Genomic DNA, 288,358 nt, shown 5'->3' on the forward strand with positions numbered 1-288,358 from the left:
CCACCCGTGAGACTGGCTGGCTGGCTGGCTGTGGGCAGGGGACACTCACCTCTGGCCACCCACTCCCTGGAACGAAAAGGATGAGGCTGCCAGAGTGAAAGTGGGAGAAAGTGTGCAAGAGGGAGAGGAGATGCTCCAGGTCTAGACTACCACTTACCTCTTCCTCTGCCCCCCCTTTTTTCTTCCAGTCCAGAGAATGGGAGGAACCAGTGGCGTAGCTAATGAACATGTAGCCTGATGTCCAGTGCAGAATGATGCCCTGAAAGTGATTTCCAGAAGTGACATCACACTCAGACTTTTAAAAAATGGGGCAGTGGCAGAGCTAAGGTATCTACTACCTGGGGTCAAAGAAGATTTCGTAGTTCCTCCCCTCCACGATCAAGTCAAGTTTAATTTATTAAGTAAATACAAAAGTTTTCTGGTTAATTGGACATAACTTTTGATAGAATACAGATATAGCAACATGGTTTGTTTCATTGCACTCAGCATTAAATTACTTTTCCAATGATATATAACATGATGGTATTATTTGTACATACCAAGGTTCTCACAATTCTGGCCACTAGTGTCAAACTCAGCTTGTTACCGCCCTAAAGCTTATTGCCCAGTTCAGTGGTTCTCAAACTTTTAGCACCGGGATCCAGTTTTTAGAATGAGAATCTGTCAGGACCCAGCGGAAGTAATGTCATGAATGGAAGTCACATCATCAAGCAGGAAAATTTTTAACAACCCCAGGCTGCAATCCTACCCACACTTATCCAGGAGTAAGTCCCATTTACTATCATTGTTAAAAGCATATACATAGTAGCTTGTAGAAAGTACAAGTCTGTAACATTTCCCCAAATGCAGTCACATACCATGGTAGCATCAAGTCTAATATGGTGGGCCACTGTGAGATACAGGAAGCTGGACTAGATGGGCCTATGGCCTGATCCAGTGGGGCTGTTCTTATGTTCTTATATATTAAAAATAAAATATTGAAATGAATGGGGACCCACCTGAAATTGGCTTGCAACCCACCTAGTGGGTCCTGTCCTACAGTGTGAGAAACACTAGCCCAGTGCAATTGCCACCCCTGCAGTCCCTTAGCTAGGCCACTGGGAGGAACAGAAGTTGGCAGGCACCAGGAATGGGGGGCATCATTTGGCTCTCCACCCCCCCCCCCATGCACTATGAGGTCTTGGGCCAGCCCTGATAGGTAGCTAACAGCACAATCCTAACCTCTGGATTGGGCAGGCACAAGTTAATTGTGCCAACCCGGGGGTGTTGCAAATGTGCTGTAAGGTATGTTTGCTTTGACTCAGGGAGGCGAGTGCAACTCCTTGCACTGGCCTCCCTATGCCAGATCCAGGCCCGGCAGGGTAAATTTGTGTTGGCCAAGCTTGGCTGATGCAGGGATCTAGTGGGGGCATGGGGAGGGCAGGGAGGAGGCATTTTGGGGTGGGGGAAAGGTGGGTGGGTGGGGAGGGGAAGGCAGAGTCAGGATCCGGCAGTTACTCCAGATTCTGACCCCGTTCCCCAGCAGTGCAGAGCAGACTTTGGCTGCTCCAGTGTACTCAGATTTACACCATCTCCTGAGGTGGCACAGTTCCGAGTAGACCCATTGGGGCCAGTGCAGCATGACACGGGGTAAGGGGAGAGTTTTCTCCTTTGCTTGGGTGGCACCTTTACTGGCCCCAAACTTGTGCTGGTTGCAGCACAGGCCTGCATCCAGCAAATTAAACAATCTAAAGGTACAGTCCTAGATACACTTGGTCCCAAATCCTAACCAACTTTCCAGCACTGGCATAGCAGTGCCAATGGGACGTGTATTGCATCCTGCAGTTGGGGGGCACTCATGGAGGCCTCCTCAAAGTAAGGGAATGTTTGCTTCCTTACCTAGGAGCTGCATTATCCTTATGTTGGTGCTGGAAAGTGGGTTAGGATTGTGCCCTTACTTGGGAGTAAGTTCCATTGAACTAAATAGGACTTACTTGTGAGCAGGTATGCATAGGGTTGCACTGCAAGACTGAAATCCAATACACATTTACCCAAGAGTAAGTTGCATTGAACTCAGTGGGACTCACTTTTTGTGCTCTAAGACCTACGGTATGAAATCCAAACCATGGTCCAAGTGGTTAAAACAACAGGGATTTATAGAGCCATTTAATAATTTGATTTTCTCTGTAAACTGCTTTGTGAACTTTTTTTGCTGAAAAGCAGTAAAAAGAAATTCTTAATAATAAAATTAAAATGTTTGCAACAATGGCTTGTAAACAGCAAGAGAGAGCTTGTTGTCTCTCCCTAGCGAAAGCATTCCAGAATTCTCGTGCCGCTACTGAAAAAGAGGCATTTCTGGTTCTCATGCAAAACTAATCTCAGTCAAAGGTGGACAAGAGTGCATGAGTCATGACTGACCTAACATAAACCACATGTTGGCTGACTAAGGGCCCAATCCTATCCAAATTTCCAGTGACAATGCAGCCATGCCAATGGCGCACACACTGCATCCTGCTGTAGAGGGGCAGTCACAGAGGCTGCCCCTCGTGGTAAGGGAATGTATTTTCCCTTACCTTGGGCATGCCTTATGGCTGCATTGGTGCTGGATTGTTGGTCAGCCAACTCATAAATTAGGTATTTTGAGTAATATAGTCAGGACAATTTAGTCAAGCAATACTCATAATGTCGATAATGATTTGGAAAGAGATGTCTCTCCTTAACCAAATCTCCCTCTCACTAAAGCTGCAATCCTAACCTCACTTCCCTGGGAGTATGTTCCATTCAACACAATATGATTTATTTCTGAGTAGACCTGGATAGGATTGTGCCCTAAAAGTCTGAGTGGGAATTCTAAAACTGCTGATTATGAATATTAAACCGGGGGGGGGGCAGTGTCCAGATTTTTTTAATTTTTTCAGATTAAATCATTCAGAGCACAAGGGTCTATTCTTTGATAATATGGCTTTATAAAAACTAGAGATGTAAGACTGGACAGGAAATCACAAGGATTAATTTTCTTTACAAATGACCAGGCCATTGTCAATTTCAGAGGGCAGCTGGGAAATGTATATAATTACAACCCTTATTTTTCCTCCTGACAAAGATTCTGGGCCCAACAGCTGCATGACAGAAGGTGGAGGGACCTTCCACAAGTGAAACTTGCTTGGAAGACTTCTCCATGCCAGCAAAAGCTGCAGCTGTTGAATGTCATGCAGCAGTTAAAGGCTCAGGAGCATTTCCAGAAAATGATATCTACAACGATATAAATAAATTCACAAATAAAATGTGCGTGTCTTATTAAGGATTCATATCTAATTAGCTCAAAGGCTTTGCGAGTGTGTTTGAGCCAGTTTGATAAACTTGATAAACTGAAAGAAACAAGGTTAGAGGAAGCAAAACATATTTAAGGAATTGTGCATTCTGAAAATATTGATAAGAATGTACCAAAATGTGGAACACTTTGAAGTTTTATTTTGTAGTATTGTAGTTTTATTTTGTTTTATTTGACATTGCATTTGTTGGACCTTTGGTTTTTATAGGAAAAGGTGAACACAGATCCCTAGAATAAATAAATTTTGTCTACCATCTTGAAATGTTTTCTATTCCAAGCTATCAAGGAAAAAAATACATAATTCAGGGCACAATCCTAACCAGGTCTGCTCAGAAGTAAGTCCTATTTTGTTCAATGGGGCTTACTCTCAGGAAAGTGTGGTTAGAATTGCAACCTTAGTTGCATTTAATGTGTCAGATATGTTGATTGAACTTCAGAGATAATTTTGAACTCCTGTTGAGGGCAGTTGCAGGTGCCTTTAACCTAGTTACATCCTTGCATTATGGTCTGGATTTATCTATAGGAAATAGGAGCAGCAGGTTGGATTAGATGGCCTCAAGAGCTCCTCTATGGTAATTTGAATTCTTGTTGTGTTGAAACTTGCCAAATTCTCAGTTTTTAGCTCATATATCCATGGAGTCTATGAGCCATTAAACTATCATGCTGTCTTCCTTTCCCAATAGTGCATTTTCTCGCTCCTTCATTAGCAGACTAAAACCTGGATTCTAAACCCATTTACTTAGAAGTACATCAGCTTTATTTCAATGAGACTGACTTCCCAGAAAATGCTTTGTCCCAGGATGTTGGCCCTTGGATTTCCGGATGAGGTGCTTTAGTTTGAAGAGTTCCCACCAGTGTCCACTGACCTCCTGAGAGTTTATTGTCCTTACCCTGCCACTGGCCTTGATTACAGTCATCAAAGGGAGAACAGTGATGCTCTAGGGATGTGGATGCCACAGGCAAAGGGGCAGGCAGCAGAAAAAGAAGGCTATTAAACAGTAGGAAAGACATGGTTTGAAGAGAGCTGCTGGTTTGGCTCTCCCAAGTTTCAGCCTGTGCAGAGGTGTGGAAAGGTCAATTAGCTCTCCAAATGATGCCCACAAGCCGATCTTGATTAGCAAGCATAAAAATAAGATTAATGGGCAGGATCTACAGCTTTCTGAGCTCCCCCCTCTCTCAAACTTTGGCTAATGTGTTTTAGCTTTGTTCTCAACTCAAAGCAAACTAAAACAACATGTTTTTTAAAGTTCAACTTAGATTTGTTTGTACTGTTAGGATGTAGGGCATCCTTGCAGCCATTCCAGCACAATGACACAAAATGGAATATAATTTTGAGACATACAAAATTATGCAGAGGATGGACAGAGTGGATAGGGAGATGCTCTTTACACTCTCACATAATACCAGAACCAGGGGACATCCACTCAAATTGAGTGTTGGGCGGGTTAGGACAGACAAAAGAAAATATTTCTTTACTCAGCGTGTGGTTGGTCTGTGGAACTCCTTGCCACAGGATGTGGTGCTGGCGTCTGGCCTGGATTGGACAAGTTTCTGGAGGAAAAATCCATTATGGGGTACAAGCCATGATGTGTATGCGCAACCTCCTGATTTTAGAAATGGGTTATGTCAGAATGCCAGATGCAAGGGAGGGCACCAGGATGAGGTCTCTTGTTATCTGGGGCATTTGGTGGGCCGCTGTGAGATACAGGAAGCTGGACTAGATGGGCCTATGGCCTGATCCAGTGGGGCTGTTCTTATGTTCTTAATTTCAGCACTTCAGGGAAATTACATTCAAGTTGCAATACAAATATTTAGGTCTGGAATATCTGTGCACTGTACAGTAGTAGTCTTTCATACACTTCATTGAAAGTAGTCTGAGGATCAGAAACATGAATAGATCTAAAGAACTTCTGAATGAAAAAGTACTCAGAAGGTGTGCTGACAGAAAATTTTACCTGCAGTAGAATTTCTTTTGTCTTTGTTTTTTAAAATCTCATTGGCTTTCAAGAGGGCCAGGAATTTTTTTTGAGACTGTGAGCAAAGGTATGAGTGAGATCCTTTATGTTCCTGTGCTATAGAGTCTGCAGTGGAAGGGTTGTTACTGTAGGCTGAGTGATATCTTTGACCTCAGTCCATTTGCTGCTGCTTGTTTCTAAAAGGAAAAAAAGAACCCTAGACTAGGACTTCTCAGCTTTTTTTTGGGTGGGGCAAGCATGTACCACTTTTCCAGATACCACTGGTACTAAGGATGGCTGCTGTGTACGGAAACCAATGGCATGTCACACAATTGTCCCTACAGCAAAGAGGAGGCTCATCATCAGTAAACAAGAAGCACAGGATGAAGTGGCTGGGTGAGCAGTGGGAGGTGGAGAGCAGGTGCAGAGTGCAGGATAGCCCACCAATGGGCTGCTTCTTCCATTCAGCAGTCAGTTCATGCAGACTCATGGCTGGGTTGGTCTAGCCCTACTTACTAAGGAGTCAGCACACATCAGAATGATTCCCCCCCACACTGAATAGCCAATAATTTGAAGTTCATTAGATGCAGTTGTTTTTACACTTCTTTATAACTGCTTACATGACATTGTAGTATTTTAAAGATGTATATAAGCATTTGTCTTGGATTATTAAGTATCTGGATAATCTTCAATGCATTCAGTGTTTTTAAAAGCTGTGAGGTTGATTTTTAATGTGCATATGCTTATGTTATTGCAAGATGTGAATAAAAATAAATATTTTTTTAAAAGGAGGAAGTGCCACTGAATGCAAAGGGACTAGCTTTTGAGAAATGGTGCACAAGATTCCACTGCAAAGAACTTTAAAGGACTTGCATTGTTAGGCTGTATTGGGCTTTTTGGAGTTAGGTTGCTTCTGCTCTTTTCTCCCCTCCCCTTCAACCTCACACCACAAACATTCTAGTTATGGGCCTGTAAGGAACTGAACCCGTGTGGAAAGGAGAAGTCGCCTGAGAAGCTCACTCTCCTCTTGCATCACAGGGGAACAGTCAGCCAAGCAGGTTTCCACTGCTCCTTTGCGAGTTGCCTTCCGTACTTGGAAAAAAGCAGGAACGAAAGGCTGAGAATAAAACACCTATGCACATTATGCTGCACTGTCCTAAATATCAAGCGTTAAGACATCAATTTCTCTCTCCCTTGCTCAGTGCTAAAACAGGGCATTCAGAGAATGCTACAATTCAATACCTTCTGGGGCGTGACGATGACGAGCATATAACCCTTTCAGCTGCACAGTTTTTAAACCTGAGTAACTTGAACCAAGCCAAGCTATTGGTCCCAAGTAACCATTGAGTAGATCACATCCTGGCAAAGTCTGTAATTGGCTGTTTTCTGTTTTTTAAATAATATATGCACGTATGTATAATGTTATATTTGTATGCTAGCATGCATGCAGTACTTTGCACAGTGAAGGTCCCTGGTTCAATACTTGGCATCTCCTGGAAAAAAAAAAGGTCACAGCTACAAGCCTTAAGTCCTGAGATGCTGACGAACCTCTGCCAACCACAGTAGATAATATGAGATTCAAAGACCAATGGTCTGACTAAGTATAAGGCAAGTTCATGTTTGCATATTCAGCTGCCTTGGGTATTCAAATAATGTGGCCCAAAAAATGACAAGGTGAACTTAATGTATGAAGAGGGTATAGATTTGTCACAAAACCCACTCAAAAATGGTTTTGGGTAACAGGATTATGAGAATTTACCAGATTCCATGTTATTCTACATCTTGATGTCATGCTTCCCTGCACACAGCAATAAATAACCACCAGTCTAAGATCTGAAACTGTGATATTTTGATGTGAAAGATGAAAAGCTACAACATCCAATTGCCACAAGCCACGAGGGTGACAAGCAATCCATTTTTGTGATGAAATCCCTCCTTCTGCAAGTGCTTTGCTGGGGTCTTGAAACACTAACTTTGTTGTGGTTATGTTGCTTTTTGGTGGTTGGTTCCAGTGGGGCCCAGCCTCTTGTATCCCAGGGTGGATTTTAGCTTGCACTAACAGAAAAGCAAAGAGTTCCCAAGTGCTAGTAGGATGGATTCAGTTGCAGGAAATATCAAATGCTATTATCTCCAGCTCGGTCTTTTAGTGTCAGCTAGTTACTGCAACTTTTTCTTGTAAATGTGGAAACAGGAACTGCTTAGTCAGCTTCAGTCATCATGTTGCCTCTGGGAGAGAGGAAACCACAGCAGAGAGGACAAATATAAACTTAAGGTTAATGGAACACCGAAAAAGTTTGAAGATTCAGTGCTAAGAACAGAAGGAACACCATTGGGAGGTTTTTAAGATTTACATTCCACAGCCTGTAACCTAACGAAACGGTAGATCAAAACAGAATGGACCCCTGCAAATGTTCATTCCAACAGCGAATTCCAGGAAACCGAGCCAAAATTTATCTAGATTTAGCTCAGTTGTAGTTTGAAGTTATACAGTTTCTATTTCTGTTGGCTTTAATGCAGAGGCGTAGCTAGGTCATTTAACACCCAGGGCCCATAAATTTTTGTCACCCCATATGACATAATTATTTAATTATTACTAATTAATTATTAATTATATTATTAATTGATTGATTCACATTTTTATACCACCCTTCCTCTAAGCAGCTCTAGGTGGTGTACATGGTTCCTCCCCCTTTTTTGTCCTCACATCAACCCTGTGAGGTAGGTGACACTAATAGTAATAGTCATGACATGAAATGAATAATAATAATGGCCAGAAAATAAATGCAGTGAATATTTCCCCACAAGCAATGGATGAACTTCTGCATCAAATGGTATATAACATGATGGTATTATTCCTAAAAACCATGATTACCAGATTGATTTGGTCACTAGGGCAGTGGTTCTCACACATTTAGCACCGGGACCAACTTTTTAGAATGAGAATCTGTCAGGACCCACCAGAAGTGATGTCATGATCAGAAGTGACAGCATAAAGCAAGAAAATTTTTAACAATCCTAGGCTGCAATCCTACTCACACTTATCCAAGGGTAAATCCCATTTACTATCATTGTTAAAAGAACATACGTAGTAGCTTGTTAAAAGTACAGGTCTGTAACATTTCCCTAAATGCAGTCACATACCATGGTAGCATCAAGTCTAATATATTAAAAATAAAATATTGAAATGGATGGGGAAAGGAGATATTTTACCCCGGTTTTTGCATTGCATTCTGCAGGAAATTCCACATCCAATGGCATATAGCATGATGGGGTTACTCGTAACCTCTGCCATGTTAGCGATGTTGGGTCATTTGTGGTTTCACCCTCCCCAGGCTGGTACCTGGGGCCGCCCCCTGCTCATCGCTAGCTATGCCACTGCTTTAATGTACCAAAAATAACAAAATAAAATAAAAAGGCAGAATTAATTTAAGATTCATCACTGTCTTTCCAGATTTAAAAGAATAATATAGATGTGTGTGAGCTTTAACAGGAAAAAAAGACATAGTGGAATCTCTCAAGAGGGGTAGGAATGTCATCTAAACAGGTTACACATGGATATGAGTGGCTGACAGTCCTATCCTCCCACGATTGTTGACAATGCAGTTGCACCAACAGATCACAGGCTGCATCTAATGGTGGTGGTAGGGAACAAGAAGGCCAATCAGAGGTAAGTAAAAATGTTTTTTACTTAGGTAGGCCTTCTGGTGGCCTATGGGTCTCCTTGGGCCCACACCAGCTGCATAGCTGGTGTAAATTCTAGGAGAGAAAGAAGAGGGGGTTGACCTAGGAGAGGGGTGGCATGGCCTGAGAAAGAAAGAATAGGATCCTGGCTCAAGTCACTGCTGTCAGGATCCATCCCACCCTCTCTCAAATGGCTCCCTGTCCTCCCCTATCCCTGCCCATGACACACCCCCACTGCCAACTCACCTGGGTTAGCACGGTTCAGGCACTCCAGCCATGAGCAGACAGTTGTCAGCTCTGAATGCCCAGCAACGGCATGGCGTTTGCACTGTCGCTGGGTCTTTTATAACAGTGGAACCGAAGTTCTGCTGTTGTAGAAAGCCTTGAGGATTGGGCCATTAATCCCATATGCACATCAGCTCATTTCAAATCAATATGTGTAAATGCAGGTGGAGTCTGTCACTGCAGTGCTGCCGTCCTACACGTTGATTGCCAATGATTAAAATGAATAACAGCAATACAACGCAGGAAAAAAGAGAAACCCATATAGTGTAAGAGTGACAGCAGTGGAAGCCATCTTCTGTGCGAAGGCCTTTAAAAACATCCTGTCTCAATGCCATTCCTGAATATACGTTAACTACACATTTGCTGCTCACACACTAAGAACACAGAGACATGCTGTAAGGCACGTTTGGGGCCTTAGTGCTGGTGCTCCACTGGTGCTAGCCCAGCACTCAGTGGTCGCGCAGATTGCCAAGCAGCGGAGAGGTAGGTGAGGGTGTGGGGGGAGGCGGGGAGGAGGTGTTCTGGGAAGGTGGAGGGGAGGGCGGGGAGGAGGCATTCCGGGGGCAAGGAGCGGGGCAGGAGGGAGGCCGAAGCTCCACCGGATCCAGAGCTTCCCTGTTGGGCTCACTTCCTGATACAGAGGCTCTTGATTCTATGCTGACCTTTGTGTCACCATAGAATCGAGAAACCCCATTGTGGGGCTACTCGGTTTATCCAGGGGGAGGGGACAAAAGTGCGCCAGGCAGCTCAAGATTGGGATGTTAGTCCCTAAAACTTCTCCTATTGGTGCTTCCTCTATCTTTTCCTCTTCTTTTTGTTGATTTTGGTCCCATATTCACAAAACTGAAGTTTCAGGAGGTTGCTTTAATGACTTTTATTCCTTTATGGAATAAGCAGTTGTGTGGATAAATAGTTGGTATATGATAAATCAATTAATCATATACAACTATTTATCCTTACAACTTTTATTCCATAAATCTGCGGTTTTCAAACTCTCCGGGAGTTTGAAACCCGCAGTAAGTCTTTGCGGGGGCGGGGGGAGGCAGCAGGGGAAGGGGGAAGGCAGCGACGCGATTCCCAGGATTGTGTTACTCAGGGGGCTGCAGGGACTGGGATGCACTCTCCAGTTCCTGCAGCAGCCTGCGCGAGAGCCTGCAGGGTGCCCCAGGTCAGGGAAAGGGAGAGTGGAGTGATCTACTCTGCCTCCGCAAAAGGGGAAGCGGAGTGTGATCGCCCCATTCTCCCTTTCCCTGACCTGGGACGCCCTGCAGGCACTCATGCAGGGCTCCCTGCACCCCCGGGAGGCTGCAGGAGGCTTGAGCAAGTGCACCCAAGCCCCTACAACCTCCCTGAGCAGCGCGATCCTGCGGATCACGTTGCTGCCTTCCCCCGTCTCCTGGCTGCCCCCGCCCCTTAAGGGGGCAGAGGCCAGGACCCACAGGCTGGGGCGTTGCGACGCCCCAGTTTGAATACCACTGCCATAAAGGAATAAAATTCAGTTAAGCAACCTCCACAAACCTCAATTTTATGTAGCTTTAAAAACATCAGATTAGCAATGTTTTCTAATACAAATGGTTTCCTTTTGTTATATATTCCACTCAGTTCATTATACCACAGCATTGCATGGCATACAAATATTCAAGCCACCTATTTTAATGATCAAATACTAGACAAAAGGGGGGGGGAAATCACTCATAATGTTCCATGAATGTTATTTCTTCAGGTTTTCAATCATTGGTTCTTACGGCCTCTGAGTTAATTTGTAATCAGTTTGTAAGTCCAGAACAGATTAGTTCTCCCTGTTTTATGACCCATTCGCTTCATTATTCAATTCACCATATAATATAATCAACTTTATCATGCAAGGCATTCAATTTATGCTTGGAGAGAAAATAAGAAAAAAAGTAGTGACAAAAGACAGATAATCACTAATAATCCAATTCACATACAATAATTCCCAAATGGAAAAGTTCATACAGAGTCCACCAGTATAGCCCCATCTTTCGGTCTTTTAATTCTGTTCCTTATCTCTTCTTAATTCAGTTAGGGCCCAATCCTATCCAACTTTCCAGCACTGGTGCAACTGAATTGCAGTCCCGAGGTAAGGGAACAAATGTTCCCATACCTTGAGGAAGCCTCTGTGACTGCCTCCCCACCATGGGATGCAGTGCTCGCCCCATTAGCATGGCTACACAGGTCCTGGAAAATTGGATAGGATTGGGCTCTTAGGCTGCAATCCTATCCACACTTAGTTGGGAGTAAGTCCCATGGACTTTAATGGGATTTACTTATGAGTAGATATGCATAGGATTGGGCTGTTAGTCTGCTATTTACAAGTCCCAGCTGAATGTCTCTGTTCATTTTTAACTGTTCTTTTTCAAGATTGCAGGTGAAACTAACAAATCAGGTAATGACCAAGGCAAAATTACCCCAATGGGTCTTAATTCATGTTCAAAATATTTTCAAAAGCACCAGTGGTGTCACCAGGATTTGCATCACCCGGTGCGGGAGGCCTGCGCGTCACCCCATGCAGTGGGCGGGGCAACACCCCAGGTGGTGGGCGTGGTGATGTGCCATCGCCGCACCCCCACTGGTTTTTTGGCTGTACCTTTTGTTAAAACACAGATATTTCAATGTCGTTTGTTTCATTGCATTCTGCATGAAATTACGCATTGATTGATATATAACATAATGGTTTTATTCCCCCAAACTCTTTTAGTGATTTTGAAAACTTGTAGAGTCACACACACACACACACACACACACACACACACACACCATGTCAACTTACTAACACCTTATTGCAGCAGTTCTCAAACTTTTAGCACTGGGAACCACTTTTTAGAATGACAATCTGTCCAGGACCCATTGGAAGTGATGTCATGGCCAGAAGTGACATCATCAAGCAAATTAAAATAAATAATTATAAATAATTAAATTAAAAGAAAAAAATAATTACATAAGGGGGAGCCAGTCCTGTTCCACCAAGTGAATCTACTCTGAAGTAAGTCCTCTTGTGGTCAATGGGGCTTAGTCTCAGGAAAGTGTGGGTAGGATTGCAGCCTGTGAGCCCAATCCTATGCATGTATACTCAGATGTAAGTCACATAGTGGTCAATGGAGCTTATTCTGTAGCCTGCCTGCCTGCAATAACCCCCCCCCCCAAAAAAAAAAAATCAGTGAGATCTTCAGCCCTCCCCAGTGCCCAGTTTAACGTTCTTCTGTTTCAGGCATATCAAGATAAAGACCCACCTGGCTTTGCATGTGCAAAATAGAAAACTTCCCCTGATCAGTTCAAGCCACTTTTTGTCCTTTTTAGTGTGTGTGGGGGGGGGGGGAGGCTGCCTTCTGGAGCATTTGTTGCACTCCAGCTCCAATGGATTGGGACCATTCTGCTGTCCTCACATTCCCCTTTGTCTGGCCTGACCACCAGACAAGGCACGTCTGCGGCTGCTTTGCTTTCCATAGGGCTCAATAGACTGCAGCTGGGAGGGAGGCAGGGACCTCCTCCTCCCTTTTGTGTTTTTGGGAGCTGCATTCATTGGATCGGGACCATTCTGGTGTAATTGGATTCCTCTCAGCCTGCCCTTTCCGATGGACTATGGCAAGTATGCCTACTCACAAGTAAATGCGTGATACAGCTCACTTTCACTTTCCATAGGGATCCATTCATTTTTTCTTTCCTGTTTTTTGGCCATAACTTTTGAAGGAAAGGAGCTATTTCGATTATGTTTTTTGCATTGCGCACCGCTGGACTTTCCACATCCAACAGTGTATGGCATGATGGGCTAACTCCTGTAGCCACAATGTTAGCGCATCCTCCCCCCAGGGTGCGTCACCCCCCAGTGCGTCGCCTGGTGCGGCCCGCACCCTCCTAGTGACGCCAGTGAAAAGCACCAGTCAGCCTAACCACAGCAACTCTTTATTTTATTTATTTAAGGAATTTATACGCCTTTCCACCCTGCTTAATGGCCCTCAAGGCGGCTTATAGAATAAATAATGCATAAATACTAAAACATTAATGTAAAAACAATTAAAACTATCAAAACAATAAGAAAACATTTGCAAAACTCTGGCCCATGGCCCATAACCAGCACAACACCGAAGTCTTCCCCGCTGTGAGCAGCACTTACCATTTGGGCGCAACGTCCACAAGAAGCACATCCAATCGCTGTAGCATTTGACCCATGTGATCTACTGCGCATTTGCATCTGCCTGGAAATTCAGGTGCAAAGCCTGCTGGGACAGTGGGCTACCGATGCAACTGCCCAGAGCATCGCGCTGCAGCAATTGGGTGGTCCTCTTGTGAGCATTGTGCTGGAACGGTCACTGCTGATATGAATGGGTATACATTAGCTACATTAGCTAGTAGCGTAGCTAATGTTCGCGTATCCTGATGCCAAGTTCAAAATGTTGCCCCAGAAGTGATGTCACAACCAGAAGTGACATCACACCTGGGGTTTAAAAGAAATGAAAACTGGGAGGAATCTATCTCCTCCCCCGAGCTGCTCACCACCCACTTGCTCTGCTGTCTCAGTGACATAGCTAAGGCATCTATCTGCTACCTGGAGTCAAAGAAGATTTGTAGCCCCTCCCAGATAAAATCAGATTTAATTAAGTAAATAAATGAAAAGTGTGCCCCTGAACAATCAGTCTTATAGGTCAGTTTTGAGTTAAGCAAATCCACTTTTAGTTCCATAAGGCAGTTGTGTTTTCATTTTCTGGTTAATTGGCATTTTCTGGTTAGATTGGTTAATCTAACTTTTGATAGAATACAGATATTCCATAGCAATTTGTTTCATTGCATTCTGCATTAAATTACCTTTCCAATGATATATAACATGATGGTATTATTCATATGTACCAAGATTTTCACGATTTTGGTCACTAGTGTCAAGCTCACTTTGCTGCCCCCCTAAAGCTTGATGCCCGGTGCAACTGCTACCCCCTGCACCCCCTTAGCTACACCACTGACAGGAACTGCTTTTTCAGTGCACAGCAGTTGCGAGTTTGCCGACCGCTGCAATAAGACATAATGAGATCAACTGGATCACAATTAAAATGATGTTTCATTAAAAGCGCCAACTCCCCTGATGTCAACGTTTAGAAGTTTCCCCAAATAAAAAAAAGTCTTGACGCCCTGCCAAAAGGACTCCAAAGTGGGAGCTGTTCTCAATTCCAGGGGGAGAGAATTCCACAGACAGCGTGGGCTGCACAGTTAGAAGGGCCCCTTTTGATGACCTGAGAGAATGGGTAGGATTATATGAAAGGAGGCAGTCCCTGGATCAAAGCCATAAAGGATTTTAAAAGTCAAAACTAGCACTTTGAATTGAGCCCAGAACCGAATCAGCAACCAGTGTAGTCATAAGAACATCCCTGATGGATCAGGCCTCGGGCCCATCTAGTCCAGGTTCCTGTATCTCACAGCGGCCCACCAGATGGCTCAGGGAACACACACAAGATCACAAGATTCTTGCATCTTGCTGCCACCTCCCTGCATTCTGTTTATACTCACACACCCCAGCAATGATACCAGATTGCAATTGGGTTGAACTTGTGCTACTTTATTATACACCGTGATCAATTTTTAATGCATGAAACCTACTGAACATATCTTCCCTCCCTCGCAAGTCTGGGGTAGGTGAAAAAACTGCCATCCACGGCAAATTTGAATGACAGAAAAAAAATTCCTACCCAGCCCTCATAATCAGCAACCAGCTAATCTCAGACTGTTCATACCCATCATGGCTTGTAACCTGTGATGGAGTTTTCCTCTAGAAATCTGTCCAATCCTCTTAAAGACATCTAGGCTGGATGCCATCACCACATCCTGTGGCAAGGAGTTTCACAGACTAATTACATGCTGGGTAAAAAAATATTTTCTTTTGTCTGTTCTAACTCTCCCAATGCTCAATTTTAGTGGATGTTCCCTGGTTCTGGTGTATGGGACTGAAGCAATGGCCCAACTGAGTCAAACTACACCCTGCAGTTCTTTGTATCTTTACGAGATGCACTGAACTTGGAAAAGGGGAAAACGTCACTGCCCTCCTTCCTGTTTCTGTGGTAAGGTGATGTTTAACAGCTGCCAGTTGGAGGGAATGATAGCATTTCCATGGAAGAAGGGAGCATGTTGAGAGCCTCCTGTATCTCATTCTTCTGACACCCTGAAACCTTCTCCACCTTATTCTGGTTCAACAGATGCCCATGCCCAACATGTGTGCAACACGGCTGCCACAAAAGTGGGCTCTGTGGCACACCAGGGAAAGGTCACAAGGGTGAGCAGTTCTCCCTACTCTGCCTCAGACTAAAGACCTAACTCTTCTGTGGCAGAGAGTGCTACTTTTTATCAAATGGGTCACCAATTACATCCAGAATATGCGATGATGCCACGGTTGTCCCTTCCTCATAATCTCTCTCCCCTTCTCTCTACATTATTATTATTATTATTATTAACAGTATTTATATACCGCTTTTCAACTAAAAGTTCACAAAGCAGTTTACAGAGAAAAATCAAATAACTACATGCACATGTATAATCCTTCTTTCTCCCAATGAGGTCTGGGGCACCTTTGCACCAGCCTTCTTATGTTTGCACTCCTGGAGTCTTACTGTTGGCTTCCTGCCAGGGTCCAAGACACTCTTTCATTTTGCCCCCCAAGATATCTCCTTTGGTGTGACTTTTCGCTGTCCTTCTGTGGTACAGTCATCAAAGAATTTCCTTTGTTCTTTTTCCCAGAAGTCAGAGAACTTCCCGTTCCTGTGCAGGAACAAGTGGAAGCTCTTTCATTAATGCCATTTCCCTGTTCCACAGCGGCAACCTTGGCATTTCTCTTTGGAAAGAGAGTTCACAGCTGTCACCAGCCTAGAACAGAATGGGAGGTGGTGACAAATGGGGCCCACTCTGTCTTGCTGCTCAAGGTGCAGACACTGCACTTGGGACATCTCAAGACTCCAGACTTCATGTGAATCTGCTGTCATTGGAATCTTGTGGAGAGCCTGCTTCTGGAGTGGGCTTGGGAGAGCTCTCAAATCAGCAGTTCACTTTCTTATAAAATGTGGGAAATTTCTTAAGGCGAGAGCCTGGTGCCTGGCAAACACTGGTGTCCAGTTTCAATCCAGCTTGCAGTGGGTTGAGTTTGGTTACCAGAGCTGTACACGGGCCAAAGTCTCAATTCTGTTCCTATGTCAGGCATGGAAAATGAACTCTGGTAACCTGTTTTTTTCCCACCTGACTGTCACTCATATTTATTTCATTGCATTCCTCATGAGCAAGGACAGCCTAAGACTTCCTGACACCTGAGGTGGCATGCTCAGGCCAAAGCCTGACCTGTCAAAGACCTGCTCCCCTTACCCAATAATGTCACAGACTCTGCTCCTCTCACTCTCCAACGTTCTAGCTCAACACTGTCCTCCTGTCCGTGATTCCTCTTCATAGACCCCCCCTTCTCCCCTTTCCCTGCCTCTGGTTGATCATAAAAAGGGATGTGTTTGTTTTTTGCAACTTTTTTAAAGGACGAATACCAAAGATCAATAGGACTTTCTCCCCAGGAAGGGATAGGAGGCAGGGCATAGCAAGCATTTACTCCAGATCATTGGTGTAGTCAGCTCATTTGACACCAGGGTCCCAGAATTTTTCATCACCCCGCCATATGAAAAATTATTTATCTATTTATTAATTTATATTATTATTAATATAATATTTAGCTAATTAATTGTTTAATATTTTCCACATTTTTATACCACCCTTCTTCTAAGGAGCTCAGGGTGGCGTGCATGGTTCCTCCCCTTCTATTTTCCTCACAACAATCCTGTGAGGTAAGTGAGGCTGAGTAATGGTTATGACATGAAATGAATAATAATAATGGACTGAAAATAAATGCAGTGAATATTTCCCCACAAGCAATGGATGAACGTCAGTGCCCTCCACTGCTTTTGCTCCCCTGCACATAGCACTCAGTGACATACTGTCCCTGCACCTGGAGATTCAATGAAGCCCTCACGGTTAATTACCACCGATAGACTATAGTCTGCCATGAACGTTTAGAATCCACTTTAAAAGTCATCTAAGCCAAAGTCATCTAAGCGAGTGTACAACACCACCCAACCATCCCACCATTGGCATCTCTAGGTTAGTGTCACCTGGTCTAGTAATTTATGGTGTCACCCCCCCCCCCCATTAACTTTATTTATTTTACTATATTGCAGTACAGGTTACCCAACCAATCAGTATCCCACAAAAAAAAGTGGCCAACTTGATGACACTCACACAATTGAACAGGAGTTTGAGTATTAGCTCTGATACATGGAAAAGGTAACTTCCTCATAATAACATCTTATTGGTTTCATGCTGTGTCATAATAACACCTCATTAGCTCTTAGAACACTCAGACTCATTGGTCAATTTTGAGTTAAAGAAATCCACTTTTTGTGACATAAAGCAGTTGTGTTTTTCTTTTCTGGTTATTTGCCTATAGCTTTTGATAGAACACAGATATTTCAGTGTGGTTTGTTTCATTACCTTCGGCATTAAATTACGCATAAAATGATATATAATATGATGGTATTATTCCTAAAAACCACAATTTCCGCAATTTTGGTCACTAGTGGTGTCACCCCTCCCCCCAGGGGGTCACCTTACTAAAACCTTATTGGTTCCATGCTGTGTCATTGGCTCTTCAAACAATCAGTCCAATTGGCCCATAAAGAAATGTACTTTTTGTTACATAAGACATTTACATTTTTGGTTTTTTGGCCACAACTTTTGATAGAAAAGAAGATATTGCACTCCAATTTTTTCATTGCATTCTACTGTAAATCACACATCGAATAGTATATCTCATGATGGTATTATTCCTACAAACCGCAACTTTGGTAATTTTGGTCACTAGTGATGTCATCCCCCAAGGGTGGCTCCGCTAGCTCCAGAGACCCGGGGAAGGGATTTGGTAGTCTTGAGGCCATGCACACATTTTCCTTTCCTGATAGATGCTTCAGCCCATTCAGCATTTCCTTTCCATTGCTGCTTGAGCTCCCTGTTTCAGCCATTTCTGTCCATCCCTCTCACTGCACTCAGAAGTACACCACATTGATTTCAATGGAATTAAAATTACTTGTGTATAGGATTGCAACCAAGGCCTTTATAAAGTTGTAATCCTCTGCATACTTGGCAATCCCATTGAATTCAGTGGGTCTTACTTCCAAGAGGAAGGCTCAAGCTGCACATGCTAGAAAAATACAATCCATCTTTCCTTATATTGATTATAGTCAACATTAGTTGGGCTGCGCCAGAATAATACATAAAGATGTGTGAATGGAAGCTAGCCACAAGTTGGCATGTAAACAAATTGCTTAGAACTGTAGTTCACACAATCCATATATTTGGGAGGTCTTCTAATGAATGGAAAACCTTCTGGAATGGCAATTTTTTCATTTCAAATAAGTTGTGATGGAAACAGAAAGAACTTTGAACTAGGAAGGGAGAGAGACTTCCAGGTTTAGAGGCCTTGACGTGGATGAATAGGTGTAACTGCATAACTTTATTAATCTAAAGGTGTTCTCACTTGGACTTAGAAATCTGTGTGAAAGAAGTAGGCTTTTAGAAAAACAAACTGCTAAATTATCTCGCTTCATATGCCTGATCTTTTTTCCTTAAAGGTTTTTTAATCCAGTGCTCCATCCCCTCGCTCAAGACCAATGCTTGACATGTAAGTAAAATTGCTAGTGATTTTTTTAAAAGAGTGCAGAAAATTTTTAAAAATTACTTTTCTTTTAGTGAAAACACGTCTGACAGAAAGCTCTTGCCACCCTATCTTGATTCATTCCATACACCCTTTGAGAAAATTGTTCTTCAGGGTCCAGATTTCTATTTGGAAGCCTTTTTTGATGAAAAAATCAAACAAAGAGAAAAAGTTAACAAACCGAAAGAGGCGCTTCTGGTTGAAAGCAAACCTCATAAGCAGGCATTCCCATGAACACCTAGTTCACTCTTACAGCCTAATCCTCTGCTTTCTTCCCCTACTGATGCAGGTGGGCCAAAAAAAGGCTTGTGCTGCATCCTTCTGGTAGAGAGGGGAGTCTTAGAGGTCTCTGCTGAGTAAGACAACATTTGTCCCTTTTCCCAGGAGTAAGCCTCTGAGTGGAGGGGTCTGCTCCTTCACAAAAATACAGGTGCATGTGGACCCAGGCCAAGGTATCAGGTTTGGGAAGGGGGTTTGGATTTGGTGACCAACACAACTGCCAAACTCACCCCCCTTCCCAGACTCAATCTGCCTTCCTCCCCACCCCTGTTGCTACTCTGTTCTACCCTCTCTGCTGCCCCGCTTCCCCCGCTGACTTACCTGGATTGGCAGCTGCTCCATGTTGCACTGCTTCATGTTGGGATGCTCTGGCCCTTAGGATTGGGCTGTTAATTACTGTAAACTGTAAAGGTTGTTCAGCTACTATGACTATTGAAACAGACATGAAACAAACACAATCACAAGAGCACTGATGCACTGGTATGACTTTTTATTGGTATTATGTTTAAAAAGCTTAATTCTCTGCCTTATTTTAAAAATCCTTCTTGACATTGCTACCTATTAACATCCATGACAGTGATATGAGAAGGATACAAACAACATAAAAACCCGTTCAAAAGAGAATGGCGATCATTTCCCCGAGGTTTCTATCTCAGTGTGCTCTTCCCACATCAAATCAGTTACACTGGAACAGTCCAATGCATTTCAAAGGGAATATAGCAGTGAGAAACAGTGTTTGTTGTCTAAATATATATTCTCAATTTAATTTATAGATGTTTTGGAGACAGAGTATACACATTTCTAACAATTAACATTAAAACCCCACCCTAAGCTATAATTAGAACGGTGAGTGTGCATTTAATTGAGACAAAATACTAACTTCTCCTAAGGCATGCAATCATATGAATGTTCCCTTTATAAGGCAGTGCCACTGAAGTCAATAAGGATGGCTGGGGTATGTTTCCCATTTGCTGCTTCTACTTGCTGTGTTCATTATAACAACATTCATTACAAAAAGCCCATGTTGCATACAAGTCAGGAGTTCATAAACATCTGCAGAAATATTCTATTTCCACCACAAGAAGGTGCATGTGAGTCACAGATTTGAGTTATCTCAGAATTTGCTTTGCAGTGAACATTTATGTGTATGTTTTTTTCCCAAATGATGCTTAAAAAAAAAAAAATCAGGACATTTAAATCCCTTTAATATCATAAAATGATGCCATAAAATGGATGCTTAGATGCTTTTAAACATTCTCAAAAATGCTTGCAAGAGCAACTAAAGAATTGTTTTGCAGACATGGCTTTAGTGTGTGTGAAATGACTTCACAACCCCAGAATTGCAATCAACTCCTCTGCTTATCCTCTGCTTATTATGGGTGTGGGTATAGGAGACATCCATCCACTCCCTTGCCAACTTGCTTGATCCCTGACCTACTGCAATAGTGCTAAGAAGATCAAGGGATCTGATAGTATTTCGGGCCCTGAAAATAAATCCCAAAGCAAAGCTGAGATTGAGGGTTTAAAAAAAAATTAAGAAAGTACACCTTCTACAAACTACAGTATTGAGCTAGTGGGAACTCTAAGCAAGTACATCTAAGTAAACATGACTCACATGAAACTTTTAGCATGGCGCTTAGATACCAAAAAGTCTTGAGTATTGTTTGGTTCAGACCAGCCAAGTCTCCCTGCCTTCTACATACCTTACTTACTGTAGAATTTGAAGAATTCAGAACACAGAAAGTAATGAATGGGAGTTACTTTCACTCAGTCATTTGCAGTTTATTTATGTGTTGTAAAGATAGTATCGAGACGTGATTCTGTGCACTTGATTGCTGAAGAGATGGGGGACAGGGCCCAGAATGGGTCTGAGTTCAAAAACTTTGAGAAACACTGGGCAAAGAAGTTTCTGTATTCTAAATTACTGGAGAATAGGAATGAAATCAGAGATGAAATAATCAGCATATGGCTTGGTTGGGCAGGCACATCCTTAAGTGATCAGAAGTGGCCAGTGTCTTAGACTTAGACTGTGCTGATTTTATTCTTGGGCTGGTCTGTGACCATAATGAAGTCTGAATCTGATTCACAGACATATTGAACCCTTGACTTGGCTGACAATCATTCTTATTCAGTGCTGTAGTTAGAGTAACACAGGCAACACTGAACCCATGTTGTTTGATCTTAAATATGAGTTATTTGCACATCAAAAGTGCTTGCAGAATAGTGGGGTTTAGAATCAGATTCAACGTCATCTCCTTGTACCGGATTCTCTTTTTTTGGCAAGAGGGATCCAACAGAAAGCAGTTCAGAAATTGCCAGTTCAGAAATACCATCCTGACATGTTTATTCCCATGATTTTGTTCCCTTTGAAAAGTTAGACTTATGAGGCTGAGAACAGGGTGCAGAATGACAGTGTGTAGATGTGTAGTAAAATACAAGGGTATCACTGTTTGTATGCTGTTTCCTTGGATTTCCAATTTACCCTTCCTGGCTTAATTCAATGAGGCGACCAGCAAAGACGGCCAGCGTTCCTATAATACATACTAACACAAAGATGCCAAGGAGAAGGTGGTCAACCACCATTGCAACAAACTTCCATTCTTCTGCAGCCTGGGAATGAAAAAAGAACAAGAAAAGACCGTTAGAATTATCTTGGGTCTAGTTTTTGGTTGTGCCATTTGATCAGGAGTGCCATAAGGTCCTACTTCCTGAGTCACATGCTTCTGATCGGTTATTCATGCTCTAAGAGGGCATACAGACTCAGAGACAGCAGTGGCGTAGCTAATGATCATGAAGCCCAGTGCCAAGCTCAAAATGTTGTCCCGGAAGTGATGTCACAACTGGAAGTGATGTCATGCTCAAGCTTTATAAAAAGCGCAAATTGGGAGGAACCCACCTCTTCCCCCAGCAGCTCGCCACCCACTTGCTCTGCCACCTCCTCCCAGTCAGTGGCATAGCTAAGGCATCTATCTGCTACCTGGGATAAAAAAAGATTTGTAGTCCTCCCCCCAGACAAAATCAAATTTAATTAAGTAAATAAATAAAAGGTGTGTCCCTGATTGATTCAAGGCACTGTACTGGGGTGAAGAGGGATGAGGGATAGTTATTCTCCCCCTGCTAAATATAAGAAGGGCACCACTTGAAAAAGTGCCTTTTTACCCAGTTAGCAGGGGTGTGTATTATGATATATGGAAATGAGAGCTGACTCATATTGGTTTCATGCTGTATCATGATAACATGTCATTGCAACATGTCAATAATATAATAACATGTTATTGGCTCTCAGAACAATGAATTTCATAGGTCAGTTTGAGTTAAGAAAATCTACTTTTTGTTCCGTAAGGCAGTTTTGTTTTCATTTTCTGGTTAATTGGCCATAACTTTCGATAGAATACAGATATTCCAATGCAGTTTGTTTCATTGCATTCTGCCTTAAATTACCTTTCCAAGTATATATAACTTGATGGTATTATTCATACACACCAGAATTTTCACAATTTTGGTCACTAGTGTCCAAGCTCAGCTTGTTGCCCCCCTAAAGCTTGATGCCCGGTGCAACTGCTACCCTCTGCACCCCCTTAGCTACGCTATTGGGTTGGCTCAGCACTGTTATCAATGAGAATTTGAGATATCTACAATGCACATCTGATCTGCATTGTAAAATGTATCATCTCTAGACCAGTGGTTCTCACACATTTAGCACCAGGACCCACTTTTTAGAATGAGAATATGTCAGGACTCACCGAAAGTGATGTCATGACCAGAAGTGACATCATCAAGCTGGAAAATTTTTAACAATCCTAGGCTGAAATCCTAGCCACATTTATCCAAGAGTAAATCCCATTTACTATCATTGTTAAAAGCATACACATAGCAGCCTGTTAAAAGTACAGGTCTGTATCGTTTCCCCAAATGCAGTCACATACTATGGTAGCATCAAGTCTAATATATTAAAAATAAAACAATGAAATGAATGGGGACCCACCTGAAACTGGCTCACGACCACCTAGTGGGTCCTGACCCACAGTTTGAGAAACACTGATCTAGACAACACAGGAAGTGTAAGATGACACTGCTCTTAAAATGCAATCTGAAGAGGACTAGATTTCTGTACTTCAGAGATGTGCAGGTGGGAAATGAGAACCTATCTTTACCCACGACTTACTTCTGAATAGATATGCATAGGATTGTGCAGTAAGCTCTGTTGTGTGATGCCTGATTCACAAATGTTCAGTCATCAACAAGAGGGAGGGTGAATGTATGTGCATGAATAATGCACCCAAGAAATGATTGCTATTTAAGGAGATACAGATGCAAAAGTAAGCCAAACAGGGAATTACACATTATAAAACATGAAACCAGGGCTTTAATTAAAGCAATACAGGTTGAGACTAATTATTCGATTGGGTTCTGTTCTAAGCATTCAAGTGATTAAAAAAAAAAGACACTATATCAAATCAATTTAAAAAACAAAGTTTCTTTGTTCCAGTGATTGAAAAACAGCCTTGCTGACCTTTTGACTCTAAGATAAGGGTCATTAAGAAGACAACCCATCAGCACTTCACTCAGCCCCTCCCTTTACCAATGCAAAATGATCACCTTTCTTTCATGTGCTGGGGGAAGGGAGGGGTCCGAAGGAGAGAGAAGGATTGATGGATTGTTAGCCTGCTGCCCTCTCTCTCTCTCATTAAGGAGGCTGTTGTTAAAGGACTGTTCAGTTTTTAAAACTGATTTTAAAGGGATGGATTTTTCCCCTTCTCCAGGGATCAGCACATTATTTCTCATTTGCAGAGGCCATTCGTGTTGAGTCAAATCCGCGTATAAAAAATCAGTGTAAAAATAGGCTGGACCTGTACTGCCAAGAGACTGGTCCTGTGGTTCCCAAACTTTTTAGAGGCCCTAAAACCAGCTGCCTGATTTATAAATGCCAAGGGGTGAGGCTTTAATGGTGAATGGGCAGCAGTGCTCTTCCCCAAGAGGCAGCTTGTTTAACCCTTTAATTATGCACATAGCATAATCAGCCCTGTCAGTTTCATGACGGACCAAAAATTGGGTCACGACCCACTGGTGGATCCTGGACCCACTAGTAGTCCTTTATTAAACTTGTCAATTTTGTCAACATGTCAAAGTGGGGAAAAAAAACACCCATCAATGGCATTCCCCCCCCTCTCCCGAGGCCTAGCACACATTTATTCTAGCCATCACATCTCTTTTATTTGTGTCTACAAAACCTCTCTCTGCCCAATCAGTCTGTGGCTGGGAGGCTCTGGTCAGCCCAGAGCATTGCTTTACTCACTCTTTAATTCCATCTGATCATTTGATTTGTCCCTGAATTATTTTCGTGAGCAATTCTGTTTGACTTTGGCCACAGGAGGGAGCCAAATACTGTGCAGCAGCATTTCTTTGAGCACAGAAGTGGAAAGTATGAGAAGTGGGTAAAGCAGAACAACCAAGTGTTTTAGTTAAAAAAATAGAGTCTTGTGGCACCTGAAAGAATGACAAGTTTATAGTAGAATAGGCTTTTGTGGATTACAGCCTGCTTTGTCAGATGTGAGAATCTGCTTGCATTGGACTGTACTTTGGGAATGCTTAGGCTACAATAAAATGCTTAGTCTTTCAGGTGCCACAGGATTCTTGATTGTTCTTGCTGCTGATATGGCTACTTACTCCAAAAGAATTGTGCAGTGAAACATATCACTCAGTGGGGGCAAGGTGAATGACATGTTACGCTACAGCTCAGTGTCATAAAGCTGCCGCTCATGAAGCTGAAGTGAGCTAACTATGGGTCCAGAACATTGTAATTGTGGGGCCTATAAACATAGGGCACTGCAATGCATGTGATTGTGGGAAGTCAAGAAAGCGTTGTCATAGACTAAGCAAATAGTGGCAGTCACATACTATAGATAGGTTCCACATAGGCCTTCAGCACCGTTGGCATGGCTACATTAGCGCTGAAAAGTTGGGTAGGATTGGGCACTAATACTCAAAGCAGCAGTTCTCAAACTGTGGGTCATAAGCCACTTTTTTTGGTGGGTCGCTGGGCCACAATTTTTGGTAGATCTTGAGCCAGCATAACCCAGAAGCCACAAGATAGGTTGTGGTGGTAAAAAGTTTGAGAAACACTGCTCTGAAGTTAGAGTCTGAACCATCTTGGGTACCATATGTGTACATATAGGTAGGTGGTGTGTGTGTGTATAAATGAGAACTAGGCGACAGTTGGGGTGTTCACACATCAAGTAATCCTAGTACAGCCCAATCCTATGCATGTCTACTCAGAAGTAAGTCCCATTAGAGGCAATGGGGCTTACTCCCAGGAAAGTGTGGATAGAATTGGGCTGTGAGTCATTTGAGAAAAAGAAGAGCCTTGTCTGTATTGATGCTGCCAGTGGTTTTTCAATCCACTTTGAGTATTTTCTTTAAAGAAAAATGGAACAGTGCTATTAATTATAGTTGCAAGGAGAGCTTCATGTAGAGTTAGGATTCCATATTTCCTCTTGATCATTTCCCTGAAACCACTTTACCACCCACATGTTCTTTCCTCCTCTATGATTTCGGTAGATGGAAACACTGATTAGATCCACTTCACATTTTAGCACAGCCCACAGGCCTTTTATAATCATTTGTGATTGTTCTTTAACAGCAGCATTAGAGGCAGAACAGGAAGGCCAAGGGTCCATTAGTTGGAAACAGAAGGAGAGGGTCATAATAATGCGCCCAAATTAATAGTGGGTTACTTAGAAACGGGAGATGATTCACATCAAGAAAATGCTCTTACGTTGTTGGATTCTTGGTCTGACTTCATTGTCTCTGCAATGTATTTGATGCCCTCAATCGCACTTTTCACATCTGGGTTTTTAGTCAGTGATGACTGGAAATTCACTGCAGCAGGGCCTTGTTTGCCAGAAATATCTGAAATGTCAATGTCTTCAGTAAAAACCCTTTTCTCCCGCTTATTTCTGGAAGGCCGTTTCATGGTGGAGAAAAACATCATGTTGGGAATGGTGTTGATAAAAACCTGAAATAAATTCATATTCAGTTATTACAGACAGACAGTGGTTTTTAATCAAAGGGAAAGCAGGGTGCAAAACACCATCGCTCTTACAGCCCAATACTAACTAAAAGCACCCCCCACCACTGCAGCCACACCAGTGGAGCACATGCTGCATCCTGAGGAGGGCAGTGACCTCCTTACCTCCTCATGGTAAGAGAACTTTCACTCTCTTACCCTGGGGTAAGTCTCTGCTGCCCAAATGAGGGTGCAATCCTTTCCAGCACTGACATAAGGGCAATGCAGCTCTGAGGTAAGGGAACAAACATTCCCTTACTTTGAGGAGGCCTCTGTGAGTGACACCCAACTGCAGGATGCAGCACGTGTCCTGTTGGCACCACTGTGCCAGTGCTGGAAAGCACTGACATAGGGGGTTAGGATTGCGCCCTCATTCTCTTTAGATCTGTGCCAGCCATTTTGCTGGTGCAGGTCTGAGGAGAGTAAGGCAGAGGAAAGGAGAGAAGGAACTGCTAATCCATGATTAGCCATAATAATTGAAACCTAATCTATATGGGACCACTGGTGTACCTGGGGTGGTTGGAGGGGTGTAAATGTCCTGGAGCGCCACCTGGCAGGGGGCAGCATGGCACCCGCCCCCTGCTACCTGTTTTTTTTTGTTTGTTTGTTTCCGTTACAGGGCCTTTTTTCATTTACAGGATGTTTACAGGGCCTAAGGCCTTCTGGGGACTTCTGAAGGCTTAAAAATGTTCTAGTTTTCATCGGTGGTGTTGTTTTTATATACCGCTTTTCAACAAAAAGTTCACAAAGCAGTTTACAGATAAAGTCAAATAACTAAATGGCTCCCTGTCCCTGAAGGGCTCACAATCTAAAAAGATGCAGAACACCACCAGCAAACAGCCACTAGAGAAGACACTGTGCTGGGGTGAAGAGGGATGGCTACTCTCCCTCTGCTAAATATAAAAGGAACACCACTTGAAAAGAGTCTCTTGTCCAGTTAGCAGGGGATAATACACTGTCTTCAGAATCCTTTGAAATGTCCTATTAAGGAATCAAATGCCATCAGGTCTAAACTATCCAACACTACACAACACAGACTTTTCAGTTGATTCAGTTATTTTTCGTTTATGTTAAGTTGATTTACTTCTTTGCCAAGACAGACAAGCTCCCCCATAGCACACCTCACCTTTCTTATCCACTGGGGCATAGTGTGGGTACTCGGGGAGTGATGATGTGTGTTGATCGAAATGACAGTGAAGATGATTGAGGCTATGACAAATACCATGGTGAACAACATATATTTACCAAGCTCCCCCATAGCACACCTCACCTTTCTCACCCACTGGGGCATAGTGTGGGTACTTGGGGAGCGATGATGCGTGTTGATCACAATGACAGTGATGATGATTGAGGCTAAGACAAATACCATGGTGAACAACATATATTTGCCAATCAAGGGCACTGCATTGGAAGTTGAGGGAATGAGCTCCACAATGACCAGAAGAAACACCGTCAAAGACAGGAGGACAGAAATGCTCAGGGTCATCTTCTCACCTGGGATAGGGAGGATACAACAGAAGGAAATTAGCTGGGATATGGAACAGAGAGGGATGTTCTGACTCTGAGGCCTCAATCCTATACCCTGCCACCAGCACCAATGCAGCCACACGTTGCATTCCTATGGGGGGGGGGGGAACAACCAGGAGGCAAATGGGAGGTTAGTACAATATTATAACTTCCCATTTGCCTCCTAGTTGCCCTCCCCTCACCATAGGATGCAGCACGTGCCTTTTTTGTGAGGCTGCAGTGACACTGGTGGTAGGGGATAGGACTGGGGCCTCAGAGTCAGAAATATATTTTACTTACCTCTGCGTAAGCCCTGGGCCACCTTGGGCATATGCCACATATTTCGGTGGCATATATTTTAGGAGAGAAAAGGGGTAAGGATGTTTTTGAAAGAAGAGGTAAAATCCAGCGTGCACCATTGCCACTGGATCTGCCCCTTGCTGACCTGTCCCCATCTCTGGTTCCTTCTCTGGAATACCAGGCTCCACCCCTGCCCCTTTCATGATCTGTTCCAATGCCAACTTACCTACTCTGGAGCAGGTTGCCAGTGCAGCAGTGGGCCACTGCTGCCGTTGCCACCATTTATGGCAGCGGCTGCAAAATGGCCACTGCTGGTGCACTGTGTGCGCTGCTGTCTGACCTGTTACAACAGCAGAACTTGTAACTGTTGTAACTCAGCAGACAGGTTTGGGGCATGAGTGAGATATAACAGATGAAAACCTTCAATGCAAAGTCAGTTTGTGTTAAGGGCTACTGTGGGACAGTGCTTTCTGTGTGGCATTCCCTCCAATGATATGTTCATCAATTTTTTTTTTCTTTTTATTTAGGAATGCTATAAGATTGCATTATATTCCAGCAAACATTTGGGGCCTTTTGAGTTATGGTGCAAGTCTTATCATCATCATTATACACATTTCTATAGTACTTTATAGTGTTCAAAATGCTTCATATACATTATCTTGCATGCCTTTCTGTACAGTAACAAATTACAGTATTAGTAAATTATTGTCTTGGGTATTCTGACCTTGATTTTACTGCACATTTTATGACAGTGGGCCTCACATGCCTTTGAGTATTTTAAAGGCAAACGCTAAAAGAAATTCCCCAAACATTTCCCATTAGGGCCAGGAAGTTTACCTTAAAGAAAAAAGATTGGGTGCCCCCCCCCCACCATATCAAGAATTCACACACAGGCATGTACCCACAGAGGATGCACAGTGAGTTTTAATTTAAACTTCTCTCATGTAGCTGCGTAAGTCAGCCAGCAGAGGGCAGAGACTTGTTTCTGCCTATGAGTCAGTTGCTTGAAGCAATGCACCTACCTGAATCTGTGGGCAGATAAAACACTAAGCCAGTTAGGAAGGAGAAGAGGAGACAAGGGATAATGACATTGACAATGAAGTAGAGAGGCAAACGTTGCATCTGGAAGTGATAGGTAATGTCCAGATATGGAGTACCAGGACAGCAGGCATACGTAACGCAGTGCGGCCAGCCACGGTAAGATTTCATCACCCACTCTCCGCTCTCCATGAAGTTACTCAGGTCTGGCTCCTCATCTTCCTGGGGGGAAAAACACGAACCTTTAAGGAACACAATAATCAAGGCTTGATGCTACCTTACATTGCAAAGAAGTTCAGATCAATTCAAATACCATCTTCATAGTTTGCTAACAAACCAATACCTTATTCTAATTTATTTATTTTTTGCAGAAATCCTTGATGTTTTACTGTGCATAATGTTGAATTGAATACCTGAAAAGGAAGAATTATGCAGCTTAAATCTATTTGAAGGGTTGGCCCAAGGTCTCCTGGAGTCTGAGTGCATTCTCCTGTTGCAATGCATCAGCTGTCTTTTCAGCCACTCTAACCCACCAGTCTCCTTTCCTCCGCACTTCCTTCTCTGCTCTTTCTTTCTTTTTGAATTATGAGGAAAGGCAAAGACACTTGGGTAGAGCCGAGTGACTTCCATGTCAATCCACTTCATTTAACCTCTCACATAGACCAGCTCTGTCTGTCTGTCCTTATACCAATGTTTGTTGGCCTGAATAACCCTTTGGAGCTCCAACAATGTAGCTGTATTGCACAAATATATCCTTCTCTCAGCTTCTCAATGACATTTACACGGTTTTTCACTCTTCCCGCAAGGAGCTCAAGGCTGTGTACAAATCCACCCCCTTCCCTTTTATTCTCACAACAAATCTATGAGGTAGATTAGGCTGGGAGATGGTGACTGGCCCAAGGTTGCCTCTTTTATTTATTATGAATATTTATGTCCTGCCTTTCCATTCTATAGAAAATGTTCAAGGGAGATTATAGCATAAAATAAATATCCCCTACAATCAAACATATCACAAAAAAACTATTAAACAGCACTGAATACGTAAAGCATATTAATACTTCCCCCTCCAAGTGGTATAATAACATTCAGAACTATCCAGGCAAAAATAGTAGAATTGTTGAAAGCCTTTTTGAACAGGAACATGGTAGAGGAAAACTGCCAGAGAAGGGCCTGGGGAGTTGGGAGGGAGTTATAGAACCTGAGCACGAGCACAGAGAAGGCTCTCCTCTGTGTCCCAAGCCTCTCCTCCTCTCGTTCCATGCCAATGGGACATGCAATGCATCTTGTGGTGGGGGGACAGTCACAGAAGCCTCCTCAAGAGGCTGCATCGCAGCTGCATTGGGACTGGAAAGTTGGATAGAATTGGGCCCTTAGACTGCAATCTTACACTTATGTGGAAGTAAGGCCACAATCCTAACCAATTTTCCTGCATTGACATAAGGGCAACGCAACTCCGACCTAAGGGAACATCTTGAGGAGGCCTCCGTGACTGCCCTCCAATTGCAGGATGCAGCACATGCCCCACTGGCACAGCTATGCCAGTGCTGGAAAGTTGGTTAGGATTGCACCCTAAGTCCCTTTGAAGTTAATAGGACTTACTTCTGAGTAGACATGCATAGGATTGTAGTGCTAGCATTCCAGTAGGTTCATATGGGAGGGCACGGTCCTTCAGGTGCTTAGAGCTTTAAAGGTCAAAACTAGCACTATGGAATGTGCTAGACAGGAAGTCAATGCAGTTCTTGCAGCAATTGAATCAAAGTCAGAACATTCCAAAATGTGGAAAAAACTAGAACCCACAAAAGCATCTTAGCATAAGCTAGATCTGTGCGTTTAATTTCATGTGTCTTATCAGGTACCTGTCTTTCCTGAACATCCTTGACAAATAACAACATAGCAAACTGCAACTGTAGAGACCTTCAAAAGCAATTTGTGATATGCTAAGGCAGTCTGCTGGCCAAGATCATCCCCCCAACCTGTGTACACATGAAGATGTTTCCTACACAAAGTCCCATCTGTGGTATGATCAAGTTCTCAGGATCCTGGCCTCTGTCCCATATTCCCACCTGTCAAGTTGTAACCTACCGGGAAGATGACAACAACTGTGCCATCATAGGTCCACGTGCCAAACTTCATGCTGCAGTTCTGCTCATCGAATGGAAAGTGAGTGACTATAATCTCACAATAGCTTTTAAATATGGCTGGAGGTGTCCATACAATGTGGCCTGTGTAGTTTAAGAGGACCTTGGTAGTCTGGACAATAGAAAAATCACCATCTGCACTGCAAAAGGAAAGGAAAGGCCAATAGTAAAGCCTTTAATCAATGTGAATTGCAGTGTTTCAATACATTTTGGGGAGATTTGGGGGCAAAAATAGTAGCATGTGTTTTAATACCCAGTTTCGGGGCGGTCATGGAGGACTCCGCAATGTAAGGGAATATTTATTCCCTTACCTCCGTGTTGACTTTTGATCCAGTGTTTTTTGACCGAGATGAAATCAGCTGAAGATTTTCGATAAAACATCAATTTAACAAAAGAATTGAATTTTCAACATTCTTTGTAGTTGTTTTGAGGATATAGTATGCAGTTTCCAGTGTCTAGCATGGACTAATCTGGTAGCAACCAGCAAATATAATTCTACTTTATGCAGTACCTCTTTGCCTCTTCTGAAACAGAATGTTTGCTTTTCCATCTAGACATGTTAAAGAATCACAGAGATCTCTGCAGACGCGTGTGGCCTCTGGGAACCAAGTGCCTCGGGAACTAAGTGCCAGGTAAGGCACAAGAGTTTAGCATCTGGGCGAGGAGAAGGCAAGGAGACCTCTGAGTTTTGGAGAAGGAGAGGAGGAGGAGCAGGAGGAGGAGGTAAGTGTACTCATTCTAACGCTTTGTCTTTCTAACTCCCTGTCTTCTAACCTTAACCTTACCTGTAAAGCAACCTTAAATCAAAATTGAAAGTTAGCACCTAAGGGAGATACATAGGGCTACTCGTGAGTAGGAGCAGAGTCCTACTCGTGAGTAAGAGCAGAGTCCTACTCATGAGTAAGAGCCCAAGGGTCAGGCATTTAAATCAAAGTTGAAAGTTAGCTGCACCTAAGGTAGCACTTAATCGAAGGAAGGGAGGAGGATAAAGTGGAAAGCAGGTTTTTCTACTTGTTTAAATTAAACCTATACTTAACCCAGGTTAAACCTAATCTAAGTTAGAACATAACCTAAACAGGTCAGTAAATTGGGACAGTAAATTGCAGACGCGTGTGGCCTCTGGGAACCAAGTGCCTCGGGAACTAAGTGCCAGGTAAGGCACAAGAGTTTAGCATCTGGGCGAGTTCAGCAGCAGGGCGAGGAGGCCAGGGCCCCATACACTGCCCTTCCTCTTCCCTAGAGAAAAGGGCTGCTATCCAGTGTACGGTTTTTAAAAGGACCCCTAAATAAAACAACAACAACAACAACAACAACAAAAAAGCTATGCAGTCAGACAGCCAGCAGCAGGGTGGGGGCTATCCAGTGTTCTGCATTGAGTGCCACATGTATGATTATATGCTTCTGGGGCATAAGTCATGGGTGTGTCCTCGGTGCAAGGAGCTCCAGGCTCTCAGGGAACGCGTCCGCTCCCTTGAAGCCTTGGTGGCCGAGAAGTGCAGGCAGCCAGAGGAGGACCGTGGGGAGACTTCCGGGGACGATCAGGCTTCGTCCCAACCTCAGGCGTGCAGCTCCTCGGCTGCCCGGGTGGGAAGTCTCGGGACTGGAGGACGTCATCCTGGAGAGGAGGGAAACAATCCCCTAGGGGGGACCCCTTCTCCAGGGGATGGGCCCGTATCCGAGCGCACTCGGGATACTCCTCGGCGGGAGGGGGGTCGGGGGCTTCTTGTAGTGGGGGATTCGATTATTAGAAACATAGAGAGGGGGGTTTGCGACGGATGTGAGGACCGCATGGTGACTTGCCTGCCTGGTGCGAAGGTTGCGGACATCACTTCTCGTCTAGACAGGCTAGTAGACAGTGCTGGGGGAGAGGTAGCGGCTGTGGTGCATGTCAGCACCAACGACGTGGGCAAGTGTAGCTGGGAGGTCCTGGAGGCCAAATTTAGGCTTTTAGGCAGGAAGCTGAAAGCCAGGACCTCAAAGGTAGCGTTCTCTGAAGTGCTACCTGTTCCACGCGCAGGGCCAGCTAGGCAGGCGGAGATCAGGGGTCTCAATGCGTGGATGAGACGGTGGTGTAGGGAGGAGGGGTTTAGATTCTTTAGGCACTGGGGAACGTTTTGGGACAAGCGGGGCCTGTACAAGAGGGACGGGCTCCATTTGAACCAGAATGGAACCAGACTGCTGGCGCATAACATTAAAAAGGTGGCAGAGCAGCTTTTAAACTGATCCCTGGGGGAAGGCCGACAGGAGCCGAGGGGCATCCGGTTCGGGACTCCTCATCCCTATGGGATGAGGATGGGGAGGTTAGAGAACAACAAGACAAAGGCAGGGTAGGAGAAGAAATTGGGAAAGGTAGGGTGATGGAATGTGATAGACGGTTTGGCACAATGAGAGGATGCGGGGACAAAGGAGCGAATAAGCAGCCCATCCTGGGGCATTCCGTGTATAAATGCTTTATGCGAATGCCCGAAGTCTACGAGCAAAGGTGGGAGAACTGGAATATCTGGTGACAAGGGAAAATATTGACATAGTGGGCATAACGGAAACCTGGTGGAATGCGGAGAATCAGTGGGATACCGCAATCCCGGGCTATAAACTCTACAGGAGGGACAGGCAGGGGCGTGTTGGAGGTGGGGTGGCCCTTTATGTTAAGGAAGGGATAGAATCCAGCAAAGTAGAGATTGAAGGTGGGTCCGACTCCACCGTAGAATCTCTGTGGGTTAAATTACCAGGCTTGTGCAGCAATGTAATACTGGGGGCGTGCTATCGTCCTCCAGACTAGAAATCTGATGGGGACCTTGAAATGAGGAAACAGATCAGGGAGGTGACAAGGAAGGACAGGGTTGTAATCATGGGGGACTTCAATTATCCTCATATTGACTGGGTCAATTTGTGTTCTGGTCACGATAAGGAAACCGGATTTCTTGACGTGCTAAATGACTGTGGCTTAGATCAGCTAGTCACGGAGCCCACCAGAGGACAGGTGACTCTGGATTTAATTTTGTGCGGTACGCAGGACCTGGTTAGAGATGTAAACGTTACTGAGCCATTGGGGAACAGTGATCATGCTGCGATCCGTTTTGACGTGCACGTTGGGGAAAGAATACCAGGCAAATCTCTAACAAAAACCCTTGACTTCCGACGGGCGGACTTCCCTCAAATGAGGAGGCTGGTTAGAAGGAGGTTGAAAGGGAGGGTAAAAAGAGTCCAGTCTCTCCAGAGTGCATGGAGGCTGCTTAAAACAACAGTAATAGAGGCCCAGCAGAGGTGTATACCGCAAAGAAAGAAGGGTTCCACTAAATCCAGGAGGGTGCCCGCATGGCTAACCAGCCAAGTTAGAGAGGCTGTGAAGGGCAAGGAAGCTTCCTTCCGTAAATGGAAGTCTTGCCCTAATGAAGAGAATAAAAAGGAACATAAACTGTGGCAAAAGAAATGTAAGAAGGTGATAGGGGAGGCCAAGCGAGACTATGAGGAACGCATGGCCAGCAACATAAAGGGGAATAATAAAAGCTTCTTCAAATATGTTAGAAGCAGGAAACCCGCCAGAGAAGCGGTTGGCCCTCTGGATGGTGAGGGAGGGAAAGGGGAGATAAAAGGAGACTTAGAGATGGCAGAGAAATTAAATGAGTTCTTTGCATCTGTCTTCACGGCAGAAGACCTCGGGCAGATACCACTGCCCGAACGGCCCCTCCTAACCGAGGAGTTAAGTCAGATAGAGGTTAAAAGAGAAGATGTTTCAGACCTCATTGATAAATTAAAGATCAATAAGTCACCAGGCCCTGATGGCATACACCCAAGGCTTATTAAGGAATTGAAGAATGAAGTTGCAGATCTCTTGACTAAGGTATGCAACTTGTCCCTCAAAACGGCCACGGTACCAGAAGATTGGAGGATAGCAAATGTCACGCCTATTTTTAAAAAGGGAAAGAGGGGGAACCCGGGAAACTATAGGCCGGTCAGCCTAACATCCATATCGGGTAAGATGGTGGAATGCCTCATCAAAGATAGGATCTCAAAACACATAGACGAACAGGTCTTGCTGAGGGAGAGTCAGCATGGCTTCTGTAAGGGTAAGTCTTGCCTCACAAACCTTATAGAATTCTTTGAAAAGGTCAACAGGCATGTGGATGCGGGAGAACCCGTGGACATTATATATCTGGACTTTCAGAAGGCGTTTGACACGGTCCCTCACCAAAGGCTACTGAAAAAACTCCACAGTCAGGGAATTAGAGGACAGGTCCTCTCCTGGATTGAGAACTGGTTGGAGGCCAGGAAGCAGAGAGTGGGTGTCAATGGGCAATTTTCACAATGGAGAGAGGTGAAAAGCAGTGTGCCCCAAGGATCTGTCCTGGGACCGGTGCTTTTCAACCTCTTCATAAATGACCTGGAGACAGGGTTGAGCAGTGAAGTGGCTAAGTTTGCAGATGACACCAAACTTTTCCGAGTGGTAAAGACCAGAAGTGATTGTGAGGAGCTCCAGAAGGATCTCTCCAAACTGGCAGAATGGGCAGCAAAATGGCAGATGCGCTTCAATGTCAGTAAGTGTAAAGTCATGCAGATTGGGGCAAAAAATCAAAACTTTAGATATAGGCTGATGGGTTCTGAGCTGTCTGTGACAGATCAGGAGAGAGATCTTGGGGTGGTGGTGGACAGGTCGATGAAAGTGTCGACCCAATGTGCGGTGGCAGTGAAGAAGGCCAATTCTATGCTTGGGATCATTAGGAAGGGTATTGAGAACAAAACAGCTAATATTATAATGCCGTTGTACAAATCGATGGTAAGGCCACACCTGGAGTATTGTGTCCAGTTCTGGTCGCCGCATCTCAAAAAAGACATAGTGGAAATGGAAAAGGTGCAAAAGAGAGCGACTAAGATGATTACGGGGCTGGGGCACCTTCCTTATGAGGAAAGGCTACGGCGTTTGGGCCTCTTCAGCCTAGAAAAGAGACGCTTGAGGGGGGACATGATTGAGACATACAAAATTATGCAGGGGATGGACAGAGTGGATAGGGAGATGCTCTTTACACTCTCACATAATACCAGAACCAGGGGACATCCACTAAAATTGAGTGTTGGGCGGGTTAGGACAGACAAAAGAAAATATTTCTTTACTCAGCGCGTGGTCGGTCTGTGGAACTCCTTGCCACAGGATGTGGTGCTGGCGTCTAGCTTAGACGCCTTTAAAAGGGGATTGGACGAGTTTCTGGAGGAAAAATCCATTATGGGGTACAAGCCATGATGTGTATGCGCAACCTCCTGATTTTAGGAATGGGTTAAGTCAGAATGCCAGATGTAGGGGAGAGCACCAGGATGAGGTCTCTTGTTATCTGGTGTGCTCCCTGGGGCATTTGGTGGGCCGCTGTGAGATACAGGAAGCTGGACTAGATGGGCCTATGGCCTGATCCAGTGGGGCTGTTCTTATGTTCTTATGTTCTTATGCTCTGGCCTGCTGCTTCTCCAATCATGTTTGAAGCTTCTTAGAGCTACTAAAAAGAATCCCACCCCATTATGCTGAAGAAATCTAACAATGGGTATTCTAATGGCTGGAGTACCTGTATTCAAACAGTGTCTCCCCCTCATTATATAAATGTGCTTAAGATTAATCTATGAAACAACAATCCCACTTACTTGTTATACAAAACAAGATCTGGACGCCAGATATCTTCAGATGGAATACGTATTTGTTTCAGGCCACCATAATCTTCAGGCTTCCATTGCAAATTTACATCTCTCCATTGCTAACAAAGGAAGTTTAGGCAATGAAAATCTCATATGCATACATACATATGTCTATATTGATGAATGTAAACCTAATAATTAGATAATAAATGTATTATCTATGTATTAGATAATAAATCTAATAATCTATCATTCTTGTAAAGGATAAATACCTTCCAATGAACTTATGTGCCCAACTGGCACAATAAACAGAAGCTAGTTAATATTACCATTTGCATCATGAAGAGCCCCAATTTTTGTTCATTATATCAGTGGTTCTCAAACCTTTCAGCACTTTTTGAATTGATACTTTTTGACCCACTTTTTGAATTGATACTCTTTTGGGACCCACCTAGCTTTATGAGACTTTTAAAAAAGTGATCTAGGAAGAAATAATATATTACTTACTTACTTACTTACTTACTTACTTACTTGTAGCATTTTTTTTATTTATTTACAGAAAAAACTTGATCCATTTCTCATAATGAGGCAGCCCTAATGAATAGCCTTAAAGCTTGAGGGACTTAGTTATATGACCTAGCCTTCACTTGCCCCCTCCCCCCACCTGTCATTGGTGGACTTGGCGGAAAAAAACACACCAGAAAAAAGATGCGCGAACCTTTATCTCCATGTATTTACACAATTTACACAAGCTAGCAAACTGCAGGAGCTCAGCTATTTGCCAGGCAGTTAGCAGCTATCTGATTTTTGAATTGCCTCAGGGCTTGAGGCAATTAGTTATTTGATCTTTCCATCACCTGTGTGTTCATTGGAGGCTCTGCAAGACACACCAGACATGGGGTCACAACCCACCAAGTGGGTCCTGACCCATAGTGTGGAATATGTTACTCTATATTAAACAGCATAAACAGCGTACGTGGTGTTTTTATAACTTCTCATCCTAAACTTGGTAAGTAAGGAAGTACTTCTTTCCACAGCACATAATTAATCTGTGGAATTATTACCACAGGATGTGGTGATGGATTCCAGCCAGGGCTGGGTCAAGTCCTCCTGAGGCCTGAGGCAGCATGCCAAATGCTATCCCCCTTACCCACTGATGCATCAGCTTCTGCTCTTCCCACTCTCCAATGTCCAAGCTCAGCACTCTTCTCCCTCCTTCACATTTTTTCTTCCACTCTGTCCCCTCTTTCTTTCCCAATACAGGAAGTGAAAGGAGATGGAGGCATGCAGGCAGACAGATAGGAGTGCCCCCTACCATCCTGCTGCCTGAGATTATCGCTTCAGTTGACCTTTAGATGGGCCAGCCCTGTCTCTAGTTTAGGTATAAGAACATAAGAACAGCCCCACTGGATCAGGCCATAGGCCCATCTAGTCCAGCTTCCTGTATCTCACAGCGGCCCACCAAATTCCTAGACAATAGGTTTATCACTGGCTACTAGCCACAATGGCTATGTGGATCTTTATCTGAAACCTGATTGCAGGGGAGCAACAGCAGAAAACACCACTTGTGTGTGGGCTTCTCTGAGGCTCCTGGTTGACCATTGAGAAAAACAGGATGCTGGACTGATTGGGCCTTGGGCCAGTCATGCAGGGTTCTTCTTATGTTATTCTGAGAATATTTATATTACTTCAAGTGTGGTCTTCATATATTTATCTAAGAAGACCAATCTTAGTATTTCAAGGCTGCAGTTTTGTAAATGACAGTGACAAAATTACAAAGAGTGATGCTTTCTTCCCCTTTCAAGGAAGGGATGTAATATCACAAAACTCAGAAAAAAGATAGGAAATTCTCTTGAAAAGCCTAGGACATGGTCTGAAGGCATGAGTTGCTGTAGTCTCATGAAAGCATAAGAACATAAAAAGAGCACTGCTGGATCAGGCCAAAGGCCCATCTAGTCCAGCTTCCAGTAACTCAAAGTTACCAACCAGGTGCTCATCAGGGAGCACACAAGACAATGAGACACTTGTATCCTGTAGCACTGGCATTCTGAGGAAGCCTACTTCTAGAATCAGGAGGTTGCATGTACCCATCACGGCTTGGAACCTGTGATGGAATTTTCTTCTATAAAAATGTCCAATCCCCTTTTGAAAGCCCTTTTTAAGATTCCCTTTTTGTCTTGAACAGCTTTAGTGCAATAATTCTAACAATAAATCTTACATAACGGAAGAGTATCATATGTTTGCTTTTTTATCGCTCAATTCAAAACTGACAAAAATCCACAAGAAAAACCTTGTATGAAATTCAGCTGCTTGAAAGAGAAACATATTATATTACAAAATATTTTCAAAAAAATGTCATCAGATCCTACCAAAGAGGAAGATTGTGCATTTGTTTTTAAGAATGGATTAAGGTGAATTGTGACCAGGGGCAGTATCAGAAGCACAGGCTGAAGCCCATTCAAGAACCCACCAGACCTTGTGGACCCCCCCCCCCAACCCCTGTGGATTAATGTGGGACTGGTAGGGCCCAATATGCCACCTGGCTTTGCCCTAGGGAGCCCAGCAACCTGTTCCTGGCACTGACGGTATCAAAGTATTACCTGTTTCAGGCGCACATTGGTTGTTACAATCTGATTGACTTCATCCTTGAGAAAGGATTAAGGAAACACAATTAAAGGAAAACATTGATCAAGACTTTACAAAAAACTAATAAGAATCAAAGTATACATACAGCTTCTAGAAAGAACTGACAAAGGGTCATTGTCTTAGATTCTAACAGCAAAAACAACAAGAAGTTGTGGCAGCTTATAGACAAATCAATTTATTGCAGCATAAAATTTTGTGAATTATTATTATTATTATTATTATTATTATTATTATTATTATTATTATTATTATTAAGAATGTTACTGTCCACTTCATCAGAAGCAGGTGAAAGCTTCAGTAAACAGTTATGTGTATGTATAAAAATGTACACACACACACACACACACACACACACACACACACACACAGTCATCTCTGTCTCTTTTCAGTGTGCCTAATAAAGCTTTCAAAGAGATACAGAGAGACTCTGTAATACTATAAGAATCATTACATTGAAAAACATAATTGTGTAAGTAAGCAATTAGATGTCCAAAAACTAATAAACAAGAAGGGAGGCCAAAAAATTCTTATCCTCACCATGTTGTAGTTGGCATGCTAGAGATCTGTAATTTTACATACCGTATTTTTCGCTCCATAAGACGCACTTTTTCCCCCCAAAAAAGTGGGGGGGGGGGAAGTGTGCGCGTCTTATGGAGCGAATACTGCAAAAAAGAGTGCACGTTGGGGACCTTAATGAAGGGGGGATCTTCATGCCAGTTTATGATCCCATTCACCCTAATAAAGGGAGGGATCTTCATGCCAGTTTATGATCCCATTCACCCTAATAAAGGGAGGGATCTTCATGCCAGTTTATGATCCCATTCACCCTAATAAAGGGAGGGATCTTCATGCCAGTTTATGATCCCATTCACCCTAATAAAGGGAGGGATCTTCATGCCAGTTTATGATCCCATTCACCCTAAGAAGGGGGGGAACTTCATGCCAGTTTATGCTCATTCAAAAAATGTCATTCAAAAAATGTGGCATTAGCAATGCCTTAGATGGAAGTGAAGATGGTATCTTATATGAAGACAGCGAAGAAAGTGATGTCAGTGATTGTGAGCAAATGAGCTTCATAAATTCTGACTCTAGTGATGATGAGTTCTTGGGGTTTCCAGAAAACTAGAGTACTCAAACCTTTAAGTCTCTCCATTTGTTAATGACAGTGATAATGGTTCTTAATGCCACTGTTGACTGCTGTTCACTTTACATGGTTCAAATGTAAAGGGCAGGTGACTCTGGATTTAATATTGTGCGGTATGCAGGACCTGGTTAGAGATGTAAATGTTACTGAGCCATTGGGGAATAGTGATCATGCTGTGATCCGTTTTGATGTGCACGTTGGGGGAAGAATACCAGGCAAATCTCTAACAAAAATCCTTGACTTCCGACGGGCGGACTTCCCTCAAATGAGGAGGCTGGTTAGAAGGAGGTTAAAAGGGAGGGTAAAAAGAGTCCAATCTCTCCAGAGTGCATGGAGGCTGCTTAAAACAACAGTAATAGAGGCCCGGCAGAGGTGTATACCGCAAAGAAGGGTTCCACTAAATCCAGGAGGGTGCCTGCATGGCTAACGAGCCAAGTTAGAGAGGCTGTGAAGGGCAAGGAAGCTTCCTTCTGTAAATGGAAGTCTTGCCCTAATGAGGAGAATAAAAAGGAACATAAATTGTGGCAAAAGAAATGTAAGAAGGTGATATGGGAGGCCAAGCGAGACTATGAGGAACACATGGCCGGCAACATTAAGGGGAATAATAAAAGCTTCTTCAAATATGTTAGAAGCAGGAAACCCGCCAGAGAAGCGGTTGGCTCTCTGGATGGTGAGGGAGGGAAAGGGGAGATAAAAGGAGACTTAGAGATGGCAGAGAAATTAAATGAGTTCACGGCAGAAGACCTCGGGCAGATACCGCTGCCTGAACGGCCCCTCCTAACCGAGGAGTTAAGTCAGATAGAGGTTAAAAGTGAAGATGTTTCAGACCTCATTGATAAATTAAAGATCAATAAGTCACCGGGCCCTGATGGCATCCACCCAAGAGTTATTAAGGAATTGAAGAATGAAGTTGCAGATCTCTTGATTAAGATATGCAACTTGTCCCTCAAAACGGCCATGGTGCCAGAAGATTGGAGGATAGCAAATGTCACGCCTATCTTTAAAAAGGGAAAGAGGGGGGACCCGGGAAACTATAGGCCGGTCAGCCTAACATCTATACCGGGTAAGATGGTGGAATGCCTCATCAAAGATAGGATCTCAAAACACATAGATGAACAGGCCTTGCTGAGGGAGAATCAGCATGGCTTCTGTAAGGGTAAGTCTTGCCTCACGAACCTTATAGAATTCTTTGAAAAGGTCAACAGGCATGTGGATGTGGGAGAACCCATGGACATTATATATCTGGACTTTCAGAAGGCGTTTGACACGGTTCCTCACCAAAGGCTACTGAAAAATCTCCACAGTCAGGGAATTAGAGGACAGGTCCTCTCATGGATTGAGAACTGGTTGGAGGCCAGGAAGCAGAGAGTGGGTGTCAATGGGCAATTTTCACAATGGAGAGAGGTGAAAAGCGGTGTGCCCCAAGGATCTGTCCTGGGACCGGTGCTTTTCAACCTCTTCATAAATGACCTGGAGACAGGGGTGAGCAGTGAGGTTGCAAAGTTTGCGGATGACACCAAACTTTTCCGAGTGGTGAAGACCAGAAGTGATTGTGAGGAGCTCCAGAAGGATCTCTCCAGACTGGCAGAATGGGCAGCAAAATGGCAGATGTGCTTCAGTGTCAGTAAGTGTAAAGTTATGCACATTGGGGCAAAAAATCAAAACTTTAGATATAGGCTAATGGGTTCTGAGCTATCTGTGACAGATTGGGAAAGAGATCTTGGGGTGGTGGTGGACAGGTCGATGAAAGTGTTGACCCAATGTACGGCGGCAGTGAAGAAGGCCAATTCTATGCTTGGGATCATTAGGAAGGGTATTGAGAACAAAACGGCTAATATTATAATGCCATTGTTCAAATCTATGGTAAGGCCACACCTGGAGTATTGTGTCCAGTTCTGGTCACCGCATCTCAAAAAAGACATAGTGGAAATGGAAAAGGTGCAAAAGAGAGCGACTAAGATGATTACGGGGCTGGGGCACCTTCCTTATGAGGAAAGGCTACGGCGTTTGGGCCTCTTCAGACTAAAAAAGAGACGCCTGAGGGGGGAAATGATTGAGACATACAAAATTATGCAGGGGGTGGATAGGGAGATGCTCTTTACACTCTCACATAACACCAGAACCAGGGGACATCCACTAAAATTGAGTGTTGGGAGAGTTAGAACAGACAAAAGAAAATATTTCTTTACTCAGCATGTGGTTGGTCTGTGGAACTCCTTGCCACAGGATGTGGTGATGGCGTCTAGCCTGGACGCCTTTAAAAGGGGATTGGACAAGTTTCTGGAGGAAAAATCCATTACAGGGTACAAGCCATGATGTGTATGTGCAACCTCCTGATTTTAGAAATGGGTTATGTCAGAATGCCAGATGCAAGGGAGGGCACCAGGATGAGGTCTCTTGTTATCTGGTGTGCTCCCTGGGGCATTTGGTGGGCCGCTGTGAGATACAGGAAGCTGGACTAGATGGGCCTATGGCCTGATCCAGTGGGGCTGTTCTTATGTTCTTATGTGCAACTGTTAATTTCTTAGCTAGGGAGGTGAACATTAGTAGGGAGTCAGTCTGCAACATATCGCACGACATCTTACACATGAGCAAGGTGGCCACACAGTAGGTTGCCAGGTTACTGGTGCCTTTCCAAAACAGCAATGTGAGGAATGCGCACAAAGCATTTTGGTCCTGTACCACAAGAATAAGAGGACTTTTCAAACCGATTAGTGATCATGGATGAATACTGGGTATACCTAGATGACCCTGAAACCAAAGAAAGGAGCAAAACATGGAAACACGCCGCATCACCCAAAAAGACTAAGGTGCAATTGTCAACCAGCAAGGTCATATTGTCCATGTTTCGAGATGACAAAGATGTAATACTGATATATTACTTACAAAAAGGGTTGACAACAACCAGGGCATACTACAGGAACCTACTACAAAAGTAACAGGATGTTATCAATGACAAAAGATGTGGTTTGCTGTCAAAAGGTGTGTTGCCGCTAGCTAGCAATGCAACTGCACGTCAAGCTGCAAAAACTGTCACTTTTGTGGCAACTGTGGCTATGAACCCCTGCCTCACCCCTCAGATTCTCCCAAACTGGCACCCTCAGACTTCTTCCTGTTTCCAAACATGAAGCAACATTTATGGGGAAGAAGTTGCCACAGTAATGAGGAGGTCATTACTGCTATGGAGAGCTGGATTGCCTCCAAATGTGTGGACTTCTACAGCGATGGTATTAAAAGATTGTTCCACAGATGTGACAAGTGTGTGGGCCCTCGGAGGTAGATATGTAAAGAAGGAAGAGTCAGTGGACCAAATTTCAGATCCCTAGCACAACTGGATCATGGTGAAGGTAAGAACTTTTTAAACCTCCCCTTGTAGTATTCAGTTAGTCATGAACTTACTACATTTTTGTCTTTTTCAATGTAGATATTTTTTCCTAACCACTTTCTCAATGATGGCATTATAGGGAAACTTTCATATTTGGCATAATGGTTTCTAGCAGCCATAAGCAAAGATGCTGTTAATTCTCAATCAATCTTTTCTATTACCACATTGGTTCAAGGAATGTGTTGCTGAGATTATATCACAAAGTCCCTTGTTATCCTTCCCTTTGTTATTTCTCCCACTTTAACATTTCAGATTGTAATGCGCTTGGGGCAGGTTTTTAACTCCATAGAGCACCATGTGCACTGATGATGCTGTATACATTCATGCTGCTTCTACCGCTACTGCGGAACAAGAAATTATTGAAAATATTGTTGTACCACATTGATCAACTGGATAAGCTGCAGTCCGACCATAACGTAGACAGCGTGGGTGTGATTGCTCACTGGGCGAACAACTTTGTTGTAGTTCTTGAATAAGGTCTTAACCAGACGAGATTCATGCTCAGAACACAGGACAAGAACAGCTGTAAGACAATACATAGCAAATCTTTTAACTCTGTAAGAGAATAAATAACTGTACTATAAAATGGCTTCCACTCCAATGAAATGAAGGATCACCAAATCTGCTTGTATTCAAGGACAACAATTTGTTTTTAAGTGATCTGCAACAGGGCTTAAAAACCCCTCTTATATGGATGAAGTGAGACCAAGCCAGGCTGACCTCTCTTAGTGGCATTAGAAGTGCAGTGTGGGGTAGGCAGAGGATTTCTTGGTGTCCAATCTAAGGCAGCAAGGCCAGGGGGTGAGCCAGGGCCGCTACCATGATGCCTGGCTGGCTCGAGGAGGCTGGTTGGCAAGCCCCCAGTCTGAATCAGCTAAGCCTGGCAGAGGAGGTTCCTGCAGGCTTGGCAGTTCAGCTGCCTTACTCCTCATTTCGGGTGACACTGAAAGGCAGGCTTAATAATCTTTGAGTGATATCTGGAGTCAGGTGGACGCCCGACAAGACCAGGGGACGAAGGCGGCTAGGGGTATTTTCCCCACTTACCACTTAGCTCTTTGGGAGGGTTTTAGGGTTAACCCTCAGTTTGCCCTGTTGCAGAATTATTGGTAACATTTATTAATGTTGCCCATTAAATTCTGAAGATGTAATCTGTGTCATTATTTGGGGGAGGGTGCTGGGGTAATGAAGGGTCACCAAATCTGTTTGCATTCATTATTTTATGCCTCCCCCCCCCCCCCGTTACCAAAAGAGCCTGATTTAGTTGTTTAGGGGAATTAGTACACCTAGTCTATTGGAACACTGGAATCTTAAGACTGGATGCAAACCAGCGTACTGCAGAAATTCCTTTTACTTAAAGAAGAGACTGAGAAAAATATTCCAATAAATGATTACAGCTTTATTAAAAGGGACACAAAATAGATATCCAAAAGAATCAGTAAAGGACTATTGTAGTGCCCTAACCAGAGTGTCCTATAGTGGTGAGTGCAGTGTTGTGCGAGTGTATTTGGTGCATCCGACGAAATCAGAAAGAGGGGAATGATAGGGAAGGATGTCAGGGATCCCTGCTCTGCCAACCCCAGCTGCTAGCTAAAGATGGGGAGAGAAGGGAACAAGGGGGGTGAGGGAAGAGAAAGAGTTCAAAGCACATGACATAGCTACCTGTATGGGTGTCGTTTCTGTGAGCAGTGTGTGTGGACACCTCAGAGAGTGACCATTTGTTGAACACTGGGAGTGACCCCATGTTAGGGCACTCAGGAGAGTGACCATTTGCTAGTCAAACCTTCTTAGTATTTAAGGATATTGAAAAGTTGATTATGTGTAACCAGAATGTTGGGGGATAAATGTGTAACTTGAGGTGCTTGCTTTTAATGTATCAATAGGTAACTTGGGTATGAATGAAGGGAATTCCTCTTAATCAAACAGGCTGCAGGTAAACAGGGCTAGCAGTGTCAGCTAAAATGGAGATTAGCCCTTTGGTGCCAGGGATGTCTGAGGTTTACCTAAGTTAATGCAAAATACAGGTACAATCCAATGTTTTGGTACAAAATACAGAAGTTACAGGAGTTGCGGTCAGAAAAGCAAACACAAACTGTAGATACAATGGAAAATGTCTGACAGGATTACTGAGTTTCATTCAGCTAGAGATACAACGTAGGATTATCTGTTTCCTTCCAGGATGTTTGATTGTGAGGGGAGAAGAGGGAATACAAATCATCAACTCTGAGCTTGACCAAAGTGGAAATGAGGCCTGTAGGCCAGTGTTTTCTGGGAGAATAGTTCATTTTGCATGCTGGCATCCATATATGAAGGTCTGTAAAATGTTTCTGGATGTCAAGTAGCATAACCAGTAATACAATAAAATGGGGAGGGGGATTTTCTCATAACACCCCAAGGGCAGCTCATGTCTTTGTGCGTTGGCATCCCTCAGTCTTGGAAGACTATGGTATTGCTCTCTGAATGGTGGTTCTGGAAAAGTGTCTAGCGTGGCTAAAAAGGCCAATTTGGAAGTGACCTTCCACACTGAGAGCTCACGTCTTATTTTATGCATTATATGCATGATGCAAGATAAAAATCAAGAATGTAGTGGAAAAATTGAAGATAAACAAAGGAATCATTCAGAAAGAAAAATTACTTGTAGGACAAAGTAGCATGCTACTTTGCATTTAGCATTTATTTAGCATTTAACTACGTCGTATTTATGTCTCCATGCTGAGTAGTTACTTTATGGTCAAGACAAGTGGCTGCTGGAAAGTCACCTGTTGACCCTGGCTTTGCCCCACTGTCTATCAGAAGTGAGCTTTAGTAGCGTAATTTTATTTGGATTTCCCACTTCAGATACAAAAACATCTGCCGGTGCTTCCTGATCAAACTGCAGGGTGATCTTTTTTTTTTATCATCCTGATTTCTTACTTGTGTAATAAATGTCCTCTTTTTCCCAACACATGCACAGCTTAATCTCTCACTGCTGGTCAAGGGCTTATGGCAGTGGATTGCAAGATCTGCCACCATGAACCCTGGATAAGATTGGGTTGCAAATCCCACTGAAATTAATGGCACTTCTGCAAATCCCAATGAATTTTCATTTATTTCAGTGGTGCTTGGTCATGACTTTCTTGGGATACAGCCTAAAGCTGTTACATAACCTTCGGTGGAACTTGAATTCTCTGAGCTTGCACTCCTATGTATGTAGAATTATTTGGAAGCAAGACTCAGTGAACTCAGTAGGTCTTATTTCTATGTATACATGCATAAGATAGTGCTGTGGATGTTCTATGTTCTAAGTCTCTTGCATAAACTGGAAGTGCAACTGTCATCATTCTTAAGTAGTTGAGCTATTTAAAATGCTTTTCTCTAAACAGGGGATCATATTCATGACCACCATGGCTGCTCTGAAAGGATGTGCATGACTCTCTCCCAGAAAAACATCTCCTGTTTCTTCTGCAGACCGGAAAAGTGTCACATTTCAGAGGGTTTGTTATGACCCTGTACTCATATCCAGGTCAAGTTATATTGGCTTTTAGGAATTCACTTAAAAAAACCTTCCTTACAATTCTGCGCTGTGCTGTTTAGCCTGGGAATGCATTTACATCTGCATTTTAATGTGGTGAAAAGAGAATGAAAATGGCAAAATAGCCTTGATCTCTTAATTAAGAGCAGTTTAATTGGAATTATTAATAGGTCCTTCCGTAACACATGTAGCTGTCAATCAGTTCTGCTTCCTTATCAGCGTTCTATGCAAATAAATGAAAATATTCACCATGTTCTATTATACTTTAAAACTGTACTTTCAAATCCCCACAGTTTTTTAAAAACATCTGAATTCTTCATTTAAAAATAAAAATGTATGAGAGATAAGAAACGGCATTCTCAAAATCCCTGCACATTTTGCATTTAGTTAATTTGTACTGCTCTTCATTTTAACAGGCATGCTTCTGTATCATTCTTGTTCTGGGGACAGTTAGCAAAGCAAGTGTCTATACAATAAGTATCTGACATTCAGCCGAACATTGGTAAAGCTATAGGGCACATCTTGTCTTTGCAAATGTATACTCCATCTACAAAAGCTGCTGCTCTGTGAAACAACAAATAAGACAACCCCAGTGCCAATGATGGTGTTGCCAGTGGGCGAAATGGCTTACCTGGTCCAAGGAGCAGGAAAAGTGGTAGGCAGCGGACATCCATCCCTGTTCCTCTCATGTATAAACACTGGCACTTCCAAAGAGCCCAGGATTTGTCACTGACAGCAGCTTTGCTGTTCCTAGCTAGGGTGCTTGGGAAATGTGACCACCGGGGTATTGTTTCACTCCACCTGCTGATGGGGACGGCAGCTGAGATCCAGTGCACCAGTTAGGAAATGGGAACAGTCTATTTTTGACATGCCCAAGTCTCTCTGGCTTACACTTGGAATTCTTTTTGTCTAAGTTACGCATTCCAGAGTGAGTTGTCTCTTTAAAAGGACAAGATGTCACTGGTGCCCCTGTCCTAACAACATTCGCTTTGGCTAAAGGAGAGCTCCTGATTCTAGTCAGCCTGACTTTTTTCCACCAAACATGCTGAACACTTGTTAAGGCTGGAATAGCACAAAGTAGGCAGATAGCCACGCCTGGAGATACACTGGGCACAATCCTAACCAGGTCTACTCGGAAGTAAGTCCTATTTTGTTCAAAGGGGCTTACTCTTGGGAAAGTGTGGTTAGGCTTGCAGCCACTGTCTTCTAAATACTTAAGCAATTTTGACAAATGCTTCCCTTTTCTGGAAGCTACATTGGAGCAACCAGGAACATAGAGTTCTAAGAACGTGAACTACAATCTTTCTAGAGACTAGGAAAATAATGTGTGGGTTGTGTAATGTATGAAGCGCAATATATCTGATGTCAAACAGGGGAAGAGGAAAATTAAGGAAGAAACTCATTGATACAGAACAAGTATAGTAGGGGGGAAAAAGAAACCACAACCACCACAATTCAAAATGCTCTCTGGTGATACAAACCATGTTAGGAGAAAAGAATATATAACAAAGAACAAACAGCACTACAGAGTTCAACTCTTCATTGGTGCAATAGTGATGATTCTGATTCTAAACCATTATTGCAATTAATTTTCTTCTGAGAGAAACTGCCTTGGACTATTTTGGTTGCATTGCCAGTATATTTAATGGTTGTGAAGTATTAGAAACAGAGGCGCAGAGCATGCATTAGATCAGGGGTGTCAAACTTAAGGCCTGGGGGCCTGATGTGGCCCCCAGAAGCTTTTTATCCAGCCCTCAGGCTCTCAGCTGCTGAGCAGTGCTGAGGTGTTACTGCTGAAACAGCAGCCCACATGAAAATTGGGCTCTCCCATATCTTGAAATATAATCCAGATTTGCATATTTTCTCTTCTGTCATTTGCAGTTAATGAGAACAAAGTGCTGATTTCTGGCCATCAGCTGCTTAATGATGTCACTTTCTGGTTAATGACTTCATTTCCGGCCCTCAGCAGGTGTCCTGAATGCTAACTTCGGCCCTCTGTATGAAATGAGTTTGACACCCCTGCATGAGATCTAGAAGAACAGGAAACATACCACTGATTTCACGTTTAGAAAAAGAAATATCTACAGTATTTGCAAAATAGATATTTGCCAAATGTCTTTTTCCTAATACAATAATCCTTTGTCCTCCGCGATTGTAACAAGCAAAGGACTCCAGGAAACTGAAAATCCTAAAAGAGTATATTCTAAAGACAAGCAGCGAGATTTGCTAAATTCAGAGTCAAGAGGGCCACGTCACGCATCATACAACAACGTTGGGCACTGGAAGCAGAGTGAGTTCGGGCAATCACATCTGCCTTTCCTGTAATTTGCTTCATCCCCGCTGCTAAAGTGGGTTGCCGAATGTATGATGTATTCACTTTTTACAGAGCTTGCTTTGTAACCACTTTGAGTGGCAGTGGGCTTCCTGTCATTCATTCCCTCACATTACATAAGCTTTCTAGCTGTGACCAGTCTTGCCTAGGCAGTAATTACAAGCAACCAAAACCATGCAAAAAAGTTGTATCACCACAAATTGCTAGGTTCACAATGGGATTTTCCCCCCTGTCTTACAAGTACAATGTTCTTCCCCAACATTCAATAGCCAGCTCACAATATAAAGGAATTCAGCTGTTCAGAAGATGTAAATGATTCATTGGGTCCTTCCTAGTTAAGCAAACCACAAAGTTAGATGCTCTTTTTCCACCACTCAACAGGTAGGCATGAGTGCTGGGGGGGACTGGACCCAAAGCCCCCTTATTTCAGCATTCTGTCTTGAGCAACAGCTAGCCAGCTACTATCCCCAACCAACGAGTACAGAAAAATGATGGCCATAGCAAGAATTCTATTATTGTATTGTGCTAATGAGACCATGTACTGATCTTCTATAAAACACCCTGTTGTTAAGCCAGAACATTCAGATTAAGCCCTAAGGCAGTCAGATGCCTGCTCTTGATCCCAACATCCACAGCACTCTGATACCTCCTCTAGTTGGACATTGGCAGCATCTTTAATTCACTTCATCTGAATACATGGTTTGCAAGCACTCACTTTTACTGATTTGAAAGTTGTCTTCTTACACTCCATTTCCAAGCTCATTTTGATGTTGGCAAACTCTGGTTCTCAAAAGCTTAAAAAAAACAAACATAAAATAAGCAAAACTCTTGCATAATGCTCAGCCTGCACCACATTTTCAGCTTTGTCCATGGATTTGCCATGGATAGTGAGAAGTCTGCAGTGTAAGAAGTAGTGAAAAGTCTACAAAGATGTGTGGACAGGATGGGACGCTATATCAATCTCCTAAAATCTTTATTGGCTCAGGGCCCAACCTTAACCAACTTGCCAGCACTGATGCAGCCACAGTGCAGCCCTGAGGTAACGGAATATATGTTTCCGTACCTTGAGGATGCCTCCATGACTGCACCCCCACTCCAGGATGTAGCACATTGGCGCAGCTGCATCAGCATACGAAAGTTGGATAGGATTGGGTCCCAAGTCAGGATATTCAAATACAAAGTTTGAATTAGAGTTTGAGAACCTTCTAATGCCCCTTTTCTACTGTGGGTAGACAAAGAAGCAAGCTCCAGTTGCCTAGTGATGGAAGTCTTGTATAACCCTCCGTTCTCAAGGCTATCACTGTTTTTTCATTGTCTGGAAAAAGATTCTTACACCCAACAGAGACAAGGTAGGATTGAAGGAAAGCAGATGATGGGGAAGGGTAGCAATGAATTGGATGGAAGGACAATTGACATCACAGCCTGTGCTGAATTTGTAGACCAGGACCTGTTCAAAGATCTCCACACTGCCCAAAGATATTGGCTTGGCAAGTGTCCTTGGGTGTACTGATAGACACAGACTTTCTGACTATGAAAATAAGGCAGAAGGATTAGACTAGGCATGTCAAACGTAAGGCCCAGGGGCTGGATATGGCTCGTGGAAGCTTTTTATCCTGCCTTCAGGTTTTCAGCTGCTAAACTGTACTGAGGTGTTAACTACTGAAAGGGCAGCCAACATGAAAAATGGTCTCTCCCATATCTTGAAATATGATCAAGATCTGTGTATTTTATCTTCTTTCATTTGCAGCTAATGGATTCCTGAGAAAAAGTGCTTATCTTTGGTCATGACCTGCTTAATGACATCACTTCCTGCCTAATGACATCACTTCTGGCCCTCAGCAGGCACCATGAATGCTATTTGGCCTTCTGTATGAAATGAGTTTGACACCCCCCAGATTAGAACATAATTTGATAGGAGACAGATAGTACCTTATTCTGAAGTGTGAAGTTCTTAGGTTTTGGCAAATCCAGGGCTATGGCTGAACATGTGGTGACAACTCTGACAAGACTATCACCTATTTTCCATCTTGAGGGGCCTAGAGCTTACCAAAAATCATAGTGATCCTTTGTCCCCTCAGTGGAAATGGGCAAAATTTGGGAAAAAACTTTCAAATCATGTCTCAGAACATGAGTGAGTGCTTGCAGACTGCCTATTAAAGAACCAAAATTAAAGATGCTGCCAACACCAAACCAGAGAAAGTAACTGAATGCTGTTTTGTTTCTGGAACAAGTACAGGCCTCTGACTGCTGTAGGGCTTAACTTGACTTAATTACTAAAAATGTCACAGGAGATTGATGAAAGCCCCCTCCCCCCTACACAACTCTAGTACTGTTGCTGCAGGCCAGTGTTTCTCAAACTGTGGGTCGGGACCCACTAGGTGGGTTGCGAGCCAATTTGAGGTGGGTCCCCATTCATTTTAATATTTTATTTTTAATATATTAGACTTGATGCTACCATGTATGTGACTGCATTTGGGGAGATCTGTACTTTTAACAGGCTACTATGTATATGCTTTTAATGTGATAGTTAATGGGGCTTACTCCTGGCACTGATGTTGCTAAGGGGGTGCGGGGAGTGCGGGCCGCACCGGGTGACGCGCTGGGGGGGTGACGTGCCCTGGGGGGAGGATGCGCTAACATCATGGGGTTAGGAGCTACAGCATCATGCCATACACCATTGGATACGGAATTGCCAATGGAGTGCAGTGCAAAAGACAAACTTGAAATCGCTCCTTTTGTTCAAAAGTTACGGCCAAAAAACCAGAAGGAAAAATGCATGGAGCCCTATGGAAAGTGAAAGTGAGCCGTAGCTCGCATTTACTCGCAAATAGGTGTACTTGCCATAGTCCGTTGGAAAGGGCAGGCTGAGAGGAATCCAACAACATGTGAATGGACCCGATCCAATGAATGTAGCCCCCCCAAAACACCCAAGAATCTCCCCCTCCCAACTGCAAGTCTGAGCCTGAAATGAAGCCACATGGTCGCGTTTACTCGCAAGCAGGCGGACTTGCATTAGTCGAGGCAGGCTGAGAGGCTCCAAGGACATCAGAATGGTCCTGATCCAATGAATGCAGCCCCCCCAAAACACAGAGAAGGAGGTCCCCCCTCCCAGCTGCGAGTCCATGGAGCCCTATGGAAAGTGAAGCAGCCTTATGTTGCGTTTACTCATGAGTAGGCAGACGTGCCTTGGCTGGTGTTCAGGCCACGCAAAGGGGAATGTGAGGACACTGGAATGGTCCTGATCCATGGAGCTGGAGTGCAACAAATGCTCCAGAAGGCAGCCTCCCCCCCCCCCGACTTAAAAGGACAAAAAGTGGCTTGAATTGGTCAGGGGAAGTTTTCTATTTTGCACTTGTAAAGCCAGGTGGGTCTTTATCTTGATATGCCTGAAATAGAAGAACTTTAAACTGGGCACTGGGGAGGGCTGGAAATCTCACTGATTCTTTTTGGGGGGTTGTTATTGCAGGCAGACTACAGAGTAAGCTCCATTGACCACTGTGGGACTTACTTCTGAGTAGACATGCATAGGATTGGGCTCACAGGCTGCAATCCTACCCACACTTTCCTGTGAGTAAGCCCCATTGATCACTATGGGACTTACTTCAGAGTAGACATGCATAGGATTAGGCTCACAGGCTGCAATCCTACCCACAATTTCCTGAGAATAAGCCCCATTGACCACAATAGGACTTACTTCAGAGTAGATGCACTTGGTGGAACAGGACTGCCTCCCCCTTATGTAATTATTTCTTTTTTTAAATTTAATTATTTATAATTATTTATTTTAATTTGCTTGATGAAGTCACTTCTGGCCATGACATCACTTCCAATGGGTCCTGGACAGACTGTCATTCTAAAAAGTGAGTCTCATTTCTAAAAGTTTGAGAACTGCTGCAATAAGGTGTTAGTAAGTTGACACAGGGGTGTGTGTGTGAGAGACTCTACAAGTTTTCAAAATCACTAAAATCAGAGTTTGGAGGAATAATACCATCATGTTATATATCAATCAACGCGTAATTTCATGCAGAATGCAATGAAACAATCCACATTGAAATATCTGTGTTATAACAAAAGGTACAGCCAAAAAACCAGTGGGGGCAGGGCAATGGTACATCACCACGCCCACCACCTGGGGCGTTGCCCCGCCCACTGCATGGGGTGACGCGCAGGCCTCCTGCACCGGGTGACACGAATCCTAGTGATGCCACTGACTCCTGGGTAAGTGTAGGTAGGATTGCAGCCTAGGATTGTTAAAATTTTTCCTGCTTGATGATGTTGCTTCCGGTCATGACATCACTTCCGGTGGGTCCTGACAAGATTCTCATTCTAAAAAGTGGGTCTCAGTGCTAAATGTGTGAGCACCACTGGTTGGCAACCTTCAGTCTCGAAAGACTATGGTATAAGCCTATAGCACCCAGTATTCCCCCATCCAAGTACTAACCAGGCCTGACCCTGCTTAGCTTCCAAGATCAGACGAGATTGGGCATGTGCAGGGTAACAGTTGTTGTCTGCTATAGGCAAATTCAGGGATCTGAGTCATAAGTGAGAAGACTTGGAAAAGACTATGAGACGTGCAAGGCTGGCACCTATTTTCCCTCTCTAGGGACCTATTGCTTGCCAAAACTTGTACTGGTTCATCCCTTGAATGATACTTATGATCAAGATGCATATTGGTGGACATGCAGCAGCACAGGAGCAGGGCTTCCTGGCATACCCTCAGCCTTCCGATGTTTTCTTCTATACCAGAGTTGGCAACATTCCTCTACATAGGGGCCAGACACTGGGTCCATCAATAGTTAAAGTGAATGTGTGTTTGATATACATGTGCTAACCTCCCGATTAGCCCACAGAGCTAGGAAAAGAGATAGACATGGCCCAGAGAGACACATGCCCAGTGGAAAAACAATGCTCAAAGGAAGCTTCTGCCCTTGGTAAGCCTGTAAGCCTTACAGAGATAGAATTACAAACGAGAATTCTTTTTAGGACCATTGTGGGCTGGGCAGATAGATCTCTGGGCTGGATGATTTCTTCCTGTGGACAGTAGGTTGCTTACCCCTGTTCTACACACTAAAAGTTGTGCCTGCATAGGGCTATGGTTATTGTGCAATATTCCTTCCTAAAGAGTCTTTTTTGAAGGAGAGGAAAACCTTTGTCAGTTCCAAACATGCCAAGATTGCTCTCCCTTGTCATCAGCAAAGAGTATTTAGTTTAGAGGCAAGTTGTGTGAACGTGCCATTTAGAGACACAAAGGGCCTGCTCAGCCTGTATTTCCTGAAACCTGTTGTGCAGTTATTGGCAGCAAGTCTCCTTTCCTTCCCCCAAACCAAAGCAGAGTTCAGGAACTTCTTTTTGATTTGACCATAGCTTATATGAAATATGGATTCAGCTGATAGGGTCAATCAAAAGGGCAAAATGATTCTGTTCAATTAAAAGTTGTAGTTGCTTTCTCCATTATTATGCTTGTGGTTGTGGGGACCAGTGGAAGTTGGTGTCACAATGGCTGAATTTGACCCCCTTTCCAGCATTATGTGTCTTTTTTAGCCGTGTGGTTTTTATTTTTAACGTGGTACAATTTCATTAGTGTGTGATAAAATGCATTTTTCGAAAGTCCTTTGGGTACATTATAATTAAATATTACTTAATTAGTTAGGTATTATTTAATATTAATATTATTTAACTAATATTAGTTAGTTAAATATTAAATATGTAAATAATTAAATATAATTTTCCTGCTTAGGCTGATCCCTTCATTCCATCTCTGCTGTGAATAATCCAAGATGAAATCTGAATATCAGGTGCTGTTGCCTGAATGAAGGCTAACGGCAAAATTTTAAACACTGCCAAATTGCAAACCAGTATAAATTTAATATGCTTTGACAGGTTTTTAATGTTAAATAGTGCAATGGAGCAGTTTTAATAGGCCTTTCTATTTAAAAGGCAAGAAAATAATTCTGAATAATCTAATGAAGCATGTAAAACCAACCATACATAAAAACCAATGACTCTTCAGAGTTCACTACAGTTTTGGAAAAAATGTCCCCATGCAATATTTGGGTGACTATGCATTGCTTGAAAAAATGCCGTACAGCTCTAATTATTAGGAGTTTGCAGTACATTAATCCACAATTATGTCATACTAAACATAATTCAGGGATTTCACCATACTTGATGACTTTTCCATTTACAGTCATTATTTGCTATCAAGGGAAAAAGGGGTAGAATTAGAGCAGTGCTTTCCCTGTTATAACAGAGCATTGCAATTATTGAAAGAAAGGCTACATAGACGAACCACTTGTTAGCAAGTTGTAAAATGGGTGAAAATGTACTATACACTCTGCACAGGGGAAACTGTTTTCCCCCAAGAAAGTGATGAAAATTACCCCTCTCCCTCACTTCACTGAAACCAGCCAGCAAAACTTTAGCAGAACTTTAGCACTGCTGGGTTTGAAAGTTTTCCGTGACCGTGGGTGGATTTCTCAAATGTTTGTTTGACAGGGTAACCCATGAAGCCTGTAGGCGGTTCTCTCACCACAGTTCTCTCACTGAACATGGAATCATCTAGCAGCTAGCTCAGTCCTTTCATGCACAAGAACAAGGCCTCCTGCAATGATCCCATGGGAGGAAAAATTCAATTCCCAAGATGAGGCAAAACAAAAACGGTTTGATCTGCTAGTTGGAGTTCTTGACAGTCAAAGTTGCTACACAGTTCGGACAAGCATCTCTGAACAGCTGCCAATGTTGTTGAGGAAGTATCATTAATTCTAACAGCTGCTCTTAAAAAGAAATAAGGCAGTCCCAACTGAAACCACCAATCTGTTTAAACACTCAGTCCTACTGATAGGTCTAATTCCTAATTGGAAAAGTCTAGCTAGAATAAAGGATCTAATTATCCTAATTGGTCCTAATTTACAATGCACCATTTACCATCTATAATGCCTGAATCAACAATTTGGAAGGGTTAGGGAGCTGTGCTGCCTGATCTACTGTCCCTTCTGTAGACGTAGTGTTGACTTCATCTGCAATATACCTTCCCTGGATAATTTTTAGCAAGGGATAGTACAAAATGAGGTATTGACAAATTTCACCTTTGGTCTTTTCTTAGTGAAAACCACATGTCGGGGTGGTCAAATTTGGTTAAACATCTGTGTGCTTCAAAAGGAAGGCAGAAGGAAGAGATGCCCAGGCCAGGACCATAATGTCTTACGGAAAGCAGCACTGATCAGAGGCATTTCAGTTTTCATCTTTCGTAACTTTTGTTTTTTGGTTATTGCTTTAGTACACTGGTTCCCAACCTGTAGTCTGTGGACTACAGATGGTCCGTGAGACCCTGAGAAGTAGTCCATGAGGTCTTGGGGAAAAAATTCACCTTTGATCACTTCCAGTATTTTGCCAAGCAAGCAGTCTCCTATGGACCACCAAAGAGGGCAAAGAACAGACTACCCACAACCACTGAAATGTCAACTGTGGCTGTGGGTGGTCCATTCTCCATTCTTTTTAATAGTCCATGGGGGAGTGCTTGGGAGAGGGACTACTAGAGAGGGTGGAGACCACACCATTCACAGTTGCATGTGGTCCATGACAATTCCAATTATTGCCTCAGTGGTCCGCAAGATTTGGAACCATTGCTTTAGTGGTATAAATTATAAAACGCCTTGTGTGGCAAGAAAGATCCTATATAAACATGGAAAACTAGCAAACCAGAGGTACAAGTACCACTGGTGATACTTCAGAGCAGTGGTTCTCTCAGTGGAGATCGCTCCACTTTCACTTTTCAAAGCCTGGGGAGCCCTGCAGACACTCACACAGGGCTCCCTGCACCCCCTGGAGGCTGCAGGAGGCTCTGGTAAGTCTAGTCAAGCCCCTGTAGCCCCTTTAGCGGCCTCTTCCCTGCCCCCACCCCTTAAGGGTGCAGAGGCCAGGGCCTATAGGCTGGGGTGTCATGATGCCTCAGTTTGAAAACCACTGCTTTAGAGTATGGTAAGCGACACTTGGCTCTGTTGCTAGAGGGGCAGCATGACTCAGCCCCACCTGGCCTGACTCCTCCGAAGTGGAACCCATGAGAATGGCAGTGCACTAGTAGCAAGGTGCAACACGGGACAGCAGCTCAGTTCAGGCACAGACTGAGCAAGGGTGCAGTGTGGAGAGTGCAATGTGGAGGAAAGATCAGGAAGTAGCAGCAGCTGCCAGAGCAGCCAGTTTCACCCTAAAGCAGGGGTGCCTAAACCCCGGCCCTGGGGCCACTTGCAGCCCTCAAGGCCTCTCAATGCAGCCCTCAGGGAGCCCCCAGTCTCCAATGAGCCTCTGGCCCTCTGGAGGTTTGTTGGAGCACACACTGGCCCGATGCAACTGCTCTCAGCATGAGGGTGACTGTTTGACCTCTTGTGTGAGCTGTGGGATGAGGGCTCCCTCTACTGCTTGCTGTTTCACATCTGTGATGCAGTAGCGGCAGCAAAGGAAAGGCCAGCCTTGTTTTGTGCAAGGCTTTTTATAGGCCTTGAGCTATTGTAAGACCTTAATTCATTCATATAAGTTCATCTTTAATATATTCATTTATGTAAACTTATGCAAATTTATTCAAATTTTAAATGTAAATTAATTCCTTTCCCCCCCCGGCCCCCGACATAGTGTCAGAGAGATAATGCAGCCCTCCTGCCAAAAACTGTGGACACCCCTGCCCTATAGGGATAACTATTGGGCAAGGTGCCGACATCTGCATGTAGCAGCCAACTCTGATGGTAGCAACTTGCAAGGCAGTCCTTGCAAAAACAGCACTTCCAATCTGGCACTTGAAAAAAAGGAAACAAAAAGGTTGAAATGACTTTCTTTCTAGACCAGCGGTTCTCAACCTGGTGGGTTGCGACCTTGTCCCTTTAAGGGGTGGGGAAGGGGGAGGCAGCAATGCGATCCTGAAGGTGGCATCGCTAAGGGGGACAAGGAGGGTGCTTTTACTTTACGTGGGCAGAAGCCAGGAGTAGGAGGTGTGGGGAGTCCTGCGCAGCCCTCTACAGAGCTTCCCAAGTGTTAGAATATTGAGAAACAGTGAGGGAAAACCACCTTTTGCAAACTGGAAGTGGTCTGCGTGTGCTGTTTCTCAACATTCTTACATGCGGGGAACCTACACAGGGTTCCCCACACCTCCTGCTCCTTGATTCTGTCCACAGGAAGTAAAGTATCCCCCTTGCCTCCCTTAGTGATGCAATCCTGGGAATAGCAATGCTGCCCTTGCAAATACTTACTTAGGGAGAAACGCTCCCTAAAAGTTTGAGAGCCACTGTTTTAGACCAAGCCTTGTCCACCTCTTCTTCAGGAAGGGCTGCCTCTTAATGGATGGAGTCAGAGAGCTCCAAGAATATGAACTACTTATAGTCAAGGAGAATCTTTTGTTCGCCTGGATTAGACTGTATAAAAGTAGATAGATAGGACCGGATATCAAACACAGCGCAGCAACTCAGTGTTCATGCAATCGGGACAGGCAAAATTTAGAGTTGTACAACTTTGTGGGAAATGGAGGGGGAAAAAAATGTCAGGTGGGACTCTGTGGAAATTGCTGAAATATGCAATCAAGCTGTATGCAACTGGCTGCATATTTTGTCAAAGCTTGCCAGTAAATGTCTACAGCAGCCATTCTCAACCTTTTTTTTGCTTTTTGCTATGGCTCCTTAGGAGCTCTTCTCAGGTTCCAGGGCCTCCCTGTCAAACAAGGCTACAATGCGAACAGATAAACATAGTTTATTACTGAACCCCCAATGTGGCCCCCTTCGGGTGTGCCAGGACTCCCTAAGGGCTTCCTTTGAGAATGGCTGGTCTAGAGGATATTACAAAAACTGTATGAGATAAGACAGCTGTATCAAGGGAATTGCAGAAATACTGATAGCAACTCATTTGCATAATTTGCTAAACCAGACATAACCACATGAATAATTCATCACTTTAGGTTATTTCCCCCCAATCTGAAGGGCGGACAGGGAGTTATGGGGGTCACCAGTGAACAACTGAAGCCAAAACTATTTGGATTCTTTCAGTGTGGGTTGCTGATTGTGCATAAGTGGGTTGACTCACATACAATCAACTGCACATTTAATTGGGAAGATGTACTTGAAGTTCATTATTAAATCACTATTTTTATAAATTTATGAAGTTAATTGTTTAAAAGGCATTGATGCAAGATAACTAAAAAATGTTCTTGATAAAAATTGTTTCTGCAATTAAAAGCGATGTAATTCCGAAGCAATTCTTGCACTGTGCTCTTTTGTGTGGGGTGCATTTATGAAAAAGAGCGACATCAACAGCTCCATCCTATGCCGCTGCTTTCACTACAGAAGCATCAGTAGAGGACTATGCTGCTCTGGTGGAAGTGGCGTCCAGAGCAGAGCCACTCAGCTTTGCTGTGTTTCACTTTGCAACCTCTGAATATCCTTGGTTGTTTGGCCTAGTTAGTCAATGCTATGCCTGTGCCATGGAAGCACAGACAGGGACTTTAACTGAGCGCTACAGGTAGGTATTGCTTAAAGATGAGGATACGTTTTCCAAACCCCATCTTTTGTTGTTATGTGAACAACTGATCTTTGTATTGGTGGTGTTGTCAATAGGAGGCCCCTGAGGCCTCTTCTGGGTTGCACCATGGGCCTCAGAATGGCCTACAGAAGCTACTTCCAGAAGCAAACTGGAAGTAGCTTTCCGATAACTGCACACAGCTTCCGGAGGCTTCTGAAGGCCATTCTGAGGTCCATGGAGGCCTGGCACAACTCAGAAGCCGCCTTTGGGGGGGTCTCCTAATGACAACACAAACACCACCAATACAAAGGTAAAGCGTTTTCAGCTAAACAGTAAACCAACAACAGACCATCATATATGCTGTTCGTTGTTGGTCTGAACATTGCTAAGCAATGTACTGCATACTGCACCAATGCAAGGTGAGGTGATACAGCCTGCAGTTATGCTGGACGCTTTGCTCCATTGCTGATTCACCAAAGGGAATAGTTTATCAGCCCAATTCTACATCAAGTCAGGTATGTGAAAGCTCACTGATATCAATGGGTGCAGGCATGCTTAACTCTACATAGGATCAGGCTGTCAGGCTCCAAACCTGTACATACCTATCTGAGAATAGATCTCACTGAACATAGCAAGACTACTTTCCACACAGACAAATTATATCAGGCTGCAAGTCCCAAAACGTGATAATACACAAAAAAAGGTAGCCAGTCTTGATAAGGTTCTAACAGAAAACTTTAATAAATTAATATGCATGCCCAATAGAATACAAAATGACAATTTAAAACAACAACAAAGCAATCCTCATTCATTCAGTGTTGCCACCTTTAATTCGAATCATACAAAAAGGCATTACTTAAAAGTGGTAGAATATGGACCAAACTATGCGTTACTCTAAGCACATGCTAGCAGCTGCGCGCTTGGTCTTACAACATGGCCAATCCAGACCTGGTCTGAATTGGGATCATGGCAGGGAGAGGCACTTCTTCGCCTCTGCTGCAGTCCTGATTGGGGCCCCCTTGCAAGGAAGTAACACTCCCATGGATACCAATGGGAATTTTTCCTCTCACAAAGGAGGTGTGGGGGCAAAGAGAGATAGGCACATGCTTAAGGTAACACGGAGCTGAACTGTATGCATTTCTGGTAAAAGAAATTTACTCCACAATTTAAAAAAACTTGACAAAATTTAAAATAATCCTGTGAAGTAGGAAAAGAACACTGTCACTGAATTAGCAAGAGGCCTTGTTTCACAGCAATCTGCTTTCCCCTCTGAAATATCAGAAACCGATTACAAAACAGAAAAAGAAATCCACCACAGAGTTACACTGAGAAACAAGCCAAAGCACAATCACAGACTATTCCAGAACACAGATGCTGGGCTGTTCCTGTTGTGTTGGAGAAGCCTCACAAAAGAGAGTACACAGGAGCAGAGCAAATAAGCTTGAATTTCCTGTACCGTAATGAAACACCCAGACAGCTAGTACTGAAAAGTACAGTACATGCTAATCTTTTCCCTATGTTGACTGAATGCAACACAATAAGCATCTTTCATACATTAAAATCTCACATTAGGAATTCAGCTACAAGAGCTGCTCAATTACTTCAGTATTCCTTCATCATCCCTGGATTTTTGTTGCCGTCCATTAAAAACACACCCCCCCACACACCCACGAGCAAGTTCAAAATAAAATATCTTCATTTTTTATAAGCATCTCCACCACAAGTCTCTGGTAACGGATATCGTTCAGGGCGGCCATTGCATCTAGTTCTGGTGCACGCATAAGCGTTGGTCCAAAAACAATGCCCAGATTCTCTGCATTCATGAGATTCTCCTTTTCATGAAGTGTAACCCTGTAACAAGGAAGACCAAAGTTAAAATGTGAGTCATTGGGAGTTGCTATCTTAGTCTTCTCATATACATGGAACTGAGCACTCAAACACACCTATACTACAAATCAATCACAGTTTTGAACAAGTTGGCTTGCACCAACAAACTCTGTGGCCTCTAGGTAAGGCTTCTGTCACAGATTCTGCAAGCCCTCCAACAGAACAATTCCCAGGGTTTAATGCTGGGAATCATGATTATGCCCTGCCTAATTTTGTACAGAAACAGTAGCCATAAGGTGGTGAAGCCACCATGGCGTGCTTTAAAATGTTTTATTTTGAGAAATGCTCTGTCATCATAAACAAGTGCCAAAATAGCAGGCCACACATTTAGCTGTTTGTCAGCATCTGGTCATAGATAAGTAGGTGTTTACTATGAATTACCATGGACAAGTCATTGTTGCTTACCTCAGAGGGCTGTTGGGAGACTGAGGACCCAATTCTATCCAACTTTCCAGCACTGGTGCTACTATAATGTTCCCTTAGCTTGGGGCTGCAAGTGTTCCGTTACCTTGAGGAGGCCTCTGCGTCTGTCCCTCCATCACAGAATGCAGTGCATGCCCCATTGGCACAGCTGCACCGGCACTGGAAAATTGGATAGGATTGGGCCCTAAAACATCCTTATGGGCTCTTTAGAGGAAGGATAAAAGCCCAGAAGTGAGTGAAGCTATGTGCCTTTCTACATATAGAAAGTATGTTCCACATTCTATGATCACCAGACTATAAAATGTAATATAAAACCATGCAAAGCATGCCATCTAAAGATAGAGTACCTACTTATACTTTACGACTTTATGCAGGTTCATTAATGCACACCTCCCTTCCGACAGCTTCTGATTTAACGACACAGCATTCAAACAACTACCTTAAGACACTATAGTTTGCTTCATGACACTTTAACTGCTTCTCTTAGAGACACAAATTCACATTTTTAAATCAGCTTGTGAACAGATTTTAAAAAACCCTGACCTATATTACTGATTTAGAATGGAAAATAAATCCCTTTTAAGGTACTCACAAATGGCTAAATATCCATTGTTAGGAAGTTCATGAATTATAAAAAATTTTTTAAAGTATTTCTCCCTCCCCCCCCCCCCCCAAATCAACTGAGGCTGTACTAGATATCCTTTGTGGAACAAAATCCTTTCAGAGGTCTGTAACAACAGTTAGGAATTGCTAGGTGATGGGCATTGTTCTGAAGTTGTCCAAACTGCAACTTCTATTTATAGTGACTTCAAATATAGTGAGCTGGCTGGCTAACTGAATTTGATAACATGACTCCATGAGCTGTTTCTTTGCTGCAGTACATCTTAGTGAGCATGCCTATAAAAAGGTTAAGCTGCTTTATATGCTGGGTATGTGAAGCAGATAAGGCTGACTTATTGCAGGCATGGTTGTAAGAATATTCAGGATAAGTGCTGTACCAAACCCAACTGTCTTCCAGACTGTTAATGCCAAACCAAAGCCTTCAGCACAAATTCACATAAATGTTCTCTGTAACACCGCTTTTCATATGTTCATATGTTAATCTGCTCATTTAATGCTAAATGTTGTTTATTTTTTTTCATTTGACCTTGACTCTAGGTTGCATCTCGAGTGGCATGAGTCAAGGGAGTTTACGCAATGGTAAGGATGATCTGTTACTTCCTAAGTTACACAGCAAAGTATTTCTTACCTTGCATTTATAGCACCCATGAATACCTCTAAGACATCACCACATACTACAAGTTGGCCCTGGGAAGTACCACACAAAACAACTGGCTCCTTCTACTAACTGCCCAGTAAAGATGGCTATGAGAACAGATTCCTTTCTTCTGGCCCTGCTTACATCAATCACCAGTTGCTTTAAGATCCTTCTCATGTAGAAGTTGTTAAGTACACACATGCATATTGACTTGGTGCTACTCAACTAATGAAATCTTATACCTCTTTAAATGTACCATGAGATACCGTAAGGTTTCACAGTGTGCAGGTGGCAGCAGTTTCAATGCTTCATGAAGTATTTCCAGCTGTTCATCAGGATCTGTGGTTTCTGAAATGAAAACACATGACCATCAAGTGTAAGCAAAAGGCAAATGAGGTCCGACAGCCGAGGTCTTCCCAATTAATTCTAGCCTTGTGTAACACATTTCCACTAGAGTGACACCCACAAGAGGCAAAAATATGACTTTCCTTTCAGCTTCAGTTGGAGAATAAAGACTGGCTTTTGCCATCCTCCTCTTTAAACAGAAATGAAACAAGTGGGAGGAACAGTGGGTGCGACTAATTCAATCTGTTCTAATTGTTGCCAGACAACCATGTACACGGATGAGGTGTAGGACGCATGTCAGGGGAACAGCACCCAGACTTAACTCATGCAGGGTTGTCACCTGGTCTTTGCCAGTGCCCAGGAGCAGACTTACTCTACAGCACTGGTTCCCAACCCGTGGTCCACGAGACCCTGAGAAGTGGTTCAGGAGGTCTCACAAAAAAAAAAAATTGCTTTTGATCACTTCCATTATCTTGCTGAGCAAGCAGTTCCCCGTGGACTACCAGAGAGGGTGGAGAACGGGCTGCCTGCAGCTGGTAGCAAAAGCATCAAACCACAAATCTCTATAAACAATAAATCTCGAATAAATCTTTTCTAATTACAGACAGCCTGTGTTATCTGTGGCCCAGTACCTGCGGATAGATTCAACCGTGGGTCCCTGAACCCCTGGTGCAGGCTGACCTGGAGCCTCTGGTGGCTCTTCTGGAGCCTTCAGAGGCCGCTTGCATTTGCCCGTGCCTCCACGGACTTCAGAATGAAGCCCAGAGTCGTTTAAAGGTGACTTCTGGTTTTCAGTCAAAACAAAAAAAAGTGTTTTTCAGTTTTCAGTGCATGGCCTCTGGGAGCTTCAGAAAAGCCTCTGGACCAACCTGAGCTCAGCTCCAGTCAGGTTGGGGGGGGCGAAAACCATGGGTTTTGAATACCTTGAGTGGGTGAGAAGATCTCAGTGGACCAGAGACTGGCTGTGGGCCGGACAGAGGCTCTCTGTGGGCTGCATCTGGCCCCTGGGCCAGGGTTTGGAGACCCCTGCTCCTCTATAGGAACCAAGTGGAAACAATCCCTGAGGCAACTAGGATGCTTCATCCAGGAGCAGGGAGGACAAAGAGGGAGCAGGCATGCAGGTGCCAAAGGGCCCCTGTTAAAAATCTCCTCCAGAGCTCACTTAACCTCTCTTCCTGCCCTGACCAAAAGCAGCTGTATGGGGATCACCACAGAGCAAAGTGTGAAAGCCATCCTCCCTCTACACTGCAGACCCAATCCTGATACCCCACACACCCCCATGGTTGCTATTAAACTTATAAGAATCATACCCAGTCATCGACAGTATAATGTAACATGAAATTTGGCCCTGAGACACTCCTGATTCTACTATTGAAAAAACTGCTGACTTCAACAAGCTTTTCATCAAGGACTATATGACAAAAATGTAATCCAACTTGCATATTTATCGTTGCTCCCTATGTTACTTAATTCTGCACAAATGAAATAAAAACAAAAACAAACCATGAACCATGCCAGTTTTTAAAGACAAAAAACAACACTAAAAGGGGGAAAAATGTGCATTTGAAAAGTAATACAATGTAAAGCTTACTTGCAGAGTCTATAAATTTTGGGTAGGCATCATATGTGATTAGTGGAATTGGCAAATCCCTGAAATACAGTTTAAGTGCACCGGTGATAATATTGATATCTTCATACATATTCACAGAAATATCTGCTTTTTCCCCATCTGTATGTAAAAAGAAAAAAAAAAACACAATGTAGAACTATACACTGGTAAAAAATTTAACATTACAATTATATTTAAAGTACCACACAGTCATGGCTAGTACAAGCAATACACAGATAGGGGAAAGCTTTTTAAAATGATGGTATTTGGAAATAAAGATCACTAGTGTAGATACTGACCAAGATTTGTATAGAGGACTTTTTTTGAAAAAGCTTTGTTATGGACAAAGCTGATCAAACATTTAAGTTGGTTTATCTTTCTTCTATGATTTTAATGAAGATGAAAGGAACATTTTATCCAACCTCCATTCCTACACAGACCTAATTGACTTTAATGGGACTTAAGTACCTTGTGCCAGCCCAGGAGGGCTGCAAACATGCCGTAAGGCTATGATCCTTAGGAGTAGGCTAGGCCAGATCCCAACCCCCAGTTATAACCCCCAGTTATGCCGGATCCCAACCCCCGTTCCCGGGGAGAACGGAGCGGCTTCAAGTCGCTCTGCTCTCCTCGGACTTACGCTACCTCAAGAGGTGGTGCAAGTCTGAGGAGACCCATAGGGGAAAAGGGCACCTTTCCCAGAGATAAGGGGAAAAGTTTCTCCTTGCCTCTGGCTGATCTGCCTTTGGCCCCTATCCTGCGCTGGATATAGTGCAAGCCTCCAGCGCAGGGTAGGATTGCGCTCTTAGGCAGGCATAGAGCTTGACAAATGACCTCTTAAATAAACACATACATAGGATAAAGTTGCCATAATGATGGACGTGAGGTTGTCGAAAAAACAGCATTCCCATCCCACTGCATTCCTTACTTGCTACATATAGTTTCACTTACATCACCATTTCAGGCATTTCCCTGCCCACACTCAACCTCATTGGTTGGTAGTGGGTTCAGGAAGTGCAATGCACAATGCCACAATCATGTCATTGGACAAGTGATACTATTTGTTAGAAGAGAAAGGAGAATACAACATGAAGAGGCTGTTATTAACATCAGAACAGTAATTTTCACCCATAAACAGATTAGTACAGTGGTTCTCAAACTCTCCAGGAGTATGAGAAGCACTGGTAAGTGTTTGTGGGGGCAAGGACTGTGATGGGGCGTGCCCCCCATCACGACAGCATGGGCACCCAGAAGCATTTTAATGTACCTGGGGGGAGTGTGAAGGGTCCTGGAGGCTCACAGACCCCTCCGCGAGCCTCCCCTCCACAGTGGTGGGCTCTGATCTGCAGCTGGAGCCCACCTCCTGTTTCAGAAATTCCAACCGCAAACTGGAAGTGGGGTCTGACTTCAGATCGGAGCTCGCTGCTGCAGAGGGGAACCTCATGGACTAAGCTGTGAGCCTCCATGACTCTCCAAGAGGCTGAACACTCCCCCCAAGTACATTAAAATGCTTTTGGGTGCCTGCGGTGCTGTAATTGCCGTGGTGCCGTCGGGGCACCCATTTCTGGGTCACTCCCCTTAAAGGGAAGTGACCCTTTAAGTTTCAATGGTGGGTTGCAACCCACCAGATTGAGCACCACTGGATAATAAAAAACATTTCACTAGGGAGGTTACAACTGTCCTTGGAGACTAATCTAAGTCTCATCAGCAACTGGTTAGGATATAGTAAGAAATTACTGGTTAGGCAGTTTATTTGCAGTTGTAAAATGCCAATTATTGGAAGCTGAATTCTCTTAACCAGTCCGTTTATTTGTGCATATGAAGTTATACATGGAACAATTTCCAATGCACAGGGGGTTGGGTTTTTTTTTTTTTTTTAAGGATGCTTCCAATATTCTCTGACAACTTCTCCTAAGATTTAAAAGTTCTACATTGCTAGAAAATTTACTAGAGAATGGATAATGTCACAATCTGGATTTCTTAGGCTTTTTGTTTTCCTTTCCCCCCCCCCCCCCAAACAGTCTGTAATAGGAACAATTTTTGAAGGCATAAAAAATATTCTCCATCCACCCTGAAAAAGTTACCAGAGAAGTGCTCCTGCAGACAAGGGAAATGATATCTATATCTGCATGTATATGCATAAATACATACACATATGCACACACAAAGCAAAAGAAAGTGTCAGTAATGAAGCTAGGTGTATTTTATTGTTTTCCATTTAATTTTTATTTTTATATAAATTAAAAATCTTTTTTTCAACTCTGTGGGAGTGTATGGCTTTGAGGCTCTTAATTTTACACATTGTATCATGTATCACATTAAGTCTTCATTTTTACTAGCAAATTAACTTAGGTATTGGAAATCTTTAGTCCTTTCATGTCTTGGCATTATTCACGAGAACAACTGCTAAAGTCAGAGAACAAGTAAGAGAACAATGTAAGTAATGAAGGGCGCAATTCTAACCCCTTATGTCAGCGCTTTCCAGCACTGGCATAGCAGTGCCAATGGAGCATGCGCTGCATCCTCGGTTGGTGTCACTCATGGAGGCCTCCTCAAGGTAAGGGAATGTTTGTTCCCTTACCTCTGAGCTGCATTGCCCTTATGTCAGTGCTGGAAAGCACTGACATAAGGGCTTAGGATTGCGCCCTAAAAGAACAATGACTGGATAATCCCATGACTCTAGTATTTAAAACTAGTCATGTTCAATAATAAAAGCCAATTCAGACCTCATTTACTTGCAATCTTTATAATGTCTGGGATCCAAAGAGGTACTTTAGGCATATCAAGGGACTTGACTGGGCCTACTACATAGGATCTTTGCCTTTTTTCTCTGAATAGACCAAGTTTGCCCACCACTCCTCATAAGCTCATAAGCTGATCACAAGCTGTTTTTGAAAGTCCATTCTATTGTTAATACAGTGTACTGCATGGCAAAAGGGTGTGGAAGAGGTCCAGTGTTTTAGAAATGCAAGTGCGCATTGTCTGTGAATGTGTAGAATCAGTTCTTTGGATCTTGGGTAATATGCTGAATGTAGAGGAAGTAAATCTAGTAAGCAGCATACCGCGGTCAAAAGCCATTTTGACATCTTCAATTAGGTCACTGAATCCAGATACTCTGTAGAGTCCTTCAGAATTGAGACCTGTGAGGCAATGAAAAAAATAACTAGATTAAACTTAAATTCTTACCTTTCTGATATTCTGGTTCATTACAGTTAGCAACACATAAATCTGAGCTGAGTTTTTAAATTCTCATTCTTTCTTCTAAGCATAAATTAAGCAGCTAGCTCCTACTCCGGAATGGATTGTATTGCTATGATCAGAATCCAATCATTTTATAAAAACATATTTACGATCATGGTCTTGGAATGTGGAAGATGCAGTGGCATAGCTAAAGGGGTTTCAGGGTAGCAATTGCCCTGGGCAACAAGCTGAGTTTGACACTAGTGACCAAAATTGTAAAAACCTTTTTTCATATGTAAGAATAATACCACCATGTTATACACCATTGGAAAGGTAATTTAATGCAGAATACAATGAAACAAACTGCATTGGAATATCTGTATTCTATCAAATGTTATGGCCAATTAACAAGAAAATGAAGACACAACTGCCTTACAGAACAAAAAGTGGATTTCCTTAACACAAAACTGACCTTTGAGACTGATTGTTCCGAGAACCAATGAGATGTTATTTTGATACAGCATGGAACCAATAAGGTGTTAATATGAGTCAGCTCTCATTTTCATGTATCATAATAACCCCTGCTAACTAGGTAAAGAGGCCCTTTTTTAGGTGCTGCCCCTCTTATATTTAGCAAGGGGAGAATAACTGTCCCTCTTCACCCAGCACAGTGTCTTTAACCAATAAGGGGCACAGTTTTTATTTATTTACTTAATTGAGGCTGCAATCCTATGCACACTTTCCTGAAAGTAAGCTCCATTGCAGACAATGGGACTTACTTATGAATAGACAAGCATAGGCTCGTGCTCTAAATTTGATTCTGTCATGGAGGGGGGCTATAAAATCTTTGACCCCAGGTAGCAGATAGATGCTCAAGCTATGCCACCGGCTGAGGAGAGGCGGCAGAGCAAGTGGGTGGTGAGCTGTTGGAGGGAGGAGGCGGGTTTTCCCCTGATTTTCACTTTTTTAAAAGCCTGGGTGTGATGTCACTTCCAGTTGTGCCATCACTTTTGGAGCATCATTTTGAGCTTGGCACTGGACTACATGATCATTAGCTATGCCATTGGGAAGATGTCATCAAATTACAAAGGAATATGAAAACAAATTACTCAAATCAGTATATTAAAAGTGATATAATAACTATAAATAAATAAATAAATAAATAAATAAATAAATATCATAACAGCAATGTTCTAGCAGGAGTCATTAGGTTAAGTTTGTCCCGGGGAGAAATTGCATAATTACAAGAAAAAGTGTGTGTACTTAACAGCCCAATACTATCCCTCACCACTCCATAGCACAAAGCTATGGATAGGAGATGTGGAATGATGGTTGAGCTGCTAGTACTACCTGAAGAGCTAAGCAGGGAATGTGATTGTGTTTTTGGACAGGAGACAGAATACCAGGCTGTGACAAGCTGCAGTACCTGTTGTGGCAGGATAGAATTGCTACTGAACTGATTAGCTGCACAGTGAGAGAAGCACAGGAGTGTTTGAGAAGGCCAGCTGGCAAAGAACAGAAAACAACCTTGAGGATCTGTCCAGGTTTGATTTACGGATGTCTACTGAAGCTCACTGGAATGCAGCCGGAGGAGATAGCCACATAGTGAAGGCAACAGCTGGTGACCGAGGATTCTGTGGTGATGTAAACTAGCCTGCCTGTGTAAACCACCTCGAATGCTGTCTAAACTCCAGAGAAAGGCGGTAAATAAATACTGAAATAAATAAATAAAAGCTGCACCAATGAAGCATGTGTTGCATTCTATGGTGGTGGGGGCAACCAGATGGCCAGCAAGAGGTAAGTGAAAGTAATTTTTACTTAGCTCCCAGTAGACCACCCGGTCGACTATAGGTCTCCTTGGACTCAGCTATTTTGCTGGCATGTCCAAGGAGCAGAAGAAGGCAAATCAGGGCTAGGAAAGGGGGATAGGATCCGGTATGCATGACTGTAGCTGAGATCCTTTCCCTCTCACCCCCATCCTTGCCCCCAAACCGCCCATAACCAGGCCCACTGCCACCTTATCTGCTCTGGTGCTGGCTCTGTGGGCCAGGTGTGTGGAGCCTCTGGCCATTCATGCAGACAGCCCTGGAGCACCTGATAGCAGTGTGCCTTTTGTGCCACTGTAAATGGATTTACTGGCAGTGGATTAGGAGTTCTGTTGCCATAAATGGGGGATAGGCTTGGGCCATTAGTATTATTTCTCACTAAAAAAAACACTGGAAGAAGTGACATCTGTATAACAAAGTGGCAGGTACAAATATTATTCAAGGGATATAATTTTTTGTATCATGTACACTATGAAGAACTATATCATCATAATAAAGAGATTTACAGCAGACACAGAACCATTTTGAATAAATGCAAAATTACATATTACTTGTTCAAGGAAAAATGTATGTGCAAGACGCCCTATGAAAAATTACTTTCGGCATAAATTCAACTAAACCTCAGTTGACCTAGATCAATCTAAAGGGATTATGAGGAAGGCAACCAAACTCATTTAAGCATGCCTTACCTCTAGATTCAATCTCCCTAATGCACATGTCTACAACCATGGGTCTTTTTGTGAAGTGTGCTTTTACTAGTGTGGTAAGATCACAGCTGTATACTTTCTTGACATGCTTCAGGTCTGGCTTGCAATCATTTGGGACCATCTTGGAACACTGCTTGTGAACATTCAAGCCACAATCTGATGGAAATGAGAGAAAGATATTGTTAGTTCAACGTTCACTATTACGAAGGTATTACTGTCAAACATGCACTATTCGTGGAGAGACTACTTTTTAAGGATAGCTTGGGAGAATCCTTGCACAAAATTTGTACAGTGCTTAAAGATGACTACAACCATAGTTCTAAACATTTGTACCAGAGTATCATCTTGCAGTTCATTATAACTTCATTGCAACATAAGGCTTCATGATACGTGTGCTCCCTGGGGCATTTGGTGGGCCACTGTGAGATACAGGACGCTGGAGTAGATGGGCCTTTGGCCTGATCCAGTGGGGCTGTTCTTATGTTCTTAACAAAGGCTATGGAGTACATCTCCATTTAGTGCTTAATGCTGGTGTATCAAGTTATTGGACCAAGGACCCAATTCTATTCAATTTTCCATCACCAATGCAGACCCCAGGTAAGGGGACAAATATTCCTCCTCCATGGGAGGCCTCCATGATTGTCCTCCCACAGAAGGATGCAGCGCAAGCCCTGTTGGCATAGCTGCCTCAATGTGGGAAAGTTGGATAGGATTGGGCCCCAAGTTGTCTGTATAATTTTCCCATACAAAGGTAAAGAAAAGTTTTGGATCACTTGTCCTAAAAAGCTGATCAATTGAGTAAATAAATAGGAATACCTATTGGCCAGTATACCCAGAGATTTTAACTATGAGCGCTAAATAGGCAAAGTTTCTAATACAGTGTAGACCGGGGTGACCAAACTGCTGCTTGCGAGCCACATGTGGCTCTTTGACATATAATATTCAGCTCTCAGAATTTTTGGCTGAGTTCCTTTTCGCATCACAATGAACATAAAAGGTAAATAAGAAATTTTCAAACTTTTTGATTATTTACTGGGTACAGAGTCTACTGGATTAAACCATAAGCGTAATGTTCATGGTGAGTAAATATATTTAAGAATTTAAATGCTTCTTAAATACTACGGCTTTCAAGCACCTGAAGTTGATTATATGTGGCTCTTACGTTAAGCATAAGCATATGGGTGTTTTGCCACCCCTGATGTAGACTTACAGCCCAATCCTGAGCTGTCTTTGAGCTGGGAATGCTGTGGTGCCAAAATGGCTGCCGTGGCACAACAGGGCAGCTGCCTGTGGCTCCTTAGGGGAAGGGGACTTTTGTCCCCTTTCCCTGGGTAAGGGAAGTATCCCTGCAATGGGGTTGCTTGATTCTGCAGTAGCCCTTGGGCTGCTATAGAATCAAGAGCCTCCACGTTGGGCCGCGCAGCCCGACACAGAGCTCAGGATGTGGTGGAGCTGAGCTCAACTGGTCCTGCTTCTCTCCCACCCTTTTCCTTCCCCCCATGCTCCCTCTGACTCCCCACACCCCAATGCCTCCCCCATGCCCCCTTCTACCTCTCTGCCACCCTGCAGTTTGGATAATGGTGAAGTGCCAGTGTTCCACCAGTGCTAGCCCAGTGCCAGCTGGCGCTGGGCTAGCTCCGGTGCTCTGCCGGTGCTAAGGGCTTGCAAATGTTCTTTATGGCACGTTTGCGACAGTGGGCGCGCACAGTTTATAATTGGCCCTTACTCACTATTGCAAACTAATTTTACCCAGTGTAAAGATTAGACAATCAGTGGACAGGATAAGCCGCAGCAATAAATTACTTGTATACTGATCTGCTGCACCGAAAGCAGGAGAAATCTGTCAAAGAGTTTGAAAAACTGTATCTAATATTCTTGAGACCTATATGCAGGAGGGGAATTAACTCACAGTCTCCCTGCACCATTCAAGCGCTATATGAAAAATGACCACATCTCACCAAAATAGACAAACATATAGCAGCATTGTTTAGGTGAGACAAGTTCATGAAGGACAGGCCTACCAACAGCTATTAACCACAGTAGCTCATGTTCCTCAAAATTCAGGGGCAAAACATTGCTAAAGAGCAGCCGAAGGGAGGCAGCAAATGATAGGCAAATGATGGACTTTTGCCTGCTTACATGCTTCCTGGAAGCATCTGGTGGGCGACGATAAGAAACAGGATGCTGATTCAGGACTATTGGATCCAGCAGAGTTGTTCTTAGGTTCAAATGCTGGACACTCCCCACAGTATATTGCTGCTCTCCTTTAAGCTACATATGCTCAAGTATCCCTAGCCAAGTCCCATGCAATAGGAAAAAGCATTGTGAAGCAACTCAAGACCAGCATTCACCATTGATATTTCATTTACACATGACATTTTCCTACATGCATGGCTACAAACTCTGTGCAGAAACCCCCTCAGTACAAATCTGTGCACTATCATGAGTGAAGTGGGTGCATGTATTTGGGTTCTGCCACATGCAAAACAGTTAGGAATCTGCTGCATCTTTCTGCTGGTGTGCACCAGAATGGACACTTGTCCGATATTCAAACAAGAGGCTTACAAATTTTCATGTTTTCTTCTAAACAGAGGTAACATTAGCACAAGAAGAATGTCAACATGAACACAGAACACTGCCTTCTTCAGAGTGAAACCAGTAGACTAATACAGGTATTGCCTTCTGTGGTTAGCAGTGGCTCTCTCCAAGGGCTCAGGCGGGGGTCGTTCCCAATCCTTCTACTTGAGATTCTTTTACCAGAGATAGGGCAGACGAGACCTGCTTCCATCTACATGCAAGATATGTGCTCTACTATAGCCCCTCCCTTGCATGCGAAGAGGCCTTGAGGATACAACTACAGCACCCTGATGAAAAAATATCATCTGAATTCAATGTCTGTCTCCTTCACAGCCTTTACAACTAACAGTTCTCTTTATCTCATTTCCAGATTAACCAAATGTCCTGTTGTTTACTCAGACCAACGAGGCAGAGAGATCACACTACTCTTAATTTTATTAACTCGCAGAAAGTTTCAAAGCATAGTGAAATGGGGGTTTTCAGATGATACCACATAGAGATGCTTTCAACAAGAAGCTCTGTCTCTGTGCTTTTCTAAGCCTCATAGAAAAGCGTATTATTTAAGAACAGAAAAATATTGATTCTAGCGTTCTCCACTGAAAGCCGAAATAATGTGCTTTCATTAATGCATGAGCAAACACAAGAACTGTAAGCAGTGTATATTAAGACTGCCCCATGAGGATCCATTTCAAATATTTGCTGAGAGTACAATAAGCAGAGCTGTCACTTTCTCTTCTATTGCTGATTTGATTTTAGTCAGCTCTAACCTTCATCTTGCTTCTAATTCACTGGAAAATATAGTTGCTGCATGTGCATTACAGAAGCAATATTGTATGTAAACACATGACTATAATATTTTATATGAGGGGCAGGTATGAACTGTGTCGCTTTTGAGAAGAACTAGGAATAATGAAAAATAGATTCACATTATTTCTCAAAAAGAGGACTTTAATATTTTATACATTAAATAATTGCTTTGAAATCAGAATTGAATTTAGGCTGAGTGTCCCTGGCATGGATTACACTTCAGAACTGCCCAATCTGAGGCCAATTCTGAGGTAACTTTGGATTTGTAAAAGAGAGAGTATTTACCTTTTCATTTGTAATTCTGTATTTCCTAAACTACAAGGAACAGAAAAATAAAAACAACAGCTCCACAGCTTTTAAGTTAAGGAGATGAATTTATAGTCAAAATAAGGCAAAAAAGAGAAGATTCATGCTGGCAAATGCTAATGCACCCAAAAGACATGAAAGACATGCAACAAAGGAATGTCATTAGAAACTTATGACATACAAGTAGTACATATACTACTCATACATATATAAAATAATAAAGGCAATACTCAGGACAAAATATCTGCACAGTTACCATATATTTGATGAGAACTCTGGGGGAAAAAAATGACCTTGCCCTTACTCATAGTATCCGGTTTAGCACTGGTTGAAAATTCTAGATAATTCAGAACAGGGGAGGAAGAGCCAACAGTGGATGAACAGACATGTTTCCAGGGGCTCCTGAGAGACAGTCTGTTTTCCCCAAAAAACTGCAGGTCTGAAGAGGATCTGAAGATCTTTATCAGGAGAGATAAGATCTTTCCACGGTGCAGGCATCTGAGATTTTGAAAGCCCGACAAAGGGGGGGGGGCTTTCTTCTCGGAAACCTAATCCAGCGGCTGCACTGGCTGCCCATTCGTTTCCGGGCCCAATTCAAGGTGCTGTTATTGACCTTTAAAGCCCTATACTGCTCTGGACCAGGGTATCTTAGAGATCGCCTGCTCCCGTACAATCCGGCTCGTCCTCTTAGGTCATCAGAGAAGGCCTTTTTACAAGTGCCGCCACTTAGGGAGGTACGTGGGGCGGCTGCAAGAAATAGGGCCTTCTCAGTAGTGGCACCAACGCTATGGAACTCCCTTCCCCCTGACTTAAGAATGGCTCCCTCTCTTGAGACCTTTCGGCAAGGCCTGAAGACCCTTCTGTTTAAACAGGCCTTCTGAGTTCGTGGCCTTTTAACATCTTTTTAACATCTTTTAATATTTTTTTACAGGCCTGATTCTTTTATGACTTGCTGCTGCTCTATGCTCTTTTTACCTATTCTTTTTACTCTGACTGCTGTTTTTAGTATGTGTTAATATGTATTTATTTGTTTTTTAAATTGTTTTTAATATGTTGTAAGCCGCCTTGAGTCCCTTCGGGGAGAAAGGCGGGGTAGAAATAAAGTTATTATTATTATTATTAATCGTCAGGGACAGTACTGGGGGAGGTGCAGTGTCTGCAATCAAGCTGCTGGCTCCGTGCTAAGATACCATATGGAAGAAAAAGCATGAAGCGTAAAGTTTAAGTTGGAAATTTAAGATAAGTATGTGTTAATATTATCCCCGGCATTGACTGACTGATTTGGCTAAAAGCCCTGGATACACTGAAGGCATTAATGAGAAACTTTTTAAGGATGTTGAAAGTGCTCTTTATCTTTGTAGTGGAATAAATCGGTCATGGATTATAACTATAAATATAATTTGGTGTGTGGACTAAAATCCAGAGCTGCTTGTGGACATAATTTTCATTAGACCTGAAAGAGTTTTGTCTTCTTGAGACTGTTTCTTTTGTTTTGTTTTTCTCCATTAACCACACTATTATCTGTAAGAAAAATTCGAAGAATGCTGGACTGAAAAAAATGTGGTGGAAGTAAGGAGAATAATACGCTGTGGACATCTTGTGGATTAGAGAGAAATTGCAAGATGGAGCCTGTTCTAGATATTTGGAGTCAAATGATCCTTAAAAATCTGGAAAAATTGCTCACAATGAGAAGACAGCAGTTGAGTTGGTCCTTGCAGGCCAGTTTAAAGACTCTCTCTCAACAGATAGATATCTGCAAGAAGCAACTGGAAGATGTGAAGAAACAAGTAGAAGATACACAGAAGGAGAAAGTGGAAAAGATTATGGTGAGGGATGAAATCATCATCAGAAGAGTGGATACAGAAATTAGAAAAGTGGAAAAACAACAGGATATAAAGGGGATGCTGATGGAGATTGAGATAGAGAAGATGGACAGAGTAACATGGGTGCATAAAATACAAAATCTGTTGGAACAAAAAGAAGAAAACATATCCCAGTTAATTGGAAGAATTAACATACCTTATACAAGAAAGTGTGTGCTTATTGGATTCTGTTATGGAAATAAATTATTAAAGAGATTACAGGAGAAAAAATGGAAAGAAAGAAAGAAAGAAAAAGAAACCTGACAGTTAACCTGAGGGTTAAAGAAAATTGGAGGATTAACTGGTTTAAATTTACTTAAAAAACAAATATATAAGAAATTGATATATATGAATTAGAATGAATTAGAAAAAATAAGTGGAAATGTTAGCGTGTGGATAAATTGTTTTATAAGTGGTTATTATGTTAAATGATAAAAAGTGATTATTTAGAAAATACATTATGGAGAATTAGAAAAAATCTATTTTATTTGATATAAGAAATATATAACTGAGTAGAAGAGTTAGAAGTAGATGGAAGAATTGTTTTATATGTTGTTATATTTTGGTAATTAGATTATTTTGTTTTAATATCAATGAGTAATTGAAGTAAGTTTATATTTGATAGAAAGTAAAAATTTCAAAAACATACTACAGGGCATTAGGGAAAATTTAGTATATATTATATAAATAAATTGATACACTAGTAAGAGGCAGAAGTAGATGAGTAGTAGATTAAGAGATACAGTATGATTAATGAGTATATATGGTATATGGTATTTAGCACTCCTAAGTGTATGTTATATGTTTGTATGTTTGTGTGTGTTAATTAAAAATAAATAAATAAATATGAAAATTTTTTTTTTTAGGGAATTCTTATTTATTTGGATTTACAGCCTAGTAGTGGAACATGGTAAAAGTAGTAGAGAGGGGTACATTACTGGCACATGCCAAGGGTGGAAGTTCAAGGAATAGTACAATAAAGGCAAGGGCTAGATTGTTAATTTAATCAGACATTAGTGCTGGAACACATCCTGCCCTGAACCTTAGAGGTCCTAATTAAATGTTTTCTCTTCGGCCCAAGACAGTATTTCTTACCATTTGAATTCCAGGATACCACTTTGTATGGTCCACCTATTCAAAGTACCACCGGAAGTAACTGGCAATGACATCATTGCATTTACTTCTGGGTTGGGAGGCCAGATGTGACGCAACAAACACCAGTAAGAGGCTCAGAGTGGAGGGCTTTTTCGACTGGAGAAAAGCATGCTTTGGAGGGCTGCCCACCAAGCCAAGCTGAGCCTCCTAATGTTGTTCCTGGTCTAGCTGTTGGGCAGCAGGTATCCAAGGGCCCTGCAAGTACTACCAGATACTACCTCAAGTATCACTGGTGGTACCTGTACCACTGGTTGAGAAACACTGGCCTAAGAGCATATCATAAGTCCTGCACAGACCTGAATTACAACATTAAGAGTTGTGATACTATAGTGGAATAGGAGCTCCTTGGCCCCATATGTCTATTTTCCTGCATTGCAGCTCATAGGAACATTCTGATTTAAGGTTTCACTCAGTTAACTGCCTAGTTTGCAGTAAAATAACTCATCAAGATAAATGTTATCTTATCTTGTGCTACTATGTAGATATTTAATGAAGATAACAGTTTCTTTTTACTGAGCTTCACAAAAAGATTGTTTGGAAAAGCAGGGGAGTCTATACATCAGCTGTCTATAGATCAGGGTCATCATTTTAATTTTTTTTAAAAAAGCATTTATGGGGATTAGAAGCAATAAGAACCTGAAAATGTTGATTTTATCAAGTGATGGGCAGCAAAATCCTATCCTGTGCTGGAACAGGCAGGCCAACTAGGTGACGTCTGTGCACTGGCTCAGCTTACTCTCCCAGAGACACATTAGCAACACTCCTGGGTAGGTGTAAGGGACTTGCGCTGGTCTATTGGAAAGTCAGGATTGTGCCCTAAGTAACCTCACCATCTTAGTGCTTCATCCTACTAGTAATAAAACTGAACTTGAACAGAGAGAGGCACTGTTATGCAAAAAATCCTGCATGCTTCCAATGAAGTACAGCATATGCTTCTTCCCTTCATTTCTCCCTCCTGCTGAATTCAAAGTGCATACTAATCACGGTCAGCAGTAGAATGAAAGTTCCATAGTTTGTAAGGATTACAAACTCTCTAAAGCCTGAACTTCCCCCCAAGATAGTTACAAAGATTGTCTTTGAAGTTGCCTTATGAACAATCTTTTCACTTTTCAGTTATTTTTGCTTATGCAAATAGTCTTGGTAGTACCGTTTTGCTTCAGCTGTCTATCACATATTGGCGTCAATGCAGCAGTATTGTACATGAAGCTATCTTGCTTTAGATTCACAACAATCCTGTGAAATTGGAAAAGATGAGAGATGGTGATTTACCCAAACCACCCAATGAACTTCATGGCTGGGATAAGAAACAGAATTTCCCACATCCATATACAACACTTCCGTAGCAATCAGGGCCTCTGAAAGGAATTTTATCAGGGGGTACGAAGTTTCTTTTGGGTCCCTTTGCAAAGGGGGAGGAGTGAAACAGCAGGGGAGGGTGGTGATGGGCAAGCAGAATGGGGGCAGGGACGGGTGAAACAGGCTGGGGGAGAATGGAGACAGCTGGAAAAGTCTTTGGAGCCCAGTTCTACCCACCCATGTGGCATTGGCAGCTAGATAAAATAATATGGAAAACCAAACTAAGTCTCTCTAAAATCTTATAAATAGAGAAAATCGTGCAGAAAATTAGCATAATCATATTTAAACTCACACTAGAATAGAAGTGTTCTCTGTGTACCAACATTTATTTCTGCAGTAGGTGTAGCCTTACAGCTGTGTCCCTGAGCTCCTATACACTCCTTCGTGGTAAGCAGATCCACAGGCCAAGGAACTACTGTAGCAGGTCAGTTTCCTACCAGATTTGACACTGTGTTAAGAAGTGTCATGTATGTATTCCTTGGCCCTGCATACATGGCTGTGCCATGTAGCTGGGCTTGCCAATAGCTGCAGCCACACGCTCATGGTAGTATGCCCAGCATCCTCTATGGGCAACAAGTCTGAGTAGATAGGAAAATGTAAGATTCCAAGAAATTTCTGGGCCTCCTCCTTTGGTTCCTGAGCCCTCTTTTTGACTCTGGGCCTGGGTACAAATTACCCCCTTCACCCTCCTCTCCGAGGCCCTGGTCACAATCAATCTGGATCGCAAGCCCTGGGCCATTCTATAAAAAACTGAGCAATGCAACTTATTACTGCAGTCCAATTCTGCTCACAAATGTCAAGATCATGTAAGAAGTAACATAATTCAGTCTGTTTCCATTTGTTTTAAAGAGTCTGAGAAGCAACATAGAAAACATCTGTTTTAAGCCCCAACTACTACAAAAACATATAATATAAAATTTATTGTCCAAAAAAGACAAATGCATTAACAATTTAAGAATCCAAAAAAACCCCAACAATAACATAAGAATCTACGACAATAAAATGCTCATGTTATTGCTGCAGGAAATTTGTTCTATCAATCAGTTGCCAATGGACATTATGTAACTTTTGAGTCCATATGAGAAATTGCTTTTAAACTGAATGTTAAATTCACTGATGCAATCTGGGGATGCAAATGAAAGGATAATATAATGTAGGTGGAAATCCTGTGTACACTTATCTGGGAGTAAGCCCCATTGAAAACCATGGGACTTACTTCTGAGTAAACATGCATACACTTGTGTTGCTAAGGAGATACAAAAATCTAAATAACTTATTTGTAACACAGAATTTTAAGATTGCTTCAAATGTTACTTTTTTTCCTAGGTGGAGATTTTGTCTGTTCAGGAGAACACAGCCTTACCGGTCAAAGAAAAGATGCCGCTTTAACTTTCCTAGAGCAAGTTGCTAAAGCCAACGTGGGAGGAAATGGGGAAATAAAAGACCCACAGTGATAAGAGAAAAAGCTTTGGGGCTTAAGCTTATTCTTCATTTTGTTCACAATAAAGCAGGCAGCCGCTCTTTTTCCTCTCTCCCACTCAAGGCTTTGGAAAAATCTGGCCCTAAATGAGTATTTATGTAGGTGGCTTCTGCATGGTGTGTGAAAGAACATTACCATATCCATGAAACCATATCCATGCAGGAGACAAGCCACCCACATGCCAGTGCGGAGAGAAGGCGTAGTCTAGTTGCCATGGTATGTCATACACTGCTGAAAAGATACTGATTATAAATTTACTCTGAACAAGGACTGATGAGCTCAAATGCTATAAAATTAATGTACTTGCTTATCAGGAAGATCTCCTTAAATTTTTTCTCCTCCTATTCACCTCTCCCTTTCTACTGAGATGCAATATAGCAACAAGTATTCTCTGCTTGTAGGGCTGTGCCCATGAATCCAATCAACCTCTAGAATCCAATCAACCACATTTTCAACCACTGTGCCGTGGTGCACTGGTGTGCCGTGAGTGGTGCACAGGTGTGCCACAGGAATTTGGGGGAAGGTCATTTATTTAGAGGGCCAATGGGAGATGTGAGCCCCCACTGGCAGCACGGTGTGCCTTGCCAATTGCCAAAAACCTGGTGGTGTGCTTTGACCATTTTAGTGCCTTGTCAGTGTAATGGTTGGCAACCTTCAGTCTCGAAAGACTCTGGTATAAGCCTACAGCACCCGGTATTCCCAGGCGGTGCTGTGAGATGAAAAAGGTTGAAAATCACTGCTCTAGACTCGTTGTGACTGTTATACAATTTTCTATTTTTGCCTGAGGGACAGATTTCTTGTGTAGTCAACACAGCCCTCACAATATTTGTGAAGCTTGCTCTAACAAAGCTAAATTATTTACACACACACCCCAATTGTATTAAACGTTAAGCAAACAACAGGTTTTTCTGAAACAAGAAATGGTTGTAAGCCAATGGCTATTTTCTAAAGGGAAATGTTCTAGCCCAATTACAATTGGTAATCTCTTACCAACTGGTCCCTAATCCTTGATTTTTGTGGGAAGCTGAGGTGACCCCCCCCCAACAAGGAAAATGCACCCTGTGTGCACTCCTGCCCCTACTTCCTGACATTTGAAGTAGGGACTCAGAATGAGCCCTGTCAAAGGCAGAGCATCTCCAAACAAAATGCAAGAGGTCTATATAGTGCCCCTCCCTGCAACTGTGAAATGTGTGTTAGTCCTTAGAAAAACGATTGATGCACAAACTGCCTGCCATAAGATAGGGTTGTGCTGATCCACGGTGGCAAGACTCGAGTCTAGCTCCTTCCCCACCCTCTTTGACTCAACACATGCACAAGTCTTAATGGGCGGCCTTCAGGACTAGCAGGAGCCTTTCTGGGATTCTGACTTGAGTTAGAGTCTTTTTGGTGAACAAGTCAGACATGGCTCCGCAGAAAAAAAACAGAGCTGCTAGCAGTGTGTGTGTGTATGTGTGTGTGTGTGTGTGTGTGTTGGAGTTTTCATTTAACACTCCCCTGATGTTGCCATCCCATCTGTTAACAAAAGCTTCACTGTTCTTGGAGTGAGTGCAGTAGTGCAGAAAGTGCTAATTGGTTCATTACAAACCCCAGCAACGAACCCACCCACCCCAGTTCATGTCACGATTCCTGATTCTGCCCTCAGATGGAGCACCAAGCAGCATGCCATGGAGGGCCCAACAGGGAGGAGGGAGGAGGCATACCAGCTCACCAAGGTGGGAAAGGATGGGCAGTGCGAGTGACGGGACAGAAGGGGCAGGTGGGTCGCCCACAACAGCTAGGAGCAAGCACACACACAGAGACACCAAACAGAGTTTCCGAGTCTCCTCTTGTTAATGAGAAAAACTTCCAAGCCCTGAGTAACTTCTGGTTCCAAAACACACATGACTTGGGTCCACACAAGTCCGGGAAAACACGTTTTGAGACTCGAGCAAGAGTCTTCCCAGTTGAGTCACCCATCCTTGCTATACGATACATGCAACGTATCATGACATGCTTGCTTAGTTGCACTGTGGCAATGGAACACCCCATCAGCAGTCCGAAACACTTTTTGTTGCCCTCCTTACCCATACATGTGCCAAAATGTGGATACCCATGTTCACTTCAGCCCTTTTACAAGTCAATATGAGTGTACAAATAAGAGTACCCATGTGTACGATCCCAAACTGAAGGCACCCATTCAGGCAAATGGCACTTCTGGTGAGTGCCTCCTGTAGCAGCAGTTTTCAAACTCTCGAGGAGAGTTTGAATCACAGTAAATTCTTGTGGGGGAAGGGAGGAAGCAGCGACGTGATCCCTAGGATCGTGTCACTAAGGGGGCTGCAGGGACTGGGATGCACTCACCAGTCCCTGCAGCAGCCTGGCAGGCCCAACTCCCACAGGCTCCCTGGAGCTTAAAAACTGAAAGTGGAGCGATTTCACCCCACTTCTGCAAAATTGGAAGTGGAGCACGATCGCTGCGCTTTCACTTTTTAAACTGTGCGGACCCTGAAGGCACTCGCACAGGGCTACCCGCACCCCTGACAGGTTGCTGCAGGGACTGGTGAGTGCATCCCAATCCCTGCACCTCCCTTAGCAACGTGATCCTGGGGGTTGCGTCTCTGCCTCCCCCCTGCCCCTTATGGGGAATGTGGCCAGGGCTCACAGGCTGGGGCATTGTGACGCCCCAGTTTGAAAAGCCCTGTCCTATAGGATTCTAAGTTTCCTTTCCCCCCCCTTCATTCTGATGGTTTTGTTTTCCTGCTCTTTTGTGCTTCTTAACAGTAAAGTCATAAGAAGCTTAAATTCTTTATCTTTAAACTGCTGAAAGGCTCATTTTTAATGTTATTTTAAAATATGCACATTTCTGCTGCACCGCAGGTCTAACTATCATCTGCTTACTATATAGGGCATGTACTGAGATAACAAGAAAAAAGCAAACTTCTGGTTACATTGCTCCTGTGAAAGGCACATTTTTAAAATGATAATTAGGGCTAGTAATCTTAAAACAGGCAGACAAAGAAATTGCACATATTATACTGTTTTCTCTGTCCCTGAAACATTTTATTCTAATTTGAGCTTTATCTGTAATTTAATACTGGTCTATACAGTAAGTCCTCGCTTAAACTCATTTTGTTATAAGTTGATTCATTTTAAAGTTGTTAAGAAAAAAAATTGATTCCTGGCCAGGGCCACTGTCTGTGTGCAGTCTGAACTGCATGTTTATGTGGGTTTTCTCTGGCCTGGAAAGCGCACATTTATTTCAATGTTTAGTATTAAAAGTGTTTTCGGTCTTATTTATTTTGAAGTTTGGTGATGTTTGTGTGACCAGAAATATGCTGTAGTTACCAGAATGTAATTCTTGTTTACGTATATCAATTAGCCTATAGTATAACTGGTTTAGTAATAAGTTGTTTCACTTAAAGTTACAGTTTCCGAGAACCGATCAACAACTTTAAGAGAGGACTCCAGCCAAAGGTCCTCCCTATAAAATCCCACTGATTTTAACACATGTTGAACTTTCCAACTAAACATACCAACAGCTCCACTGGATCAGATGAAATGTCAATCTACTGCTGCAACTGGTCTCCCACACTGACAAACCAGAAGCTATTGGAAGCCCATAAACAGGTTTTGAGGACAATATCCGTTTTCATTTGTTGCTTCTCAACAACTGGTATTCAGCAGCCTCATACTGCCTCTGAACAAGGAGGTCCTACTTTGCCCTCTTGCTTAGACCTCTTGGATAGAACCATCTCTCCCATGATTTTGTATAATCCCCTTTAAAAGGTATTTAAGCAATTGGTTATCACCCACATCTTATAACATTCCAAAGACAGATCAATTTCCAATGAAATTTAAAAAGGGACTTAAGGTTGATCACACTCACAACAATGCTAATAGTTCTAAACCAAGAATGGGTATGCAGAATAAGACAATGTCTTTCTATTCCCTTTGTATTTAAGGCAGCACTGCACCTTCTGTTCCTCTGTTTCACATAGATTCTAACCCATGAATTACATGGTGTATTTATGAGAACAAGTCATCATTAACACATCAAATATTTCCAAAGAATATATTTTTTCCTCTCATTCCTTTTCTGGAAACATAAAGTTTATGACATCTTGAATTTTATTTTCTAGACCCAAGATATCAGTGAGAAAGTTGCCAATCATAAGGCAGAAGGGGTTAGTCATCTTAGATGACAGATTCTGAATGACATTAAAGGGCAGAAAAGGCCCATTAGCTCCCCCCCCCCCAAGAATTGCCCAATATATCCCCAGACCCCTTTCGACAGACTGTCAAAATCATAATGACCACCAGTCCTATTAGGTACCAGTATGACTTCAAAAGATGTCAATAGCTTGGTTTTACTATACATATTGATAGCTAGGAACAGAACGCCTCAATCTGAATTGATAACAGTGTTAGTTCATAATCTGATCTAACAACTTTTTTTTTTTACTTATTCAGACAGTGAGTCCCATATTCCCAACATTTGGTTCACATACTCCCAAGGTGTATGGATACCCCTGTTATAGGTCAAACAAGTACACAGGAACATAGGAAAAAAGAATCAGGCCATTGGTCATGTAATGCAGTATTGCTGATCCTGATGGGCAACAGCTCTACAAGGTTACAGAGAAGCATTTTTCTCTCCTCTTCCTGGAGATGCTGGGGATTGAACCTGAACCACCTGCATTCAAAGCCGACGCTCTGCATCTGAGCAATAAAGTTGAAATCTAGCTGATGAGAATTACTAAAAGAAAAATGAATTTAAATGACTATTACCTGCACATTTCACTCCCTGAGCAATGAGACCCCACATAAAGTTGGCACAATATTCACACCAATGTGGTCCCCTGAATGTGTGAACCTGAAAAACAGAAATAAGCAGATGAGCAGGTTTGTTTTTCAAAAGTGAATTAAGCAGTTTTGTTCTCCCTCTTTAAAAAAAGTACTGATTAACCTTGTTGCCATATTATGTTTATTATATAAGAAAAGATGTCAGATACATAGGCCGCAATGCTTGTGCCCTGTAGCAAATGAAAAAAGTAGAGGTTGTAGAAAATGGTGATAACAAAATCAAAACACATAACACTGCTTCTACACTTCTCATTTTTGTATTGTTGAGTACCACACAGAAAACACTAAGTTTCTCTTGAAATAATGGGTTAGTTCAGATGTTGCAACCCAACCAAACCAACAATCAGACAATTAGAAGTGAGTGCATCCCCCTGCCATTGATGGCCATTCTGTCTCAATTCAGTTACTTAGGGAGCTGGAACATCCAAAGTATCTCTAATTGCACTATGTTTAAGGGAAATTCAGACATTATGCTTGCCATATGAGTGCATCATCATTGTTGTCATATACTGTATATAGCAAAATACACTATATACTATACATAGTATATACTATATACTATGTCATAATATACAGGGCAAAATACAGGTCCAACCTTGTTATACATGGATTTTTTATACACAGATTTGACTCAACATGAATGGCCACTGCAAATGTGAAGGAATGTGCTGATCCCTGAAAAAGGGAAAAATGCATCTCTTTAAAATCACAGTTTAAAAAAACAAAACTGCTTTTCTTACTGTTGTAGAGACAGTCATGTAAGTGATCGTTCTAATTGCTGTCTCACTACAACAGTAAGAAAAGCTGTTTTTAAACCACAATTGTAAAGGGACCCACTTTTTAATTTTTAAAAAATTGCTTTTATTTAACACATTTTATGGTATCAGCCCAGAATCAAACCCCTGTGAATGTCGACACATGACCTTATTACGAGGGGCAAGAAACCTAGAAGTGGGTCTTTAAATCTATTTTTCCACTGTTTTTTTATCCACAGATTTTTTTTATCCACTAGGGGTGCTGGAAAGCAACCCTAGCAGATCATGAGACACAACCTATAATGTATTTATGATTCCTGACCCAGCAGCTCACAACAGAAAAAAGAGATACAAGCAAACGGCTGCAAGAAAATTTTCTATTCTGAGGTGAATAAGGACAGTTACTCTCTGCTGCTGTTTAAAGGATTCATATCCTGCTTCCTCTCTGAATGAATGGAGAGCTCAAGGCAGCACACAACAGGAAATGTCAAAGTTGGAACAAAATATAAAGTGCAATTATGTAAAAATGCAAATATATAAGAGTATCACCACTGAAAAGGTGCCTCTTAATCCCAGTTAGCAGAGGCAGAGTGGTGAGTGGGCAAATAGGTGAGAGGAGCTCTCCCTCAGTACTTCTCATGTGATTGGGTGGCTAGTCAGCCAGTATCACCCAAACTGTTCCCATTATAATGAATTCTATTGACTGAGCAAGGTTGATGTTCTGACCTAGTGCATTAAGGGCCCAATCCTATCCAATTTCCTAGTGCTGGTGCAGCCATGCCAATGGAGCATGCACTGCATCCTATGGTGGGCAGTCACAGAGACCTCCTCAATGCAAGAGAATGCTTATTCCCTTATCTCAGGGCTGCACTGCGGCTGCAACGGTGCTGAAAAGCTGAATAGGATCAGGCCCTAAGACAACTCCTGTTCACTACAAAAAAGAACAGGTAAAGACAATGGCTTTTTAGAAGCGAGGCTATGTTTTTGTTGTTCCAGTCTCTTGTATAACAAAAATGTGTTCCGCATGCTGTAGTCTCTTGCTAACTGATGTAGGGGCTACAGGATTGGGGCCTATTTCATGAAAAACTCTTTCTTTGCCTAAACAGAAATTATGAACATGTAAATCAGCAAAACTCAGTACAACTCTTAAAAGAAAAGATAGGCTTTTCTTCAGACTTGATTTTGTGCATATATGCATTATCTGAACTTCCACAGTGAGAAAAAGTAAATTAGAAACCACCTATGCAAAAAGGAATATAAAATGGAGCATGAAAACACAAAAATCTCCTTAAGTCTCTTGCTGCAACCACAATGAGCTAACTTTGACGCTGTTATGATAGGCTTCCTATTGTACCACAACATTCTTAGCACTGAAAATCATTATTTTTACTAACCAACATGTAGCCTTACAGACTCTATACTTAAAGCTGAGTTTGACATTTTGCTCTCTGAGGCTGAAGCATAACTAAATGAAACCAACAACTGATTAATCCCAGAGCACCATCTATGGCAATATGTTGTACAGAAATGGCAAAGAATCATGTGGCATCTTAAAGGCTAACACAGGCCATGAGCCAGCCAAAACTTTAAAATCTCACTTATTTCAATGGGGGAGCATTACAGCCCAATCCTAGCTGCCTGGGGCTGCAGCTGCACCAAAAATGGCTGCCACCTCATCCTGTGCACTCTGGGCAGCCACCTGTGGCTCATCAAGAAAAGGGGTTAGTCAATTCTCCACTGTCCCAAAGGTTGGTGGAGAATCAAGAGTCTCTGTGTTGGGCGGTGAGCCTGACATGGAGACTCTGGTCCTGCCACCCTTCCTGCTCCCTCCCCCCATAACACCTCCTCCCCGCCCTCTCCCTGAGTTCCCAGAATGCCTCCTCTCCACCCTCCACCCCCCTTCCCCTTCCACAGAACACCTCTTCCCTGCCCTCTGCCCACACCCCAACTTACCTCTCCGCTGCTCAGCGGTCCGCATGACTGAGTGGTGGAGCTAGGCTAGCACCGGCATTTGCCCAACGGTAGGGCCCACAAATGTTTCTTACGGCATGTTTGCGACCGTATGCGCTGGCAGTAAGCCAGCGCGTACTGTTCGGGATTGGGCAGTTAAGCATGTACTTAATTCCCTACTGACATCCTCACACATCCTCCCAACCCTTAGGGAAAATTGGCCTCTAAGAAGAGAGACTAGAGGCGATAAACTGATGAACAAAGACAGCTAGCACTCCTCCATTCTGGGCGGGATTTCTGTTTCATCCTATGTTTGCTGCTTGTTGTAGAGTGAAGAAACTCCAGAATTTGTAAGAGGCAGGCACAGCTCTTACATGACAGGAGCAAGCATAGCTGCTGTCATGTGACAAGGGTACATGTAGCCAGGCTCTTATCGTGAGAACTCAAGATGTTCATACAACTGGGTAAACATGCCTTGGGAGGAGATGAGATTATGTGCATATGTGTGCTATGAAATTGAATATGTTGTCACCAGAGTTTTAATAAGCCAAAAATACTCATGTTTACTCTTCCACCATGGAAAATAATACAAAGTAAAAATATAGATACAGTGAATTTTACAGTCAGGACAAGTCAGTTCCAGTGCTGAATCGAAGGATCAGAAGCTCACTGCTATCCTTTAAAAAAAGGCCTTTTTACAAGTGCCGCTGCCTAGGGAGGTACGTGGGGCGGCGGCAAGAAATAGGGCCTTCTCAGTAGTGGCACCAACGCTATGGAACTCCCTTCCCCTTGAGTTAAGAATGGCTCCCTCTCTTGAGACCTTTCGGTGAGGCCTGAAGACCCTTCTGTTTAAACAGGCCTTCTGAGTTCTTGGCCTTTTAACATCTTTTTAACATCTTTTAATATTTTTTACAGGCCTGATTCTTTTATGACTTGCTGCTGCTCTATGCTCTTTTTACCTATTTTTTTTACTCTGACTGCTGTTTTTTATGATGTGTTAGTATGTTTTTATTTGTTTTTAAATTATGTTTTTAATATGTTGTAAGCCGCCTTGAGTCCCTTCGGGGAGAAAGGCGGGGTAAAAATAATGTTGTTGTTGTTGTTGTTGTTGTTGTTGTTGTTGTTGTTGTTAAATGCAATACATGAGTGCAAGAAGGTTGGTCACAAAAGTCAGTGGTTGGATTGATTTTCCCATTCTCTACAGATGAAAATTTTATCCATAATGCTCCAGAGAAGAATCAAATTTCTAACACCTTTTTCAATGCAGATGAAACTACAGTATTTGTTTATTTTGACCTATGATTAATGTATAAATTGCATGTAATGATCAAAATCCAATACATAGAAAAAATGAGTGTGCTAATTTTTTTTTTTATGTAGAATATAATTTCAAAGCCCCTAGTCCACAAATCCCTTGTGGAAAAGCCCCACTAAACCAAATCAGACTTCTCTGAAGTAAATACTTTTTATAGCCCCTGTCAAAGTCTGAGGTATATGGTGCTCTATATTTTCCTTGAAGCCAGACAGGAAATGTTATTATTTACATTATCAGTCATACGAGACACTTTAGTCTATATTTCTGTGTTATATTTTGCTGTGGGCTTTGGAAATTAATAATGTGACTACAACAAAGGCCATCCTAATTTATCCAGAGCTAGACACAGAACATTTGGTATAAGGCTTCCACTCTGTTCCTCTACACTTTTCTTGCTTATCTGGCCATGGTTACAATGAGACATCTAAACAAATCATTCTCCACAGTTTATCAAAACTGATGATGATGCTAGATTTTATAAGAAAAAGTTTGTGTGCCACATTCAGTGGAAGGAAAATGTAGGAGAAAGTGATGACAGCATAGCAAGAGCGGGGCAGGAGGGCAGTCTGCCCCGAGTGTAAAGTACACCTGGGGCATCAAGTATGACACTGAGCAGCTGGTAGACCTGGCCTCTGCCTTGAGATCCCCAGGCAGAGGCCATGACTGCTGGCCTCTCAAATCCAAGGGTAGATCTGGCCTCCACTGGGAGATCTAAAACAGAAGCCAGGTCTACCCTTCACTTTGAGTGGCCTGCTCTGAGTGTCCAATACCCTAGCTAGCTAAACCACTAGAAAGAGATAAAAAGATAAAGTGAATATATAGAAGAAAAGAAAAAGAAAGTAAGTAGAAGAGGGAGGTGAAGCCCTATGTAATATCAAAAACAGGACACAGTGAGATTACAATCTCCTGGAACACAAGGCCTCTGTTATGGAAGGCTCCTGCACTCCCATGTTTATATTTACTGGGGCAGAGTATGATTAGTGAAACACTTTATATATGCTCAGACACATTACTGCTACTTTGCATATTCCATAGCTGAGCCTTGGTATTCAAGGGTCAAGTCCCTTTGCAAATTAAGTCCTGGTGAAACCAGTGCAAGTAGAAACATGGGCAAAAAAGACCGTTGCCTTTCCCCTGAGGGTTGTCCTCTATCAGAGTGTTTAATCAGACCCTCCAGCACTTGTGTTAGTATTTCACCAAATAAACATTTGCAATAATAACTGGATAAATCCAGCACAACCATATCTGAAGTGCACTGTAATAGTTGTAAGAGCTCTAATACTGGCACTGAGTATAAAGGACTATTTGCATGGTGATGAGTCTGGCCTGTGCAATACAACCATGAGACAAACACACAACAATACTGACAAGGACATGTGATAAAAGACAGCATCTGCCTTATGAATACTGCCAGGCATTGGGCTTTTTTCCTTAGCTGTTCAGATAAGACTATCGCCTTTGCAGGTTTAGCCTCCTCTCATGCATTACATGTTTATAAAAAGAAAAGGACAGGAGATGATGAGTTTTACTTCCATATGGGCTGCAATACAAATAAAGCACCATCAACACTGTATCTCTTTTGACTGTAACCTAGCCACATTCACTGGTTGCGTGTGGGTCACAAGTGGACCAGCGTTGTGTTGCAGGAGAAACTTGAGGGGGAAAGACAGAATAATGGGGCTCTGCATTATGGGCTGGACTGTCTCAGGTGGAGCAGTTGTGGCATAAACTGTACTGCAGTGCAGAACAGAAGGTGGGTAGGCTGAGATCTCTTCCTGATCAAAGCATATTCATATGCTGGGAAGATATTCAGCCTCTTCCACGCCCTCTAGTAAGTCAGCTGTTTAGTGGGAAGCTCAACTTTCTGCCAAATTCAGTTCCTCCCTTTCTTTTGTGAATCAGTGAAGCTGAAAATATGTGAAGTTGATTAAGATTGCTTAAATTTCAATCACACAATTGACACTTTTTGTTTTACAAATAACATTCAGATAAATAATGTACCTCAAAAACACTTAAAGCTCTAACTGAATAAGGTTACATAAACATTTTGTGAAGCAAATATTAGGACAGATCCAAAAGGTGCCTTGTGCAAGCAAGAAAGGCAGTTCCATTTGCACAAGGGTGGGCCCCATTTTCCATCAGCCCCTCCCTCCCACTGCAGCCCTACACCATTTCAGAAGGTCCTTGAACTTTAAAAGTAAATTTGGAGAGGTTGTGTGGAGAGGAGGAGCAGGAAAATTCTGTTACATATACAGAAGCCTGCTTGTAATCAGTGGTTCTAGATCTCTAGATCTAGGTTCTCTAGATCAGTGGTTTTCGAACTTTTTAGCACCAGGACCCACTTTTTAGAATGATAGTCTGTCAGGACTCATTGGAAATGATGTCAATAACCTGGAAGTGATGTCATGGTCAGAAGTGACATAAGCAGGACAATTATTAATACCTCCCATACGACAAAACCAAATCAATCAATCCAGTAAATTAAAAGTTTACAATACGTTTTAAAATTTATTTAAAATAAAGTAGAACCCTCCTAACCTTCCCAAGCAGTTGCTGATCTGTTTAAAAAAATTCCCCAAACATCTCAAAGGCTCAAATCTATCCACACTTACCTGGGAGTAAGCCCCATTGACTATCATTATTAAAAGCATATAACTATTGAAAGCATATACTGTACAAAGTAGCCCGTTAAAAGTACAGATCTGTAACATCTCCTCAAATGCAGCCACATACCATGGCAGCATCAAGTCTAATATATTAAAAATACACATTGAAATGAATGGGGACCCACCTGAAATTGGCTGGTGACCCACCTAGGGGTCCTGATGCACAGTTTGAGAAATACTGCTCTAGATTTAATGCACTAATTCCATTTTACAGATAGTGGGGAAGAAAAATATGGAAACCAAAGACACTTGGCAAACAGTTGACAGAAATTGATTTGCATAGTGACATCAGAAATATTGGTTGACAGTACAGTACGTACCTGAATAGCTAAAGGACAACACATTTATTTACACAGTCTGTGGAAGAGAAGGTCAATGAGACTGCTCTATACTCCACTCTTGTGTTTTGGATAAGGTTGAACTTGTGTATGCATTGAACCTGTCTTGAATTGTGGCCAACAACTTAGTTAGGACTTCAGAGGACATTGGGGACATTTTGCACAGGGCAATCCAGCATCTTTCACTGCTGCATATAAATAGCATGCTTATCAGCAAGGACAGCACAGACTTGAATGCCGAGTAGCTGAATATTCTTTTAGGCCAATACTCATTTTGAGCCAGAAGTTCCATCATGTCTTGTTTATTTCCCTATGGGTGCGAAATGTGTCTGCAAAAATGCAAACAAGTGGAAATTGCATTTCAGTAAGGCCACAGCAGACAATTGAATACTCTTTATTTTTCTTTTAGTGATAACTGATGTTCACATATACCCCCACCCCTCCACACTGCTCAATAGATCCTACATTTTGCTAAAGTTAGATGTCTGTTAGTACTTTGTCTAACTCTCAAATCCTACAAGATGGCAAAAAACCTGGATTTCTTAGGATAGTAGCTACATATAGGAAATGTACAAGAATACTGTGGGAAGCTGAGAATGAAAGGAGCTAGCTTGGCTATGATGCTCTACCTAATTTGGGAGGAAAGCTGCTGATGATAAGAGGCTGTGACACACCATATCAAGTCCTTGAGGCAAGTGCCTTGGCTGCCTCATTAGAGTCCTACACTTCACCACATAGGGGAGCATCTCAGCTCCTCAGGCCATGCACATGCAGAGGCAGAAGATTCACAAGCAACAATGCGTCAAAGCTAGAGTTGTCTAGAAAAATATACAGATTTCTTGTTAATAGGGGGGAGTCTATTTTAATAGACTTAAATGTTTTGAAATACAGAAAAAGCTACAGGATATGTAACTTTTGCATTATGCATATAACAGTAATGAAATGCTTAGGATAGACAGAACGTGAGCCTAAACACTTCATAGCTACTTCCCCAGAAATTTCCTTTGAAACACTTAGATTATATTTTTTTAGAATTGTGGCAGCAAGGAGACAGGTAAGGTTAAACCACATAAAAGTCTACAGGAACAAATCATGATAACGAACAAGTACAGAAATGTGGCAGATGAATTTCACTTATTTTTGCTACCACTAGCCTTCAGAGAAAAGTAGAGATCATCAGCAGACAATTGTTTGGTTATGGTTAAAATTAATTGAACATGGAAGTTCAAGTTGGATGAGTGTGCCGATTTTGCCCCAACTATAAATTCAATTTATGTCTGCAGATCTGGTTTTGTTCTATAATTGCTTACTGTCATCAAAAGCCAAAGAATAATTTCATTCATGATTTTCATAGGTTCTATAGGCAGGAGTGAATGGAAGGTAAAGTGCTATCAGCAGACAGTAGCACTTCAACCTACCTTCAGTGACATTATAAATATAATAGATAACAATAAATATACAACAGGAGCTAATCCTTGATTGAACCTGAATTGAAGTTCAATGGCCGAATCTGAATCAATTGTTGGGCATCCTATAATGGTGCTGCTGTTGATATTCTTGGTTATTCCTGCTCCTTGTTGCTTTGTGGTGGTTCAATCAGCAGAAGCTGGCCAGGGTCAAATATTGCCCACTCTCTTGTACCTGAACAGTAGTATTCTACTGGCACAGAGTATGGATTGTGCAAGAGCACACTAAGGGTTCTTACCAAGGCCAGAACCACATGTTATATGTAGGCCTGTGATGCTTTTTACATATACACAGCACCTGGGGCTTCCATTTAAATAAGGTGAGGGTTGTCAACTTCCTCCCTGGACTATTTTTCTGCTGAAAATCTCCCATAAGATGCTTTTATCCCTGCTAATGGTCACTCATTTCTTCCTCCCAGTGGGATTACAAGTGGTTTGGTGGGGGCAATTTTCAATTGAAAAACAGTCTGAAGGAAAATTATTAAGAAGCATCTCTCTCCTTGCACCACTGCTCCAGATCGCATTATGTAAAAAGAATCTTGGGGCGACATGCTACACGTAGTTCATCTTTTATAGCTACCTGGGAAGCCAAACTTTGGCTTTCCATCTGCCAGCCTTGAAATATATCTTCTCAGTCCAAGGAAAGAAAATATTACATTGCTAATTTTGCTGAATAATTATAACTTTACATGAAGGGGATGGGACTGTAGCTAATTTGTAGAGTAAATGCTCTGCAGGTGGAAAGCCTGTTTCATTCACTGGATCTTCAGGGAAGGGCTTGGAAATACCTATCTGGAACCCTGGAGGAATGTTGTTGTGTTGACAATCCATAAATGCAGTGATCTGACATAATACAAGTGCTTTGGAATTGTTTAATTATAGAGTTTTAGAAGTTCATGATCCTGAGGCCTATTATCTGTGCCTGCAATCTAACCTACTGGAATTGCTCACTTGTTCTTTGCAATTTTCAGGACTTTTGCTGAAGAGCACACTTCAGCAAATTACATATTATCTTATTATAAATGTATAAAATTACATATTATCTTATTATATACATTATAATAGTTTATTATCAATCAATTAATTGGGAATATTAGTATACTGCTATGTAACTAAAAATGTTTACAAAGTGGTTTGTGGAACAAAAACATTAAAAAACAGGTCTCTGTCTCAAAGAATATAGTGGAAATGGAAAAGGTGCATAAGAGAGCAACCAAAATGATTACTGGGCTGGGGCACCTTCCTTATGAGGAAAGGCTACAACGTCTGGGGCTTTTCAGTCTAGAAAAGAGGCGCCTGAGGGGGGACATGATTGAGACATCAAAATTATGCAGGGGATGCATAAAGTGGATAGAGAGACACTCTTTTCCCTCTCACATAATAACAGAACCAGAACCAGGGGACATCCACTAAAGCTGAGTGTTGGGAGAGTTAGGACAGACAGAAAATATTTCTTTGCCTAGCGTGTAATTAATCTGTGGGACTCCTTGCCACAGGAAGTAACGATGGCATCTTGCCTGGATGCATGTAAAATGGGATTGGTCAAATTTCTGGAGGAAAAGTTCATCACGGGTTACAAGTCATGGTAGGTATGTACAAGCTCCTGGTTTTAGAGGTAGGCAGTCTCTGATTGCCAGATGCAGGGGAGGACCCCAGGACGCAGGTTGTATCTGTTGTTTTGTGTGCTCCCTGAAGCATTTGGTGGGCCACTGTGAGATACAGGAAGCTGGACTAGATGGGCCTTTGGCCTGATCCAACAGGGCTCTTCTTACGTTCTTATGGAGCTTAGAATTTTTAAAAAGCCTAAAGAGAGCCATTAGCACTGGGAAAAATGTTATGCTGGAGTGAGTAGGGACGGTTTCTCTCCCATAGCTAAACTTAAGAGAACCACCAGAAGATCACTCAAATGAAATTGATTTCGTCTTTAGCCTGACACCTGCAATAGTCCCACAGCAGTAGAATAATCCTATTCCTTCCCAAACTAGAAACTCTGGGAATTGTAGATCTACCATTTCTCCACTGAGAAATTCTCAGCACTTTCACAAAACTATGGAGAAGGGCCATTACAATTAAACCAATGTGAAATCAGCATTCCTGTGTCTGGCATGCCCAATAGCTATCTATACTCAATTTTGTTTTCTTCCACTAAGCTACGTTTAGATTACAACTGAATCTTTGTAGCTGTATTAATCAGTTATTCTAGATGATACAAATCATTTAGCTTAAGTCAAAATCTCATGAATTCAAACTGAATTATATTTCAAGGCTTATATTGTCAGATGGGAAGCCCAATCCTAACGCGCGCTGGGGGAATTAGGCTGCACGATCTACACTGTATCCAGTACAGGTAAGAAAGTAGGCTGGAGATCTTCTCTGGTAAGGAGACATTTCCCCCTTATTCTAATGCTCCAGCCTGCCCAATGTGGCTATTTGGATCCGCGGCAGCTAATTCACTGGTGCAAATCTGAGCAATCCCATGTAAGACTGCCAAGCCTGGCAGGGAGGACAGGTTATGGCAGAGGCTCTCCTGGACTTGATTCAACCCATTCTATCCTTCCCCTGCTCAGAAATGCCCCCTCCTTGCCTCCATTCCGTCTTCCCATCACCCTCCCCTGCTTGGCAGAGTACTCACCTCTGCCAGCAGCTGGTGGTTGGGATGCAGTGCTGGCAGACTGGCGCTGGCCTTCCAATTGGCACTGCTGGCTCCTAAGTAGTGGCAAACGTGCTTTACAGCATGTTTGCGACACTCAAGGCAACCGATTCTGATCTGAGTCAAGGAAATTGTGTGTAACTTAATGGAATGACTTCTGGTTTTATTTACTTATGGTCAGATTCTTCTTGATATTTCCTTTAATTCTCTGATTGTTTTTATTTTTCTACCCTGGGAAAAAGCTGACTGCAGTATTCCTAAAGGCACAGTAATGGGTCTCTAAATTTCATACCTTTGAGAATGCCTCTTTCCCCATGAGTGATCATAATCTCTACAGTTAACCTAGGGTAATCTTTTGATAGTGCCCCCTGTGTATCAAGTATGATTGCAAAGGGCACACACATATTCATCATTCCTATTCTCCATCATTCCCTGAAGATCTGCCAAAGGCAACATCATTCAAACTAATGTAATTTTTTTTAAAATAAAATTGAGCTGGCTCTTTGGTTGCCAGGGATACACATTCATTTGGATTTTTTTAGATACATTTTCCCCATTTTAAATACATTTTCACAATTAAAAAAATATTCTGAAAATATTATAAACCACCCCAAGAGGTTATAGGAGGGAAAGAATATGTATTTAACTATATTAAAATTACTAAAAGTTAGGCAGAGGCACTAACAACGTTTTGGGATACTTTGGAATCCTGAAACAAGAAAAATTACAAAATAAATATTTTAGCAAAGCATGTTTTTGCTCTGTTTTTTTAAACAGTGGATTTCCTTGTTTCATCCCCATCCTAAATGTATAGAGAATCAGACCAATATAAATGGTAACAGCTGCATTCTTAGAGCATTTATGTATCAAGATGTTTAACTGAAGTGAATGTATCAGGGGACTGCTTTGAAGATTGTAGTCTAAAATTAATGAAATCTGGCTGCAATCTGGAACTCAGCTAATGCATAGTTTTGTCCTCTGGAAATGAGTGTAGACTGAATGTAACAGCAGATGTACAGAGATTGCAACTACATATGTGTATTTAGAAAGCTGTGTTGCAGAAAAGAACATAAAAAGATGAAGTTTACTCACTACACTGGAGTAAGATACAGGGCATCAGTCAAGTCAGTGAGATGGTTTTTTCTTCTTTTTTATACATCATTGTGAGATGTCAGTTAGGCTTTAAACTGATTCAAAGTGAAATGTATAGATAACCCCCTATGGTGGGAAACACTTCAGAAAGGAAACATGAAGCAGATTTCATACATCTCCAATCCACAGTGCTATGTATACACATGTACATGCACACTTGAGGGTCTAACTTAGTTCAATGGAGGGAGAGGATTCAAATGCACACTCCATTCCTGAAGGGGGAGCTCTGCATGAACTCTGGAGTTCTCATGTCTAGAACAGATTCCTGGACTGGATGAACTGAGTGTTTTGGTTTTCAAAAGGAAGGAATACTGTACAGAGGTTTTACTTCAAGCAGGAATAAGGACCAAATTGTTATCATTTGCACTGCACAGGGTCATTTTAAAATATAAACGAACTGCACTATATTCTCTGGTGTACCAGTTTCTATTCCAGTACTGTAAACAGTTATTCTGTTTACAGAACCTTAATTAAACACAAGCCCATTTAACTAAATGGGTGGAAGAAACTGCCTACAAATAGTAAGGCACAACACATGCAGTGTAAGTATATAATTTGTGCATCATCCCCAAGAGAAAATGAAGAAGCCTATTGTATTTTTGTTTTTTAAAAAGAACACAATGATAATTAGGAGCTGCATAAAAACATAAGAAAACTCTTCCAGAGTAGTTCCTCAAGTGTCAGCAGCTTCAAGAGCCCTGTGGTAAAAACACACTCTTTTCATCACGGTCAATTCATTAATGGAAGAAAAAAAAAGTTAAGCAGTAAGAGTAATGCAGACCATCTGCTCTACCCAGATGCAACTGAGCATGCTTTTGGCATCTGATGCTATTTAATAGCAATGAGCAGAGATAAGTTCAGTTTAATTCAAAGATCAGGTGGGAGGAAATACTTGGATACTTTTTAACTACAAACAAAAATTCAGCTAAAATTATATCCCTGACTCTAGGTGTACACACACTAATAAAAATACAGTATTGCTGCAGTTTTGTTATCTTGATTACAGTTTGAGAGAATCAAATTAATTTAACATGCAAGGTGCTATTTCACTGCAATGATTCTCAATTGAATTGATTGTGCTCAGCTTCAGAGTTAACACACACAGACATGCAAAGACAAATCTCGAACACGGAGCCCTAGGCTTAATGAAGCAGGTGAACATCTTACCTTGAAACTGTGAACCTTCTCGTATTTTGGAATGTGTTCATTTTCCTTCAGAGTTGCTCTTCTGACAAGCGATGTCAGCTGCGAATAAGCAAAGAGTTTCAGAGGTTGCCAGATTGTCACAGATGACTTTTGAAAGCCCAGTCGCATTCCCAAGGCTGCTAGCAATAAATCTCTTTGACGGCTCTCCTGTTTCGAGTTGTGAATGGCAGATCTATTAGCTTTCTGCCCCGAACAAGACTCTTTGGATGGCATTTTGGAACAGGCAAGAAACACTGTACTGATCTCAAATTGAATTTTTTTTTAAAAAAATTGACAATATCCCAAAGCTTACACTGAACTGCAGAAAGGCATGTTGATGCTATGACTATTATACTTCAAAAGAAGATGCTGGATGAAGTTACGCAGTTTATTTTTTTTATTTTTATTTTTTAAAGTCTCTAGTTTAAGCTTGAAAACTTATAGATCTGAATACGAACGACAGTGGAGTCACTGGAAACAAAAGAAAGCCCAGATAGTCTTCATCCATTTAGAAACCCATGCAGGGCATGTCGAACAGGCAGTTCTCTAGATTCTTTCCTCCCTTACTCAAACATACTGATGTCCATTTTGTATCAAAAGATGCTCACATACTGCATATAATCAGTTTCCAGTTAACAGTCACTCTGCTAGCCTCAGTCTAGCAAGGAGAGAGGGAGGAGGGGTGGGCTTTCGCAAGCAGCAAAAGATTAGACTGGTTACATTAAGAGGGCATGTAACCAATGAAAAGGCAGCAATAGAATTTAAGTACACGGTGCTGCTCAACTCCCTCATCCCTCTCCCCCTCCCACATGAGACTTTCTTGCTGGCTCAAGAGAAAAAAAAAATCAGCAGGAAGATAATGAGCAATGAATGAGTCATGCATCACTGCAAAATGGCATCTCTGCCATTTAAAAACTAAGGAGACTGCAATACATTTTTCAGGCATTGAATCTGAAGAGCAAACTGGAAAAAGCTTATTATATTACATGGATGATTTAGGAGTAATCTGATTTCATTGCATATAAGCTATTCACACAGAGTTGTTTTTCCACCCACCCCTTCATCTGTTTATCACCATTCCATAGCAATACATGTTGGTAAAACAGAATTGTCTACAGCAGGGGTGTCCAAAGTTTCTGGCAGGAGTGCCACATCATCTCCCTGACACTGTGTCAGGGGCCGGGGAGGGGGGGGAAGAATTAATTTACATAAATTTACATAAGTTTACATAAATGTATATATTAAAGATGAACTTATATGAATGAATGAAGGTCTTGAAATAGCTCAAGGCCTATAAAAGGCCTTGCACAAAGCAAGGCTGGTTTTTCCTTTGCCGCTGCTACTGCATCACAGATGTGAAACAGCAAGCAGTGGAGGGGGCCCTCATCCCACAGCTCATGCGAGAGGTCAAACAGTTGTCCTCACGCTGAGAGCAGTTGCGTCAGGCCACTGCGGGCTCCAACAAATCTCCGGAGGGCCAGAGGCTCATTTGAGACTGGGGGCTCTCTGAGGGCAGCATTGAGAATCCTCCAGGGCCGGGATTTGGGCACCCCTGGTCTACAGTATAGCTTTCTGTAGTTAATATGCACTTCATCTCTATTATTTTAAGGAATTTCACCATCTATTTTCCCAGTGCTGCCATTTTACAACTTCGTGTATATATTCCCACTGTACTCAGATGGACTGGGAAGAAGGTATAAAATAATGCTGCCAAGTTACAATGGTCACTTCTTACAACTAATCTTGGCACTAAGCACCCATGGTTACAAGAGATATTTTGCTGAAATTTCTCAAACGTGTCAATAACCCTGAAATTCAAGGTTCAATACTGTGATGTTTTCTCCAAGATTCCAAGCTGCTGTGTTATCATCCTGAGAGCTAGGATGGTGTAGTGGTTTGGGAGCTGGACTTCAACTTCCAGGTCTAAGTCCAGCTCCCAAACCAATGCATACCTATGGTGAACCTGACCCAGGTTCAAATTCCTAATCAGCCACGAAGCTTCTTGGGTGACCTGGGGTCAACCACTATTTCTCAGCCTCACCTACCTCACAGGGTTGTTGTGAAGACAAAGGGGAGGAACCATGTGCACCACCCTGATCTCCTTAAAGGTAACATTTTCAACTGATGTGATGAACACATTTTGTACTGCAATGAGATTTACTTCATACCTAGGGTCAGGAACGCATGGCCACAGGTAAAAATGGCTGATAATGTTTTTTCTTTTTGCTGAAAAAGGATGGAAAGAGGGGGCATTAAGAAAGGCAGCCTTTCCTGAAGAGCTAAAATCTTTCTGCCAGTTTTGATATGGCAAATAGCAAAGCAGTTACCTGAGAAATGGAATGGGGATAAGAAGTTTCTAAGAGTAATTAATGGAAAAGATTTAGAGCCCAATCCTGTGGTCTGTGGCACAGCTCTGTGCTGCAGACCACAGTTGCAAATGTGCCATAAGGCACGCTTGCGGGGCTCACCGCCAGGCTCCCGCTGTTGCTAGGCTAGTGCAGGGCTGTGGCCCAGGTTCAGCGGCTCGGCGGTTTCCCGACCACTGAGCTGCGGAACAGCAGGCAGGGGCGGGGATGGGAGACCGGAGGCATGCTGAAGGGTGGGTGGGAGGAGGATCTGTGGAACTGAGCTCTGCAGGATCCAGGGTGTTCATGGAGGGCTGCGCATCCTAAACAAGCACCTTTACTCTACCGCCAACGTTTTGGTCAGTGGTAAAGTGAGTAGCCCCATCGTGGGGCTGCTTACCTTACTCGGGGGAAGGGGACAAAAGTCCCCTTCTCCCCAGGAGCCTCCCGCAGTAGCGTGGGAGGCGCAGGATTTGGCGGCAGCCCTTTTTGGTGCCGCCGAGCCCAGGCGCTCAGGGCAGCTCAGGATTGGGCTAAGGTATAACTTTTCATTGCTGTGGCCAGGACAGCAGTGTTGTCCTCCTCAATCTTCTTTTCCTTCTAGCGAAGACACGGCAGTCAAACCTCGGAAACTGTGCACTTGGTTTCCGTCGATTCGCTTATCCGCAGGAACACAATTGTTATTTGGCTAACTGTGGCGGCCATCCTGACCAGTTTAGCTACCCCTCCTCCTAATTCAATTGATCCCATAGGATCCACTACTCCGTATCTGCTGATTCAGTATTGGCTGGGTTTTCCAGGAACCTGACCCCAGCAGATAACAGGATAAATGGATTTTCCTGCCACCGCAAGTGGCTCATTCCATAAGCAGTACACTCTCCATTTTTCTTCAAGGCCTTGCCATTTTTTTTCCCCAAGAGAAGAAGTCTAATTAAAAATGTGTTATAGAAACTAAGGTTGTTTTCCACATTGCAGCCATGCACAAACACTGGCTAGAATGTATGCATGATTGTGCCCAACCCTCCAATCTCCACATTCTGACTGCTGCATAGGAGCCTACATGTGTAAACCTGAAATACATGCAGGCTCTAAAAACGTATCAACCCTGCATTTTTGCAAAGTATAGATCTTACATTCAGAGCCTACACATGTGTAGGCCCTGGTGCAGAAGTTTCAATCAAAATGTGGAGCTTGGGGGCAGTAGGTGTGATCAAGATCCCCCTCCACGCATACATATCTACCCAGGTTTCCAACCTGCTGATGGCTTCTCTGTTAAGCTGTACTGGCTCTCCAAGAAAATAAATATTTCCAGTTCAATTACCAGTAGAAAGAACCAAGGCACTAACTTTAAACTCATATAATTACACAGCACCCTGTCAAATTCCTTGAAATATCATAAATAATTGTAAGTATTAACATAAATCATTCTGTTATTTTCCTTTCCTTCTCTGGTAAAGAGCATGTTTATGTTTTGACATGCTTATTTCTTAGTTGTCAGTTTTTCTTCTCCTCTGTTTCTTAAAATGTGATTTATTTTCAATTACACTTTAGGGTCATATTAGCAGAAAATGATTTCTGGATCCTGGAAAATTAATTCTAGAGACTGCCAATAAAAAGCTGAACAAAACTACCTGACAGGAAAAGGTCACCCTTTTACTGCTGTAATGATGAGAAAAAGAAAAAAAAAATTTAATATGAAAAGATAGTTTTAAGCTAATGAATTTCCATTCTCATGTGTGGCTTTGGGTTACGGCAGCTTATAGAATATTGGTTACAAATTTTACATAAATTAGTCTCACTTTGATCACAGGAAAGTTTTTATTTTTTTAACTGCTCCTTCAGACTTCAAAATGGCAAATGCACATATATACCTAAATAATACCTATGGTTGTCTATGTAATAGCATATTATTAAGGGGGGGGGAAATGTCCCATTAAATGAAAACTGAACAATGTATTGTATCAGAATATTGTATACCAATTAGAATGAACATAGTATATATTACAATGGGATTCAAATTTTCCTCCACATAATTTCTGGAAAAAGCTCAGGGGTTACAATTTACAGTTGATTATGGTTCATTGGCTCCCATCCTTTTCTGCTGAATGGCCTGCTGATAAGTGGGTTTAGAATCAGAGGACCATGATGCCAAGAGATAGGTCATGCAAATACCTATGGCAGATTGCTTTACAGGTATCCTTTCATCCTGCAGTTCTATTCTCAAAACCGTTTGTCCCAAGGCTAACAATTTGGTGCACTGTAACTGCTCACTAGAAAATGTTCCAAGTACACATTCTCCTGAAGGCTGTCTGGAAATTGGATTAAGCCACAACATGTGGATGAGGGCCAGGATGAATCCATACTATTCAGCAGTTCTTGATTTAATCCAGTACTATCCTGTGGGCTCAGAGGTCTCAATTAACACACAGAGGCATCTTGCTAGCAAGGAAATGTCTATTCACCATTGTGTTTAAACAGAGTGTGCAAACAGATGCATATATGGTGCTGTCATGTCCACAGCAATGAAGGAAAACGCCACCTTATAAAGGAGTTACAGAATGGTGTCCAATAGCATTTTTGCAAAGAAGAAAAGAAAGGCACAGATATTCTGAGCCTACAAATCAGGTGCACCTGGCTAGGTGCAGTACTTAGTTTGCACGGGAACCGTGGAACATCAGTTCAATCTAGACAGGAAGCCATACTGGAAAATGCATCTTTTATTCAAAGTTCAAATTCTAGTCATTGCTATGACTAAAACTGCATATTTATTATGATCATAATGAATTTTCAGACGTCAAACAATGCCTAAGGGCACAATCCTAACCAGGTCTACTCAGAAGTAAGTCCTATTTTGTTCAATGAGGCTTACTGTCAGGAAAGTGTGGTTAAAATTGTAGCCTAAGTAATATTTCCCCAAGCTAACACAGATCTAATCATATGATTCATGGGTATCACCCAACATGCCATTCCATTCTGAAGATGTCTAGCACACAATATTTTGGTCCTTGCTGTAAAAATAATACCACTAGCCATAATTGTTAGTATTTCCATAGACATGTGAATGTTCTTTGAGCTTAACTAGATTCTCATAAATGTGCAAGTTAAAAATCTTATCTGACATATTAATTTTGCAGTTCTTCACTTCATGTAGCTGATTCAGCTCTGGAGGTTTTTTGCTACTGCAAACATTATTTGTTATAGATTTAATTAGATGAAAGTTATCAAAGCTGGCTGCTCAGAAACACCAAATGAAAACTGCAGACTGGACAAAGCATTTCAGAGTGACTATTCGCCTATCACTAACCAACGTCTCTGCCAAAATAATTTAACGCTCTGACTGCTGGAAAAGAATGATAAACCACACACAAATTAAGCAAAAAAGAGTTATGTCATTGGCAAGAGATTCATATGTACTGTATTTCAGTTTAAAAGTTTTTGCTATTTATCTGCTGCCGTTTTAGCAACTTCAGCGGAGGTACTTATGGTAGGGATTTCCTAGTTTTTCCAAATAAAAGCACTTTAGTAGTGCTGTGTGAAATTGGGTCACAAAACTGTCATCTTTATTCCACAAAGAAGTGACCTAGCCTTGTCAATAGCTATTTCCTTGAGATGATGCCTCAGTCGGCTTGCACCCACATGGCGATGTGAAGGATTTTGCCAAATAGTTCCTTTCGCAAACATGAAGCAAATGAGAGAAAGTAGCAATAGCAAGGACAAGATTGTCTGCAAAAAGACAGCTGGTAGCACCAGTTTATCAAAAATCTAAGGCCTTTTCATACATTCAGTGGGCTTCCATATTACCAAATCTACTGATGGTGGGGCACTGTGATCACGTGGAGGATTTGGTTGTGTGAACTGTAATGCCCAACTGGATACTGTATAATAATAATAATAATAATAATAATAATAATAATAATAATAATAATAATAATAATAATAATAATAACAACAACAATAACAATAATAACAATAGCAATAATAGCAATAATAACAGGTATTTATATACCGCCTTTCTTGAATAAAGTCTTTATTCAAGACTTTATTCAAGGCGGTTTACATAGGCAGGCTTTATTAAATCCCTATTAAATAGGGATTTTTACAATTTCAAAGAAGGTTCTTTCTTTCAAGAACTACTACATTCAAGGAGTTTCATTCCGATCTGGCTTCACATTCTGGCCTTCATCCTCCCACGCTCAGAGCAGATGGAATTGCTCGGCTTCAGCTTGTCAGCTGCTCCAAGGTCGCACGGTGCCGGTGGCCTCGAACTGGCGACCTTGTGGATGTTATCTTCAGGCAGACGGAGGCTCTACCCTCTAGACCAGACCTCCTGTATACACGATGGATGTACAATCCATGGGTGAAACAATTTACAAAGCACTCCCTCAGCATCATTTATTTTCTCCGCTTTGTGATCCTGAGATGATGAGAGGGTTTACGTGATGTACAGGCAGAGCCTCAGACAAGCTTGTCCACAGCAAGGGTAAAGTCATACAGCTCACATCTGACAACTGAAAACATTTGATAGATAACCTGCAGCTTGCATGCACAGTACTGATATCCAAAATACATGTGAGGCTGGTGCTACTCTCCGCACTCACCCTCCCTTGGTTTTTCTCAAAGGATATTCGTTTGCTCTATGGAGAAAAAGATATATCCCCATCACCAACTCTCAATGGTGCTTTTTAATTGTCACACAACTCTCAGTCGCACACCTTCACTCAGTCTCTACACAGTTACACAGCTTCCTTTTGTTGGGTTCAAGAAAACATTTATCGCTGTTTTGATATTATCATATACTGTGATGTCAAATACTACTCATAACTGAACCAGTCTGTAAATAATCATTCACATCAGCTAGGATCCTACCTCTTTCCTCCCTACCTATATAGCACACAAGCAAAAAGTCAGTCAATTTCTTTTTTCCTGAAACATCAGCAGGCAGGAGGTCTTCCAAATCTCCTGGGGACCAACAATGGAAAGAGGAAGTGGAAAAGCCTCAATGTACAAAGCACTACATATCATGCTTTGAATAATGGCTGATGCTATCTGTTTCAAGTCACAATCCTGTGGAAGTGACCAAGCACAGGCATTTAAGTTCTGTTAACTGCAATTAAGGTAATTGTTTATTTTGCTACTTCACGACAAACTGCCATAAAGTTGAACACAATGATTTTTAAATGCTATAAAGATATTATTTTATCTATCAGGTTTTTCTGTTTTGCTTATCTACCTGGGTCTCCTTATTGCAAATTTTAATCAGATCAGCGGGTACAATAGAAATAGTTTTTAACACCATGGTAGGTAGTTACAATTTAGTTTCCAAACCAGGGTTCTATGAAGTACAATACGTGCTTATTGGGGAACAGCGAATGACTGCAAACACACACTCAGTCATTTCTGGTCAGACGTTACTGTTCTTTACTAGAAAAACAAAAGAAAAGGTGAGATGGGAAAGCAATAGGCAAGGAGATAAGGGTAAGAAGTAATATGAAATTTTGCAAATTGAAATTGCTTCTCCATTCCTTTGGATTGCAACATCCAAACACAAGATTCCATTCCTTGAAATCTTTGGTGAAATCTTATGTGTTAGACTAGTATAGACCTGGTGCTATGCAACTTGGGTCCACAATCAAGAATATCTCTTGTATGATGTGTGAATTAAAAGTAACACTGATGTGTGAAGCCCTTGTGGAATCCAAGATCAGGCAATATTTTACAGGTTGAGTCTCCTTATTTCTGAGGGACTCGATTCCCAGAACTCGAAAAAAAAATGGTTCTGTTGGCAGAACCCAGATGGCAAAAATCGCATTAAAGCAAATCCAAAACCATTTAAAAAACAATTTCCCTTTGGTCTGTGATTTAAAAACAGCTTCGCTGACCTTTGTGATGTAAGACAGAGTCATCAGGCAGACAATCCATCCATCAGTCTCTCTCCAGACGCTTAGAAGGGCTTCACTCTGAGCCAGCAACCCCTCCCTTCACCCAGAGAGCAGTGCTGGGAAAGAATGCAAAGTGATTATCTTTCTTTCACGTGCTCAGGGAAAAGGAAGAGGTCGCTTGACTTGGACTGAAGCTAAGTGCCTGGAGAGAGAATGATTGATGGATTGTTCAGCTGGCTGCCCCCTCTCACGTTAATGAGGCTATTGTTAAACACCTTTTTGTTTTAATTTAAAGGGCCCTTCTCATCTCATTTAGAATAAATCTGGGGTGAAAAATCCGTAGATAATTAGGTTATACCTGTATTTAGGACCAACTATAATTAATAAAATGCAAAGAACATTGAGTTTCCAAATTCTGCAGAATTTTTCCCAAGGCAGATAGTAAGCAACAGGGCATCTCACTGAAAGCCTTTTAAGCTCCTCCCAAATTCCAACATTTTCCCCCACTCTAAACCAGGCATTGCTCAAAACTTCACCTTGCATTTTGCTTTAGGTGTTAATTGAATGCAACTCTAGATACTACATCAAATTATGTATTGATATCTACAGAATTTGACACACATTTTTGAATTTAATTCAAAATGAATTTTTTGAAAGACAGTTTTCAGAAAAAAAATCTTCTCAGACTCTAACTAAACAATTTTAGCCTATGATATGTGGTGAGATGAACCTGAATCTGAACCTATTAATAATTTTGCTGTGTTCATTTGCCAAAACCAGCATGAACTGCAGAAAATTAAAGCTGTTTTCCTGCAAAGACAATGAAAAGATAAAACTCTACTTAGAGAAATGGTTGATTGGCAACCTTCAGTTTCGAAAAACTATGGTATAAGCCTACAGCACCCGGTATTCCCAGGCGGTCTCCCATCCAAGTACTGACCAGGCCTGATCCTGCTTAGCTTCCAAGATCAGACGAGAATGGGCATCTGCAGGGTAACAGAAAAAGGGTGTGGGAGAGATGAGATTCCAAAGAGACTACCTTTTCCTCTCCCCACTGATAAACCAGCCTGCCATGCTACTCTTATGCTAGAAATTCTCTCCACCTTGACCAAAAAATAAAAAGCCAGTTTCCTGTAAGAAGAGTGGTGATCACTTAAACTCACGATAACCCAGAGGGCATGTATTGGTCATTAAATTCTGGTCACTGGAGATCCTGTTACTTGCATTCATGCAGATGTTTTATTCTAAAAGAAGGAGAACCAAATTTTGTCTTCAATCTCCTGTTCTCAAAAGGAAGTGCTTTCAAATCTTATTTATCTTTTACATCTTTAAGTCAAAGAGTCTATTGTACTACCTGGAGCACATTAACTTTGGAAAAAAAAAGATATACCCTATTATTTTACACTCAGGATAGTCTTGCTTTCATGTCTTTTATTAAATCTCCAAGGTTAATAAGCTTCACATGTTTAGCCATTGGAGATTTAAACACATAGCACCCACATTCTTGGAGGCAACCTGGATGTTGGATCATATTACAGAAGAGATTCATACTCAGATAAGCAGATTGGTAATCCAGATGTTAGGCTGATACAGACTGGATAGACTAATTTTCCTGTACTTTACCCTTGGAATTTCAGGAGCAGCTGGTTATAAGGTGAGAATTCTGGTGGTGGCAAGGCTAAGGATTTAGACTTTGTAGCACATATCTTTACTTGCAAGGATTCTCATGGAATGTAAAAACCCTTTCATCACAATACATAGTTTTGTATTTAAGGAATGATCAGATCACCTAGCATTGTTGCCTGTTTTGCATTGTAAGAAATGACAACTAGAAGACTGACAACTCTCCTTGGATAGTTGCCATTAGGCGCCAAACCGTAAATTACATGGGTGTTCTGTGCTTGGAACTTATGACATTTTTTTTTTCCAAGAAGTGGCAAGATGGCAGAAAGGATGACACAAAGTGATTCACTCTTTGTCCCCAGCCCAATTCCCTGACTGAAATCTCCCCCCAAGTTGCTATGGAGAAGAAAATATTCTCAAACCTTTCTAGCAAAGCAATCAGATCCCCCACAGATACTTTTTGAAAAAGACAATAATGCCAAAAAGTTCAGTTACAGAATTTCCACCTTATGTCTAGTCTGACATTGAATTTTACCTAAATTGAGGTTTGTGCTCAGACAAAGCATTTAAGAGGCTTTGATAAAGTGAAGAGAGTTTCTAAAACACTAGCAAATTTTTTTCAAGGGAGGAGTTTACATAAACCTCTGTTTAGGATGAGCTGGGATGTTGTACTTGATAATGACTAACAAGTGCATTTGTAGGACGACAGTGTTTATTTTTTGTATTAATGTTTACATACCAGCACACCAATTTTTTGCTTTGTAGCTGGCAACCTAAAGTTCTTCTCCACAGCACATAATGCCCGAGAGTTAAATGAGCATTCTGCAAATGCACATCCTCTAACTCTGCTTAGCAGAATGGACGAATAAGGAACTGAAGGGTTAATTGGAATCAGCTGTGATGGCATTATTTTCCTGTATGTCATTTTAATTAAAGGGCAAGAACAGACAGTTGAGTGCCTATGTTGATCTAGCAAGGACAAAAGGAAATGAACTAGCAATGAGTGCAAGAAAGAAAATAATCTTTTTTCTTTTTAAATAGACTTTGGTGCTTGCAAACAAGAGGACTGTAATTGTTGAATATTCTTTAGAAAAATATTACTAACTGAATTTATTATTTCTGACTGAGAGCAACAGCAGCATTAAGAGATCATGATCATTTTTTGTAATCTCTCCATTTTAGAGTCTGGGATCTAAAGTAAAAAAAAATGCTATAAAGAACTTTTCCATGTTTGTTTATTGAGATCATTGTAACAAAAGAGAAGGGTTTTGAAACAAAAATTGGATACAAAATATAGCTTACAGCCTTGGAAATCACAGTACCCTTCAATAATACATCAATAATTTGCAGTCATATCCAGCAAAAACGCATCTTACTTCCCAACAGAGGACAGCCCATATGTAACTTGCCTGCAATTTAAAATTTAATTTACCAAGAACAATTGACAGCACAATCCTATGCATGTCTACTCAGAAGTAAATCCCATTGTGTTTAATGAGGTTTACTGCCAGGAAAGGATTGCAGCCTAAGGAAATATTTACCCATTTTATGAATTAAAAACTCACAAAGCACTTGATTAGGTTGAAATAAAGAAATTTATTAGGTTGAAATAAAGAGTTCTTATAGATTATTTTGATAGTTACTCCAATCGCCATAAGAATGACTTCCAAGCTATGGGCAACACCAAAACTCCCCCATTCATTATACGTGTTAAACATTACTTCTAAAGTTGTGAATAAGCAATACTTCTTGCTGGGATGTTGTTACTGGGGTGTATGCCAATAAAGATTATTCTGATTCAATAATAAGATTTTAACTAAGCAACTTTTATTGTACTACAATAAATATAGCAAACTTCATTCCTAATCTTTACTAGGCAGCTTGAGGCCTTTCAGAGTGGATCAGTAGGGGAACAATCTTTACAATAAATAACCAATAGATTTAACATATCATGCTTGCAATCCTACGCATGTTCATTCAGAAGAAAGTCCCCAATTCAGGTGAAACACCTATGTTTAATGGGATTTACTTTCAGGTAAAGTGAAAGGTAAAGATTTCAGGTATCTTTCAGGTAAAGACTGCAGATTTAAAGTAACAAATACCTGAAAGATGAAGGAATGCTTAGTATGTATTTAAATGTTTGGACAGTTGTGTCTCTTTTTTCTAATTTTATGGATGAAATAAACATGTTTTATGCTTTAAAATGCGCTTATTTATATTTCTAACACACATCTTATATATTCACTTGCTTGTAGAATAATTTTGATATTCAACACAGATAAGCTATGATCAGTATAATTCTTAAAAGAACTGAATAACTTACCCTTTTTTCTACTATTTCATTGTCTCCTGTAGACTCTTTGCCATCAAGTGTATCTCTCACAGGCACTGTCTGTTTCTTGTTGGTTGGCTCTCGGTTTAAAGTTGTATATCCTATGTGTTCATAAATTGGATTTATGGTCATCTTGGCAATGTATTCTGCTGCCTTGGTTTCAATATAAAGGGTAATCAATCCATCTGTCACCAGGTCATGGATGGACTCAAAGCGTTTCTCTCCAACGAAGTGTTTTCCATCATAGTAGAGCCTGAAGTTTCGGGTTTGATTTCCAAATCTGCCTCAATGGAAGAAAATAATATTTTTCGTCTTGAGAAAGACAACTTTGCACATAATAAACGTTCTCAAAGGACTGAGGTGGGTATATTCTGTGTATGGTCTGGATGAGAAATACAGAATGGACAGTCTTTGGCTTCAATTCCCAGCTTCAACCACAGTGCACAAATCAGAATCTAATAAAACTATAGAAAGAAAGTCAAAGTTGTGTTTAGCCTTGAAAGGCATCATTTGTCCTCTAGTTACTTGATTATCTTATAGACAACATAAAAATGCACTTTAAAAAAATTCAATGCTCTGTTGCTTTGCAGTGAAGGAAAAGTTCCTATAATAGAGGATTCTCTGTTGCCGAATATCAATACAAAAATCTGATGCAGTTCTATATCACTACCCTCTGTTGATTTTCTGTGGGAAGAGGTCATTCAGGGTACAGTTGTGCTTAAGTGCCAACAATTACACTGGGTAGAACTATTGCCAAAACTGCAGCAATGTGGGACAGGACAGTACAAGGACAAGCATTCGTCATTCGTGGCCAAAGACCACGTCCTAACTCTTCAAGTTTTGTATGAAAGCTGCCTTGTGCTGAGTTTATTAAAGTCTGCAGTTCAAGGAAATCTTTGTCATAAGCTGGCAGTTCTCTTCCCACTGATCTGGCAGTCGGGATTGAAAGTTGCATTTTGTCATAAGAGCAAACTACATCTTCACACCTATGAAATTTCCAGTTTTTAAATAGGAGCACTAGGATGTCTACAGCTGATCACATGAATGTGATGTGCAGGCTACTGGACCACACTCAAAACTATTTTTTGCTTCCTAGAACATGGAGGCAAAAACAGTCTTCACCAATGACTCTAGTAACAGCTAAATCACTGGCCAGAGAAGCAGCAGGTTCTGTTGGCACTAACCACGTGCTTGCATGGTAAGTCCCATCATTTCACATGCATTGGGAGGCTTTAGCTCACAGCAGTCTCCACCCACTCACCTGGTGGACACTGACAGTTGAAGAATTGAGGCAGTCAGTCTTGCCAGTATGAGTGTTCTAGGGAAAAGATATTTGTTTTTCTCTTGGAGACTTCCTTCTACCTCAATGATGCAACCTAGAATGCAGATGCTTTTAAAGAATATTCCCCCCCCCCCCAAACTAAGCATTCATTTGAAGGTTTACTGAAACAAAAACCAACACTCATGATATATTGACCTACTAGACACCAGGCTGTTACACACAATCTGTTCAGCAGTGTAGCAATGAAAAGCAAAAGTTCACCATTTGCTGCTTCTTAAGGGTAGCATGCATACATCTGGTCTACACATAGCAGAATCAAGTTTTGTGACTCTTTCTGGACCACTCAGACTCTGGTTGGTGACTCACAGGTTTGAATGTTTGCCTATAAAAACCTCATCCTTTCCTAGAAAAAATTAGTATGACCTACAGCACAATCTTATACATATCTACTATATCTATCTATACATATCTAGGTAAGTATTTATAGGATTGGAGCCCTACTATATCCCTAGATCAGTGGTTCTCACACTTTTAGCACTGGGACCCATTTTTTAGAATGAGAATCTGACAGGACCCACTGGAAGTGATGCCATGACCAGAAGTGACATCATCAAGCAGGAATAGTTTTAACAATCCTAGGCTGCAATCCTACCCCCACTTACCCAGTAGTAAGTCCCATTGACTATCATTGTTAAAAGAATAGTACATAGTAGCTTGTTAAAAGTACAGGTCTGTAACATTTCCCCAGATGCAGTCACATACCATGGTAGCATTAAGTCTAATACATTAAAAATAAAATATTGAAATGAATGGGGACCCACCTGGAAGCCTGAGACCCACCTAGTGGGTCCTGACCCACAGTTTGAGAAACACTGCCCTAGATTATTAGGCTAGCAGCTCAATCTTAACCAACTTTCCAGCCATAATGCAGCCCCAAGGTAAGGGAAACAAATATTCCCTTCTGTAACTTCACCACCATTGAATGCAGCGTGTGCCCCATTGGCATGGCTGTATTGGTGCTGGAAAGTTGGATAGGAATGGGCTGTAGATTTCTCCCAGATATGCTAGCTATACTCTATGTGCATTGAGATTGGGGGGGTGGGGAGGACAGGATGTTATTCAAATATGTGTGATCTATCTAGCAAGAGCTACACCACATGCTCCTCTTACATGTGCTGAGAATGTACAACAGTAAGCATGCAGTCTGGACATGAGAAGAGAGGGAGAGCACAAGAGAATAGAGCTGTGGGAGGTGGAAAAATGAAAGGAATTCACTCTGAAATATTCACTGTCTGGGGGTAGACCCACTGGAGGCATCTCGTCCAAGAGCTGGAGCCAGTACTGATTGGATCTCATGTGATGAAGTAACCAACAAATTTCTATGAAACCAATTTGTTTTCAATCTAAAAATAGTGTATGGGGTGGGGTTGTGGTGATCAGGATGAAAACTATGGTGAGGGGAAAGTATAAAAAACTACCCTACCCCACCTGTAGTTTCAGCATATTTTGTGACCCTGTTACTTGTAAAAAAAACAAACTTTCATCTGATCACATTGCTCAATAATGTACACATCTGGTGTTGTTCTAAGTAAGCTGTTTTCAACCTTTTTCAGCTCATGGCACACTGACAAGGCACTAAAGTTGTCAAGGCACACTACTAGTTTTTAATTACATTATTATGTTACATTTAATTAAATTAATATAACTAAGGGCACAAGCCTAACCAGGTCTACTCAGCAGTAAGTCCTATTTTGTTCAATGGGGCTTACTCTCAGGAAAGTGTGGTTAGGATTGCAGCCTTACATCATTACATGACAATGAAAGAAATTCCCAAGAAGCTTGGAGAGGGAGGTGTACGTGGTTTCTGGAAAGGAGCAACAATGTTTTGAAGCAAGTCTGTTCAAACTGTTATCAGCTGATATGCCAGGAGGTGCTGGCAAAGAGAGATGAGACTGAGCATACTGGAGCATACTGGGGGGAGCAGTGAGGAGATGTGGCTGAAACAAGTGCAGGATTCACTGGGGAGCGGGGGGGGGGAGAGAGAGAATGGGAGGCAACTGACTATGGACTTTAGAAGGTAGGGAAGAGGGAGGGGTGGGGAGTGGCAGTAAAAAGGGTTAACTGCAATTATGAGGGGAGGAGGTGGGGGGGAAGAAAAACATCACTTGCCTGCTCATGTATTCAAGAAAGAATGCGACCAAGCCTCTGTACGTCTACTCACAAGTAAGCCCTATTATAGTCAATGGGGCTTATTCCTAGGTAAGTGTGGATAGGATTGTGGCCCATACCCTTAAAGCCAAAGCCTTTCGAGGGGAGGCAACACAGGCAGGGTCACTTTGGGGCACTGCTGGCACGGAAAAGGGTCTCTCCAGGATCCTTTCCAGCCAGCTGCTTCTGGCTCCTACCTGCTTCCACCTTCAGGCTTGCTCTCACCCCCTCCACGTTCCCACCCGCCCTCTTCCAGGCTCCTCTGGCTGCCTGGCTGGCTGGCTGCCCAATCAGCGCATGGGGCAGGCACCAGCAACAGCAGGAGTGTCCAAATCTCTGTATGGCTCCCCTTTTTCTCCTGCTGCCGTGCAAGGCTCCAAGCTGCCGCTTCTCCCACGCATGCAGCTGCTGCCGCCGCCTAACTCTTTGGCCCCGTGGCACACCTGAGGCAGTCTCATGGCACACCAGTCTACCGTGGCACAGCAGTTGAAAACCGCTGTTCTAAGTAGCTGAATTACATGTTCATCTCATCCACTAACTTCTTAGTAAAATAAGCAAAAAAAGAAGTAAGAATATGATAATCTTTTAAGGGAGTTGGTGAATTATAATTTTGTATTCCAGTTAGAACTCAAAATCAAAGCAATCACCCCTTGTAGCCCAAAACAGTCTCTACTGCTCTATCATTTCAGTCGAGGATTTAAGATTACCAATTTACAGCACTTTTAGGGTGGTTTTAGTCCCAGGAATAAAGCTGGGTTTAAAAAGACCCCTATGTAATCTAGGTTTTCATGGTGGCAGGATAAAGACTCTGCTAAGAATCAATGAGACACCACAGTATGTACAAATTTTGTTCTCTTGTGAGGGGTGTGTATATATATATGTGCATGTACAATACACATACACCTCAACTTGCTAGACGGACCAGAATAATCAATATTCTCACTGTTTTTCTCCCTCTTTTCTAAAATATGAGGCTGGTAATATTAACCTACATTACAGGACTATTACAAGGATTAATCAGATAATGTGTGTGCTTTGAACACTTGAAACGCATTATATAAATGCCATTATCTACATTACATAAATGCCATTATCGACAATAATTCATTATTAAAATATTGCTTTTCAGCCCTATGCACCACATTTTTCTTGAATTCATTTAACTTTTTGCAACCAGGAAACAATTCTTCACATATAATAAATCTTACTATGTTATGAAGAATCACAACAAAAGCACTGGTGAAGGATGCTGCTTTTTGTTTATTGAACAGGAAATTAGATGTATATAATGTATATACTTATCTCTTAACTGTGGTTCATGGAAAATTTCACTCCAAGAACATAACAAATGGACTTTGACAATGACATCAAAAAATTCTTGATGGAGCCATGTGCATTAGTTTGCAAGCAGCGGACCTAAAACAAATTACACGCTTGCGATCAAAGTTGTTTGGAACTGCTGTGCTATCCTATATTTCTGGCTGACCAGTGGAATGGAATGAATGACACAAACTGGAAGAGGGAGGTCACAAGGAAGACTGTTTGGACTTGAGCACATAACATTTAAGTTCTTCCATCCTGAGAACATGGGAGATCAAGAAAATGTTCAAAGTCCACATTTCCTGCAGCCCAGACATAAGAAGAGCCCCGCTGGATCAGACCAAAGGTCCATCTAATCCAGCTTCCTGTATCTCACAGTGGCCCACCAAATGCTTCAGGGAGCACACAAGATAAGACACAACCTGTGTCTTGGTGCTTTCCCCTATATCAGGCATTCTAAGGCAGCCTACTTTTAAAATCAAGAGCTTGCACATACCTGTCATGACTGTGATGGACCTGTGATGGACTTTTCCTCCAGAAATTTGTCCAATCCCCTTTTAAAGGCATCTAGGTTAGATGCCATCACCACTTCCTGTGGCAAGGAGTTCCACACTGGGTAAAGAAATATTTTCTTTTGTCTGTTCTAACTCTAGCAACACCCAGTTTTAGTGGATTTCCCCTGGTTCTGGTATTATGTGAGATGAAAAGGAGTGTATCTATATCTATCCTTCCTGTGCATAATTTTGTATGTCTCAATCATGTCCCACCTCAGGTGCCTCTTTTCTAGACTGAAGACCCTCAAACACTGTAGCCTTTCCTCTTAAGGGAGGTGCCCCAGTCCAGTAATCATTTTGGTTGGTCTCTTCTGCAACTTTTCCATTTCTACTGCATCCTTTTTGAGACAGGGCGACCAGAACTGGATGCAATACTCCAGGTTTGGCCTTACCATCAATTTGTACAACGGCATTATAAATATTAGCTCTCTTATTCTCAATACCATTTCTAATGATTCCGAGTATGGAATTAGCCTTCTTCACCACCGCAGCACATTGGGTCGATACTTTCATTGAGTTGTCCACCAGCACCCCAAGATCTCTCTCCTGATCAGTCACACTCCCCTCCACTATAGCTCAGCAAAGGAACACGGGAAAGGGGAAATGACATCACGCCATGCCTGAGTAGTTCCTGTCATATGAACATATGAAGATACCTTCAATTGTTCCAAGAAAATTTGGGGTGGAGAGACACAATGTACATGGTGCATAAAAGACTAACAAAATAAGAATCTAAGCAGAAGACTTTTGCATGTTTGTTTTAAGACACACTGGTTTTGATGCCCTTCGATATACAAAGTAATAATACAGGTCCCGCCTCTTATCCATAGATTTGGAACCCATGGTTTTAAGCATTAAAACTGCGGTCAGGTGGGGCTTTGCTTTCTGGTCAGTCACCAGAAGTTGTTATTTTCTGCCCTCCAGAGGTCTTAGAAGGCCTTCTGAGTGTTGGGGAGGCTGCACACCGTTTTTGGCTGAAAACGGGAAGTTGCAATTTTTGGCCTTCTGAATGTCTTAGAAAACCTTCTGAGGGTCTGGGAGGTTTTCCTGGCCCTCAAAAGGTCCTCCAGATGTGACTGGAGCACAGCTCTGGTCATGAACAGAACCCCCTTGGATACTGAGGCATGACTGTATAGCCAGGCCTGCATCTAAGGGCCTAAAATTATCAACCCAAATTTTCAGGGTCCCTGGTAAGGTGAATGAAAAGGAGGCAAAGTCAGGCCAGACAGGATACACAAGTTTACTGCAAGATTTCCTCCTGTTACCCTTTCCCATTTTCAGGCAGGAAAAATATGTCTTTCTGGTATAAACAGGTGATCGAAACTACTGCAGCATCATGTGTCACACACTGGAAGTGGCTGAATGCTGTGAAGCTATTTCTGCCTACTGCAAAACCTATAAACTATGACAAACACGAACAATAATTTGTTGGTTTTTTCTAACATTGTGTCCTTGATTTTTCTCCATCCTTTGTCACATTTGCATAATATATTTCCCCCCTGCACATTAGAAGACCTAAATGAAAAGTGGTATGTCTCTATCAATTGCCCCTAATTACTAACATATTTCACTGGACTTAAAATTAAACTCCTGCAGTGGTAGAAAGTTATTGGTATTGGTGAACCACAGGCATATATCCATTTTATTTTGCTACAAATCCATCGATGGTGCTGAAATTATATTAGAATAGTCTGGAAAGAATCAAGTAGTGGTACATTGTAAGATACACAATTTCTTTTAGAACTGTACATATTAGAACAAGCATGATACCACAGGAAGCCATGCTAATATTTTTCATAGCACCAGATGATAGCAAGTCATTTAGTCATTGTCAAATAAGACATTATGTGAAATTTCCACCACTGGAACTCCATAACTGGAACTTTCCAGCACTGACATAAGGGCAATGCAGCTCTGAGGGAAGGGAACAAACATTCCCTTACTTTGAGGAGGCCTCCGTGAGTGACACCCAACTGCAGGATGCCCCATTGGCACTGCTATGCCAGTGCTGGAAAGCACTGACATAAAGGGTTAGGATTGTGTCCTACAGCTCTGCAAGCTGTTCAAATCCAGGAGCTACAGTTTAACTATGTTTACAAACCAAGATGTGAAACCACGATAAAACCCTGGTTCTTGTCCTTGTTCGTAAGCCACAGTTGAGCCATAGCTCCTGGGTTGAAACAATATGTAGAGCTACAGTTTAACTAACACATCAGGATTACTTTCTGTGTGAAGTGGACAGGAAATAGAAGGAGAGTGCATCAGACCTGATGCTTCTTCAGGTTGAGTTCCCAATTCCCACTGCCCCCCCTGTGAATTGGAAGTTTATTTTGCTCTTGAATGCTTTTCGAGAAATAAAAAAGCATTGAAAATGCCAAATATGGGCCTTCCACATAATGTGTAGGATGGCCCTCAATACCTTTATTTTTCCGATCTCCTATACCTTAAGTTTACTTAGCAAGTCCTGTTAGCAAATACTATCAAAATGGTCTCTCCATTATACCAATTTGTAACTACCTCATAATATTTGTAAGAATCTAACCACATCACTTAGCAGGAGGGCACTTCCCTGCTCCTACCTGGAGAGATTATTTGCCATAGGGAGCTGCTTTCGGCAACTTCCTTATGGCAATTACCCTTATTAGTTACAGTTCTACCCTGACCTTCTTTCATGGAGCTCAAAGTAAAGCACAAAGTTCTTGCCCATTATTTTATCCTCATAACAATTCTGTGGAATAGGCAAGGCTGAAAGACAGTGTATTGCCCAAGGTCAACCCGGGTGCTTTGTGGTTGAATGCAGATGTGAAGGCCAAATCCAACACTCTGTCAATACCACACTGGCTTTCAATGAGTTCTGTCGCTAAGCAATGCAGTTTTCTGGGCTGCGCGTAGGTAAAAAATGAGGACATACTCTGAAAATGGAGTGTGAAAGAAGTCTTAAACTTCACTGGGAGTCAATGAATGGCCATGCAACTGAAATAAATCCCATTCCATGGTTTAACTTCAACTTATTATAGGACATGGCAGCCTGACTAGTGTGTGCATCAGGGTGAAAAGAACTGCAAAAGAGAAGTAATTTGCTTGGCCAAGTGCTAGTCATCAGATGGCAATACAGACGGCAATGTTGCATGTTAGTCAAATTGTTGTAGATGCCTATTAAGGTCAAATGGTGTGCACTAACTGAAAGGAATATCCTTGACTACTTTCGCAGTATTCTTTGTTCTGCATTGGAGAAAGTTTCAGTAGGAATCACTCCCTCACCATTAAAACACATTACCCCATCTTTTAATAACTCAGCAATAACTGCTGATGATATGAGAACAAGTGGAAGTCTGTTGCTAACAGCTAAAGATAATCTAGGAATTCTGGCCAAAATAATTCAGAACTGACAATAAAGTGACAGATGGGAGTGGGTGGCAAAGTCGTGGCAAGGAGAACAAGAACATAGCAAGAACCATATGGGAAGCAAAAGGGATCTCAGTCTGGGGGAGGGACCAAGTGACCATTCCGCATTCATTAAGTTCAGAAGATTATTATGATTATAAGTTGCAGCACTGGTCATATCACCAGTCACCATTAAGTAGCTGCCTCGAGCAAAAATCATGGGCATAACTATAGGCGGATGGAATTTCTCTTTTCTCAGGGTATTTCATAATAGCAATCTTGGCTTTGCTACTAAGTGCAAACTCCTAGAAAACTGCTGCAGCCTAACAAACTCACCAGTAAAGATCACTGGAAATACTGGTCAGTTTGCCATTTTTGCACCTAAAAGTGGAACTTTGGAAATGGCCCTGAACCAGTTGCAGACCTCCCATTATGTTATATGGGGCAAATGTTCTGGGCACAAGTCTGTAGGACCCCACAGAAGCCTCTTGGAGACTCCTGATGGGATTGGAAACTGTGCTTCCGGTTTCCCGGAAGCACAGTTTATAGTGTCGGGGAACCTCAGAGAGGCTTCCCTGATGCAGCCTTGGGTTGCGTGAGGCTCCATGAGTGTGTGTGGGGGGTTTTCACAGGGGGAAAGCAGCAACAGCCTGCAGGGAGCACCATCACGAACCTTTGCGTGAGGCTGGGGAGCTCCACCAATGCCCTGAATATTACTTCATTGCATGTACTCTTCTGGTTAAGGATGGTCCAATGCCAGAAAAAAAAGAGAAATAATGGTCTGGGAACAATGAGTGAAAGGAGTTCCAGTACCAGGAGTCTGGGCAGTTACCAGTTATTTTATTTTGGCCTCCACACTACGTAGTCCTATGCATTTTTACGAGCACATAGGCTGCTGAACCAAGATAGCCAAAGCTGAATGAAATATGAGAAACTGTTGTTAGTGTATCAGAGATGTGGCACAAAATTGATGTGACTGAAATGACGAACACCTGCTGATCTCTTGCCTATGCTGCTTGCTGTTAAATTGCAGTTGAAGTCCTTATCGCTATTTGCTCATGATCTTCCGAATTTCTTTCTGAAAAGTATCTGTGATTTGACTTTCAGAACTGGCCCACTGATGGTAGAGGTGCACATGCTTTTGCGAAAGGGGGTGTGAGATACCCCCCTCTTGCAGGAAAACATATCTGGTAAGAATCTTATTTTTTCTCTGGCCTAGTCAGTGAAACTAATGTTAGTGAAAAAATTCCTTACTGCTGCTAGTACAGAATTTATTCAAAAGTAATATCTTTAGTTATAAGTTTTTAGCACTGCAGGTACACACACACACACAACACAATCCACACAGTTTCTAGGTTTCTTCCTAGAAGGACTCTCTCTACTGCAAGTGATCTGTTAGTTAACTGACAATTTGCATCCTGGCCGGACTCTTCCTCTCAAGACTCTTCCTCTTTAAAAATATCCCGTGTCACATGGAAATCTCACCTGACAGGAAGCACCTGAAATGAAATCCAACTTACTTCAGAGGCTGATATTCTGTTCTCCATAATTTTCAATCAACCTACTTTGCCATTTCACCTTAGAATTCCTTATTTTCTTATACAGTGTTTCAAAAAATGCAACAGTCAGATTTATAAGAAAGGAAACCATGGTAACCTGTTCAACACTGTGCTGCAGCAGCAGCTGCTATCGTCTTAGAAGAACACACAGTCCTCTTGCACTAACACCTACCACCAGTAAAGTTTCTCTTTGCCTTCTTTTTATCTTCATCCTAATTAAACAAGTTTCCAGTCACTAAATAATAATAATAATAATAAAACTTTATTTTTATCCCGCCCTTCTCCCTAACGGGACCCAGGGCGGCTAAACTGACATTGGGAATGATGTCTTATTGTGTCATCGTCTGTTATGGGTTCTGGCATTAAGCGGGTCCTACTATTTAGCCAACTTTAAAGGCAGGTTTCTTACCCTCTGGAATTAATTAGGAATTTCCTGTTTCTTTAGCTGTAAGGAATTCCTAATTTACATTATAATGTATTCTAACATTTTTATTCTCACTTGCATTCTTGGCTACATATGCAATAATTCACTTTGGCTAGCTGCTTTTTTAAAATAAGCTTTGCTTCTGAAGTGCAAAGAATTAATTGACAATGCTCTTATTCAATATTAATGAATGCACAGTGTTTTAAAAAAACATCTGATGGTATTTTTATGATTAAGTCACTCGAAGTACTGATTTTAAAAAGAGGAATGAATAATTTTTAATACTTCCTGGGGTTTCTTTTCCCCCTTCAAACTTTAATGCTTTGTCTTTGCTCTGAAGTCCACACTCCATTCTACTACATGTGGTGTGATGTATGAGCTACACTGTGAATACCAGGGACCACTTACTTTCTGTGGAAATTCACCTGTCTTAGGCTGCGATCTTATACCTACTAACCTGAGAAGTAAGTTCCATTAAATCAAATGGGGCTTATTTCTATGTATTTCTTAATACACAGGACTGTGTGGTAAGATAACTCTACCACAATTACTCACAGTTGTAATCACTGCTATTGAAAACACAATTTCAGTTTATTGTTTTGCTATGAACTGTAAGAAGAAACCGTCTGAATTTTCATCCTTGAGCATCAACATGCCTTGGTCTGGTTCTGCACCCATTTGATCCATGTAAAACAAGGATGCCTGTACCCGTAGAGTTGCAGCACTGAACTTATAGAAAAGTACGAACAGTAGCAGTTAGGTGTGAATCTGCACTCTTACCAGCTGAACCTTGAAGAGTGCTTCTGATCATCATGGCATTCTGGACTTCTGGGTGCACTGATGTAATGTAAATTACCACTGGGGGCAAGTTGCATAACAAGAACTACTACTAGAACTCAAGTCTTATCCATGGCAGTTGTCTTCATGCCAACCACAGCACATACCACTCATCACTCCACTCTTGGGATTAGCTCCCATCACCTCTCCCTAAGCCAGTTTCCAATCATGAATGGATAGGGGAGAGTTGGCAACCTAACAAGACCACAGATGTACAGCATTGTAGAATTTCAGGTTGCCTCAAATCCTTTTTCAAACTGTGAGAGGAAAATGTGAGATGTATGACTATGTGGTCATTTGAACTAAGCATCACAGTTATAGTTGTTGCTGATGACATCCAGCAACAGAAGGTACTGAAGTTCAAAATATTCACATAGCCAAGTGCATAATGCACTTAAACCTAAATTAAATACCATGTAATATCTGAGCACCAAGTCCTGCTGCTTTGGGGACTCAGACATTCTATGAGAACTTCAAATGCAATGAACAATCCTATGCAGTCAGTCATGCCTAGCTCCACTGAAATCAATGGACATAAAGATATCCACTTCTGCACAGAACCAGCCTATAGGAAAGTGAGATCTCAAGACTTAAGACAAAGATAGAAGGAACATATTAATATCCACAAAACCCACTAAAAGGTATCCATGGATCTGTTATCTGTGGTTCTCCATGCTACCCCCACGCTCATTACCTTCTGTTTTATCTTTAACAATCGATCAGGCATGCTTCTTGGTTTTACAGACGTTATAACAGCAAAGCGGACTCATAGGGTCCCCTTTTATCCATTGTTTCTGTATCGATGGGGTGAGCCTGAAATGGATCCCCTGTGGATTTGGGGGAGGGGATACCTGTATGTAACAACATATGACAGAAGATCTAGAAAGAAGCACCAATGATTTTCCAGCTGTTAGTCACTCATAATTCATATGAGCTTTACAAAAATGTAAATTTGATAAATCTTAATTTCAAAAATTATGTTTGAAAAACAAAGGAGAAAGAGGCATCATATGTTATGCTTTTGTAAGCACAAGAATACTTATCATTTGGTTACTATTAAGAATGTCAGCTGATGATCTCATTTTTGTGAGTTCCTAGTTTCTTTAAAACAAACAAATACAACAAGCAGTAGCAATTTGATATTGTATTGGCAACCTTCAGTCTCGAAAGACTATGGTATCGCGCTCTGAAAGGTGGTTCTGGCACAGCGTCTAGTGTGGCTGAAAAGGCCAATCCGGGAGTGACAATCCCTTCCACACCGGGAGCAAGTGCAGTCTGTCCCTGGTCTGTCTCCCTGGCTATGGGCCTTCCTTCTTTGCCTCTTAGCCTCAGACTGTTGGCAAAGTGTCTCTTCAAACTGGGAAAGGCCATGCTGCACAGCCTGCCTCCAAGCGGGCCGCTCAGAGGCCAGGGTTTCCCACTTGTTGAGGTCCATCCCTAAGGCCTTCAGATCCCTCTTGCAGATGTCCTTGTATCGCAAGGATACAAGGACAATTTGATATACAAGCATGGATAGTCAACATTTCTCCATTATTAGCATTCTCAGGCTGCAATCCTATTCACACCTTCCTGGGAATAAGTCCCACTGACTTCAATGAGACTTACCTCTGAGCAGAAATACAAAGGATTGTGCTGTCAAAGATCCAAATACAATTTTCTTAAATAGTGAAAACCCAATTCCAAAATCCTGATATTAACCTGATAATTCTTGAACACTAAATTGCTTCTTCACTCACAGGAGCAGATATTCATTAGCTACAAGGGACTACAGAAGGTACCTTTCCCTTTCCACAAGTGGAATTTCTTTCACAAATGAAAGCAACACTTGGGATAACCCTCCTGTCTCAAATGGTTGAGTTTAACCATTTTAAGTTTCAGCCAAGCAAGGACCACAGAAATATCAAATATACTCCAAGAATTAGACATGACAACAGTTTCTTTGCAAAAACTTTCAGCAATGATGATGGGAAGAAAAATGCCTAGAAAGTTGAAAAAAGTCAAAAGTGTTGAATTTTGACTGGAGCCAATAGGAAGTGTCTCCTTAACTGGCACTTCTGACGCTGCAGTAATGGACAGGAAATTTCAGTAGGTCCCATTCAAAATCCAACAAATATTTTTAGATGTAAAATCAGATTCACATCTAGTTAATGCACTGTTGGCAAAACACAAGACAGAATGGTCATGTCACTATGACATGAAAAGGAGTTGTAATAGTGCTTCCAATGATGCAGAAACTGCTTTTCAAAAAAAAATACCAGCCACAGAAAAAGGATAAAGAATACTAGCAAGAAGCAAGCAATGCTAATGCCATGATTAGTGGAAACATAAGACTGCAGGCTTGGATAGAAGATGAAGGGGGTGGGGATGTAAGAAGATGCTCAACCAGAGTTGAAAGAAAGCAGATGCCTGCTGTTTCCTTCCTATTGGAAAGGAAAGGCACATTAAAGAAGTTGGCCATTCCAGCTGCAGGAGACGGTGATGCACAAAAATCAAAAATATTTATAATCCAGCTAGTACATATGAGAGAGAGAGAGAGAGAGAGAGAGAGAGAGAGAGAGAGAGAGAGAGAGAGAGAGAGAGCAGAGCCCTCAGGGCTGCTTTCACACAACTGCAAGGAACAGTACAGCATAGGTAGAAGTTAGCTTAGGTATTTCTACTTCAAACAGCTGACGAAACAAGGTTGTTGGCCTATAAAACTTTATGCAACAATAGTTAGTCAGTCATTTGTTTGTAAAAGAGGCCTTTGTGCCTGAAATGAGTTTTTGCTTGGCACCAAGGCTATGACACATTTGTTCAGCAGAAGTGTGGCAAGATGATGGAGAAGTAGAGAATGAAACATAATGTAAGAGCCCTGCTGGATCAGGTCAAATGCCCATCTAGTCCAGCTTCCTGTATCTCACAGTGGCTCACCAAATGCTTCAGGGAGCACACAAGACAGCAAGACACAATCTGATAAAGATCCTATTGAGAAAATCCAGAATGACCTTTACCAATCACATCCTGTGCTGTGCATGCCAAATGTAAATGCCATGAAGTTAGTCCTGTGAGCAGGTGATTCAAAACTGCTTTCATAACACAGGAATACTGTAAAGGTTTTGCTCTGCTTCTGTAAAGTAAATAAATAAAAGCAATGGTTATGTTGGGCTTGCTTTCTCCAAGATTTTCTCCTTTAAGAGAATCCTCCCGAGAATAAGAATGCCTCAATTCTGTGTTCTCAAACTTTGAAAAAGTAAAACAAAACAAGGTTATCACACACCAGAATGAGCCCAGGTTTCTTTACAGTATAATCAGTACCCACTGGTCTTGGTGAGGTGGAAGATTTTAATCCTCTGTATCAGTAATTTTCAAACTTCCTACTTTTAGAGCAGCCCATTTCAACTTGCAAGCTGAGGAACTGCATATCTGTCATGGAAATTCTGTTCTTTGCAGAGCAATCTAGTGCGCATTTTTTACAACTGATTCAAACATTCATGCTCATTCTTTGATGGCTACAACATTAAGCAATGGCAAGCATATAGGAAAGGGTCCATCACAGGTCCAACACCACAGACAGAACTTTTATAGCACATCAAAAGCAATGCTTTTCAACAGAGTCAGTACACACACCCAGAAACCAGTCATTAGGAGTAGAGTGATCAGTATAGCAAAACAAAGTGGTGCAAATACGCATACATTGATAAATTCTTACTTCATACAGGGCAATAGAGAGGCTTGTTGCATTTTGTCATTGCCCCTGTGAGGAACAAGGATGCATCTAAGAGTACATCCAACACTCCTCTGCAGCTGTGCACTGCAGACGAAAATTAGTAATGGTAGATATTTCTTATAGAGGGACTCCTGCTAAGCTCCCAGAGTAAGCAACCTTGAAAAATAATTACAGTACTTTATAGAGTCAGTCTTTAGGGACTGCTTTATCTTGACATCAGCTGTGATCCAAAAATGGAATATCAGCTCATGGTAGAGTACAGTGCACGTGGTGCACTAAGGAACATGGAAGTGACAGTGTTCCTTCCTAGAGGGTTCACACTTTTCAGTAGATTGCTGATGTGGAGGCTCAGATAAAATAATATGTTGGACAGCAGTACATAGCTACTCCTACTTAATATTTAGTAAGTGCACTCTCTCTCTCTTTCTCTCTCTCTCTCCCCCTCTCTTCTGGCCAATTACAGAATGAATCATATTCTTTTCATCCTGACAGATGTCTAGAATGTTTTTGAGAGAAACCAGCCAGCAAGCATTTATTCTAAAATCCTGTACAAAATTTTCATGTTTATATATCATGTTTGTCTCCATCTTCTTCTGTCAGTTTGATATCTGAACATTTCTATCAAGACAACTTTTGTTCAATTGAATTGCTTGCAGATTTTTTTTTTTAAGCTGACACACATTTGAAAGATAGATATCTTTATGTTTGACTTCTTGGAATCTTCATGAAGTTGACAACCCAACAGTTAAAAGTGGCCCGTGCTGAATAAACTACAGAGTCAAACTGAATTTAAGAGGGTTTTTCAGTGAACCAAAACTGAACCCAAACCAAAAATGTGTCAGTTGTCTCTCAGCTGAACCCCTACCTCAGCTTTTATCGTTTCAAAATACTTCAATCTCGTACAAGTTTACTCACATTCACAATGAGGTGTACTCATAAAGTGTTCATAGGACTGCAGCCTAAATAGTTCAATAATCAGAAGCTTTTGGCAGGAAGAACTTCTCTCTTCTTAAAAGAGAGAAAGAAAAGATCTATGACTGGAACCTAAGAAGCCTTGTATTTAGGCAAAGCATTTCCACATGCACATCATCTGAGTCATGTCTCATGTGTAGAGGCATTCGTTTCCAAAGAGTAGGACAGGATTACAGCCTAAGTCTCACTGGGCTTACTTCTGAGTAAAACAAACAATACTGTTTCAAACACCTCTACTCATGTAGTGACATTTCAAAGTGAGGTTCCTCAAACTATGGCCTACAGACCACAACCAGCCCATCAACACATATTGACTGGTCTGCTAAGCCCAGTGACATTTTAATTACATGAACAACCCCCACCTTCCTCTTTTCCCCCTACCATGCACTTACTGCCTCCTGCTGGATAAAGCGATTACTGGAATGCTAAAAGCCCAGCTGAAAGAAAAAGGCAGCAGACCTTCAGTTACAAATATCTTGTTCTATTGCAACCATATAGCTATGCACAAAATGTACATGTTTATTTTCTAGAATTGTTCTGATCTACCATCAGAGCAAGACTGATGTCACCTGCATGTATCTTGACTCCCCAGTTACAAATGACCTCAGATGAGGAAAAATAAAAGCTAACTTGTTTTCTAAAAACAAATATTCTATATGAATAAGTACGCCCAATTTTTTCCAGTCAGAAATGTCTAGCTCAGTGTTTCTCAAACTGTGGGTTGGGACCCACTAGGTGGGTCAAGAGCCCATTTCAGATGGGTCCCCATTCATTTCAATATTTTATTTTTAATATATTAGACTTGATGCTACCATGTATGTGACTGCATTTGGGGTAATGTTATAGCTCTGTACTTTTAACAAGCTACTATGTATATGCTTTTAACAGTGATAGTAATTTGAACTTACTCCTGGGTAAGTGTGGGTAGGATTGCAGCCTAGGATTGTTAAAAAATTTTCCTGCTTGATGATGTCACTTCCAGTCATGACCTCACTTCCGGTGGGTCCTGACAGATTCTCATTCTAAAAAGTGGGTTCCAGTGCTACATCTATGAGAATCACTGGTAGCTAGTTCAGATTATGACCTTGGGCTACTCCTCAGTGTGAAAATTCCAAAAAGCTAAGACAACACATAGAGCAGGGGTATCAAACTGTGGGCCAGATAGTATCCATGATGCCTACTGAGGGTGATGTCATTGAATAGGAAAAGATGTCATTAAGCAGTTGATGACCAGAAGTACTTTCTCACTTTGGAACTCATTAGCTGCAAATGACGGAAGAGAAAATATGCAAATCTTTGTTATATTTTCAAGTTCTGGGAGAGCCCAATTATCACACAAACTGCCCTTGCAGCAGGGATGTCTCAGAACAGCTCAGCAGCTGAGAGCAGCTGGTGGTGGAGCTGCGAAAGCCCAGGGGCTAGATAGAGTGCTTCTGCAGGCCACATCCAGCCCCCAGGCCTTAAGTTTGACACCCCGACATAGAGTGAATACAGATGACCCCTGCTAATTGGGTAAGAGGCACTTTTTCAAGTGGGTGCTCCTCTTTCTTTAGCAGGGGGAGAGTAACTGGCCCACCTCACCCCAGCAGTGTCTGTTCTAGTGGCTGTCTGCTGGTATTCTTTTGCATCTTTTTAGATTGTGAGCCCTTTTGGGACAGGGAGCCATTTAGTTATTTGATTTTTCTCTGTAAACCGCTTTGTGAACTTTTAGTTGAAAAGCGGTATATAAATAATGTTAATGAATGAATGAATGAATGAATGAATGAATGACAACTTTCCTCACTTTAACTGCACCTGATCATAATGTGTGGCAAAGTTCTCCTTAGCGTGAAAGAAGAGACCTCTTCGATTCTTGTTTAGAAGCAAAGCTACTGTCTAAATACAAATCTGGATGGTTCATTTACTAACACTGGGCATCTAAGTGATTCTGTATTGCAGTATCTGCTTCCTACACAGAATATTTTATTTTATTTTACGTTTTAAATGTATTCAAAACTTTGTAGATACAGTCAATTCTTGTTATCCGCTGGGGTTAGGTTCCTGAAAAATCCAGTGGATACCAAATCAGCAGATACCAAATAATTGATCCTATAGGATCAGTGAGGTTGGGGAAGGGATAGTTGACCTGGTAAGGAATACTATCAGTGGACCCTCTCAGAATGGCCACTGCAGAAAGCCGAGAACAAGCAGAGGTTGGCACGATGCGAGTTGCACTCTTGTTCCTGAGGATAAGCAAATTCACAAGAACAGAGCAAACAGATAGGAAGAAATGAATATACCAGATTTTTGTCATCTCACAGTACTACATCACTGGATATGAGCAGGTAAATGTTCCTATCAACTTTAGCCACAATGAAAATTATAATGGTGGGTGCTTCAACCTACTCTACAATATGAAGCCAATGTATTTAAAAATATATATGAAAACATTTTAGGAAAGAATAATTGCATTCTGGTTCTACTGGCTAAGGGCGCAATCCTAACCAGCACATAGGCTGGCATAAGTCCCCTGGGAGGGTCGCAAACATGCCGTAAAGCACATCTGCGTCTCCGTGGGAGGAAGCTGCATCGCCGCATGTAGATGCACCGACACGTGGAGGCTGCCAGAAGTCTCCGTGGTGGCTTCCTCACCACCGCTTGTGTCAGTGCACCTGCACTGACACAAGCAGCAACAGTAAGCGTGGGGGCGGGCAGGAGGCGGGGGGCGTTTCTGGGTGGGAAGAGGGTGAGTGATGCGCAGCCCTGGGGGCGGGCACACGGGGAGCCAGGGGCGGGGCTGGGACCCAGCAGTTATGAAGGATCCCAACCCCTGTCCCTGGAGAGCACAGAGCAATTTGAAGTTGCTCCGCTCTCCTCTGACTTGCGTCACCTCCAGAGGTGGCACAGGTCCAAGGAGACCCATTGGGGTGAGCAGCCCTTACCCAGGGGTAAGGGGAAGAGCTTCCCCTTGCCCCTGGCAGAGCTGCTGCAGCCAACGAACCTGCGTTGGATGCAGCGCAAGCCTCCTGGCTTGCCCTCTCCAGCGCAGGTTTGGATTGCGCCCTAAGTATCATAACACATAACTGGAAATGTGATAAATTTTCTAGGAAAAGGCTTTTCTCCCTCATAGGACACTCCCATACTAATTTCCAAAACACAGCTTGTTTTGCAAGAGAAAAAATATTCACAAGACTGGATCCAGTAAATTATTATTAAAAGGTCTGCATTCCTGAATAATCCGGCTGAGGATGATTTAAGATGACAGTTCCAACAGCAAACATGAGTCTCATCAATTTCAAGCAGCAGCAAATTTCAAGAGAGATGAAAAGGGGTATCTATACATAAAGCAAAAATTTAAGAGCCAAGAGCACAAGTCCTTATAAACTAGACAATGAGATGGATGACTTTAGTTAAGATGTTTCATCCCTTCGAACAAAATGAAAGATAATCATTTTGACAGGTTTTTGTTTAAGCTGATGTAGGACATGGTTTCTGGCTTCAACCGACTGAGAATTCTGACCAGTTATAAAGAAGATAATATAAAAATAGTCTCTTAAACTGTATGTCTTTAAAAAAAACAAAACTTTTGCACACACTGAAGTTGTATACTGAAATACAGTAGGATCCCCTTATCTTTGGGGGTTCCGTTCTGTTCTGGAACCCTTCAGGGGTCACTGAAACCATGGATAAAAGCAAATGCCCATCCCCGCTGCCTGGACCCTTTGGAGCAGCTTCTGAGCCACGCAGAGGCCACAGACATCCACTGGTGGCCTTAGCAGGTATCAGAATGGCTGTTTTCAGCTGACAAATATCACTTCTGGTTTTCTGTCAAAGCTGTCACTTTGGCAGCTCCTCTAGCCTCCGGAGGGTGGAGGGTGCGGAGGGGGCAACCTTATCCATGGATACGTGAAACCATGGATACAGGATCCATGGATATGAGGGCCCCCTGTATTTCAGGAACTGTGAAAGGCTGAAACAGAAAAAGCTTACATTCATTAAGATTCACAGAATTACAAAATTTCAAACCTCATAATGTTGCATTCCAAGAAACTCCTGAACTCCAATACCTCATTGCTAATCATCACAGTTGCAAACCCTTATAATTTGGGCAACTGAAACACACTTTATTGTTTTAACTTTCTAAAAATTATTTAAAATATGTATACTTTGCTTAACAACAACAACGATTCACAAAGCAGATTGCAAAGCAAAAGGCATTTCAAAAATGATTCCTTATCTCAAAGGGGCTCACAATCTGAGGAAGACACAAGAGACACCAGCGCCACAAGAGATTCTGTGCTGGTGTAATTAACGGAGAGTTGATCTCCCCACACTAAATGTAAGAGAACCATCACTTCAAAAGGTGCTTCAGTTACCAGGAATTGAGAGAACTATCACTCTTGTTGCATGACTAGAGCCTGGCGTTTAGATTCACTTCAGTGTACACAGAGTTCCCCCAGATAAAAGCTGCACTGTTCCAGAGCATCCGATTCCCACCAACGAAGCAGTGCCAGTCTTTCCACCAGTGCTAGTTTCTCACCTGCCTGCTTTACAGGTGCATAAAATCCAGGACCCAGCATGGTAGAAATCTCTATAAACCCAGAAAAGTGTCTGGTTTTCAGTTCTGGTTCAGTGTTCAATTCTGGTCAGATGCTGACAGAACTATTATTACCTATACAGTATCATCCACATCCATGATGCTTTACAGAATGCTTTACAGAATAATTCAGAGGGCAGGGGAAGGCAGGCCCTTACTAAAAAGCTTACAGTCTAAGCTTCAGTGGTGTGATGAAAGCAACAGAGGAGGAGAGAAGGAAGCAGAGCTAGAGGGGAGGGAGAATATGAGAGAAAAATCTAAAACAAAGAATTCACTATCAGATGCCCCACCATCTCAATTGCCTGTTAAGTGCCTTCTGAAGATATCAGAACTTTAACAAGGCCTTAAAAACATAATTCAGTGATATGTTGACTCTTTCAAGAAATTTCATAAATAAAATTAGAAATTAGCTAATCCCAGTACCATTCCCCAGAGCATTCATAAATATTCTAATAGTCTAAAAATGAAATATTAATTACAGACCTTAACGCCAAAGTATATGTTCCAGGTTGCCGTTGGCTTTCACGAATAAGATAACTTCCCTCTGCTACACTCAATAATTGATCTGCTTCTTCTCTTGATATCATCCCATGAAACCTGAAAAACAAAGCCCATCTTTATCATCACATTAAGAGGAAAACAAGAAACACACCATAAACACAGAAACACATAAACCTTCAGCCTTTGGATCTTTAATTGCAAAATTAACATCTTTATTTCCCCAAGAAAGAAACAGCAAGCTAAAGTCAGCCTTGAATCCAATTATGTTAATTTCTCTATTTAGCATGTGGCTGGCTTGATTATTTTCAGAGCTGGTAGGTAGGATAGGTCTAAGTTATCAATGTCTTTATAGATATATAAAGCCTACGGGTACTCCGTCCCTACAGACCAAGTAAAATCTGTTCTTAAGAGGCACCGCTTATCGTTTTGGCTTACAAAAAGGTTGCCTTGCATTGTAGCTTCTTATTCAGCATTAAGGTTGCACACACTTCACAACAAGAGCCAATCTGACAGCGTGCCAAGAGCCTAAGGGCAAACAAAATTTGAATAATCATCTCTATATTAATCTACATCATTTACATATATTTGTACCAATAATGAACATAATTCCTCCCTTTCTCCAATAATACTAATTTTCTGCACACTGCATGGAACCACCTTTGTTCAAAAGCATTTAAGTCATAAAATATAAAAAGCAATGTACCATTACCATCATGCAAAGCTTTTAAAAACATACTTATGGTAGAGAATGTCAAAAATCTAAGGGAATGTTTGTTCCCTTATCTTGGGGCTACATCAGTACTGGAAAGTTGGATAGGACTGGGTCTTGAGAACGTGCAAATCAAAATTTCATTCTATGACCTACACCTAGTTGCAAAAGATAGCCTACACTGAAACTAATGATTTACAAAATAATCTCTTCTCTGGAATAGTTACTGAATCCTCTAAGACAAATCAAATTATTCTTTGGGCTCATGGTAAAAATCTCTGACAGCCCAATCCTGAGCTGCCCGGGACGCCCAGACTTGGAAGCACCGAGGAAGGCTGCTGCCGGATCCTGCACCTACCGCACTACTGCAGAAGGTGCCTCAGGAGAAGGGGACGTTCGTCCCCTTCACCGAGTAAGGTAAGCAGCCCTGCAATGGTAAGGAAAAGGCGCTCGTGTAGGGCGTGCAGCCCTCCCCAAGTGCCTTGGATCCTGCGGAGCTGAGCTCCGCAAATCCTCCTCCCTCCCCTGCCCTCTCTCCACCCCTGCTGGTCTCCCTCCTCCCCACCCCTGCCCCCACCTACTGTGCCACTGGTCGGCGGTCCAGGAGACCTCTGAGCCATGGGAACTGGGTGACCGCCTGGCACTGGGCTAGCATGGGTGGGAACCGGGCGGAGAGCCCCGTGAACGTGACTTACGGCACGTTTGCAACTGTGCTCGGTGGCACAGAGCCATGCTGACGAGCACAGGATTGGGCTCCGAGTAGTCATGGGCACAGTTCTGGTACTTTTAGTCTTCCTATATCTGTCCTTCACTAAAAGCAACTAATTCACAGCAGCATATTACTTACTCTCGTCCATAGTATTTTGGTCTGTTCACTACCTGTTGAAGAAGAAGAGAGGACCAACATTTTACTTCAGCAATATCAGTGATATAAAAATCATTTTCATTTGTGATGCATTGTCATAGCTAGACAAGAGTTCAGACCTTAGAATTTTTCCAGTAGTTACCACCTAAGAAACACTGCTGAACCATTCTACAAGGTACCCTATTTAACCTGTAAGATAATCTGTATATAAAGAGAGAATTATCAATAAAGAATTTCTAAAATGGATAACTTTAATCTGGGCTCTGTATAGTCAAACTGAAAAATTAACTTCTTGAGTTCAATACTACAATCTCAAAGAAGGTTTTTATATTGCTAAGGGTCACTTCACACTTTTTTTGAAATGGAGGTTTACCGCATAATAGGAACGACGTAATTTCCCTATGTACACCATTATCTAAACAGCTGCATACATAAGCACTTGTTTGGCAACTACAGAAAGCATGGAATAACCCTGTGCAACACAAGGAAGGCATAACTCGAGGACTCCCTCCCAATGATGAAAACAGAATAGAGAAGCAAATGAAAGCAAGGGGAATCCAATCAAAATGGCTGCTCTGTCTGGATTTCAACTAAGCTTGTGCTGATAAAGAATTAGGGGTGTGTATGTGGAGAGGGGAGGTAACGGAAGGTGTATGCACATATATAAGAAAGAAGGGATATATGCTCTGAAATAAAACATTAATGTACTGTTACATGCTTATGTGAAAAAGCATGTTTTCTCAGCATTCTCAACAAAAATTGTTTTCTCAAAAGTACAATGTGCCTCTTCAACAACATTGCCAAGCATCTGTTCTGAAACCTGGCTCCATAATGTCTTACTTACACTGTGATAGCATTTGAAAAACAGAGCCAACACAGCATAGCATGGGGAGTAGACCACATAAGCCAGAGTTTCTCCACTAAGTCTCTGGAGATCCGAGTTGCCTATATGATGAACCTATGTGGACCTACACCAGTCACTCCAAGGAGCAGGGCAAGAACCTGTGGAGGCTATCTGAGTAGAAAATTGAGCTGGAAATGGGCTACAAGCCTTATGCTGTGTAACAGACCCGAATCTAAAGGAATGCACATGTATATATTGGAAAGTAGGTATGAGAGCTTAGTTAGGAACTCGCACACGCCAGTGCCATTTATTTGATTATTTCTCGTACTGGTAGTTGCCAGCTAGTCATCTTTCTGTCTTCATTTCCCCATCCACCATCTCCAACCACAGGAATATTCATAACCTACTTTAAAAGGTGGGTGTGCAGAAGAATATTTACTGTGAATGCACATTAAAAGGTGCTGTAGAAACACCCCCACCATGCACTATCAGAATGAAAGTCTGATCGTGGCAATGACAACTCAAAACCTCTTTTACTGCAAAAAAAACCTTCCATACAAAATGAATACAGCTGTACTGCATGATCAGAAGACTGGGCGTTTCATGAACAATGCTTCAAACTAGACATCACCATATAGAGAGGTTCACAGCTTGGGGGTTCTCCTGGACTTGCAGTTCCTCCTGGATGTCCAGATGTCAGCCGTGGCCAGAAGCACCTTTGCCCAGCTCCGGCTGGTGTGCTAGCTGCAGCCGTACCCATCTCATGCAGATCTTGCAACGGTGGTCCATGCCATGGTGATATCAAGATTAGTAGCGCGCTCTACATAAGGCTGCCCCTGAAGACGGTCCAGAAGCTAAGCTAGTGCAGAATGCGGTGGCTCATGTAATTGTTGGAGGTCGGTGGTTTGACTCTGTCATGCCACTACTCGGGTGACTCCACTCGCTGCCCATTTGTTTCCGGACTGAATTCAAGGTGGTGGTTTTGACCTTTAAAGCCCTAAACGACTTGGGACCAGCATATTTGAGATTCCACCTTCTTCCATATAGTCCGGTCCATTCTCTGAGGTCATCAGAAGGGGCCCTGCTGGTTGTGCCATCATTGAGAGTGGTGAAGGGGATGGCGGCCAGAAACAGGGCCTTTTCAGTGGTGGCGCCTGCACTGTGGAATTCCCCTCCCCTTTGAGTTGAGAACAGCTTCCTCATTATTGACGTTCTGGCAGAGCCTGAAGACTTTTTTTATTTAGGAAAGACTTTGAGGCCCTATAAGGGCTGCTTTTATAAATTATGTGTGTTTTTATCTGCTGACTGCATTTTATCTGGTTTTAATTGTTTTTAATTGTTCTTTTTTAATGTTTATTTGTATTTTATCTTGCTTCATATTTTAATCTCAATTGTTAGCCGCCTTGGGTGCCCTTTGGGGAGAAAGACGGAATATAAATCCAATAAATAAAAATAAATAAACAACAAGCAGCCTCATTTAGCAATGTTGTTACATTCAAACAGTTATATTGGGTTATGTTTATGCATATGATTCCCTTTCAATTTAAATGGGCAACATGCCCAACTTCTTGACCATTTACAAAGGTCTGATTAGGACAAGGCTGTTTTGCGGCCTTGCTACAATTAGCACCACATTAGGGCAAAGTCTTCTTACACACCAAGAAGGGGGAAAGCCGTGTTAATTAATTCAATCATTTGGTTCACTTGATATCTTTTCACTTAAGATTATTTTAACTTCATGGTGCGTAGCCCAGCTGTGACAGCAAAGGGCAACTCATATATCTGTCTGTATGTTAAACAAACAAACAAAGCAGGCAAGCAGCTATGCAACAGCAATGGAGTAGCTAGCTTTAAAAAACCACCTAGAAAAAGTTTGTGTTAGAAATGAGTATTAAATCAGTTGGATCACCAAGTATTTTCTTTTCATTTATATAATCTACAAAATTGTTACATAGTCTGGTTCTTTTGTCTGAGAAGACCTATGCTTCAGTGTAATTTACCATAATAAAATGTAATATAATTAAACTGCTACTTTATAATCTTAGAACCATTCATGAAACTATACAGTTCTTTGATTTAAAGTTTTTTAATACTGATGTATCAGCCAAGACAATGCTCACAGTAAATCCATTAACTACAGCACAATTTTATGTGTAAAACACAACCAGGTAATAAAAACGTTCGTAAATAGAAGCGGTATTTGTGAAGGTTTACAAAGAGCTTAAGCTTCACGTAACCTTGCAGTGGCATAGCCAAGGGACAGGGGGGTAAATTGCTCTAGGTACCATACCTTGAGGGGGTGCCAACCTGCACCCCCAATGGTGGATACTGAGGCATCTGAACCCCAGGGTATGTTAAAAATTTGTGTCTCTGAGTGCCAGATCCCTCAGCTACACCATTATAACCTTGAACAAGGAATGGCCCTTATACTATCTCAGACTGAGAACAAATGAAGCTGCCTTACAGAGGCAAACCATTTGGTTTATCAGGGTCAGAACTGTCTGCACTGATTGGCAGTAAGCAGCTCTCCAAGGTTTCAGACACAGAATCTTCTCAGAAAAAGAAGGAGCTCTCCATGCTCTACCCAGAAATGCCAGGACTTGAAACTGGAACCTTATGCATGTGAAGTTTATGCTCTACCATTAAGTTATGGACCCTTCCCAAAATTTAGTGTCACATATGCAACAGTGCTATTGCCCTCTGGTCTTCCCACCCTCTCCTTGTTAATGTCCTTCATATCGGAACCTTTAGTTAGGAAATCCCACTTCTGATTCCTCATGGGCAAGCCCTATCAATGCCACAATACATATCTCCTTGTCTGCCTGGCTAGCTTGGAGCTGAAGCACCAAAATAAGAGGCAGCACTCATTCCATAGGGTTCATCTCCAAAGTAAGTGTTGCATTTTCTAATGGATAGGTGAGAGACTGAGATTGCATTAGATGGAGCTATGTTGGGGAAACAGAAGAGAAAAGCATTTTGGGGCACAATCCTAACCCCTGACATAAGGGCAATGAAGCTCCAACGTAAGGGAACAAACATTCCCTTACTTTGAGGAGGCCTCTGTGAGTGACGCCCAACTGCAGGATGCAGCACATGTCCCATTGGTACCGCCGTGCCAGTGGTGGAAAGCACTGACATAAGGGGTTAGGATTGCGCCCTTAGATAATTTCCAGATTTGAATTACATGAAGATTATTGTATTGAACAACATTATTAAATGCTGCAGTAGTTACTGTTTTTTCCTCCTGTTCTCCTTTTTTCCCCTTAGGTTTTTTTCTGTTCCTTTCCAAAAGGGTAACAAAGAAATGGATGCTTCTTCTACTGCACGTTAACAGATTAAATTTTCTATAATGGCACCTAGATTTCACTTTCTGTTATTTCCAATTGGTTTACAAAACTCAACAATTAAATTACTTGGAGAATATCTCACCCCACCCCATCTCCCACCATCTTGCTCGTAAGCCCTTAGAGCAGCCATTTTCAACCTTCTCTAGCTCGCGCCACACTGACAAGGCACTAAAATTGTCAAGGCACACTACCAGTTTTTTACTTACATTAAATTACTACATTACAGTTAATCTTGAATTAATAAAATTAATACAATTAAATCATTACATGACAAAAAAAATTGACAAGCATGGAGAGGGAAGTATATGTGGTTTCTGAAAAGGAGGAAAAATTCTATGTTCAAATTCTTATCAGAAGTGCCAGAAAGTGTTGGCAAAGACAGGGCAGGTTGATTGCATAGTGGAGAATGTGGGTGAGGGGCAGTGAGGAGACATGATTGAAACAAGTGCAGGATGAATCTGGGGATGCGGGAGAGAGAGAGAGAATGTGAGGCAGTGATTCTGTATCTTTGGAAGGTGCTGACAAGTGAGGGGAGGGACAGAAAGAGAGTTGCTAACTGTGATTGTGAGATTTGGGGGGGGGAATATTCCTGGGGAAGGGGGTGGGGTGGGGGAGAAGAGGAGAGAGAAGTGCCAATTGCCTGCTTGTACATTTGAAAAAAAGGGTGCAACCAAAAGCCCAATCCTATGCATGCCTGCTCAGAAGTAAGCCCCATTATAGTCAATGGGGCTTACTCCCAGCAAAGTGTAGATAGGATTTTGGCCCAGCGCCCTTCCTCTAAAAGCCCCAAAGTGCCGGGAGGGTTGCTTTGGGGAGTTGCAGGCAAACTAGCAAGGAAAAGGGACTTTCAGGGACCCTGAAACCTTAGGTTGGGGGCTTCAGCAGACTCGCTCGCTATGTACCTGCTTGCCTGCTTCTGGCTCCCTCTTCTCACTCACTCCGCAGCTCCCACCTCCTGGCTCCTCCAGGCTTCTCTGGTTGGCCAATCAGCATGTAGGCAGGCAACAACTTCCTTCTTCCCCAACCCTATGCATGTCTACTCAGAAGTAAGCCCCATAGTAGCCAACGGGGCTTACTCCCAGGAAAGTGAGGATCAGTTGCAGCCTGAGTCGTGCTCAGTAGCAGGAGCAAGCTCCAAGCGGATTCTTCAGCTGCTGCGTGGGATGCAAAGTGGTCGTGACCAGCCCCTTCCCTGGCTGCTCCCTTGCTTGCGCTGCCTGCCGCAGGAGGCTCAAAGCAGCTGCTTCTCCCGCACGTGGGCACGTAGCTGCTGCCTGCCTCCTCTGATCCTGCGGCACACCTGAGGCAGCCTCGCGGCACACCAGTGTACCATGTCACAGCGGTTGAAAACCGCAGCCTTAGAGAAAGTCTTACTAAAGGCAAGATCAAAAAAGCAAAGCAAAAGAGCTAGTACACTATACAGCAGAGAATGTTTCACAACTGGACTCACTAAGTACAGGTGTCCCACCATATCTGTGGATCCCATATCCATAGATACACTTATCCACATTTCTCTACCCTGCGTACCCATTACTTATCTATTTTCCTTTACTGTAGCGCTAAACACTCCTGTCTCTTCCTTTGCAGCCAGTTATGGAATGCTTGACAAGGAATGTGAGAAGCAGTCAGCCAATATGCCAGAGGAAGGATACAGCCAGAACATTAATAGGAAGCATGAAGCTTCCTACTTTCTGTTAGCATTCTCTTGCTCTCCCTCCTCTTGTGTTCCACCTGAGTGCTTCTCACGTTCCTCATCAAGTGTTCCATAACAGGCTGCAAAGAAAGAGACAGGAGTCCTTGGTGCCACAGTAAATATAGGTTCCCTTTTATCCATGGTTTTTGGTATCCAAGGGGGACGACGACACACACATATCCCCTGCAGATGCAAGCGAACATATGTAGAATTGAAGGTTCCCAGACATGTGTGTGATTGCATGTATGTTGCCCACAATGTCCAATGTACATGCAGCAATCATGTTTGCCGCATGCACGATGGAGCTGCCTTGATTTGGAACACAACTCTAAAATGTGCTCCTGTCAGAGCGCTCACTCACATTAAAAACACTTCTCTTCCACATTAATGCTCACATAAATATTGTGAGGGAAGCCTGAAAAGTGATTTAAGCCTCTTGTATTGAAGTACTCTCTCAGGAAACTATTGTCTGAAATTAGAATTTTCCATTTTACAGCTCTAAGGGTGTTTTCACAACTGAAGCTTAAATCAGTGTTTGCAATTCCTCCGTGTCTGCTATCTCTGTATTATAATTCAAATGAAAAACTTACATTGGGCTACAATTTTATTCTTTTTTAAACTGACTTTCTTCATTTTTTTTTTTTTTACAAATCTGCTGTATAAGCTAAAACACACAAAGGATATAAAGCATTCTTAGAATATCATTTGTGAAAACACCCAAAATATTTTAGACACAGCAGTTACATGTGTAAAGCAGATGGTATCTTGATCAAATTTGCTTTGCTAAGCTTCTCAAACCCTTGCAGGACCTCCCAGGTTAATATATACAAAAATCCAATTTCTGAATAAGCATGAACTTAATTGGTTTTCTGATCTAAGACCTCAATTCCTATGGAATTCCAAACAGAGATAAAATGAAGTCTTGTTTTTCAGCGCTTCAACCATCTCCATCTTCATGTATTCCAAAGACATGCCTTGTGCCACCTTCTTCTGCAGGGATGGACAGCCACTTCGGCTGCAGACAGTGTAGCCTTCGATATGAAATATGCCAGGCTACCAGGCATGACAGCTTTACAAATCTCTGTGTTTTTTGTTATTTGAGGTCAAAAATGACTTGTGCAGATATTTTGAGGCAAGCAGGCTAAGAAATATTTTAAAAGGACATAGCTTTTGTGGACTTATTTGCTAGGCTGTGTTAAAGAAATAAAACCCCAGCCACCTGTAGGTCTAGGCATTCCCCTTATTGCTATATCAACAGATGCCACTAAGAATTGTACCATAATTATAGCAGTCCATAATTTTATGAGTTAATATAGCTGTTGCTTTATTCTGAAGCTTTATTAGAATTAGTGACTGACTCTCTACCAGTGTGAATGCTCTTCCAAATTGCTTTCAAAGCTCTTTTAAAGGCTACAAAATATTTGACAAGAAGTTGTTCTTCTTCAAAATGCCCCGTTGAGGAAGATTTCCAAGAACAGTGAGCTGAGAAACAGGCAGAAGGACCCATGAAGGAAGCAGTGGGCACAGAGGCAAAGGGTGAGATGTGGGTCACCTCATGCAAAGGATGCTGCTGTGAGGAAGGGAAGAGCAACAGGAAAGACGTTTGGGATTAGGAAAGCAGCATATAGATTTTTAAAAAGGGAAAGATTAGGTTTAGAATGCATATATTCATTCGAAAAGACATTAACCCTGTGGCAGCAATCCAGAAGCCTTAAAATCATTACCCATCAGGAAAAAGAATGATTAGTCCTCTCTGCCTCCACATAGAGCTTCAGCTGTATCTAACAATTGGCAGGTTTTGCAGGATATACAGGCCCCTGGTTAAACAGTAACAGGCACTCTGATCTTAAATCTGAGTTTCAGTCCTATTTATGGCCATTCAAGACTTCAGCTGGTTTTTACTGGAAACAAAATTATTACATTCCTCATATCTGTGGCCAATGAAAGTAGTTAATGAAACAGTTAACAAGTTCAGCAAAGTAGAGACAATTTTGTGTTCCTCCAGGATTAATTTTTTACATTTCTATCTTTTCTTTCCTCTAGGTTTCTCAAGGCTGGTGTAGGTGGGTTCTTCCCTGATTTTTTCCTCTTACAACAACCTTGGTGAAGTATGTTAAGCTGAGAGATAATGACTTACACAAAATCACCTAGTGAGCTTGATGGCGGAGTGCGGATTTGGTCTCCCTAGTCATAACCCAACACTCCACGCCAGTGGTTCTCACACATTTAGCACCAGGACCCACTTTTTAGAATGAGAATCTTTCAGGACTCACCGGAAGTGATGTCATGACCAGAAATGACATAAACAAGCAGGAAAATTTTTAACAATCCTAGGCTGAAATCCTAACTACATTTACCCAAGAATAAATCCCATTTACTATCATTGTTAAAAGCATACACATAGCAGCCTGTTAAAAGTACAGGTCTGTAACATTTCCCCAGATAGCATACCAAGGCATAGCATCAATAGCATACCAAGGACAGAGCAGGGGGTGGTGTTCTGCCCTGGGTGTAAATATACCTGAGGAAACACCTGTCGAATGAGCCCCCGAGTGGCCTCCAAGAATCTTCAGATGGATGCCAAGTCCACCCATCACTTTGAGTGGCAGCTTGAAGCAATGGGTAGACCTAGCCCCTGAGTCAATATCCACTGGTGGCGTCCAGGTCTACCAGTGGCTAAATCCAAATGGAAATGTAGTTATGGAACCCTTTTCTACACTGAGTATCTTTTCCAGTTAGGATGTGAACATGGAAGCCTACTTCTGTGTTCATATCTAAGTTAGACAGGCCAGGGCAATTGTGAACTGTTTGGATTGTGCAGATGCAGGAAAAATGTCTATTTATTAAAGTCCAATTCAAGAGTTGATAAGGTTCCCCCACCCCACCCCCCACATAAAACTAATTTCATAAAAGCGGGAGCCTTATTATGAGGCTCATTAATAGCCTGGAAAACAAACTACTAATTTCTTCTGATAATTTCTTATCTTCATGAACAGGAGTCAGTGTAAGCTAGCTAACTACTAAAATGCCTGCCAAATCAATACTGGCAGGGCCCAGTATTTTCTACAAAAATACAGACTATTTCACACCCATTAGAGCTTTATCTTTCATCCTAGAGGTTTACGGCATTTTTGGAAGAATTGCAGCTGGCATGTGAAAGTGTACTGCACAAAGAAATTCCTACTTAATTCAGTAAATTAATCCTGTTTGTGATCTAAGGCGGTATAAGCTATTAAGGCAATGACAGTACTATGCTCCCCTGTATTTAAGGCTGTGTCAAAATGACAAACACATTGCGAAGATTAATTTCCCCTTCCCTTGGGTGCATGATGAAAGTGTTGCAATAAAATTTAAAACTTTAATCATTTTCAATGCCTGTTTAGCATGAATGGTGTTTTGCAGCCATATTATAACGAGTCAAATCTAACGCTGTAGCATATTAAGAATTGAAATTGATGTTTGCTCGGGACCTAGCTTTAGAATAGATAGAACCATTCACCTAAAAATAATACCGATTTAAAAGAACTACTGACATGGGGATTTGAGCTACCAGTCTTTGACTTTTTGTAAGTCATTTTGTCCAGTAGAGTAAAAGAGAGAATCAGATTGAAGATCATTTTTCCTCTCTCTTCTCAAGAGCCGCCAAAGCAACTAGATAGCAATGTTCACCTATTTCTTGATTCCCTGAATTTAGTCCCCCCTTTAAAATAAGCAAATATGCTGAAAGCAACATTATATGCTTCTGTCTCCCCAAGCCACATGGAGATCCTTTTGTACGCTGAGATCCTGAAGGATGATCCAGGCACAAAACCCTGTTTCTATGCGTGGCTCACATAGCAGGGTTAGAGTACTATAAATTTATTTTGTCCATGCATCATCTAATGCAAGTATTCTTAACCATTTAAAATTACAGACCTCTAATGGATGTTCCAATATGTCTCCATGCCCCCTTTGCCATATTGTCAAAATCATCACTACCACCAAACATACTAGGTACCAGTGTGACTTCAAAAAGATGACAATAGCTTGGTTTTACTTTACATAGGGATAGCTAGGAACTGAACTCATCAATTCATATTGATAATAGTGATAATTCAAAATCTAATCTAACCATTTTTTTCACTTGTTCAGTGATTGAGCCCCATACCCCTTTCATTTGATTCCTATAACTCCTTCCCCCCCCTCCCCCACCAAGAGGTATGGATAACTCTGGCTAGGAATCCCTGATCTAAAGCATAAGAACCCACAGTCAGTTAACAATGTTCCAATTTCAGGTAGGCATTTGTGGCCAACAGATTGACAAAAAAGACCATTCCAACTCACTTTTTGGTCATTTTCAAACTGCATTCAAAGACTATTTTTTTAATCCAGAAGGCTTTGAATCTACTGTATAATAAGAATTTTTATGTACTGTACTATTTTCATATTGATCTGAAGGACGTTTTAACTGCCTTTTTCATTGCACGCTGCTTTTCAAATCCTGTGTTTCAAAGTGGGGTGGAAATTAAATATAAAGGCATGCCGCCGTATCCACTGCCTCAGGCCTCCCTATGCCTTATAAGGCATTAAAAATATCACTTCTGGTTTCCACAGAGAAACTGGAAGTAGCTTTTTTTTTTTTTTTTTTGCTGTTTTAAGTCATTCTTAGCCTGGCAGAAGCTGCGGGCTGAGGCCTCACGGCCAGAAGACCCTCTGGTGGTGAGGGGAGCACAGTTCCCCTCACCTCCGGAGGGTGGGCATGGGGCACAAGAGGGCCCACATCCCCACATCTATGTATAACTGAATTCGGGAATATAGGATCTGCGGATATGGTCGCCCCCATAAGCACATGGACCATTATTAAAGCATTGAGTTGTGCAATTTTTGTCCAGTTTTGAATAATTGGACATGCTTTTAAGGTAGTCGATGAAATGCTAGGTGTCATCTTTGTGTGAACCTTGGCCCATTCCTAAGCTGCCACTTGCTCAAGGTTCCACCCATACAACTCTAGTAACAAGTGGCTCCTCCTCATGTTACCCTGAGAATACAGCAGGCTTAACTATCTCCCTGTACCTTTTTAGTACTTCAGTGTTTAACAGAACAAATCCAGTTATGAAGGTAGCTGAAAAGAATTTCAGAAACAGGAAATTGCAGAGACAAACTGAAAACTACTGTAATGAACATTAATAGCATTTTAATGTTAAAAGTAACAGAAAAAGAAAACATACTCTAGTTATAACTACAAAATAAACTGAAAGATAATGGATTAATATTCAAATAGACGGCACTGTTTTTGAGCTGTCATGGTACTCACCTCAGATGTGCAGGTAATCCTTCTAGGATGGGGAGCTTCCTGTTGCAACTGATATACTAGGAGAAGGCAGAGAGAAAACAGACTTTATTTTTATGCTCAATACATAATTGATTTTAAAGAGAGCACTGCAACATCTGGGTGTAGAATGTTTGGCACCCCCTCCCACTGTATAATGGAACAGATTGATTTGAAGGGTAAGATCTCTACACCAGTTACTAAGAATGGGGAGAAAGGCTAAAGGGTAGGTTGAACTTAAGAGCACATCAAAGTTAAATCACTGCTTAGCTCTGCTATACTGAAAGCTGCTCAGAAAGTTCAGTGCTGAGACTGCCGTAAATACCTTAAAATAGGGCAATCGTTCTCAAACGTTTTAGCACTGGGACCCACTTTTTAGAATGACAATCTGCCAGACCCAATGGAAGTGATATCATTAACCTGGATGTGTTGTCATGGCCAGAAGGGGCATCATCAGGCAGGAAAATTAACACCCCCATACAACAAAATTAAATCAAGTAAGTAAATAAAAGTTTACAATAAGTATAAAGTTAAAACTTATTTATTTATTTAAATTAAAGAACCATCCTAACCCTCCCAAGCAGTTGCTGATCTGTCTCAAAAAAATTCCCCAAAGATCCCAAAAGCTGCAATCTTATCCACACTTTCCTGGGAGTAAACCCCATTGACTATCTTTGTAGCCTGTTAAAAGTACAGCTCTGTAACATTTCCCCAAATGTAGTCACATGCCATGGTAGAATCAAGTCCAATATATTAAAAATAAAATACACATTGACATGAATGGAGACCCACTTGAAATTGGCTTGTGACTCACCTAGTGGGTGCCAACCCAGTTTGAGAATCACTCCAAATAGGGTATACATCCATTACCTTCTATGCCATAGAAGGTAATGGATTTTGGTTCTCAAACTCTTGGGGGGGTCTAAGAACCCATGGTAAGTACTTGAGGGGGTGGGGACTGGGATGGGGGGAAGTTCCGACGCCGCCACAGCGATTGCAGTACTACAGGCCTCCAGGTACATTTACACATATCTGGGGGAACTGTGCAGACTCCCGGAGGGTCCTGGAGGCTCACAGCCCCTTCCGTGAACCTTCCCTTTGGTGCAATGAGCTCTGATCTGCAGTTGGAGCTCCGAGGCACGGAACTTCTGAAACCAGAAGTGGGCTCCAACTGCAGATTGGAGGGGAGGGGGCTGAGAGGCTCCAGGATGCTCCGGGAGGCTGCACAGTCGTCGTCCCCCCGTATGTTTAAATACCCGCTGTGCTGCATGGGCACTCATGCAGCACTCATGCCAGGGCACTCATTAATGTATGGATCACTTCCCTTAAGGGGAAGGTGACTGTTTTAGGTTCCAATAGTGGGTCATGACGCACCACTTTGAGAACCACTGCTGTGTCTTTTTAAGAGAACTGTATGTCACACATAGGAAACATTAAACAGAATTGCATCTTTTGGTTGTCCAAAAGAACCCACTTTTTATAGAGGCTAAATACCACTGATGTTATGGACTGTGTGTGGCATGTACACTAAGAACAAACAAAAAGTAAAAGCTTACTTTCTTTGCAAAAAAATTTTTCCCAGCAATTTATTACTCTTATTGCAACTGGAGGCAACATACATGCATTTCTCAAAGAGAAATACTGAATGTATGGCTGTTGTGATTAATGATGTTTAATATAAGTGACACAATGAGCACCAATTTTATCCTTTAATCATCAGCTTGCAGACAAAAGCCTGCTTCAAGTCACTTTGTGCGTTAATGGTTTTATATTAAGTGACTGGCTTGGCAAATGACATGTGACTGATATAATAAGTTATGACTCAAAAGCTGCACAGTGGGACACTTAGGAAGCTCTGAAGCAGACAAAGGTTCTGCCAATGGCAATTGTGCGATAGTACAATAGTACAATAGAAAACATAGGCAAAAATGAAAGTTGGGTGTTACATTGTTTAAAAGAAAACAGACTCAAATCACTGTGGAATAATATAATGAAATACTGATAATGGCAGATAAGACCCATGGTCCAACTACTCTACAAAACAACCAAGTCTGGCAGTACATTAAAGACTAACAAAATTTATTTCAGCATAAGCTTTTATGGACTACAGTCCACTTCATCAAATGCATCAAGCAAAATTTTTAGAAGGCAGAGGTGTTGGTGAGCACACGTGCATATAAAGCAGCAGAATGAATTTGCAGAAGGAAATGAAATAAGGTTGATACAGTAACAAGTTTAAAATTACTCCAGATAAACACAGCATGAATTCACAACAGTGACAAACAACTCATAGTAATGCTCACAGCCTGATCAAAACCTCAGGCTGAGCTGGTGCAGGCCTTCTGCACCGGCTCCTAAGTGCCACAAACACGCAAATAAGGCATGTTTGCACCAACTCAGGAGTCAGCTGGCCAGTGTGTGGAGGCCCACGCTGGCTTACAAGGATCAGATCTGGCCCCTGAGCTGGCTAGCTGGGATTCATTTGCACCATGCAGGGCAGGGGGTGGGAGAGGGTGTTCCAGGGGTGGGAGAGGGCATTTCGGGAGTTAGATCGGGCCCGGGAGGGGATTGGTGGCGGCAACACACACCTAACATCCACTCCCAAGCTGGGCAGCTTTACATAGGCTTCTTGGATTTGTGCCAGCTGAATAGCTTGTGCATATCTGAGTAGCCACATAGGGCAGGCTGGGGCTTAACTGGGCAGGCTGGGTAAGAAGAAAAATATCCCCTTACCTGACCTCCAGCCTGCACACAACCTGCGCTGGATACAGTGCAGGCCACTTAGCACAGGGTGTGCCTTTAGTCAATTAAATTAATATTATAAGAAGCCTACACTATGATTCAGACTCCCAAGCTCTACAGTAAACACACAAGAAAGATAAGTCACCACATGAACCTCCCAATTCTTATATATCACAAACATCCTCTGATCTATGTCTAGCACTTTTGAAATGTTATGAAGCATGATGCTACCTTTCAGTCTTCCAGCTTCTGCTTATAAAACGATATGCAGACTTTAAACCTATACCAGTTTCTAGCCACAATTTGGCTACACATGAAATCAACTGTACTATTCTCACAAGCTTGGATCCCAAGGGTTCAGTATCTCCTCAGACTGACTTTGTGAAGGCTTCCATCAAGTTCTACTTACGCTCAAACATGCATTTAAGATAATGTACTGATTTGAAGTGAGGAGTGACCAGGATAAAAGGCATGCAGTTTTCCCCAAAGTTCTGATTCTGGTCAAGAGATGTATGTGGACACTCTTCAAAGGACTCTTTATGGTGCCTCCCCTGACAAGGGCAATATCACGTCCTCCAACAACCACAATTATGTTTTTTGTGCACTTTGCTTTTAGGCTTCATAAGGAAAGGAAAGTGAGGTATGCATTTTCATATAAAATAAATAAGACTTGAAGATTATTTTGGACCATTACATTGAAAATATTTCTCTGGTTTTAAAGGAAGAAGTTGGGTGGCTGAAATCTCTTTTAACATCACTAGATCCTATGGATGTATTAAATTTCGGAATATCTAGCAAGCATGAAGTCCACACTTGGACTTCAAATATTTAAATACTGTGGTTCCCAAACTGTGGGTCAAGACCCCCTGGTGAATCATCACCTGATTTTTGGTGGGTCGCCAATAGGTGATGGAAAGATCATAAAACTGCCTCAAGCCCTATTTAAAAATCAAATACTGTAGCTGCTAATTACCCTGCAAAGAAGTCAGCTCCTGCAGTTTTCAAGATAGCTGCTAACTGCCCTGCAAGGAGCTGAGCATACAAGTATATAGGGAGACAAATCTTTGAGGGCCTTTTCCTGGTTATTATTACTTATAAATTAATAAAATATTATTTCTTTCTAGATCTCCTTTTTAAAGATCGGTAAACCTGGGTGGGTCCCAATAGAGTGTCATTTTAAGAAGAGGGGCCTGGTACTAAGGAGCTTGGGAACCACTGAAGTAGAACATATTTATGGATTTAAATACACTAAGAATCCAACAGGAGCAGGGAAGGGGGGAGAGGACATGGCACAGTAATAAAATTTGATAAGATACTCACAATAAGATTTCCATACTGGCGGCCTGTATTCATCTGTATCTGAAAGAACAATGATACTCATAAACATACCACAACAGAAAAGCAGCTAATGAGTAGGAAAAAACCTGACTATGGCATTAGTAAAATTCAACAACTGAAATTCATTTCATGCACCCAATTCATTTTTTAAAGACACATCATCAAATAGTTCATGATAATTATATGACTGTTTGCCATCCCACAAACATGCCATGTAGCTCCACAGTGCTCTGAAGAGATGTAGTTTGCAGATACTTGCAGTCACAGGTGATTCCATGAACTCATCGTCAAGGTCATTCCCAAAGTCAACTGATTGGTTAAAGCAACTCACCAACCCTCACTTTTACACGGACAGGATTTTGTGTGATTTTTACAACGTACCTTGAGACTTTCTTGTCATTATTTTAATTTGAATGTGTGCATGTATACCTTAAGTCACTTTAAATAGGTAGATAGTATCTAGTAAGAACGAAGAATAGCATTTGTTTTGCAGAAATGAATTGTGCATGTGCGCTCAAGCTTTCTTGGTAGCCTTCTCCAAGCCTTCTGTGCTTCTCCAGCTGTCCTCCTATTTCTTTAGGACTGATTCCTCTCAGGCCCCAAGATAAAAATGACTTCGGCCAGCAAAATCAGATACATATCTTTGCTCCATTTTAGAGTCTGTGCATGCATGAATGGTTCACCATTTGTTGACTGCAGTATTAAGCAGCAACTAGTATGTACAGATTGAGACATCTCATACCCAACACACTAAACAGTTTCCATCATCATCTGAGGTCAATTCAAATGCAGTAATTTTCAGGGGAAACTTTGCACTACTAAGAATCACCAATGCTTGATGAATCATCAAAGAATCATCAACGATGCGAAGCTGGCTCACATATTCATGTAAACCATGATGTTCAAGCATGTAAACTTCATGATATTCAAAACTTCTAGAGAAGATTACTTTAGCACAGCTTGAACGTTCCTACTTGACCAGCAATATATGAATGGAAATTCAATTCAAAAGTAAATTATTCCAATAAGGAACCAACTGTATAAATACACAGCAAGACTGGAAATATCTTTTGCCTGGAATGGCAATACTACAGGTATATCTTTGTTACAAGGAGAAGCATGACTACACCCCTCCCCCCCAAAAAACTCTCATTTTTGCCAAAGTCAAAACATCTTGATTAAACCCCAACCAAGAAGTGAGAAAAGTTTACATATAAGCTAGTATTATAATTCAGATGCTGGAAAGAATGATTTATGCTATGCAAGTGTCTACATGCTTTACTGCTGTTTGCAGAATCTTTACACCATCCACATTAGGGAAAAGAAACACAAAAATTATCTGATAAAAATCCTCTATCAATGACAACTAAGGAGAAGAGTTTGATCATATTTGTCTATGTTTTTTTCCCTTTGTTATAATAACAGACCTTCCACCTCTTATTTAAAATTAAGAGGCTGAACTCATGCTCTGATGCATAGCAACAGCAGCCAGGAGGACTGGGTTAATAAGAAGAGCCCAGCTGGATCAGGCCATAGGCCCATCTAGTTCAGCTTCTTGTATCTCACAATGGCCCACTAAATGCCCCAAGGGGCACGCAAGATACAACCTGCATCCTGATGCCGTCTACTGCATCTAGCATCCTGAGGTAGTCCACCTCTAAAATCAGGAGGTTACCCATACCGATCATTGCATGTGACCCGTGATGGACTTTTCCTCCAGAAATTTGTCCAATCCCCTCTTAAAGGCATCTAGACGAGATGTCATCACCATATCCTATGGCAAGGAGTTCCACAGACTAACTACATGCTGAGTAAAGAAATATTTTCTTTTGTCTGTCTTAAGTCTCCCAACACTCAATTTTAGTGGATCTCCCCTGGCTTTGGTGTTATGTGAGAGGGAAAAGAGCATCTCTCTATCCACTCTGTCCATCCCCTGCATAATTTTGTGTGTCGCAATCATGTCTCCCCTCAGGTGCCTCTTTTCTAGATTGAAGAAAAGGTCCCCTGTCCTCTTATTCACTTTATGTGATGGTAACTGCATCATGGTCCAGTTAGAGGCGTTAACTCACAATTAGAGAGAGAACAAATTGGTTGAGAACTGGGGCCAGAGGTAAAGGAGTCTTTTCCCACTATAAACTGTCCCTGTAAAATGCCTATTTAAACTGAAAGGGCAACTTGCTACAATCAGTGAAGCAGTAAAGAGTTAGACACCCCCATATCTCTGCCAGAATCCCAAACCAAATCAAGGCTGATGAAGTAGCATTTAACAGTTCATCTACGTTTGGCCCTCAGATGTTAGGATCTGGTGCATCTCTACAATCAGGCAACCATCACTGTACTGATGCACCAGCACTTTACTTTCCAGAGTGGCGGTGAAAATGGCAAGGGAGGCAAGGACTATCCACTAACCTTAGAAACAGATCATGAGCTTGCACAGTCAATGAGACCTGAAAACATTAATCAAGCTGGACGTATTTATCTACCATGACCAGAGGCGAGATTTAATTTATTATAGGAATTTCATGAATTATCCCAGAGAGACAACAGAAGTCCAAAAACCAAGATTCTGTTTTTACAGGCACAAACAGGGACTACACATTGTAGATGTCCCATCACCCAAGAGACTTTGCGATCACTTTCACTAATCAGACTGTTTGCTTAGAGTGAATAACAACACCTTGATACACAAAAGTAACACATCGGGGCTGCGATCCTATCCACATTTTCCTGGGAGTAAGCCCCAGTGACTATAACTTACTACTGAGTAGAGATGCATAGGAAAGGGCTGTTAGAAGATATCTTAACAAAATCTTTAGTACAGGGTATAATTATATCATGAATGTTTGTTGGCCATATTGCAGACATTAATGGAAACAAAAGGTTTAAAGTTATGTTGGTGATCTCCAATTTATCATCTGATAAGGAAAACTAAAAGGTCAGTGACGGTTTCTGCAATCTCACAGAACATGTACAATAAAGCAACTTTGGAAACTTTCTGGCCTAGTTCTGTCTTTGCACAACATAAAAGCAAAGAAAAAATTAATTTGCACAACTGACATGGATTTACACAGATCTGTAGAGATATCTGTTGTCTAATTTTAAAACAAAGACATGTTTGAATGTTCTCTAAGGTGAACATAAACCTTTGTCCCTTATCTGAATTACTTGGCTTTTCCTTTTTATCTCAAACACCATTCTATGGTTTTGTTAATATAAAAACTAATCTCCTTTCACTTACAATTTTCTAATGCGTTAAGCACTAAAAATATTCATACATTGTTAACAATGGGTTTTAATACATGGCAGCAAAGAAATTAAATATTACAGTCCCAAGGAAGCCATAACTGAGGGCCCTAAAGGCATATACAATAATCTGTATTATTATTGCGATGGGAATAATTTTTTTAAAAACCGTTTGCAAGGAGTTTTCTGCTGGAAGACTTTGCTATAGACATCCACAGAACACAATGGATGCAGAATATTAACTATACTCACTCTGAGAGCATGCCAAAATTACTGAACTTCATTGTTCAGAAGCCATACAAGTTTTATACCCATTAGTCAGACATTTTTTAATTACGTAAAAGTCTATCCCCTTTGTAATTTTATGTTTTTCAGGCATTTGTCATAAAAGTTACCAAGGTACAGGTATAAAGAATTCTTTATACGTCTTTAACACACCTTTTAACAAAGAGAACAGGCCTATGAAGCACCTAACAATGAAAATAAAATTTAAATCATTTAAGAACGGAAACAAAAATACCTACATCCAAGAAGTTGTGCATCACTTAACAATGGGGGATACATTCTCTGATCCCCATTGTTATACGATTAGGTTGTTAAGAGAACATTCAACCCAGTCTAGTGTCTTTGTTGTGTAAGCAGACACTCACTGCACAGGCTACGGGAGAGGACTGCCTCTTCTTTGCATTAAGAGCCTCTTCTTTGTTGTGAAAACAGACACTCTGCTGCAGGCTATGGGAGACCAAACTGCCTTATTAAGAGCCACTTAGTTGTGCTTTGATCACCCTTGTATATGTGGTCTGTTGTTAGGCAGAAGGTCATTAAGTAATGCATGCCTGTATATGTTTAGATTGCCAAATTTTGGGGCTTCATTCATAACAGCAAGGTAAACATCATACGATCCACAACAACTTGTGTATTAACAAGAATTAACTTGTGTACCATTCAAAGAGGAACCTGAGGGCTAATGCAAAAAAAAAAAAAAATTCTCTAGCAACTTTTTACAACTCATATACAAAATATAATGTTAAAATATCTGCCTCCATCACTTTCTAAATGTTTTCTGTAACCTCCAAACAAGTTGTAGAAGTACCCCTTCTAGAAGTACCCCTTTAGTGGGTTCCACTAAATCCAGGAGGGTGCCCGCATGGCTAACCAGCCAAGTTAGAGAGGCTGTGAAGGGCAAGGAAGCTTCCTTCCGTAAATGGAAGTCTTTCCCTAATGAGGAGAATAAAAAGGAACATAAACTGTGGCAAAAGAAATGTAAGAAGGTGATACGGGAGGCCAAGCGAGACTATGAGGAACGCATGGCCAGCAACATTAAGGGGAATAATAAAAGCTTCTTCAAATATGTTAGAAGCAGGAAACCCGCCAGAGAAGCGGTTGGCCCTCTGGATGGTGAGGGAGGGAAAGGGGAGATAAAAGGAGACTTAGAGATGGCAGAGAAATTAAATGAGTTCTTTGCATCTGTCTTCACGGCAGAAGACCTTGGGCAGATACAGCTGCCCGAATGGCCCCTCCTGACTGAGGAGTTAAATCAGATAGAGGTTAAAAGAGAAGATGTTTCAGACCTCATTGATAAATTAAAGATCAATAAGTCACCGGGCCCTGATGGCATCCACCCAAGAGTTATTAAGGAATTGAAGAATGAAGTTGCAGATCTCTTGACTAAGGTATGCAACTTGTCCCTCAAAACGGCCACGGTGCCAGAATATTGGAGGATAGCAAATGTCACGCCTATTTTTAAAAAGGGAAAGAGGGGGGACCCGGGAAACTATAGGCCGGTCAGCCTAACATCCATACCGGGTAAGATGGTGGAATGCCTCATCAAAGATAGGATCTCAAAACACATAGATGAACAGGTCTTGCTGAGGGAGAATCAGCATGGCTTCTGTAAGGGTAAGTCTTGCCTCACGAACCTTATAGAATTCTTCGAAAAGGTCAACATGTGGATGTGGGAGAACCCGTGGACATTATATATCTGGACTTTCAGAAGGCGTTTGACACGGTCCCTCACCAAAGGCTACTGAAAAAACTCCACAGTCAGGGAATTAGAGGACAGGTCCTCTCATGGATTGAGAACTGGTTGGAGGCCAGGAAACAGAGAGTGGGTGTCAATGGGCAATTTTCACAATGGAGAGAGGTGAAAAGCGGTGTGCCCCAAGGATCTGTCCTGGGACCGGTGCTTTTCAACCTCTTCATAAATGACCTGGAGACAGGGGTGAGCAGTGAAGTGGCTAAGTTTGCAGACGACACCAAACGTTTCCGAGTGGTGAAGACCAGAAGTGATTGTGAGGAGCTTCAGAAGGATCTCTCCAGACTGGCAGAATGGGCAGCAAAATGGCAGATGCACTTCAATGTCAGTAAGTGTAAAGTCGTGCACATTGGGGCAAAAAATCAAAACTTTAGATATAGGCTGATGGGTTCTGAGCTGTCTGTGACAGATCAGGAGAGAGATCTTGGGGTGGTGGTGGACAGGTCGATGAAAGTGTCGACCCAATGCACGGCGGCAGTGAAGAAGGCCAATTCTATGCTTGGGATCATTAGGAAGGGTATTGAGAACAAAACGGCTAGTATTATAATGCCGTTGTACTAATCTATGGTAAGGCCACACCTGGAGTATTGTGTCCAGTTCTGGTCGCCGCATCTCAAAAAAGACATAGTGGAAATGGAAAAGGTGCAAAAGAGAGCGACTAAGATGATTACGGGGCTGGGGCACCTTCCTTATGAGGAAAGGCTACGGCATTTGGGCCTCTTCAGCCTAGAAAAGAGATGCCTGAGGGGGGACATGATTGAGACATACAAAATTATGCAGGGGATGGACAGAGTGGATAAGGAGATGCTCTTTACACTCTCACATAATACCAGAACCAGGGGACATCCACTAAAATTGAGTGTTGGGCGGGTTAGGACAGACAAAAGAAAATATTTCTTTACCTAGCGTGTGGTCGGTCTGTGGAACTCCTTGCCACAGGATGTGGTGCTGGCGTCTAGCCTAGACGCCTTTAAAAGGGGATTGGACAAGTTTCTGGAGGAAAAATCCATTATGGGGTACAAGCCATGATGTGCATGCGCAACCTCCTGATTTTAGAAATGGGTTATATCAGAATGCCAGATGCAAGGGAGGGCACCAGGATGAGATCTCTTGTTATCTGGTGTGCTCCCTGGGGCATTTGGTGGGCCGCTGTGAGATACAGGAAGCTGGACTAGATGGGCCTATGGCCTGATCCAGTGGGGCTGTTCTTATGTACCCCAACTGCATTAGTCCCATGTACACACTATTAAGAATATTTATATACAGGTGTGCCCCATATCTGCAGGGGTTCCATTCCAGGACCTCCTGCAGAGACCAGGGAACACACCCACCCTCCGAAGGCGAGCTCTGCTCCCCTTGCCTCCAGAGGGTCCTCTGAGCCCAGCAGAGGGCACACATGTCCATCCACAGCTTCTGCCAGATTCAAACTGAGCCATAAAGTTAAAAAAACAACAACCTTACTTTCGGTTTCACGAAAAACCGACATGAGCAGAGCTCCCCTTGCCCATGGGGGGGGGCGCATGTGGGTACCCCTGTGGACCCAATCTGTGGATAAGTGAATCCACGGATACGAGATCCGCAGGCATGGGGGGACACTTGTAGCACTTTTTAATAGGAGTAGTTTACATAGGAAAATAAATCAATAATATAAATAATCATATTGGAACTGATCACACAATTAACTGAATACTACAAACTCTGGTCTGATTAGCTTGGTCTCTGTTGGTTCAGCTGGACCCTTCTTAATGGCTTCCAGTCCCATTTGACCCTATCACTCATTTGCCATAGACATCTGCCTGGAGTGATACTTAGGAGATTAGTCCTTAGCTGCCTTTATTCTTTCCTGAAGGGTAGATTCCAGAAGGTGATGCTGGAAGACTTGTGCTTAGCCCTCTGGACTAAGATTCAATTTTATTTCCTATGTTTTTCATATCTGTAGGAAACTATGGGGGGGGGGGGAATCCTCCACGAATTGTAATTCTGTTGAGTGTCATCAATATGGGGGCAACATTCAATTCTACCTTGCTGTTTCAGCTTCATTTGGGGATGCAGTGAGTGATCTGAAAACAGAAATGAGTTAGATGCAGGCAAACAAACAGTAATTAAATCCAGGCAAGACGGAAGGAAATCTACTGATCTTCTAAATCACAGACTGGTTCTACATGAGGCAGTGCTAGAGATGCCAGTCTTGGGTGACTGAAGTTCCCAGATAGCTGAGTGGGTGGAAGAAATTAGAAATGCACACAGTCACTCTGCCAACCTATGCCAGGAACTAGATGGGGGGATACATCCCTGTTGGTTCTGCCGAACCTCTTAGTGGCATTCAGTACCATCAATCGTAATATCCTTCTGGATCTTCTTTTATGGTTGGGGCTGGGAGGCACTGTATAGGTCCCTCACCTGGAGGCAAGGGTGTGGAAGGTGTAGCTAGGAGATTACTGCTTGGGCCCATGGCCTTCAGGGTTCTACAGAGTTTTCTTTTGTTCTCTATGCAGCTTTACATTTACATTAAACTGGTGGGTGGGTTGGGGGGAGTTGACAGGAGTTTTAAGCTGAGGTGTCACATGTGAATGGATAGACACCCAGCAATATTTTATTCTATCACCTGTTCCCAGGGAGTTGGTGGATGTTCCATACCGGTGTCTAAAGGTGGTGCTGATAATCAATAAGAGAAAACTAAACTTGGATTGAAAGTTCAATCTGTTCTTGATGAGTAGTACTTCCTCTGAAAGCTTGGAAGCGCTCCTGGATATGGCCTTGCTTGTAGAGCAGAATGTGGCAGCTATTCAATCAGAGAATACTTTTGACCAACTTCAGCTGATACAGCAGCCCTTCCTCAAGAAGCAGATTTTGCCATAGTTAACCATAGTTTGATTATATCTCTGGATGATATGAACTGGACTGTTGCCACTTGGTCCACATGCAGTTGCCTTTAAAGAGTAATTGGAAACTGCAACTGGTTCAAAATGCTGCTGTTAGACTGCTGATGAGGGCATGACACTCAAGCCTCATTCAGTGATGGCACACAAAGATGAGCCTCCTCTGAATTCAACAGATGGTAGATTTATATGGCAGAAGATGGTCCTTAAGGTACTGATGATCCAAATCATATAGTGCTTTAAAGGTACCAACCAGCATCTTGAATTGGACAGAGTAGTTCCTACAGGATAGGACTGATACACTCCCTTCATGTGGCTTCAATCAGTGATCTAAATACAGGTTGAGTCTCATTCTTGGGGGTTCCTTCCTTCCAAGCACGCATGGCAAAAAAGTATGGCACTATAGCAAATCAATTTAAAAAACAAAGTCTCTTTGTTCTTGTGATTTAAAAACAGCCTTGCTGACCTTTGTATTGCACACAGATGCAATCAGTGTCTCTCCAGGAGCTTAGGCTTCACTACGAGGCAGCAATCCCTCCCTTCACCAGGAGCCCCAGCAAGGGGGGAAAATGTGCTCAGGGGGAAGGGAGGAATGAAGCCTGCAGAGAGAATGATTGATGGATTGTCAGTCAGCTGCCCTCTCTGGCATTATTAAGTGACTGTTTTCCTTTATTTTAAAGGGCCCTCCTCATCAGCTCTGAGACAGAAAAATCTGTGGATAATTAGGTTATACCTATAATCACTTGCAGGACTGTCTCTCTGCAACAATAAAAAGCAGTTTTTTAAAGGGGTGCATTTTTTCCCCTTCTCCAGGGATCAGCACATTCCTTCTCATTTGTAGGGGCCATTCGTGTTGAGTCAAATCTGTGTATAAAAAATCAGTGTATAACAAGGTTGGACCTGCATAGCTCATTGAACCATATTCACATGCTTCAGGAGACAGGGAAAACTGGCTTGAGACAGGGAAAATTGCACCTTATGACTGGATTTGTCTATAACTTTGAACTGCACCTGCAATGGACTGAATAAAGAGCTAAATATTCAAACATTTAAGTGTTTTGGATTTGACCCAACTACATCACTTTTCAATCCTATCATTGTTTTCCCCCCTCAATACTAATTTGAACTGCCTGATCAGTTTGGAAATATCCACTCATGCTCTAAATATTTAGAAAAATATTCAAATTCATCCTTTAAGACTCGATATGCCTCTGGTACTTCAGTATAAATGGACAGCTAAATCTAAGGAGTTTCTCTTAAATTATACTCCGTATATTCTGGTCCCCTGGTATTTGAATTGAATTTTTGAATTGAAAACTTGAATTCAAATATTTATATATTTTAACACATGTTGTACATAACAATCTACAGTTAAAAATTCCTCTGTAACAGATATTTTTGCTGTATCATTATTTGATTTACTCTTCTATAAGACAGCTGACAAAAATATTTATTCTTCTTACTTTTAGTCTTGTTCCCTAAACCCTGTTATCATAATTTTGTTAGTCTCATTTTAAGCAGCCTGAGCCTTCCACAAGTCACAACATTCTTTTTCCAATTTTGTGATGTTATTCACATCAGAAGAATTAAGCTGCTCTGAATGTGGCATTTTTCATGAAGAATCTGAAACTTGGAAGATGAAAAGCGCCCTCTTGTGGAAATTGTCTCTACAGGGATGACTGCAGAATTTAGGTCTCAGCAGACATGTTCAAGTTATCCTACGTTCTTCATTTTATGTCAAGAAAAGTAGTCTTTGTGTCTTCCCAAGATTAAAGATGTTAAAGGAAAGACAACAGCTCCAATGGGTGTGCTTGCCCTCAGCTTATTACAAGTAATCTCACAAAAAGGGAGGGCATTGGCCTATAAGGATCTACATTCTCCCACTTCTCCCCACCTGAGTAAATGATGATGCATACATATTGTCTCATATTTGCTGTCGTTGCATTGCCACACTTTCCACTTTCTCATTACTCTAAGAGTGCGTAAGCTCCAAACAGCAAATAAGATATAATGGGTAAAATGTTGGACTTGAACTCAGCTCCCCACAAAGATAACTGAATGGCTTTGAGTAAGTCACTCTCCAACTAACCTACCTCCAGAATTATTATAAGGATAACATTTTATAAGCCTTAAGGAAGAAGAGGGGATTACAAACGTATAGTCATGCGTTGCTTAGCGACAGGGATGTAAACCAGTACCCCACCGTCAAGCAAGGCTTGACGCTATACATAGCCACCAAAGACGAGGGGAGTTTTTCTGAGACTCGCAGAGGCAGTGCACAGTCACGTAGGGAAACTGGAAGTTGTGCCTCTTGTGCAATTAGGGCATTCTGAGCCTCAAAGATGCAAAGCGCAGTCATGTACTACCTCTGTGAGGCTTAGAAAAGCCTCCAGAGGTAAGCAGGGTGCTCCTCAGCTTCAGTGCTTTGGGGGGAGGTGCAGGGACCGGCAGCAGTACCGCATACGTGGCCCATCACGTCAGGGTGTCACAAAATGGCTCATCTGTAATTAATAAATGGACCCTTTTCCCACAACACAACCAAGACATTTTCTCATTTGCTGTACACAATCCATCCATCTCTTTTCAAAGCTGCACCTCTTTTATGAAAATTTCACATTTTCCTTGTGCTCAGAAGTAAAATATTTTGTCTGAGAAAACTGTGACTCCTTCCAGACACAGCTCATGCATGGGTCCTGTGCCTATGTGGGGAGGGGGGAAGAGAGAATGCAGTGTCACAAGTGACTAATCCACACATTAGGTGTTGCTTCTAAGTAGATATGTGATAGATCTTTCCCCACCCTGCCATATCTGACCCTTGCTTCATTATTTGGAAGTTACACTATATCATTGTACAGGTGCAGTGCAAGACCTGCCATTTAGATATAAATTCAGCCTACTTATCAGCGGATTTTCCATCCTTGGATCTGGTTCAATGTGGAACCCCTGGACCCACGTTGAGCCACACTTGGCCCAACCCGAACCGACTGAAGGTGACCAAAGCTGTGCTCTAGAGGACTTTCTGAAGCCCACAGAGGCTATTTACGCCTGCCCACTGCGGACTTCAGAATGCCTCCTATATGCAAAAAAGCAACTTCTGATTTTTCATAGGAAAACCGGAAGAGATCTTTCTATGTCTTTAAAAGGCATTAGGTGGGCCAGCAAAGCTGGGATTTGCTTATTCGTGGTTTCCAGTATCCTGGGGGGGGGGGGTCAGAGAATGGATCACTGCAGATACCAAGGCCCCTGAACTGTACTTTTTTTTTTATGAACAAGTCTTCTCCCTCTTCTCACAAATCTTTACAGCAGTGCCCTGCCCACTTTGCAAACCTTTTCTTTAAACCTTTATTTTTAAAGGGGAAAGAATGGGAAGGTGCAGCTCTTCTGAGATAAAAAGTATGTATAGCTTTATGGGGTGGTAGGAAGAGCAGTATCCCACACTATTAGCTGTTTTAGGGGCTTTTGAGTCATTTCTATGAAAGAAATGAAACATTTCTAAAGAAACCTCACTTTAGACTTTGTATAATTTCAAGCAGTCATCTTCAAGTACAATACTGTGGTATTCTGTTCATGCACAGTGGCTATACATGGAAGTACCATGATGTATGGACAGAATATCACAGTATTGCACTTGAAGATGGCCTGCTTAAAATTACACAAAAGCTAAAATGGGCTTATAGTACTTTTGAGTAGAAAGGACTCAAAAGCCCCTAGTACAGAAGTTAATTTTGCCGAGACTGCATCTGGTACACAGTATCAAGAATATTTATATACTGCTTCTATACTACTCAGAGTCCACAATGAGGATAGGGGATCAATGAGGATAGGAGACAAACATGCTGTTCAGTACTGTAATATTTATACATTAAAGCAGAAGTTTCATCTTCCATTGCAAATTTGTTTGACTTTGTTTCTTTCTGAAAATCGTCCTTTTGCCTATTATTTCAGAACCAATTGTGTTGCCTTTTTATAACAAGCAATGTTATTAAAAGAAAAGAGTACCTAAGTGCCTAGCTAACTACAATGCAACACTGGAAGCTAAGCCTTAAGAGGAGGCCCCCAGAATGTGTGCTCATTAGTCTGGACAAGGCTGAGTGCACACTAGTTCCTACTTTCTTAGCCTCGGGGTAAAAAGGTATAGGCTGCAATTGTTTCAATATCTTCACCCCCCCCCTCCCAGCGGATATGTTAAAACAACATGCAAGCCAGTTCTGCAGAATGTGATTATACAATGTAGTCTTAACATGTGTAAGATTCTAAAGGCCAAATGGAAAGGAAAGCTCATTTAGAGCAACAAGCATGTTGAAGCCTTCTGGTGTGATGAAATCCTAATGGCATTTTGTCAAGAATTCCCATTAAAAGCTTTATAAAACCTATCACAGAATACCTTTCTGGATTTATGGCTCAGCTCACATAAGCTTGCTTGCCTGCGGCATCCCTGTATTTAAACACAGCTCGAAAGCTTGATTATTCTCTCGTTTTTTCAAATACACACAGACCCTGGTTTCCTAATGCTTGGGGGCACCTGGTAGCTCCCAAGGGCAAAATAGGCCCTATGTGCTCAACAGAGGATATGGTCTGCTGTGTCGGTAATGCTAAATTTTTTAAAAAACAAGGTTTTTAAAATAATGGAGATTTGAATTGAAGAAGGGATTCAATACTTGGGAAGCAATAAGCCCCCTGAGAAAACCATAGAAGCTTCATTCCCTTTCTCTGTTATGATGTAAGGAAGGCTCCATATACTTAAAGGTAAATGCCATTGTGTGAAGCCCTTCATGCATCTGGGAGCTTATTGCTTCCCAAGTATCGAGTCCCTTCTTCATGTATGTTGCTGAACTCAAGAAGTATGTGAAACATACTTAAGAGACACTGTTGAAAGGTCCAGGTGTCCTAAAGATAAATGCAGTTAGGGAACCTGGACCTTACAACAGTGCCTCTTAAGGATGCTTCACATACTTCTTGTGTTCAGCAACATACACACTCCAGAATGAAGAGCAACTTCAGTTCAGTCACACAACACACCATTTAAAAAAAAAATCCCAGCATTTTCCGTTATATTGGGAACTTTACAAGCCAAAAGTGGCACAATAAAAAGGAGATGAATGCATGGGGAGGACAGGGATGCTTTGTCTCCCCAACATATTCAATGCTGCCTTTCTTCATTTAAGCTAGCCATCACACAATTGTCAACCACAAGGTAGAGCAGCTGCAAAACTATACACATTTCAAAAACCAGGAAAAATTATCCAATGAATTTGGAATTATGTTACTTTTATCAGAGGTCTACCAAGACTATTTTTAAAAATATTTACACACTTCCTGAAAGGAGGTTTACATTTATGTTTTTCAGGTTCCTGAAGAAAGTTTTAATGCATTTCTTTTTAAGAGAATTATATCAGAGAAAACGTTCTTAAAGTACTTCCTTTATTACTGTGTATTATTACTGATGATGACTTTCTTCATGAATCCAATTTGTAGATTTAAAAAGTAGGCAAGTTTATTTATAGCTTTAGTGTGTCTTCAAAACAGTCTCATATGGTTATGCTGGTGCTATTCTTTATTGCCAGGCGTATTCTCGGCATCGCCTGGCAGGACAGGGTTCCAAACAACACAGTCCTGGAGCGTGCTGGAGTCCCTGGCATGTATGCACTACTGAGGCAGAGATGCCTGCGTTGGCTCGGTCATGTCGTGAGAATGGATGATGGCCGGATCCCAAAGGATCTCCTCTATGGAGAACTCGTGCAAAGAAAGCGCCCTACAGGTAGACCACAGCTGCGATACAAGGACATCTGCAAGAGGGATCTGAAGGCCTTAGAAGTGGACCTCAACAAGTGGGAAACCCTGGCCTCTGAGCGGCCCGCTTGAAGGCAGGCTGTGCAACATGGCCTTTCCCAGTTTGAAGAGACACTTGGCCAACAGTCTGAGGCTAAGAGGCAAAGAAGGAAGGCCCATAGCCAGGGAGATAGACCAGGGACAGACTGCACTTGCTCCCAGTGTGGAAGGGATTGTCACTCCCGAATCGGCCTTTTCAGCCGCACTAGACGCTGTGCCAGAACCACCTTTCAGAGCGCGATACCATAGTCTTTCGAGACTGAAGGTTGCCAACTATTCTTTATTGGCTCATCTATTGATAGATGATATAAAAATATAATATAAAAATGTCATCAAAAATAAAAGGCAATATTGTCATTTTAATATCTTGAATATGTATATAAGAAAGGCAAGATTCCTTGAGAATGTAATGTTCCTTGAGTACTTACAACTTATAAGTACTAAGTACCAAATATTCATCCAATGCTTATCGGAGACATGCATACTAGTGTGTCAATCTTCAAACACCCATACAGATTCCCTCCCCCCCCAAAAAAAACCTTAACTGATGGTAGTTTCACATTAACAGCAACCATGTTAGAGGACATACACTCTCCTTTCACTGAAAGTAAGTACCTGGGATGCAACTTTCTGGGTCTCCTTCTTTAGTCACCCTTTGCTGTGTTGAAATGGTAAGAGGAAATGTTACGGAAGACAGAAGATAACCAAGAGCAGTGACAGATAAGAGTTCAGTGCACCATTTCCTGCTATCCACTTCTCCAACTTACTGGGTCAGTGGCTGAATGGAGGAATTGGTATAGCCATTGCAGCATCCCAGCCTAAGGAAACCAGGAGGGTGGCAATCTTGGAGAAAACTACCCGCCCAGGAGAAGACAGAACTCAGTGGTTTAACACCAAAATTGCAGCAGTGCCCAAGAAAGAACAGATGTGACAACTCACTGAATTACCAGTGAACATGGACTGGGCAGTCAAAGAATCAAAATGCAACCAATTTATTTAAAACCTGAAAGAAAAAGGAACTACACAAAAAGAGGAAGTACAGTAGGTTGCTGAGATAACTTGATGAAATCAAATGCAATAACAAGTGATGGCCAGTAGGGGGAACTGGACAGCTACTTAAGAGAAAGCATGCAACCCTTTCCTCCACACATCTTTAAACTGGGGAGATTTGCAAGCTGATTTACAGGCTAATCTTACCTAACTCCCCGCAAAGAAATGCAGTGGCAAAGAAATGGTGTGGCTTCCACTCACTGGCGTACCTAGAGGGGGCAAACAGGGCAAAAGCCCCAGGTTGCAGTCCTCCAGGGGTGCATCCCCAAGCCTTGCCCCCCCCACCGGAGGAGGAGCACCCAGGAGCGCTGTGGAGAGGCAGCAAGAAGCTGCCTCTCCATCAGCGCCTCAGTGCCAACTTAACCGCCCCCTCCCCTCCTCCTTTATAGGAGGATAGGAGATGGGCGCCCTAGAGAGGCAGCAAGTCGGAAGATGTGACTCCCATCGTGCTGATGCTCTAGGGCGTCCATCTTGTATCCTCCTGAGGAGGGAGGAGGGTACGCTAGAGAAAACGATTCTCTAGGGTGCCCTCCCCCCTCCTCCGGAAGATATGAGATAGGCTCCCTAGAGTGTCAGCGTGATGGGAGTCGCATCTCCCCTTGTGCTAACACTCTAGGTTGCCCATCTCCTATCCTCCTATGAAGAGGAGGAGGGGGGGCAGCCCAATCTGGCACTGAGGTGCTGCCTGAGAGGCAGCTTCTCGCTGCCTCCCAGGAGTGCTTGTGGGCGCCCCTCCTCCGCCTTTGAGGGTATCTCCGATTTCAGAGGAGACGCATGCCACTTCCCAGGCCCCCACGGAGCCTTCTGCGCCGCTTGTAAGCGGTGTGCGGGTCTCCATTGCAGTAGTCTGGGGTTTCCAGTCACCCCAAACTGCTCCAATAGAGAACTCCGCACCGCTTAAAAGCGGCACGGAAGGCTCCGTCAGGGTCTCGGCTGCCTCCTCTGTTTCCCCTTGTTTTCAAAGGGGGAACAGAGGAGGTAGCTGCGCGGAAGTAATTGTGGTGATGATCTCACTGCAATTACTTCCAGCTCAGGTGCGGGGGAGGCGGAGAAGGTAGGGGCAAAAATGGGGTGTGGGGGTGGAAATGGGGGTTGCCCCAGACGCAGGGACCCCCAGGAATGCCAACGCTTCCGATGTATGCCACAGGGGAGTTGTGGCTGCTGGAGGTCTTCCTAGGGTAAGGGGACATTTGTCCCCTTGCCCTGGGATGTCCCAGCAACCACTATGGTCAACTTCAACCTGCGGCAGCTCAATTGCTTGCATAAGTTTGCATTGATCTGAGAAGGTGGATCAGGCCTGGGAAGTGCATCCAAATTCTGCATCTGCCACCGCCAATCCCACCTCCCAGGTCTGATCCACCCCATCCTTATCTCCACAGGATGGAGCATGCATCCTATTGGTATAGCCACATCAGTGCTGGAAAGTTGGATACAATTAGGCCCTTAGTTCTTGTCAAATCTAAGGGCCAAAAGTTACCCAACCATATACAGTATTTCACCATATCTTTAGTTTCGAAGCCAATCCCCTCCCTCGTATACAATGTTGTTGTTTTGGTAACCAATGCCAGCATGGCCAAGACAGTCTTACCAGATACATCTGAACGTGCACCTGCTTGATTCAGGGACTATCTACATTACTCAAAAACCCACATGAAAAAGCAAAAGCCAAATATCTGCTTTTCCTAGGAATAGCAGCTTTAGAAGGGGTGATGTTCAATGGAGAGGCAATAATCTGCTTTTCATGCAGATTTCTCTACTCCAAAAGTCTCTACTCCAAAAGTCCCTCCCCTACTTCAAGAAACAATGACTTAACACAGAACTCTTCCTTTGACTAAGACGTAAACACAATTTAAGATAGAAGAATAAAAATTTGTTTCTGAGACAGGGCATGGTTTTAAACCCAATTTGCAGTTTCAGTCTTAAAATGGTAAAGGAAGAAAACTCTTGTAATTCTTAGAACTGAAGCTTGGGCAAAAGAACTCTGGTTAACAGACACATGCTGAAACAGAAGTAAATGAAGGTTCTTCCTTTGAAAAAAAATCACAAACTAAGGAGTTACTCAAGTATAGCTCTAGCACACTGACCACAGCAGGAGTCGGCTCTGTTTTGGTAATCATGTCTCCTAATTCTTGATTCTTAAAGGAGGCACAGTAGACTGAGAAGCAGGCACAGGAATTTAAAATTGAAGGAGGCTGCAAGAACCAAAGTCACAGTGCCTAAGGCCCAAACCAAATATGCAGCTATTCTATGGGAAATTACAGCCAAGAGTTTCAACTGATGTGTATAATCGACCACTGCAATCCAGGTGCACTTACTTTTGCACTAGACAAAAGTTGTGCTAGCCCTTCCTCCAGTGTTGCCAATCCTCCTTCAGCAGACTACCTGCATCTACAAACACCCCAGCAGCACCTGCCAGTCAAAAAGGGGTAGGAACTTCCCCCTGAATGTTTGCCCTCAGTCCTTCCCTTGCCAGTGACAGGAAGATTCACCTACTGTTTGTTTTCTGGGCCAGCATGTACAAAGCTGACCCAGTCATTCCTTGGAGCTTCCAAGTAAGTAGGCATAGGATCATGCCCCTAAGCAGATGCCTCATCCATTCACACCCACACTCAAGCAAGCAGACAAAAATACCGTGGACCCTCACTTTACAAAGGTAATTTGATCAAGAGACACCATTGAAAATATTGTAATGTGAAACCAATAATGTATCATGACACCCTCTGGAGGTGACTGGAGCACAGCTCTGGTCACCTCTGGAGAATCCATGTTGGGTTGGCCACAGAAGTCCGGGTCCACAGATAGTGAAATCCACATGTCTCAAATCTGTGGATACAGTGGGCTCATGGTGTTTCAATTTCATCCTCCCTCATTATCTCACTCTTGTTCACGCCCTGTGACTTCATGATTTGGGCTGTGGTCCTATGCACACTTTCCTGAGAGTAAGCCCCACAGTGGGAACTGAGTAGGCACTCCTAGGTAATATAAATTGGCAAGACCAGTGGGAAGGGGATCAAAGCACTGTTAGCTTTTCCCTCCTTCTCTTCTCACCCAGATCCTAAGCATATCATGCAAAAAAAAAAAAAAAATCAGGCTAAAGCTGCTTTCTCACCACAAGCAAGGGGGAAGACATGGCTGCCTGTTAGATATCTGAACAAGGAGAGGAGGAGCTATGGCAGGGTAGAGGTCCCCAGGAGGTCAAGCCTTGGAGGGAAGAATTTCCTTCCAAGACATCCAAAGGTGTCATCTAGCTTCTCCAGTTGGGGGCTGGACCAAAAACTGCTATTAAGCCAACCAGAGTTTCATGCCATGTCCACTGTATCATCTCAAGATAACCTAATAAATTTATGAAGGGAATTTTTCACAAGAAGTAATTTGATTTAGGGCACAATCCTAACCAGGTCTACTCAGAAATAAATCCTATTGTGTTCAATGGGACTTACTCCAAGGAAAGTGAGGTTAGGATTGCAGCCTTACTGAGTATCTTGGCTGGATTGTGATCACAATAACTTAAAAAGAAAGTGCTTAAATAGGCATTTGCTACAGATACATTAGACCAGCATTTCTCAAAGTGTGCTCTTAGGAGCCCTGGGGCTCCCTAAGAGCCTTTCAGGGACTGCATGAGCACACCATAAGTGAAAGCTATCTGCTACCTACCCGGTTTGCTCACCTGTCCCTCCCACCTCCTCTGTTTGTTGTTCTTCTTCCTCATTTCCCTCTAGTTCCGGCTCTTTGCTGGTTTCTGGCACTCTTGGGCTCCCCAAGCCTCCACACATGCGCTTACAGGTCTCCCAAAGGCTCCTTTTAGGTGTGTAAAGGTTCCAGAGAACAAAAGGATCTATTCAGCCTTCTGGTCCCCAAATTATTTAATCGTGGAAACCAATTTGCCAGCTGATATGAAAGAGAGAGGCATCACTGCTCATTCATTTATTTTATTCCATTATCCTCAATAGTAAAACAAATTCCTCAGGTTTTAGAGGTGCAACAAAAACCTGCAAAATCTGCTTGCAATGGATAGTGTGATACGCAAGCTATGGGAAACGATGACTCCATCATGCTGCTTCTATATTCACAAAAGTTTCCACTTTTGTTGCTTAATAGTACCCATTCTCAGAATCTGCTGAAGGCAATAAAACATCAGCAAACTACCAAAAAGATTTTACTGTTCTCAAAGGGAGAATCGTTTTAATATTTTTAAAAAATATTTATAAATGTGTTAATGTCATTTTTAATATCAAGCCAACTATGGCCTGGATTACAAATGCAGCAGAATTATGTTGTAGGATGGACTGGATAGTTTCAGATAGTAGGTGTAAGAACGTGCTTGCAAATACTACTTTGCTTCCCCATGTAAAAAAGTGAACAGCTAGGTCTATGCTAGCATTCTATGTGGGAGCATTCAAAGATGATAGCCCCCCCCCCCCACATACACACCTACAGCCTAACCGCAGAACCCATATCCCAGTTTCACTTACCGGGGTGAAATTCTTGCTTAAACTAGGTTGCTACAAGATTAGGAGCTCATAGTGACCTTCACTGGTAAATAACAAGATTGAGGTTAACTGGAAGTGGCCCTGAACCGTTTCCTGTTAAACTCCTAGTTTTTTTTTTGGGGGGGGGGGCGGAATGCCTGGAGGCAGCCTTCACCTTTAAGGAACTTCGAGTGGAGAAAGTTCTTTAGGTTGCTAATGGGCTTACGGGAAGGGAGCGGGTGCTCCACACATACACACAGACCCTCACGAGCCCATTAGCTTATCAACTTTCCCCAGCCAAAAGGTCCCTTCAAAGCAGATCACTAGGAGCTCATTACCTAGTTGAAGAATTTTCTGCAGCTGAAATTCCTTAGAGGTAAAGGCTACCTCCTGGCAGCCTGGCCCTTTAAAAAAAAACTAGATGGAGGTTAACAGAAAGTGGTTAAGCGCCACTTCCCATTAACCTTGATATTATTATTTATAAGTGACCAAGTTACTAGGAAGCAGTCTGAAGGTTGCTATGAGCTCTTAAGCTTGTAACGACCTAATCTAAGCAAGAATTTCACCCCAATAAATTGAAATCACATGGGGAAAACAGGAGTCCATGGTTTCTAGTATGGGGGGGGGGGAGGTCCAGAAAAGAACCCCCATGGATACAGGGACATGTCTGTAATTATATTATAAAAAGCACAGGTGAAGATGGTTGAATGTAGTTTGCCTCTAGATAACATTATATATTGTGTTATCTAGAGGCAAACTACACATTACATGCTTTAAAACTTCACTTCCGTTGCATTTTTTCAGCTCTAGGGCTCAGTCTGAGCCTGGCAGAGACTACAGACAGACGTCTGTGACCTCTGCTGGGCTCAGAGGACCCTCCAGAGGTGAGGAGAGTAGAGCTCCCCCTTGGCTCTGGAGGGTGGGGGCAGGTATTTGCCCATATCCGTGGTTTCATGAAACCATGGGGTGTGTGTGTGTGTGTGTGTGTGTGTGTGTGTGTGTGTGTGTGTTCCAGAACAGAACCACCATGGATACGGCAGCACGCCTTTACAGCCAATCATTTATATGGTTATGCCATAACACAGTTCTAGCTATTCATTTACACTTGCTCTTGCAATTCAGAATGACAGGATTTCCTTTGCTAGAAAAACAAAACAAAAATCTATGAAAAATAAGCAGCATTTTACCCAGGCACTCCCCAAGAAGGACACGAGACAGAGGCTTGGGATGATTGTAATTTATTGAATTAATAAAAATAACCTGCATCAGGGAAAAATTGAGCTAGTAAAAATCCCAAAGCGTGCTGGCCACTAAGAGCTTGGGGGGAAATGGCACTAGCCGTTCATGTCCCCTGAGACCCCATGGACGTGACATCCTGACTCCAGTCACCCCATCTGAGACAGGGTTAGCCTATCCCAGCCAACTCCAAGGGGTCGAGGCAGCTAGCCAGCACTGACCTGCACAGGCTAAGTTGTGAGCTGGCCCTTGCTTAACCAGCCAGGGGGCTCGCCAGCGAGCCTCACCAACCCGGAAAAGTGTTGTCAGGCAGTCCTGGATCACCCCCTGACCTTGCTTATCTCAGCATGTACACCACCCCCATTCCAGGCTACCCAGCCAGCACGCCACCTGCCACACTGGGGGGCGGGGCGGGTTAGCCTAGCACTTAACCCCCACCGCCCCACAAAAGCCGAAAAGGTTCAGCAGACCCTGCTGCAGGTCAAAAGAAAAATATATCAGCCCCAGCCATGATCAAAAATACTCCAACACCTCTGAACAGCGACAGTGAGGAGAACATAATGCTGGGTGAGAATTAAAGTCCCACCAAACTGAGACACAACCCACCTCAGATATGCATCAATCTTCCTCCGGGAGATGTCAGCCTCAAGGGGGGCTGACAGCTCCACCAAACCTTCCAGGGCAGCATGTCCAATCAGGCAATTACTATCCCTGGCAACCAGTTCTGAATCAGGGTGAGATCCCTATGGACTTGCTGCCTCAAGGACAATGATGTCCTCTGGCACAAGTCATTCTCACCCAGATGCACTACAGTTACCTGAGAAGGCGGCTTGATGTCCAATGATTGTCTCAGCAATGGGAGCAGCTGGCCCCAGAGAATAACCCTCTTGATAGCCCACCACACCCTTGCCATGTCTTCAAAACTGAGCTGGGTGCTGAAGTTCAAGGCCGCTGCTCTCTTCTGAGGAACGACCAGCAGCGACCTGAAAAACAAAAAGGGGATTCAGAAACCCCACCTAAACAAGCATAAGCCAACAAAAGGAATTAGGGCTAGTGGCCCAAACAGCCCCTGCACAATTGCCTACAATATCAGGCTAACAGAACAAGGACCAACCAGGTCTAAACACCTGGGACCAGGCCGCAGCCATGGGCCCGAACTGGGACACCCTTCTCTGGGCACCCAAGCCAAGGGGGCAAGGCCGGAGCCAACATCCCCAAATTGGGACACCCACAATGGGCACTAAACCATGGGGACAAGGCCGGAGCCCGCACCCCAACTGGGTCACCCACAATGGGCACCCAAACCAAGGAGGCAAGGCCAGAGCTGACACCCCCCCCATTGGGACACCCACAACAGGCACCCAAACTAATACTTACCAATGTAGTATTTGTAGGCAGCTGACCACCACTGTCCAATTCTGTGAATCTCCTCCACCAACAACCCAATGCAGCTGCAACTGAAGTTGCCCCAATCCTGAAAAAATGCAGTTTATATGTCTCTGGGGGCAGCTATTGCCAGGCAAATATGGACCAATAAAGGCCATCTTCGCTTGCAAATGTAGCCCCATATAGGGTGCTGAATGCCTGCAAACTACCGCTGGACAAACACTGGCCAATAAAGGCCTACTTCATTTGCAATGTAGCCCCATAAAGAGTACTAATGCTTGCAGGCTACTGCAAAGCAACCATGGGCCAATAAAGCTGACCACTTGCAAACGTAGCCCCATATATGGGGTTGAATGCTTGCCAGTTCCTACCAGGCAATCAAGGGCCAATAAATGACTTATTCACTTACAAACATAGGCCCATATAGTGCACTCAGTGCCCTCCAGCTACTGCCAGGCAATCGTTGGCCATTAAAGGACCTACTCCATGCATACATGGGCCAAAATATGCCTTCTTCACTTATAAATGTGTCCCCATGTAGGGTACTAAATGTGTGCTGGTTAATGCCAGGCAAATGAGGGCCAATGAAGGCTGTCTTCACTTGCAAATGTAGCCCCATGTAGGGTACTGAATGCTTGCCAGTCCATGCCGTGCAAACATGGGTCACTTTCACTTGCAAACCCAGGCCCATATAGAGTGCTGAATGCCTACCAGCTACTACCAGGCAACCATTGGCTACTACAGGGCTGACTTCACTTACAAATGTAGGCCAACAGAGTGCTGAAAGCTCACCAGCTGCTGACAGGCAAACACGGGCCAAGGATGGCCTATTTTACCTGCAAATATTTACAGGGTGCTGAGTGCCTGCCAGCTACTGCTAGCCAAATATTGGCCAATAAAGGCTGAATTCACGTGTGCATGTAGCCCCAGATAGGGTGTTGAATGCTTGCCAGCCACTGCCAGGCAACCATGGGCCAATAAAGGCCTCCTTCACTCACAAACCTAGCCTATGGTGCTGAATGCCCACCAGCTACTGCCAGGCATACCATTTCCACTTGCAAATGTAGCCCCATTAAGAGTGCTGAATGCTCGCTAGCTAATGCCAAGCAACTATGGGTCAGTAAAGGCCTACTTCACTTACAAGTGTAATCCCATATAGGGTGCTGAATGCTTGCTGGCCACTGCCAGGCAATTATGGACCCATAAAAGCCTTCTTCATTTACAAATGTAGTCACCAGCTACTGCCAGACAATTATGGACCAATGAGAGCCTTCTTCACTTACAAACATAGTCCCATATAGGATGCTAAATGCTCACTAGCTACTGCCAGGCAACTATGGACCAGTAAAGGCCTACTTATAAACGCAGTCCCATAAAGGATGCTGAATGCTTGCTGGCTACTGCCAGGTAACTATGGGCCAGTAAAGGCCTACTTCATTTACAAATGCAGTCCCATATAGGATGCTGAATGTTTGCTGGCTAATGCCAGGCAACTATGGGCCAGTAAAGGCCTACGACTTAGGAATGTAGTCCCATATAGGGTGCTGAATGCTTGCTGGCTACTGCCAGGCAAAGGTTGGCCAATAAAGACATAGGCAACCATGAACCAATAAAGATCTTCTTCATTTGCAAACGTAGTCCCCATATAGGGTGCTGAATGCTTGCCAGCCACTGTCAGGTAACTATAGGCCAATAAAGGCCTACTTCACTTGCAAATGCAGCCCCAGATAGGTGCTGAATGGTCACTGGCCACTGTTGGAATTATGGCCTATTGAAGGCTATTTCACCTGCAAAAATAGCCTGATATAAGAGAAGCAAATAGAGAAGTCTATTGAACTTGGGCCTCCATACCAAGGTCTAAGCAATGTTGTGCAAACATAGCATGTGTTAAGCAACTTATTATTATTTCTTGCATATCACAGCTGCCTGTTCTTTAGACATTAATTACTAGGATGTTATAATGGGTTTACGAATAATGAGTGCTGAACCAAGCAGGGTAGCTTTTGAATTTGATCAATAGCAGTTTTGTCATTGTTCGTATGTTTTAAAAGTAGCTTAAGCATTTTGGGACTGCACCCAGCATACTAATCACAACTGGGATGACCACTGCTGGTTTGCACCATAATCTTGGATTTCAATTTTTAAATCCTGATATTTACCAATTTTTTCCACGCTCTTTTTCATCAGTTCTACTATCACCAGGTATTGCTATGTCAACAATGGATTATTATGATTATCATTAATAAATTAAAAAGCACTGTAAATTTAATGAACCCCTTACAGAAATCACCTGACAATGGCATATCCACAATCATGTGTGTAGAAACCTTCATTGATGGTTAAGGAATAGCTTACAGCGCCTTCAATGAATGTTCTAATCCAGCAGTGCTTTGACTGAACTTAAATGGCATTTAAGAATATAAAGACACAGGATGTAATCCTAGGCACCTTACTGCATATGATGGCACTGACAACCATTCTATGTTAGAGTGACAGACAAGCCACCCTCAGATCAGTCAGTGCCATCCCAAGGGACCATTAATTTATTTATCAAATGCTATACAACCCTTCTACCAAGGAGCTCAGGGTAGCCTGAGGGATAATGACTGGCCAAAGTCACTCAGGAAGCAACAAGGTTAAGAAGGGAGCTGAACTCAGATCTTCCAGATCCAGTCCAACCCCATAGTCATCATAGGAAGGAACAAGCTGTATATACACACCTCCCCACATACTGACAGACACTAACATGTATGCTTTAAAAATCCACACGTTTGTTATCCAACTATGCATAACAACCTAAAATAAAGCCTAAGATTTCCCCTTAGTTACCTAGTATATATGCCTAAGTTTGCACTAATATAACTACTGTAATTGTATATAAATAAATTTTTGGATTAAGAGTAAAGAGTGGAAGGCTAACTTCTGTGTTTGCAATTATGAACGCTTGTGCTGCAAAGGGGAGGGGGGAAACAGAGGAGACCCAGCACTTTGTCCCTGAGAGAAGGGACAGAATCAACACAGCGAGTGGGAAGGTTCCCAGCAAAAGAACCAGCCTGTGGTCAGGGCCCTTCCCAGGCACTTGGAGACAAGACCCAGAGACTCTGCTTGAAAGGAGAAGCCTCCAAGTCACCCAGGACTTAAAATGGCAGCCATTCCCCTGAAGGTAAAGCAGGAAAGGTGACTGCAAAATGGCTACCATGAAGAACAACTGATTCAGCAGCCAATCAGTTCCCTCCATTTTCTGGCCTCTGCCCCAAGCCCATTGGAGGAGGCTGGGTAAACGGCACTGGGGCTTTAAGTGCCCCAGTGCAATTCTTGCCACATTCACTTTTCAGTCTTTTGCATAGTAAAAAGAATACAGAGGGTCCAATCCTGTCCAACTTTTCAGCGTCAATACAGTTGCAATGCAGACCCAAGGTAAGGGAACAAACATTCCTTTACCTTAAGGGAGGCCTCTGTGACTTCCCCCCCCCCCCCACAGGATGCAGCGCACACTCCATTGGCATAGCTGCATCAGTGCTGGAAAGTTGGATAGAACTGAGCCCCAAACCCTATTAGACATATTCACACAATCCCCACCCATCACAACCTCTCTGACTATGAACATATACTTCAAACTGTGGAGTGTGTGAGGATAGAAAGCATCAACTGCCAAGTCAAGCAAATCACTAACTGGCCCTTCTTCAGAGCTACTAACAAGCTCTCAATCAACTCATCAAAGCTAATCATTTCTTGAAGACAACTAAAAGCCATTCATTTCAAAGTGTCCTTAAACCATGGAGACTACATTTTGTCTCTCCCCAAACTGATCAACACCTAGCACACCAGAGCATTGCAGTGATGGTCCAACTGAGTCCTTCTACAGCTCTTCTTTCACTTACATATGAAAGCAACAGAAATTAAATGACAGCATAAGAAAGAGAGCAAGTCCTCCCTGTCTTCTGTACCACAGCCCTTCAAAAACTTGAAGACTACTATCATATCTCCACTTAGTCTTCTTCTCTCTACCCTAAACATACCAAGTTCTTAACCATTCATTTGTTTCAAGATCATCTCCTCTGAACCCATTATAGCTTATCAGTGATGTCCTTTAAAAAATTTCCAGCATAAATTGGACACAGTGAGACGTGGCTAGTGCAGAATAGAGAGGAACTACTATCCCTTGTGATTTCTACTCTATGACTTGGTTAATGCTGTCCAGCACTGCATTAGCCATTTTTTGCAGCTGCATTACATGGCTGGCTCATTGTCAATTTTGAATCCATGACACCTACATCCTTATTACACATTCTACTGCTAAACCACATCTCCCTGTCCTGTACTTGTGCCTGTGATTCATTGTACTTATGTGCAGGACTTCTTTACATTTGCCTCTGATGAACTTCAACTTGATGGTGTGGGCAAAATGCTCAAGCTTGTCAAGATCATTTTGAATTCTGATTCTCTGTTCCAGGGCATTGGTATCCCATTCCAGATTTGTGCCATCTGAAAATCTGACAAACATTCCCTCGATCCCTTCATCCAGGTCATTTATAGTGCCACTCCACCTGAGTGCCATTGCCACTCCATTTATAGTGCCACTGCCACTCCACCTGAACTCTCACTCCAAGTTGATGTAGAGTCATTTATTAGGACTCAGTGAGAACAGATGCTGAACCAGCTTTGAACCCATCTAACAGTAGCACCATAAAGCCCACATTTTATCCTGAAGTCACTTTGTCAAATGATTTGCTGAAATCTAGGTAACCTATGCCTCCAGCACTCTCATGATCTATGAAATTACTCATTTCCTTTTTTGATAGAATGACAATAAACTGGCACAACTTTGTTTACTTTTACCACACAAAACAGTAACTTCAGTTTCTGCTTAGAAATGGGTTTTATGAATAACAGCAGAACCAAAGATCCAAAAAGAGGAACAGATCAGCAAGGTTTTGTTGTCATCTTTCTAGGAATGGACTATAAAATAACTTTATCAGAATTATTTAAAAGAATAATTTTACACTGCTTAAAAGAATAAACCAACACTGCTATCAGAATTCAAAAGAGCTGCTATTTATGAACAGAGTTTGTTTGGTTGATAAGTTAAAATTCCAAATAAGTAAAAAGTTGGGAGGTTGCAAAAACAGTCTCTTAGTTTCAAGTTGTATTACACCCTAGTAAATTGTGAATGAGACCTTTTTGCACTAGCCACTGCCTATAGCACTGTACAGAGGTGACTCAGACCTAACAATTCCATGAATATTCCTTGGAAACCCACTATCACAGGAACATGAGAAGTTCAGGACTGACTGCTTCCATTTGATTCTCCTCATCTCTTGCATGGGGGGGGGGGGAGAAGAGAAATCTCTCTCTCACTAGCAAACAGTCTCTCACTAGCTATGCGAAACTGTCATAGGGCTTCTTTGGTTCCGTTAAACCCATCTTACAGTGCAATCCTATGCATGTCTAGTCATCTGAAAGCCCTGTTGAGCATCATGAGACTTACTCTAAGGTAAGTGTGCAGAGGATTCCAACAGCACAATAGGGTTAATTCACACTACAAGTTGGGATGGAGGACTGCAACATAAGCAGAGAAAGCCAGATAACTTGCACTAGTGAATTGTTGTTGCTAAGGAGTATGGACTCATGTAACCTAGAAGTTAGAGAAGAAAAATATAGCTTCAAAAGACAGTTGCTAAGAAGGTAACTGTCAAGCCTCATCTACACAGCTCCTTGCAAGGCATTTGGAAAGAGAACACTGAAGGTACTTAGAGATTATAAAAACAGTGTAGCAATTATAATGCAAAGAAGAAAGCCTGAGGAAGTGTTTTGATTTTTATGTAACTCCGCATTACCCCAAGTGTCAAACAGATTTATATTTAGAATTTTGCCTAGAAGTAAATACCATCTCCACAACATTATGTGGAAGCACATTATGCATAAATTATCATTATGTGAAATTGCCCACTAGAAAGCACTCCTCAGTTAAGGAGCAGCCATGAGTTATTTATGTCATGAAATTTGTTTCCACAAATGATATGTTAATATCAAGACACTTTTTGCTTCACATTACTGTAACCAAGTGGTTTTTTAATTGCCAAGTTAGAAACGTGTGCAATTAAGCTTAATAATCAGTTTAAATATATTAATCTGCCATCGTTTACCGCTGTCAGCTTAATATTTTATTTACCAGAAACACTGCTGGCTGCTAAAAAACATACATGATCAAGGCACAACATGGTTTTAAAACCATCTCATTTCTTAGATGCGAAGTCTTTTGAAATACTATCTACAGAAAGCTGGTTATTGTTTAAGTAGATTATATGCAGAAATCCACAAAATGTGAAGGTCCTGGCCCACCTCTTCTTCTGTACATGGTCTCCATCAATTCAAGCAGAAGACATTTGACATTCCCTCCTAGATCGGCTTTCCATGCCACCAAAAAATACAAACAACAACAACAAAAATCAATCCAGTCTCTCACAGTGCAAGAATAACTTTTTTCAGTGAGGCCAGCAAAGAGGATTAACTAGGAGGGGTGTTCCCAGGCGCACACCCACCCACGCTCCCGCCCACCCAGCCACCCACCTCTTTCTTTGGCCCCCCTTTGTTTCCACTGCAAACTGTATAGCAAAAAATTAATTGCTGGGTAGCTAGAGAGTTACAACATCAGGTTGTCCGGAACTGCCTACTCCCCGTGCCAGTCAGCCACCTCCCAGTTACTCCAAAGAGCAGAACTGGCTGCAGGAGAGCAAGCCCACGCCCAGAGGCTGTGCCTTGAGTAGAAACAATGGGGGACAGGCAGGCAGAGAAAGAGCCCAGCCTTGTCTTGCCAGACCAGGCACCCCCAAACCCCCTGCCTTCCCCAGGACGACAACTCCTCACTCCCTTTCCCGAGCTGGGGAAGGAGCCCCAGGCTGAACTGCACCCAAGGGTGCTACTCACCAAACAAGGTAAGAGCCATGGCAAAGGCGCTGCTAGTGGCAGGGTCGCGTCGGGACGGAGCAGCAGCAGACCGGCTTGGCTGGGGGACATGGGCTCTGCGGCTCTCCCGTCCCTGCAACAAAAGTTCTTGTGGTCAGGAGGGCTGCGAGCGGTGGGGAGGGGAGGCTGCGTGTGTGTGGCTGACTGGCCCGGCCCGGAGAGGGGGAGGACAGCAGCTGTTGCCTCCCAGAGAACTGAGCCGCTCTCTGCCCGGCTGCGCGCTCGCTCTGCCCACCCACTCACCGCTCAGGCGGCAGCCTTCAGGCGCCGGGAGCCATCTTGCCTCCCCACATGACCAGCATCTCCGCCTTCCCTGCCTGCCTCCCCGGCTGGCGCATCACCCTGCGTGAGTTGCCATGGCGACGGGATTCGTGGACCGCCACCTGCCATCCCCAGCATCAGGACCACTGGCGCGCGCGCCCCTCCCCTCCCCCCCCCCCCCCCGGGACGGGCCCTGCGACTGTGCCGGCTTCAGGGATGGTGGCCACGTCCGCGCCTCGCCCCACGCTCGAGAGATCACCTCGGCTTTGCTTGAAAGGGGGCACTAGGAGCCCCTCACCTCTCGCTAGCCAGACCACGCTCGGCTCGCTGTAGGAAAGAGTCTGCTGCCCCTTTGTGTTGAGGGGCACAAGCCTATGCCTAAGTCCTGTTGTGTGCAATGGGACTTACTCGCAGGAAAGTGTGCATAGGATTGCAACCTAGACTGCAATCCTATCCACACTTTCCTAGGAGTAAGTCCCGTTGCACACAATAGGACTTACGCCTGCACATGCCCGATCTTGGAAGCTAAGCAGGGTCAGGCCTGGTTAGTACTTGGATGGGAGTGGGAATACCAGGTGCTGTAGGCTTATACCATAGTCCTTCGAGACTGAAGTTTGCCCACCACCACCACCATTGGGCAGACATGCATAGGACTGTGCTGTAAGTCTCTCTTATAGGGGTCTCTAAAGCAGTGATTTTCCACTTTTTTCAAATCATGGCACGCTGGCAAGGCACTCAAACGGCCAAGGCACGCCATCCGTTTTTTGATAATTGACAAGGCACATTGTGCTGCCAGTGGGGGTTCACATCGCCCAACGGCCCTACTGAGAAATGACCCACCCCAAAATTCGAGTGGCACACCTGCAGACCATTCGCAGCACACCCATGCACCATGGTACAGTGGTTGAAAATGGCTGCTCTAAAGTCTCCTACAGGAGATGCTGTCTCTAAGTATGCTGCACCAACAGTTCCTAACCTACTGAAGACACTCCTCTGCAATAGTTACTCCGGAACAGTCATTTTCAACCACTGGTGTGTCACAAATGGTCTGCAGGTGTGCCACTGGAATTTTGGGGTGGGTCATTTCTTAGTAGGGCTGTTGGGCGATGTGAGCCCCCCAGCAACAGCGTGGTATGCCTTGTCAATTGTCAAAAACTGGTGGTGTGCCTTGACAATTTTAGTACCTTGTCAGTGTGCTATGAGACAAAAAAGGTTGAAAATCACTGTTGAATGGCTGCTTTTTTTCTTTGTTCCAGTCTGGCAAACATTGGCACAGATTCAATCCCTCTAAGAAAGCCTTCTTCAACGAGTAGTCAAGTTATTTCATCATGAGCTTTCATAGACTACAGTCCTCTTCATCAGATGTTTATCATTAAGCTTATGCTAAAATAAACTGTTTATTTTTAGAAGTGCCACAAGATTGAGTTGCTTTTGCTACAACTGACTAAAGCAGCTGCCGCCCTGGAAGTTGTGAGTGCAGATTTGAATTCCCCACTACTTCATCTATCAAGGCTGCAATTCCAGACAAACCGTATACCTACTTCCATTTAGATATGGCATGTGGATAGTGCTCCATGGATGTGTTGAAAGAATGAGGGTACATTTGTTTTCCATTCTATAACTGTTACCCTTTAACATTATTATTAAGAATATTTATTACTCCTTTCAGCAACTCCTTTCAATACTTTCAATACTCCTTTCAATACTCCTTTCAGCAACATGAACATGGGGGTGGGCCACTGGTATCAATTTTAAAAATACTGTACCTAAAAATTTAAATTTAAATAAATAAAATTTTGTGGCACTTTGAAGAATAGTACCTTGCTCATAGCATAAGATGTCATGGACTACCATCCACTTCATCATGTGCATTAAAGTTAGCAAGTTGGCAAGGTAAGGTTAGCAAGTATGTATAAACGCACATGGGTATGGAGAAAGGGGGGGGTAGAAATGGAAAAGCAGTAGGGCAGAATAGCTATAAAATATACCAGTAAATGATTTGTATACACCTTTGTATAAAGCCTCATAGAATGGTCACATGCTATACTTTTTACATTTCATGGCCATTTGGTCCATCTGATGAACTGGACCATAGTTTACAAAAAAAAAACAACTTATAACTATAAAGAGTTTGTTAGTCTTGTAGGTGTAGGAGCATTGACATCATGTCAGCTGAACCACCCAGGACAGCTAGTCCCTATCTTAAGGACAGCTGCATTGGTGCTTTCGCACAGGTGCAGTCTGTTCAGTCTTCTGCTTTTGCACTGTTCTGATTTATATCAGTTTCAACTTCCGAAACAAGTCCAGAACAGAACTAGGATGTAAGTTCTGGGGACTACCTGCAAGTTTGTGGTCAGCAAGTGTGTTAATATTGACTGCCTCCAATAGAGCGAGTTAGTTCCTAGTCAAATTAGGGATTATCAGTCACTGCCTTCTACTTTGGCTGGACTTCTTTTCAGTCTTGTTTTCTGCCTATGGCTTCGGTAGCAATGGCTGCAGTTCTTTCTACGCTCAAGTAAAGTTCTTTGTGTGGGACTGCTTTAATTCCTCAGCTCTGCTAACTGGTTATGCACCCAGGCCCAGACAGAATATAAACTACTGAATTGCTTCAACCCTGCTAACAAGTACCACAAGACTTATTTTTTGGTGCAGATCAACAGATCAATTCACAGTGCAATGCTATACATGTCTCCTCAAAAGTGAGACTCATTGAACTCGATGGGACTTACTCCCAGGCAGTGGCGTAGCTAATGATCGTGTAGCCCGGTGCTAAGTTCAAAATGTTGCCCCGGAAGTGATGTCATAGCCGGAAGTGACATCACACCCTGGCTTTTTAAAAAGTGAAAATTGGGAGGAACCCACCTCCTCTCCCCAGCAGCTCACTACCCACTTGCTCTGCTGCCTTCCCCCAGTCAGTGGTGTAGCTAAGGCATATATCTGCTACCTGAGGTCTGAGAAGATTTTGTAGCCCCCCCCCCCGCATGACGAAATCAAATTTAATTAATTAATTAAATAAAAAGGTATTGGTTCCATACTGTATCATAACAACATCTCATTGGCACTCAGAACAATCAGTCTCATAGGTCAGCCTGGAGTTAAGCAAATCCACTTTTTGTTCCACAAGGCAGTTGTGTTTTCATTTTCTGGTTTATTGGCCATAACTTTTGATAGAATACAAATATCCCAATGCAGTTTGTTTAATTGCATTCTGCATTAAATTACCTTTCCAAGTATATATAACATGATGGTATTATTCATACATACCAAGATTTTCACAATTTTGGTCACTAGTGTCAAGTTCAGCTTGTTGCCCCCCTAAAGCTTGATGCCTGGTGCAACTGCTACCCCCTGCACCCCCTTAGCTACACCACTGCTCCCAGGCAATCATGGGCAAATGGTAGAGGAGTCAAATGAGAGACCAATGTCAATGATGTATTCAGGAAGGTACTAGGAGCTACCAACATTGGAGAAGTGCATCTTTGTGGAACAAAGGAAGACTGAAAGCACATGTGACAGAGATATTCCATGATGGGAAAAGCTTCCACTATTTGAATTTAGTCTACTGTGAAGTGATGTTAAAGGACCAGAAACCCAGAAAGGAAGAAATTACAATGCAAACAGGAAAGCATTTGGTTTTGCATTAATTGAAACCTAAGTGCAGGAATCTTTGCTTGTAGCTCCTTTTGCTTTGGGCAGCAATTCTTACATTTCAAGAATATCACATTAGTAATACAAAGGGAAGAGTAAGGCAGCATGGGCACCCTGCACACAGAGACATAGGAGTCAAATTGAGGAAATGGTGCTTTAAATCTCCCAGACATCGGTGAAGGCATTTTTTGCAACTAAGATAAAAGTCATACACATTAGGCCTATAGTGTACTGGCCTTAACTGGTTGATCTTGTTGCTGTACATTCCAGGCTTGGAACAGGTCTTGCATAAGGTCAAGGCTTAGCTATAAAATTTAAAGCAATCTGCTTAGAGAAGAAAAAAGCAAAGACTAATCAGCTGCTGGAGATGTGAGCAGATAAGTATAGAAAAGGAACTGCTATCATTGCTCTAATCTAACTTTTCCTCTTGAGCTGTGATTTGCAGGGATAAGGGTACAATAGGGACTTTAGGGTCAGGGACTTTACAATGTTTCAAACCTTTAAGAAAGAAAAGCAGAAACCTGTACACTAAAACGACAGTAGGAAACTGCAAAAAGACTTGATAAACTAACATATGGTGAAGTCCTAACCCACTTTTCAGCATCAACATAAAGACAATGCAACTCCGAGGTAAGAGAACAAACATTCCCTTGCTTTGAGGAGGCCTCCATGAGTGCCACCCAACTGCAGGATGCAGTACACGTCCCATTGGCATCGCTATGCCAGTACTGGAAAGTTGGTTAGGATTTGGACCATAGTACCATTTTGTCACTTGACTGATTATTGGCAGACTTGGAGCCCAATCCTGACTTTCTAGTGCTGACACAGCCATGCTGATGCAGCATATGCAGTGGCAGACTTACCCAGCCCTGCGTCTGGGGCAAAGGTTTGTGATGCCACCCACCCTACAAGATGCCATTCCTCCATGCCGAAGTTGCCCCCCCTCACTGCAGCAAAATGGAACCTCATGCAACTCCAGGACTGACTGGGGAAGTGTTCTGAGGCTTCCCTGTGGTCTTAAACTGTACTTCCAGAGAACCGGAAGTACAGTTTCCGACTGTGTCGGAAATCTCAGTGAGGCTTCCTGCGTGGTCCTAGAGGCATGTGGACTCAGTGCACAGGGTGTTTGCCCTGTTCGCAAAGCACTAGGTCTGCTGCTGGGCATGTGTTGCATCCTGTGGGGGAGGGGGAGTCATGGAGGCCTCCTCAAGATAAGGAACCATTTGTTCCCTTACCTTGGGGCTGCATCAGCACTGGAAAGTTAGATAGGATTGGGCTCTTAAAGAGGTTTGTTTAATGCACACATCCTAATTATTTTTAACAGCTGAAGTGACTGTAAATTTAAATGGGCTACCAATGCTTTTAGCTAATAAAGCTTGATTGAACTTGAGATGCTGCATTAGAAAATCTGGCACTGATTCACAGCCCAATCTGAGCTTCCCAGTGCCTGCTGGAGCAGTGGCGCCAAAGTGGCTACCACTGTATCTGGTGGGCACTGGAAAATAGCCGGTCATCTTCTTGGGGGAAGGGACAGCAATGGCGCTTCTCAAGGCCATGCACAAAGGTCAGGATATAGCAGAGCACAGCATATATCTATGGAATTTGCTACAACAGATCATGATAATAACCACTAGTTTAGACAGCTTTAAAAAGGGACTAGATAAATCAATGGAAAACAGTTCTATCCCTGGCTATATACACTAATATATAACTAAGGGCGCAATCCTAAACTCTTATAAACGCTTTCCACCACTGACATAGCGGTGCCAATGGGACATGTGCTGCATCCTGCAGTTGGGTGTCACTCATGGAGGCCTCCTCAAAGTAAGGGAATGTTTGTTCCCTTACCTCAGAGCTGCATTGCCCTTATGTCAGTGCTGGAAAGCACTGACATAAGGGGTTAGGATTGCATCCTAACATAAATAAAAATATAACTAACGAATGATCATAGACTTTTTACATTAATAATTTACTACTAAAGGGACACGATTCTCATTGGTAAAACATTTCCAGCTTGCGAACACAATGTTAACCGGGGGGAGGAATAGAAAGAGATTAGCTAGAGCTATTATAAATGAAGAATGATATGAAAGAGAATATTGCTAATGTTATATGATAAATGTGGTTGGCCTCCGATGCAGATAGAGCCCCTAAATCACACTCTCTTACCAGAAAAAAACCCCCCAGCTCTATAGACAGTTGGGCATGAGCAATACTTCATTTGGGAAGTATTCTCTTTCGAACCTTTAGGGTGCAGAATGGGAAGACAAACCACATTTAAAAATAGCAAGTTATATCATAACTCTCTCCTCTGTAAATGGAAGGCGCTCACCAATCTTCCCATAATCAGAATCTGTACCCCACACTATCCTACTCTGGAGAGCCTCTCATTCCTTCAGAGTGGTTTTTCAGGGTGCACAGAGATGAGATTGGGATGAGAAGGAGTGCAGAAGTTTGCTTCTGTGGGTGCCCTTTAGGCTACAGCCCAGTATTGTTTGTTGTGGAATAATTCTTAAAGAAGAACATGGCTATCTTCCTAAAAGTTTATCCACAAATTAAGCCAATATGCTTTATATTTTAAGTATGAATAAAATCCTATAATCATACATACTGCTCCTTAAAATAGTTTGATATCAAAATATTTAAAAAGTAATGCTGTCAACATTGTAAAGCATCTTATATAGCAGCTTTTCAATTTATTGCAAATATAGAACATCAAAGGTGGCTGTGTTTGTCCATTAGAAAATCCACAACCCAAAGTAGGGCAATCAACATTTTACAATCTTTATCAAAAGATTGTTACAAAAAAGACAATTTTAATTTTAATTAAACTGCAAGCTTTCACATTCAGAGAGCCATCATCAGGCTATGGTAAGCAATATGGAGAGACTAGGGGAATAGTAGGGACATGTTGCAGGGTTCCCCTCACCCCCTCCCCCAAAATGGAGCTCTCCAAATGTCCTCCAACAATAGGTAATGCTTCAGTTTGACTTCATTAGACTTCACTGTAAAGTTTTAAACTTACCTCCTGCTTAGATGTCTCCGTTGCACTGGGATTTTTTTTTCTTTTTCCTGATCTCTGCTTTTGAAGGAACCTGTGTGTTTCAAGTTCACACTAGAAACTGGACAGGCAGCCCAATCCTAACCTGTGCTGGCACAGCTGGACCAAGTGGCCCATGCCTTATCCAGCACAGGGTAGGAACAGGCTGGAGGTCTCCTCAGGTTAAGGGGATATTTTTCCGATTACCCCATATTGAGTCCAAGCCTGACCAATGGGGCTACTCAGATCTGTGCCAGCAAAATCTGTGTAAAGCTTCCAGGCCTGGAGGGAGGACAGGATCATTGATCATGCCTCTTCTCAGGCCTGATCCACCCCCATTGCAGCCTCCCCCACCCCAATACACCCCATTCCTCCCTCCTGCCTCTGTGCTGCTCAGCAGAGTACTCACCTCTACCAGCGGCCTTTCCTCTGGATACTATGCCAGCATGCCAGTGCAGGCCTTTCCACCGGCACTGCTTACACACAAGTTGTTGCAAACATTATGTTATGGCACATTTACAACAGTGCAGCAGCTTCAGCACAAAAGAATTGCACCTTACAGACTATAATTCCAGAATTGGGGGTGGGGGGTGAACCATGTTGTGCTTCCTTTGTTGAGGCAGCCCTGCCTGTGTACTGAAACTGTCACATACTCTTCAGAGGCTGATTTAAGCCTGCAGATTTAATTTTACAAACTGCAACACATTTCCACCATTCCTTCTCTTCCTCTGATTACTGTTCATTCTGAAGAATTCCTATAGGTTTCAAAAGCTTTCTGGCCAACACCTTTTTTGTTGGTTCTAATAAAATTGCCCTTTTTGGATTGTGGATTTTGTGGAGACAGGAAAGCTTTCATCCACTGTGAGTGCTAGCAGGGCTCCTAGGTGCTGTTTTCTGGCTGGGCACTAGTAGTATTTTTACACCAATAATTCTGCCCCAGAGTTGTACACATACTAGCTCCAACCCTACAAAGGACCACACTACTACACTAGTGAATCTTCATGCATCAATAGATGTTTTCCAGAAAGAAAAAGCAAAGCACTCTCCTCTATATTTTCCTCTCTGTCCCTTTTCCAATCTGGAAAATGGAAGGAGAAGGAGGGAACAGTGGAGGCAAGTAGGTAGACCGGGATGTGCATCCCCTCCCAATCTTCTGCCTAAAGTAACCCCTTCAATTGGTCTCATGGATTGCCTGATCTTGGTTGACCGGGCATGGAATAGAAAACCCTCTAAGGGTGCAATCCTAATCAGATTTCTAGCACTGACATAGCTGTGTCAATGTGACATGCACTGTATCCTGCAGTGGGAAAGCAGCCAAGGAGGCTTCCTCAAGGTAAGGGCATTTTTGTTCCCTTACCTTGGGGCTATACTGCAGCTAGGTCAATACTGGAAAGTTGGTTAGGATTGTACCCTTAAGTTACAGAGTAGTCTGCAGACTGAGAGCCCAATCCTATGCATGTCTACACAGAAGTAAGTACCATTATAGTCAATGGGGTTTACTCCCAGGAAAGTGTAGATAGGATTGTACCACAAGTAGTCTACAGATAGAATAGTCTGCAGATCCATTTTCATGTCTGCAAATGTTGCTTAAGTAGAAACAGGCAGAATGGTGATAAACTATAGAGGACCGGCCTGTCTTTGTTTTACCTAGACCATCTGTTTTTTAATGCAGGGATAAATGCACGTGTGCATCTTAATTATGTGAATGCATATCACATGATATCCTTTTGCATGTTTTCTATTGGATCACATATTGCTTCCTGTCAAAAGGTGAATTAAAACAGGTTTGAAAGCTTAAGAGCTCTCATGAACAACTGACTTCCTGGTTACCACCTCCTCAACAAGCTAGATTTCTGTGATGTGTAGTTCCATGGAATCCATCACAGACTGAGCAATGTTTGACAAGCCAGTTCCTATTCTCAAGCACTCCAGTTCCAAAAACTTTTGAGCATGGAGATGACAATCATTGTCTGAATCCTTCCTAATGGAACATCCTTACTGATGTAAGAAACAGCAAAATAAGCATGGAAATGCAAATGAATGGGAAATATGCGATCCAGCACAATTAACAAGCATAAGCAAACAGGCAGGTTATTTATGAGAAAAGAATGAACTATTTGTTTTCATTGCGCTGGGAGCAATTTGCAATACTGAACCAGGGCTGTTTTATAATTACAGCTTTGTTTTTAGATTCTGTGAAGAAGAATTATGACAACAGTTATGCTCTTGTGTTGTCAGGTCCACTAAAGACAGTATGACACAACCATTATTGTCTGGAAGTTCAATAAAGCTGAAGATGAGAGAAATTTGGAATGCTGCCCCATTGCTAACCTACACTGAAACCACTTGCCCATGTCTGATAGTTCTCCTCTGATCAAAAACCCACTGAACCCAACATCTTCTCTCAAGAACAAATAGTTCTGATTGCTGCAGAAATGTACTACAGCACACACAGCATGCTCAGTACATGAATTAGAATGGATATATTGTTATCTAGGAAAAGAGACGGTCGATGGACACAGTCTTGGCCACTGTCACCACTCAACTATCCAGGAGCAGCGCAATCTCCAAGGACTGTGAAGTCTTCAGGAGTACAACCCCATCCAAATACATTAGTTCTACCAAGAGATGTGAAGGTCCGGGGAAAAAACCAGAAAAATTTGGGGAAAAAACGTTTTTTTTTCCGTTTTTTTTCCTGAAGCCTTTTTTTTTTTCCAAAAAATTGGAAAAATTGAAAAAAGAGAAAAAAGAAAAAATTGATTATGGAATGTTTTATTTTAACATGATAAATAAAATATTTTAAGACAAGGTGTTCAAATATTTTCCAAATCATTTCTAAAAAATATGTATGGTATCAGATTATTCTAATTTCTGTACACTGAGGACAAGCAAGTCCGAGGTTACAAACTAAACTCTCCAATGCAAGAACATTTCTTCCCTTAGGAGGTGCTGCCATTGTCACAAGAAAAGAAAAAGGTTCCAGTTTTGTTTTTGCATGTGGGTGGATATGTTTGGTTCTGTTCTGTCCTCTTCACTAGGCCTCAAAGCATTGGAAGAAATACAGAGCAACAAAAAGGACCTGAAAGTATATACTTAATTTAAGAAGGTAAGAGTTTACATTCATCTGATTCCAGAAAACTGAATCATTTAGCTACATTAGTTTATCTTTATAACCTTTGTGTAAATGATAATTTAATTACTACTAATCTGATTCTTTACTTCCCCCACCCACAACCATAGATTAGTGTCTTCTTGCAAGCTAGCCATTAAATTATTTTTCTTTCCTACTCCCCTCAGGAAAATGGTGAGACCAACATCTAGCATATGGAGGCATTTTCACATTACAAGTTCTTCTGAGAAGAAAAATGTGATTCGCAAATATTGTCAGATGAAAAATGCATTTCCAAATGTTACCAGGATGACAAAACACATTCTCATATATAACAAGTGTCCTGTAGATATTGAAAAATCCTTCATGGATCTAAGTGAAGAGGACCACAATGATGAAAATGCACATAGTTTTTCTCAACATTCTCATTCAAGAAGTCCTCCTTCTACTCCATCTGTAAAGTCAGCAGTAACACAAAATGTTGTCCCATCAGCAGCATCTTCAAGTAAACTGCTTCAAGTAAACTTCAAGTAAATACTGAAGACAGCTGCATCCAAAAATTATTCAATAACTTCATTTGTAGACAAGATGATACCTGAAGATCAGGAAAAAATGGATTGAGCTCTTGTAAGAGCAATATATTCTTCTGGAACACTATTTTCAATAACTGAAAATACATACTGGCAGGCAGCTTTGAAATTACTAAGACCATCATACCATTTGCCCAGCAGACATTCTTTGAGCAAGCCTCTTTGAAGTCAGAATATGAACGTGTAACGGAATCTGTGCAAGGAAAAATTAAGGAAGCTCTGTGTCTTGCACTACTTACAGATGGATGGACAAATGTGAGAGGAGAAGGAATTATAAATTTTGTTAAAACAACACCTCAATCAGTAATTACAGCTCAGAAAACGATTCTGATTAAACTTCATGCCCATTCATTGAAACTTAGTTCCACTCCCTTCTATACACTTCCCACCCTCTTCAATTCTTTTTATGAGAATGGGTTCTTTTTTATTTTTATTTAATACTATGGAGAGGAAATATGAATAATTGTTACTTCTAGATTTTTAAAAATTGTTTTGGGGAGGTTTTCTTGCCTGTTCCACATAAACTAGTAAACAGTTCACGAGATTGTTGCCCCATTTGTTACAATTACAAATAAATATTATTAAAAAAGTAAATTCTGTTTGTAATAATTATTTGGATACACTATATTTTTAATATGCTAGTTGTGATAATTTTATGCCAAGTCAAATTGTCCATAGTCATATTTTATGTTCCTAAAGTAAAAGAATGACTTGCAATCTGAAAAAGGAAAAAAGAGTGCTAATTGTAGCATTTTCTTCAGCTTTTCCAAACATTTCCGTTTTTTTCCGGAAAAAAACTGGGTTTTTTCCTGAGCTTCAAAATTTCTGGAAATTTTACATCTCTAGTTCTACCACAGAATCAACAGTATTCCTTCCCAGTACCATAGTAAGAGTGAGTGAAATATTACATACATGTGCGCATGCACACTTACAGATACATTGGAGTCCAATTCTAGTAGGTTAAATTATGGACATGTTTAGGAGCATACTTCTCTTTTGTAAACATGAAATGGAAACTGGCCAGCTACGACCATGAATATTGAACATATTGTCTAGAACAGACATTTTCAACCACTGTGCCACGGCACGTTGGTGTGCCATAAATGGTCCATAGGTGTGTCATGGGAGTTGGGCGGGGGTCATTGAAAGTAGGGCCATTGGGCAATGTAAGCCCTGCCGGCAGTATGGTGTGCATTGTCAAAAAAACCGATGGTGTGCCCGGACAATTTTAGCACCTTCTCATTGTTTCATGAGATAAAAAAGGTTGAAAATTGCTGGTTTGGAAAGAGGTAAGACTGAGAAGAGGAAGAACCTACCAGATCAAGAAAAAAAATTTACCATTATTTTCTCCAGAAAACACAATTTTTTAGAAGAAATATGTAATTTAAAAAGAGAAATATGAAAAAACACAACTAGAGAAACATGATAATTGAGGAAGTAAGTTGAAAGAAGAAAGGATTTTAAAAAAATCCTTCCAGTTGGCCAACATACAAGCATCCATGTTTTCACCTTCATGCTAACAGCAACTTGGTGTATACATTACAGCAGAAATTAACATTCATGAAACAGATTTAACATTTAATAAAATGACTGATAAATTGCTAGCATGATGATAACTAAGAAAATTTTTTTTAAAGGAGCAATACGCCCTACTGTAACACTAGCATAATCTAAAATTAAAGACAGGCAAAATAAGGAGAGATAAGATCTTGAAGGAGTTCTGCCTGTTTCACCAGAATTTGTACACTTCAGAGAATCTGTCTCATGAATAAATACAAAGCTTTCAGAGTAATGTGGAACTTCTTGGGGGTTTCACGGACACAGTTAAATAGCTCCATATCCCGACTGGAAATACAAGCCACCATTAAGAGGCTTAACATTAATAACTTCAGGACCAGACAGTTTATCAGTGGGACTCTATAAAAGAATTCTCTAGAAACTTGTCTATATTACTTACAGAAACTTGCAGGCAAGCACTGAGAACAAACAGATTGCTCAGTTTTTGGAGCAGTAGTAGTTGTTAGTTATACATAGTCTAAGATTCAGAGTTGTCTAATTTTTATAGACCAATATCGTTACTGGATGTTGAGTACAAAGTCCTCCTTATAGTTCTCACATCATGATTAAACAAAACAAATGTATACATCATTATATGTACCCAGATGAAATGGGATTTATTGCAAGGGAAAAAAAAATCTCAGATGGAAGTAGCGTATTGATCTAATGTCAAAATTAGATGGTGAAAAGATACCTGCCCTCTGTTTCTGGACACTCAAAAAGTTTTCAGCAGTTTGAAATGGAATGTTTGAATGAGGTGAGGAATAGATTAGTGTAAGATGAACAGTTAAAAAACTAGTATGCTTGGATTTCAACCAAAAGAGAGAATGATGTTAAATGGCGAATACAGGACAGTATTCAGATTATTTCTCAACTCAAAGATGGATGACAAATATGGGAGATATCTGAGATAACAACTGAGATCCTACAACACAACATTGGCATATAAATCTATTACATGGTTTTCATGAGTAACATAGGCTGTAATCCTATGCACACTTTCCTGGGAGTAAGTCCCATTGGATACTTCTAAGCAGACATGACAGGATTGTGCTGCTAGCAACATTGTTGAAAGAAACTTCATACTTCAGCATTTCACAGTGGGTTGCTAGTGGGTCGTGAACTGATTTTTGGTGCGTCATGGACCTGCCGATACTGCAACCTAAGATGGCAGATGACTTAGTCATGTCTGGGTTATGTGCCCCCTGCATCATTTTTTGCATCATGTTGTTGTTCCCAAACTGTGTTGCACCATGCCAGCATGACACACAGTTTGGGAACTGTGGTGTGTTGCAACACATAGTTGGGAACCATGATGCAGTGTGGAAAATGATGTGGAGAACCATGTGACCCGGATGTTCCCTTACCCACTATATAACAATTGTTCCCTTACCTGGTGTAAAGTATGGTGCAGGAGTCTACTTGGACCTGCACTGAAGGATCAGGTGAAGAGGGATAGGATATTAGCAACAGTTTTGGCTGCTGGAAGTTTTCTCCAGGTAAGGGGACATTTGCAACAGCCCCAGTTGTTGCAATCGGTCAACTCGGAACTGCACCATCTCTATAGCTGGCACAAGCCCACATTGATCCATGCTGGTAGATCAGGCCTGGGAAGGGTGACAGGATACAGCATGCACCAGCGCCACCAATCCCGCCCCCTCCTGGGCCAGTCCACCCACCCCTTTTCACCACTTCCCACCCCCATTCCCCCTGACTTACCTGCTCTGCTGAGCAGCAGGAGATGCTATGGCATTGGAGAGAAGATGCAGGTCTTCCAACCAGCACCCCGGCAGCATTCTAAGTGGTGTGCTGTAAAGAAGCTGATTGCTTTACAGCAGCGTGCAAAGGACTGAACTATTAATCTGTCAAACGCTACAAACCTATACATGTTTACATGGGATTAAGTCCTTTTGAACTCAGTGGTGCTTACTTCTGAGTAGACATGCAAAGGATTGTGCTGAAAACGATCTCTTGTCAAGTTACTAAATCTTTCATTTTATTTTTTTATATTGAAAAATTGTCCCAACAGTTCAGTTTTGTAAAGGACTTCCCATGCTGCAAAAGGAAAAAAACAAAACACCCCTTATTGTGCTCTGTTGCAGTTTTCACTGTGAGATTTTCTCACCTAGTGTATTCTGAGAATGAGGCTTTCCATTCCATGACTGTAATCCTTCTGTAGAATTGTCCAAATGGCAAAACAGATACACATCTTATTTTAATTTAGCATGGTAGTTGATGTAATCATGTATTTTAAAGCTTATGCAACCTTGCATTAAGGCACAAAAGCAGTGGTTCCCAACCTGTGGGTTGGGATCCACTGGTGGGTCGTGACCTGATTTTTGGTGAATGCAGGATTTGCGTCACCCAGTATGGGATGCCAGCATGTCACCCCAATGATAGACCTCCACCCATGCAGTGGGCAGGGCAATGACCCAAGTGGTGAGCATGGTGATGCACCATTGCCGTGCCCTGCTGGTTTTTTGGCTATACCTTTTGATAGAACACAGATATTTCAATGTGGTTTTTTCCATTGCATTCTGTGGTAAATTACACATCAAACGGTTTATAACAATTATTCTTACAAATTGCAATTTTAGCAATTTTGGTTGCTAAAGGTGACCCCCCAGGGTGTCACCTTACAAACACCTTATTGTTTCCATGCTGTTTCCATTCATAACAACATCTCATTGGCTCTTCAAACAATCAGTATCATTGGTCCATTTTGAATTAAGGAAATGTACTTTTTTTTTTGTTATATAAGACAGTTGCATTTTTGTTTTCTGTTTTTTTGGCCATAACTTTTGATAGAATGGAGATACAGTATTTCACTCCAGTTCTTTTCATTGCATTCTGCTGTAAGTTACACATCACATGGTATAAAACATGATGGTATTATTCGTACAAAAGGTGATTTTAGAGATTTTTGTCACTAGTGTGCATCACCCCCCCCCATGCGTCACCAGTTGCAGCCCGCATCCGCTGTGCCCCCCTAGCGACGCCACTGGTGGGTCACCGAAGGGTGATGGAAAGCTCAGAGATGATGGAAAGCTCAAACCCTGAGGCTATTGAAAAATCAAATACTGTGGTTGCTAATTACCCCGCAAAGAACTCAGCTCCTACAGTTTTCAAGAAAGCTGCTAATTCCCTGCAAGGAGCTACTGCAGTTTGCAAACATATGTAAATATAGGGAGATAAAGTTTGAGGGTCTTTTCTGGTTATTATTACTTATAAATAAATAAAATATTGCTTTCTAGATCACCTTTTATAAAGTCTGGTAAAATTTGTTGGGTCCCAATAGAGTGTTATTCTAAAAAGTGGGTCCTGGTACTAAGAGGTTTGAGAACCGCTGCACTAAAGCAAACTGTGTGAACCCACAGGGATTTAACTCCAAATCCTCTTAACCAGATTATTTATATGTAGATAAACATTATTGGTGGGATAGAGGTAGAATTGCTTCCACTGCTCTTAATATTTTCATTACCCACTGTGTATGTGTATTGAGTTCCTTAGCTGAGGCTGCAATCCTAGCCACACTTTCCTGGGAATAAGCTACATTGACTATAATGGAACTTACTTCTGAGTAGACAGGCATAGGACTGGGCTCTGAGATTACAAAATTGCAGGTGGCTGAGTTCATCCATTTGAAGAAAAACCTACAGTCCAAAGTAGGCTGAGGCCCTGATTAAAGATGAGCTCAGGAAACCTTGGAACCACAACACTTAAAAACGGAGATTTTCCTAAAATATTTTCCACTTGCCACTAGATGGTGCTTTATTGCAAAGAATGAAATGGCAGAAATCCTGGGGTTTTCATTTGTGAAAGGCACAAGGAAGATAAACAGCTGTGAGGGCAGAATAGAGTTATCAGATTAGTTATTCAATTGATTCAGTGTTACCTGTTCGGCAGATTCCCACACTTCCATCTTTCACAGTTTTTGTTCACTTTGCACATATGTATCCTACAAGCTATGCTTCCAGTGCTCTTACAGAACAGCAGTGTGTAAGCATGCATTTGGACAGCTCAAGGACACCTGGGAAAATTAGCTGACAACAATGCCACTGAGATTATTTAGTAGTCCCTAAATAATCTGCTTGAATGCAAGTTCCTGTTTGAATGCAAGTTCCATAGACTATCACTAGGCCCCAACTCTCATTGTAAAGAAACAACTCTGAAGGCGAAAAACTCTCAGATGACTTCCTGTCCAGTATACAACTTCATTAAAATAGTTACACAGAATGAAGTCTACTTTGTTTACTTCAGTGAGACTCACTTGCCTCATAACCAGGGTCAGCAAGCTGTAGGTTGCCTGGTTGTATTGGTTTCTTGCTCTCAATGAGAGCCGTTTAGGAAAGCTGGTCACAATTGTGCACAATTCACAAGTGCACTCACACAATTCCATGACTTGTTCTTTAAAATATACTGTTTTTGACTACTGTTTTTATATGTGTTAATATGCTTTTATCTGTTTTTTTAAATTATGTTGTTAATCTGTTTTTTAATTATGTTGTTTAATCTGTTTTTAACCTGTTGTAAGCCGCCTTGAGTCCCTTCGGGGAGAAAGGCAGGGTAAAAATAAAGTTATTATTATTATATAAGCACTCAAAGGGTAGGTGACGTGGAATCAAACACAAAGTAAGTATCTTGGAGCATTGCTTTATGTTTCATAACTTTCTGGGACAAAATACATTTTACAGCAATGAAGATACACAGAAACCTTATCTAGCAACCCTGTCCAATTGCCTGCTATTCAGATTTAATCCACTACATCAGTGCTACTCAAACGTTTTAGCCCCAGGACCCATTTTATAAAATGGCAACCTACTAGACAAAAATAAGAGACCTAGAAAGAAGTATTTTTATTTATTAATACTAATAATTAAATTAATAATAATTGGGGTCCTGTGCTCCTGAGGTTGCTCGAGACCTTACATACAGTATGTGGGTGTAGACATTTGCTAGGCTCTCGCTACAAATGGAGTTCAATGACTCCTCCAAACATTTAACAGTCATTGCAGGGTAACCAGAAGCTGAACTGGAGAGCAAGATGTGCAGTTAGGGACTTCCAGGCCAGACAACAGGCTGAAATTGGGTTCACACAATATCTAATAATAATAATAATAATAATAATAATAATAATAATAATAATATTAACTTTATTTTTATCCCACCTTTCTCCCCAAAGGGACTCAAGGCAGCTTATAACATATTAAAAACATAATTTAAAAACAAATAAAAACATATTAACACATCATAAAAAACAGCAGTCAGAGTAAAAAATAGGTAAAAAGAGCATAGAGCAGCAGCAAGTCATAACAGAATCAGGCCTGTAAAAAAATATTAAAAGATGTTAAAAAGATGTTAAAAGGCCGAGAACCCAGAAGGCCTGTTTAAACAGAAGGGTCTTCAGGCCTCGCCGAAAGGTCTCAAGAGAGGGAGCCATTCTTAAGTCAGGGGGAAGGGAGTTCCATAGCGTTGGTGCCACTACTGAGAAGGCCCTATTTCTTGCAGCTGCCCCACGTACCTCCCTAGGCGGCGGCACTTGTAAAAAGGCCTTCTCTGATGACCTAAGAGAACGAGCCGGATTGTATGGGAGCAGGCGATCTCTAAGATACCCTGGTCCAGAGCAGTATAGGGCTTTAAAGGTCAATACCAGCACCTTGCTGGGCCCGGAAACGAGTGGGCAGCCAATGCAGCCGCTGGAGAAGTGGACTGACAGAGTCGAACCGCCTACCTCCAGTAACCACACGGGCCGCTGCATTCTGCACTAGTTGCAGTTTCCGAACCGTCTTCAAGGGCAGCCCCACATAGAGCGCGTTACAGTAATCTAATCTCGATGTCACAGAGGCATGGATCACCGTGGCCAGGTCTGCACGATCCAAGTACGGCTGCAGCTGGCGCACCAGCCGAAGCTGAGCGAAGGCCCCCCTAGCCACAGCCGCCACCTGGGAATCCAGGAGCAGTTTCGAGTCCAGGTGGAACCCTAAGCTGCGAACCTGCTCCTTCAGAGGGAGTGCAACCCCATTCAGCGCAAGCCAATAGTCCAGCACCTGCATCGAGGATTTCCGAACCAGGAGAGCCTCTGTCTTATCCGGATTTAATTTCAGCTTGTTAGCCCCCATCCAGATCCTCACTGCCTCCAGACAGCGCTCCAGGTCCTCAACCGCCACCCTGGAGTCTGGAGGAAAGGAGAGATAGAGCTGGGTGTCATCGGCATATTGATGGTACCCCACTCCAAAGCCCCGGATGACCTCTCCCAGCGGTTTCATGTAGATGTTAAATAGCATGGGGGACAGAATTGAGCCCTGTGGCACCCCGCATCTCAAGGGCCAGGGTGTCGAACAGGCATCCCCCAGCACCACCATCTGGGACCGACCCTCCAAGTAGGAGCGGAACCACCGCAAAACAGTGCCTCCAGCTCCCAACTCGGCCAATCGGCCCAGAAGGATACCATCGTCAATGGTATCGAAAGCTGCTGAGAGGTCCAGCAGGACCAACAGGGATGCACTCCCTCTGTCCAGTCCCCGGCGTAGGTCATCCACCAAGGCGACCAAGGCGGTTTCCGTCCCAAAGCCCGGCCTGAAGCCAGATTGAAAAGGATCCAGATAATCCACTTCATCCAAGACCCTCTGGAGTTGGGACACCACCACCCACTCAATTACCTTGCCCAGAAACGGGATGTTGGAGACTGGCCGGTAGTTATCCAACACAGTGGAATCCAGGGAGGGCTTCTTCAGGAGGGGGTGAACCACTGCCCGTTTCAAAGCGAGTGGTAACATCCCCTCCATCAAGGAAGAGTTGACCACCCTCCCTGTCCATTCAGCCAGCCCACCCCGGGCAGCTTTTATCAACCAAGCTGGGCAAGGGTCGAGCAGGCAGGCAGATGGCCTCACACTCCAAAGGAGTCTGTCCACATCCTCAGGCTGTACAAGCTGAAAAGAATCCCACAACACAGGACAAGCAGTTGCCAAGGGGACATCATCAGACACTGTCAATGTGGCATCCAAGTTGTGACGAATACGATCGATTTTATCTGCAAAATGTTGCGCAAACACGTCACAGCGGCTGACCGTGTATTCCTCCTGGTCTACTGCACCTAAAGCACCTACTGCATCTAAAGCACCAATTACTAGAGAAAATCAGAAAGTGTGACATTTTCATGTGGGGGTATGAAGATTACCTCCACAGGTTAGCAATAGCCTTGCAATAAGATGCCACTTTAGAATACAGGGTGGAGGAAGAGATATCTTAAAATCCAAAGTGCACCCAAAATTTCACCCACCAGAAAAAGCCAATAAGAAAAATGCTCTTTAAGCCATTTCTGCCCAATGCATATACACACCAGGGACCAAATGTGGGCTGGGCAGAAATGGGTTAATCCAGTTTTGTTCTCCAAGGTTTCAGAATCCAGTTCCCTTCCTCACAAAGCTACTGTGATGACTGCATTTCCTCTCTTCCAAAGGAATATGACTACTTGATCCACATACTTCAATATGTGTATTGAAAGGTGATCAAGATTTGTGTACTTTCTCTTCTGTCATTTGCAGTTAATGAGTTTCTATATGAGAACAGGGTCTGATTTCTGGCCATTAGCTGCTTGATGATGTCACTTTCTACTTAATGACATCACTTCCGGCCCTCAGCTGGAGTCCTGAATGCTTTGTCCCTCTGTATGTAACAAGTTTGACACCCCTGACCTTGTGCTTATTCTATTGATGCCAGGAGCTGCAGTGCTATTGAGAGAACGGTTCCCAGGAGAAGGAGGCGGTGAGGCTTTCTGAACTCCATCCTGTTGTAGCCTGTGGAACAGCCATGCTTCCACGTCTCAAGGACTTTAGTCTTCAGGGTTAGTAAAATCTGGCCTAGGGTTACTAGGCACAGGCCTGCAACTGCATGCTACCCCCCCCCCCCCGGGCCTATAGATGAATTGTATCCTAAGATGGCACCCACTGGATAGAAGGAATTCCTTATCAAGTGCCACCTTTTTGAAGAAGGGGATGCACCAAACTCCTTTGGGTCATGGTTTGGGACATGGGCAGCCATTTTGGTAGAAGTGCATCAATCAGAGCAGCTTAATATTCTTTAGACCCCCAAGGCAAGGAGCCAGAGTATCTCTCTGGCTTCACCAGGTCTACAGACACTGCCAGAGTGTACGTATGCTAATCACCCAGTCCTAATTTGTCAATTTCAGCTAGGGATGGGAACCAGGAGGAAGACACCTTTCTCCCAAGTAGTGATTCTTGCTTTTGTATTCACTTCTCTCCTGGTGTAGTTATTACTAGCTGGATCAAGAAGCATGGAGGCTGAAATCTCCCAGCGTCACAGAGACAAGATATAGACTGGGAGAAAAGTCATTGCTTACTGCTGCCCCCTGTGTCTCTGAGATACAGGCTTCCTAACCATTCAAGATGTCCTTCCAAGCCTGACTGAGAAAGTTTTAGACTTTTGGCGATTTCTGCACAGAGGAACAACTGGCTCAACTTGCCAATTTTAAAATTCAGACCACCAACACACTGAACACAGTTAACAAATGTTTCCATCCTTCAATGACAAATACACAGCATCTGTTCTTCATTTAGCAAGATTATCTATTTTTTCCACAAATATCGTCCTGTGGTACAGTGAAGGCTTAGGCTGCAATCCTAACCACACTTGCCTGAGAGTAAGCGCCACTGAACAAAATAGGACTTACTTCTGAGTAGACCTGGTTAGGATTGTGCCCTCAGTGTTTGCTGTTGGCCTGAGAAAACCAAAGCAATTACTAAGAAATTAGAGGATTGGCCTCTTCCTTATGGATGGGAAAAACAAGCCAATCATTTCACAGGTTACAAGACATTATGGGAATGTGCAACCTTGTGGTTTTAGAAGTTGGCTACCTCAGAATAGCAGATGAAAGGGAGTGGCAAGAGGATGCAGGCATCTTGTTGCCTTCTGTGTTTCCCTAAAGGCACTGGTGGGCCATTGTGAGATACAGGAAGCTGGACTAGATGGGCTTTCGGCCTGATTCAATGGGGCTCTTCTTATGATCTTAATAGTTCATCCCTTTATAAGTCCCATACTCAGCAGCTCACTGATCAGTCATCTTCACCATCCTAAACATGAGATCAATATGCGTTCCAAATTCTTGTGAGTGGAAGCTGCTCCATTTGTGCCAATCTCTGTTTCAGCTTCCTACAATCTCCAAAAATTTGTTCTTGAGGATTGGGAGATCCTCAGGGCCAAATCTTTAGGTGATGGAGGGAGCAGCAGAGGAAAGGGGGGATTAATAAATATCTCTTCCCACTTGTGCAAATAAAGCTTCTCTGGTGAAAGAAAAAGAGCTTAAGATACAACCAATAACCAGTTTTGTCAAACACCCACAGCAACTGTTACCCTGCACATGCCCAATCTCGTCTGATCTTGGAAGCTAAGCAGGGTCAGGCCTGGTTAGTACTTGGATGGGAGACCACCTGGGAATACTGGGTGCTGTAGGCTTATACCATAGTCTTTCAAGACTGAAGGTTGCCAACCACAGGTGCCAAGTGGAGTCCAGCTTTGCCATATGGAGTTGAGCTGGGGCGCTGGCCCAGCCATGAAATAAACACTATGACTTGCTTCCCAAATCAGATCATCTGCTTCAGCCCCTTCTTCCTTTTCTGCATGAAACTTAAAACTCCACAAGAGGAAGGAGCATTTTGCTACCCCTCCGCTCACTCCATCCTCCCATGGCATTGAAAGGAATGCTGTTATCCCACATATCTCCACCAAGAATGGCATTCCTTGAAATTTTAGATGCCTTGTGGGGAGAGTGAGGGGAGGGGGATAAAGTGCTCCTTTCTTGCATGGTCCCTTTAAATAACACACAAAGTTCTACAATGAAAAAGAAACAAAGGGTTCAATTGTAACCAACCTTCCAGCAGTGATGCAGCCACAGGTAAGGCAACAAGCATTATCTTACCTTGATGAGTCCTCATGTTTGCTCCACCCCTTGCAGGATGCAGCACATGTCCTATTGCCATGGCTGCATCAGTGCTGGAAATGTTGGATAGCGTTTGGGCCCAAAGAGACTGAAGGAACCCACCAAAGAGGAAAGGGGCTTTTGTTTTGCAATGGACCCGATTGGGCCATACATTAGTAGGGGACGTTAGGTACACAAGCATCACAAAGGCAGATGAAATCTACGATTTAGCAGTATCATCTCCCACATCCTCTTGACATGAACTTAGTGATGCTTTGTCCCATTTAGCAGCAAACATTCCACAAAAGAGCAAAGGCCAATCCTACTTTCCCATTGCACATAGACAGTAAAACAGTGAGACGAAAAAGACATGGTGGGTCTGGGTTCTGCTTGCAGCATTGCACCGTGTTTATTACAGTACATAAAAGCTCCCATGTTGTTTTCACATTCTTGTCTGGTGTTAGAGTACAGCTGAACAACCCAAGAGGAAATGACATGGAAGTTGGAAGAGACATTACTTAGATCTCCCATAGCAGCCTCTCTCTCTTGTGCACCGCAGTTCAAGAATACGCTCTCCAATGCAAAACAGCTTTGTATTTACCTAAAGAGTTCACTTTAATGTCTGCAGCAATTTCAACAAGTCAGATTTCACTCATCTTCCCAGTTTGATAAGCTGGATGCATATGCACATTTTCAATGGAATAATATTCCATTCTCACTGAATTGGTAAACATGCAAATCGGTTCCTTCTAAAGTCACAGGTAAGTGAAGTTTCACATACATCACTTTTACAGGTATTAGTGTTTAGGTACATTTTATAACAGGGTAAAAGTCAGAAGATGCATTTCACTCTGACATACCCATTAAGGGTAATGGGGGGAGCAAAACAGTAAGACCAAGATTGAGATAGAAAATCAAAAGAAGAAGAAAGAAACGAGAAGGAAAAAAAACTACCAACCCACCTTTGCAATTCACCATTTTAGAACAGAATAATTGTAATTTGCAGATAGGATAACTTTAATACATTGTAATATCAATTAAAGAGGCAGAATACTGACACAAGGAAGATGAAGGACTAACATTGCAGAAACCCTCAAGCTTGTCATTTACAACTTGATTGAACTTATGTAGTTGAAAAGCAGTATAAAAATAATTTGTTCAACAGTCAGATCTATGCGTAAATGTGAAATTCTAATTCCATGTACGTGTCGTATATAAAATAAAAAGACATTGTTTACTTATAAGAGTCCTTCATGGCCGATTTTGTAATCCATCCCTAAAAATGAGGACTAGTACAGTCAACACTTGACCAAACCAGGTGGTTTCTCTAATACCAAAGCATTAAGAACCTACTCACCTTCTGGATACTCCAGACACAAAAGAAAGCTCAAAGCATGCCAGCTGTGAGAGGGTGAAACCTTACTAAGCAACACATTCAGCAGTTAGAGGTGAACTAGAAAAAGGTCCTTGTTGTTTGAGAGGAAGCTAATGAGCTTCTGAATACTTCCTTCACAAGTATTTGTTGAAAAACCCTAACATGTTTAAGTATTCTTTTCAGGCAGTAACAAAATAATTCTGAGGTTTGAATGGTTATGGACAGTTTCCTCATCCTAAATAATCAGTAAGCTTATATTTGCAAATCCAATGCCTATTTGCTTGAAAGTGCACATAGGGCTGCAGACTTCTGTTATTAAGACTGTAAAATGTTATTTTGGTATTTTTATGTGTGATGGTAATTATAACTGAATACACAGAAATCTTCAATACTTGAAACTTCAGGATCCTTTAAAATAGTTACAGATAAAATTACTCTGTTCTAATATCTGAACCCTCCACAGAAGTGTCAAACCTAATGCTACTCCAATTTCATGGTCTTTTATCCCCAGTGATAAAGAAAAAAAATTCTTCTCTCAATGTACGTATCTATACCTACAAAGATGCTCTAGTGTAGGGGTGTCAAACATAAGGCCCGGAGGCCGGATGTAGCCCGTGGTAACTTTTTATCTGGCTCTCAGGCACTGAGCAGTGTTGAGATATTACTGCGGAAAGAGTAGCCCACATGAAAATTGGGCTTTCCCATATCCTGAAATATGTCAAGGTTTGAGTATTTTCTCTTTTGTCATTTGCAGCTAATGAGTTCCTAAGTGAGAAAAAAGTGCTTATTTTTGGTTACAACCTGTTTAATGACATCACTTCTTACCTAATGATATCACTTCCGGCCCTCAGTAGGCATCAGGAATGCTATTCGGCCCTTTATATGAAATGAGTTTGACACCCCTGCTCTAGTGCACAAAAGCTTAAGTCAACATAAATCTGTTGCAACAAAGAGGCTTGCACCACCTTAAAAAGTAACAAGGCAACCTGTCTACTTAATAGTCTGCCACACGATTTTTCCGAAGTCTTCTGCCTAATAATGAAAAATATTCTGGGTTACTTCAATAACTGGTGCAGTAAATGTGTTAAAGGCAGTGTGGTTTGAAGTCAACTACATAGGAGATGAATCTGATTCTCCAGTTACTGTGTCATGTTCTATAAAAATGGTAAGAACCATTGCAGCAGGAACACAATCTGATTCCAGTGGCTTTTCAGAAATTATAATTGCAGTAAAATAGGAACAATTTAAAGATAGATTTTATTCTCTGATGATTTACTCATGCAAACTGCACACTGAAGAAAACAGTACAGTTTGTGAAATATGTCAAAGGCAAGGATCTCAAATGCGAAGTACAGAAGTAGTGTGACATACATTTGAAAACGGAATCTATGGTCATACACCTGTTTTCTCTGCTTGCTGAACGTAGACAGGACCTTACCTACCCCATCATTAAAATCATTTACATGTCTCCTCACACATATTTAGATTTACTTTACAACAGCAACAGCTTTATTACTAAAAAAAACCCAACAAACCTTTATATTAAATAAAATTTAAAAAATAGGACTGCATTATATAGCACCAGGCATTGCTACTGCAAGTACACCAGTCACTTCAGTGAGTTGCTTAGGAACAGAAAAGAAGGAAGATAGCAGAGCAGTGTCTGGCAGATTATGCCCCTCAGATTTGGAAGACCACATATAACCAAATTAGGGCACAATCCTAGTCAGGTCTACTCAGAAGTAAGTCCTATTGTGTTCAATGGGACTTACTCCCAGGAAGTGAGGTTAGGATTGTAGCCTCAGTCTTCCTAGTGTATCCAGTCCACAATGGGTGATAACAGAAAAGGGGATCTGTGCACAAAAGCAGGCTTCCACATACATCATTGCTTACTGAACCAGGAAACCAGGGTATAAATCAGGTATGTCTACAAAAGTGGATGTTGTCTACCTGTATTGCATTACAACTTGATGCACACTCATTCCCCCATTCTGGAGTGACTACAACAATTATCTGCAATGGTTTCTTGCAGAATACATTTTGTGCTGGAGATCTGCTCATGGGTCCTTATGCTCAATTCTGAGAATTTGTTTTCCAAATTTAAATTCCATTTTAAAAAAGTTAAAATGAATGTATTATAGCACTTTTTGCAAACCACGCAAAAACCTGCTTCCTTACATTTTTAATACACAAAATATTTAAATTCTTATTTTCAGACTTAAAGCACTGAAATGATATATACATAATTTAAGATGACTTTGTCCAGCTTCCACTATAGTTTGGTGGCACATCATACAAATTAGAGCTGTCCTCTGCTATTACCAACAATTAGAATTCAATGATTTCATACTGAATGTCTAATTTCATAATTTGATGGCACCTAGGTTAAAACAGAGCACAGAACAGAGCAGAACAAATGAGTTACACAACTCACAATAAATGCATTACAGGTTTGTTATATACATAATGGAATTCTGTTTTACTGCCAGATGTTGCTACTGTGTAATTTACTTTGCTATTATACAAAGTTTCTTGGATGTGAAAGCACACATCTATTTTTGCGTTTTTACAACTTAATCATAAAATAGCATACTGTTTGTTTGAACATGAGTACAGAATTAAAATAGATAATGGCACATTAAAAAACTCAATATCCTACAGATGATTGGATAATGAGAAAAAGTGTACCTACAATCATCTCATCAGAAACAAATTACATCATGGAATGTTAGTTATCCAAGTTCACACAGTAAATAACATTTCAAAACCGTAATCATCTATCAAGCCAGCATCACATTGAAGGCATCTTTAAACATTCAAGCACAGATTGCCGGCGTAAACTACTGAACCATTCTCTCTTTCATTCAAACACACGCACACCACACTATAATTACATTGTTTCCACGGTACGGTAGATATTGATTTCCCCTCCCCCCCACAAGAAAGGTATCAAAATTTTGCTACTAAAAGATGACAGTGCTTTACACAAGAATAAAGTACAAGTTACCTTGCAAATACAAGACAATGAAAAAAAAGTCTTGAGCTGTTTGATGAGGGAATTTTAAACTTTCCTGGCATCCATACCATACTGGTGTATGAATAAGCTCCTCATTTTAAGACTCAAGAAACCACAAACTATCAAGTTAGCTCGGAAAAAGTATTCCATCTTTCATAACCCTGTAGAGTGTCTGCTAATCTTTATTAGTTTAGTACAGAGGGTTGTTGCAGAATTTGTTTCTGCAGCAGAAATGAAGCCCCTGATTTCAAAAAATGGAAGGGCTAGCTAAGCCAACATCAGTTTAAAAAGAAAATCTAGCTAGTAATGACCCTGATCAAGATTACGTATGTGCATAAAGTAGTACTGTATATCATATACTGTACTGGCCCTGTTAAAACAAAATTCTTTAAAAAAAACACCCAAACAGTTAAAAAGTCAAAGAAAATGCTACACAATATAATCAAACATATTCTTCCAAAGTTTTTCCCTCTCATAATGTGCAAAACAATACAAAGGCAAAAAGACTAAAAGCAAATTTACTGTTCCTGACTTTTTTCCTCTTGCCTAGTGCTTATGATCTTGAAGACTTTACAAAGTCAATAGGAATCTATGCAGAACTTTGGTATAAAATATTACAAGATTACTATCACAGTTTTTGGGGTGAGCATTAAGTAACTGAGCTCAATGTTTCGTGGAATACCACCCAATGAAGGAGAAGTACATTTCAACTGTACCAATACGTTACACAACGAGCACTGAAAATAACTAGCAATCCTAATTAGGAAAGAAAAACTAACCTGGGTGTCTAAGAGACCAGAACCTGCTGTGCAATTCCTCTGTTTGCCAACTTTCAAAGCCAAATTCAAGTTTGAATTTTACAGATGAATAATTTTTAAGCTACAGATTTGTCCTAGGTGAAGGCTGCTTTCTTCGGTTTCCCTTTGAAGTTGCTAAGGAATAACTAAGAAACAATGCAAGTTTTTAATCAACTTCCTGAAGGCTGTGATTGGGATGGAGGAGCCATGACAATCTGTGAGAGCACGGGCTCTGTACTTTGATCTGCCATCTGGGTAAGAACCGACGTAGCCACTGCTTCTGCCTTGGAGGTGGAACTGACTCCATTGGAAGTGCTGACTGAACTATGCTGAATAGCTTCTGTGTGAGGACTACTTGGCACAGAAATATCTTCAGAACTATCGTCTTTATCGGTAGCTGAAAAGAAAAGAAGACAGCATTTCTATTCCAGTGTTAATGAAGTGTATACCAATGATTGTATAATCACAATAAAAGATCTCCAAACGCAATCTGGGTCAGGATTTTTACTGCCTGCAACAGAATGACATTTTAGAAAGGGCTAATCACACATTTTAATGTTGTCACTACAAGATAGCAAACTCTTCTGCCAAAATACAACTCTGATATCTGACAAAGATATCTGACAACCCATAGGATGAGCACCTTCCACATTAGGTACAACTATGAAGAGATAATGGCTTGGAACTTAATAACTGCCACTGCAGTTTCATTTGCAAATGGGGCTCCTCCTCACTGCAGGTTGCAGCATCTCTGGTCTTCTGAAAAGCCATTCTTCTGGGTTGAGAAAACTTTTGGAAGCCTGTGCAATGTGGCATGGAGCTGCCCTTGAAGAAGAGTCTGTGGGAGTTGGGGACATGACCTGCCCTTACTGTGAAGCAGAAGCATGCTTTGCTCTTACTGGGGCATGTCTGGATCCAAGCCATATACCTGAATAGAAGAGATCATCAGATTTGTTTGTAATTTAATTGATGTCACAATCATGGTAACCCAGTCTCTTTGCTATAATCACAAGTGACCCGTGAATCTGAAATGGAATTTGTGATAGAAACAGTAGCATTTTTCAAAACTCACATCAAAGAAGTTTTAAGTTGTTCTTGCTACTTCTAAATAATTGACATTTAAAACCCAGATTTCTCTCTGTGGCACCAAATAAATCAATAGAACCAGCAAATCATTCCCAAATTATCTCTCTAGTTCTCAACCACTATGCTTTGAGAGTCAGCCTAGTATAGTTGTTAATGTGTTGGATTTGGAAAGCCCTAGTATCCCCATTCAGCCATGAAGCTTATTGGGTGGCTTTGGGTCAGTCATCGTCTCTCAGTCTAGCATCACAGGGTTGTAGTGAGGAAAAAAGAACAAGAACGAACAATGACATAAACTCACTATAGAACCAATACAAATGGAGAAATAAAATTAAAATGATTAATACTTTCGAATGACTGCTATAAAACTTTCCCTATACACTTTTTTCCTTTGTATGCATTCTCAGCAAGCCATTCTGTAAAATAGGCCAATGTTATTATGCTCATGTTATAGATGGAGGCCGATGCTAAAAGAGAGTGGCTCATTTGTGACTAAGGTGAGATTTCAAACAGAGACCACCGAGTTCATTCTCTTAACCACAATGCATCACTGGCTTACTAGCATGCAGATCAAGTTTAGTCTTACTCTGATTCTACTCCTATAGAAGAAATTCATACATTCATACCTTTCAGGCAGATAAAGCAGTATCTGATGCCAGTTGTATTTAGAACACCAACTAACCATGCACCAGTGCCAATACTCATGATAGGGATGTTAAATGGCTGGGGACAAAATTAATTAAAAAACTGCCCACCCACAATAAAATATTAAAATTATTGCAAAATACTTCAGATCTTGGCAATTTGGTGAAATAACCTGGTAATTGTGTGCTCAGTTGTGCACTGAACAGTAAAATCTTAATTCTGGTAAAAGTTTTGTGTGGCAATGCTCTGTGGTTGTGAGCACCTTCCACTCACAGAAGAGGAGTTGCGCTCACACTTGTGTCTTACCACATCACACAAGCAGAAAGGCTCTTTCTAAAAGTTTAATTCTCCTTCCGTTCATAGAAAGAACTTGCAGGCATGGAGGGCCACTACAGAGAAGACTAGGATACAATTACTTAGGTTTTCTGCCATTTGGAACCAATTCTTGTCTTCAGTTTTATATGGAGGAAAATTTCATTATGTAAATATGGTTACTTTCCTTCAAGTATTTAAAAAACTGTTTGCATTGGCTGTGATTTCGTGTACTGGGATCGAGCTGAGGAAACAATTTGGAGCACTTTAATGAGCAAAAGTACTGTACTTATATAGTGTTAGCCATGGTTATAAGGAAGTTCAACAGAAGCACAGCTAGTCCTAATCCTAACCTTAACCTTAGTGTGCTGAATTGTTAAATCTTCTGTAAAGAGAAAACTAGTGAGAAAAGTCCAATTGGAAAAAACCAATGGATTGATCTTAAAAGAAAAAAAACCTTGAGGTTCAACATCGGAATTAAGATAGAAAGGATGAAGCAACACCAGTTATCAAAGGAATGAATATTACAGAAACAGGCCAAAGCAGCCTCAAGAATCACTAATTCAAGCAGCAATTGTACTTCCATGTACTTCATCATCGCTGCTTTCTTGCCTGCCATTTATGCAGCCCACCTCTACCTGAGAAGCACATGCTCTCCTCCACCGGATGCAGCACTGGAGGCTGCAGCAGCCTGCTCACAGAGACTAAGCAGGCACAGCCTCGCTCCTGTGCCTGCAGCTCTTTTGCTCCTGGGCGGAGCTTACTGCTGTTCCAGCCAGGGAAAGGCTGCAACAGCTTCAAAGGTGGAAGCTTTGAAGTCTATTTTGCCAGGCTCCAGTTTCCAAGATGGCGGCACCCACTTCAATTGCCAGGTTCCAAGATGGCGGCTCGGACCTTCTTGGGACCCACCTGACATCAGCTCGCGACCCACTTGGTGGGTCGTGACCCACAGTTTGAGAAACTCTGGTGTAAATAGATACTCTGCTGCAGGCTATGGGAGACCTAACTGCCTCATTAAGAGCCTCTTTGTTATGCTTTGACTACCATGGTATATGCAGTCCTTCATTAAGCAGATAGTTAATCAAGGCATGCCTGTATTGTTTATTCCAACAAGGATAACTATAACCTGGTAGTAAAGGACAGGTTGTGCACATACAGAAGCCCAAAAATTAATCTCTGGATTCTCCAATTAATAGCAACTTCAGTATTGTGTCTATCTGAAACCTTGGAGAGCTGTTGTTAATAGTACATAGTACTAGTCTGTGGGTTATAAACCTGATGTGGTATAAAGCAACCCTTATACCTTTAATTATCTATGGTAAATTTACAATAAGCTAACAGCTGTATATGCAGGTCATAATCTGATAACTATCTGCCATGCAGGGCAATGTTTAATGGTACTAGTTATGCTGGGCACTTCTTACACGAAACAAAATTAGTTTGCATCAGTGAAGCCAATTTAAGGGAAGAGAGAAAGAGAATGTATAGTGCTTTATAGGCTCAAGTATTTTACATGTACAGCTGGTAAGGTAGCTGTGTTGACATTCAAGACATCTAGGCATGTTGAGCAAACTATGCATGCATAATATCACTCTACAGCAGCTTTTATATGAAATAATGTTGTTTTGTCAGATGGGAGCCATAATGGCCTCATCCCTGCAACAATCATTGTTAATATACATTCAAAACATATTTCTGCATGGTTTCAATTTGCTTCAAGACGCCACTTTCCATTCTGTTGAAGTGATTGGAAATCCAAAGGACCAAGATTTATAAGTTCAAAACTGACAAAATCAATGTTCTAAATATATACAGCCACAGAGAGTTGCTAAATCTCCTGAATCCTTTAAATTAAAAAATATTGCCCATTCTGATGAAACTGCTTACAATGACTACAAGTAAAGATGGTGGCCATTAAGTTTTATCGCAAGCACCTGAGGAACTGTTTGCATGCAATACAAAATGTTCTTTTATTCTCCTAAATTACTGACACTGGCAAATTAAAATAAAGTGGCTACATATGGCAGAAACAATCTTCACATTTACAAATATCCTGAAATATCACTAAATCATAAAAATGAAAGCTGTGGGTTATATATTATGAATGTTGCCTAATGCATTCCCAGCTCAGTTATTTGTTACAAATTTGTATACAATGGACAAAATTGGCCATTTACTCCATAGCAGCAGCTGGTTCTAAGGCTGCGTATTTTATTCAAAAACCAAAAAAAGTAACAAGAAAGAAACACGCTATTAACCTCTGAAATGCTGAAAACGTGTAAAAAATCCAACAGCCTCATTTTTAACATTCTATTGGTTTTTCTTTTACTTATTCATCTGTAAATACTGCAGCTATTTTCCCTCTCAGGAGTGATGTCCTAGCAAAAAATGAGAGTGAGTAAATATGCGTAGAGAAAGACAGGGAGACAGGCAAGCAAACACATAGTAAGGAGCCTTTAGCTCACAACTGCAACTTTTTTGTGAAATAAATAGTAGGGAAACAATTTCACTCTAGCTGCTTTAAAAAAATACAGCTAATTAAGTATTGTCAATTTTCAAATAGTATACAATCCTTCAATATTAGCCTGTACCAAATTACAGCCAGGAGACCTGCATAAAAACAATGTACAGCGTGGCTTTTAAAAATGCTAAGAATTCAAATAAAGCTTCAATACATCACAGCATTTTATCTTGTAGTAACCTTGCAGAAACTGTTATATTTAAAATGAAGTATGTGAACATCACTTCTCAGTTTTAACGTTTTCTCTATTTGCTTTGGCAGTATTTCACTGGTACAGCCTAAGGCTATAGGTAATGGAACATTACTCACTATGATAGCCAGATTTCTTCTGCATGGCGGTTACAGGGCAATCTTTATGAGCCAGCAGAAGCTGTTTCAGCTGCGCCACTTCATTTCTCAGCAGGGTGACTTCATTCTAAAGGAGAAGAAAGTTATACACTTTACCAAGATCAAGTTACATACATTTCAGACTCGATTTTACAAGATTTTGTTAAAGGTCCAGCACATACTTTCTGTGCATGGTAATGCAACAAGAATCCATCTTTGAACTACCAAAGCTCTGTTTAAACAGTTCGATGTCCACCTTTTACATTGGAAGAAAACATTGTAAGTCACCTTACATTTAGTATACTGCATTCAGTTTCTTGAGATATCTGGCTTCCATATGCCCAATCCACAGACAAGGTTATCTGTTCTAAACCATCTTCTGTGAAAATTTGTGGACCAAATAATTTAAGTTGCTAGCAAGACAAAGAAGAGCAAAATAAGAACAAAAATAATTTGATGGAAAGTAAATTGTTAGGGCAGCGGTGTCAGGACCTAGTAGGTCCTGATCCACAGCTTGAGAAACACTGATGTATAGGACTGTAGCCGTAATAGGGAGCCACAGTCAATGGTCCAGTAGGGCAAGGGAATTGTCAGCTGAAAATAGTTCATCAAAAATAGTTTGATGGAAAGTAAATTGTTAGGGCAGCGGTTATCAAACTTTTAGCACCGGGACCCACTTTTTAGAATGAGAACCTGTCAGAACTCACTGGAAGTGATGTCATGACCAGAAGTGACATCATCAAGCTGGAAAATTTTTAACAATCCTAGATTGCAATCCTATCTACCTATACCCAGGAGCATATACAGAGTAGCCTGTTCAAAGTATGGATCTGTCACATTTCCCCAAATGCAGTTACATACCATAGTAGTATCAAGTCTAATACATTAAAAATAAAATATTGAAATGAATGGGAACCCACTTGAAATTGGTTCATGACCCATCTAGTGGGTCCTGATCCACAGCTTGAGAAACACTGATGTATAGGATTGTAGCCCTAATAGGGAGCCACAGCCAATGGCACAGTAGGTCAAGGGAGTTGTCAGCTGAAAAAGTTGGAGAACCACTGATCTAAGGCATAAAACAAGAATGGATAATACAGGTTGAGACTAATTATTCATGTGGGTTCTTGTTCCAAGCACTCACGTGGATGGCAAAAAAAAACGCACTATAGCAAATCAATTTAAAAAACAAGTTTTTTTCTCCTTGCTGACCTTAGTGATGTAAGATAAGAGTCATTAACAAGACAATCCATCAATCAGTCCTCCTCCAAGAGCTTACAAAGAGCTGAGAGTTAGGGAATATAATTTAGGATTCTACAAACATTATAACTGAGAATGTCTAAAATATATCCGAGTTTAATTGATCATTTACACTTCTGTATTTTAATGTATTTCTATTTACATCTATATTAGATGCAAGAAGCAATACCCAGGTCACTCAATACAACAGTCCATGATTGCGGATACCGAAGAAGAAACTAATTTCATTCAAGAAATGATTTGATGCAAAGGACAGTTAGTGTAGAGGTTCGAAGAACATCTGGCCCCAGGCCGGGGTTTGGAGACCCATGCCCTAAGGCAGTAATGCGACTGCCACAATAGCGCTGTCTGCTGGGCTCCCTATGCCTCAGAACAACTAAAAATAGTGATCGTGGCCTACCTCTGGTTTCACAATTGCAAGTGGAAGTGGCTCGCAATAGCTATTTAGTTGTTCTGTGGTGCGGGAAGCCCAGCAGAGGGGTCCACGGATTTCCCATACCCCTGGAGGGCTTGCACTGCTAATGGTGAGCTTTTAAAAAAATACTTTTATCCCTGGCAGCAGTGCGATTGTTTTGCTGCCTTTGCCCTTTCCCCACAAGCACTAGTTCCCAACAGAAAATTTGGGAATCACTGATCTAAACTATTACTATTCTTTTAAAATACAGGCTGAGAAATACAGGTGATGCCTCTTTATCTGCAGATTCGGAGCCCGCACTGCAGGTCCTCACTGAATACATGGATCTGCCCCACCAGTTGTCCCCTGATTGCGACTGGAGTTGTGCTCTAGTCGCATTTGGAGGTACTTCTGAAGGTCGTGGAGGCTGTACGCAGGCTCTCCAACCCTCAGGAGGCCTTCTCAGGTCTCTGGAAAGCTGAAAACAGGAACTTCCCAATTTCAGCTGAAAATTGTAAGTGCTGATTTTTGGGACTCCAGAGGCCTCAGAAGGTTTCCTGGGGGTCGGAGAGGCCCTGCACAGCCTCCACAGTCCTCAGAAGTATCTCCAAATGCAACTGGAGCACAGCTCCAGCCACAATCAGATGAGATGTGCCACAATCTGCGGATTTTGTTACCCATGGGGGTCTGGGAACAGATCATCCATGGATACCAAGGCATTACCTGTAGTTAGCAATAATCCATATAGTACATACCTTAACATAAAAAGAATGCTCATTTTAATATCCATCTTAAAGATAAATTTACATTTTTAACATATATTTACATAAATAAATTACTTGTACAAAAAGGGTTTCCATAAGAACATTAAAGTCTTCTAGCAAGGATGGATAAATGTTACCTTTTTGGTTGGATATTTAAAAGCCAATGTCTGAAATTTTTCATATGTAACACACTCCAACCCTCTCACAGAAGATTTATTTTATATCCGGGGAAGAACAATACTGATTAGTGAACTTTAATAATTTGGCAATTGACAATCTGAGTTCTAAAAGTAGTAAAGTACAATGCACAGTAATATTTAGTATTTTTATTGCTCATATTTATGTGTTTCTTATTCTTTGATCTATTTATTTTGTTGAATTGACAAATCCAGAATAGAAATGAATGAAGCCTGGCAGTGTTTCACTGACTCCACACTATGAGAGACCGAACTTATTAAATTTGATATTCAACATAAGTAATCATGGACCATTACTGCCCACCATGCTGATCAGCTGTGCCCGCTTGTCAAGTGAAGAATTAGTATGGAAATGCAGGGCAGATTAATATTTTCACATAAAGTACAGTTTAATTATTTCTTTGACAATCAATTTTCTTTACAAGTTGAACTGTTCTTCACAGTTACTGGTTTTGCTCTTGGCAGACTCTAAAGAATGTCTTTTCTTTACATCTATTACTATAAGATTAACTCTTCAAAATCTGCTATGAAAACAGGTTTCACGTATTTGCGTGTTTAAGCAGAAACCCCATAAGGAAATGTTTATCACTTAACAAAAATAAATGAACAGGTCACATTTTATTCACTATAGAATGGGTTAGCTTTTCTTTGAGAATTCTGGAAATATTTGAATAGAGCCCCTACAGAGAGCCCTTTCAGCTGTGAGCAAGGGCTTGCATACCTCACTGAAGCTTTTTTCCTTAAACAGTCCCAAAATAAAACATGACACAATCTCAAGTTTCAAAAACAGTTTGCCTTTCATCTCAGGGGACTGCTCTTCAAAGAAAGTAAGTATAACCATGAGCGTTCTGGCTCTTTGGAGGCAAGGAGAACATCCTAACTGGGGTAGTTCCTCCCATAAGACTCTGGAGGCAAAGTCTCCAGACTCTTGTCTCCTCTTGTGGTGATGATCCCCTTCCAGATGGAGACATGCTGCAGTCAAACACCTGCCTGAAATCTGTACATGAAATACAATGTTCAACAGGGTGCTAAATCACACAAAAATAGCAAATAACTTACAAGGGAAACATTACAACCAGCTATACAAATGATAGCATGAAAATGGAAGGGAGACTCCCCACTAACTTCCTCTGTATAAAGATCCAGCAACAGACCAATCACCATTCCCCTTGCATAAATCAGCAGATCCAACAAAAGCAGACTGAGCAGAATTTCCTGCTTATCTCCAAGAAGAAAAATAGTTAAACGCAATGTTCTGTTCTCATTTGGAAGATTAAGGATGTAAGGAAGTGATTATATCCCATTCTGGAAGGGCCTGTCTGCTACTGAACAGGAACACACAGTTAGCTGGAGCACCCACATACAAAGGCTGCATAACTATTCAACTACTAACATTGGATGGGGTTGACAGACACCCAAACACTACCTTTACATGTTCTCTAATAATATAGAAGTGGCAGTGTCCCTTACAGAGTGAATGTTGATTCTGCTGGACAGACTGTTGCTGCGTCTAGTATCTAGCCAGATCCAGCGGCCCTGCATGGCTTTGGGCAACTACTTGTACCTTTACTATCCACTTTTTTACTCCTATTTTGTTAAACACGCTCTTCTTTTAGGCTTACATTTTGACCCTTGCTTGCCTAGTTCATGTTCACAGGCAATTCAATGGACTGTGACATCTCTTTACCCTGAAGACATGTGGGGTTTATTTTTAATAAGATCCCCTGGACTTCAGTGCTCACCTAAGAAGCAGGTTTTTCCCAGACAGCCCCCTCTGTTTGGAATGGTGGCAGCAGATATAAAGTATAAGGTTTTCTCCCTTGTTCAGCTGCCAGTTCAATAAAGGGAAACGGAGAGAAGGAAGGCATGTGTGCACGCTAATCACTAGGCACTATTCCCTTGGTAAGCTCCCAGGGGTTCCTTCCTATGACAGTGCCATTTTAGAAATTAGTCATCTTAGCAACAAAAAGTTGTTTTATTTTGTGGTACAATGAATTGTTGACATTTTAGTCTGATATGTAGCAGGGAGATGTAGGACTAGAGGATAGAGCTACCCAGTTCTACTCTAAAAATCATTCAGCATCCCCAGCACTTAGGCCAGATCCTAACCCCCCTCCCAAGCTGCCTGGCCTTACACCAGGCTGCTCAGATCTACACCAGCGATTTAGCTGGTGCAGATTCAAATAACTCCTTTGAGGTGGCTGGGGCATTGACATAAATCCCCTTACTCCAAGTTGTGCCAGGTCCACCTTCCACCTGTGCTGGATACAGTGTAGGTCAATCAGCCTGCCCATTCCAGCGCAGGTTAGGATTGGACTGTCGATCTTCTTGGATACAGTAGGCAGTGCCACTAATAAGAACAGACCTCCTACACTAACATAGTGCCATATAAGGACTCAAATAAGAAAATAACTAACCCATCATGTAACCTTCCCTGCCACGTGGCACTTTAGGATCCCACTCTTCACTTTTTCAAACCCAAGTCTGATCCTGGTTTGCAGGGAGCATTCAAGTAATTGCTTTTCGGTAAAGATGTCCCCACAAAACGATTTAACAATCCAGGAAGTTTTTTATGAAGACTCTGAGGCACATGAAGAAGAGAGAGAAAGTGCTCAAGCTTGTTTGCAATCCAAGGAACTGTGGCTTGTTGGACCAGGAAACTGATATCAGACAAGGGATACAGTGTTCTACGAGTCTTCAAACCTGTTAAATGGAAAGTTAGATTTTTGTTTTTGTTTTATTTACAAGCAAATGATACCTGTAATTGACCATTTAATGAGCTCAAGTCTTCTGCTTTCTTCTCCAAAGACTGTACCCAAACTTTTCTTTTTTGTCGACATCTTGAAGCAGCTGCCCTATTCCGCTCCAGAAACTTTCGCCTTTTTTCATCAGGATCTTCATTTGCTGCTCTTCTTCTACGTCCCCCTGTATTTGGAGTCTGTGGTGCAGGCTGAGCTGGAGAAGCCTTGAAGAGCCAAGGAATATCACAATTCACTGCTACAAACCTTTAATGCAAGATTAAGGGTTTTGCATAATTCAGAAATATGGGCCTTTTCACTGCTACGATTCACCACAGCCTAATTCCATACAGAATATAATTGATATATTAAATCTTGAGTTTTCAGTTTTTAAAAAAGATCAAGAAAAACAAAATGGAAACATATTAGCCATAATGCATATTGAACCTAGGTTGACAATATGATGCCATAGTTTAAAAGGTTCAGGGTCATTTTTTTTGAGTATTAAAAAATGGTATAGGCTGGAGTTTAGAATGAAGTTGAATGCAAGAGGTAAATAAGTAGAAAGCATATATTTTAGACCTTCTGGCAAGGTTTAAAAACGGTCCTTTTTCAACAAGCCTTCTGATTTTAGCATGGTTGTTTTAATATTTGATGCTTGCTGGTTTTATTGGTGGTTTTTATCATTTATTAACGTAGTTTATGTGCTCTTTTATTATTTTTATGACTGATTGTGGCTGGCTGTTTTTAAAAACATTTGTATTGTTTATGACATTTACTTGTATTATACAGCTTTTTATTATAGTAAGTAGCCCTTTCTGGAAAAAAAATGGAATTTTTAACCTGGGAATTCCTGTTATGGGGAGAGAAAGGGAAGCATTCTTGACCCTTCCACCGAATTTACAAGAAATAAAGGAATGAAACATGTTGTCAAATCTCCTTTCTTGGAGGCACTTTGAATAAACTCTGAAGAGGTATCTATAGGAAGTTATAGATATAGGATCCCTAACTTACCCTAGATTTGGATGATATTATCAAGGAGATATCTTTAAAATTGTGACATAATTCTACATATACAAAATGTTAAACATTCTTTTCCTAGAACAAATGTTCTACATACAGTATCAGGAATGTTCCTATATGCAATTTTCATAAGGCCATGGTGTAACTGCTTTCTACATATTTTCTTGAAATAAAACAACTATACAACAAGGAAGGGAGCTCCCGCAATAAAAGACCTGTTTCTAATACAGGGTTCACAGCCCTGCTTCCTTTCATTCTAAACCAGGGGTGTCCAAAGTTTTTGGCAGGAGGGCCACATCATCTCTCTGACACTCTGTTGGGGGCCAGGGGAAAAAGAATTAATTAAATTAAAATTTGAATAAATTTACATAAGTTTACATAAATTAATATACTAGAGGTGGAACTTATATGAATGACTGAAGGTCTTGCAAAAGCTTAAGGCCTATAAAAGGCCTTGCACAAAGCAAGGTTGGCCTTTCCTTTGCTGCCACTACTGCATCACAGATGTGAAACAGACGTGATACAGCAAGTAGTGGAAGAAGCCCTCATCCCACAGCTCACGCAAGAGGTCAAACAGTCGCCCTCACCCTGAGAGCAGCTATGTTGGGCCAGTGCAGGCTCCAACAAATCTCTGGAGGGCCAGAGGCTCATTGGAGACTGGGGGCTCCCTAAGGGCCGCATTGAGAGGCCTCGAGGGTCACATGTGGCTCCAGGGCCTGGGTTTGGGCACCCCTGTTCTACACGTTTCCTTGATTACCTGGAGCTTTACCTATACACTGCAGTTTTCAAACATTAGGAAAGCAATCCACAATTTCTATAGCTAGCAAACATTAGGATTACATAGATTTAAAAAGTTAAACTCGATATTAAGTGACTTTTCAGGATCACCATCCCATCCCACTTCTGTGGCTTTCTAGACTGGGTCAGGAGTACAAATCAATCTAGTTCCACTCAGAGACATATAGGAATTGAGTGTTAGCTCAATTGTTTTGTTGGCTGACCATACAACAGTCAAGTACATGGAAGCAGAGAGGCTTCATACCGGCGTTTCAGTAGTAGATGTAGCAGGTTGTTGTAGCGACTGCGATCGTGCTTCTTCCGACTGAGTTCTAACCAATCCACTAGTTTGCCCCTTGGCAGTATCACCATTTGTTACCTGAGAGTGCTGCTGGGTCAAGGCGGCCTTTAATCTCTGAAATGACAAGAGATTCACATTACTTCACAAGCCCTGTTCTGCAATGCCAAATTTGGTGAGCAATTCATTATTTTATATATGTCATAAGCCACACTCAACAGGCACTTTCCAAATGAACAATGAACCCACATTTGACAAGGACAAAAATTATTCAAACCATGAGAGAGAATATGAGACCAGCGTTTTGATCCCAAACAGTCCGCTATAGCTAGCTGCACTGTATTAAGCAGACAACCTGATTGGAAAATGTCATGGTTGTATATTTTCTGGACTACAGATGGAAGGCATTTAATGGCCACAGCTGATGCAAAGCAAAATACAAAAATGAATCCTCAAAAGTTAAAAAACGTGATAACCTGTACAAAAATGTACATCAGAGGGACAGCACTGGACAATGCCATTTAACACAGTGGTAAATTTGTGGTTTCATTAGCACAAACTTAATGCTTTATCTTTTGAGAAATTCTGGGAGATGGGGAAAGTGTCACAAGACTGGAGATGGGCTAAAGTTATCCAAAAAGGGGAAAAAGATGAGAAGAGAAATTACAGGCCATCAATCTGACTTCAATACCAAGAAAGATATTAGAACAAATTATAAAACTATCTGTATATGGTACATCTGGATAGCAATGCAGGGATTACTAGAAGCCAACATGGATTTGTCAAAAATAAATCTTGTAAGATAAATCTCATCCCTTGTCTCCTCATCAACCCAGAGGGAAATTTTGAGTGGAGCACTCAAAGCTTTATCTTGTACCAATTTTCTTCAAGGATGGTCAGGGGTCTGGAAAACAAATCTTATGAGGAAAGGCTGAGGGAACTCATAATGTTTCACCTGGAGAAGTGATGGTCCCAGGGAGAAATGACAGTGCTCTTCAAATACCTGAAGGCTATTCCATGGAAGAGGGCAAAGATATGTTCTCTGCTGCTCCAGAGAGCAGAGCTGGATCTTATGGGCTTAAGTTGCAGAATGAGAGATTCTGGTTGGCTATCAGGAAGACATTTTTAATAATAGGGGCAGTTTGACAATGGAACCTCGTACCAAGGGAAGTGGTGGGTTAACCCTCAACTGGAGAATTTCAAGCAAAGGATGCTCAAGAGAGGATTTTCCTACTTCAAGCAGGGCATTGGACTAGATAGGCTTCCAACTACCATTCAATACATGAAAAAAACTAAAAACATTTGGCTTTTTCCCCCTCTTCAGATTACCACATTTCAAGAACACACAGGAAGTTTATTATAAGACTACTGGATGGGAGCCATTAACATTCTAAAACTGCTAGATATCCAAGTCCAATACACGATTATTTTATTTTGTAAAAATATTTAGTGATACGATAAAATGTATAGAGAATAATAGGCTCTCTTTACTATAGCAGATTTTTTACTATAAAGTACAATAATACAAATTAAATGTTTATTTGCAATATTGCTTAAACATGGTGTTCAACAGAAAAAGTGTTTTCAAAAGTGTATACCCTTGAAGTAAATCCCTGTAACATCTGCCAGAATTGGTAGGAATAGATCACTCCATCATGAGATCAGAGAAACAAGAGAATATATTCTAGAAACAATTTATGAAAAAGTCAGATCCATATTTCATATCTGCCACAAAACCTCATCAGAGTAATAACCCTTCTTCTCTTGGGTGTTATACTACCATCTGCTGCTCTATTACTTATCTTTATTTTGCAACTAATTAACAGCATAATCTTCTAAATTCAGCAAGTTAATTATCATTATTGTGGTCTTTGCAGCATCATCAGTCCTCATGAAGTCTTGTCTCTCCCCTCCCCCCAGAGAATGTATGAAAATGAAGTAGGTTGGGAGAGGGTCTGTTTCTTCAGAGCAGGCTCATTAGGTGTTTGCTGATTAGCTCGGCATGTAGAAAGGCAGGTCAAGAGAATTCTGCTGAACACAAGGTCCCATGCCGGGCTCAACAAAGTTAATGTGAGTTTCTGAACATTTGCCAAGCTGCCCTCTGTCAACTCTCAGTAGTAGTCCCCTGCTGAAATCCTACAGGCTACACACTATGCTTCAGGTATTTCTCCGTTTGTTACAAAAAACTGTATATGGAGAATTCCAGAATGTACTATTGAAAGATTCTCTTGCTATCTCAGGACAAGCCAATCATAATTCAGAGGTTCTTATTTTGATTTGTCTTGGAATAGGTTGTTACTTCTCCACATGCTGCAAATTTGACATTTCAGTTACTTTTCCAAAGAAAAAAATATGCAGTTTAAAAATGAATTCATTGTCACAGTATAACTTTTCATTCATATCCTACTATGGATTCGGGAATCCTAAGATTACATGCCAATAATTTAAAAACCTTTTTGATAACTAGGCAATTTCAGTGTTCAATGTATAGAATATACAGACATTTCTGCATGAGTTAGCTAACTTGTGAAGCTAGCTTTCATGTTGAGTTCTAGATTATTCCTGCAACAGAAATATTAAAAAATATATTCTAAGATGAAAGACCATACCCCTTAACTTTTTCTTTCAGCAAGCAATCACGGAAGCAGCACAAATATCTGAGGGACTACACTGAAGACTTGCAAGATAACCCAATTAATTTGTGCTTCAGGTTTCTATTCAATACAATTCTAATGAAATTAACTATATGATAAATGTCTAAAGTATAAACTTTCTGGCTAGCCCTGCCCTCAAGCTTGATGAAAGCATTAAGTAAAAGGTCTAAGTTATAACTGGAAGATAATACCACTATTAAACTTAATATTGCTGTGTAAATTTAAATTTAAATAAGAATGATTTTCCTAAATTGTCATCTGCGCTAATTCCCCATTAAGCACTCGTAATCTGGCATAGAAATCGTTAAATAAATAGATCCTATGTATTTCTACATAGAAGCACTTCAATAGAGCATACTTCCTATAACAGCAGTGTTAACAGTACCAATTAAAATTTGCTTCTGCAAACTTGCTCTTAACAAATATTAAATGACTAGAACTCAAGTTTCCAAATTCATTTCAGTCCTGTATTATGCTTCTTTCCTATCCACAGCCCCACTGATATTCTCAAGGTACACATGCTCACTTAAATAAAACCCCACACAGTGGTAATTATGCAAACATTCACATATGTTGAACTCAGACACATAGTGCATGTCAAATACAGACATGGCAGATGAATATAGTACAACCTAATAATTTTCAGCATGGTCTGTCATGTACGTCACATAATTATAAGCTGGTAACACTCTGAAATACCATTAGACAGAAGCAGATTTCAAACTGGAACTAACACTACAGGAGCTGCTTGCAATTAAAGCATATGTAATGGACAGGAGGATTTTTTTGGATTAACACAAATTTGTATACAAGACAAATCACCTACCTAAATTTCTAAAGGTGATTTAAATAAACTTGAAATAACCAAAAATGTATTTTATATCGCTTTAAAGCAATAGGTTTCCTTTAGCAAATCTTAGTCCTGAGATAGTAATTGTCCACTTTTGTAAATACAGTATTTCTATTTCTGTCAAATGCAAAGTTAGAACTGGAAACAGTGGATCAATCAGTAAATTAAAAACTTGGACTGCAATCCTATATACCAGTGTTTCTCAGACTGTGGGTCGGGACCCACTACGTGGGTTACAAGCCAATTTCAGGTGGGACCCCATTCATTTCAATGTGTATTTTATTTTTACCATATCAGACTTGATGATACACATGGTAATGTGTATGGGGAAATGTAACAGATCTAACAGGCTACTATATATACGCTTTTAACAATGATAGTCAATGGGGCTTATGCCCAGGTAAGTGTGGATACGATTGCTGCCTGGGATGTTTGGGAATTTTTAAAAAACAGATCAGTAACAGCTTGGAAGGGTTAGGAGGGTTCTTTTTATTTTAAATAAATTTTTAAACTTATATTTATTGTATACTTTTAATTTACTTAATTGGTTTGATTTTGTTGTATAGGGGGGCATTAAAAATTTTCTTGCTTGATGATGTCACTTCTGGCCATGACATCACTTCTAGTGGGTCCTGACAGACTGTCATTCCAAAAAGTGGGTCCTGGTACAGAAAAGTTTGAGAACCACTGCTATACACACTTACTTGGGTATTAGTCCTTTAGATCTCAATAAGACTTACTCTTGAGTAGACATGCATAAGATTGCATTGTTAGATTTTTTAATGCAACTGAATCTGAGATCAAGTGAAGTAACAATGATTATAATTGATCTTGCTGCAAGTTGGAATCCTTCCTATAATTTCTCAAACAATTCCTGTTAGTAAAGAGAAACATTTCCTCATTACATGATCTGAGCTGAAACGTTAAAATAATAAATAATGTGGAAACTGACAGCACTAAAATTTCAGAATCAATGCTTATCCCTAAATTTGAAATTCTTATGTTCTTAAGAAATTTTATTTTTAGAAAGCAAAAGTGCAACGTTTTGATTGAATCTATGGGATGGGGGGGCGAGTCAGAACAGTGCTCATGCACGTCTGTTTTTTCTTGAGGGCACACCCAGTCAGATACATTTGCTCAGTTTATGCCCAGCCTGCAGTTTACATTTTCTCCAATCCTAACTTCATGTCTCAGAAGTAGGGTTCTGATGTTAACCTTTGAAAAATTATTCACCTTTTCACTGAAAGACACAGTTAAAATGCAAATATTTGCCAAATTTTATCAACTAAACAGATTGTTAAAAATTAAATTAAGCTATTTTATCTTCTGTGCCTTCTCAAGATGTTCTTGTTTCTCATTGTATAATAAAGAGCATTTACCATTCGGCACACACAAAAACTTCATTAACACTTATTGCTACACAGTTTCTTTAAAAAACTTTATTCTGATGCATAACCTTCAAAACACTGGACATGTTCAATGTTTCTAAAATTCCCCTTTCTCCCACACACCTTTCAACAATAAAAAAAATCAGTCTTGGCCTTTGGTTTGACCACTAGGCATGAAAGACATTTTTATATGAAGTCCAAGGCAGGACAGTGCTCCAGTTGCCATTCCTGCAAAAACATTGACGAGGCAATGCAATTTTAGCACTACAATAGCAAGAATTGACATCTGTCAACATTTTTTAGCCATGCATTATAAAGCACAGGAGCCCTGCTTCATATAAAATTTGAATGCTCCAGCTATGCTGGAGTCAGTGTCTGAAATAATTCATATCATTCATATCATTCTTTGCTAAATACCTGAGACTTAGTGAAAGGAACTAAAACAGAGGTACCCTCAGTTCCATCCATCACATGCCAATGGTGATAAACATTTATACTGCTATAATTTCATTGTACTTTTGGTCACAAAATGTGCAGTAGCAGAACTTCTACTTTTCCTTTGTCACCACTGAAAACAAGGCAAATGTGTGAGGGGCTTCTCTTAAAGTAACCATTATATTACCAACATCTCAGGTTGTTTTTTTTTTACAAATTAAACTTAGAAACAGTTAAATTAACTTATGGTTACATGCACATTATTTGGTGGATAGGCTATGCTTGTGAAGTCATTTGTAATTTCTGAACTGCACACACTTCCCTATCACATTTTTACAATGATAGAATAAACAAACGCAATTAAGCGAAGAACACAGTGAAAGCACTAATTTATACACTGTAGGAAACAAATGATTGATTCAAGCAATAAAAATTATGATCCTGTAATGGTATAATTAGAGAGGTATATTCTAACACCCATTTTTGATACTACAAAATTAGGCAATTTTAAATTGCTGTTTTCCATGTATGCTCCTATTCTACTGCTAGAGTACTGCTTTCAGAACATAACAGACTTCCAGATAATTTTTAAAAAATGCAATCTACACTGAACACCTTCAGATGTGGAAGAATTTCTGTTCATGCTTGGGAGTACGGATGAATTTCCACTGATCCCCACTTCTTCCTTCAGCAACCTGTGGCTCCTGAAAATCAGCTCCTACAGGTACCCCAATCTACAACCCAACAAGTATATTTTGTCATTTCATTTAATACTATCAACAAGCAATAAAGATTCAACTGCTGAAAAAAATCTAAGCTATCAGATTTCTATTGCCTTAAAAAAGAGAAATATTAGTCACCTGTATGGTATTGCAGATCTAATATAATCATGCAGAGTCAAGACAAAGAGAAATGTACAACTAAGATGATGGTCCACATTAAAAGAATTCCACTAATGCAGAGGTATTCAAACTGGGGTGTCATGATACCCCAGCCTGACAGCCCTGGTCTCTGCCCCTTTAAAGGGCAGGGGCGAAGACAGCAATGCGAACCCCAGGATTCCGTCGCTTAGGGGACTGCAAGGATTGGGATGCACTCACCAGTCTCTTCAGCAGCCTTCCCAGGGTGCGGGGAGCCCTGTGCGAGCGTTTGCAGGGCTCCTCAGTCTTCCAGAAGTGAAAGTGGAGCGCAATAGCTCCATTTTCACTTGTAGAAGCCTGGAGAGCCCTGCAGACACTCGCGCAGGGCTCCCCACAATCCCAGGAGGCTGCTGCAGGGACTGGTGAATGCATCCCAGTCCCTGCAGCCCCAAGTGATGCGATCCTGGGGATTGTGTCGCTGCCTTCCCCCCGCTGCCTCCCTCCCCTCACCTGCAAGGACTTACTGCGGTTTCCAAACTCCCATAGAGTTTGAAAACCGTAGCACTAATGCTAAGCTGGTAGTGGCACTGTTCCTGTGATAATGTACAAGAAGTGCTTTGGACATTGTAAAATGTATAAATGCTAAGCATTATTATTCTTCAGTTTAGTAATATGTTCTATATGCCACACTTATTAGAATGTAGAAGGACTGCACAAAATACACACAGAGTACTCTTAAGTTTTTCCGGACCAAAAATGCAGCTGTCCTTTCCAACATACAAAAAATCTATCTGGCACCAGAACAACTGTAAAGAAAATATTTAAGGTCTACCACTAGCAGCTAGAGCCTCAGTGCAGTGGTGCCCCATTCGCAAAGAGCCATTTGTGAAAAGTTCTGTGCATACAAGGACCTTGCACAAGCAGAACATGTTCACAGAAGGAGATTCTGCTGATGTGATACCACTGTGCCAAAGATCTGGATGGTACACTTTATTATGGATTTACTTCCGAATAACCTACAAAATTATGTGCACATTCATCTTATTGAGGAATTGTGTAATGCTCACTTACCAATTTTGCCTCCGATTGCACAGGCTGTGGGGAAGAGGGCCCTGGAATTCCTGGGATACTAGGCACCATGGTGACCGGTCTAACAAGCTGTCCAAGAGAATCAGAATTAACAAAAATATAAAAGTTCATTTTACTTCATAAGCAGTTAGGATTGTGTCTCCTTTTCCAGTGAAAGGCCTGGAGAATGTTCAATTCAGTTGTGCCTACAAGTTGTCCCACAGAGTAGTGAAAACTTGTTTCTTTGAGCGCCCCCAAGATTGGGTGGGCAAGTGGGAAGAGGACTCCATGGACTACCTGTCCAGACGTATTTGCCAGCAACCAATTCTAACATCATTCAGGAACCTCACATTAAGACACTAAGGCTGCAATCCTAACCACAATTTCCTGAGAGTAAGCCCTACTGAACAATAGGACTTATTTCTGAGTAGACCTGGTTAGGATTGTGCCCTCATTCACTCAATCTTAATGGCTGAGCTCTGGGTCTCCCTTAATGCTTCTTTGTTCTGCTATATTTTTATTGGTGGCTCTTGTACTCTTTCATTCTTTGTAATTTTTATTTGGCTCTTATTTGCTGCAATATTTTTGGCTTAGATTTTTATAGTGATTTTATTACTGTTTTTAATTTGATTTTATTATAGTAACTTTTCTGGTAGAACCTAAATTCCAATGAGCCAGTAAAGAACAGAAGTTTCATACGGGGGAAAGTCAACTTCTGACTATCACCTTCCCACGTGACTGGGTCTTAGAACACTTTCCCTTCTCTAATCCCACTGTTGATTTCGCCTCCTTCCTCCACCCTTCAGCTTTTCTATCCACAGGATCTAGGCTGGAATCTAGCTTTGGGTCACTGTCATTATGCTATGATCATATGCTCCTGTTCTATTCTTCTGGGAAGTCTCAGACTGGCTTCACCCATGCATGCTCATCTGGATCAAATGGAGCTGCTCCCATCCAGCATTAGGAGGTTTGCAGAGGTGGGGACATCTGAAAAATCCAGAAGTAGGTAGGCTGTAAATACACCACACATACAAACTTACTGGAACTGCAGTTGGAACATGCACATTAGAATTTGTGATTGAAGCAGGAATAGCAACAGGCATGGTCTGTCCATTAGGAAGATGCAACAGCAGAGGAAAAGGACCTGGTACTGGTCTAAGAAGAGAAGAAAAGGAAAGAAAGAACAGTGCTCCAGTATTTTTATGGAATACATTGTAAAATACTTTGTATTTTCTAAATTCCTGCAGTGAATATGTGCAAAACATAAAAGTTATCAATATACCTATTTTAAAGACAAGGTGTGGCATTACCCTTCGGGGGAACAAAACATTCCTTCCACACTTAGAAGGCACTTCCATTCACAGAGTGCACTTCTGTTCACAGAAGCATTACTCGGGATACCACCCATGCATCAGAAATTGGGACCTTGCTCAACACCAAGCAACCCGCTGGGATTCCAAAACTTTGAAAATGTTTTTCAATACTTAGACAGGCAGAGAGAAGGCAGAAATAAGACGCTCAGTTCCAGTTTCAAAGTTTGGAACTGCTTTGTTAGAAAAATTATTTCATCAGCTCTTTTTAATCTTTAAATAGATTAGTCCAAATACCAATTGTGTTTCATTTTTAAGCAACAGGAAATATGACTACAGGGAAGTATATTAAAACTAGGACCACACTGAAACAAAAAGAACCTGTGACAATATTTTAGCAGATATTTTAAAAAACTCACACTATTGGCCTATTGGAGGATGGTGCCTGTGTTATGACGGTGCTGGAAGTTGGTGAAGGTATGGCTTGCTGGATAATGACACTCGAGTCTGAACTTGCAAGCAGTACATTAGGAACCTGTAGAGAAGCTGGACGAACAATTGTTGATGTAGGCTGTGCAGTCTGTTGAAGTGACACTTCCTATTGGGAAAAATATGAAGGTCTGCAATTGTAATTTTGTCCTCTATAAGCCCTTTTAGAATCCAACTTTATATTGAAAAAATATTTATAGTTCTTTAATTTTATCAATAACTTCTAAAAAGTGGACTCTTGTGCAATTTCCTTCAAGATCATGCCATCATGCACAACGTTATAAACCTCGATTGTGTTCCCTGTTGGTTTTCTTTTTTCTAAAGCGGTTCTCAAACTTACCTGAGCAGCAATTCACTGCAGCCTCCGTTGCTGCCTCCATGGGCCTCCAAAAATAAAAAAATACCTCCATGGGCCTCTGAAAAACCTCCCAACACAACCAGAAGTTGCTTCCCAAAACTGGAAGTGACCCAGAAGTCACTTCCAGAAGCTTTCCAAGGCCCACGGAAGCAGTCCGTCCTGGGCCCAGCGCGACATGGGAGTGACCTCCAGAGGTGGTCTGCACCTCAGAAATGGCCTCCGGCTGCGTATGTTTGGTGCCAATTTGGAGCCAAATGGAGGCAAGGGTGGGCAGGTGAGTCCAACTTCTGACCCACCTTCCTCAGGCCATGACCCACAGTTTGAGTAGCACTGTTCTCAACTAATAAGGCCCAAACATACTACGTGTTGCTCACAGAAAAGTTGCTTTAGGCCCAATCTTTTATGGGTAGTCTAGTAACTTGTTATTTACAAAGCTCAGATACAAACCTTTGAACTGTATTTATAAGAACATAAGAACAGCCCCACTGGATCAGGCCATAGGCCCATCTAGTCCAGCTTCCTGTATCTCACAGCGGCCCACCAAATGCCCCAGGGAGCACACCAGATAACAAGAGACCTCATCCTGGTGCCCTCCCCTACATCTGGCATTCTGACTTAACCCATTCCTAAAATCAGGAGGTTGCGCATACTCATCATGGCTTGTACCCCATAATGGATTTTTCCTCCAGAAACTCGTCCAATCCCCTTTTAAAGGCGTCTAGGCTAGACGCCAGCACCACATCCTGTGGCAAGGAGTTCCACAGACCGACCACGCGCTGAGTAAAGAAATATTTTCTTTTGTCTGTCCTAACCCGCCCAACACTCAATTTTAGTGGATGTCCCCTGGTTCTGGTATTATGTGAGAGTGTAAAGAGCATCTCCCTATCTACTCTGTCCATCCCCTGCATAATTTTGTATGTCTCAATCATGTCCCCCCTCAAGCGTCTCTTTTCTAGGCTGAAGAGGCCCAAACGCCGTAGCCTTTCCTCATAAGGAAGGTGCCCCAGCCCCGTAATCATCTTAGTTGCTCTCTTTTGCACCTTTTCCATTTCCACTATGTCTTTTTTGAGATGCGGCGACCAGAACTGGACACAATACTCCAGGTGTGGCCTTACCATCGATTTGTACAACGGCATTATAATACTAGCCATTTTGTTCTCAATACCCTTCCTAATGATCCCAAGCATAGAATTGGCCTTCTTCACTGCCGCCGCACATTGGGTCGACACTTTCATCGACATGTCCACCACCACCCCAAGATCTCTCTCCTGATCTGTCACAGACAGCTCAGAACCCATCAGCCTATATCTAAAGTTTTTATTTTTTGCCCCAATGTGCATGACTTTACACTTACTGACATTGAAGCGCATCTGCCATTTTGCTGCCCATTCTGCCAGTCTGGAGAGATCCTTCTGGAGCTCCTCACAATCACTTCTGGTCTTCACCACTCGGAAACGTTTGGTGTCGTCTGCAAACTTAGCCACTTCACTGCTCACCCCTGTCTCCAGGTCATTTATGAAGAGGTTGAAAAGCACCGGTCCCAGGACAGATCCTTGGGGCACACCGCTTTTCACCTCTCTCCATTGTGAAAATTGCCCATTGACACCCACTCTCTGCTTCCTGGCCTCCAACCAGTTCTCAATCCACGAGAGGATCTGTCCTCTAATTCCCTGACTGTGGAGTTTTTTCAGTAGCCTTTGGTGAGGGACCGTGTCAAACGCCTTCTGAAAGTCCAGATATATAATGTCCACGGGTTCTCCCGCATCCAAATGCCTGTTGACCTTTTCAAAGAATTCTATAAGGTTCGTGAGGCAAGACTTACCCTTACAGAAGCCATGCTGACTCTCCCTCAGCAAGGCCTGTTCGTCTTTCTGAAGAGATTTCTTCAGAATTTCTGAATTTGTTCGTATTTCTGAAGAGATACTGACCTTTTCATCACTGGTGGTGGACTCTGGATGAGGTAAAGGGCTATCCTGGTGAGTTGTCTCAACAACCGATGGTTCTTCAATCTTATTTCTTATAATTGGTGTTGCAAGAGGTGATAAATCTAGAGGCATCTAAAAGAAGGAACAGGAAGATAAGTGAACAACCAAAAAGCCAGCATATTAACAAGCAGGTCTTTTAAAATAGTAAATGATTGATAATGAAGTCAGTGTCTAGTATTATCATCTCCGCTTTTCAAAAACTCCTGGAAGTAATGAGATGTCTAATGAAAGGAAACTATGTTTTGCAGGAGTCATGTATTGTCTCATTAAAAACATACCATTTGTAACACACATTCATCCCTAGGAAAAAAAAAATAATGCCTGCACATATTTAAAAAGCTGCCACTCAGAGTTCTTCTATTACTTTTGCCACCTTTTTCAAGTAAAGCAAAATTAAATGACAATTAACATTTTAACCTTCATTTTAATTATTTCTTGCACCCCAACGTTTCAGCGCACTTAATTTATAGTCAGCAAATTATTTGGATTGATACATTCTTATTATAAATATATCCAATTATGCCTCACTTTTCTTCCATGATGGAACTCAAGACAGCTTACATGGGATTCTTTAGGCAGACTCCCATCCACGTACTGACCTAGTGCAGGCTTTCTTAGCTTCAGCAAGGTGGTTGCAACATGTGCAGACTACATCTTGGACCTATTTATCATCAGACAGTTTTCCTTGAAAGGTGTTTTCCATGATATTTTTCTAGAATGTGAAGGTAAACTGACTCACACCTCTTTCTGCTACTGCAAGATTTCTAATTGCAAAGTCAGTTCACAAAGATAGTTTTGAACCCCATTTGTTAACATACCTTTTTAATATCATCTTCAGAAGCTTTTTTGAATTCATTTTCAAAAGGACTTGCTAGTTCATTGAATAAACCCACTTCTTCACAATTTTTCAAGAATCGAGTTGGTGTTGGAGTTTGATCTAAAGTGAAAAAGAGATTAAATGATTTTATCACTACTCAAGTAGATGTGTATTTACATATATTTGCAAAAATCAGTATGCCGGTATTACTAATCAGCTGCAAATTTAAAATATGCAACTGATCCCAACAAGAGTACACCACTAGCAAAAATCAAACAGTTTTTCTGTTATTGGCTTTTAAAATTAAAAATCAGTTCAGACTGCCACCTTTTAGCAAAGTCGTTTCTATTAAACCTGAATCGTTGATTAGAAGTGCCTTAAGAGGACAGAAGACACAAACCTCAATATCTGATTTGCAGAGTTAAGCCACTTCTGCCCAACTTTGCATATATGCAATAGGGACCAAATGTGTACACTTGAGGGATCGAGCAAAACTGGATTAAAGATAACTTGTCACTTATTTGGTAAGGTAAAGTGGGATTTGAGTAAAAGGGGAAGTCTATGGAAAGTTTATTAAGGTATCTTTTTAATCTTTTCACCTGTTGGCTATAGAGGAAGCAGCACAGCACTACACTGCACTGGAATCTCCAGTTTATGATGTCATCAAACAGAACAGAACTGTAACAAAGTGTTTGCTTCTTTGATAATTTATGACTTCACCTAAATACATGGGGAAATCCTGCAAATATTTGAGGTTCTATGCAGCTCTATAGTTTAGGGATGAAACAGTTGGAATTAGCAGGTGCAGCATGCCGTTGCAATGACTCTCACACAAGTCATATTCTTCACTCCGGCAACTTCCTGAAAAACCCCTTGAGGCAACCCTCAAGAGCGGTTGGTTTTTCAGGGGAACCTTCAAGAATGGTGTAGAACAGGGGTGTCCAAAGTTTTTGGCAGGAGGGCCGCATCATCTCTCTGACACTGTGTCGGGGGCCAGGGAAAAAAAGAATTAATTTACATTTAAAATTTGAATAAATTTACATAAGTTTACATAAATGAATATATTAAAGATGGAACTTATATGAATGAATGAAGGTTGCAGTAGCTCAAGGCCTATAAAAGGCCTTGCACAAAGCAAGGCTGGCCTTTCCTTTGCTGCCACTACTGCAGCACAGATGTGAAACAACAAGCAGTGGAGGGAACTCTCATCCACAGCTCATGTGAGACGTCAACAGTTGCCCTCACACTGAGAGCAGTTGTGTCGGGCCAGTGTGGGCTCCAACAAATCTCCAGAGGGCCAGAGGCTCATTGGAGACTAGGGGCTCCCTGAGGGCCACATTGAGAGGCCTCGAGGGTCGCGAGTGGCCCCAGGGCCAGGGTTTGGGCACCCCTGGTGTAGAACATGGCATAGGAGCTGTGGTGGGAGGAGGAAGTGACCAAAGACCATCCAGAGCATGGCTTCTGAGAAAATTATTTTTTAGCTCTTTCATATTGTCTATTGGTTGCAATTCTTCATTCATTTGAATAAATGAGCAAATTCCTCATTCATTCAAATAAGCTTATTCCCAAGGTTTGCAATCATTGCTAAAACAGTCTAGTAAGGGTGAACTTCAATTTCTATTTCATAGCTGAACTCAATGCACAATAAACATTATTCCAATTCACAAACAACAGCTGTACAGGAGTGATAAAAAAGTCACTACTTAAGTGCTGAAATTCAATGACAAGGGAGGAAACATTTATGAGCATGACATTCTATTTCTTATACTTAGAACAATCACCACTGAAGACTGACAATGCAGATACTAGTGGTGGCAAAAGCAAGCCACACTTATTGGTACAACTGTCATACAAAGCTCCAAAGTTGTGTTTGTGGAAGTGTTCACATTTTGGAAACTTTTCATAGACAGAAAACGGCTGGATCAAAGGAAACTCTTGGATCCAACCTACAGTATTTATGTTCTTGTACATTGAGACTTCCTGTATATGATAATCATTATACAAAATTCTACCATATTCAATACAGTAGAATAGTTTAAAACAGTGTTTCTCAACGTCTGTCCTCCACTATATCACTTCACATGAGCCACCTTTTTGAAGTAACACCGGAAGTAACTAGTAAATGTCATCATTACCAGTAAGAGGCTCAGGGTATATGGGAGGGCTTTATCAGGCATGGAAAAGCACGCTATGGATTCTCCTACCACTGTTTGTTGCGTCGTGTTCCTGGTCTCATTAATGGGCAGCAGGTGTTCAGGGGTTCCACAAGTACCACGAGACACCACCTTAAATATCACTGGTGGCATCTATACCATTGGTTGAGAAACACTAGTTTAAAATGAATTCAACTTACTTTGGATAAAACTAGTTTCCTAATACGTGTATTGAGTATCAAGTATACTGAGTCAGTATACTGAGTATATTGAGTATCAAGCATGGGCTTGCCCCCAAATTGAAACTCACACTAATTGGGGTTATTCTCGCTCAATAATTCATATTTTATGACAAGTAGAAGAAGAAAAGATATTAATGTGCAGTTTTGATCATTTTTAAGGATTAATATATCACATATTATTCTGGTAGAGCAGGGGTAAGCAACCAATGGCTCACCAGTTATCTGGCCTGTGGTTCCCAAAAGATAACCATCTGGCCTGGCAGTGGTACTAAAAAGATTCAAGCTTGTAATTCTATCTCTGTTGGGCTTACACTATAAGGATTCCAGGGACAGAAGGTTCTTTTGAGCATCATTCTATGTCTGAACATGTCTTTGTGCACCATGCCCATCTTTTTTCTTAGCTCTATGGCCTAACTGGGAGGTTTCCACATGTGCATTGAAAGTGCATATATAATTGACTAACCTTTTGCCTCGCCCCTATGTGGAAAGTTGCCAACCCCTGCTCTAGAGGAATCAAAGTAAGGCTACTTTTGGGATGTTTCTTCAATCTTTTTATAGCTGATGTAAGTGAGAACTGACAAGGAGACTTTTCTCCTTTTTTTGGTGATAGGAAGGAAAAATGTTTAAAAGGGACTTTGAGAGGTTCATAAAAAGAAAAGACTCTTAAAAATATGAATAGACTGAAGTAGTCTATATTTTAAACAAACTGATTTTGATACTGAAAACCTTTTAAGTGATAACTCAATTCATAAACAGAACCAAAAGAGCCTATAGATATTTATCCCTTAACTAATAATAAATGTAATGTGCACACAAAATAGAATTGCATGTGTAAAGGTTTTGTACCATTACTGCCTTATTCTAATTGCCAGGCATTTGCTATATGGTTCATACCAAGCATAATTTAATTGAATAGTGGTTCATTATTTATATTTACAAAGGCTTCACAGAATCAGAGTCATTTGAGTAGTAAGGCAATCAATAACTCATTGAAAACATTTTACTGGTAAAGTAACACTGTGATATTGCGTCTTATGAACCTACAGAATTTGAGTCACATATATAAAAATACACAAAATGTGTGCACATTCCAGAAGAAAGATGGAATTAATAAAAATATATACTAACCAGCTACAATGACACTGTCATTACGAGCTGGACCAAATTTCAGTGTCATCTCATGTTTATGTTTATGGACAGCCAAATGATCCTCGTTGGTAAAACGCTGTGGCAAAAAGTTTTAAAATATAGTTACAAATTTGAATTTGGACTGAAGTGATAACATGGAGAAAATTTTTTACAACAGGTTAAAAGCCATTTGGAATAAAGCAATAGCTGATTTCAAAAGCATAAAAAACTAAACGAAAACCTGAAGACAGAATTTTAGCATTCATTGGTCTTGGAAAAGTTTTGGAAAGATCTTCAAAAAAACCCTCCATGTTTAAGTAGCATCTTCATAAAATGCTACAGTAATACTATATATAGTAATTACTATAGACCTATAATAATTCAGAGGCCATATCAATTTTTGACCATTTTCAATCACCTTTGAACCTTTCTGATTAGTAGCTGAGCACTGATTTCAAGATTGTAACTACAGTAACAAATATGACAGTCTCGCAAGATTTGTCAGTTTACAGAACAAGTCATTTTAACTGGTGAGAACTACAAAAAGGAGGTAAAAGAAGAATCACTTCTCACTTTAAAAGCTTTAGCACCAAACTCTCACACAGGTTTTTGTACTTTGAAAAACTTAAAAACCAGTTTAGAATTTGTTTATGAGCAGTTTCTGAAAAATATCTTAGCGTACATTCAAGTGCAAATAGAATACATGCACACGTCCTTCTGCATGGTGGCCAAGATTCTCAATACTGCATTATTGCCATATCGATAATTTTATCTTTAGGAATATAAATTGGTATTGCTTAAAAATGTGTTTCTGGAAAGGTCTTCTAGAACAGCGGTTCTCAAACTTTTCAGTCTCAGGAGCCCTTGGACTTGTTAAGTAAGTCTCAGGGAGCCCCACCCATGCATGTGCAGAGTCTTGGGGAGCCCCAGAGCAGTAGTGTAGCTAGAGGGGTGCAAAATCCTAAGTAAGCGCAGGCTCCTGATTGCGAGTGTAAGCAGCCCTTCTCACTCATCCATGGGAAGCCTGCAGAGGGGGCTGCTGGCTCTCCATACTCTCCAGAGGGCCATAATGATCTCCAGGCATGTAAAAAGGACCATTATTTGCAGTTGCACTGTGATCCTAGAGGTGCCACTGCCAGTGCAGTCCACACACCACCACCTTTAAGGGGGTAGTGGCTTGTTTTTATGGGTTCCGGGGTGACCCCCAGGTTGTGAACCACTGTTCTAGACCAAGGGTATCAAACTCATTTCATGTAGTGGGCCAAATAGCATTTATGGCACCCCACCTGCTGAGGGCCATAAGTGACCTAATTAAGCAAGATGACATTATTACACAGGTGACGACCAGAAATAAGCAGTTTGTTCTCACACTGAAACTCATTAGCTGCAAATGATAGAAGAGAAAATGTGTAAATCTTGTTCAGAATTTCAAGTTATGAGATAACTCAATTATCACACTGGGAGAGTTCAATTATAATGGGGGCCAGATAAATTGCTTCTGGGGGCCACATCCGATCAGTAGGCCTTATGTTTGACACCCCTGTTTTAGATCATCACAGACTGAAATAAATCTCCCGTAAATTTGAATGCTTTCAAAAGTGTTGAAAATTATCTTTGAGGAATTATTTTTCTGACATACAATGTTACGTACAATTTGTTAATCTGTTGCTCTCATACAGGTACAATTGTATAATAATTACAAGGTAGATGCAAGGTTGAATAGCCCCAACAATTTTAAAATACTGCATATTTAGTTAATTGCTCCTGAGCTACTAGACTACCATATATTAATAATAATCCCGTAAGTACAATGGCTATGAGTGTTCTCAAAAACTGATGTTCCTGCAAGACCTGGGCATATAAAATTGCCTCACTTCTCTTTATGACATCATCTGCTCTGATGTTTTTATTGCTTGTATTACAATTGTAAGTCACCTTGCTTGCCACAAGCTTGTAAAGCCAGCTGTTCCACACACAAGCCACATCGATTCCTCTTTTCTATCATGGGATCTTGAAAGCCTTTGACCAAAGAAGCTGACTCTTTGAGACAATGGGGTAAGTCTGTGAGCCTGAATTGAGGTCCACCAGCCATCTTGGACCACATTAAATAGTTTGTTATATTCATTTTATTTATTTTATTTGTAATCCACTTTTCTTCCCAAAGGGCACTTATATTTATGATATGGGCTTCCAAAAATATGGATATAGCCTTGCAAACTTTTGGTTAAAAAAGATACTTTTAGGCTTTACTTTAAGGCTGTTACTTTGTTACTTTAAGGCTGGAGTTTTTTATTTTCTCAAGATTTGCTTCCTATGCTTGGTATCTCTTAATATTTACCTAAGTAATGTCATTCAATTCTGTCAAATACATTCTCTGTTTTGAGGAAAAGCAATGGCATTCCCTTTCATTGCTAATGAATACTTACTCTTCTGAAACATTACACTCCTGTGTTCAATTCCCTTTCTTATGGAGGGAACTATTACAGGAATGAATAAATATTTGTCTTGTCTATTAAATAGCACAGGTAAAATGTCTTATTTTGCAGTTTGCTCTCTCCAACATTTGTATCTAACAAAATTGTCTGAGGTATAAAAAGGGTCCAATCCTATCCAACTTTCCAGCTCTGATGCAGCCACAATGCAGCACCAAGATAAGGAAACAAACTTTCCCTTCCATTGGGGAGGCCTCCATGACTCCCTCCCCCCACTGCAGGATGCAGTGCATACCCCATTCGCACAGACGCATAGCACTGGAAAGGTTGATAGGATTGGGCCCTCAGACTTGTGCTGAAGTCATTTTTCTTAATAAAGCAAAAAGTAACTTGCACCTGCAACTTGAGCAAAGAGAAGTTTCACATGCATAAAGTTGTTGCTGGATCAGTCATAAAATTTGAGAGAAGCTTCATTTTTATGTTTTTAGATAACAAATTATGACATGACTACTACTGAGAATTATGTCCAGAATAACTCTGTCATTACAACAGTTATTCCAATTCATACGCACTCACACCCTGCAATATGATCACCTAAAGGAAGTACTGTAAGCTATAAATCTCACTCTCTCAAACACAGGGAAAAGAAAAGATGAAACCTCCTATTTACACAAGGAAATGTCCACAACTAGTAATACACTTAAATTTTTTAATTAAAGAATTTTCATGACATCAACCTCCATTTCTGTATCTTTGACTATATTTTATTTATTTATTTTTCACATTTTTATACCACCCTTCCTCCAAGGAGCTCAGGGCAGTGTACACAGTTGCTCCCCTCCTTCTGTCCTCACAACAACCCTGTGAAGTAGGTGAGGCTGAGAAAAAGTGACTGGCCCAAGGTCACCCAGGAAGCTTCATGACTGAGGGGAGATTTGAACCTGGATCTTCCTGGTCTAAGTCCACCTCCCAAACCACTCCCACCTCCCAAACCACTACACTACCCTGGCTATAATCTGAATAAAATAAAATTGCATTGGTTGCTCTATAACCATCCTATCCTTGGGGGACTTTTACTACCCCAAAGGCATATATCTTGTAAAATATGCAAAGTTAGCAGTGCTACAACTTACTAGCATAGCTGACTCATCTGCCACCCAGAACTGTGACTCCTGTCATCATCCCACTGAGCAAACGCAGAAATAATTGGTGGTGATGCAATATCACCACCACCACCACTTACTTCCAGGTAAGCAACTGCTGACTTGGCTGCTTTTTCACTGCAGTCCGTTCTCAAACAGTTAAGTGTCTAAAGAAACAGACACATCACCAAGCTGAAGAAACATTTGGAGGTGGCAGCAAACTGTTTCTTCAAATGTTTAGAGCTGGTGGCAGATGCAACCTCTGCACTAAGAGGCTGTGGGAGCAATCTTGAATAACCTCATGGTTGTATCCTCTCATGTGATGCTCTGGATTGGAGCCCAGGGTAGTTTGCTCCTGCTAGTTATACCACTGCTGTAACTTTGCATTTAAAAAATTGTCACCAACACCTTGGTCCATAATATTTAGCCAGAAACCATGTACCATTTATTTTCTGTGACTAAAAATATACCTGGGGTAGAATATCAATTTCTCATTGGGTGGAAATTCAACCCTAGTTTCATTTTTAATGGAACTCTTCTTTTGGCATTAAAGTGATTCTGAGATGTATTAACTGTCCTGCCAAAACACAAGGGATAATTAATCTGCATTTCTAAGCCTTAGGCGGTTTTTGCAAATACCTACAGTATTAACCTATACATGTTTACTCAGAAGTTAGTCTCACTATGTTCAATGAGGTAAGCATGTACTAGGTAAGCATGTACAAGACTAAAGTCACAATAATTGCTTATAGAACTTTTGATGGCTAAACACATATTTTAAAAGGTCAGGAACGTAGCACCCAGCCTTGTGAAGAGATAACATCTAAATTTCTAATGAACCATGGAGGCAAAATGTCTCTGCTAATTGAGAACCAAAGCCCTAGCAGGCTTTGTGAAATCCTATGGGGTACATCAATGATCAATTTCACAGCAGGGAAGGTTTTTGCTAGAGGGGGATTTTGTCTTCAGTTCAGAATTAACATACCATTTATTTATTTAAAATATTTATATACAAGTTTTCCACCAGGAGGTCCCAAGGTGGCTTATAGCATTATCTTTGCGCAACACTTGTGCAGATTTGTTTACTAAAGCAGATTGTTTTCTTAAAGCAATTAAATTGCTTTTAAAAAATGTTGGTGTTGTGTTATTTTGTATGCCGCTGCACCTAATTTATGCCAGAAGCACCTGAAATGTTATTAACTTGTCTTTCATGCAAATGTTCCATCAGGGTCCAGTTCTTTAATCAACCAATTTGGATTTTGTGGATAAAATTCTCCCCCAATTTTTATGGAAATATTCTATTGAGAAAGGAAAAATACCTCAAATACAAGTAAAGTTACACTACTTAACAGTTAACATGCCAAAAAACCCACAACAAATAGTATTTCAGTAAGAGTTAACATGTTACACATTTTAATCCCATAATTAAATATCTATTTGGCAATGGAATACTATGTCCAAATCCTATTTTTTAGTCTATTCTATGCTGGCTAATTAATTCTAAAAACCAGATTGCTGATCAAACAGTGTGGATTGCCCCTCAATCTAATCTTCAGCATACACATTCTCTGTTGGATCAAAACTCTCACACAACCAGGCAGAGTTCCAAGAAACAGTTTCCATCACTGGATCAGGTGTGCTTGCAATTCAAGAGAGTGGTATTAGCATCAACAAAAGCCATCTTTTGCGGAGACCAGGAATGAATACTCTCCTTCCTCCACCCATCTGGGGTAATTCTGGCTGTCACAGTAAATAGTGCTAACAATTTTGACAAGCAGTGGAGATACACAGCAGAAACATGTGCATGGCTGAATTATGACCATTGCTTCATATAGTGATTTTTAAACAATAAGTAAAAATATTCTTAACATTCAAGTTAATGTAAACCACAACTGCTTTCAACATAGCTTTTTCCTCTGTTGACCAATATGGATAGATCCAATATACATTACCTGTCCACATCCAGGGGCAGTACATAAAAAGGGTTTGTCATCACTCATATTCCACAGGTCCTTGTATTACCTACATTAGAACAACAAACATATCCAGTGATTCAGAGCAATTAACTAAAAACCCTGCCTAATCCCAACCCGCAATTCTGTATTTATTTGAATTTTCCCAGTCAATAAATCTTTATATATCATCATCTGAATAGAGCAAAACAGTGGGCCTTCTGTTTTCACAGGTCCTATATCTGCATTTTCAACTAAAGTTGGACTGAAAATATTCAAAAAAGAATTCCAGAAAGTTCTTGAAAATTCTGAAGCAGTGTCTCCCCCACTTCCTCCCTAGCCTGCCAGTGCTGCCCAGTGAAGTGCACAGTGTGTGACAATAGGCTCTGCCTCACCTTGATCACAGTGTTCAACAGCACTATGTCAGCCAGCAGCACTCTACCAGCCAGCAGCTTCTCCATGAAGGCCATGCTGAGGTGGAACAAAGGAAACTCGCCAAACTTCCCTCTTCACCTCTCACAGCACCTTACCTGGTGGTTCCCTCCAGGCCAGAGACCTTTTGGCAACTTCCAACATGGAATCAGGCAACTAGTTTGCCACTCAGGCAGGCTGCCTCTGGTTCTTAAAAGTCTAGAATTTGCATATACTGTATATAGCCTCAGTATTAAACTCCTCAGGAGTAGTATACTCACAGACTATTCACACACACACACACACACACACACACACACACAGTACCTGGCAGATTTCACATGAAAGTCAAATTTCATAAGGCGAACAATTTATTATAGCCCCTTTTTCATGACAGTGGTTCTGAAATGCAAGGAAAAAAAACAGTCAATCTTTCCTTCATTATCGAAGGAGTTCAAATTATATATACTTATTTAATTCACAAAAGCACCATGAGGTAAGCAAGATTAAAGATTAGTCTGTTGGAACACTTAAACACAATTTTGTAAATCTGCATTTATTTGCAAGTGAGCAAATTTTTAAAAATGTTTATACAGGGTGGCCCTCATTATTCACAGGGGTACCTGGAAACCGCGCAAATACCAAAATCTGTGGATTTCAGGGGGCCCCCCCCCAAGCCCTCTGAACTTGACCAGAGCTATGCTCCAGTCAGGTCCGGAAGGCCTTTGAAGGACCTTCAGAGGGCCAAAAACCACAACTTCCAGTTTTGGGCTGAGAACTGGAAGTCATGGTTTTTGGCCCTCTGAAGGTCTTCCAGGCCCAATTGGAGCATTGGGTCAGGTTCGGAGGGCTACAGACAATCCACCCCACAACTTCAGAACTCACAAGTTTTCAAATCTGTGGGTACTGAACCCACAGATACTGAGGACCACCTGTATTACAAAAAACATTAAACAATGCAAAGAATGTTAATTACATGTTTATTTTCATTGCATTTATACAATGAATTATATATTGCAAACGTATTTACAAAGTATAAATGAATTTTATAGATTTTAATAATACAGTTACACTTTCTGGTATGTATTAAGTCTTCAATTACAATTCTGAGGTTTTTGTGGACATTAGAAAACTGGGCCATGTCTCATAATACTACTTAACATTTGCACAGTAGTTTCTGAGTGTACAATGGGCTTCACATGAATTATCCTGAAGTAATCCTTACAGCGATCCGATAAGAAAAGCAAGTATCATCAACATCTCCCTTTCACAGCTGAGAAGCTGAATAGGCACGGCTTGCTTAAGGCCACCTAGTGAGTTCAAGACAGAGGCAAAGTCAGAACTAGGAAATTCTGATACACAGACACTGTGCTGTGCACACCAGCCCTCTTATACTTTTTAAATAAAAACACTGATTTCTACCCCACATTTCTACGTAGTAATCAAAAGCCAAAGTAATATCAGTCACAGAAGTAACAAACAACATCACAATAATTAAATAATAAATTAGGAAGTTCTTAAATTACGGCCTGATGAGTCAAGCCTCACTCCACTTGAAAAATATTTGATGATCCAGGCTCTAAACTTGCCCCATCCAAAAAAAACAGTTGGGAAGCATTTTGATTACAAATGTTCTTCAGACCTGGGCTCTTCCAAAACAGCCAGAACAAGAAAGGAAGCTTCAGTGCCCCACTATGACCTCCATGTTTTTTACACTCTTTAGCAGAAAATATACATCTGTAGCACTATTAAAACAAGAACCAACTCAGAAGAAAGCTTGTATTTAAATATAAAGGTGGAAAGGAAGTAGAAAGGATAAAGGGTACTGTGAGAAAGAACAAAGGCAGGGAAACACCGGCTGCAGTAAACAAAAATGGTAGCCTTGTAAATTTGGACATTTAGATGACATCTGCCTACGAGGAAGATAAAGTGGGGGGTGGGGGAAGGAAGGAGGTCAATGTTACTGTCTGAATTTTACAGGTGGGTAGTGGAAGCTAAAATGTATTGCTCAAGGTCATTCCCTAGGGTCACAGTCAAAGCAAAACCTGAATTCAGACTTCCTAACATGCTTTTGTTGTCCACTTAAAGACAGTGGTACTCAAACTTTTCCGGCCAGTGGCTCCCTTGATTCCCATGGCTGTTGGCCATGACTCCAACTCTGCTTTTAAAAAAAAGCACAGAAGATGGGCTCATATTCTGCCCAGGGGTATGACTGTATCGCTGTGAGACGACATCCTGCACCTCCCCTTTGAGTTCCTGGCGCCGCCCTAAAGAGCCACGCCTCACAGTTTGAATAACACTGACTTAAGAAATTAAACCTTGAGGAACAAAAACATTTAAAATCACCAAATCATCTAAATCAGGGGTTTCCAAACGTTTTGGCCAGAGGGCTGCATCAAATATCTGGCATGCTGTTGAGGGCCAGAAAAAAAATTTAAATATAAAATTTAAATAAATAAATTAGAGATGGAACTTAGATGAATGAATGGGATCATTCATTCAACCTCTCTGGCCCCCAGAACACCCTCCAGACACAATCAGAGCACAGTTCTGGTCATGTTCAGTTGAGTGGCCCAGAGGCTTTCAGGGGACAAGTGGTTGGCCATGGGCCAGAAAGAGGCTTGCTGTGGACCGCATCTGGCTCCGGGCTGGGGTTTGGAGACCCCTGATCTAAATGCTAACCGATTATAGCATTTCTGCTTTTACTGATACACCATTAGGTTTGGTGTCCTATGATAAGCAGTTTGTACTGGAAAAACATGAGTTAGTTAAATTAAACTGAGGTTTCCTACTGCCCAATGTCTTAGACATTTTAAGTTCATATTCCAGAGTGCATTCAAATGACCAACTCATCAGAACAGCAGCTCTGGCAACTACTCCAACTTATGCAATTGTCAGTGCTGACCACTTTTGCACAAGAAGCCTCTTCAGTGATAAAACAGTCCACAGACTGCCAAATTATTCACAGAAGACCAGAGAACAAGCCCACAGGGACCTGCCTATAAGTCAATCTCACAGATAAGCCGAGGGTACGTTTTGAGCCAAAAATCATGGAATTTTCTATGACCTCAGATAAGTCGGGGGGGGGGGGGGGGTCTAACAATATTTCTGTCTGATTTTACCCAAGGCCAGATCCTGGAAAAAACCTACCAGTAATTGTCACCTAAGAACTATACAGCCTCTAATTTAATAAAAAACATAGTAAAAGATCATAAGATACATTTTTATTTATTAATCTTTTAAATTCTGGTCTTCACAACCTTTTTGTAAACACTGTCAGAGTAAGAGCACTGTAAATTACATATGAGTACACCATTAATCAAATACTTCTTTATGGTGCCTGGTGCGTTAAACCAGAGGCTCAACATGTAACATACAACTTATAACACATAACTGGGAGTGTGCAATTCAATTCACAGTAGAGAGATAAGCAACAAGGAATGACTGTGAGCAAGTGCAGCTGCACATAGTTGCAACCGTGTTTACTTAGAAGTAGACCCACTGCTTTCCATGGGTGTTATTCTTGAGTAATGGTGCACTGAACTGTAGCCTAGGACTTTGTTTCAGATGGAAACGAAGATTACATCCTGGTGTTTATAAAACCAGACCTCTGCCAAGCATTTGTAAAATGGAACAAGAGTGCAAGAAGGGTCTGCTAAAGAGAAGGAAGCTTGCTTGAATTAAATGGAAGCCTTGAGTCCTGGCAGGCTTTTTTACCAGGGTGGGAGTTAAACTGAAGGGTGTGTAAAATTCTTTGAAAATGACTTACCAGGAATTGTTCTGAGGCCGCAGCAAAAGGAAAAAAAAAAGAGGCATTTTACCTTCTTCTCCAAACAGGGAGATGAAGGGGCTTATGGAAGTTGTAGGCTCTGTGAGTACAGTGCTGCACTTCCACAGCAGCAACCATCATACAGACCACAATTCCCATAAGTGCCTTCACTTCTCCTCCTGTTTTGTGATGAAACTAGAATGGCTGCCTCTGAATACCGTAATTACTGGTAAATAAACTTACTCAATTTTTCCCACCCCATGTCCTGCTTCTTAGCCCAGTCACACCACCTACTTCAGACAGCTGATAAGCTTCCCCTAAGCTTCCCAGAAGTTCCCACTTTATTTACTCTATTAGGTTTTCAGGGTCAATTGTTACATATGAAATTTTCAACGTAAACATGAGTATATACGGTAGTCCTTTTGCTGCTTTCTTTTTTTATAACAAAGGGACTAGATTGCAAGAAGAGCACAGAATGGAGTCCCCGCTCTACATGACAAGCATCGATTGTCATGGCTCATCTATCATTTGAGTTACAACAAGGAAACGTAATCCATAGCAATGGTCCATTAGATCTGTCTAGATCTGGAGCTATTACACTATATCCCACCTTTTTTCCATGCCATTCAGAGTAGTGTACAAGGGAGCAATCCTATTTTGTGGGATTCCAGCTTCTGAGGCACAGATGAGAAACACACACTCTTGGACTATACTCAAGTGGCCAAACCACAGCTCATGAGCCACATGCAGCTCTTCGACAAATAATAATGGCTCACAGAAATATGTTGGCTGAGATCCTTTTCACATCACAATTAATATGAAAGGGAAATAAAAAATGTTCAAGCTTTATAAGTATTTACTGGGTATAAACAGAGTTCACTGGATTAAAGTTTAACGTTCATGGTGAGTAAATACCGTAGATACGCATATTACGTGAAATTTTTGCTCCAATTCTCACTTTGCCAATTAGAGGGCAGAGCCTTTCAACTCTGAAAAGTTTGTTCCTCAGCTGAGCTGTTGCACCTCCTCAGGCAGGCACCTCCTTAGTTGCTATAGTTACTTTCCAGGGACATTCCAGCCAAAGTTGACCTTTTCTTCTCCTTCCTTCTGCTGCAGCTTGGTTCTGCTTGGCAAATGCTTGCAAAGTAGGTCTGTTTTTGGAAACACCAGGATGGGACCCTCCTTCCCAGGCTACAATTCAGTGCACCATTACTTCACAATAACACCCATGGAAAGCAGTGGGTCTACTTCTGAGTAAAAAAGGGCTGCAAATAGCTCATCTCTCTGCTGTTAATTGAATTGCACACTCTCAGTTATGTGTTATGGATTGTATGTTGAGCTGATTTAACACACCAGACACCTTAAAGGCGGATTTGATTCATGGATCTCCTGCAGTGGTTCCCACCCTTTTTCAATTGTATATCCCTTGGCAGCCCATTTCTATAAATTGTACCCTTCATATTAGCAAAATGTTTGTAATTAATAATACAAGTCTTCATCTCCTCCATATGAAAGCCCAGACTTCATGTATTCATCACATATTTTCTCTTTTCATCTGTTTGAAGAACAGAAGACTCTGCCTTTGCACTATTTTGCACCGGAAGTATGCTGAGAAATTCTGGGTGATTGATCACTTTTCATATTATGTTTCACCTTTTTTACTGCGATGGTTTTCAAACACTGGTTCATAGATGAATTGGTGACCAAAAACTAGCTATTGGTGGGGCTTTCACAGCCAACTAGCTACCTCCCTTCCTGCCTTGCAAGGCATTCTGGAGCATGACCTGCCTTTTTCTGCCATTATTTCATTCTTTTTCAATTACCCCTAAAAGGTCCTGTTGAGTGTCCCTGGGAGTACGTGAATACCAGGTTGGGAACCACTGTTTTACTGGTATGTAGTTTACAGTGCACTTACTCTGATAGTGTTTACAAAAAGGTGGTGAAGACCAGAATTTAAAAAAGAATAAAAATGTATCTTATGATCTTTTACTATGTTTTTAATAAATTAGAGACTACAGTTCTTAAGTAACAATTAGTGGTAGGTTATTTTTCAGAATCTGGCCTCAGATAAAATCAGACAAAACTATAGTCAGACACCCCCCCCCCTAAGTTTAACCCCCGACTTATCCGAGCATCACAGAAAATTCCATGATTGTTGGCTCAAAACCTGCCCTCGGCGTATCTATGGGGTCGACTTTTAAGCGAGTATCTGCAGTATATTTAAGAATTGAATTGCTTCTTAAATACTGAGGCTCTCAAACTTCTGAAGTTTATCACACGTGGCTCTTACATTGAGTAAGTCTTGAGCCACCTGGTATACCATCCAGTGAGTTTCAAGATAAACAGAGATTCCGATTCAAGTCCTGTTTGATGAGGGAAAAATATAAATAAAACACATTAATGTGGTTTAAATGTTATGTTCAAAACTTGCAATATCACAAAGCATTTTACCACAACTCTGGCTACACATTCTCTCTCGCTCTCTCTCTCTCTCTCTCACACACACACACACACACAGAATTTTCCATTCTAAAAATACTGAACAGTTTTATTATATTTATATAATGAATGCATATTAAAAAATTAGCCAAACTGAACAGTTTCAAAGTTCTGACTTTTTCAGGCATTTTCCCTGGTGAAAGAGACAGAACTATGACAGTGTGAGATAAGACAAAACTATGTGCGAAATGCACAAGTTCACTCACAGCCCTGTAAAAGACAGGGGGTAGAAATAAATTAAAGCAAAATACAGTACACTCATCCAAACCAAAAATCAGGTAAGAAATCCAACTGACTGTGCATGTTGAATCAAAACCAAAGCCAATTTGTACTCTTCAGCTTTTTTGAGCAGCTGGGCTTCATCAAGGCATTGGGTTTTTTCCCATTCATCCAGGATTGGCAGTCTTGTGATATCGCAAGTTTTGAACATAACATTTAAACCACATTATTGTGTTTTACTTATATTTTTCCCTCATCAAGTATTTTACTTCAAATACTTGTGGTTGTTAGGAACACTTTTGATATATTAATGTAGTACATGAAGATAACATAGAGCAATGTTTCTCAAACTGTGGGTCAAGCCCCAGAAGGTGGGTCGTGAGCCAATTTCATGTGGGTCCCCATTCATTGCACTATTTTATTCTTAATAGACTTGATGCTACAATGGTATGTGACTGCATTTGGGGAAATGTTACAGACCTGTACTTTCAACGAGCTACTATGTATATTCTTTTAACAAAGATAGTAAATGGGGCATACTCCTGGGTAAGTGTGGGTAGCATTGCAGCCTAGGATTGTTAAAAATTTACCTGCTTGATGATGTCACTTCCATACATGACATCACGTCCGGTGGGTCCTGACAGATTCTCATGCTAAAAAGTGGGTACCATTGCTGAATGTGTGAGAACCACTGACAGAGTACTTTAGTAAACAAAGCTAAACGTAAAGTCAAAGAAACATGCCCAAATGAAGCACAATTTTGGCCATTGGTTAGTTTCTGGGAAATTGTCCAGAAAATTTTCCAATTTCCAATTTTTTGGAAAACCCACATCACTGATGAAAGCCTGGGTCTTGCCAATTTATGAACTTTTCAGATGCTTTATATCGTGGAAAAAAACCATTTGCCAATAATTGCTTTTATAATAGCATAACACACATCCATATTTACTTTAATAAAGATACTTTAAAAGATAACTTTGCTATTCAGAAACCTTTTCTCTTGCACCTTTACTTTAAGAAATACATTTCTCAAGAAATTATCAAAGGCATGTAATAATTAGAAGTCACTCTGAACGGCTTTTCCCTTTTAGTACAAGAGTACACATTAAAACATTTAACACTCTTATCCACTAAAATACTTCCAACAACAAAATAACAAACACTAACTAGTTTTGGTTAATAGTTTTCAGATTCCCCACTTTCAGGGAACCCTTTCCAAATCAAATTGTCTGACTTGAAACCCCTACATGTTACTACACATTCCTGGCAGTCTGGGGTAGTTTTCCAGAATACACGATAGACCTTCTGGGTCTTGCTGTCACACCACATGAATAAAGTGTGTATGCTAGACCACAACAACTTTACTGTCTTTGGACTTTAGAAGTTGAGCAGCAGGAATGGGTCTTTTAGAGAAGACTGCCCATGGTCACGGTCTCCCACCTACCCACCCCAGGATAATATAATTGAATATATATATATATATATATATATATATATATTTGTAAGTTTCTAGGGAACCTCAAGTTTTCCAAGAACTTTTAGTACTGTTGAATTTCATCACCATTTTTTCTAAATATATTCAAGGCCAAGGAAATCTTGGAGTCTTAAATTTTAGATCTAAGATTATCATTTTGAAATTGCCTGAACTTAGTGCTGCAGTTACTACTGTATAGGCACCATAGAGATCACCACAATTCAAAATATTGATTGAATGTATCTCAAGATCCTTTGTATCACTATTTATATGGGCAGTTAGCAAAGTTCCTGTTGACAAGGAATTAACTTGGATCCCCAAAGCAGTCAACTTTTTGCCTAAGCAACTGGTTTTAGTAACTAGCAGGGATGGGCAAATCTAGCAAGGTGCGACTCAGGTTGAGTCTAGAGTCACTGCCCCCCTGCAACTTGACTTGAAAACAAGTCATAACTGGGGCATTTTCCAAGTTGCCGAGTTGCCTTTTTGCAACTCTAAAGGACTTGAGTCGAGTTGCTCCCTTTAAATAGCCTGCTCTGTGTGTGTGTGTGTGTGTGTGTGTGTGTGTGTGTGTGTGTGTGTGTGTGTGTGTCAGAGTTCCTCCCAGATTTGATGCTTTGTTAAGGAGTGTCACGTTTGCATTCCTCCGTCCAGCATATATGGCTTGCCAGCAGCTGCAGCCGCACGATCGTGGAAGTATCCCCAACATCTCTTGCTGGCAACAAGTCTGAGAAAACAGGAAAATGTAAAATCCCAGGAAATTTCTGGGCCCCCTCCTTTGGCTCCTGGGGCCAGGTACAAATTATCCCCTTTACCTCCCTCCTAGGCCCTGCCTCCCGGGATTTCTGCAGCCAATCAACACCACACGTTGTTGAGAATAAGGAGATGGAAGCAAAAATTAGGCTCCTCCATCTGCTGTACCTCAGCCAAAGAAAATACCTCAGGCGCCCATCCTTTGTCCAATGATCACTCATTCCTTCCTTCTTATCAGAGACAGGCAAAAGAGCTCACTCCCGCTTCCCCCCAGCTCAGATGCATTAACCCTTCCCTGCCTCCTGGCTGGAACTTCCCTGCTACTCGCCTGGTCTGAATGATGGCCCCACAAGGTCTTTCACGCTGCGAAAACAGCAAGCAAGCATACCCAGACGCAGGCAGACTCAAGTCTGCATGCATGGGGATGACTGCCAAGTCAGGGAGCCCTTGACCAGTGTTTTTCTGAGTCTTCCATGTATGCAACTCACAAGTCAGTGAAAAATGCACATTTTTGTGACTCAAGTCCAAGTCACCTGATTCAAGTTCCCATACCTGGTAACTAGTATACTAGATCTCCATGTACTGTTCAAGATGGCAACAGAACAGCATAATACTATTAAGCTTCAAAAGAATGCTACCCATCTTCCTGAAAATAGTGCACGGAATTTTTTGTATGAAGGAGCATCAGCTTATGTGAGCTCCACTTGTCCTGAAATCAAGCTTACCACCAGTGAGAACTATGCCATGATCACCCTGTAAAGCAGGGGAAGGAATTCTAGAGCACATTCATCATACTTCATTTAGCCAGAGTTCAACGTGTTTATTGCATTAATGTAAATGAGAACCTGAACACAGGCTTCACTCACCTCTCCTGGCTTCCAGGTAAATTAAAAGTACTTAACAAAGGACCATTCCTGCCAGAGCTAAGAAGCCAGAGGCACAATATTTGTCAAATACATTTTACCTGCAAACCAACTTCATTCTACCAAAAGTGGCCATTTTAATTGCCAGTAGGATTTACATAAGTTCAGTAATAGTTCTCTTAATGGAAAAGCTGAAAACAGTTTGGAAACACAGCCATTCCATGATCATGTGGTCACCACATGTTAATGAGAACAAGGAGATGGAAGCAAAAATTGAAGTTCTCTTAATGGAAAAACTGAAACCAGAATTCTGAAATTTACCTGCAGAAAGGTTTTCAGTATTCCAAGATCATGGGAATGAGGTAGATTTGCCTGATGTGTTATTAAGGAAGCGTACTACACCCCTCCCATTTCTATCCCATCTTTCACTATATCATCCCAAAAGGGGTCAACAAAAATATGAACTCATGTGACCAAACAATGCCCCTTTCAAGTGGGCACACATCAGAACTTTGGTGTTTATCTGCTAAATCAAGCAGCTTTAGGTTAACAAATTTTTGCTCAGACCACAGGTGTACACATTTGATCCCTGTTGTGTATATGCAGCATTGGGCAGAAATTTAAGAGAAACCCTCAGGAAGAAAAAGCTAACTTATGTGAAGGGTAGTTGGGAAAAGATACAAGAAGCACTGTTGACCTCAACATATCACAGTGGCATCTAGCCAAATTATAAAAAGAGTAAGATCCCAAGTAATGCTTCTGTGAATGGAAGGCATAAAGGCCAGCTCCCTGAGAGAAGGGAAGGAGCAAATCACCAAGGCAGAGGATCCTTACGCAAGGGGTCCTTTGCATATGCAGAACACTCCTTTCATTCTTGGGTGGGGGGTTGTTCAATGAAGTGTTACTCTGATGTAACACAGTTTTCTATAATTAATGGGTGAACAAAGACATGACAACACAAGCAGATGGGAGAAAGTACTGATAACAATGCATGCATGCTCCACCTTGATACAGTTGGCTTAATTTTAAGCTACCAAGGTTGCAAGCTTTACACATAACTGCAGTAAACTAAATTATGTAAACTTTCCACAACTAAAAATAGGTGTGTTGCAGATAAAGAGCAAAAGGGAACAGCTGATAGAAGTATTCCCTCTGAGGGGTCCACACCAGCACGGCAGACCCATTCAGGAGCTGTGTGGTGTTGCTGACTCTGTACAATTGGTGATGATGTCATTACGTCATGGAAAACTTCCAGGTTGCTGATTTCTGTGCAGAAGTCAGCTTGGAGGTGCATGGCCAGGCTGTGGTGCATCTTATAGCAGCAATTTTCAACATTTTCATCTCAAGGCACACTGAGAAGACATTATAATTCTCAAGGCACACCATCAGTTTCTGGACAATTGACAAGGAACACCATAATGCCTACAGGGGACTCACATCCCCAATGGCCCTAATTATATATGGGTTCCTCCCCCAAACTCCCATGGTTTACAGACAGACCATTTGCAGCACACCAATGTAAGAGTGAGCTACAGCACAGTGGTTGAAAACTGTTGCCTTATAGGGAACACTGGCTGGTGATGGCCTATCCTTTCTTGTAGAGTTTTCTGTGGTGGCAACATAATTATGGAACTCCTTCCCTCATGAATTAAGAGCAGTCCCTTCATTAGAGAGATTCCAGCAAGTGCTAAAACCTTTTTAATTTCAGTTTGTTTTTCAGACTGATAGGGGGTGAACTTTATGGTCATACCGTTTTATGGCCATACTGCTGTTTTACTGCTGGTCTTTCATTTTCACGTGTCTGCTCTTGTATATTAGGATACCGCTTCTGTATTTTTAGCTGCTATTTTAATTGATATTTATAATATTGCTACTGTGTTTAAAGGTGATTGCGCTGTTTTAGACTGTGGTACGTAATTTACTTTTAGGTGTATTTAAAGTAAATTGTTAGATATCACTGAGCTCTGGAAAGGCAGAATATAAGTCTTTTAATAAATAATAAATTCCCCTGCCATTTGTGTGATGACAGCTTGCATGAATGGAACTCTCCTTCCAGGAACAGAAGGTGTTTGTGACCACAGAGCCAAGAGCATAACATGCCTTTAAGTCAGTGGTTCCCAAACTTTTTAGCACCAGGACCCACTTTTTAAACACTCTAACCAGACCCACCTGGGTTTGCCAGACTTTAAAAAAAGGAGATCTACAAAGAAACATTTTATTTATTTATTTATTTATTTATAAGTAGTAATTATCAGAAAGAAAGACCTACAAACATTTATCTCCCTATATTTACACATGTTTATAGACTGCAGGAGCTCAGCTCCTTGCAGGGCAGTTAGCAGTCACAGAATCTGATTTCTGAATAGTTTCAGGGCTTGAGGCAATTAGTTATCTAATCTTTCCACCACCCGTTGATGATCCACCAAAAATCAGGTCATGACCCATTGTATGGGAACCACTGCTCTAAGCAGTATAACTGTTCCCAACTGAAAGGCTATTCACCAAGAAACTAAAACATTAACTGGTTCAAGGATTCAGAGGCTAGCAATTTTAAAATTTACTTATTTAATGTAAACCATTTATATTTTGAAAAAGTTGGTCTTCACTGCTCGCTTAAAAGCTAACAATGACTGGGCCATGACATTTCCCTGTGGAAGGTGTTCCGCAACATAGGCACTGCCATTGAACAGACCTTGTCTGACATCCCAGTAAACTATACTTCCATCAGGCAATGGGGTATGCAGGACTCCAGATGAAGACTGAAGCGAATTACTTGGTTCTTCTGGAAGAAGTCAGTCGGTCATCTCAAATACCAAAACACAATGAGCTTTAAAGATCAAAACCTGCATCTTGAATTGGGTCAGGAAACAAACTAGTAGCCAGCCAATGATCCCAGAAAATGCCCTTGACACTGCATTCTACACCAGTCAAAGCTTCCAGATCATCTTCGAAGGCAATTCTGAGTGCGTTACAATAGTCCGGTCTTAATCTGACTAAAGCAAGGTTACTGTGGCCAGATCTGCTTTCTTAGGAAAGTGTGCAAGTAACACACTAGCCAAAGATATGCAAATGCTCCTGGTCACAGCTACAACCATAACCTGGAATTCCAAGGACAAGGCCAGGTCTAGGAATACCTCCAGACTGTTAGTTTTAAGGAAAGCACAACTCCATCTAGAAGAGACTATAAATCCAAACCAGCTCTACTGCTGACCAACAGCTCCTCTGCCTCACCAGGGCTAAATTTCACTTGATTCACCTCCATCCAGTCTTTCACTGTAGTTAGGCATCAGTTCAGTACATTCAGAGACTCTCTGGAACCAGATGGAAAGAAGAGACAGTGCTAAGCGCCATCAACATACTGATGATACCATACTCCAAAACCGCAGGTGACCTCTCACAGCAACTTCAAATAAAGGTTAAATGAGATGATACCCTGCAGAATAGCAGCAGCCAGCAGAAGACCCCGTTGTCACTTTCTAGAACCTATCCAATAGGGAAGATGTATGTACTACAGGAATTGCCCCAGCTGAAGACTGCCACCAGCTCATACTGCAACATTTTTACACAATCGCTTCTGTGGAACTCCTTGCCACAGTATGTGGTGATGGCATCTGGCCTGGATGCCTTTAAAAGAAGATTGGACAAGTTTGTGGAGGAAAAGTCCATCACAGGTGACAAACTGTGATGGGTATGTGCAACCTCCTGATTTTAGAAACAGCCTAGCTCAGAATTACAAATGTAGCGGAGGGCACCCGGGTGCATGACTCTTATTGTCTTGTGTGCCCCCTGAGGCGTCTGGTGGGCCACTGTGAGCTACAGGACTAGATGGGACTTTGGTCTGCTCCAGTGGGGCTGTTCTCAGGTTCTCATGCCTGCAATCCTACCCATACTTTCCTGGGAGCAAGCCCCACTGAATTCAGTGGAACTTACTTCTGAGTAGACACGCATAGCATTGTGCTCTACGTCATGTCCTTAGGCATATAGGTACATATGACAGAGGTTCAGCATGCAGAGACTGTTGTTTGTACCTTTACATCTACAGCACACAGATGGGGAAGGCTGCACGTGCCTCCCCCCATCACCCCCGGATGTCTTCAGGGCTTCTGAAGCTCAACCCCTTGCAGTCTGGGGAGGGGGAGGAGGACATGCAAGGAAGGGGTCTGGCTGCCCCCAACCCCTCCAGCTGGGCGTGCGTGTTATATAAGGATGGAGAAAGGGGAGCAACGGCGCCTCCCTGCCACGCAAGGGAGAGGACCAGGTGCTCACCCGCCCCCCACTCAGGCGTCCCTGTCACGATGGGGGTTGTGGGGGTGTGAGGCGGGGAAGAGGACGAGGGGGGAGGCTGCTCTCTCCTACAGGGGGATGATAGAGGAGGCTCGCCCGTCCGTGGGCAGCGGGGGAGGCCCCCTGCACAGCTCAGCGGCGCCATGTTACAGCCACCCAGACAGCCCCCCCTCCCCCGAGCAGGGCCCGGCGAGGGCTGCAGCCACACCCGCCCCGCTACACACACGTTGCGGGAGGCGACGCCGCCGCCTCAGTGTTTACAGACACTCACCCCTCACGACCACCGGCCGAACCGCACATTAAAGCCCAAGGTCCTCCACAGGCTTCCGTCACATCTCGCGGGAACTCAGTGACACATCTCTTTCTTTCTCGCTCGCCTTCCCCCCTCCTCCCTCTTCACGCCGCGCGCACCCGCACGCGAGGAGAAAGTGCGGTCACGTGATATGGAGCGCGCGAGAAGGGAGGGGCGGCGAGGAGGAAAAAACATACCGCTCAGGAGAAGGGACACGTGGTTGGGCTCCCCAGAACGCGCCTGCGCCTGCGCAAGAAGGGAGGCGGTCCATAAGCTGCTGTGCCGCTGCTGAGTGTCTATGGAAGGCTCTTCCGTGGTCTGCGCAGCGGCCACGAGCTTCCGTCGAACGCTTGGCTCCAGGCAGCTGGATGCTTCTGGGGCAGTCACAGCAGGGACGTGCAGGAGGTGGGAGGCAGGCGAGGGGCAGGCGAGGCAGAGCCTCACTATCATAGACCTTAGAAAAGCAGTGCCACTGCCGTGTGAGGCACCCAAGCGCTCTCTGGGGGGGCAGGTGAGGCAGAGCCTCCCTACCGTAGTCCTTCAAAAAGCAGCACCACTGCCGTGTGAGGCGCCCAAGTGCTCTCTGGGGGGCAGGCGAGGCAGAGCCTCCCTATCGTAGTCCTTCGAAAAGCAGCGCCACTGTCGTGTGAGGCACCCAGGTGCTCTCTGGGGGGGGGCAGGTGAGGCAGAGCCTCCCTACCGTGGTCCTTTGAAAAGCAGCACCACTGCCATGTGAGGTGCCCAAGCACTCTCAGCCCATGCACAGAGCAACGGCAGGTGTGCACCTACTTAACAGAACACCGTGAGAGCTTACTTCCCCATAAACATACCTAGGTTTGTGCTGTTAAGGTATCGTTTCTGAACAAGATGGGGCAGGGGTGTCAAACTCAGTTTCATATAGTGGGCCAAATAGCATTCATGGATGTGATGTCATTAAACTGTAAGATATGTCATTTAAAGCCATTTCTGCCTACTATTGCATATACGCAACAGGGATCAAATGTGTACACCTGTGGGCTGGGCATAAATGGGTTAAGCAAATTATGGCCAAATATAAGCACTTCGTTTTTGCATAGAAACTCATTAGCTGCAAATGACAAAAGAGAAAATGTGCAAATCTTGTTCACAATTTCAAGACATGAGAGAGCCCAATTATAATGGGGCTGGATAAATTGCTTCCAGGGGCCACGTCTGGGTCACAGGTCTTATGTTTGACACCCCTGAGATAAGGTTTGATTTTGTACCAAATGGTCTCTTTCCTGACACCTGTTTAATTGTCATGAAATCTGACACCTGTTTCTGAATTTAGATACAAAAATAGGCTTAGCCACTAGCACACTGAACTTTACACTTAAGAGTTAACAACCATGCTCTCAGCACTATCCATCACTCTTATAGCCAGGACACTGAATAGTTGATCTAAAAGGGCTTAGAATGTATGAAGATTATCTTCCCATACAATCACCTCCATGTGTCTAACATTTCATACATGGCCAACATCTCAAGAGCCCACCCGCACACTATATATACCAATTCACAACCTATGTCTCATTGAACTCTTAGATGAAGCTGTCCCATTTTAATAATACATCTGTACAAACTTCTTTGGGATACTGATCTACTCGTTCTCCACACCACAGAATTGTTCATCCATGGTACACATCCACCCTCTGAGACAGAAATGGGGGGACCAGCGCAAGATTGCAATTAGCATGGTATATCACATTATATTGCCTCCTTTGCAGGAGACCCTTCAGGCTGCACTCCTTTTTAAACTGAAGATGCTAGGGACTGACACCTCTGCCTACCATGTAACAACATGCATAAGTTCTATAAAAGTAAAGTGCCATTAGGCAGAAGGGGGAGGGGTCTGATCACCAAAGGCAGATGAGTATAATGGTGCTTGTTTACTACAGATGTGTAAGTTTTCTGAAGATTAGATTCTTTACTGCAAGCCACTGACAATAGGTACTATGACCACAAAGTATCATTTTTGACACACATCACACATGCTAATTCCTACCTGTACATTGTTATGATGTACTGTATACACTTATTAACATTCATGCACGTGTATAGTTTTATTTCCTATTAGACATGGGCATATAGTGATGATGCAAGAGGATGTGGGCCACACCAGGTGATGCACAAGGGGTGTGTGTGTGATACCACTACACACCAAAAATTTTAAAATCATGTTATTTTCAAATACAATCATGTTATATATCAATTGATGCATAATTTCATACAGAATGCATTGAAACAAACCACACTGAGATCTCTATCAAAAGTTATAACAAAAAACAAGTGAGGGCAGGAGGACAGTATATCACCATGCACACCACCTGGGGTGTTGTCCTGCCTACTGCATCACAGGGGTGACATTAAAGCTTTATTAAGTAGACAATTTCACTTTGTAATCCTTCAGCACTTCAAGAACACATGTAGGGATAGAATGCCCATAATTTTGCCCAGGCCAGGTATATGAATTGGGGTATTTTACATGCAATGCTTTAAGCTGAACTCCTGGATTAAAGTGATGTCCTTAGACCAGCCATTTTCAACCTTTTTCAGCTCGTGGCACACTGACAAGGCACTAAAATTGTCAAGGCACACTACCAGTTTTTTACTTACATTAAATTACTACATTACAATTAATTTTTAATTAATACAATTAAATCATTACATGACAAAGGGCACAATCCTCACCAGATCTACTCAGAAGTAAGTCCTATTTTGTTCAATGGAGCTTACTCTCAGGGAAGCGTAGTTAGGATTGCAGCCAAAGACTCACAAGAAGTTTGGAGTATATGTGATTCTGGAAAGGAGGAAAAATGTTATTAAAGTGTAATGCCAGAAAGTGGTGGCAAAGAGAGGTCAGACTGAGCACATAGTTGGGTGAAGGGCAATGAAGACACATGACGGAAAGAAGTGCAGGATTCAGCTGGTGTGGAGGGCAGGGAGAATGTGAGGAAAGTGATTCTGGACCTTTGAAAGGTGCAGGAGTGAAGGGAGGGACAGTAAGAGAGGTGCTAACTATGATTATGAGGGGGTGGGGAGAAGTGCCAATTGCCTGCTCCTGTATTTAAGAAAAAAAGAGTGCAACCAAAAGCCCACTCCTAGGCAATGTGTCTACTTAGAAGTAAGCCCCACTATAGTCAATGGGGCTTACTCCCAGTTAAGTGTGGATAGGATTGTGGCCCAACACCCTTCCTCTGAAAGGCAAAAGACAAGGCAGGTAGAGTTGCCTTGGGCAGTTGCAGGCAACTGTGGCTGGAAAAGGGGCTTTCCTGGACAAGTCCTTTGACAGGCCAGCCAGTTCTTGGGCTGGTAGCCTTAGCAGACTTGATCACTTTTGACCTGTTTGCCTGCTCCTGCCTCCCTCCTTCTCACTCACTGTGGGCTTCTCTAGCTGCCCAATCAGCAGGCGGGGCAGACTGGATACCCAATCCTAGGCATGTCTACTCAGAAGTAAGTCCCATAATAGTCAACAGGGCTTACTTCCAGGTAAATGAGGCTTGCGGTGCAGCCTTAGTCTCACTTAGCAGCAGGAGATGCAAAGCAGCCTCACTGGCCGCCTGAGGGTCAAAGCAGTCGCTTCTCCCCCATGTGCGGGGCTGCTGCCTGTTTCCTCTGGCCCCGTGGCAAACCAGTGTACACCAGTGTACCGCAGCACAGCGGTTGAAAACCGCTGCCTTAGACATACATCCACTATATGGCCATCAGCCCCCACAGTCAAGATTGAGATTAAGGAATAGCTTCCTTGAGACTGCAGTCCCCCCAACAACCAGTCGCCACAGACTGCTCTGGAGTTATGTAAGGAGTAAGGAATTGCTGATTGAATGGGCACCAATATATGCCTGCCCACTGCTTGGCCAAGAACAACCTTAGCCTGTATGGACATCTTTAAAGAGATTAAAGTGCTGGGGTAGGAAGATCAAAGGACAATTTGAGGAAATGGGGTTTTCCTATAGAAGACATTCCCTGAATGTGAAGAACCAGGTTACATATGTGACAATGTATATAGTACCCTTCATTATGTACTGAGGAAGATCTTATATTTGCAAGGGAGAATGCTGTTGAAGTGACTCCGTATTGGGCAAAAGATATCTAATTTTAACATATCTATATCATTATACTTTTGTAGGTGCTTCTGACATGAATAAAGAAAGCTGAACTCCTACATACCCCTACTGGATAGTAAGCTCTACTGAGTTTAGTTCACATTTGTGAGTGGATTTGTATAAGGAGTGCACTGCTAGTAAACTAAACATTTTTCCTTAAAATGAGATGTTCAGTAGCTCACTCAAGGTAATGGTGCCAAAATTCCAGAGATTTAGCTAACCTATAGTTATAGTTGCACAATACCCAGCAATAGAAAACAACCGACAAGTTTTGAATGCTGGGCCCACTGTTTGGTAATACTGTTTAAGATCATGCATAATAACATTTAAGTCATTTACACAGTATGAACTGTCAGCAACTAATACCGTTCCACTGCTGTCACAGTTTCTCTGACCTGGATTTCCTGATGTACAGGCTTCTGAAAGATTCATACAAGTCTCTGGGTAGTCTCGCAAATTGAAAAAATTAAAGAACAAAACAGACAGGCCACAGCCAGAGTTTAAACTTGTTACCATCTTTAATTAGACTGCTTTCGAAGTAGCATACATTTCCATGATTGACATCTTCAGAGCCCAAGTTCACAGAATCACATTGTAGTTCATTAGTGCCAAAGTTACATACAGATCTCGTCACATGGCAAACAGGATCAAGAAAGCAACCATCAGACAGAAGAGACCCATGGCTTCAGACAGGGCAAATCCCAGAATAGCATACGAGAACAACTGCTGCTTCAGAGAAGGATTTCTAAAACAGAAAGTCAAAATATGACCCATTTTGTGTATGAACAATGGAAGGAATGAATCAATATTATGCTGAAAAGCCCAGGTCACCTAGCAATTCAGCAAAGCTTTTACATAAGGCCATGTGCAAGGCTTCTCACTCAGCACCTAACTTGCAATAATTTACACATGTATGAGCAAGATTAATATTGCAACATCAGGTACTTCTGGATCAAATGGCGGAAAGACTGAGAACCATGTGGTTTTGAGCCTCACAGTTTGGTAATTATAAACATGAAGAGCAAGCCAAGTTTCAAACCATGCCAAATGCTCAACATTACTAGCATATGCATATGCCATTGCAACTCGTAAATCTGTAGTTATGCTGGTCTTACTGTATGATTGAGGGCACAATCTGCCCAACATTGCATATATGCAACTGGAACCAAATGTGTATACCAGTGGGACAGGAAAAACGTGTTAAGTCAGGAAACCAGCTCATAACATTTTGTAAATACAAGTCTACCCATCTCTGGTATCTTTTAGGAATAATTTGCTACACTCCTAGTATTTGGGGTAAGTAAGGCAACTGCCCCAACGTAAGCTGCTGAATGGCAAGCTGTACCAGCCCATTCTTCCCTCTACACCATGTCAATTTCTGTCCCCAGACCACCAACACCTGGTCTTTGACACCAGGGAAGAGATAAGCATACAAAGACTGCTCAGTCTTCATTGTTTCCAGTCTTCTCTGCCTCCATCAGCTTCAAAAGCCAAGGCAAGGCTGCTTGGATAGCACTGTAGCACTCAGTGGGTGAATTGAATCAGGTATGGTCAACATCTGTAAAAGTGCTATATTCATTGGCAACCTTCAGTGCTATAACAACTGCTTAAAACACCTAGTGTAACAGACTAAAAGAAAACAAGCATTCATGTAATGCTAAAAGTTAGTAATCCAAGGACTGTTTACCTGGCATAACCAATGATCAGACTCCCAAAGACTGTTCCAATACCAGCACCAGAACCAGCCACTCCTACCGTGGCAGCACCAGCACCAATAAATTTGGCAGCTGTATCAATGTCCCTGCTGACAGCACTAGTTTGAAATTCCCTTAGTGCTAGTTGACTGCCAGTGTTCCGAGGTCCAGTAAGGAAAGTTGTGTTGCCCTTTAAAAAAACACAATTACATTTAGTGTAAAAAAGGCCCAAATTATGTAATAATTATATGTTTGCAACTTTTCATAGTACAAGCATTGTACAGCAGGGATGGCAAACTTTAAGGCTTTTTTTTTGAACAGGTGCACATGAGAGATTTGTTTTAAAACAGCCACTCCTCCTAGATGAAATAAATCCTGAAAAATGACTAAAAGCACTGAACTTTACGTCAGTTAAGAGTAGTCAGTATCATAATGTTGATAACTGTTCCCACCCGGAGCCATCAACAGCTGGATGTGATCCAAGCACAGCTAGCAAGACAATGCTAAATTAAAGCATGCTAGCCTTCAGGTTTTCCCCTGTTGCAAGCCAGGTTTAGTCTGGAAGAGATTTCAGAAATACTTTTGCAAACTAAGCAGCCTCAAGGAATATCTTAAGGGGGAACATAATGGAATCTGACCCCAGTCCAGAAAGATCACTTAGGCTTGCACTCCTATCCACACTTACCTGGGAGTAAGCCCAATTGACCAAAATGGGACTTCTGAGTAGGCATGTATAGGATTGGGATGTTAGAAACCTATGTAAGCAGATTTATGGTCCTTTGAGGAAAAAGCAGAGTATCAATAAAACGAGAACATTGCTTTACCACCTCTGCTCACCTAACAAGCCTGTCTTTCCAAAATTCATTATTGCAACACAAGTTGCCTAGAATAAGATTTATGCAAAGTATAATGGCTGGGAAAAGAATTTGGGGGAACACCTTATAAGTAAATCCAAGGCAGCATGCCTTCACCAGAACTTTGATACTTTGCAGTAAAAACTACTACAACAGGACAAGAACACATGGGCTCACCAGATAGTTTAGGAAGCTACAGAATTGTTTAAGGTACCTCGCCAGTCCTGACTTCTGGCCTCGACAACAGCGCTGCAGAAATTGGTCTGTATAAGAGGTTTGACCCAGCACGCACCTGAAAAGGACATAGGGAGAGAATGTTTCAGTAACCATTACAAAAACTCTTTTAAGAATCAGTGATTTCTGAGATAATTATGTCTTTATTATTAGTTGGCATCCTTCAGTCTTGGAAGACTATGGTGTTACGCTCTGAATGGTGGTTCTGGAACAGAGTGTTCTCTCCAGTGTGCGAAGCCTGGGTAAAGTAGGTATGGAGGATAGGCTGTTACCCATGCAGCAAATCCCCCCTCTCCACGTCGCTGAAATGGTCCAATGGAAAGGCAGAGGCCAATAAGGTTGGTTCCAGCGGCGTTGCAGGAGTTGCCAGAACGTGACTGTGTTCAGCCATGAACTGTCTCAGGGACTCCGGCTCCGGATTTTGCCTCGAGGTTGACTCCTGAAGCCTTTTCCATAACTGGATGTAGCCACAAGGCAGTGGAGGTTTGGGATCTTTATTATTAGCATCAAACAATTCTATCCATAGGCTACAACTTTTGTTCCTTGATTCCCATCAACAGTGCAAGACTCTAGTATTTGTTAGAAAATGTCATTTTCATTTTATACCAGTGTTTCTCAACCGGTTGTATGTGTACCACTGGTGGTATGCAAGGTAGTACCTAGTGGTGCATGCTGCACAAGTGGATACCTGCTGCCCAGCAGCAGGACTGGGGCGAGATGCACCAAACAATAGTAGGGGGCTTGGCGTAAGCACCAGCACATGGAGCTCCAGCATGCCGTTTTCAAGCACTTGTAAGAGGCTCAGGGAGAACTGGCTTTTTCAAGTGTTAAGGGCATCACATCCCAGTCTTGCAGGCCTCCCAACCCAGAAGTAACTGGCAATGATGTCCTCAGCAGTTACTTAGATGGCATGTATGATGACTGACATACAGAGGTGGCACATGGTGAGTGGTACATTGAGAAACATTGTGCTAGACAGTTTAACCAGATTGCAGCTAAAGACACCATTAAAAAAAACTGCCCTAAAAGTTTCACACTGATCCACAGGTTCTAACAAATCTTTTGTTGCCATGTCCCGGAAAAAAACATTTTATTTCACTTGTGCAACTGTAAGATAACCTTACTTAAATAGTTACAGTTTTAAAGAGTTCCCCACTAAGGATAATAGCCAGTGAGGTGTCCGCTTTGTAATTGTGTATTAAAATGAGGAAGGTATACGTGCATTTTTGCATTCATGGCATTTCATAGCCATGTGTGATTAGAAAAGGGATCCCTGCTAGTCAGATTGCTTGGTAACCTTGGCTTTAATATTTCAAGCTGCCCTGTGTCACATTCATGTTCTAGTCAACAAGTATTACATAGAGCACCATGCTCTCTGGTACACCACGCTATATGGTACACTGGATAGAAAGGATCTCACAGATAGCTATACTAGATGACCTTCAGGTCTTCAGAAATAACTCAATACTTCTTTTGAGAGAGGGGGGGCATAGTTGCCTTCCCTTGGAACTAACCAATCAATCAAGACAAAAAAAGGAAACTCTCCCCCCCCAGCTAGAAAGCCGTCCTAATTCCCACAAAGATAGTGTCCCCTAACCTGCTGATCTGTCACCTCCTACAGGCCGTAGAGGCGGTTAGTAGCACAGATTGCAGGGAAGGCCTAATGAATGAATGAATGAGATCAGGCCCATTAAAGGCCTGCTCATGCCCTTGGCTTGCCTGCATGGTAAGGTCACACGGATTTTCACACCCCCAACTGAGCCGTTCTGCAGAAAAAAAGCCACATCCTTTCCTTTTTGTTTATTTTTTGCAAAGGCTGGAAAAAGGATTTTGTCTACAGCATGAGAGGGAGGGAGAGAGGGAGGGCGGAAGATAAGCACTTTGCACAGTGCTTCTCAAGCGGGCAGAGAATGACCTACAGAAGCAAGTACAGGGCTGCAGGGAAAGCTAGGCCCCAGAGAGACCTCCTGCCTGCCTGCCTCTCTCAGAGGGCAGAATCCAAACCTCACAACAACAATCCCAACCCAGAGCTCTCTCTTTGCAAGGTGGGAGAGCAGAGTGGCAGCACATTTACTCAGAAGTAAGTCACATGAGAGTCAATGGGGCTTACTCCCCAGTATGTGTGGATAGGATTGGGCTGTAAGTGCAGAGAGACTGACAGCCCAACCCTATATGCATGTCTACTCACAAGTAAGTCCCATTATAGTCAATGGTGCTTACTCCCAGGTAAGTGTGGGTTGGATTGCAGCCTGAGAAAAGTGGGGGGAAGAAGGAGGTTGAGACGCAAAAGGGAAGTGCAAGCCATGGGGAGCCCGCCTGCCCCATTGCAACTCACCAGTGCAGGGGAGCCGGCGGTGAGCTTGACGCAGGCGAACATGGTTGCAGGCTGCTGAGTTGGATGGTACAAGGGCGGCTGCTGAAGCTCTGATACCGGGACGGGGCCTCCTCGCTCACTGGAAGGGGAGAGAGAGAGCTTGAAGCTTCCCGCAGGAGCCCCTCCAACAGCGGGAGGAGGCGCGAGCGCCCCGATGCAGATGGATGCAGAAGACCACCCCCCCCTTACCCGGCAGCGGCTCCTCCAGCTCAGTCACTGCGGCTGCAGAGGTCGAAGGGACTGCAAACGCTCTGCGCAGCCGCGGCGAACGCCACTTAGCCTCAGAACGCCCGGATGCTGGAGGAAGGAGGAGGAGAATTCTGAAGGGGGGGAAAACTGCTCTCAAGGTCACTTTGTAGCAACTTTGTCACTAGCACCAGGACTGGGGACATAATGACAGTCCATCCTCTGGAACTAGTAGCAGGGAGGTGGGCGGGGCTGGACTAAGCTAGTGCAGGTGCTGTTGCATATAAAGGGGCACTGAACTTAAAAAAACAAAATACAAAAACACTTTCTTTGCTCAAGAACTGACTAGAGTATCAAACTACAGAGTGGGTAGAGGGGTGCTTTTTCCCTCTCACACAACACCAGAACCAGGGAACACCCACTAAAGTTGAGTGTTGAGAGAGAGGACACACAAAAGAAAATATTTCTTTACCCAGCATGTAATGAGTCTGTGGAACTCCTTGCCACAGGATGTGGCGATGGCACCTGGTTTAGGGCACAATTCTAACCAAGTCTACTCAGAAGTAAGTCCTATTTTGTTCAATGGGGCTTACTCTCAGGAAAGTGTGGTTAGGATTGCCGCCTAAGGACCCAATCCTATCCAAATTTCCAGCACTGGTGCAACCGTAATGCAGCCCTGGGGTAAGGAAACAAATGTTCCCATACCTTAGGGAAGTCTCTGTGACTGCATCCCCAACACATAACATAAGAACAGCCCCATTGGATCAGGCCATAGGCCCATCTAGTTCAGCTTCCTGTATCTCACAGCAGCCCACCAAATGCCCCAGGGAGCACACCAAATAACAAGAGACCTCATCCTGGTGCCCTCCCTTGCATTGGCATTCTGACATAGCCCATTTCTAAAATCAGGAGGTTGCACATGCACATCATGGCTTGTAACCCATAATGGATTTTTCCTCCAGAAACGTGTCCAATCCCCTTTTAAAGGCATCCAGGCCAGATGCCATCACCACATCCTGCAGCAAGGAGTTCCACAGACCAACCACATGCTGAGTAAAGAAATATTTTCTTTTGTCTGTTCTAACTCTCCCAACACTCAATTTTAGTGGATGTCCCCTGGTTCTGGTGTCCCCTGGTTCTGGTGAGAGTGTAAAGAGTATTTCTCTATCCACTTTATCCTTCCCATGAATAATTTTATATGTCTCAATTATGTCCCTCCTCAGGCGTCTCTTTTCTAGGCTGAAGAGGCCCAAACGCCGTAGCCTTTCCTCATAAGGAAGCTGCCGCAGCCCAGTAATCATCTTAGTCACTCTCTTTTGCATCTTTTCCATTTCCATTATGTCCTTTTTGAGATGTGGCGACCAGAACTGGACACAATACTCCAGGTGTGGCCTTACCATCGATTTGTACAATGGCATTCTGTTCCCAATACCTTTTCTAATAATCCCAAGCATAGAATTTGCCTTCTTTACTGCCGCCGCACATTAGGTCGACACTTTCATCGACCAGTCCACCACCACCCCAAGATCTCTCTCCTGATCTGTCACAGACAGCTCAGAGCCCATTAGCCTATATGTGAAGTTTTGATTTTTTGCCCCCCCAAATCATCATATTCTGTGATACTGTGGGCCTGTGTTTTGTCTGGTTTGTCCCATCTTGGAAAAGCAAGAAGCCACGCGACAATCCCTCCCCTACACCTGCTAGTGCGTGTGCGAAAGGGTTTTTATAGGTGGGCACACTGCACATAGCCAACAGACCTGCGCCGGCTGCCAATTGTACCTGGACATGGCCCAAGTTGTGAGGAACATAAGGTTGCTTGTGCTTAGATCCTTCTGGAGCACTTCACAATCCCTTCTGGTCTTCACCACTCAGAAAAGTTTAGTGTCATCCACAAACTTGTCCACCTACCTGCTTATCCCTGTTTCCAGGTCATTTATGATGTTGAAAAGCACCAGTCCCAGGACAGATCCTTGAGGCACTCCACTTTCCACCACTCTCCACTTTTTTTGTCAATTGCCCATTGATACCCACTCTGTTTCCTGGTCCTCAACCAGTTCCCAATCCATGAGAGGACCTGTCCTCTTATTCCCTGACTATGGAGTTTTCTCAACAGCTTTTAGTGAGGGACCATATCAAACACCTTCTGGCATTTAGTGAATCTGAGGAGACCCAGTGGAGGCCAGGCAGCCTAAGTAAAAAAGTGTTGTTATTGTTTTTGCTGTTGGGGCTATGTAACATGCTACATGCTATGGGTTGGCAAGGGATAGCATTGGTCTGTCTGCTATGAAACCAAGTATTTTTTTTAACTTACAATTTTTTTTATGCTTATGAATTTTCAGGGTTTTTTTAAAACACTGATTGTGGGTTGTTTATTCTCTGTCTCTTGATATAGATATAGATGATATAATTAATAAGCATCACAAGAGGATCCATTCTCATTGATATTTGCAATAAAACTTTTTACAAATCCAATCTAAATAATAACTTGGCCTTGCATTTGTTGTCCTGGGAGCTAAACATGATAATATTTAAATGCCTTTTTCCCCATATGTTGACCACCTCCCTATGTTGACCAATTTCCTCCAGTCCCTTGGGTGGTCAAGAGGTTCTACTGTATAATGATAGCTAGATCATGTTTGCTGGTTCTATCCCCCCCCCCCATTTTAATGTAGTGTGAGCACCTCTTTAAAGGAAGAAAACATCCTGTGCACTTTTTGTGTACAGTAAGTAGTACCCTGCTCCATGCAGCATAGAGTTGGGCCTTGCCTGCTTCCAAACTCTGGACTTTGTTACCAACTAAACACTGTTCTATGCCTGAATGCTCTGTATCTGTAATCACCAATATCTCCTCAGTGCATGTAACTGTGTTTTAGGACCTTGCATTTGCTTCTGTGCTGTTAAACATATGTGTAAATTTGAAACATTCTCTTGTAAAAAGTTAATCTGTGCTTGGAGATTGTGTTTGGAGCATAGTTTGCTAGGAGATGCAAGTAATGAGGGCTTATTCCAAGTTAAGTGGGGTTCTTAGTAACATTCCTACGGCGGGTACTTTTGCTAATTTACCCTAAATTAGTCAATTTCTCCAGCATTTTTTCTTCCTCAGGCAGGTGGCAAAGATTAATCTTGGGTCGCTCTGAGTCAACAGCTGGTCTTCACCCTATACTGGATTCCCCCCCCATCCCATTTTCCAAAGTTGGCAGTCTTGTCGTGTAGCTAGGCTCCATCTCAGAAATCTTGGGCTTCTGACAGTCAATCTCAGGTTTACAGCCCAATCCTGCTCTGCCCGGGTGCCCAGCCTCGGCGACACCAAGAATGGCTGCCACCTGATCCTGCACGCCTTGGGCTACTGCAGGCGGCACATCAGGAGAAGGGGACTTTTGTCCCCTTCTCCCGGGTAAGGGAAGCAGCCCCTCAATGGGGCTACTCACTTCACCACCGACCAAAAGGTTGACAGTAAAGGCATTTGTGTAGGGCGCCGAGCCCCACACAAACGCCTTGGATCCGGTGGAGTGGAGCTCCATAGACCCATCTCCCTCCTTCCACTGGCACACCTCCTGCCCACCCTCCCGCTTCCCCGTCACGCCTTCCCCCGCCCTCTCTCCACCCACCACCGGCCTCACCCCTCCCCGGAATGCCTCCTCCCCGCCACCACTTACTGTGCTGCGGCTCAGCGGTCCACGAGACTGCCGAGCGGCAGAGGCTGGGCACCCGCCCATGCTAGCCCGGCACTAGCCCAGCACTGTTTGACATCCCTGTACTAGCCCACCATTCTCATCTTGTCCATGCTTTTTCTTCCATTCCATTTCCCTCTTTTCTAGGAGATATGGTACAGGTAGTTGCTGGCGCACTGCTGGGTAGGAGGGGTGGCATTTAACACATTACCTCAAGCTCCAGGCCAGTTCTGTTCTTTTGGAATGAGTATAGAAAGAAATAATTATGTTTTCCTTTGTGTTTCTAAACACTGTGGTTTTTGTATTTTGTGTTTTACATGTGTATTAAATATCTGTGTTGTATTAAAAAAATTAAAGGACACTAAAAAACAAATCTTAGCTTTATGGATACATCTGACTTGGCAAACCTAATATTGCTTCTTTCTTCTCACCAATCCTCCATTCCGTTAGATGGGCAGACAGACCAGCAAGTAGTGTCTGTTTCAGTAAGTAGTAGCCATTAGAGCTTGCTCATTTGTGCCCTCTCTTTGGGCAGCCTCATTGGATCTTCCCTGCTGCATTGCTCAGAGAGCGAGAGAGCAAGCAGTAGTTGCTGCCTCCATACACCATCTCTATGGGCCGAGACCACACTTACGTGAAAATCCCCGTTTTCCTTTTAAGTTGTGATTTTATGTTATTATGGACTAAAATATCATTTGGGCCAAGCAAACAGGCCCAATTTCCAAAAACCCTGGTAGAAGTCACAAGTTTACACAAACTCCAGCTCTCCATGCACACAGCAACAAAGACTTTAGCAGCAAAGACTTTAGCAGCAAAGTCTAAAGAGTAAATTGTTGTCTCAGTCACTGTAAATCGTTGCTTAAGTGGCTCCTATTGTTTTAAGCCTAATCCAATCACTGTTTATGCAAACCCATTTAAACTTCTCACATAGGCCAAATTCAGGTAAAGTCACAAGCTCATGGTGACGACAAGGAGTCTGCATAGCTAATCATTGTTTAAATGTTTCCTATTGTTGTAGCTTAATCACTCTTAAGTACCGTATGCAAACTGCCTCCCCCCTCCCCCAGGAGGTCAGCCATGGCTGGTAGCTGACTTCCTGATCTTTGCATGCTCCATGTGCCCCACTGTGGGTAGTGAGCAAGCGCATCCAGATCAGCTCTAGGCCACATCTGGGTCATTCAGGTCAGCATCCAAGTCAGCAAAAACCCTTTTAAGAGAAGGCTGGCACATGCTAGCTCTCTCTCTCTGGCTGCCCCTCCAAGGCAGAGGTCCTCCTTCCAGGACTTCTCCCCACATCCATCTGCTCCTCAGGACAGGTAACTATATCTGCGTCTGAAACTTTTTCCCTTCTTCCCCCCTTTTTTTCTCCCCTTCTCTCCCATCTTTAGTTAGCAACTGGGATTGGCAGACCAGGGACCCCTAAAATCCTTCCCTATAAATTTCCCTTTTCCTAATTTCCTTGGATGCACCAAATACTTTTCACATGCAACCACCATAAAGCTAGGTACACTAGATGCAAGTACTAAGAACCAAGAAACATATACTTACCATTTTCCATGTGCATTATGTTTACCTGTGTGTTTTTGCAATAAAAATATAATCCTGTTGAAAGTTATCTTTCTCCCAGTCTCTTTTCAAGCTAAAAAGGAATTTCTTTGCATTACGCTGTCTTGTTATCTAGCCTGCGATCCTGAAGTTTCCAAAAAGGGTAGTATACTAATTCCCCTAAACGAAACAGCCCTCTTTTGGTAACAACACCACATCGCAAGCAAGGGTGAGGGCCCAATCCTATCCAACTTTCCAGCTCTGATGTAGCCACAATGCAGCCCCATGGTAAGGAAATGCTTGTTCCCATACCTTGAGAAGGCCCCAGAGACTGCCCCTCCACCATCGGATGCAGCGCACACCCCACTGGTGCAACTGCATCAGCACTGGAAAATTGGTTAGGATTGGGCCCTCAGTGAGCTGGCAAAAGTGGCAACAGCGAGGAGCAGCATTGTCTTGCAATTTTGCTGTCCTTGGGTTACATTTGCTTGGCCCAGTCCTCCCTTCGGTACCACCCAGTAAACAAGAGAAGAGAGAGTGGCAGTTTCTGTGAGGATGAGCTGTTGCTTCCCCCCTCCAAGTCATTCACCTGTACTTTTCATCTGGACAGCACCATGGCAAGGATTGGGCCCAGGCAGCAGAATATCTTGGGCTATCACTGGGCCAGATCCTCACCTCTGTGCCTTGAGATAGAGAGATGACTAAGGGCTCAATCGTATGCAACTTTCTCGTGCTGGGGCAGCCACTAATGCAACCCTGAGGAGAGGGAACAAATGTTCCTCTACCTGGAGGAGGCCTCTGTTGACTCCCCCCCCCCCATGCAGTGCATGCTCCATTGGCACAGCTGCACCTGTATTGGCAACCTTCAGTCTCGAAAGACTATGGTATCGCGCTCTGAAAGGTGGTTCTGGCACAGCGTCTAGTGTGGCTGAAAAGGCCAATCCGGGAGTGACAATCCCTTCCACACCGGGAGCAAGTGCAGTCTGTCCCTGGTCTGTCTCCCTGGCTATGGGCCTTCCTTCTTTGCCTCTTAGCCTCAGACTGTTGGCAAAGTGTCTCTTCAAACTGGGAAAGGCCATGCTGCACAGCCTGCCTCCAAGCGGGCCGCTCAGAGGCCAGGGTTTCCCACTTGTTGAGGTCCATCCCTAAGGCCTTCAGATCCCTCTTGCAGATGTCCTTGTATCGCAGCTGTGGTCTACCTGTAGGGCGCTTTCCTTGCACGAGTTCTCCATAGAGGAGATCCTTTGGGATCCGGCCATCATCCATTCTCACGACATGACCAAGCCAACGCAGGCGTCTCTGTTTCAGCAGTGAATACATGCTAGGGATTCCAGCACGTTCCAGGACTGTGTTGTTTGGAACTTTGTCCTGCCAGGTGATGCCAAGGATGCGTCGGAGGCAGCGCATGTGGAAAGCGCTCAGTTTCCTCTCCTGTTGTGAGCGAAGAGTCCATGACTCGCTGCAGTACAGAAGTGTACTCAGGACGCAAGCTCTGTAGACCTGGATCTTGGTATGTTCCGTCAGCTTCTTGTTGGACCAGACTCTCTTTGTGAGTCTGGAAAACGTGGTAGCTGCTTTACCGATGCGCTTGTTTAGCTCGGTATCGAGAGAATGTGTGTCGGAGATCGTTGAGCCAAGGTACACAAAGTCATGGACAACCTCCAGTTCATGTTCAGAGATTGTAATGCAGGGAGGTGAGGCCACATCCTGAACCATGACCTGTGTTTTCTTCAGGCTGATTGTCAGTCCAAAATCTTGGCAGGCCTTGCTAAAACGATCCATGAGCTGCTGGAGATCTTTGGCAGAGTGGGTAGTGACAGCTGCATCGTCGGCAAAGAGGAAGTCACGCAGACATTTCAGCTGGACTTTGGATTTTGCTCTCAGTCTGGAGAGGTTGAAGAGCTTTCCGTCTGATCTGGTCCGGAGATAGATGCCTTCTGTTGCAGTTCCAAAGGCCTGCTTTAGCAGGACAGCGAAGAAAATCCCAAACAAGGTTGGTGCAAGAACACAGCCCTGCTTCACTCCGCTTTGGATGTCAAAAGGGTCTGATGTGGAGCCATCGAAGACAACAGTGCCCTTCATGTCCTTGTGGAAAGATCTGATGATGCTGAGGAGCCTGGGTGGACATCCAATCTTGGGGAGAATCTTGAAGAGGCCGTCTCTGCTGACCAGGTCGAAAGCCTTTGTGAGATCTATGAAGGCTATAAAGAGTGGCTGTCGTTGTTCCCTGCATTTCTCCTGCAGTTGTCTAAGGGAGAATACCATATCAGTGGTGGACCTGTTGGCTCGGAATCCACACTGCGATTCTGGATAGACGCTCTCTGCAAGTACCTGGAGCCTCTTTAGTACAACTCGGGCAAACAGCTTTCCTACAACGCTAAGGAGAGAGATGCCGCGGTAGTTGTTGCAGTCACCCCTGTCACCTTTGTTCTTGTACAGCGTGATGATGTTTGCATCCCTCATGTCTTGAGGTACTCCACCTTCTCTCCAGCAGAGACAGAGGATTTCATGCAGCTCAGTGACTATGATCTCTTTGCAGCATTTTAGGACTTCAGCAGGGATGCTGTCTTTTCCAGGTGCCTTGCCAAAGGCAAGGGAGTCCAGGGCCACGTGAAGTTCTTCTAGGGTTGGTTCACTGTCAAGCTCTTCCAGCACAGGCAGGCACTCAATGTTGTTCAGTGCTTCTTCGGTGACTACATTTTCTCTGGAATATAGCTCAGAGTAGTGCTGCACCCAGCGTTCCATCTGCTGCGCCCGATCCTGGATGACCTCGCCTGTGGCAGACTTCAGAGGGGCAATTTTCTTCTGTGTTGGACCTAGGGCCTGCTTGATACCATCATACATCCCCTTGATGTTGCCCGTGTCAGCTGCTATCTGTATTTCGGAACAGAGCTGGAGCCAGTAGTCGTTAGCACATCTCCTGGCAGTCTGTTGGACTTTGCTGCGAGCAGTTCGGAGGACCTGCAGGTTGCGCTCACTGGGACAGGCCTTGTATGCTGCTTGAGCTCTCCTCTTTTCCTCAATGACTAGTGTCAACTCCTCAGAGTGGGCTTCAAACCAGTCTGCCGCCTTGTTGGTCTTCTTGCCGAATATGGACAAGGCGGTGTTGTAAACGGTATTCTTGAAATGTTCCCATCTGTTGGATGCGTTTGCGTCGGCCGGGCCTGGAAGAGATTCCTCAAGCGCTTGTGCAAATTCCTCCACTTTTCTCTGATCCCGGGTCTTGCTGGTATCAATGCGAGGTCTTCCTTCCTTTTTCGTGTGATACAGTCGCTTTGTTTGCAGTTTCACTCTGCTGCACACCAGGGAGTGGTCAGTGTCGCAGGCAGCACCATGATAACTGCGTGTGATCTTGATGCTGGGAAGGCTGGAGCGTCTGGTGAGGATCAGGTCGAGCTGGTGCCAGTGCTTTGATCTTGGATGTCTCCAAGAGACTCTATGTTGCACCAGCTACATAGCACCAGCTCTACAGCCTGTTTCTGTAACCAACAGTCTGTAACCAACAGTCTACAGGTGTTGGTTTCTACAGCTGCACCAGCTCTAGAAAAACTGGATAGGATTGTGCCTTAAGCTGGCAGCGTCCATGATGGCTCCTTCCCAAAGGAGCTGCTGCTGTTTCCTCTGTGCATGAGCCTAGTTCTCTGTGCAACTTAGCTACAGAGGCCAAGTTAACAAGCAGAGGCAGCAGCTGTTCCTAGACTAGAGGATTCAACCTCCTCTTCCATGACTTTCAAGACACCCCTCCTAGACCCAACCTCCTTTGCAAGACCTCTGAGTAGGAGTGAAGAGTTGTAGGCAGCAGTGGCTGCTACACACTTGCCTGCATTTGCTTCAAACAGTGAGGAGCAGCTATGCTGTGCCTCCTCTCTGAATCCCACCAACTGAGGGAGCTCTCCACTGTGGGTGGTGGATTTACTAATAAGCTGAAATTAAATCTGGATAAGACAGAGGCTCTCCTGGTTCGGAAATCCTCGATGCAGGTACTGGACTATTGGCTTGCTCTGAATGGGGTTGCACTCCTTCTGAAGGAGCAGGTCCACAGCTTGGGGGTCCACCTGGATTCGCAGCTGCTCCTGGATTCCCAGGTGGCGATTGTGGCTAGGGGGGCCTTCGCTCAGTTTCGGCTGGTGCGCCAGCTGCAGCCGTACTTGGATCGTGCAGACCTGGCCACGGTGATCCATGCCACGGTGACATCGAGGTTGGATTATTGTAATGTGCTTTATGTGGAGCTGCCCCTGAAGATGGTTTGGAAACTGCAATTAGTGCAGAATGCGGTGTCCCGTGTGGTCACTGGAGCTAGGCGGTTTGATTCTGTCAGCCTGCTTCTCCAGGGGCTGCATTGGCTGCCCATTTGTTTCCGGGCCCAATTCAAGGTGTTGGTTTTGACCTTTAAAGCCCTATACTGCTCTGGGCCAGGGTATCTCAGAGATCGCCTACTTCCATACAATCCGGCTCGTCCTCTTAGGTCATCAGAGAAGGCCTTTTTACAAGTGCCGCCGTCTAAGGAGGGACGTGGGGCGGCGGCAAGAAATAGGGCCTTCTCAGTAGTGGCACCAACGTTATGGAACTCCTTTCCCCTTGATTTGAGAATGGCTCCCTCTCTTGAGACTTTTCAGCAAGGCCTGAAGACCTTTTTGTTTAAACAAGCCTTCTGAGTTCATGACCTTTTTAACATCTTTTCTATATCTTTTAGTATTTTTACAGGCCTGATTCCTCTATGATTTGCTGCATTTTGCTCTTTTTATCTGACTTTTTATCTGACTACTGTTTTTATGGGTATCTGTTAACGTGTTTTAATATGTTTTTATTTGCGGTTAAATTATGTTTTTAATCTGTTTTTAATATGTTGTAAGCTGCCCTGTGTCCCTTTGGGGAGAAGGGCGGGATATTATTATTATTATTATTATTATTATTATTATTATTATTATTATTATTATTATTATTATTTGGTTCCAGGATGCTGGATTTGAAGGACATGCGCACACTCCATTGCTTATTTGAAAGATGCTGGGTAATGTACATGTATTTCATTTCTAATGAACCCATTGTTTAAATTTCTCCAGCAAATAGTTTGGTTGACAAAATCCAAGCTTCTGAACCAGTTTTAAACCAGCTCAGATTAGGAGCCTCTGGGCTCTCCTGCTTTGCTTTTTAAGAGACAGACTGTGGTTGTGACAAACAATCCTTTATAATGATTTCACTCTGTCACATAGGTGTCAACAGTTTTTGGGTTGGGAAGGCCTTGCCACACCAATCCAGATTTTTGTAACCTTCAGGCTTGACTCCTGTAAGGTGCTTTTCATGGCATTTCCCTTGAATGAAACATGAAGGATGAAAAGGTGCAAAATGCTGCTGCCGTTCATCTTTTAACATGCACAGGAAAGAATAAGAATTTCCAATCAGTGTTGAATCAAGCTGCCAGTGTGTTTCTAGGCTCAATTCAAGAAGCTGTTTGTTTGTTTTTTTTAAACCTATAAAGCCCTTCATGATCTGGGACCAGCATAACTGGGGCAGTGACTCTCCTCCAATCAGCCTGTGTGCTAGCTGCAGTCAGGTGACCAGGCTGCTTGTTTAACAATCTTATATTCTGGTTTCAAACACAAGTTTTAAAAGCAGCTTACTGGTTAAGACAGAGATAGTATAAAAACAGAACTCAAAAGAAATTCCCTGTGCAAAGAAAAACAAAAGTCATCAGTGTAGGCGTTAGGTTAACAGCCCTCTGTAGGGTGCTATGTCAGAGCTATGGCTGCCCTTACTAGGAAGACAAGCTTGCTAAAGCAATAGCAGTGCAATCCTAGGTATGTCTACTAGAATTATGCCCCACTAAATTCAATGGGACTTACTCCCAAGTAAATGTATATAGGATGAATCAAATGTATATAGCCTAGGTGAATCAAGTGTTTGTGATTTAGGAATTCCCTGGAAGAGACAGCAGAGGAGGGGAGAAGACTAATTTCTATAAAAAGTTGGGGAAGAGAAAGGAAATAAAGGGGAAGCAGAAGCTTGCTGTCTTGCAAAAGTGCCTCTTTGTTGGTGATTAATTTGTGGATGGGTTATTTCAGAAGGAAATTGGCAGAGAATAAGCTAGGGCAAGGAAGTCATTACCTAACCGGTTAACTCTCTCTGTTCCCCAAAGCCTAATCTCGGGTATCCCTTCAAAGCAGTAAAGCTAGAGGGAAGGAATCAGGTGACAGTAGTGTGCCTGTCCACCCCAGTGCTTCTTCTGTGCCTTCTACCCACACTGTTGTGGGACTGTGATGATTCTTAGCACATCAGCGTAGTTTTTAGTACCCCATACTGTGATCCTGGTCTGCAGTTCTATCCCCTGACCCCCCACAAGGGTCTCTCCTGATTCCCATTGCTGCTGTTTTTGAAAGAAAAGTTTAACTTGTCCACACTAGTGATCGACCTGGGCTTCCTGTAATGTGTAGTTTGAGAGAACTGATTCTTATCACCGTATCTTTAGTATTAACAAAATGTGCCTCCATTTTCGGCAAAATGTTCAAATCGTGAAATTCACAAGGGATGATGATGATGATTCTTTTAAACCACAATTTGTACTTCAGCTTTCCCTTTCAAAAGGGATAGCCTGTACTTTTAACTCAGAGTTATTTTATTTTTAAAATAAATAACAATGCAGACTGCCATTTTTTCACACTCCTGGAAGAGAACCTGACTCTAATGTTCACATTTGATGAACATACTTGTTCTCTGGCATGGCTGAATTCATTTCCATCTGTTTGTTTGGCATTGTTCCCATTGAAAATGTGCCATGCCAATTTCAACAGGGCATAGGTGTTAACCAAACATGGTTTTTGGGAGGGGGGCCTTCATAACACAGCAAGCTCCAGTTCTACTGCCAGGAGATCCTGCTGTTTGCAAATAATTCCAGCTTAGGGCCACATGCTTCATTACATGAGATCACATCTGTAGGTGCTTGCAGGCATCATAAAAGCAACAAATGTCTACTGGAGTTCTCTTTCAGTCTAGCTTGGTGTGTGGAATATTGCATGGAAAAGTGTCACCGCCTGGAGGCAGGAGATTTTATATACTCAAAACATTTTAACAGATCCCTCCTTCAAATTAAGAAACCTTTGGAGTTTGCATGGTTTGGTGACTTTTAACTGACTCAATAGCTTGACAGACTTTGGGGAGCAAGGACAATGCCATCTGCTTCCCTGAAAGCATTCCTTGGTCAAGGTGGCTAGACCCATACAATTGACATCATTTGTTAATAAATCCAGTACCACATGCATAAAATATGACTGCAGGTACAAGCCCTGGCAGTTCTTTCTCTTCATAGCCAGTGCCTGTGAGCAGTCTCACACTGTAGGTACACTGGTAGCATATGAAGTCTGTAATAGCAAGAAGTGAAGTTGTAATAGCTCCAAATGTTTAAACCTGACCTTAAATACAGTACAGTACTTGGTTCCTGGCTCTGGCCAAAAATGTTTGAGGATTTTTATTTACAGTATTTAGAACTCACTTATATGTCCCAGACTGCATTTCCTGAATCCAAAATTGTGGTCATAGTTTCTGGACATGTGCATCACTAGGATCTTCATGAGCCTAAAAATGAGACGTATGTTTGTGCTTGCTGACTTTCACAATATTCATACTAACAAGTGCTCATTCTCATTTCACTAGCACTTTCAATTTCCAAATCTTGCACAATCAGCATTGCACTGATCAGCAAGGTAAGTCATTATCCTCCATATTTTACAGAAGGGGATGTCAGTGCCAGTGGTTGGTTCTCAGGGGCCCTGGGGCAAAGGCCTGCACTCTACCCCCCCCATTGCCCCCTTCACCCATTCCTTGATGGCACATTGGATGCTACTCCTTCCATTGGTATTGAGGTTTCAGGGATCAGCTTGAGGCAGGGAGACAGTCCAGTGAGCATGGGCCTTGGCTAGTGGAGACCTCGCCAACTCTTGATGCTATTCCTGGGGAACTGAAGCTGAGAGAAACTGAGACACTACAGTGAGTCTGTAACAGAGGCAGGACTTGAATCTCACTCTCCCAGATTCTCTAGACCAGGGGTCTCCAGACCCCGGCCCGGGGGCCAGATGCGACCCGCGGAGAGCCTTTATCTGGCCTGCGGCCAGCCTCTGATCCCCTGAGAGCCTCTGGCCCAGCTGACCAAACACAACTGGAGTTGTGCTTCTGGGGTGGGGGAATGGGGGTCCATTTAAGTGTGTGCTTTATTTGTTGGACTGTGATGGTGCTTGGAGGAATTCTGGACATTTAAGCCCATTCATTTATTCATCATTTCATCTAAGATCTACTTAAATTTTATATTTAATTTTTTCCCCCGGCACTTGACACTGTGCCAGATTTTTGATGTGGCCCTTTGGCTGAAAAGTTTAGAGACCCCTGCTCTAGACCATACTGTCTATCAATAGTTCTAGTAGCTTCTACTGTTCACATTTACAGCCTGGTCCTATGTATGTCTATACGCAGAAGTAAATCACATTGGGTTCAGTGGGGCTTACTCCCAAGAAGGCATGCTTAGGATTGTAGCCTTAATGATACTGCAGCATCATCCTGGTTTGCAATTCACACCCAATATTTTTAGTGCTTGCATCAGTACCACAACACATAGATACTAAACTTACTATGACTTTTTGTATGTCTAGCAATGGTCTCAAGGACAAACATTGGTAACTGTATATCTCAGTCATGGTACTGCTACTCCTCCATCTCTGTTATGCTTTGATCTACATTTGTTTAAGTTACTCATCTACTTACTAATCTTCCTTTCATCAAAATTTTGCACACCTCAGGAAAGTTAGCAGTACTTAAGCCATTTCTACCCAACGTTGCATATATGCAACAGGGACCAAATGTGTACATCTGTGGACCAGGCAAAAATGGGTTAAGAAGGATGTATATCCATTGCATGTTTTGCAGCTAGCAACAGAAATAGCTAGGCATTCTGGAGAACTTTAATGCGCTGAAGCACAAAAGCTTTATTAATCTAACAGTTCGATATCTGAATGTTTACTTGGAAGCAAGTACTGTATGTTATTTCTTCAAGAGAGTTAGAATGTAGTGTGTGTATATATGTGTGCTACTAGTATATGTATATATTATTTACACACACACACACACACACACACACACACACACACACACACACACACATCTGTGTCTTAAAGTGTGATTTTGTGCAAACTTTTTCTGTTGGCTTTTTGGATTATTTTACATCAAAATCCACACCAGAAGGAATTGAGAATTAACAATGCAAATTTAATAAAATCATGTTGGGCTGAGTGTGAGTTGTGAATCAGTCACACAAATCCTTCACAATCTGCCTATCTCTTCTAAGGTCCACGAGCATAGCTTAGCCATATGGCTGTACCCTTCTTTCATTCTTGTCATGCTGACTTCTGTGTGAACTGATGCTTGGTCATGGATGAACTGGACAGCTGAATAACTTGAAAGAGAATGCTTTCATCCAAAAAGGCAGAGGTTTAGAAAGATGTGATGCATCAAAACATAACTGAAGATTAAACAGAAGATGATATTTTTGAATAAGAATAAAACATCTTTTTGAGTTCTGTGGCATGCTGTTTCCCTGATGGACTCATCTGCCATTTGGTCACAACAATTGAAATATTCTGGGAGGATTGTGCTGTATTTAATAATGGGAAGTTTCACTTCATGAGAGAGGAGGTTCCATCAGATAGCCATAGAGAACATCTCCTCTGCTATGCAGTTTATATCTGCTGCCTTAATGATAAATGATTACTTCTCCCTCTGGTGGACAGGATGTGTTTCAGCTGCCTGGCCACATTAAGTTACAGTGCAACCCTATGCATATCCACTCATACGTCCTACTGAATTTTGTGGGACACACTCCCAGGTAAGTTTGCATAGGCCTGCAACTTCAGTCACAGTTAGGATAATCTAGAGTACTTTTATGATAACTCCACACGTAACACATGATTGCTGAAAGACATAACACATGGATGTTCTGCACAACCATACATGCATCTTTAAGCACCAGTGTACACTTGACTGGGAAACCTGTTTGAGCCAGGGTTCTGAAGGCAGCTCCACACATTACAACTGCTCTGGAAATACCTGTGGATATTATATATCTGGACTTTCAGAAGGTGTTTGACACAGTCCCTCACCAAAGGCTACTGAAAAAACTCCACAGTCAGGGAATTAGAGGGCAGGTGCTCTCCTGGCTTGAGACCTGGCTGAAGACCAGGAAACAGAATGGGTGTCAATGGGCAATTTTCACAACTGAGAGAGGTGAAAAGCGGTGTGCCCCAAGGATCTGTCCTGGGACCAGTGCTTTTCAACATCTTCATAAATGACCTGGAGACAGGGACGAGCAGTGAGGTGGCAAAGTTTGCGGATGACACCATACTTTTCAGAGTGGTGAAGTCCAGAAATGATTGTGAGGTGTTCCAGAAGGATCTCTCCAAACTGGCAGAATGGGCAGCGAAATGGCAGATGCATTTCAATGTCAGTAAGTGTAAAGTCATGCACATTGGGGCAAAAATTCAAAACTTCACATATAGGCTAATGGGTTCTGAGCTGTCTGTGACAGATCAGGAGAGAGATCTTGGGGTGGTAGTGAACAGGTCGATGAAAGTGTCGAACCAATGTGTGGTGGCAGTGAAGAAGGGCAATTCTATGCTTGGGATTGTTAGAAAAGGTATTGAGAACAAAACAGCTAATATTGTAATGCCGTTGTACAAATCGATGGTAAGGCCACACCTGGAGTATTGCGTCCAGTTCTGGTCGCTACATCTCAGAAAGGACATAGTGAAAATGGAAAAGGTGCAAAAGAGAGTGACTAAGATTATTACTGGGTTGGAGCACCTTCCTTATGAGGAAAGGCTACAACATTTGGGCCTCTTCAGCCTAGAAAAGAGATGCCTGAGGGCGGACATGATTGAGACATACAAAATTATGCATGGGAAGGATAAATTGGATAGAGAGATGCTCTTTATACTCTCACATAACACCAGAACCAGGGGACATCCACTAAAATTGAGTGTTGGGAGAGTTAGGACAGACAAAAGAAAATATTTCTTTACTCAGCGTGTGGTTGGTCTGTGGAACTCCTTGCCACAGGATGTGGTGACAGCATCTGGCCTGGATGCCTTTAAAAGGGGATTGGACACGTTTCTGGAGGGAAAATCCATTATGGGTTACAAGCCATGATGTGTATGTGCCACCTCCTGATTTTTGAAATGGGCTATATGGTCAGAATGCCAGTGCAAGGGAGGGCACCAGGATGCAGGTCTCTTGTTATCTGGTGTGCTCCCTGGGGCATTTGGTGGGCCTCTGTGAGATACAGGAAGCTGAACTAGATGGGCCTATGGCCTGATCCAGTGGGGCTGTTCTTATGTTCTTATGCTTCTGGGGTCATGACCCCGTCTGTCATAGTCTTCTGGACACCAGGATCTTCCAGAGCGCTCATGTAGGCTCTATTGTCCTGCAATTTCACAGAGAAGCCAAGTACTGCCCTTATATTGAAAAGAACCCTAGTGCCAATACTAATGGATTCAGTAATTGGAACTCTATGTACCAGCCATCTAAGCCCCCCAAACCTAAACTGAGCCCCCAAGCCATCTGATCTTATGAGCCTAAACTCCTCAAAGGACTGACATACTCAAGACACACATGCATGGGTTTGCTCACTCCTGTATTTAATAGCACCAGTAAACTCATTAGGAAACTACTAAATTATGACAATGAGTGAAAATCCAGTTTGTGGCTACCCTTTTAGAATTTTCATTTTCTGAGTCTGGTACAAAAGATATGGCTGGTATGGAAATAGATATGTTGTCAAGCTGTCTAATTTATTGGTCCAAATCTGCTGCCTGGGACCTGTCTTTGGGCCTGTGAACCTTAACTGTGCTTTATCAGCTATCCTCTCACAGAATGTAGCCCCATTGGGCAGGTTGGGGGTGTTACTTGGTGTAAGAGGAAAAATACCCACTTACCCTGAGGAGACCTCCAGTGTGCTTCAAAGCTGCACTGGGTACAGCCTTACTGGGAGCCACCAGAGGCCACTTCCAGGTCATGCTGGACCTAAAACCCACTCCAATGGCCTCTGCAGCTCAGATTACCTTGGGGAAGCAACCAGAAGCAACTTCCAATTCATGCCCACATCGTCTGGTTTGCTTCTGCAGGCATCCTGGGCTCTGTGGAGGCCAATGGAGTGGGTCATGGGCCCAGCATGACCTGGAAGTGGCCTCTGGTGGCTCCCTGTAAGGCTTTGTGGTGCAGCAGGGAGCTTCAGTTTGTGACCCAGCACAGAGGACAAGGTTGAACTTGGTGGTTCAGAGTTTGAGAACCACTGCCCTAGAGTCTTTCAGCCCAAAGATACATGACAGAGCTGTACATTTAAGTCCCTTCCTTTAAATATAGATTCCTGATTTAAATTTTAAATATCTATCAAACTTAATACACCTTAACAACAAACATTTCCTTCCTTCCTTGTATAATCCCAAACCATTCCCCCCTCCCTTAATGATAATGACAAGAATCTGATTATTCCCAGATGTTTCTACATTCTCCTTTTCTCTGCTCTGTCAGCCATGAATATGACCAGTGGCTATAAAGGATGTGTTCCCCACTTCCTTCAATGCCTGTCTCTTAACAGAACTGCAGGTTTACCCTCTTCCATCCCCTTCAATCCCCCAAAGTATTCACCAAGTATTTGTGTTGACTGCCTTAATTTTCATCTCCTCTAATCATTCCCTGCCAGATGGTAGTTAAAGTTTAATAACCCCTATAAAAACATTCCCCTTTCTTCTTTAAAACAGTCACGTGTGTTTGCTTAGTAAACTGTTAACTGTTCACAAAGCATGAAAGGACCACCAACACAATTATTTCTAAAGTTCTCATCCCTATCACAGTTTTAGTGGAGGGTTAGTGGTTGAGAGAAACTTACCTGGAAGTTATGAGCTATTTTGCTTTAAATTTGTGTTTGTACTTGAGTCATTAAGAGCACGCTGATCTCCTATGATGTTTCATTTCATCAAGTGCAGTGTGTGTGTGTGTGTGTGTGTATGGATTTTCTGGCTTGCACTCTTGCACTCTTCATGTATGCCAATTATCAGAAAGATCACAATGTGGTTTTCAGCAAAGTTCAGCAAAGTTCTTAAGTATCATTTTGCATATACAAGAAATCCATTCTCCAAAGTTGTGCCATGTATGTTATGGAAACCTTAAAAATAAGTATATGGAGGTTAGTAGCAGGGATGGGAATTTGAGTCAAGTGACTCAAGTCTGAGTTGCGAAAATGCATGTTTTTGCTGACTTGTGTACACTCGAGTCACATGTGTGGAAGACTTGGCAAAACAATTGAGTCAAGGTTCCTTTGACTTGGCACTCATCTCTATGCATGCAGACTTGAGTCTGCCTGTGCCTAGGTGTGCTTGCTTATTGTTTTTGCGGCATGAAAGACCTTGTGGGACCATCATTCAGACCAGGTGAGCAGCAGGGAAGTTCCAACCAGGAGGCAGGGAAGGGTTAATGTTTTGCTTTTGCAATGAATAGGAGGTGGGGGCAGGTCTCTTGCCCATCTCTGAAAGAACCAATGATCTTTGGACGAAAGATGTGCAGTCTGATATTTTCTTTGGCTGAGATAGGGCAGGAGGAGGTGCCCAAGGGGGTTCTTGCCATAGGATTGGCTGGAAAAGCCCAGGGAGGGGGAGGAGACAGTTTGTAGCGATCACATTTGCCAACCGCATGGCCCGATTGCTACTTGGGAGGAGGAAGCCTCATTGAATGACTGGCAAAAATGGGACTACTTCTTAGTAGAGCTGCAAAGGATTGGGTCATCCTGGTAAGCCTCGCAGCTGCTGTGCATGACCCTCCTCCCTCTTGCCACTTCTCTCCTGGCTGTCATGCAGTCCCTCTCACCACTTCCTACCTTGTTTATGGGTGGAGATAGCAAGGGAGTGTTTAAAGAGAACTCCAACACACACACACCCCAGTAGCAGCCCCGTTTTTTCCCCCACAAAGGAAAGGAAGGCTTTTTAAAGGGAACGACTCATGGCTCTAGTCTTTTCGAGTCACAAATATGCTCTGGGCGACTTGGAAAGTGTGCCTGTTATGACTCATTTCAAGTCAAGTTAGAGACTCGTGACTCGACTCAAGTCAACCTGCACCCATCCCTGGTTAGTAGCGTGCTCTCCCCCAGGGTTGGCTCCAAGTTCCTGGTGGTAAAGCGCTTGATCTGCATGGTGTGATTGCCCACCCACTGATGGCACATTAGGTACTATCATTGTCACCAGCTAAGAGCTCAAGACTAAATGGGCCCTCTGAGAGGTGTGAGACTTTGACCAGTCCTGATCGAGCCAACCCCAATGCCCCCTTGCATACACACATGAAAGGCTTTTGTTGCCCATTGATTGTCTGAAAGCCAAAAAAAAATCAAATCAAAACAAACCAACTCCCTTGATTGGCCATCTATATTGGGTGTCCAAAGTTTTTGGCAGGAGGGCCAGATCATCTCTCTGACACTGTGTCGGTGGCAAGGGGGAAAAAGAATTAATTTACATTTAAAATTTGAATAAATTTACATAAGTTTACATAAATGAATATATTAAAGATGAACTTATATGAATGAATGAAGGTCTTGCAATAGCTCAAGGCCTATAAAAGACCTTGCACAAAGCAAGGCTGGCCTTTCCTTTGCTGCCACTACTACATCACAGATGTGAAACAGCAAGCAGTGGAGGGAGCCCTCATCCCACAGCTCACACGAGAGGTCAAACAGTCGCCCTTATGCTGAGAGAAGTTGTGTTGGGCAACTGCGGGCTCCAACAAATCTCCAGAGGGCCAGAGGCTCATTGGAGACTGCGGGCTCCCTGAGGGCTGCATTGAGAAGCCTTGAAGGCCGCAAGTGGCCCCAGGGCCGGGGTTTGGGCACCCCTGATCTATATAGCTTTTTTTTTTTTTAAATGAATGCAAGGTCCTTCTTACAAGCATGTGTTATGAGATGACTCTCCATTTGAGATTATGCCCCTCCTTGCTGGGTGAAATTTAATTTTAGCCAATGATATGGGCATGCTGAGAGAATGTGGATATAATGGATCATGGCAGAGTTTAACATGTGGCAAAGGGGCGTAACCATTGTTTCCCTGTGAAACCACCTCACAGTTCAATCAGACATTTATAACCTCAAATGTGACTGAAAACGAAGGACTATTCCAAATGTATACTAGGGGAAGCACATAGAGTTGGGCAGTGCAACTGCAGCTGTGGCTACCCCTGCCTCTTACTTGCATTTGCACCACTTCTGAAAAAGCCCAAGTGTATATACACCAGATCTGCATAGAATTTTTTTGTGCAACTGAGAACCCTACAAAAGAGAACTGACTCTCTTGGATGCTATACTGAATGTAAGTAGGGGGCAGAAACAACAGGCACAAACAGGTCTGCTTCCCTTCTGCACATTCAGAAGGGGATGTGCTATTGTAACTCTCCTAGTGTAACTTCCAAGTCATCCTAATGCTGAACAGAAGCACAGTAAATGTGGATGAAACTGTGAATCAGTTATGTAGATTTAATAGCCATTAAGAACATCTAAACCAGGGGTGCTCAAACCCTGGCCCAGGGGCTACTTGCAGCCCTCAGGGACTCTCAATCTGGCCCACAGGGAGCCCCCAGTCTCCAATGAGTTTCTGGCCCTCCAAAGACTTGCTGGAGCCCAAGCTGGCTCAATGCAACTGCTCTCAGCGTAAGAGTGACTGTTCGACCTCTTGCGTGAGCTGAGGGATGAAGGCTCCCTCCACTGCTTGCTGTTTCACATCTGTGATGCAGCAGCGGCAGTGAAGGAAAAGCTGGCCTTGCTTTGCGCAAGGCCTTTTATAGGCCTTGACCTATTGCAAGACCTTCATTCATTCATATAAGTTCTATCTCTAATATATTCATTTATGTAAATTTATTCAAATTTGAAATGTAAATTAATTCTTTTTTTCCCTGGCCCCTGACACAGAGAGATGATGTGGCCCTCCTACCAAAAAGTTTGATACCCCTGATCTAAACTATGTGCTGAAATCTGTAGGAATCCAGTCAACCAACCACATCCTCTACATGACCGTTTGAATCTTGAGATTGAAGCCTGATGTGATAAATGTTGGAATGCTGTTCTTCACTGCAGCCTGTAACCACCTTGGGATGAAATTCAAATAGACAAAATAACCCTGAGGGTACATAGAGGGTACATGGATGCAGGACATCCATGATTACGTTTGCTATTAATGCTAGTACGTTTGCTGCTTCAGCTGCATGTTTATCTGTTGCAGTTAATTCGGTCGATTGCTCACATTACTGTTTCATTGTGGCATAAACTGTTGCACTGAGATTGTAATGTTATTAATTGATGTGTGAAGATCTTTTCCAGCTTAGTACTGTATTGTTATGCTCATTAACTGAATTTTAAGTGGCTGTGAATATGGCTACGCTAGTGTTTTGTATTGGTGTCTGACTGCATTTATTGGACTATAGTTAATTTGAAATGAATGTTATTGCTTGGAGTTCTTATAGAATTTTTACAATGAATTTAACAGATGTATTGTATCATTGAAATGGTTTGTTGGTATCTTATGTTTTGTTACATTGTTTGATTTTTTCAAAAGCTATTTTGTACCATTTGCTTCTTTGTCTTGTGTTGTTGCTAGCTGCTCTGAGCTTCCTTCCTTTGCAGGATGCAAATAATATAAGACAATGAAATGATTGGATAGTCTTACTGTTTTTGTTTTGAACTTTAAAACAGTACTTGGAACTCTGGTTTGATGGAAGCAGCTGCAGTGTGGGAATCTTTTCCCTTCCATACCATTTTCTGACATACACCCTGAGCAGTGCCATGGAAAATATACAAGCATAAAACGGGGCCATCGTAAATGTGTGACAGCCCAATCCTGAGCTGCCCAGCGCATGAGGCTGCAGTGGTGCCAAAAATGGCTGCCGCTGCATCCTGCACGCTCCGGGCAGCTGCTGGCAGCTCCTTGGGAGAAGGGACTTTTGTCCCATTCCCCCAGGTAAAGCGAGTAGCCCTGCAATGGGGCTGCTTGATTGACTGCCAACCCAAAGGTTGGCGGTGAATCAAGAACCTCCATGTCAGGCGGTGAGCCTGACGCAGAGGCTCTGGATCTGGTGGAGCTTCACTCCACCGGTTTTGCCTCCCTCCCTCCCTGCTCCCTCCCCCCAGCATGTCTCCTCCCTGCCTCCCCCCTCCCCAGAACTCCTTCTCCCCACCTCCCCCCATGACTCCACTTACCTCTCCACTGCTTGGTAATCCGTGCAACTGCTGAGCGGCGGAGATCTGGCAGCAGCCCAGTAGCAGCCCAGTGCCGGCCAGCGCTGGGCTATCACTGGTGCTTGCTTGGTGCTAGGGCCCGCAAATGTGCCTTACAGCACGTTTGTGAGAATGTGCGCTGGTGGTAAGCCTGCACGCACTGTTCAGGATTGGGCCCTGAGGACCAACTTTGGGTGCTAAGGATCCCAATCATGGCAACTTTGGGTGATAAGGATAGCTTTTCTTTTTAAAGTTGAATGTGCTTTCAGAACTTCTCCACAAAATTCGTTTCTGCATATTTTGATGCAAATATCCTCCAGATAATAGATGGTGTATTTGATATCAAATAATATTTGATTTCTGTGTTTGTTATTTGACAGTTGATATATTGGCATATTTGATAGTTAATAAGCTAATTTAGCATTTAGCTTTAGTTAATAAGCATTTAGCATTTCACAACAGTGATATTACAACAGTGATAGCTCAAATGCAATAGCACATCTCAGTGGTTTTCAAGCTTTCATCTTTCAGAAACATTTTAACTTAAAGCATTGGATAGATAACATGTAATGGAATGTGTTATCTGACAACATTGGATAGATAACATGTAATAAATGTGAGTTGTCATATGTGATGCCAGCCAAACTCAAACCACCCAGAGACTGTAACAGGACAAAGGCTAGGGTTACCAGTCACAAAGGGGGATAGAGTGCCTATACCTTTAACCATTATATAGAAGAGGGAATTTTGGCAGGTGCAGCTCAACATGGAAGGGTTTAAAAAGCTGCACCTGCCAAGATGGTCAAAGATATAGGCAGTCTGTCCCCTTTGTATCTTACTTTGGGGCTGCATTGCGGCTGAATCAGCACTAGAATGTTGGATAGGATTGGGTTCCAAGCAGTGGCATAGCTAGAGAGGGTGCAAAGCACTAAGTTTTGCAGAGAGCCTCACCACAATGTGAAAGGGGCCCCTCCCCTTGGAGCCATTCCAGGTGGTGGGAGTAAAAGGCCTCCATTTTGCTCTCACTGCCTAGAATGGCTCTGAAGGGGAAGGGGAGGGGCCCCTTGCATGCTGTGGTGAGGTTCCCTGCAAAACATAGTGCTTTGTTCCCCCTCTAGCTACTGGTCCCATGTCTCATTCAAATGTTTCAATTAGAAAATGTATTGAACATCATCTATTTGCAAGTGTCCATATATCAATTCTATTTTTGTTTCCTGTGTTATGGGAGGCTTACACTCCCACGAAGGAGAGCAGAACAGTGCAACCTTGATTGATCTCTTGATTCATCAAGGGGTGAGTGTTCAAGTGAATACTGGATTACTCACAGCTGAATGTTTTTGACTGCAATCCTAGGCATTGAGTGAAATCCTGGGAGTAAGCACCATGGAATAAAAAGGGACTTACTTCTGACTGAACATGTACAGAACTGTGCTATTATGACCATTCAAAAAGATCATGTTGGAGCTGACATGAAACTTTGTTTATGGTGATGAACCTGTGACAGCTTGTTCACACATACAAGTCACCACCTGATATGACAGTCAGTGGGATATAATGAACATGAATATTGTGTAACCTGTTCCCATTGGCATATGTGTACTTTGCATTCTAAAGGCCAGTGTGGAGCAGTGGTTCATGCATTGCACTAGGACTAGGGTGGCCCAGATTCAAGTCCCTGCTCCACCCTGAGGTTCATGGGATGACCCTGGGCCAGACACTTTCACTCAGCTAACCATCTCAGTACCCAATCACAAAAGACGTATGACAGACAGGAACGGAAGGTCATAGAGAAACAATGTTTTGCTCCTTTTTGTTTTATTGTCCATTTCAAACAGTAGAGCAAATGATAAGCAGCTGGGGAAAGTAGAAATTGGACAAGTTCGGCTCCCCTGACCTGCTGCTCCTTCAGACCAACTTTCAGTTTCCAAAGGCAATTGTTCCACTTTTGGCTCAT

General features: G+C 42.2%; 4 protein-coding genes and 1 pseudogene across 6 annotated transcripts; 1 reads left to right on the forward strand and 4 right to left on the reverse strand.

Annotated features, from left to right (window-relative positions):
* Positions 1-19,719: 19,719 nt before the first annotated feature.
* Positions 19,720-48,339, reverse strand: CHRNA1 (cholinergic receptor nicotinic alpha 1 subunit). The gene is made up of 9 exons (XM_066612264.1): positions 48,225-48,339; positions 44,463-44,608; positions 39,511-39,555; positions 36,920-37,029; positions 31,239-31,434; positions 29,141-29,378; positions 27,583-27,806; positions 26,022-26,261; positions 19,720-21,856 (listed from the first exon to the last, which is right to left on the reverse strand). Exons 1-9 carry the CDS (start codon positions 48,280-48,282, stop codon positions 21,725-21,727), a joined length of 1,389 nt encoding a protein of 462 aa, XP_066468361.1. The 5' UTR covers positions 48,283-48,339; the 3' UTR covers positions 19,720-21,724.
* A 12,807-nt stretch (positions 48,340-61,146) lies between these two features.
* CHN1 (chimerin 1) lies at positions 61,147-179,246 on the reverse strand. 3 transcript variants are annotated; one of them, XM_066612265.1, is made up of 14 exons: positions 179,198-179,246; positions 178,916-179,027; positions 149,844-149,882; positions 145,767-145,822; positions 134,572-134,603; positions 132,998-133,111; positions 111,684-111,972; positions 99,496-99,573; positions 85,962-86,046; positions 71,634-71,807; positions 69,001-69,078; positions 65,924-66,061; positions 64,230-64,335; positions 61,147-62,270 (listed from the first exon to the last, which is right to left on the reverse strand). In XM_066612265.1, the coding sequence occupies exons 2-14, from the start codon at positions 178,932-178,934 to the stop codon at positions 62,099-62,101; spliced, it is 1,380 nt and encodes a 459-aa protein (XP_066468362.1). In that variant the 5' UTR covers positions 178,935-179,027; positions 179,198-179,246; the 3' UTR covers positions 61,147-62,098. The 3 variants fall into 3 exon arrangements, with proteins under 3 accessions (XP_066468362.1, XP_066468363.1, XP_066468364.1); XM_066612266.1 differs by lacking the exons at positions 132,998-133,111; positions 134,572-134,603; positions 145,767-145,822; ... (1 more) ...; positions 178,916-179,027; positions 179,198-179,246 and adding an exon at positions 126,949-127,095; XM_066612267.1 differs by lacking the exons at positions 111,684-111,972; positions 132,998-133,111; positions 134,572-134,603; ... (2 more) ...; positions 178,916-179,027; positions 179,198-179,246 and adding an exon at positions 100,122-100,162.
* Positions 179,247-200,510: 21,264 nt separating this feature from the next.
* On the forward strand, positions 200,511-200,630 carry LOC136637635 (5S ribosomal RNA; annotated as a pseudogene).
* A 3,076-nt stretch (positions 200,631-203,706) lies between these two features.
* On the reverse strand, positions 203,707-254,521 carry ATF2 (activating transcription factor 2). Its single transcript, XM_066612269.1, has 13 exons — positions 254,424-254,521; positions 240,622-240,696; positions 239,884-239,953; positions 234,358-234,454; positions 230,836-230,954; positions 229,961-230,089; positions 227,605-227,783; positions 226,916-227,030; positions 225,879-225,965; positions 218,588-218,737; positions 216,543-216,749; positions 211,152-211,257; positions 203,707-206,678 (listed from the first exon to the last, which is right to left on the reverse strand). The coding sequence occupies exons 3-13, from the start codon at positions 239,929-239,931 to the stop codon at positions 206,452-206,454; spliced, it is 1,464 nt and encodes a 487-aa protein (XP_066468366.1). The 5' UTR covers positions 239,932-239,953; positions 240,622-240,696; positions 254,424-254,521; the 3' UTR covers positions 203,707-206,451.
* A 4,546-nt stretch (positions 254,522-259,067) lies between these two features.
* On the reverse strand, positions 259,068-264,023 carry ATP5MC3 (ATP synthase membrane subunit c locus 3). Its single transcript, XM_066612270.1, has 5 exons — positions 263,914-264,023; positions 263,686-263,803; positions 261,331-261,408; positions 260,256-260,452; positions 259,068-259,313 (listed from the first exon to the last, which is right to left on the reverse strand). Exons 2-5 carry the CDS (start codon positions 263,725-263,727, stop codon positions 259,199-259,201), a joined length of 432 nt encoding a protein of 143 aa, XP_066468367.1. The 5' UTR covers positions 263,728-263,803; positions 263,914-264,023; the 3' UTR covers positions 259,068-259,198.
* Between the last annotated feature and the right edge of the window lie 24,335 nt (positions 264,024-288,358).

This window comes from Tiliqua scincoides, chromosome 1, assembly GCF_035046505.1.
Source record: "Tiliqua scincoides isolate rTilSci1 chromosome 1, rTilSci1.hap2, whole genome shotgun sequence".
In the NCBI taxonomy this organism is placed as follows: Eukaryota; Metazoa; Chordata; class Lepidosauria; order Squamata; family Scincidae; genus Tiliqua; species Tiliqua scincoides.

What these genes read in the sequence shown, in the direction of transcription:
- ATF2 (XM_066612269.1), bottom strand. Translation starts at nt 239,931, where the DNA reads ATGAGTGATGACAAACCCTTTTTATGTACTGCCCCTGGATGTGGACAG. An exon ending in CCACCACCAGTGATGAAAAG is followed by an intron (nt 227,784 to 229,960) that starts GTCAGTATCTCT and finishes TTTTCCCAATAG; the next exon opens with GAAGTGTCACTTCAACAGAC. An exon ending in CATCTACTACTGAAACGCCG is followed by an intron (nt 216,750 to 218,587) that starts GTATGAAGCCTC and finishes TGGCTCTTCAAG; the next exon opens with GCTTCTCCAGCTCAGCCTGC.
- CHRNA1 (XM_066612264.1), bottom strand. Translation starts at nt 48,282, where the DNA reads ATGAGAGGAACAGGGATGGATGTCCGCTGCCTACCACTTTTCCTGCTC. An exon ending in TTATCCAGTTGATCAATGTG is followed by an intron (nt 39,556 to 44,462) that starts GTACAACAATAT and finishes TCCTTTCTCAAG; the next exon opens with GATGAAGTCAATCAGATTGT. An exon ending in CAGTTGTTGTCATCTTCCCG is followed by an intron (nt 29,379 to 31,238) that starts GTAGGTTACAAC and finishes TTTTCCCCCCAG; the next exon opens with GAAGATGAGGAGCCAGACCT.
- CHN1 (XM_066612265.1), bottom strand. An exon ending in GCCAGTATGGAAATCTTATT is followed by an intron (nt 145,823 to 149,843) that starts GTGAGTATCTTA and finishes GCCTTCTCCTAG; the next exon opens with TATATCAGTTGCAACAGGAA. An exon ending in AGAAGGTTCACAGTTTCAAG is followed by an intron (nt 86,047 to 99,495) that starts GTAAGATGTTCA and finishes TCTGTTTTTCAG; the next exon opens with GTTCACACATTCAGGGGACC.
- ATP5MC3 (XM_066612270.1), bottom strand. Translation starts at nt 263,727, where the DNA reads ATGTTCGCCTGCGTCAAGCTCACCGCCGGCTCCCCTGCACTG. An exon ending in CCGCCGGCTCCCCTGCACTG is followed by an intron (nt 261,409 to 263,685) that starts GTGAGTTGCAAT and finishes TGTCCTTTTCAG; the next exon opens with GTGCGTGCTGGGTCAAACCT. An exon ending in CTGATCATTGGTTATGCCAG is followed by an intron (nt 259,314 to 260,255) that starts GTAAACAGTCCT and finishes TTTCTGTTTTAG; the next exon opens with AAATCCTTCTCTGAAGCAGC.